Below are 288,358 nucleotides of genomic sequence, written 5' to 3'. Positions count from 1 at the left end.
AAGTAAACATATTGAACAACAATAATTAGCTAAGTTTATGCTACATATATAATATAAGGTTTTTTTTATAAACACAAAATTCTAATGGTTCAAATATAATGCAAATGTACCAACATTTCTCTTTTAAATGACATTTACAAATTACATTGGCAAATTTACTATAAAAGGAATAGATCATTGGCACTCGTTAGATTTGAACACACTGAAGTAACATGTGCTTTTTCACTACTTCTTCATCGAGTTTCTCCTCCATACATGTTGTTTATTTATAGAATCATTATGTTATTTTTAATTTAATGTATTAAAACCTCTTTTTCTAAAAATATAATAACCGGTTAGCCGGTTTTATAACGCTTATTATACATTATGTTTAATTCTATTTTTTATATATTTCGCTTTCCGTTTGACGCGATGCTTTGATAAAATAATACCTTCGTCACGCGTAATAATAACTGCACAGCAGAACTTGTTTAAAAATAAACTTATTTTTAATAAATTGAATAATTATATTTAGATCTACATATGTAAGAGAAAAATTTAACAACTAGTTTGGGAGCCCTGGCTGCATTGTTTCATGACACGTGAAAAGCAAAAATTATCGCATGCCCAACTAGTCGCAGTGAACACCGCAGTGTCAAATGTCCGACCACCGCCATTGTAGCGGACCGATACAGTTTTAATTGGACCCATCGTTTAGCAACTATCGACCTGATGGACAGTTAAGGATGCCGGGGCTATTTGAGCTTATGCCCTTATGCACTTACTATACCGAAATTCATCGGGCCGAATCAATTCGCTAATGTATTCCGGGCTGCAAATTCGAAATCACGGTTGAAGCAAAATAAATAATGTTTACTAAATTCCACTAAATCGGTAATAATTGTATGATATCTTTTAGTGTTCTATAAAGATAATATGTTTGCAGTTCGCATACAAGAACGGAGAGCTTGAAAATTTAAATTTAGTATTGCTGAGTAATTAGTATTTATGGGTAGATACTAGTTTGGTTATAAGGAGGATATTTATTTTTATGGGATGGTTATCTCTTTTAAATTGATGTGAGTTTTATTAAAATTTCATCAAAATAGTCAATGGTTGGTATGCTGTGAGACAAAAATAAATTATTTCGTGTGAATAATATATCCGTCTAATACTTACCTTAAAAATCGATTACAGATTTTTAGTTACAGATATTTTTTCATAGTAAAACGAATGATAGATTTCTATAATTTTTAATGATAAACTAATGTTTATTAGACAAGGTTTTTTATGCATAGCACAAAGGAAAACAAATTATTATAAGCACTAATTATTCGTCTGAAATATCTGGAAAAGTGTAATAAGCAATAATTATTGTTGAATAAAATGCTAGTACATATTTGTCCGGTTTGGAATAAGCCGATATAGCTTAGTGGTTGAGAAAAGCTGACCGGCAATCAGAAGGTTGCGGGTTCAATTCCCGTCGCGGCATTTATTTTTACAAGTGAGATATTTTCAATTTGTATGAGTATTTCAGGGGAATAATTATTTCTTATAATTATTTTTTATGATGTCTATCATGTAGCTTAAAAATCATCAAATGTATGTGAAAAGAACAACCTGCAACCTGGAAAAGTGTCTTCGATTTGACAATGATCACTGGAATGATCAAGCCAAAAATTCAAAAATATGTGAAAAAGATAACCTGAACGATCTTGTCAGATGTGTCTAAAAATTATATTTTAAGTAACATTTTATTTTTCATTATTTTTTTATAGCAAAAATAAAAATGTTAAGAATGTAGGAAGATGTATCGGTTGTCGGGAAAACAGAAAGTGCGTTTTAGCCTCGTTGTTGTCACATCCCATCTGCCAACCTTTAGAGGCAAAGATGGATGTAGGAGACAAGAGGGTAGATGCGATGTTTGCCACGTATATCCATCATAAAAGTTTCGGGCAAATTGTATAGTCTCCGACCGACACCTTTGTGTGACAGTTTGCTAATCATTTACCCAAGAAAAATAACCTTAATATATTCTTTCACCGTCTAAAATATGTATAATCCCCCTGTCAACAAAATAATATATTACATTCCATCCTATTCACTTAAATAACATATTATTTTATTATTTCTGGGTCCTTCGCCGTGTCTGAGAGTGTTTGATAAATAATACCAACAGACGGCATTGTTGACTTTTAATGTAATATGTAGTTATAAATCCTGTCTGACTTAAATAAAAACATAATTTACATTATGTCACGACAGTTTGTTACATTATTTATGAATACACGTTGGAAGAAAAGTATATGATGCTTTACATCTATTATGAAATTATCATCAAATACTAAAAATAACACAATTTTAAATTTTATTGTTCGTTATTAGAAAAAAACCTACGGGGTGAATGGGTATGCAATTTTATTTCATAAGTCTTCTGGCGTCCACTTTTATGCAAATGTGATCTCTAAATGTCTCTAGTAAGTATCAGAACTCATCAGAATTAAATTTTATATAATTTGCATTAAGTAGATCAGATATGTGAATATTCAGTGGTAATTTGAAATGAGCTCTGCGCTAGTAATCGATCTTTGTCAATAAAACTCGTTGTGTTGTTTCAAATAATTTGAATAATTTATCGAATTTCAAAGTCGATTTTCAAGTTCTGTGGAGGTTTTATTCAAGTTTCATTACTTTACCATTGTTGGCCAGTTGTTTACAAAAAAAAATAAGAACTTGATTAGAACCATCACAGAACTTGAAAATCAACTTTTAAATTCGATAATTTTTTCAAATTCTGTCGAACAACTCGTCATTGGTCTAAATTCACTTATACATATATTGCTTCTATTCGCGTCTCCTGTTGCTGACATTGATAAAGTGCATAAACGGACATAATTGCGAGTCAAGTGTTTATTAGTAATTTATCTTTCATAGATTTTCCGGTTCTCAACAAATTTCGCAGTGTTATTTTTAGATTCTTCTGAATTTAAAACTGATTTTAAATTATTTTTTTACGGATTTTGATTTCGTCTAATTTCGACTAATTTCCGAAGTTGCATTTTCCAAAACGATCGACATCTGGCGGGGTACACATTTCAACCTGTCATGTGCTATTTACCTCTGTTTCGTCGATTTACATTAAGGTAGTAACGCTCTAGTCGGTTACATATTTTTTTAATTAAAAATTTGATTAGCATATATACTTTAAATATATTTCATGTACTATTAGCATTTGCAAATTTACAAATTTAATAATTTACTATTTTTAAGTACCATAATAAATATTTACGTACCTGAATGAAATATACAACTTGCTCTAAATATATAAAAAAAAAAACAAGCACATTTTATAAAAATCTGTGAAATAACAAAAAAAATCATTTCTGAATTTCCCAAGACAGCTTTAAAACCCCCGACGTCTGTTTCTCCTCCCCAATCAAGGACAAGATTACATGGTGCTTGAGTTCCACCTGTCACTTCTTAAAACTGTCGAACTCTGTTTCTCCTCCCCAATCAAGCACATAATTACATGATGCTTGAATTCCACCTGTCACCTGTTAATCGTATTCCCTGACAAGATTGACAAGCAAGTCATTTCTAGTCCCATTTGAGTTTAAAGATTGTGGCAACGTCAGTTCCCTCTGTCTTGCTTCTCATCCACTACAGAGCGCACAGCCCCAAATAGGAAATTGTTTGTGACAAATGTGAGTAGGGGGAACTACTCGAATCCAGTGCAGTGTGATATTAGTCCCGAACAAAGTTCTCCAAGCATGTTCCTAATGTAGAGCAGCACAATATCTATTTAGGTAATGGAAACCAGATAATGCTGTACAATACAGTAGTAGTATGTGTAAGGGTTCCATCCCAAGGCGAACATCTAATGCAAATCTGAGGACAAAGTAGTAAATACAATGCCATTCCTTATTTAATGACATTAGAAATACGCTAACAAAGTGCCTTCAAAAATATGCTCATTGATCACCTTCAATATATCTATTTACTTCTACACGTGTATTATTGGTTTGGTATTTAAATTTTGTTGTAATGTTTCATCAACAGATTAAATCGAACCTTTAATTAAGAGATGAAAGAATAAGTACACTCACCGGTAACACAAGCGCCTCTGAGGTGATTTTGCATTGTTAGTTTAAATATGCATTTAATTTATACTATAACTTATATTATGTACTTAATTTATACTTAACTAAGACTTCTATTATGAACTTAATTTATACTTAACTATAATTTCTATTATGGACTTAATTTGTACTTAACTATGACTTCTATTATGGACTTAATTTATACTTAACTATAATTTCTATTATGGACTTAATTTATACTTAACTATGACTTCTATTATGGACTTAATTTATACTTAACTATAACTTCCATTATGAACTTAATTTAAACTATATGCAAAAATTATTATTATTATTATTATTATTATTAATAATAATAATAATTTTTGCATTATTATTATTATTATACTTAACTATAACTTCTATTATGGACTTAATTTATACTTAACTATAACTTCTACTATGGACTTAACTATGACTTCTATTATGCACTTAATTTATACTTAACTATGGTTTCTATTACGGACTTAATCAAACACACTAATTTCGCTTGTCTGTGATGTGCGTTATTCCTACAATTTGGGATTTATAGTTAAGTTTTTACGCTGCCATCAATTTGCGCGCCAGTGTAAAATGAACTAGTATTTCTGATTGTCTTAACAGAGACACACTCTGCAGGGGAAATCAATTACACTATTCCAGGCTACACATACCATGCGACAATAAACAAAATAAACAAAAACTCAGGTATCGGATTATTTATTTCTAACCAGTATAATGTTCTCAATATTAAAGAAATAATTAATGTTAGTAATGTTAACATATTAAATATAGAATTTAAAGACGTAAATAAATATTATAACATTATTGCTATTTATCGTACACAAACATCGATAGTACCTCAATTTATAGATGAATTAAAAAATATTCCGTTAAATTTTAGAAATAAAAATACTATTATTGTTGGAGATATGAATTTAAATATTGCAAACGACTATTCTAGTAAATATAAAGACACATATCTAAATATGTTAGCAGAACTCAATTATTTATCGTGCATAAATTCTTATACTAGAAATGTTAAAGGTCAACGCCCCCCTCATGCTTAGATCACATTTTTACAAATATTCCTGATATCCAAAATATAAAATCAGCTGTCATTCATACAACTATCACTGATCATTATTCATGTATTTTTAACTATAAATTAAGCAATCCAACCAGATTTCGTAAGCAGATTTTTGCGGAAAAATGGTGATATTACAATGCGAAAAACATGTCAGATTCATTTATTAAAAAATACAGAAAAAAGAAACGATCAGGCCCCCTCCGCGCTCCCTTTTTATTTTCCTTTCCCAGATCGGCTAGTCTATAAATTTGGATCTGTATGGTACCTATAATATAATATTTTTTAATTTTAATTATATTATCCCGTGTTTTTTCACGAATATGATATCCCCAATTGGGGCATGTTGCGAGGCTGAAGGTGGTAGGAAGGTGGAGAAATACCGGGCAATTCAGATCTGGTCACCAAACACAGTCAAAGCCATTTCAAGCAACGTTTGAATTCTGCATAGTGGTCTTACACAAGGGCGATACTAAGAGTATCTTCCACTCTGGGACGTGCCACAAATATACTATACATTATTTTAAAGGAGTAAATTGTGAAATATTTGAACCCGTGACCTCCAGCTTGCTAGTAGAGAACCTTACCTCTCGACCACGGAGGTCGTCGAAATTGTACTAATTTATTTAACAATCTTATTTTAAATGCTTCTATTTTCCATGTCAACGATTTAATGCAATACATTCAATAGCCAATATGAAAAATGTTCGGAAAAACCTGAAATAAGGTATTGATTAAGATAGTATGTAGCACACGGTAGAGAATAAGTCGTGAAAATGGTGTTGTTTTTCGTTCAGAAAACATTTCCATAAATTTCCGAATGATTAAACCCGCGTGTTATCTAATACACTATCCCAAAAGCACAAAACAATTATTTTTCATAGTTTTCCAAACGAAAAGATAAATAACATCACGAATAATATCAGGATTATAATCTTACATGACATAATTAGATACCTATCTTGTATGGGGAGGCGAAACTTATAGAGATAGTTTGTGCGATGGCCGCCGGGGGGTGTGAAGGCACTGATGGCGCTATTTGGCGGGAAAATGATACGGCGGGACTTCCGGCCAAAGTTTTAACGAGTTCCGCCTTCACTGACCAGTCTTCGTCTCATTGAAATATCCCGAGCGGACAGAGATGCCATAAATGATAATACCCATCCAACTAACTTCACTGAATATCATAATCATATCAATTAAATGTTGATGGAATAGTGCGATTACGTTTTTCATCACTGAGATAAAATAACATTTTATTCAATTAAATATGCTATACTTTTCTTTACCATCACAATCACAATACTTACCGATTTGTGAGCTCCTTTGTTTTGAATCTAGAGGTCTTGGCCTCAGCCCAAAGGGATTTCTTTAACTACATAATTCACAAACATTTAAATTATAGTTATATTATTATTATTACCGCTTCTTTTTAACTTGTTTATAAACGACATTATTAGTATTTTTTCTCATACACGCTTTTGGCTTTTTGCGGACGACAATAAGATTCTAAAGATAATAAAAAATCACGATGACTGCCTTCTTCTCAAATCGAATATCGACTCTTTCAATGATTGGTGTAAAATTAATTGTTTGAAACTAAATGTCAATAAATGCAAAATTATGTCCTTCTATAGATCAAAAAAACCGATTGTCTTCGAATACAAACTTAATAATATTTGCTTAACAGCTGTTACATCTATTAAAGACCTTGGTGTCTATCTTGATAGCAAGCTTTCTTTTCGGGATCACGGAACTGCAATCGTTAATAAATCCCTCAAACTACTTGGTTTCATCACTAGAATCACTTCGGACTTCAAAAACGTAAATACCCTTAGAACTCTTTACTGCTCCTTGGTTCGCCCCCATCTTGAATATGCTTGTGTTATTTGGTCTCCTTTTTATTCTGTCCACATTCGACGCATTGAATCTGTTCAACATCGGTTCTTAAGAGGGATTGCTAGGAGGCTAGGTTTAGAAAAAGGCAAATACTCATATGATGAAATTGAACTAACTCTAAACCTCTCTCCTTTGGAAGTCCGTCGGGAAAGAAATGACCTCATTTGCTTCTTTAAAATTATAAATGATATTATTGATTCACCTACTCTACTGCAACTCATTCCCCTCGCAAAAACTCAGAAATAATGAACTGCTCTTCCTCAACCATCATTCGACAAATTATGGATATTATTCACCATTGTCCAGAATGTGTAGACTGGTCAACTCAAGTCAAAACCTTAATTTTTTTGGGATAAGTCTAAATGATTTTTGCCAGTCGCTAAACAAGTGACGGAATATTATAAGTGTCCTGTGGTCCTGACCCACGGCGTATTCTTGACTTGATTCGACTTGTCACTTTATTTTCTTATGTCTTTTCTTTCATGTACCTTTGTCTACTCCTATATTTTTCATTTTACTTTATTCGTGTTATTATTTTGTAATTTGGACGATGTCCGTTAATAAATAAATAAATTACGCACGCAATTGAAAACGATTTCAGTCTCTCTGGTGAAAGGCCGTCATTCAGAATAAAAATATCTTTAACTATGTTTGGCGATCAAATTTGAATAGCCGAGATTTTTCGAACATTCCTCATTTTTTCCTGACCCTTCCTCCATCACTGGCTTCACAACATAACACTCCCTAAAATAGGGTTGCGAGTGATCCACTCAGGACTGGACTTATGCGGGCGTAATTTGATCAGTCCGCTCCGGTGGCCGAATTATAATAAAACTTAAGAGTCCTAACATATCCCTCTGAAATAATTTTTTAAATAAAAACAGCGCTACACAAACATAAAAATCATCCGAAAATGATTAATTACAGTGATCACCTACCTAGGCGTCTACTGGCTTTGACAAAGAGCCCTATAACTTTACTCGCGCCAGGCACCGTCTGGCTCAAGGTCGGCCCTGGATCCACTGCATTCGCAGTTGGAACCATTTGAAAAACGGTGTGAAATATGTTTAATATTACGTTTCATATTGAGTTTTGATTTATTTTATAGATTTAGTCAGGAATTAAACTTTATACTATTGGCGAAGGTATAAGCTCTTACCACGGCTGTCGTTAACTAATTCCAATTAAAAATATGTCGTAACCAATCAATTTATAATAAAATGACTGAAGAATGCAACATAACCTCAAAAACGCTGAAAAACCAGTTTCATAAAACAATAAACTTGACAAAAACGACTCCCTAAACAATATGTATTTTGTAATTGAATATCAATAATCATAAAAAATAATAATAAGCAATAATTATTCGTCTGAAATATTAATACAAATTGAAAATATCTCCCGAGTAAAAATAAATGCCGCCAACGGGAATTGAACCCGTGCCTTCTGATGTCCAGTCAGGAGCTCTGAAACCGCTGAGATATGTCGGCTTATTTCCAACCCGCCAAATAATTCAATATATACTAGTACCTCAATCAACAATTACTGCTTATAATATTTTTTCCACTTGTAAACGACCAACTTTATTTTTGTAGGAAAGGCTTTGTTAATGCTAAATTTCTCACTAGATGGCGTCGGAACATATAATATCTTCATTTGTTGGGGAAATATTTTTGACTTTAAAATATTATTATTTTTTCAATGATTAACTAATGTTTATAATATAAGGTTTTATGCATTGCATAAAGCATAACATATAATTATAAGCAATAATTAGTCGCTTGAAAAATCAATACAAATTGAAAATATCTCCCGAGTAAACATAAATGCCGCCAACAATTATATTTTTCCACCTGTAAAAAATATAATAAGCAGTAATTGTTGGTTGAGGTACTAGTACATATTGAATTATTTGGCGGGTTGGAAATAAACCGACATAGCTCAGTTGTTTCAGAGCACCTGACCGGACATCAAAAGGCACAGGTTCAATTCCCGTTGGCGGCATTTATTTTTACTCGGGAGATATTTTCAATTTATATTGATATTTCAGGCGACTAATTATATTGCTTATAATTATTTGTTATCCTTTATGCTATGCGTAAAACCATGTCTAATAAACATTAGTTTATCATTAAAAAAATAAGCAATAATTATGGTCATTAAATTAAATGCATATCTTAGTTCCTCTAAAAGTTACTCGTAGAAAGACAGAAAGACAGAAAACCGAATAGTTCCACAAATGTCTGTCATGGCATTAACTTGTAAACTATTAACTGGCATTAACATCTAACGCAGTTGCATACTTGGAATAAACTTTGACAGATTTGCCTTATTCGCCCGAACTTCTGACGGCAAACTGAATATTTTAAGATTCTTCTTTTCAAACGTCTACAGAATGCAGTTCCTCCGAAAAACTTCTTTAAACGCTCTAATTCTTTTTAAACAATAAATGTATGGTTCTTGATATCCAAAGTGGATTTCGAAACAGGGAGAACACAAAACTGTTATCAAATAAGAAAAAATCTCCATTTCAATGTAGGTGTAATGTTTAGGATTCATTACCGGTTGTATTATTATCTTTTATTTAATTTCATATCAGTTTTATTTTGATTTATCTCAATTTAATACAGGGTTTTCCAATAAGAGGTGTTATTTTGATATTCGATCGTAAAAGATCAATGGTTTCGTTTCTTGTGTGGCACGTAGCGCCGTCTTGTTGAAAGTCAACGTTGTCCAGATCAATACCATCTAAATTCGGCCATAAAAAATCATTAATCATCTCTCGATAGCGCAATCCATTCACCGTAACTGTTGCTCCAGCCTCATTTTCGAAAAAGTAAGGTCCAATGACTCCCCCGGAACATAAACCGCACCAAACAGTCACACGTTGATGATAGAGAGGATTTTCAACAATAACTCTTGGGTTTTCCGAGCCCCAAGTGCGACAATTTTGCTTGTTGACGAGGCCACCAAGGTGGAAATGGGCCTCATCACTCAAGATGATTTGCATTTGATTCACTGAAGTGAATTTTAATAATTTCAATGCGTTGTTGAAGCGTTCCATTTTTATCAATGGCGTAGTTTTTACTTGTCAAATGTCAAAAAATGACAGCTTCAAAAGTAACATCTACCGAAATAGCGGGCTATTCAAAATAACACCTCTTATTGGAAAACTCTGTATTATCTTTTAATTGAATATTATCAAATTGCAAAATGGGGTAAAGCACCCAGTGAGACGCACATTATCAAATTATTTTTTAAATTAATATTTATGTAAAGTTATTTTATATAATATTTTTTTTGTATTAGCTTTTAATATTAAGGGGTGTAATAAATTAATGATAAGACACGACTTTGATATTATAACAAATGTTATGACTCGGTATCCTCACTGAATATGTTCAAAATTCACTATGGCGATAGAGCGCTAAGAATATTTTAGACAAACTATGTTAGACAATCTCGCCAATAATCTTAAATAGAACTCCTAACGGTAAGTTGAAATTTGCACAATCGTTTCCGCGTGCAATTTTTTAGGTACAAGGGACAGTTGTAAAACATAAACACGTATTTGTATATTTCTAAAATTACGTTGAAAACTTTTATTTTCGAGCTTTTAAGTACAAGAGCAAGCCATAAATAACAGCGCACCTGTGTCAAACTAATTAATGAACAAATTCTACTGACAACCTTCCATTGATTTTCGTTACCTGTAGATATAACAAAAACAAATTAAGCCTAAGTTTTAAATTTTGCAAAACTCAAGTTCTAAATATTTTAGGGGATTTATCAATTTGTTATGATTTCTAAATGCTACAGACCAGTATTGGCTAGTAAAACTTAATTAGATAATCCGGATAAAAAATATAAATAAAAGTATAAAGTGATAGTTCAAACATGTCTACCAAAAAAACACATAAATACTTCTGGGAAACGTTAAACATACACATTTAAATTACGCGATACTAAAATAGTTATTCTCAGCAGAGTGCAGAGATACAGGCAAACTAAACTCAAGGCAACTTGTCTGTTGGTTGTTTGATTTTACCGGGCCGGGACTTTCAGACAGAACATATGTACTCCTTATAGACACGTACTATGGCATGGGAGGCTCGATAAAGGCCTGTTCACAATTTTACGGAAGGACTATTTGAGCTTAAGCGATTCACGTTAGAATATTCAATTTAAAATCATTGGAAGGAACAATTGATACTTTCACGGTTAGATGTAAGCTATTGTTTGCTAGGAAAAAATGAAAAAAGAAAATTAATCCTTCAGGCCTCTGGCGTACTGACTGATATATTTCTTACTGAAGCTGTCAGAAAGTGGGATGTTTTTGACATTTTCAAATTATACATAAAAAACGACTCACCTTACGTTTTTTCGTCTACACACTGATTTAAATTACTGATAAGAAAAAAACAAATATCTTATTTGACAAATGTTATCAACTTCACTGCCACCTCTTTTTTTCGTTTCCTATTTTTATAATCAGTAAAAATCTCACAAAACTACATTTTTTCTCGAATTGCGGTCGGAACCTTTAATTTCATAAAAATGTACATTTTACTTATTATTTGGTCAACTTTTAAACTTGTATATGAAGTTTGGTGTATTTTCTGTCTAACGCCGTTTAGTTAATATTTCTAACTATGATAGTAAGGTAGACACAACGACTTCTATGAGACCTTAAAAGCTGTTCCGAAAAGCGAACAAATTTACTCTACGGGTGATAGCTGTTTGTTACCAAATCCGAACAAATAAGCTTCAGGAGTTTAAAAAATATTAGTAATATTAGTCTATGTCAGATTTCAAAATTTAGTTCACTCGCTACTTTTCTTGAAGTGAATAAGTCTTTTTATTCAAATGTAATAGACGCACAGAGAATGTGAATCTCTCAAGCCCAAAAAAAATATTTAATTCAGTCTTCTTTTCTTCCAACAGAATCAGTGTTCTGAACTAAAAATTTTTGTTAATATTGATTTTACTTTAGACCATTATTCTAAGAAAGATTCCAAAAATTCTGTCCATTCGGCGCCATTGTGCCTATGAAAACGATTTTTCAAGTTCGAACCCAAGTCTTGCATTTTTTTCCGTAAAAATTATGATTTTTACGAAAATATTTTTTATTCAGATTTTTTCATTGAATTTACTTTAATTTTTTTCAATAAAATCTTGGCTTCTAATAAATTATTGTACTTACGCTGATGCTGATAAAAATGATTGAGACTAATTCAAAGAAGACCATGTAATTTAAAAATTAATGACACGAAAAACTAAATACACATTTTTTTTTAATTAGTAAAAAAATAAATATTCGGGATGCAAATATGATTTACATAAGTATAAAATATTGTTGAAGAATAACAGATTAGTAAGATACTACATTTTATTTTTTTATTAGTCCTGCTCACTAAGGAGTCTTGTGCTGGGGTGGACTATAGATGTTTAATTTTATTTAGTTAGGTGAGTCTTCCACGCCGTTTTTAGTACTGTTGACCTCTTTCAGATAGACTATAATTCTTGACTTGTACTAATTTACCTTATACTTTCGTTTTATAGCTGAGGAAGGACGTTGAGTAGTCCTTTGCCAAAATATATATAGTTTCTTTGTCCGAACGTGGTTTTACAACACGGGATGTTTTTATGGTATTTCGATTCGATCTAGTCTGTTGGATAAGCTAATAGATGGTTCTTAATTTTTACATCACATTTATTATTTCGATATGTCGCAGTAGTTTATAAATAATTACTCTAAAACTGATCAAAAGGTGATGAAAACATTATTGTTCATTAGTATGTCAATAATTGGTTTTAATTTTTTTAGTGACTTGAAGAATAATGAAAATACGTTGATGAGCCCTGAAAATAAGAATGTAAAATTTCAACTCCATTAGCCTAAGGACAAATAATTCGTAATAAACATGTTCGACATCACGTTACATTCTCCATTTCCATTGGCCGGTACCCATTGTGACACCGGCCTTAAGAGGGAATCCCCCCCCCCCCCTCCCAACGGGCGAACCGTTCATTTCGAGACATTCTTATTTAACTTGTAACGAAATTGCAAAACTAAAAGCACACCTGACTTCAACGAGGTGTAGTAGACGCTCTGGAAGTTCCAGCGGCGCTCAGGAGCAAGCTGTAGATCTACCAATAGACGAGGGCGAATTCTCAACGCTGCTTACACGTTACACAACTCGCGATGGGCGGCTAATGAAGATTGCTGGGCTTTTACAGTGAAGTACCTATCTTAAGTTTTCAATATACATTAGAAACCATTCAAAATATGTTTCAAATAGTTTTATGGACAAAATAATTTAAATAATATTTTTTAACTTTATACAGTCGGCGATGGGCGGCTAATGAAGATTGCTGAGCTCTCACTCAAAAAGCGCCCTGATCTTTCAATTTAATTTACAATAAGGTAGCTTTTTAAAAATGCGCAAATTACCTTTGGAAGCCATATTCTGTATTTATGTTAATACTACATAAGAATCCCGAGTTGGGACTCCCAAACGTCTGGAGCCAGAGAGACTATGATACCCAATTGAGATATGTGGAAAGTAGACAGGGGTAGGAGATGGGGAAGTATCTGACTATTCAGATCGAGACACAAAACACGGCTAAAGCCAATTCGAGCAACATTTCAATTTTGAATGATGGTCTTACACCAGGGCGATGGCGTGGTGGGTCAGATTGACTGTTTGAGGACGTCCTTTTTAACTCTCCAGCAAGACTTTCACAACCTATCACTTTGCACCGAAGTGGGATGGATAGATTCATACATCAGTCACTCCTGGACATACTGACCTTTGTATTCCAACCAACCCTCATACCTTTTTCCTTTACAAAACTTCCTCTGAGTCTTTTCCCTAATAAGACCCTCCACACAGAATCCCCAAGGATGACATAGGCCCTGAAATAAATTTGATTGCTCAAGGTCTCCTGTGTTGACATTATGTTAAATAATGATAATAATACAAAGCGGTTTTAGTGGTGGTAAATGTACGAAGTAACTTTCGATATTAAGATTGTGAAAATGAGTTCCTTTGACGCGCTGCGTAGGTACTAATTAGTATGAAAATTCCGTCTGTCTAAAATATTTCATTATAACATAGGTATTCAAAACCAAAACCTTATTCGTGGAGTCTTTTAAGAAAAGGTAATTTAAATCATTACATTTTGAAACCCTTTGAAACCTACACTGGGTATGTAAGTAGGTGTATTTTAATTACATTGGTACAAAAATCGTCAATTTAATCGAAATCTATTTTATGCGTAATTATATTTTTGTTTAATTGTTCATCCTTTGGATGTTAGAAATTAATTGGTAATTTTATGGGGCGAGCATCTTAAAATTTCGGCCATTGAAGTTTTCTTTAAACCTCTATGTATAAGAATTATTTTTTTTATTATTTCTTAATTACCATGTTTTTCTCTACGCCAATCGCACTATTATTTTATATAATTTCACCCCTACATTATAAATGTACAAATTAAAAATGTGAAGGTATTTTTTCTGGCGTTAAGTTACTTTCCGATCTCCCTATGTCTCAGACTTATCTGGTCTTACTGGTAATATAATATAAAATCGAGAAAACAATATAATTCTAAATAAATATTATAAATATTATTGCTGTTCATATTTAAAAAAATAAAAATTTCCGATTTGTAAAATAAAAATTTTGTAATATTTTATTTATTAAAAAAAGTGTTAAAATATTTGTAATAAAATCTATTATTCAAAGCGAACTCATAATATTTACATTCTGCCGCCTTCGGTGCAGGTAGGTTCCACAGAGTATAAAATATCGAAAAAAATATTCTCCGGCAAAGCACCATCACTAGTTTTGTAGCTTATGTCAGATCTAGTGAAATATAATATCCCATGTCCGACAGTGTAAGAGAGACAGTGCGCGTATGAAATTTTCATTGGCTCTCTCGGTGCTAGGATCAAAAGGTACCAAATCAAGAGCTACATTGAGTTCGTTTGAAAATTACATAGAAGACACCTATTTTATTCTTCTTTATTGCATGTCTTATCGTCCCTTAGCTAACAACACCGCATAAGTCATTTTTACCAACTTTACAGGAGACGAAAAAAACTGTTTATTTTAAAAAATCGGTGGATTTTTTCTGTTATTACTTAATAAATACCCTAGTTAGAGGTTAAGAAATAATTATTTATACTTACTTTGACAATTTACTTTATTTTAACTTTTATTTTATGACTTGAGCTGTGTTGACTGATATTTTATTAGATTTAGGCGGTGTTGCTTGCGGAAATGATAGGGAATAAGGTATTAAAGATGATTTACAAAGAAAAGTTTTTATCAAGAAATATTTCAAAAATAATTAACAATCGTTATAAATAGGTATTTATAACCTGAATCTTAAGAATAACATTGTTGAGATCAATTGCTTAAAGTTATTTGGTGACACACGAACCTTTAGAGCGTACCTAAGTGCAATTATTATTATTATTTTTTTTATTTTACCATGAAAATATTTAAAACATAGTCTTTAATAAACTCCAACTAAACAAGATATAATAGTAATAAAATTATAAAAATAAAAAAATATACTCGAAATCTCCAGTCTAATAGTTAGTTGCAGTCTTTAGCGATTGCTGTGCGGAAGGTCATCATAAAAAGAGTGGCAACTAGATGGTAATACACTTTTTAGGTCTTACAAATCTTTATACTTCCGATTTATAATTGGTATTCTAGCTGCATACAATTTCTGCAGGTGATTTATTTGTTTAGTGCTGTTAATTGGCGTGGGACGATGTGGTAACGGCTGAAGCTCGTCATCCAAACCAATTTTATACCAAATTGTGCTATTTGGTCTGTATTCTAGCATACGTACATCTGTGACCGCTGGGTCACCTGCTTTTTTACAAGGCCGTATAGATTTATAAATTAATTCTTTCGAAAAGTCGGTAAAAAAGGTATAGTCCAAATAACGAGCTTCGTAAGTGATAGGATCACTCCTAGCGGTTTTAGTAATAGCCATGTATTGTTGTGGAAGGTAAATTTCTTTACCTTTTAATTTACACTCTATTGCACTGTGTACGGAATCACATTCCAAGTGGGTATGGCCTTTTACCGGGTACTTTTGAGTAATTACAATATATTTTTTTCAATCGCTACACGTAATAAAGCATTGCTTAAGGTAACATAGCGATTTTGAGCACAACAGCCATCGGAATATAAAATCACAGGCAATAATTTCTGGCTCAAAACTTTCTCTAGATAGTCTACTAAGCATGAAGCAAAAACAAAGGCTTCAAGTGTGCTATTTGACTCATCGAACCAATAACACATTACTTCTTTAGTTGCTAAATTGTATAATGTAAAATTATGGATGCATAATTTAGTTTTATAATAAATTGCATTAGCTTGAAGGTACGGAGCCAATTTTACCGATTCAACATCCTGTGTGAATACATGACAAACTCCGGACTGTGCAATATCTTTGTCAGTATCTTTCTCTCTCCTGGCTCGATCTTTCTTCAAAACATGTTGTGCGTATTCTTCATCCGTAATGTTTCCAGTTTTATGACTGCAACAATCGTTACATTGATCTTTCTTCGGGTAGAATAGGCTCAGATTGAGTTTCAAAAATAATTTGTCGAATAATTTACGACCAAGGCATTCTCTACCCTCTAACTCACAATTCTCTTGATATGTGTGGTAGAGCTGTGTCATGTTCGAGAAAATTGGTTCTAAGTATTCTCGTGATGTTTTAGCACGACAGTAATGCGACGGCATATTTGGAAGACCTGCTAAAAACTTTTCAACATATTTGTGGTCTTCAATTTTCTCTGGATTTCTGCGGTTACTGGTTGAAATAGACAAATCTGGAGGCATGACACAGTCTTTTTTTGTCAGCCAATATCTTATAAACGAATCTTTAATGCCAAGAGTGGCCAAGAACATTTTTTTACAGACTTGACGTACATTATCAATCGTGAAAACGTAAGTTCGACTATCAGTTCTTTTGGATGATTTCTGGATTTTTTGTAATTTTCTTTGGTAATTTATTAACATGATTAGTTATAAATGATCTTTGCTGCTCCCAGTTCATGTTCTTCCAGAAATTTTCAAATAAATATTGCCGCTTTTGTTCGTTATGTTGTCACATGATCTGAGTTTAGATTTCTTGCAAAACACCATCATCACCTGAACTCCATGAATCAATTTCTTCTCCATCTATAGTGTATTTCAATTATTGCGCTTCCTCAAAGAAATAAAATACATTTTGAAACACCGCCCAAGTTAAAAAAGCTGGTTAGTAAACACCGCTTAAGTAAATGAAGATATTCAATAATGATTTCTTTCTATATGAATATTATGTGATAATCAATAAAAATTACTGTATTTTATAGCTTACCTCTTAATCTTCTATTAAAACATCTTGCAAAGACCTTTCAGCGATAAAACTCACATAAAAATATAATAATCACGGAGCGCGAAGTACTCTTACGAGAAATGTATGACAGACTAACGACTTGTGCGGTGTTGAGAGGCTAACCGACTTGCGCGCTGTTACTACTTTTTGAATGAAGGCTTCTAATTGACTGAAATCTATATCATGTGACCAATGGTTAGACGCGCAATGAGCAGCTCTATCTATCGGCATTAAAATGTGAAAACCGCCAATTTTCGACTTGAGCGGTGTTGTAAGCTAAGGGACGTTATGCAGCATCAATAATTATCAATGAAAACTTATGTTTAAAACTAAAAATATTCTCATTTAATCAAGCAACCCAACCTGACGTAACCCTTAGGACTGGTTGTTTCACGGAATTTGAACGATTCATCAAATTTCAAAGTTGAGTTTCGTGTTCTGTGAAGGTTCTATTATTGTGTCATTATTGGCCAAGGACTTCACAAAACTGGAATAATAACAGAACTTGAATAGAACTTTCACATAACTTGAAAATCATCTATGAAAATTAATGAATTTTTCAAATTCTGTGAAACTATCCGTCCTTCATATTTTTACTTAACTGTGGGTATTCCAGGAATCCACAGTGTTTGAATTCTTTTATAAACAACAATACGCGGTAAAGGGTTATATTTGAATATAGTTTACATTTATAGCTAGAAGGATATCAGTTTTTTTATCAAAAACATTCAGCCTTCTTAAAGGTTGGAAAAAAACATTGCTTAAAATATTCTTGGAAAAGCTACACGCTAGAGTAAAAAAATATGTTTTTTGGTAAGCTTATCCGATGTTATTCTGAACGTAAAAATCATTATTTACATTATTTTACCCTTGAATAGATAATTTGTTCTTATATTAGACAGAAAAGGCGAGTCGTATTTTTTTTAAAGACTAGTCAATTTTTTCTTTCGATATTTTTGTTAAGTGTAACCTATATTGTGCTTTTTTAAAGCTAGAAAAGGCTTCATGTTACCATAATTATACCTATTTTCTACTTATCTACGGAGAAAATACATGCTATAAATTATAAAATAAAAGTTAAGTTGTGTATAGGTAGTGCTGCGAAATTCTGCAAAAAGTGCCGATTTGTTGCACAGTACAAAATTTGTAAAAACAAGTGCAAAACAGCCTACCTATCGTTAAGTTGTTTTTTTTATGAAAATAAATTTTAAAAGACGTTGAAATAAATAGGTGAAATAAATAGGTAAGGTTTAAATTTACGTGATTTCTTCGTTTCTTTAGTGAAAGACTATTTAAAAACTTTGCAAACCGTCAAGTGAGAAAAAGATTTTTTTATAAAATAAATTTTTTAAACAAAATAAAATTAACTAACCATTACACCCTATCACCGCATGGGTAGGATGTTTACTTGAATTGCCAAGCAAGTTTGTCTTACCATATACCTTTTCATTATTATTATTATTTTACGCCTCGGGGATCTGATGTGTACTTAACTGCAGTCAGTCGACTTTCATAATTTCTTTACCAGCTCCATCCCTCGCAACCATACCAACATCAGTTTTGGTATCAGAATTCCATTGTCGATAGCTAGCCTCGCTTCCTTTGACAACTTTTCATTAGCGACTACTGCATAATTTCCATTAACTGAACTTCCTACTGCCAATGATCTTATCATCGTTCCCGTCTCTATACTCATACTTATAACTCAGTAAGTACCCAAACTCATCCATTTTCTCTAGAAATCCTTCAGTTACAACATAATATTACATAATGTTTTTGTTTTCTCTCTATCATATACTTTGCTGACATTATTCGTTCATCCCCAACACCAGAGATAGCGCTGACATTCTCCAAACAGGTTAATAAGACATTCATTTTAATATAACTAATTATTTGCAAAATTATCTCGATAGGTACGCTCTAATCTCCAAAGAAATACAATGTTATTTCATCTCGTCGCCCCGGGAACAAAAAGCGATTTATTATTACATCCGTAATCTCTACAATATTTTTGGGAATTCTTCCATCGCATATCAAATGAGGGAATCTTCAGAAAAAAAGAGAAAAATACAATTGGCGTTTGTACTGCTCCAAGATACATTATTCAAAATCTTATCTTGTTGTATTATAGAAAAATATAACATTTTTTCTAAACCACCGATTTCCGAGTGGAGTTTTCACGACATTAAAACAAAACGTTAAAACGACGTCAGCAATACAAAATTACAATAATGGCTTCGATGAATTCAAGTAAGTACCTTTCCAAATAGGTTGAATAGTTCAGCATCGGAATGAACTATGCTCTTTCAAAGAAGTTGAGAAAATTACTCTGGAGGTCGCAACTATTATATCTAAAAGCGCAGGCTTCATGTTTTACTAAGGGAGGTTTTCTTTAACAAATTAACTCTAACGCACTTCAATATAACTGAACATATGTGGGAGCGGTGTTGGTATATCCAATGAGGCGATGCGGGTAGTTCTTGTTCAGGTGTTTGGGAAGATGAATAGATGACAATGTAGAAGAGGACGATACACGCATTCACACTATATTTATCAGTACAAGCATTCCGTTTCACTTGCACACATGCTCTTTCATTCACACATTACAAAAACCATAACATAAATATTTTTCGAACGAATAACTTTTTAAATTTCTTAATTTTTTATTGTTATTTCTTTTAACTTATACTTATAGTACATGTATATGTTGTTGGCAATACGTAGTTATATAATAGAGCTTTTAAAAGTTGGCATTTAAATCTCTTCTTTTAACGGTCTTGGGTAAATTACTAAATAGATGACGGTGTGTTATCTATGGACTTTTCAAAACTAAACATGTTATATCATACTTGCCCACATAAATTATAATGCTAAGCAACTGTTATATTACACAAGAACCTTGAAAAATGTATCTCTTCCATCGAGTGAACTTTACACAATATGTCGAAACATATCTAAAGGCGCATATACACTAGCACTAACTAGAACCAGGAATCTTGGGAAAAGAACGAACCAACCGCAAGGTATTACAGATACCTAATAGAGTACTAATAGTAATTTTCTGTAATTTTGCGGTATCCACATCTTATATTTCCTCCGTGCAATACTTAGGCGAAGTCTGAATGTATATTGATGTTCATAATGTTGAGTGCATGAGAGTTTCAAACCCTTAAACGATAGTTTTCTTTAATTTGTGTTTTGACATCCGGACTTTTAAGCAATAGTTTTCTAAAAATTTGTATTCTTACACGCGGACCTGTAAACGATAGTTTTCTGAAATTTTGTATTCTTACACCCGGACCTTCAAACGATAGTTTTCTGTAATTTTGAAGTATCCGCATCTCTTATTTCTTTCGTACAATACTTAGGCGAAGTCTGAATGAATATTAATGTTCATAATTTTGAGTGCACGAGAGTTTTAAACCTATAAACGATAGTTTTCTGTAATTTTGTATTCTGACACCCGGACCTTTAAACGATAGTTTTATGTAAGTTTGCGGTATCCGCGTCTCTCAATTCCTCCGTACAATACAAGGCGAAGTCTGAATGCATAATAATGTTCAGAATTTTGAGTGCATGAGAGTTTACGTCAAGATGTAGTGGGAACTCTACTAACTACTACTACGGAGTAAAGGTACAAGTGGCACAAACATCATATGTAATGTAATGCACGAGGAGCATATCTATGTAAATAGTATTAAACCATTGGTGGTTGCTTTTAAAGATGACATCGCTGTAGAGATAACAGACAAACATGTAATTATTCACTATCTGATTGCACTATCCCCCTAATCCTGTTGGATTAAAAAACTTAAATAAATAACATCGTTAGTTACTCAAATTGTTTTCTAATAAAACGGTATTTAGGCATTTTTGTCAACATAGTAAGCCGAGTTATCGAAAATTTAAAGAGACTATGGACTTTGAGCCTAGATAGCGGTAAAAGCTCAAATTAAAAGTGTAGGTATTTTCTTAATGTAATATATGTGTATAATTATATACCTATATGTGTTTTAAACATGTAGTTATTTTTGAGAGAGGATTTAAGAACAAACCACTTTTACCCTACGCTACTGGCTGCTAAGTCAGCTGTCACCGGGATTTGGGACTGCCCTGCAGACGTCAGCCTGTGTGACGTCACAAACGCCTTCCGCACTAACGTAAACGAACATAAAGACTATGATTTTGGTGGCAAAACAAAAATGACAAATCTTAAATCAATATATTCGTCAACATAAAAAATAAAATAAAAATGCTATTATATCAATGTTTTTTTAAATACCTTTTTTTACCAAGGCGGTTATCATTGGCAATAAAGAAACGCTGTTTCATCCCTAACACAAAGAGGGCATTGTTCATGCTACATAACCATACTGCAATTCCTTATGTAGGCAGGTTATTAAAACAACACTTTTCGTAAAATTCATAGTTAATTTTTTTTCTTTTGAATAACACTCACCATTAGGAGGTAGGTAAGTGTATTACAACAATTACAATGATTTTTTGTATCAACAACACATTATCCGTTGGTTTTTGTTGGTTTGTTTCTTCGTACTATATAAGAGCTTATTACGGCATGGAATCACCAGTTGATATTATCAACACGTACGAATGATAATGAATATTCAGTCCTGAACATACCTAACCAGCTAATTTGCTAAATATACAGCCATTGCTAGAGAATATCTTAGATGACCCATCCGTTTATTTATCCTTTATATTTTTCGTATTCTTATGGTTTTGCTTTACCGGGAACTGTGTAAAATAACCTAAAGATAAGTCTGCATTTTCATCGACCTAAAAAGTTACGTCTGGATGTTAAAAATGTGTTATTTCGCATTCAAAGGGTCGCAAGAAGCATTTCTCATTTTGTTGCTCTGCAAGGACCGAATTTGTCTCTCCAGATATTATGCTTTCGAAGCGAGGTGATGGAATCAGGTGGGGAGTTTGGATATAAAATTACTCGTGGGACGAATTCGTAAGACACGCCATATCTAGAGTTGATAGTTCGAAGTCTTCAAAAGTTTAAAGTTTTCTTTTTGAATAAAATTGTTATTACTGTTTATAGAATCTATTAATCTTATTAACTGTGGGACTACGCTAACATAACTAAATACATTATTCGAATAATATCAACAAATTACTATGTGCACGTATTTTGTCCATGCTTACACTAATTTTGTATTTTGCCCATGCTTACAATAATTTTGTGTTATTCCCATGTTTACACTAATTTCGTATTTTGCCCATGCTTACAACAATTTTGTATTATGCCCATTTTTAAATTAATTTTGTATTATGCCCATTTTTAAACTAATTTTGTATTTTGCCCATGCTTACAACAATTTTGTATTATGCTCATTTTTACACTAATTTTGTATTTTGCCCATGCTTACAACAATTTTGTATTATGCCCATTTTTACACTAATTTTGTATTTTGCCCATGCTTACAATAATTTTGTGTTATTCCCACGTTTACACTAATTTTGTATTTTGCCCATGCTTACAACAATTTTGTGTTATGCCCATTTTTACACTAATTTTGTATTTTGCCCATGTTTTCACTAATTTATTATCTATCCCATGCTTACACAATTTTTTTTATTTTGCCCATGCTCACTCTTACTATGTATTTTGCCTATGCTGGCAGTAATTTTATATTTCAATGAAACTATTATTTATGTTTAATATTTTGACCATTGTTTTTGTTGTATTTTGGAAAGCTGTTTTATGTAGTAGGTAGGTGCTTACCCACACACATCTAAGCAAAAAAAAAACTTTATGATTTTACTATAAATTTAAGCCGTTTTCACGGAATCCAGATAATTCTATTCGGTTATGGTAATGCAAACATCCACTACTTTTACATATTACACTTTTAAATACACTCCATTACCCTGGTACAAAGTTATGTAGGTACTGAAACTCTTCCCAAAGCGATATATCGTTAAAAAATATCCAATATAATTACTGGCCATTTATACGCAAATTTTAATTTCTACACAACAAAATAAGTTAAATCGATTGTGCTCTAATTATTTTATAATATCACTAGTGGGCCGGGCATACGTTGTTCTGTCACATACCGCCTTCTATGTAGGGAAGTTAAATAATGTCACTAGTGGGCCGGGCAGACGTTGTCCTGCAACAGACCGCCTTCTATGTAGGAAAGTTAAAATAATGTCACTAGTAGGCCGGGCAGACGTTGTCCTGCAATAGACCGCCTTCTATTTAGGAAAGTTAAAATAATGTCACTTGTGAACACGATGATATTTTTACACAAAATAGTAAACAACCAGCTACCCAAATATTTTTCAAATAAAATTGTATACAACAAGGACATATACAAACATAAAACTAGGACTTGCAATGAAATCAGGCTACCAAAGAAGGACAAAGCGAATACCCAGAATAGTATATTATATAAAGGGATGAAATACCATAACGCGCTGCCGGAAAACCTTAAGTCTGCCCCAATTGAAAATCTTAAGATGTTGTGTAGGAGCCACATCAAGCAAGAAAAAACATAGTATATTTATGTGTAACAAATTAATTAGTCATTTTTAAACTTAAATGTACAAATTACTAAAATAAAATCAATAAATAAAATAGTGGGCCGGGCAGACGTTGTCCTGCAACAGACCGCCTTCTATGTAGGTAAGTTAAAATAATGTCACTAGTAGACCGGGCAGACGTTGTCCTGCAAAAAACTGCCTTCTATTTAGGAAAGTTAAAATAATTTTACTTGTAGGCCGGGCAAACGTTGTCCTGCAACAGGCCGCCTTCTATTTAGGAAAGTTAAAATAATGTCACTAGTATGCTGGGCAGACGTTGGCCTGTAACAGACCACCTTCTATGTACAAAAGTTAAAATAATCTCACTACTGGGCCGTGCAGACGTTTTACTGCCACAGACCGACTTCTATATAAGTTAAAATAATGTCACTAGTGGGCCGGGTAGACGTTCTGCCACAGACCGTCTACTATGTAGAAAACTTAATATAATGTTACTAGTAGGCCGGGCAGACGTTGTCCTGCAACAGACCGTCGTCTATGTAGGAATGTTAAAATAATGTCACTAGTAGGCCGGGCAGACGTTGTCCTGCAATAGACCGCCTTCTATTTAGGAAAGTAAAAATAATTTTACTAGTGGGCCGGGCAGACGTTGACCTGCAACAGTCCGCCTTCTATACAGGAAAGTTAAAATAATGTCACTAGTAGGCCGGGCAGATGTTGTCCTGCAATAGACAGCCTTCTATTTAGGAAAGTTAAAATAATTTTACTAGTGGGCCGGGCAGACGTTGTCCTGCAATAGACCTCCTTCTATTTAGGAAATTTAAAGTAATGTCACCCGTGGGCCGGGCAGACGTTGTCCTGCAACAGACCGCCTTCTATGTAGGAAAGTTAAAATAATGTCACTAGTAGGCCGGGCAGACGTTGTCCTGCAACAATCCGCTTTCTATATAGTAAAGTTAAAATAATGTCACTAGTGGGCCGGGCAGACGTTTTCCTGCAACAGATCGCCTTCTATGTAGAAAACTTGCAGGGCAGACGTTGTCCTGCAACAATCCGCTTTCTATATAGGAAAGTTAAAATAATGTCACTAGTGGGCCGGGTAGACGTTCTGCCACAGACCGCCTACTATGTAGGGAAGTTAATATAATGTCACTAGTAGGCCGGGCAGACGTTGTCCTGTAATAGACCGCCTTCTATTTAGGAAAGTTAAAATAATGTCACTAGTGGGCCGGGCAGACGTTGTCCTGCAACAGACCGCCTTCTATGTAGGAAAGTTAAAATAATGTCACCAGTAGGCCGGGAAGACGTTGTCCTGCAATAGACCGCCTTCTATTTAGGAAAGTTAACATAATGTCACTAGTGGGCCGGGCAGACGTTTTCCTGCAACAGACCGCCTTCTATGTAGAAAACTTAAAATAATGTCACTAGTGGGCCGGGCAGACGTTGTCCTGCAACAGACCGCCTTCTATGTAGGAAAGATAAAATAATGTCACTAGTATGCCGGGTAGACGTTGTCCTGCAATAGACCGCCGTCTATTTAGGAAAGTTAAAATAATTTTACTAGTGGGCCGGGCAGACGTTGTCCTGCAATAGACCTCCTTCTATTTAGGAAAGTTAAAATAATGTCACTAGTGGTCCGGGCAGACGTTGTTCTGCAACAGACCGCTTTCTATGTAGAAAACTTAAAATAATGTTACTAGTAGGGCAGACGTTGTCCTGTAATAGACCGCCTTCTATCTAGGAAAGTTAAAATAATGTCACTAGTATGCCGGGCAGACGTTGTCCTGCAACAGACCGCCTTCTATGTAGGAAAGTTAAAATAATCTCACTACTGGGCCGTGCAGACGTTTTCCTGCCACAGACCGCCTTCTATATAAGTTAAAATAATGTCACTAGTGGGCCGGGTAGACGTTCTGCCACAGACCGCCTACTATGTAGGGAAGTTAATATAATGTCACAAGTGGGCCGGGCAGACGTTGTCCTGCCACAGACCGCCTTCCATGTAGGGAAGTTAAAAATTATGGTTGAATGTATTTTTGGATGAGAAATCTAAAAAACCTTTTTAGATCTCGACAACAGCGGCACCTATCGAATCCAAAACTATCCTTTATTTCAAGCTGGAACCAACCATACACATTCACAAAATTTTATTGAAATCAGTTGGACGGTTTCGGATATTAGCGTGTACGAACACAGTGACACGTGATTTTTATATATGAAGATTAGTTCAGACCCCTGAAAAAACCTCGAGATAGTAGTCTGAATATTCTCGAAACATAAGCTCCAATTTTGATAATGACAGCTAAAATAATTTTCCGTAAAAATATTTTATTCTAGGTAGGTACTTCATCGCCTGTCATAAATCTACACAATCAGTGGAAATTATTTTTAATTTCAAAGAATATTCGATTTAACTGTACCAGAGTTACACAGGACAAACACAACCTAAATTAGTATTTATGATGATGACACTTCTCCCACTTATTTTGGAAGCAACCGGTTAAAATCTTTTTTTTTTAATTTCTTTTGTTCATAAAATTTACATTTTATGTCTAGTATTTAACTATGTTTTAAGTCTCCTGTAACAATATATTACCTTCGTACTAAAATTTTATCAGGCAACCTATTTCTTGTAGGTAACTAGGTAGCTCGAGGTGGGGTCATTTTTACGACGCAAAGGCCACCCTTGCCTATTCTATGTCGCACCAAAGCGAGAGTTTTTTACTACCTCGTGTGAAAATACTCGTAGAGATTTCAATTGCGTTTATTATATTCCTTGCGCTTCGTTTGAGAGTCGCGTGCGAGAAAATTGTTATGAAAAAAGCTTTTTACGAGTAATGAGCACAACAAAACATTTCAACCATAGTTTTTTAACGAAATCCAAAGGAAGAATATGAATTTCACGGAATTTACTACGAAGCGAATATTGTGTTGTCCTAGTTAAATTCAGTTGTTGGAATGAATACATGAACAGCATTTGTTAAACATAGGCATGTCGATATCGGAGGAACACTTATGGTGTGAATATAAAGATGACGTTTATTTATTTAAAAATAATAATATAAGCAATTAACTGCTAGAGTTAGAGTAAGTAATATTGAAAATTGAGTTTTAGATAAATAGCTTTTTTATGGAGTCCCAACTGCTCCGAACGGTCTGGAGCCAGTGGGACTATGGCATCCCCAATTGGGGTATGTTGGGAGGCTGAGGTGGTAGAAGGGGCAGCAGATGGGGAACCATTTAGATGAATGTGTCAATGATTGAAAGTGTTAAATGAGTAATTGAACCCACAACATCTTGGTGGGAAGTTCGTGGGAACCCGAAGCATCTGCACACTGAGCTACTAACCGGTAAAAAAAAATCAATTTAACGGTTAAATTTACCTGTAAATAATGCAATAATTATCATATTACATTTTAGTGGTTGGGTTGGCATCGCGTTTGGATCCCACCCAGGCGTAGTGTATTAATTCCTTATCTGGCTAAGTCCTCCATCTCAACACAAGCAACATTTTAAGCTTACTGTGGTGGTAGTAAGAAATTTTAAAACATTGTCAGGTTATTCGTAACACGTGAATGTTTGTATTTTTTTTTTATTAAATAAATAATATTTAAAAATAATTATAACGTTTCTTAATATGCTTCACAATATGACTATCATTCACAATAACCTTTAATTTATAAAGTATCCCAAAGCACGATATTATAAATATGATCAGCATGGTGATATATCGTAGGTATTCATAAATCATGGGTACCTAAAATTGTTGAATGGTCTCTGAAACAAATTCGTCTAAAAACCAATTACTCGCATTTCTCGGAGAACAAGTTTCCTGAAACGTTGTTTCCATTATTTAAATCACCGTTTCGTCTAAAATACGATACGCAGATGTAAAACGAGCATTATATATAATATTCCAAGGCATTTTTCATTCCAACTAAGTGGCGTTATATTATTTCCCCTGAGAACCATCTTAATCAAATTGATAATATTATTATTAGTATTATAATTCTCTTTAATTTATTCATGTGAAAGTTTCGGGCGATAAGAGAAGGCGGGAAGTTTATTCGAGTCGATATCAAAGGGAACTAACTTCTCGAGAGCTGCTCTTTTTATTCACATCAAAGACGGCACAATTAATGAGAAGGGGTTAAATATTAAAGTTATTAAAACTATTACACCTCTTCATTATTGCCAAAAGCCAATCAGCTTCAGATACAAAGGTACCTATCTAATTCATGACAGACGATAAGAGGAAGCTACAAGCCAAAAATGTGTATATTCTTGGTATACCTCATATCTTAGGTAATAGGCGTTAAAATCGCTTGACAAACGGAGTCTAGAAACGTTCGGTTTCAAGCAAAAATCTGTTTTGTATTTATTTTGAAAATAATTCTATAAGAAAGCTAAACAGTTAATCAAGTGAAACTGTCACAGATAATCTTGGCTATAATACTGTATTTTTTAAAAGTTGTTTCCTTTATGCGTTCATACATTTCTATTGAAAAAATATTTTTTTGGTACTTTTCATTTTTATTTTTTATTGAGTAATTTATATATTCATTTGTATTCTACTCAAGCGAAGCGATAGGAATATCTTCAATTTATCTAAAGCATATTTTTTGTATTCATAATATACACCAATTCGTTATAAAGATTAATCAAAATAGTGCTTTGGCATTAAGCTTCGCCTTAAGTCTGTAATAAATAAATTATTAATTCTTTCGCCATTCTTTCAGAAAGATGACGAATTGCTACACAACTCTATTAACACACCGTTATGAAAATAATTACTTTTGTTTTATAAATCTCTAACAGTCTAATGTTTTTAACTCTACAGCTCTAATGTTTCATATTACCCCGGGTAAATTGCAGTCAGTTCATTATAATTGACTGGCGTTTAAGTTTAAGATTTGAACTACAGAGGGTTATTGGTCGTTCGGGTCACCTTTTTGGGAACACGCCGACAGGCCACGGCACGTTACCGACTGGTCACCAAAATGTGGATTATTTATTAATAAAGTGTAACGGATCGGTGTGCTATTTAACAGTATCATGTGATCGTTAAGTTTACAGCCGGTCGAGGAGCGACCGCGCTGATTTAATTGTCTTATCGGGAAATTAAAGTTCGGAATTCCGTTTATAATGGCGGGCGGTGATACCGTCCATGTAACATTCATATCCCCTGGATATTTAAGTCATCCGACTACGTTCGAGCTGCACAGCTGCTGAATAAACGACACATCGCACTACCGTATCTTCGTGTCCCCTTATTTGTGGAATTTGGGGATTCCACCGACCTCATGTCGAGGGTCCACGCGCACACCAGCCAGAGGGAGGAAAGAGCTACCAGACCAGACGCTGATTCCATGAGTAGGGAGATGGAGGGCTCCTCAGGCCCGTGGAGTCTCCATCCCGTTTCCAGGAACCCGAATCGTCGCAGCGAGTGATCTTAGGTTCTAGATAGATAGCTCAGGTGTAGAATTGGTCCACAGGTATGTGTTTAAACCCAGGATATTAATTAATAAATCTTTAATATCAATCCACATCTATTTTATTGAGTATGATTCCAAAGCTCTAATTAATGTAAAAAACAGTGCCCATCCCTGATGACGATTCTCAGACTCTACCACACAGTTCAGCATACTTCGTCTTCACTGGCATAGTTTGGCGTCCAAGTTTCCGTCACAGGAAATGAAGCTGTTCACTGTGCAAATTGATTCCATCTATGTACCATATCTTATATTACCTACAACAGGTATATTACCTACCCCACAATAGTAAAGATTGCGTAGCAACCATTCCACCGTAGCAACACCCCTTGTTCTTTTTCATCTGTTTCATATGTTATTTCTTCAAACTCTTCCGTTACTCTTAACTCTTGAATTCACTCGATGGTTCTCCTGACAAGCATATAGTGATATTCAACCAAGAATCTAATAAAATGGTTTATACAAAAAAAACAACCCATGATTATCGATATAATACAATATAATGGTTGATACTCACGGCTCAATACATGCTAAAGATAAGCACAAAATCTAACTCGAAACCAAAATACATATATTGTTGACCACATCAAATTAAAAATAATATTTAAAATAAATCCGTATTTAAATTAAATTAAAATAAACAACTTTATTTTCACCGCTATTTTCAATTTAAAAAATTATCATCATGTTTCAAAATCAAAAGTAACTACATCAGTATACAAAGTGTACTTAAAATGATGGCATAAGAATGGAGAAATTAAGCATAAATAAATAAAACCTGCAGAAAAACATAAAACAGTAAACGATATGAGAAGGTAATTAATAAGTAATTTTTGTTAAAATTAATCACTTGAAAAAAGAAATATATAAAATAATTTAAAATATAATGCAAACATAAAGAACCAAGATACCTGCACAGGGTTTTCCAATAAGAGATGTTATTTTGAATAGCCTGCTATTTCGGTAGATGTTACTTTTGAAGCTGTCATTTTTTGACATTTGATAAGTAGAGCCTACGTTATTAATAAAAATGGAACGATACACGCTTCAACAACGCATTTAAATTATTAAAATTCACTTGAGTGAATCAAATGCAAATCATCTTGAGTGATGAGGCCCATTTCCACCTCGGTAGCTTCGTCAACAAGCAAAATTGTCGCATCTGGGGCTCGGAAAACCCAAGAATTATTATTGAAAAGAATCTTTATCCTCAACGTGTGACTTTTTGATGCGGTTTATGGTCCGGCGGAGTCATTGCACCTTACTTTTTGGAAAATGAGGATGTAGCAACAGTTACGGTGAATGGATTGCGCTATCGAGAGATGATTAATGATTTTTTATGGCCGAAATTAAATGGTATTGATCTGGACAACGTTTACTTTTAACAAAACGGCGCTACGTACCACACAAGCAACGAAACCAATGATCTTTTACGATTGCATATTAAAATAACACCTCTTATTGGAAAAACAAAAAATATTGAAAATACGTGTTGATGTGGAAATAAATATTATGAATATACGTGTTAATGTATAAATATATTACTTTTATTTTAGGGTATTTAAAAAATATGTTTTTGAAGTGAAACTTCTTTAGGCGCGTAATTCGGGGACGGAGTAAAACCGAGTCAGGATCGACACGAAAATGCGGGTACCCCCACCACCGCTCACCGTTCACTGTCCCTCTCTCACCATATGCGCTTGTTGAGGTGGGGGAGCCGCTCACGAACGTTCTCTCTCTTCTCTTCTTTCCTCTCTCTCAGACACCAGCGAACTGCGCCACGCCAAGCATCAGCTGCTTGGTTAGTATACTGCGTCGTGAGTGTAATACGAGTGAAATACGTAATTGATTGTGGTTCATACGGTTTGGTACAGAATTTCAGTGTTAAAAATGAGTAGTGACGAGATAGAGGTGATGAACACATCAGTGGCACAAGAGGAAATATCCCCTGAGAATCACCAAAGAAGAGGAGAGTCTGATTCACACAGTGATGACATTAACATAAGGTAAATATAACCTATAAGAGTTGATAAATATTTCACAATATAGTAGTATTGTTGGAATAGGATTGTTTAATATATTGGCGAGATTATATTAACAGTGAAATATGATGTAGGAATGTCGTTACAATCAAAGCAATGGCCAACAGGCGGTACAGACAGCGGAAAAAAGAATTAAAGCCTCCCAAACCTCAAGCTAAAACGGCAGCAGAACGTTGTAAAGCATACAGAGACCGTCAAAAACTTCGGCAATCTGCGGTAGCTGAAGCTATAACACCTGCTCCAGTTCCATCAAAAAAACGGAAAATCGTTCCAAATTCTACGTGTACTGCGAATTTATTGAGTCCCAATGATGGTCCAGAATACCCAATTATCACGACATTAGGAAATGATATTCATGAAATTGACAATGAAAATGGCACATGATTGGTAAATTGTCATTGTAATTTCTTTGTAATTTTTAATTGTAATATTGTTATTTATGTAATATTGTATACTTGTGAATAAATTGAAAATTTTTGGAACTATACATTAATCGAACGTCATTCATCTATAAGAAAATATTAGAAAAAGCAAATCCATGCTTCGTCGTTGAATTATTTAACCTCTAATTTTCAAACTAACCTAAGAGAGAAAATAGAGATGATGAAATGAAAATAGAGAGAGAGGAATACTAGAAGTTTCACTTCTGTCTTGCGTAGGCTTGACACACCCACTTTTTTTTTTTTACAAATTTATGTTTCATCAATATGCTCTTTCTATTTCTTTCCCTCGTGAAATTTTAGAGTAAAAGCCGTTGGTAAACCATGAACTTCGAGTTATTTAAAAAATTACCTGTGACCAGGATTAATTGACATTTTTTCTGAACGCTGGAAGGTACGTTTATTAATTATTATTTTCTTTTTAAATTGATTTATATTTATCAATATGTACAAAATGCTTTGGATTTATCTGAAGGTAATTTCTCTTCGTTGAATTTATTGCGCTCAAATTACTATTTTTATTTTATTTATTTATTTATTACAAAATAATACAAGATTACAAATTATAACAGTACTGAAAATATATCTTTTTTTTCCTAATTATTCTACCACTCCACGAGGTGAACTTCAAAAGCTCGTGTTTTGGGAGGAGTAAGTATATACAAAAAGAAAATAATGTTTAAAAGGTGATATGTGAACAGTATTCAAAGTCGTATTCAAAGACATTAACATAAGGTAAATATAACCTATAAGAGTTGATAAATATTTCACAATATAGTAGTATTGTTGGAATAGGATTGTTTAATATATTGGCGAGATTATATTAACAGTGAAATATGATGTAGGAATGTCGTTACAATCAAAGCAATGGCCAACAGGCGGTACAGACAGCGGAAAAAAGAATTAAAGCCTCCCAAACCTCAAGCTAAAACGGCAGCAGAACGTTGTAAAGCATACAGAGACCGTCAAAAACTTCGGCAATCTGCGGTAGCTGAAGCTATAACACCTGCTCCAGTTCCATCAAAAAAACGGAAAATCGTTCCAAATTCTACGTGTACTGCGAATTTATTGAGTCCCAATGATGGTCCAGAATACCCAATTATCACGACATTAGGAAATGATATTCATGAAATTGACAATGAAAATGGCACATGATTGGTAAATTGTCATTGTAATTTCTTTGTAATTTTTAATTGTAATATTGTTATTTATGTAATATTGTATACTTGTGAATAAATTGAAAATTTTTGGAACTATACATTAATCGAACGTCATTCATCTATAAGAAAATATTAGAAAAAGCAAATCCATGCTTCGTCGTTGAATTATTTAACCTCTAATTTTCAAACTAACCTAAGAGAGAAAATAGAGATGATGAAATGAAAATAGAGAGAGAGGAATACTAGAAGTTTCACTTCTGTCTTGCGTAGGCTTGACACACCCACTTTTTTTTTTTTACAAATTTATGTTTCATCAATATGCTCTTTCTATTTCTTTCCCTCGTGAAATTTTAGAGTAAAAGCCGTTGGTAAACCATGAACTTCGAGTTATTTAAAAAATTACCTGTGACCAGGATTAATTGACATTTTTTCTGAACGCTGGAAGGTACGTTTATTAATTATTATTTTCTTTTTAAATTGATTTATATTTATCAATATGTACAAAATGCTTTGGATTTATCTGAAGGTAATTTCTCTTCGTTGAATTTATTGCGCTCAAATTACTATTTTTATTTTATTTATTTATTTATTACAAAATAATACAAGATTACAAATTATAACAGTACTGAAAATATATCTTTTTTTTCCTAATTATTCTACCACTCCACGAGGTGAACTTCAAAAGCTCGTGTTTTGGGAGGAGTAAGTATATACAAAAAGAAAATAATGTTTAAAAGGTGATATGTGAACAGTATTCAAAGTCGTATTCAAATACTGCAAACGTAATTCTACATACAAATGAACATAATGCAATCTTCAAATTAACTACAAACATAATTCAGTATACATAATTAACTACAAACATAATTCAATATACATAACTAACTACAAACATAATTCAATATACAATAAAGACAAATAATTATTTTATTTAAAAAAAAGCGGAAAGGGGAATCGATTTCCATTTCAGATGGAAGTTTTATTTTTTTTTCCTGTTCGTTAACACATGTAAAGTATTGCCCTATATAAATATAATTTATCTCTATCCATTATCCAAAATGGTATAGTTGGCAAGGTAAAAGGTACTATTCTTCCTTGGGGCGAAACAAGGTGATATGTGGCTGGCGTTAAGAGTTTAGTTTCAGCTTAATTTTTCGTTAAAAAAATAAGGTTCTTTATAGAAAACATTTCGATGGGTTTATAGAATTTTATCCCAGAGAACCCTGCATTTAAGAACATTAATGATTTTTTTATCCCACAATTAACATCATAGGGGTGACATCATAAAATAATTAATGATAAAAAATGTTTTGTATTACCTACGCATTTGTTTTATTTGCTAAATTTTGATTGATTTTATGATCAGGAACAACAACAAAACTTAAACATCTTTTTTGAGGTTATACCCATCAACATAATATATCATTGAAAAATAAGATAATACTAATAAATCTAAACGAAACATGAAACAGAACAAGACACAGAAAATAGAAAGATAACGGTCACCACTAAGAATCGAACCCAGGATCTCTTTTCTTACCGGGACAGCGTCTAAACCATTTGAATATTCATTTAGACTCTTAGAAGTCAATAAGTATCCCATATAAATAAAAATCGTATAAGTTTATCCCAGACACCTATAGTCTAGGTTACAAACCAATTAATTTGAAGTTGTGATAATAATTTAAAAAGATAGCTGACAAAAATATGCAAAAAGTTTGTTGCAAAATGATATTTTTAATTCTGAATTTGAAATGTGAGATCGAAAAATGTGACGTTTAATAACTAGATCCCGATGGTCGAGAAGTTAAGACGATGTCCTTGTAAGTCAAGAGATCCTGGGTTCGATTCTTAGTTATGACAGTTATCTTTTTTTTCTGTATGTATTAGTATTAAATCTCTTCTTCAATGAAAACTTTAAGATTAGCTGCAGAGCTTAATTATTGTGCTGAATTATAACCCGTTAAGAGATTCACTGGATAACAATGCAATAAAAGAACAATGAAACTGTTTGACGTCAGCGCTAGAAGCCTCCCCAGTCTCAATATTATATATTTAGTATTGCAACATGCACTGCCATCTAGCGAATTCATTCCCAAACTTAAAAAGATATATTTTTTGTTTCGTTTGAAATAAAATACAAAACCATCGGTAGATATCATTTATGTAAATCAACTTTTCTGCATCTCGTTTTTATCACATATTTTCCGATTTAATGATTATAATAATTAACATACATATATAATGATGAAATTCTAAATTGCATAGTGATGTTATTCTTTTAAGAGGAGCGGTCTTCCCTAGAGCATGAAAATTCTCCAGATGCGTTGAAAAACCGGACCGTGTTCTCCTTGTAGAAAATCGTTAACATTTATTGCATCATTATCTTTCTTACAGTAACATGGAAGCGGGAAATTACTTTGGCGTTTCGCTCAAAACGGACTATCTTCACAGGGTATCAGGCCGGCGTTGGGAATAGGACGGGGATTTGGGAATAGCCCCAAATGGTTTATTTATACAGATTTAATAAGAAAATCGCGAATAGTGCCTAATACCGTGCAGACAACATTAATTACTTTATAAGGTCACGGAAAACCGGATTCGAACTGATACATCTTATTCATACCTTAATGAAAACTTTGATAAATATTTTTGGAATACCTATGTAATACTATTTAAAAATAAAACGACATTTAATCTACCTGGCGATATTATTCGTGGATAGTTACCATATGGGCCCGGTATATCAGTCAGTCCATATCCTTGCTATGTGCGACATTTCACGATCAAATTGAAGCGGCTAAATCAGCCGTATAATGTTGGTAAGCCGCATAATAGTTCCCTTTTCAGACACCGAGGCGCTAGTAGTATCAAATGTCAAATATGATGTTTACGTGAGTAATTATGTACTTCTATCTCACTTAAATATACGTAAATTGTATAATTTTATCAATATGAATTGTTGTTTTCATCGAGCGATGAGGGGTGTTGACGTTATTAATTGTATCCTCGCATATTGCATCTTGCTGATTGAAGTAGAGAACTTGATCAAAAAATCAACTATTAAATTAGTCCGCCTCAAACATGTGACATTTCCAAAGCTCTCGACATGCTATCGATCTCCTGAAGACAGAAAAGAGCACAGATGTACCGCTCACGTAGATAGTAATTTGATTTTACCTGAAAAAATTAAGGACATTCCTCCATTAAAATCAAAGACAACACTTTTAATATTGCTAATATCTATCTTCAGACCTGTATTCAGATTACAAGCCGATCACAGATTGAACTCGACATTCCAACCAAGCGTTTCTTTAAATCAACCGATATACCGGCCATAGTTACTTCCCTATTACAGTGTTTCGATTACATAATTATTAATTAAAGGATTTTGGTTAATTTGCAACATTTTTTAATCATTCAAAATGGCCACAAAAGAAGAAAAAGACAAGATCATTCTCCAAAAAAAGAAATCGGGATATTTTTCTGCCAAAGACATTAACCACTCGAACTCAGAAAAACCCATAGACATAAACGATAAGCTGACGCCACAAAATAAACAACTGCTCTGGCTAGCGAGAGCAACAAAGGCCATGGGTTACCAATACGCGTGGACGAAGAACGGGAACGTCCTTCTCCGCAAAAATAAGGATACTCCAATTATATACATCAGAGACGCGAGCGACATACCCCTTCAATAACCTGGACTCCCTCCTGTACCTTCAAAGATGACCTCCGGACTCAACTAAAAATGGCCCCTTCAGAAGAAAACAGCATCCCTGAAACTCTTGAATGTGACAATTTTGAAGATGTAAACACACTTTTCTACGACACATCTTTCAACATACTAAACATGAACATCAGAAGCATTAGAAAATTTTTTGATGATTTCTGTATCCTTTTAAATTCGTTAACCTTCCAAATTGATTTTATTGCACTCACTGAAACACAAATGCGCGAATGTACCCCTTTCAACTTACCAAACTACACTTCTTTTTCAGTTCCGTCTAGACACACCTCTCACGATGGCATAACCATATTTTACAATATACACACCATATCCAACCTTAGCATAGACAACACTCATTTCAAATATGCAAATGCCGTCCATGCAACCTTCTCCTCCAAAGGAAAAAAATACTCCATTTTAACAGCATACCGCTCCCCTTCTTTATCCCCAATTTTGTTTACACAAAAAATCAAAACTTTTATCAACAATAACAGCTCTAATCAATTCGATTTTGCATTTTTTATGGGTGATATTAACATAAATATACAAAACGCTGTATTAAATCCAACCGCAAACGAATATCTAAATGTTCTATACTCCACAGGATACTTATCATACATAAACAATACTACCAGACCTAATCATCCAAACGATACATGTCTTGACCATATATTTCTAAAAACACATAAAAATTTCCGACATAAATCCACTACATTAAAAATCGACATAACTGACCACTATCCCACCTTTCACGGCCATCATACACCAAATTTATCCATTTTTGCTGAACCGAAAAACAAAGCAATGATAAAAATCAACTATTCAACTTTAAATAACTTACTGAACGAAGAATCGTGGATCGCTGTCCTATCTAATGACAACCCAAATTTAGCTTTAAATACCTTCTATGAAATACTTCAAAATTATATTTTAAAAAGTCAAGAAACAATAGCACCACCAAAAAGTAAGCATAAACACATAAAACCGTGGATTACGTGCTGACTAATAATCTCAATACAACACAGAAACAATGTTTTTAAGATCTATAAAAATCACGAAAAATATTGCACATCCAAAATCGAAGCACAGAACCACACCAAACGGAACGAATACATTTTATTTAGAAACTACCTAAACTCAATCATAAAAAACAAAAACAACAATACTACTCTACACAACTACATAATGCTCACAACGACTCCAAAAAAACATGGCACGTCATAAACGAAATCTCAAACAGGAACCAAAAAGTTCATAAAATTCCTCAAAAAATTATTACTGACAATAACACAACCATCGAAGACGCTGAGAGCATTGCAAACAATTTCAATCACGTTTTTACAAACATCGCCTCAACCTTCATAGATGATAATCCCAGTCTTAGCATTCACTCGAATCAAATTCCTCCCGGCCTTTCAGATTCCAATGTCACTACATATGAACTATCTACATTCAAAGAAATAACAGAACTTGAAATCTCAAAACAAATTGACAACCTTAAAGAGAAGTCTGCAAATGGCCCAGATAACATTAGCAATACCACAATTAAATCAATTAAAAAGCATATAATCATTCCAATACATCATATTTTCAACAACTGCATCAGGCATAGCATTTACCCCAATGATTTCAAACTCTCTCACATCATTCCAATACATAAATCCGGATCTCAATTCAAAACAGACAACTACAGACCAATAACCTTAACTTCTCAATTATCCAAAATCTTCGAAAAGTGTTTAAAACGACAAATTATGAACTTTCTAGAATCTAATGCAATCCTCTCAGCTAATCAATACGGCTTTAGAACCAAACTGTGCACCGATGACGCTATCTTTAGCTTAACCAAAAGCATATACTCTAACCTTGACTCTAACACTAACCATTTTCTTGGATTTAAAGAAAGCGTTTGACACAGTCAACCACAGAATTTTATTAAAAAAAATCTCTGAAGTCCATATTAAAAACCAAAGTTTCATGTTATTAAAAAGCTTTATATTGAATCGCCAACAACGCACAAAGATAGGAACAAGCTTAAGCACCTATGACTTGACAAAACATGGTATTCCTCAAGGAACTGTCTTAAGGCCACTACTCTTTCTAATCTACATCAATGACCTATGCAATATTGCAATACCAGGTAAAATTCTCTCTTTTGCCGATGATACTGCAATAACAGTACAAGGTAAAACGTAGGAAGAAACAACCAGTAAAGCCAACAAATGTATTGCAACAGTCAATGATTGGCTTGATAGAAATCTCCCCAGTCTAAATTATAATAAAACTATCTTTATTCCCTTTTATAATTCCCAAAAGTCATCCCCTAAAAATAATCTTAATCTAAAGTTCCACAACCCTAATTGTAACTTTGCGACATGCTTAAATTGCGAAGACGTGAAATTCGGACAATATATCAAGTATTTAGGAGTAACTATAGACTGCCAACTCAAATGGACTTACCATATAGAAAAGACGGTCAATAAACTGAGATACCTAAGTTACATTTTCAAACGAATGAGCAACATTGTCAATATAAGAACCATGAAACTTGTTTATGACGCAATAGTGCTTTCATCTATTTCCTATGGAATAATTGCCTGGGGAGGAACTTACAATAATCACGTAAAACCCTTAGAAATCGCTCAGAAATCCATCATTAAAATAATGTACCAAAGGACCAAGACATATCCCACCAACCAGTTATTTCAAGAAACAGAAATCATGGAACTAAGGCGGATCTATTGTATTCAATGTCTCAAATTTATATTTACACGTCCTATCAATTTCACCAAAAACACAAATCGCTCGAGCCAGAGACATACCACATGCGTGTTCACAGTCCCTCACTGCAAAACTAGGCTGGGCCAAAGGCACATCAACTATATTGCCCCAAAATTGTTCAATTCTTTACCCAATTCCATCAACATGTGTCAAAACCTAAGCTTATATAAGAAAAATGTTAAAAGTTGGATAAGAAATAATTTCGAAGCGAGTAACTTTTTTCTATAATTTAAGCCATCTGTTTCTAAATAACTAAAATACCACATGTCTTTCTGTAAATTAAAGATTAATTTCTGTAAATTAAAGAAATATACATGCATCTATGTTTTATGTGTGTGTGTGTGTGGGTGTGTGTGTGTGTGTGTGAGGGTGTGTGTGTGTGTGTGTGTGTGAGCGTGTGTGTGTGTGTGTGTAAATTTAAAAAAAAAATAGAAACTTCTCTAAAAAAAACCAATCACATTGATCTCTATAGATACTTTTAACTAGTTTAAAAAAATATATATTTTAAACACCACTGTTTTATCTTTACACTATAATACCCACGCTCAGGCTTCGCCTTTGTGGGATTTTTTTGTTACTCTCTCATTCTATATTACTATGTATGTACCTGAATTGTATATGTATAAAAAAATTTGTTATAAAAAATAAAAAAGTTGAAGAAATATAAAAATTTCGCATTCTAACTATCTACATACATAGAAGTTATATAATATTAATGCTGATAACAGTTATAATTTTACAAATCATTACAATAATACATAATATCATATCTTAACAATTCTAAACTTATTTTTATTTAAAATATTTATTTTTTATTATTCGACTCTCTGTTTTGAGGCTAAGGAAGGAGATTTTACATTTATAGCCTCGTAGCATATGCTTCTTTTAACACTTTCAGTCTTCATAATTTATTTATTTATTTATTTATTTTATTTTAAATGCACATTTACAGTTATACATAACCAATAATAAACATACATTTTATTTTAATTTATTAAGTAATAATAGCGTTTTTGAACTGTTGAATATTAAGTTGGAAAATATCTATATCAGGGGACAGGTAATTTAGTAACATAATCATTTTTCCGAGCGGCATTACTAATGGTAAGTTGGTTCTGCATTTTGGAACGACAAAGGTTCTGTGCCTGCGCGCTCTTGTATAATTGTCGGGGACATAAAACTCAAATTTTTCTATAATATCGGGAATACAGACGTTACCATTTAGAAGTTTATATGCTGTTATCAGCGAAGCAGTTTTCCTTCTATCGGTGAGGCTATTAATACCCAGCATGCCGGACAAAAAGGCTGATGGATATAACCAGGGATAATATCCGAAGTCTCTAAGATATAAATATCTCAGAAACTTCTTTTGTACTTTCTCTATCATTTGAGAGTAAGTTAAATCCATTGGTCCCCATATTACAGAACCACTTTCCAAAATGCTACGTACTAAACTATAGTATAGCACACGAATCGCGGCTGAGCTGCAAAAATGTCTGGAGTTGCTTAGCACAAATCCTAGCATTCTTAAAGCTTTGTTGCATATCGTTTCTATGTGGACGTGAAATGTTAAGTGCGTATCAAATGCGATTCCCAAATCTCTTGAAATAACAATGTGCTGAAGAGATGAATAAGACATTTTGTAGTTATAGTAAATCGTTTTGTTTGCCTTGGTGTAGCACATAATGGAGCATTTCTTAATATTAAACCCTAATTTATTGGTATGACTCCATTTGACGATAGAATTTATATCACTTTGTAGCTGCAAGCAATTTTCCAAAGATTTTATTAAAAGGAATAGTTTCATGTCATCCGCGAATAAGAGAAACTTGGAAAATTTTATGCAATGGTAAATGTCATTGATAAATAGCGAGAAAAGTAAGGGTCCAAGATTCGACCCCTGTGGAACTCCAGAGTTTGTGATGAAGTTGGAAGAGTGGAAAATACCATAAGTTACGTATTGTTGTCTATTTGAGAAATAACTTACAAATAGACATAGAAGTTTCGCTGAAAATCCAAATTGGTCGAGTTTATTTAGGAGAATAAGCGGATCTACTGAGTCAAAGGCCTTTGCGAAGTCATTGTATGATACATCTACTTGATTGTTACTATCAAGAGCTTGAGATATGTACTCCGTAAAAACCATTAGATTAGACACAGTAGATCTGCCAGACCTAAAACCGTGTTGCTGGTCAATTATAAAGGGTTCAACTTGGGTATAAATGCATTTATGAATTATTAGTTGTAATGATCTGCCCTTTCTACTTCAAACTTTTCCTTAAGGCTTTGGTTATATATATATCCGGGGTAGGAAGGTCCTCCCTGCCGTCTTTTCTTTATTACACACCCCTTCAAGTGTGTACATCCTAGTTTGTCTACGTGACGTACGACCTTGAACGTACTCATTTCACGTGACGGTTCAGTATAAAAAGGCTTCACCGAACGTTGTGTTGGGTTTTTGTTTCTCGGTTTAGAAACCTAGTTATTTATGTTTTGTGTGGTATCCCTTGGTTCTTTTGAGATAGAGTGAGTTGAATCCATTACCGCTGTTTTTCAAAACCATTTCATAAACCTTATCTTCTAAGTCGCCTGCTCACCCCCCCCTAGCTACTCGATTCTACCTATCGTAGGGTAATGTGAATTAATAAAGTGTTAGATTTTATATATGTGATATACATACGATAAATTTATGGTGTTAGTTGTCGGCGCCATCCATGTATATATTTTGGGAGGGGAAGGAGAGGAAAGGAAATGAATTTTTTTCAAGTTAAGATTGGCTCCTCCGCTTACCAAACAAAACTGATGGATGATAATTTGAGCAAGGCGATCGATATCTGCGTGTCTGGATATCACAACCGGCCGGGTCTCCCCTTGTTCCAAATCGGCAACCTTCACGCCAGAATAAAGAAAACCAGGTCTCTTCACCAATTTCAGAATTGCCCCAATCTCAAACACCTCCAGGATAAACTACTTTACTGAGTGTAGAAGGGGAAAACCATAACATCCCTTTATCACGAATCTAGTCGCGAAAGTGTGACACGTAAGGTCCTAAGTTACGAGCCACCTCTAGAAAACATTGTAACTCCCACGTCGTCGGGGATTTACATCCCTTTCTAGGTCAATACATATATAACACACGACGATCTTGTCGACATTTTGCCCGCTTATTAACGATAGGTTGTGTGCCTACCCATTCAGCCAATTATCATGTGAGATATATGTAAGGTCTACTCGATATGCCAAATTTGGGATGAGGACTGTCTGTATTTTAATATTTGGTTCCAGTATTTATTTTATGAGGTTACTAGCATCCTCGTGTATTAGGTATGGGTAACTCCTACTGAATACCTATCCTCTCAGGTAAGGTATAAACGGATAATTGGTTTGATGTTTTGCATTTAATTTAAAGAGGCTGCCTACCTCTCGAAAGATACCTGTTGAGAAAAGTTGTTCGGTTGGTAGTTTTATTTCGGAGATTACCATCTCCCCCACTTTCGACTTTAGATTTGTTTTCGTGCATCCCAATTCGTAACTTAGAAAGTCAAACAATAGATGAAAAGTATTAAATTAGAAAAGTCAAATAACAGAAGAAAATTTTTCATTTTGTTCCGTCTGGTTGCATCCGAACGCTTTCAATTTGGGACGGCATACGCTAGCAAAACTTCCCCTTTGACTGACTGTACTCCGCGCCTCTCGGCCTATATATGAAAAGTCATTGGCCTGTCTCTCACTCACAGCTGATTGACAATCCGTCTAGGGTATTCCTTTTAATGATAACATTATTTGGGCGGCAGGTGTCGTAAACTTAGTTGTATCCGTCTTTTAAAGGGGGTCCTCTGGAATTTAATAAATAATATAAAAAACTCACCCAGTTAGGCACCTCTCATTCTCAGCGTGAAGCTTACCTGGTTACACTATATAGCTAAATCACTTTAATTTTCGACCTCCTCCCTACGCTTATAAAAGGGTAATTAAATATTCCTGTAAATAAAATGGTACCTCCCTAATCTGTTAGGATTCGAACCCACAGTTAATAATCTATTTGATTCTCTGGTTTTCGGTCTCCGTGGATAGAATGCCATCTCGCCAAATCAATAACTTAGCCCGATTAAACACTTCCTGCCTTTAAGTACATTCACTCTATTTTAAAACGCAATCAATATTTTTATTATTTTCATGTTTTTAAGACAAGCAATCTAGTTCGAACTGTATACGAAATCACGTTTAAATCAACACAACTTTATAACACAATCGCGATTGCACAACACCTGGCGCCCCTGAGGTGGGTTTTTACAAAACGGCGCTCTACAAATTATCCAATTATTATTATTGTCATTATTATTAATTGTTTTCCCACTGAGTCGAATCACTTTCACTTCACACAAACACCGGATCAATAATCTTTCACTTTAATTCAATATTCCGCAATATTCTCTAATACCATTTGAATTCAATAATTAACTGCAATTTCAAACAACACTTCTCATTTGTATAGATTTCATGGAGCTGTCAACGCACTCAAGTTCCAAACCCGACTGCCCTCCGGTCTCTCCTTTCCCGTGGGAATCTGTTTACTCAAGGCCTGTCTGTCAATAAATCTTCCGTCGTTGTTTAAACAAAAAATTTTTAGAGCACGTTATTTTATTATTTATCGTTTATTTTTGTGGATGTCCAAAACATCACATAGTTCAAACAACTTGGCTGGAGAGGATAGGATCGCCACTGGTCTATAATTAGAGACTGAAGCCTTATCACCAGTTTTATGTAACGGTGTAACTTTAGAGATTTTCCACAGGTCTGGGAATATTCCGGAGTTAAGTGAGAGATTATAAATATACGCGAGAGGTGTTAATAAGGGCTCAAAGCATCCCTTTAACACGAATGACGGAATAAGATCCGGTCCAAAAGAAGTTTTGGATTTTAATTTTTTAACAGCAGCGGTGATGTCAGTGTTTGTAATATTTTGAATATCAACATTCTGTGCTTTTGTTGGCGTATTTTTTCCAGGTATAAAAGATTTCAAGTCCGCAGCTTCCTTACTATAAGTTGATTTAAAATAGTCTGCAAATGCTTCTGGAATATCTGCTCCTGAGAAAGACTGATTATTCCAAGTAACATGGTCAACAAACCCGCCATCACTTCTTCTGGACGAGATATACTTCCAGAAAGATTTGGGATCGCATTTGATATTTTTTTCAATAGAATTAATATATTGCACATGTGCTAATCGAATACTGCGTTTTATTTTTGTTCTAAGTAGACAAAACATTTCCCGGTCACTCACCATTCCAGTTTTCTTCCATTTTTTGTAATGTTTGAATTTGAGTTTTATGTCGCTAACAATCTCACTAGAAAACCATTTAGGATATTTTCTACCATTCCTCGGAGTGCGCTTAATTTTGAAACACATATCAAAATATTTATAAATTATGGAATAGAAAAAGTGTGTCGCTAAATTAACATCATTTATGTCCTTCAAAGGTTGCCAGTCATGAGATTGTAAATGGCAATAAAGAGCTTTAAAATCGCCATGTTCGAAGTTCCATCCTCGCCTAACACTATTATCAATATTATTCCACAAGTTTCGTGTTTGACAATTGGTTGTGTTTTTGTTCGGCGAAATCTCTATACACAACGATGGATGATAAGCGTCTTCTTTAACTAGTGAGTATAAGGATTTATATACTTTTAAATCAATGTTGCTGATAACAATGTCCAGCGTGCTTCCCTTCACATTTGTAATAGAGTTGCTTTGTTCCATTTGGAAAAGATTCATAAAATATATGAGATCCATTTCGGTGCCTTTGTTACTAGATTTTAGATTGAAGTCGCCTATTATAATAATCTTTTTATTGATTAAAAAATTAAAATTCTCAGTAACCTTATCAAAAAAATCGGTATATGTTTTATTTGGCGATGCCGGTGGAATGTACACAACACATATGTAAATAACACCAAAATCATTTAGGCATGTCTTTATCCACATATTCTCGTCTTTACTTTCCAGATAGGTAAGTCTCTGGGTTTGAGTTGCACGGTCACGTCTCGCGGCTAGCAGTACTCCTCCTCCCCTTGAATGTCCCGAGGTTCTGTCCTTTCTGAACACGTCATACCGTTGATCGAAGAGTTGACTATTGTAAATGCTGTCGTTAAGCCATGTCTCTGATAGTAATATAAGATCGTTGTTCTGTATTATTACACTTTGTAGGAAATCATCGGTTTTGGATCTTAATCCCCGTACATTTTGGTAAAAAATTGTGCAAGGGAGAGAATTCACTTTTAGGGGGTTCTCTAGTCATTTCGCAGCGGCATTTTCATTCACTTTGGTCTGGTTTTGATTATCATCAATAGGATTTTGTTTTGGTTTTAAGTACCGATAATGTCTTACCGGTACTCCTCGAGGCCATAAATCTTCCCGTAAAAGTTTTTCGTATAGATCCTCCGTTACACCTATACGGAAAGCTGCGTATTCTTGAGAATGTGCGATGAATTTTTCTATTTCACTTTTTGTTATTTCGTTTTTCTCCAGATGTGCCCGGATCTCTTCTACTGTTGTGTTCTTATGTAATCTAGACACGATAATATTCTTTATTCTTGGATATGATTTTATACTCGAAGACTTATCGGAGTTACCGATAGTTAAATTCTTCACTGTGCGTTGTCTGCGTTTAATTTTTATCCAATCTTCCGTATTAGGAGCGGTTTTTGATTCCGGCTCGGAAATTGGAACGTGTGGTTCCGTGGCGTGCGTTTTGGGGATCGCGCCGCTAAAAGATGCGGTTTCAAATTGACCGGCATCATTTTTTGCTTTGGTGGCCGCTCTAGTTCTCATCCTTTCCTTGGTTTGCGTTACTGCTGACAGGGTAGCGGGCGCGGTGTGCGGTGCAGCGGGGGCCGCTACGTCAGCCCAGCGCTGAGTCGCGGGATTTGTAGGTAGTGCATTTTTGTTGTCACTTTTGCTTGTTACCTGCCGATTTAATGTCGCTTCCACGGCCTTTACACGGTCCAACAACTCGTTAATCGTCCTACTTTGTTCGAGAATGATGCTCTTCAGCTCTAGGAGCACGACGTCACTCATTATTCGATCCAGCAGTGAACAAAATTCGCGAAAATTTTTTTTTTTAATGACAGCGCGACAGTAAGACGTGCGTACCGTATCAGTAATAAAACTATATCTATATTATATATATTATGTTGTCTTGTATAATTTCAGTGTACCTGTTGTCTTTTATAATGTTTTGTTCGTGTGTATTTTGTACATTAAAAGTTATAATTAAGAAATGAAGGAGAAAATTATGGCTTAGATCTCTTTTTATGTTTAAAAGTCACAACTGCTCCCTGCTAACCGGAGCCAGCGAGACTACGGCATCTCCAATTGGGGCATGTTGTGACGCTGAATGTATTGAGGAGGGGAAGGAGATAGATAGAGAGAGGAAGGTGGGGAAGTACCTGACTACACAGATCTGGTCACCAAATACGGCTAAAGCCATTTCAAGCCACGTTGCAATTCTGCATGAGGACCTTACAGCAGGGCGATACTTAAAGTATCTATTATATTGTCAATGGACAAAATATCATTTGTCTCCTAGGCCCATTAAAAATTGATATTTGGAAAAGTTTCAACAATTTCGGCAGAAGTAAGGAAATATTGTACTTGCTTCATGCATATGCACACACCCACAACACACTTCTATTCCTTTATCTTTTTTTAAATATATAATTATAATTTACTGCTATGAAAAATAAGACAACAAACAAACGATATTAAGTGTAACACTCTGTTTTGTCTCCTGTAACTAGCTCAGAAAAAATAATGAATATTTGAATAAATGCAGTTTTATTCTTAACTCTTCAGTCGTGTACCTTCTCCACCACACACCAATTTAGGTCGCATGGGTTGGAAAAGGAGAATTAATTGAAATGTGAAATATCTATTGAGTGGATTTTAATTACGTTTAGCCAAGTTTTAATTTTTTTTAACGTAATAAAAAAAATACTTAGATCTAAAGCTTAATCATTGTCACGCACAATATTGTTCACTGTATCTACCTTGTTGTCACTGTGTGTCATGTCTGCGTGGGTCTTAGTAAGGCCGAAGCCCTCGGTGGCATCCTCTCCAGTTCAGCAGCTCAGGACTTCTCCAGCAATGTCTCCTACCAGCGCCTTTGTACTTCGCAATTTGGCCACTGGCCGCGTCTGGTCACCGCACTTTCTTCGTCTCAAACTTATCTTGCGAATCACTTTCTCGGACTCAACTGTAACTCCTTCATCCACCGCCCAGCATGACGCCGCTGTGGGAAAGACGGTGACAGATGCTTGGTGTTCCACCGCCACTCACGACTCGGTCTTGATAGTCCGTGCTCCATATATCTGTACACTGGTAGGACCCATGGCTCTACCCAACACTTCTTCCTTCTTCCCTTCTTGTTCTTGCGACCTATATCTATCGACACTCTATTTGTATTTCAATGCACAATGCGAGAGATGCTCTTTCAATATACAAATCTACGTTTTGTAATCCCGTTAACCATGCATTTACTATGAAATTCAAGCAAATCAGACCATGCCATGGGGCAAAAATGAGAATCAATAGTTTTTTATTTGTGTCAGACCTTCTTACTTTTAGTGTGTTAGAGGACAGTTGGTGGAGATCAAAGAATACAGCAGGCTGATCCCGTCGACGGCATCGGGAGTTACTTGTCTTGCCATGACTCGTCAGTCTTCAGGGGAGTGTCGTGATAGATGCAGAGTTTCGCAGTCCAAAGGGATTTCTTGGATGTGAGAAAGTCTACCTGAAGGTTTGGAAGGTCATCTAGAAATGGAACGTTGCTTTTCAAGTCATTCTTGTATTCACTTCTGAAAGGACACTGAGCCATTCTAGTAGGGTGGAGGGAAGCATTCCATTCACTGTGCACGTAGCAGTTTTTTCAAATACAAATAGCCTTTGTTTACAACAAAATAGTCAATACTGCCCTTGACGTGTTTTTCACAAAAACGACGTTTTACAAATCCAATTATTATTATTAACACGGTATGCCAAAAAAATTGTAAATACTTTCAAGAAATTCAATATTCGTAAAAAAGGAAAATTTCACGTATGAAATATATGGGTAAGGTGTCCTATTAGGACAATTGATATTCTTATTGTAGGCTGTTTTCGTAAATATATAGCCACCTCCACCCCTCTGCCAGGATCATTTTCTTCAACCCCTGAGTCGGTAAGGGATGCCATAAATTCGAGCTTACCGTTTTACATAAAGGCACCGACATTATTCCTGGCCCTTTATATTTCGTGATTCGCTGAGTGTAATAGATTACTCTAGGTATTTATACGGTGTACTTCAGGTTCGCATCCATTTTGCTCAGCCCATTTTTAAAAATTCTTTTGATCTTAGACCTTGTCCTGAAGAAGCGATATCAGTCGTGTGATTACAAACGTGCTATTGTCTAATACATCGCTCCATGATCGCGTACCCATTGCTTTCACGAGAGATTCAATGTGGTACGTGCACGTTTCTTGTATGACATATTCGTATATAGCACACTCTCGTTGGTGTAAGAGGTCTGCATAAACATAAAAATGACCTCTAGGACCCTATTACTATGTAACTATTAGGTTTGGCGGTTCCTTTCAAAATTTAACGTTATTCGTTTAACTACTGACGGTATTTGAGTAATTTGAAAGTATGTTGCCTCTTGTATGCTGATGATGCGGTGCTGATTGCTAATAGTATGGATGATCTGCAGTCTCTCGTGTCTAGGATGAACGAAGTATGCATGAAGAATGAGTTAATGATGAATGTAAGTAAGTCTAAAGTAATGGTGTTTGAAAGAGAGAGTACGAAAACAGTGTGCAATATAGCTGTGAATGAGGAATACTTGGAGCAGGTGGATGAGTTTGTGTATTTAGGAAGCATGTTAACGAGAGATGGGATGGCTGATAGAGATATTGAAAGAAGAGTAAATGCAGGTAACTCCATTAATGGAGTAGTGAACGCAGTTGGCGCTAACAAAAAATTGTCCAAAGAAGTGAAGTTAGCAGTCCACAATGGAGTGCTGGTACCTACCCTGATGTATGGAAGTGAGGCATGGAACTGGCAAAGAAAGGATGAAAGTAGATTGAATGCTGTTGAAATGAGATCCCTGAGGCGTATGTGTGTTAAAACCATGTATGATCGTGTGAGGAATGTGGAGATCCGCAAAGAGTGCAAGGCTGATGTAAGCGTAATGAGTAAGATCAAGGAAGGGACGCTTAGATGGTTTGGGCATGTAGAGCGAATGAGCGAAGAAAGGAGTGTAAGGAGAATATACGATGCAAATGTGAATGGTAGCAGAAGTCGGGGACGCCCGAGGAAGACATGGCACGACCAAGTGAATCAGATACTTGAGTCGGGCCATGTCAAGAGTCAGAACAATAGAAGAGTATGTATGAGACGATGTATGAATGTGAATGAGGCAAAGAGTGTGTGCCAAGACCGAGTTGTTTGGCGGTCCGTTCTCTCTGCCTACCCCTGCTTGGAAACGGCGTGATGTTTAGTTAGTTAGTTAGTTACTGACGGTAACCCTTTTAATATTTCCATGAATATGCAACGAATGTCGGACATTGATTTATGCAATCCTCACAAATATGAATGAAGCATTTTACCTAAATTGAGGATTCATAATATTTGACAGGCTTCCGACATGCGCCTCGCTCATTTATTTTCCACAATTTGTATAGCTTTTGAGTTGGGCGGATTGTTGAATCTATTGTTCATCTGCGCAAAATATAACCCGTAGATAAAATGCTTCGTTGATCTCTATAGTAACATATGATAGTAATAAATTATTAGAATAGTAAGATATTACAGTAAGTGAACAGTTCACAATTGCAAATGTCGCGCGTTAATCCTCGCATCATCTGGACGGAGCCTTATGATAATACTAATGATAATAATAATACGCAATTAATAAAAATGATGCTTCTTTGCCAAAAGTTAACGTTTTATTGTTAAAATCAAGAGGGAATATTGATTTTTTTTATTATGTATTTATTTATTGATCAACCAATATTAAAAGTGGTGTTACTTTAGCATGTCTACAATCAAGACGGAGTGAATTTTTAAGTTTTTAGAATTTCAAACTCCTTCAAAATAAAAAAATTTTATTGTACGTTATTAAAAAAACAAGATGGTGTGTAGGTGACACGATAATACAAACCTACTGTTAATAACACGTTATTTTCGAAAAGTTATTTCACATAATAATTTTTTATTATTTGACGATTTATGTGAATCTTACGAGTAAAACGTCGAATGCTGTTTTTCCAATAAGTTATATTAAATAAAAATGTATTAATTAATCCTCCAAAAAAGACCCTCTATAAGATCCTAATTATTTTCTTCGAGGCCTCCTGTGGGGAGTTAATGAAACTGGATAATAAATTAATTATATTATTAATAAAATAATGAAACGGCGTTAGCGAAACTGCTCAACTCAATTTCCTTGAAAAAATATCATTTTTTCGCAATCAGCCTCTATCTACATTTTTAAAGTATTGTAATGTGTTTGCATATTTAATTTATATATATATTTTTTTTTAACTTTAAAAGAAAGACAAACATTCCCGGGTTACGAATAACCTGACAATATTTGAAAATCTCCTACTACCACCACAGTAAGCTGAAAATGTATATATTGATTAAACTATGATCAAAGGTTTTTGATCTAAAAAATTATTGTTAAAAACGTAACGTTAAATTTATTAGATTTGTCAAATTTAACTAACGCCGTTAAATTCGACATAGATTTTTACAATTAAAATATGAATCCTCCATTTCCATACAATGAATTGTGAGGAGACCAATGATCGAATATGAATTGATTTAATTGAAAAGATAAAGCCTTCCAGGAGCTGACAATAGGGGAAATGATAATTGAATTGTCTTGGACGTCAAAAATAAATCAATTGGATTTAAGCGGGAATCAGATAATTGCACTAAACGAAGGAGAATTTGAATTATCGGTAGCTACCTAATTCTAATTAGGACTTTTGCCGGGTTGAAAGCTCCGGGACGCAAATCGCTGATGTCGATAAGTTCTTAATCGCTCTGTTCTCGCTTCTCTATTCCTGCTTCCCTGGTCCCTGTTCAAACTACTTTGGCTCAGGCTTTATGCTGCAGGGAACATGGGACTTTTGCGAGAGGCTTTTAGAGAGAAATTACAGAAGTTAACCAAAATCAAAAGATAAGCACACGTGATTTTAAAAATATGTTTTTGGCAATGTGAACCCAGAAATTGTTGAAATGTGACGAATTATGCGTTGGAAATTAGTATAATTTTTATTCATGAGTAACTTATTACCAACATGAAAATGATTTATTTTTGGTGTTACGGGCCGCGTTGCGCTTTTTCCTCCTTTAGCCAAAGAATTAAACAATTTTGCAGTTTCTATCATCAGGGTAAATAGGCTTAATGAGGAGGAAGCACAAAACAATCAAAAAAATCAATCATAGTAATACTTTTGCCCGTGACAACCTTTAATCGTGTATGAAAATATTCACTTTAATCTTAGAGTATAAATTACTTTTAAGTCTGACTAGTCAGGTACTTCTTATCGTAACCTCATTCTTACCTTTGTCCATCGCATCTTTCGAACATAATATTAACAGTTTATACTAGCATACATTTTAAAACGATGTTTTCCTACCAGGTCACAGTCAGAATAAAATTTATTTCTGTTTGTTTCTAACTACTTCATTAAGTTGATTACAAGTAGCACCATTTTCTTTTCACTACCTAAACATCACATAATGTTATGGTGTTTAACTTACCTGCTACTAACTAACCTTATACACAATATTGCCGCCATGGTGTTCTTCTTGAGAGTCTCAGGGAGAATGCTGTGTTATTTCTTATGATGACAGAAATATGAAATTATTAAAAATATGTGAACACCTCAAGAACAGGTTCTCCTAGTGAGGTATTCGTATTAGTATTACACTACTTCCAGCCTATAGTAAGTAATGAGAAATAAATTATTTATTTGTACAGATCTCTTTTGATTTTGAAAAAATCTTAATTGCGAGTCAGGATGGTGCGGCGGCAGGAAGGGGATATTAATTGCAAGCGCCGCACAGTGGGCTGAAAATCGATATTCATAGACATAGAGACATGAATTTTCAAGGGTATTTTTTGGCAAGAAATGGATTTTGCTGATCATTACTATGCTATAAAATTTCGTATGAAGCAATTGCGTGTACAAATGTAGGAGTTATCATTTTTTTATGAAAAATTTGTATGGCACTGACATTAAAAATGAGGTTATCTCTGGAATCATAAAGTTGGCCATTATATCCTTACACACAGATATACTACTATTTATTTGTATTTTTTGACATACTTCGTATTGTGGCGCAACTTGCGATTTTTTTTTTCAAATCCTCAAAGTTGAAAAAAACACTTTTAATGTTGATGATTCATTTTAATGCTTAAATGCTTTATTTTTTAGTAGGCTTGCAGTGTAAATAAAATGTTGTAAACTAGACAAAGCATATTTATATCTGTGTGTAAGGATATACTACTATTTATTTGTTTTTTTTTACATACTTCGTATTGTGGCGCAACTTGAAACAAAAACTTTTTGTATGTTGATGATTCATTTTAATGCTTAAATGCTTTACATATGATTATGTTTTGTCTAGTTTACAATAATTTATTTACACTCTACCTTATGATTCCAGAGATAGCCTCATTTTTAATGTCAGTGCCATACACTTTTCTTTAAAAAAAATGACGACTCCTTCATTTGTACACGCAATTGTTTCATACGAAAATTTATAGCATAGTAATAATCAGCAGAATCCATTTCTAGCCAAAAAAAATACCCTTGAAAATTCAAGTCTCTATGTCTATGAAAGGCAATTTACAGCCCACTGTGCGCCGTTCCTTAAAGTTCAGAGATTTCTTGGTCCACGTATGCAGAGATGACTTGGTACTTAGTGCCTACTAGAAAAAGAAGTCACACAGAACGAATTCTTATTAAAAAGATTCTCCTTTATTTGTAATTTTTTATTCTGTCATTCTCTCTACTTAAGTCATTTAAGTACTCAGAAATTAACACAGACAAACGAATTCTTGAGATAATCACGAGTCATGACAGTCTCAACTTGTTATTCAGCCTCTGTATAGACCCTCTGGCGATTACATGACTGACCTTTAAACACAGAGTTATTATTTGATAGCTAGAATGTGATTAGAGTAAATGATGAAGCAATTACGGAAACTAATTTGCATTTGAAAAATTCTAATTTATTTTCAATATCTTTCAATAAATTATTCCTATCAAAAATTTGCATCAATAACTACTAGCGATTTCCAAAAAGAATATTAGTCTACCACCAAAGTTGATAAGTCGGTATATGTATTTTTATTTATCTACACCGTTCTGAGGACTGGCGTAGTAAGATTTCTGTTACAACTTACTTTTACCCATCATTATTTGGGTGTAATAATGTAAAACAATGTATGACTTCACAGGGGACTTAATGGTTATACAGAGATTACTTTATAAAAAAATGTTCCAAACCGACGCACGTTTGTACGAAATCGGGGGAAAGCGTCCAAGAAGGCGGTAGATATTTTGCAAACCGACAGCAGAGCCATAAATGTTTGTACGAAATCGGGGGAAAGCGTCCAAGAAGGCGGTAGATATTTTCCAAACCGACAGCAGAGCCATAAATGTTTGTACGAAATCGGGGGAAAGCGTCCAAGAAAGCGGTAGATATTTTGCAAACCGACAGCAGAGCCATAAATGTTTGTACGAAATCGGGGGAAAGCGTCCAAGAAGGCGGTAGATATTTTGCAAACCGACAGCATAGCCATAAATGTTTGTATGAAATCGGGGGAAAGCGTCCAAGAAGGCGGTAGATATTTTGCAAACCGACAGCAGAGCCATAAATGTTTGTACGAAATCGGGAGAAAGCGTCAAGAAGGCGGTAGATATTTTGACGCCCTTCTAGAACCATATCCAATAATATTGACCATTGCCTAAAATGGATAACACATATAACCATTCTCAAAGTAGAGTATGAAAATTAACCTTTATTTTTAGCTGCTTGAGACATATTCTAAATAAAGAACTACTGAGAATGACGTACTTCGCATTCTGTCAATCCAAAATGGTATAATAGGATGGGGGGGCGCCTATAAAACTCACACACCACCTCTTTACATTGCGCAAAAACTAACAATTAAAATAATGTTAAAGAAATCATTTTTATATTCATCTGAACTCATTTTCAAAGTATTTAAAGTCAGAAAATTAAATACTCTTTTCCTGTATCACTCAACCTTACAAGTTTACAAAGATGATATCCTAAAAAAACCGTACCATTCAAAAACACAGCAAATCTCAGGCAAAAATACATAAAACAATTATTTGTAAAAAAAACTTTGGGCAACAAAACTACAAATACTTACAAATAGAAATTTCTTCAATAAATTGCCAGATAATATAAGATCACTTATAGATAGATTCAAAGAATTTTTTTATTTTTTATTGTTGGTACATTATTTTACAATATTTATATTCTAATTCAGTAATGTTGGCCTCACTGGGTTGTTTACCCGTGCTGAGGCCCCAATTTTATAATATAAGAATTTATACATTTAAAAATAAAACAACATTAAAATAAAGATAAATTTAAACTAAAAATAAAGATTACAAATTAAAATATAATTATCACACTAAAAGAAAAATATTAAAAGAGAATGGAAATCGGCATTTATAATGATTTATGTGTTTGTGTGTGTTGCGTGTTTTATATATTTTTTTGTGTTGCGTGTTTATGTTTTATTCTTTTATGTTATAGAATTTTGGTAATATTGTTTTTTTTGTTCTTTAATCCATTTTTTTTATTTTGTGTTTGAATTTATTTTTATTTTCCTCAATTTTTGTTTCAAGTGGAAGACTGTTGAATGCTTTAATAGCGTGGTATTTATGGTGTCTTTGTCCAAAGGTAGTGTTTACCGTCGGAGTTTTTATGTTTTCTTTGTACGAAAACATAAAAACTATAAATAATATATAAACCTATTCAAAACACAATTAAAAAAATATACTGAAAACCTAAACTAAATTTAAAAAAAATTAAATAAATAAAAGAAAAAAAAAACAACATAAATTTAAAAAATAAAGTAAATCTAAGAAACTTAAGAAATAATACCTCATCCCATACACACAAGCAATTGCTTATTATGAGAGAACATTGAAAATAATAAAAAATAATATATCATAATATCTTTTATCTTATTACTAGTGAAATATATATGTATATCAAACATTTTTATGAACACATGTTCCGACATCGCAATAACACATTCATTCGTTCGGTAAAAGCCTTGTGACCGGATTACAAATTATTTGAAGAGATTCTGAATAAATAAGCAATTCAATCGAAGATCTAAGTTGTAAAATATATTTTAAAAAATCAGCTTTTTGACACTAGCATAAATAATTTTTCATAAAATTAATATATTTTTTATTCATATTTGTAGAGAACTTTCACAGGTAGCAATCACTTTGTGGTTACAAGTAAATAAAACTCAGGTGAAAAATGTTTGAACACCCACTGTATTAAGCATAATATTAACAGATATTAAAACTTCAAGCCGAATCGAAACCGGTTTGTTTTCAATGTGTTTTTTTTTATCTAGGCACTCAATAAATTGGGTGTTGAAACAAAGAATTTTTATCTTATTCTCTTTTTAATTATTTACTTTTTATTCCTCTATTTCTGACATTTGGTGTGATTTTCGTGGATGTGATGTTTCCATAGTAATATGTATTTAACTGTTAATCTGTTTGCTGAGTTTTTTGGTGGTGTATATGTTAGTAATAGTGTAGACAGTAAGTACTCTTGTTCTAATTTGGTTGAAAACCTTGATATATCTGACTGTACAGTAACTATAGAGGACGTTATGTCTAAGCTGAAGAGTCTCGATTCCCGCAAATCCTCAGGACCCGATAAAGTTCCACCTAGATTCCTAGTTAATTGTATGCATTCATTGTCACATCCCATACATAAGTTATTTATGAAGTCACTCTCATCAGGTGTGTTTCCTGACCTTTGGAAGTTTAGTCATTTGACGCCTATTTTCAAAAAAGGAAATAAGAGCGAAGTAACAAATTATAGGCCAATATGCATAATGTCTTCTTTACCCAAACTTTTCGAAAGCCTAGTACTAGACAAGTTGATATCTCAATTTAAACGAGTAATCTCACCAATTCAACATGGATTTATTAAAGGAAGATCAACGCTTTCCAATTTAATATTATACACTAATGATATCGTTAATGGCTTTATCACATCATATCAAACTGACTCCATATATACTGACTTCAGTAAAGCATTTGATAAAGTAAACCACAGAATCTTAATACGTAAATTAAAATTGTTGGGAGTGAGAGGGAGCATGTTTAAATGGTTTAAGAGTTATCTGTTGGGAAGGTACTTAGCGGTAAAGGTTGATTCATTCACTTCTTACAAATTTGCGGCATCAAGTGGAGTACCGCAGGGATCTCATCTGGGCCCAATATTATTTTGTTTGTTCATCAATGACATAGTAAATATTTTTAGCAAAGTCAAAGTTCTGTTATTTGCCGATGATTTGAAGATCTACAGAATAATTAAAGATGATAATGATCGCGCTATTTTGCAGTCGAATCTGAATAAACTATTTGCTTGGTGTTCAGAAAATGATTTGCAACTAAATATTAGTAAATGCCAGATTATTAGTTTTTACAAAGGTAAAAATCCTCTTCATTTTTCTTATTTCATTAATGGCGCTAATCTTCTTCGAGTTTCACAGATTCTAGATCTCGGTATCTTATTCCACGAAAGTCTACAGTTTAACTTACACATCGATGAAACTACTAGCGATGCAATGAGAATGCTCGGTTTTATTTTGAGAATGGGGGCAAAGTTTAAAAATGTGTTAACTTTAAAACATTTATATTGCTCATTAGTACGAAGTAAAATAGAATATAATTCAACAGTATGGTCACCGTTCTACAAAGTCCATTCTCAAGCCTTAGAAAAGGTACAAAATAAATTTCTTCGGTACATCAATTTTAAAATGAATATTCCCATCGAATTTATAAATTATAATAACTTACGTACCGAAACCAGACTTCTCAAACTATCGGATAGAAGAGTTCTAACTGATATATTATTTTTATTCAAAATTATCAAATCTCTCATTGACAGCCCTGAATTATTGGAATTAATTTATATGAATGTACCTGCCAGACAAACTCGAAGCATAGACACTTTTAAATGTAACAATAACCTCAATACTAACTACTCTTTGTACTCACCAATTCCAAGAATTCATCACCTTGCAAACAAATATTGTAAACTTATCGACATATTTGGTGTTAATAACTTTGAGAGTTTCAAAAGGCAACTAATTTTAGACCTTTTTGCTAGTTATTAACTTGTAATATTTATTAGCTTTAAAAAAAGATCTTGTTTTCATACTTTGATTTACTAAACCATATTATTTTCTAAATACCTTATGAGTAAATTATATTTAGCTATTTTATTTATGTACATGTTACACTTAAATACATATACTGTCAACTTACTATGTAAAAGCCCGATAGGGCGTTAATAAATAATAAATAGATATGATAAAAGTTGGCGTTCATATTCCAATTATTTTAAATGAACTGGCGTATTTTAAAAATAAAACAAAAGTATTTTTGTTATTTAAATAACACATCTGCCCTGATGATGGACACTGCAATGCTGTCCGAAACGTTGGCTAAAGAAGGAGTTAGCGCAACACGGCATAAAACCCCAAAAACAAATAACAAAAATGGCGTATTTTAGTTTGGTATGTGAAATATTTTCAGGCAAGGTATTCTGCACTATTCAATATATAATCATTATTAAAAAATAAGTTTATTGTATTTTTTAAATCCTTGCCATACTCATATAAAAAATATATACCTATCATATAAAGCAATTACCAATGAAACTCGTTTCCAATGTGATGCACAAATCTTGATTTTTCTTTGTTAATCCAAAAATATTCAAAGAAAGATAATTAGTTGAGTAAATAAAGTTAAGAATTTCCTGCAGGCTGCTCTCGAATTGCAAGTTGCAAAAAACTGTCTGACTTAATAGAAAACTGTGCCAAGTTTTGAGCAATACACTTAAATATAACGACTCAATACGAGGCGCGACAATCTGAACATTTACCTACGTACTTTACATTTTTTATTGCAAGTTTGTACTGAATCACTAGATATCAAACGTAATAAATTTTTCATATCAATTTTCTATGAAGCCATTATCAAAACATCAAAGTTTTAATCATTAATAAAATCAAAACTATTTCTTACATATTATGTTGAAATTATGAAAATAATATGATTTCATTAAAAAAAAATTAAGGTCGTTCTCTCACGGGTCGGTAGGAAATCAATGTTAGCCGTGTGCAGTAAGAATGCGAGATATCGGGAGCGTTCAGTTATGCTTCTTTCCGTACACTGGTCGGTACGGCGCGGAACCGATGTTGCGAACTTCCGTTGATTTCATACCGACCCGTGAGAGTGCGGTCTTTAAGTAATATGTGAATAACATTATCAAACCCTTATGACTCACAACACTTTCCACTCTGCTATAAAACTCATCACTTAAACTATTTCCATTCTGTTATAAAACTCGTCACTTTTACTTCAATTAATTAAAACGGTAGTTTTGTGAAAATTACTTATGACAGATACTAAGAAACCATATTTAAAACGTAAAAGTCAAAGGGCAATAAAGGAGTTATTCTGTTAAATATCTGCAGCGACTTGACATCGTCCCCGGTCCCGTGTTCCACTTCATCCTCAACTTTATCGCTCTATAAAAGTTTGTATCAAGTTGATTTCTTAATCTCATTTGAGCACTCTACATAATCTGGAGCACTCACTTTAATCAGAAGCTTCAACTGTGCGAATCATTTTAACTAAAACGTCACTTAAAAGTTTGCTTACAGACAGTGTATTTGCTCCAACTTGTCAGCATCAAACTAGTTCATTTAATACACCTACTGTGTGTGGGAAATTATGGTACCTATTTACACTATTTATATGCACAGAAATTTAAAAGTCGAATATTTATGATCGCCTCCTTGGTCGAGGGGTAAGGTTCTTGACTAGCAATCCGTAGGTGACGGGTTCATATCCCGGCGTACACAAGTAAATTTTATTAGATTGATTTGCGTTGTTTCATAATTTAATCATTTAAAATAATACACGATATATATTTGCGGCACGTTCCAAAGTGGAAAATACCCTCGTGGAGAATCGCCCTGGTGTAAGACCACCATTCAGAAATGAAAAGTTGCTGGAAATGGCTATTGCCGTGTTTGTTGATCCGATTTGAATAGGCAAGTACTTCTACACCTTTTTATTTATTTCCCCCATCTCCTTCCCCCCTTCCTACTACCTTCAACCTCATAACATACCCCAATTCGGGTAATAGCCTCACTGGCTGCAGGCGGTTGAGATAAGTTGGGACTCTTGCGTTAACAGACTACAAAAAAGACTGGGTGCTGAAATTATTTGTTCAAGGTTTAGAAATTAAATGCTAAAAACTACGATTTAGAAATAGCGCATATAAATTATTCGTTTTCCTGTTATAAACAGGACTAGAGGCCCATAACAAATTAATTTACAAACTCTTTTTCGTAATATTTTATTAGAAAATGGTCATGCAGTCACTCGTGTCATTCGCGTCGGCAATATTCATTGCGAATTGAACGGTTACAAGGGACCTAGTATGTAGCCGACCCACCCATACCATGGTAAGTCACCCGTGCACGTCTTGAAGACCTTCATTAACTTTGATAATAAGCAATTCACTAGTTGTGTCGCTCGTAAAAGTGTGCTTTAAAAATTCAAATGCGTGACTTTAAATCAAAACTTTAAAGAACTTTTAAAATATTTATAGTTACTTTAAATTAACACGAAAGTATAAATTTACTTAGTATAAATACCTAAAAAAAATCGAAAACTCCTACATTAAATTGACAGTTGTCGGATTAGTGTGACTAATTAATAATGGGCACAAAAAATGCTTTTCGAATTTCAGAAGGCTTTCAGTTACTATGAGGTCTCAATCAACAACTTTTGAAGTTCCAAAACTCGTAGTCAGTAGACGTGGCAAAAATTTCAATTGAATGAGACATTCATCCTTAATTGAGGCTTTGGTGTAATTTCTTCCTTATTTTTCATCAACTTGCCAGGTGGCACTAATGAGACAAAAAACGTTTATTTTATATTTTATTTTCGGGTATGCTCGGGGTCAACGATCATTCTACTACCATAAAGTTTTACTATTCACTTTCGCCCATGATTTTGTTTCTCATTTCAATAGATTTGAACTCTTCTTTCTTAATCTTTTATCACATTAAATAATTGGACGAAACAATACGGAGACTCATATTTCAAAATGTATGTCAGTTAAATGTACTCCGTTTCGAAGCTTCAAATACCCCGGTATAATAAATTGAAAACTAATACATATTATATCTACAAATCCCGAAGCTCACCGTTGGAGAGTTTTTCTGCTTCAACGAACTGACACTATTTATTTATTTATGCGGTACGTTTATATAATTTATTTATTTATTTTTTCATGCTCTCTATAAAACGGATATACACCAATATATCACGGAGAAGATTACAAATTAAAAATTTTACAGAGGCAGTTTTACTATTTTGTGACATGTGTTAAAAGATAGTTACTGAATTGTCTGTAGGTGACATTGAAAATGTCGATGGCTAATACAGAATCGTTAAGCAGTTGAGTCGCTCTGTTTATTGGCGCGTTCTGATAGGCAGAAGTCCTCGCTTTCGGAGCATATAAGAGTGCATGGGAACTCCCTCGAGTATAATTGTTAGAGACATAAAAGTTAACCTCTTTCAACATAGACGGATTGTGTATCATGTATATATTGTACTTATAAACAGAGCAGTATATAAGTGTGACACATCGCTCGTTCGCTGCAATAATGACACAATTCAAAATAAGCAAAATTTCCGGAAAAGAGTATTTAATATTTTTGTTATTGTAATAATATCGTGAAGCAATACTGACACTAAGTGCTTTCTTTTGGTAGTTCAGTTCAGGTATGTTGCCTACTAGCGAAAGAGAAAGTGGAAATTGTTAGTTACGACCAAATAAGTAATTAAAAAGATATATGTCTTTAAATTATTATAAGCAATAATTAGTCGCCTGTAATATCAATACAAATTGAAAATATCTCCCGATTTAAATGTCTGGTAAGTTTATTCCTTAATTTCTAGGTGACGTGTGTAGTATATAGGTAAATGTGTATGTATGCGTGAATGTGTGTGTGTATGTATGCGCATTAAAAAGTTAATATAATTGACATGATGCCATATTTGAATTTGGGCAGTTAATCCGAAAAAATGTCAATGTTTGAGTTTAGACAAATATCATATAGAGTATGAAGACTTCGGTTAATTGGCGAATTAGATGTTGCATTTGTTTTATAATTAAGCGTGTGGAATACCACTGTATGTCGTATACATCTAAAAGGTATGTTAAATTAACCTCTAAGGGAGTGAGTTTCTGAGAGCAAAAAGTGTTCAGTAGAGTGAGTTTTTTTTACCTTCAAAATTTGATTTTTTTATAAATTATATTCATAGCATGTGTTATAAAAATCAAACTTTGCTAAAGAAATACATATAGAAATATCAAAATAACCGAATTAATCCGATAACAAAAAATATGTGATTCATGTTTTGTCAACCATCGGTTCACGTAAAATGTACAACCTAGAACATAAATTTACTTACCAATTTTTATTTCAGTTTTATTTTGTACTTCCATATTTCCTCATCCGAATGTTGTTTTCACTATAGAACTTGTTTTATTTACACTAAAAAAAAAGTTTTATTTACACAATTTTTTTTTTCAATTTTTTTTAAATTTTTATGGGATAAACTTTTTACACCTTACTTTTTTACACAAAAGAAACTAAAAAATGTCATCTAAAACTATTTTTCACATTTCCATTTTACACTGAAGAACTACAATCTAATACTGTTTTTTTGTGTGATATATCTCAAAACAGGGAAATAAGCACAAAGCCACATTACATTGAATACACATGTATCTTGTTTCTGTTCTTTTCCTTGGCTGAACGGCTGTGTGACTACAAACATGGCACTTCCTTCGTGTTTTCCTTCCCTGAGTCTCTGTTTGTGGAAGCGGGTTGATAAAATGTCGTTCAGTTAGACGAGTAGGACAATCTGTTACTCGTCTTCCTCCAGATGCTGGTGGCCTTTCGGTGTGATATTTTTCTACCAACTGACCTACAAGATTCTCACGAAATTCACTAAAACTTAGTTTTTTTGTTTGTTCTCTGACGATGTAGAAAGAAGGCGTTTAGGGCATTTATGTCTAAAAGGCGAAAGAAAATTTTCTTATACCACTTGAAAGACTTGCGAGAACTGTCAACAAAACCAAGAATTCGATCAACCTTATCTACAGCCCCCATGTTTTTCGAATAATCTACCACAGCTTCTGGTTTTATTTTGTTTTCCCTGGTAGAATAGTCAATTTTATCGGTGATCGTCATTTTATTTTCATGTATGTTTGTCAACATAATAATTTCTCGTTTATCACGCCACTTTACTGCCAAGAGATCATTTGAATGAAATGCTTTTACATCTCCTCTTTGCATTTTAGCATTTCCGAACTTAGGCATTTCCTTTCGGTTTGCTCTTGCAGTTCCACAAGCGTTTGTTTTGTTTTCAAATAAAACATCAAACAATTTTGGGCTTGTATACCAATTGTCTACAAAGAGTCTGTGGCCTTTTCCAAGATAGTCCTTCATCATAGTTGTTACAACTGACCCAGACACTCCAATATTTGGATCCATGATGATGTCTGAATCTGATCCAGTGTAAACTATGATATCTAAGACGTAACCTGTTTCTACATCACAACAGACAAATAATTTTATTCCAAAACGGTGTCGTTTGGACGGTATATATATTTTGAAGGAAAGTCTTCCCTTCCACAATAAGAGGCTTTCATCTATACATATGTTCTGAAATGGGTAAAAGGTCTGTTTGTAGATTTTCTTCAAAGGATCCAAAAGATTCCTTATTTTATATAATCTATCATTTGTCCGAACATTGTTATCGGCAAAATGCAGAGCCCGCAGTAAAAGTAGAAATCTATCCTGTGAAAATAACACTCTGAAGAATGGCGTTTCTATTATTGGGTTATTTGACCAATATTTCTTCAATGAGTTTTTACCAACAAGACCCATAAGCAAAAGTGTCGCCAAGAATATCTTTATTTCGGACACAGTAGTGTCAACCCATTTATTCATTTTTGATTTTAGACTTACGTTGAGAGCCAGTGTTGAAGCGTATTTATTTGTTTCCGTTACAATTGACTGAACTATGGTATTAGTAAAGAACAATTCAAAGAAGTCGAGTTCGCTTGCGTTCTCATCCAAATTTATATCGCCTCTTATACCTGAATGCCTGCTGTCAAAATCATGCAAGGTTGGTACAAAATCAGATTGAACCCATTTTCGACTATCCAATTTTTGCTTTTTCGAAGATGGTGGTTCATCTTCTTCATCATCAGAAATATTTGAGTCATCGGAAGAGCTATCAGAATGAACTGGTAAATCTTGGATATCATTGAAAAAGTCTTCATCATCACTTTCGGCTAATACGGCCGTAATTTCGTCTTCATCCAAAGGTGTTGACATATTCAATGTGAAAAGTTTGAAAAGTATATAAACACACAAAATTATCCAACACTAAAAAAGTCTGTTATAGAATATCACACGAAAAAAAATGTGTCGTCAATGCACGAAAATAGGACCCACAAAACACACAACCTTTCAATGTGAAAAGTATAATATATAAAAACACTCAAAATTATCCAAAACTAAAACAGAATGTTAGAGAATATCTCACGGAAAAGAAACTTGTCGTCAATACACGAAAATAGGACCCACAATACACAAAACCAACTAAAAAATCCACAATTCACAGTAATGTCACAAACGCACAAAATTATTTGTTAATTTCGCGATATAATACGCATATTTAACACGTAATAACAACACAGAAACATTCAAGTGTTTGTGTCACGAAAACAATGCAAATACCTCTAACAAAATCGGTAAAAATGTCGTTTACGCTCGCGAACTGTCAATAAAATGTTTACAATCAACGCAACTGACGCGCCATTACCACGTGTATTTTCAAAACGCTGTAGATCCGTTAAAAATAGACGGAATCTACATATTTCTTCGGCATATTTATGGAATTCGTCAAGAGATGTCACTAGCATGTCCTTTTTATGAATAAATTCGATAGAATGATTTCTACAAGCACCGACACACCATGGGCGTCCATACTCCTTTGAGCAGATTTTATTTCGGACGCCAACGGTGAGGCCATACTCTCTTAGAGGTTAATAAGGGACAGAAGTTCAGTTCATTCGATGTTTTTGTTTAAAATTCTATGTATAAATGTTAAATCAGTTACTATTGGCCTTTGCTGCAATGTTTTAAATGTACATTGAATTTGTAGATAAAATATTTAATAAATTTGTTTGATACTTTCTATACTAACTTTGTAAAGGTTTTATTGTGGATTCCAAATAGGAGTTGCATATTCCAGTGTACTTCTGACTAATCCAAATATAACATTGCGGTTGTACGCGGATTACTGAATACTTTACATACACGTAGCACAAAACAAAGCATTTCTTTCAATTTATTAACGATTGAGTCAATTTGCTTATTAAATATAAGGTTACTTTCAAGGTAAACGCCGAGGTTAAAATATTTCGTTCTACAGAGGACAGGTTCATTGTTGAGTAAATATTAGTACTTAATTACGTGTTTATTTCTATGATAGTTTGACATTTTGAAAGTCGTTATCTAGACATTTAACTTTGCAATACTTGCAAAGCCTATTTTGTCACTTCGTAACGCTTCACAGTCAGAGAGAGAGAGAACGAATAATTTTGAATATTTTCATTTCATCGGCATAAAGTTCATATTTGGAATTTCAAAAACATGATTCAATGTCATTATATAAATATTGAACATTAGCGGACCTAGGTGGGACTCTGTGATACTAAATAATTTTAACAAAAACATCAATTCACTAATAATTCTTCGTTCAGATACTTAATAATACATCACTAAATTTAATTAATAAAGACGAAAACCAAATGAAAAAACGCTATACGCATCATGGCTTGGTCTATTTCATCATATCGCTCGCCATACACTACCAATTGGTATGTATGGCGTGCGATACGCTGAAATAGGCCAAGTCACAAAAATAAAGCGCTCTTACAGCGTGGTTTGTCAAAGACTTTACAGTCTAGATATTTCCAAGTACTTACATAGTTGACTTCAATAAATCTGCCACAGTCGTATTAACAAGTTTGCTTATATTTTAGTTTATTTTATGATTTTGGAAAAATATTGTAGGTAAATGTTTACTAAGATTTTAAATATAAAACAGATATCAGCCTAAAATAATGTTTTTTACCTTAACATTAGATTTTGAATGCTTTATGAACATGTGATTTTACCAAAGAAGAGTGTAATTTTACCTAGATTGGTAAAAAGCAACGGAAGACCTTTTTTGTGTATTAAAAAATCATTTTGACCCTACTTTTCTGGTCACTCAAATAAATCGTGATTTGGAGCTATTATCAACAAATCTAATCTTCGGATAACGTCTAACAATGAACATAAAGCTTTCGCATTGGCATTCTTTTTATGGGTGGGTTCAAAGAAAGGGTCATCTCAGGATCAACTGGTAATATCTGATAATCCTTTGTTGACAAAGCTCCTTCAGGCTCCATTGTGGTTGAGGATATGGGCCAGTGGCCGCAATGAAGGAAGGACTACCGAGGATTTGTTACATAATATAATTTAATATTCCGTATTCATTTGTGAAACATTTTAATTTCGCTCTTGAAAATTTTCAAATATTATATACCCAGGCGAGAAAAGTAATTTTAAATTAAACAAGAAAGGGCTTTTTAAGTAAAGGAACGATGGTTCGTTCTGGAAAGAAAAAATGTTTGATGTGTGGGTAGGAGTATGGGGATCAAGGGGGTCAAGAAGTGACGTATGAATCCATTCTTTCCACTGCGACGCAAAGCGATGTATCGAGAAAGTCCGGCTGGAGAAATAAAAAGGGTCACCCTCAACCGGACTCTCCTAATCCTGCCCGCCACAAAGATGGTGGGCAGACAATTCGCCGCCCCAGTAACACGGGCACCTCTGCTTTTGTACGTCTTTCGTTATAAACACTTGAGTGATTTTCGGCATACTATGCCGAGTTTGCAACACGTCTTGAGTGATTGCAAGCCATAATATGCCATTTTTACTTGCAGAAGTCGTGCATTTATGATTTTTATAATTTTTTTATAAATCCTAAAAATATAGGACAGACGAAAAAATATATATTAAATAATAAGCTATATAAAACTGTAATCAGTTTATATGTCTCTTTATTAAAATTCAGAGGTATATTTTTTTTCAAATTAGGTCGATAAATTTCCAACTAGAAAATATTCAACTCATATTCCAGTTATTGGCACGAGCACTCGAGTGGTTAATATTAAAATTACTCTCTTAAATCAATAATGTTTTTAATGTTTAAAGAACGACTACAATGTCTGTTTCGTACAACATTTAACTTTTTAAAAAAAAAAAACTGAATAAATTTTTTTTAAATATACCTTAATGTAATATAGTACACTAAAGACATTTTTTATAAGTACGTTTTAAAAACAGTGTTTCTCGTAGCTGTTAATGAAATCACGGTTCCATGATCAGACTGCATCCTGAAGCCTCTCCCAATTGACTGTCGGTCTACCATAAAGATTTCATTAAACTCTCGGTAGATGACAGATTATCAGGCAACGAAATAGCCGGAGAAGAATTGATTTTTTATGCTCAATATTGGACCAATGTATGGCTTGGTAATAATGTTATGCATATACCAGACCTTTAGTGCAGTTTATTAAGTTTTGTGCATCGTCGAAGGAAATATTGCGATTTCCTGATATATGAGGGGTATTTTTGCGCTGACATGTTACAATTTTTATCAAACTTACCTGTGAATGCAATATTTTTCTTAATATATTTCTTGACAATATTATTTTAGGATATTGCAAAAGCTAAAATACTGTTTCTTGCAAACTCGTCTTGCTCCATTAAATGTTTCTATAAAAACAGGCTTATTTCATTTCAGCCGATGGAAACAAATCATTTTGTCGGGCGACAAAATGACCACATAGTTAATTTATTTATTTTATTTTATTGATACATGATTTAGAGGGTACATGTGGTTTTTTGTGATATTTCACCCTCTATGCTAGGAATGACCCTGTGTTATGGTGGGTGAATTTTACAGTTTGCGGACATAGAATCTATACATTACTATAATATAAAATAGAAAAATTATGTATAGCTAGTTTGGGTTGCAAGAAGAGTGTGGAAAAGTTAGAGAATTATAAGAAGATGAAAAATTTGAGAAAATATTAGTAAATAGATCACACTATTTAATTATGTACATACTATACCGCTAAATTAGGGAATAAGGATATGTTTTGTTTTGTCTGAAAGGTGATTAAATTGATGTGTAGAATGAATGGGTATTGTAGTTGTAATGTATTCCGTGTGTAAGGATCTATTTCGTAATTGGTTTTTTAAAGGAATGGGGTTGGCTCGAGATTTTTAGGTTTTCAGGGATAAGGTTAAACATTTTAGGAGCTAGGAAGAAAAATTGTCTTTAAGCTGACGTGGTATGTAGTGAAGGTACTTTGTAGTGACCGTTGGTTATTGTTCTGGTGGTTTAGTTGTGTTGCAAGAGAGTTTTGTTTTTTTATTTGAACAGGAAATGTATTAGCGAAAATTTTAAGTGGGGTTGTCGTATGTTTAAGACCTTATACTCTATAAGGAGTCGAGTGGAGGGGTATCTTGTCGGTCGCTTGTTAATGACACGTATTACCATTTTTTGGGCTTTTATAAGAGGTTTAATGAAAGTAAATTTAATAAAATTTAGTAAATTAGTTTGAAAGTTGCTTCATTTTTGTTATATGACGCTTCAAAATCAGCTTATTCCAAAACAGTTAGCTGATTGCAAAACATTATCATTCGAAGACAGTTAGTTAATTGCAAAACATGATTATTCCAAGATTGTTTAGCAAAATGGATTTATTCCAACCATAAATTAAAACTATCTTATTACTTTTCCATGTTTATTTATGTTTTATGATTTTAATTATATATAATCAAAGTAATCTATTTCGAAAAATAACAGGTACAAAATCACATATTTTTATCAGTTTTTGTAATTTTCCAACAAAACGTTCAGGTGGAGTAAGTCAGTTTTGAAAAATATATGGGACGAAAATTATTTTATTAAAATTAATTTAGTTTATATTTATTTTAACCCTTAATTAATTTAGTTTATATACTTTTTTAATTGAACTAGTAGAAATTTGGAAGGAACGATATGGAGTCTTGGTGTATTTTTTTTAAAAGAGATACATGCTTGTATTTCAAAGCACAGTAGCTCAGTATGAAAATAAAAAAGCTTTTCAAGTTTTAAATAATATCATCAGCACAAACTTCACGATGTCAGACCTCACTTTGATTTTTTTTTATGGGCTATTCTGTAACGCACTTCTTTATCTTTGATTTCGTGCAATGATATTCCCCGAAGGCATCAAATGTATGATAAAACACATTTTTTTGTTCTTTAATTAATTTTAATTTTCATAAGTAACTAACTCACCATCACGCCATTCACAAAGTTTCGCAGGGGTAGGCGGAGAGAGCCGACAAACAACTCGGTTTTGCCACACACTCCTCGCCTCATTCACATTCATACATCGTCTCATACATACTTTTCTGTTATTCCTACTCTTGACATGCCCCGATTCAAGTGTCTGGCTCTCTTGATCGTGCCATATCTTTCTCGGGCGTCCATTCACTGCATGCCCAAACCATCTAAGCGTTCCTCTCTTAATCTTACTCGATACGCTTACTTCAGTCTTGCATTATTTAGGAATCTCCACATTTCTCACACTATCATAGATGGTTTTATCACATATGCGCCTCAGGATCTCATTTCTACAGCTTTCATTATACATTCGTCCTTCCTCTGCCAGTTCCATTCCTCGCTGCCATACATCAGTGTAGGTACCTGTACTCCATTGTGGACTGTTTGCTTCGCTTATTTGACATATTTTGCTAGCCCCAACAGTATTCAGTCTTCCATTAATGGAGTGTCCTGCATTTACCCTTCTTTGTTTTCTTTTCTATTCGAACACATTTAAGTTCATATAAATTTACTATGTTTCCCATGCTTTTTAATAAATTTTATTAGGCAATAGTTATTTATGTTGGCAACCATATCGGCAATAAGCTTCAATATTCGCGGTATCCAACAGGTAAACTGTTTGACTAATAAGGCAGCATCCCAAGCACAAGCAGTAACGAGTAGTTGTAGTTTGAAACGGTTTGCTCTCGGGTTTACCTTGAGCATTCTTTGATCATCCCAACTGAAACTGTAGGCAAACATTAAACATTTTAAAGCCGGGGTGGATGGGGCAAAGACAGCGGTCAGAGAGGGGGTGATTACCCCCGACCATCTCGGACCATCCAGTTAGTAGTTTCCAACAAAAAGTGTTCCAACAACAAGTTCTGACCACCCGACCCTTATTGGAAAACTTTACTGGAAACTTGCCCCGACCTCCCCTACATCATTACAAATTTGCGTTTAATCGAAATTGCATTTTAAAGTTTTCTCGATTCGAGCTCCGGTTGCAGGGACATTTTACTGCAGTCCTAAGAGAGGGCGCAGTATATTCATTTGAAGCTTATGTCAATCTCAAAAACGAGAAAATCATTGTACTTACAAATGTTATTTTATCTCGAACACTATATTTTCATACCAAGTAATAAATAGCTTACAAGTAAGTACAAACAGAAAATGTGTGTCTTTATATACACACCTACTTAACTCCTATGTATGAAAAACCCATAGACATTCAAATTAATAGACTTGCCTTAATATGAAATCTAGGTATCATTTCGACGAACTGGAAGCAAACCACGTTATCATATTTTTGCACAAGGAAGGTTCGAGAAAACTTTGAATAAACTATGACATCAGTCGTACCCTGACCACCGAAGATTGAAACAACCGCATGCGCATAAAAGTATTTCCGTTGAATATCAATGTATATGTACACAATAAAATGTAAACATTATATTTATTTATTTGCATAACGCCGCTTTTGTGAGATTAGATTTAAATCACCTCATGGGCGCTATATTGTAATAATCTACCTTTATATATAGATTTTTACTCTCCTGATGAAGGTGTATATATAATCTAATTTTAAACTTTATTAGATACAGTAACAGTTGTAGGTCAAGAATTACCACCAGTTGGAGTAAAATTAACACCTTTTAATTAAACCGACTGCTAATCTCATCGCACAATTACCCTCCTTTATTTATTTTTTTTATTTTTTTTTATTTTAAATACATAAACGGCTATACTGCCTTTTATAAATAAACATATAATAGAGTACAAAGTAAGAAAAATAATATCATTACATAATAGTAGTTTTAAACTTAAGAATAACATACAATTATTTTGTGTATCACAACCAAAAATAACAAAAAAAAGAACAATGAGAAAAAATATCATCATTTCATTTCAACATGTCCATATAGCGTATATAAAGTTACATTATGGAAAAATAATTTTTGAGTGCATGTTTATATTGCGCTAATTTTAAGAAATAAATGTCGCCGATGTTGGCATGTTCATTTCCCAAAATGTGCAATCGACTGATTGGTGAGTAATAATGTGATAATGTATGTGTGTTATTATAGTAGAACGGTAGAGTCAGTCTATTGTTAGCGCGACCAGGGCAATGAAATCGTATAAGTTCTATTAAATCAGGGGTATCCAGGACCGAGTTAATTATTTTATATAATATTAATAGATCACAGATTTTTCTGCGATCTGATAAATTTACGAGATTAGTCCAGTTCAATAACAAATTATAGTCCACGGATTCTCTTGGAATACCTAATTTAAAATTAATATACCTAAGGAATCTATGCTGGACTTATTCAATCGCTTTAATATGGATATTGTAATGTGGAGCCCAAATCGTAGAGTTATATTCCAAAATGCTTCTAACTAGCGTTATGTATAAAATGCGAATAGTATCAATGTTACAAAATTGTTTGGTTATTCTAATAATAAATCCTAAAATCTTCATTGATATATTAATAATATTAGTTATATGGCTAATAAATGTAAGTTTTGAGTTAAAAATAATACCTAGATCATCCCTTTAATCATAAACACGGGTACAATTAATCAATATGTAAAAATATATTATTTCAGTCAACTTCGCTATAACTATCTTTAATTGTTGTAACAAACTATACGATATTGATTCAACTTATAGACATTGACAGTTGTAACACATATTTAAGCACTGCAAGTCTCCTATGAGCAAATTATATTAGGTACGAAAACAGTTAATATCAGTTGTAGACATGTAGTCAATAATAGTGTGTCATTTGAAATAATCCATCACAAATACGTAAAATTTCATTTATTCAAACAACTGTCATTCTTATTTTGCCTAAATTGAGCATGTTAATATTCATTAACTTCTTCCTGTTCCGTGTTTTAACAATATATACTTACCCTCTCTCTGTGAATGACCTAATATTTATCTATTAAATTTAACTGTTGTTAGTATCACTTAAACTAGGCAAAGCTCAACGAAGTGCCGCCCGCAGGGCCAATCAGCAAAAAACCCGTGGAGCGAGTTTTTTACTGCCAGTCTTTATTAATACGTTTTACAGTGAGCTATAATCTTTATAATCAAGTAACCATCAAAATACCTGCGATTACACTAAAATAACTTGGGCTCCCGCAGCATTCAATTATACCAAGTCAGTGGACATCTTCAATTTATCTTTAAACATATATAAAATGTTTTTAGTGAAGCAAATCAGTTATGTACAATAAATAATGTATATTTCTTAATATGCATATGTAAAAGCCCCAAAAAGAGCGTTAATTAATAAATAAATTACAGCAATATGAAAATTTAAAATAGACACCTAAAAACCCCTTCAATCCAATATTTCACATTATCCGTTTTTCTAAGGATGCTTATAATTATCACAGTTTTCTAGGGTATAATCATTGACTAATAACAATGGGTACAAAACATCCGTTATGGAAAATCAAAAATCACATTCCGTTTTAAAATTTTGCGCGACGGATGATAATGTGCAGAACTTTATTAGTACCTATCTACATTTTATAAATATGAAAATGCAAATGTTCACACTTCACATGCCACCATCTCTCGGTCTGGTAGTGTTGCCAGGACGTCAATAAACCTCCGATTCAACTACCCCTCTTAGAACTAGCAAGTTGTCACATGCACTCGGTACATTCCAACTCCCAAATTCTTTTAAAGCGCACTTATCGTTCCACTAAATGTACTTTCACTTGTTCAGTATGTTAACTGTTCAGCTCCTTTGGTGTTCATCATATAAGTAAATGAGCATTATCATTTAACTTGAAACAATAATTTACCTTTCAGGATTTATTTTGAATATTTATCATGTTACTTGAATACTTTTATTTTTGAATTCATCTATTTCAATTTCAATTTTGTTTTCGGTAATGGATGAAGACAGATTTGGAAGCGGAAACTAACCCACTTTCCGACATCCGATCGATTTGAAATTCGGTAGATAGACTCCTTGTGGATGACAATGCATTCTATCAAGTTTTGGTATTAATCACGTACACACACGCGGACATATTTGCATTTTTCTAAAATCGGATGACATTACAGTAGTTAATATACGAAATAAATGTAAGTCCTACCGATCGTCATTTGGCGAGGTTGATGGAGTTGTCGACTCCAGTTTCTGAGTAGGAAAATTCAATCTTCAGTCAAACCAAAAAATATATTTTTTTAATTTTAAAATAGACAAATAATTTTTCTCTACTAAATATATTGAATTATAAAATATATTTTAAGAGATTTGGCGGGAGTACTTTTGTATATCGTTTATTTTATAATAAACATCATGTGGCAACTATTTTACTAGAAGCCAATCTGAAGTGAAGTCATTGACAGGTATGAATATAATTTAATGTATCTGTGTTCTGTACAGTTATTAGACATTTCAATAAATGAAATACAATTAACTATATATTTTTTTCAACCGGCAAATAGAGTACTTTTAGAATAAGATAGAATAATCCCAGGCTCGTTGATTTTTATGGCTTATACAATTTATTATTATCCTTGTGTCAAAGCTCTGTGATATTATGTTAATAATCTTCGTATGTAAGTATAATGTACAGTGTTGCATTAAAATATGAGATCAGAATGCAAAATAGTATGAAATTATATTTTTATACTAGATTCCATGACAAAGCTGCCGAAATTGCACGGTTTTGACCCCACCTTGTGATCGTAAGCTCTAATTTTTGTTTATGGTTTGGCAAGCAAATAGGAAATTCTTCTCAACCCCAAAGGTGTTACGTGCTGAAATGAAAAAAAGATGCAACGCGGAACAACCACGCATTGATATAAAATATATGAGGTTGACCCCGAAGTTTTTTTTTGTACACACTTAAAAATTTACCCGTTCAGCATCTTAAGAGGAAGTTACAAGCCAAATATGTGTATATTCTTGGTATACCTTATATTGTAGGTAATAAGCATTAAAATCGCTTGACAAACGTTCGATTTCGATTTCAAACAAAACTGGTTGTTATTTATTTTGTGAATATTTTTTTAATCAAGTGAAACTGTCACAGATAATCTTAGCTATAATACTGTATTTTTTTTAAAGTTTTTTCCTTCACGCGTTCTTAATACGAAAAAAATTTTTTTTAGTAGCTTTCATTTATATTTTTTATTGAGTAATTTATTATTTTATTTGTATTCTACTCAAGCGAAACGATAGGAAACCTTCAATTTATCTAAAGCATATTTTTGGTAATCATAATGTACACCAATTCGTTATAAAGATGAATCAAAATAGTGATTTAGCATAAAGCTTCGCCTAAAAATGTTATAATGAATGCAAAATAAAGGAGTCTCATGTCTTTTACAATATTTTTTTTTCATTCGGTACATCGCTCGAAATTAATTTGTCTAAATTATATAAGCATAACATGTCACTGTTGAAAATATTATATTTTGTCAATAATTTTTCTCTCTTGCGAGAAATCATACGTTTCATGATCTAATGAACAACGTTAAAAGTTCTGTACTGCTCTAAAAATATACGAAAACTTTAAAAAAAACCAATCTGATCACCTTTCTTCAAACAGTGCACACGTACATTAAATAATTGGCATTATGAAATCGAAACCAAAATTTTAATCGATTTAATTCATGCTCATATATTCTCCTTAAACTCCCTTTTCGGTTCATTCGCTCCACATGCCCAAACCATCTAAGAGTCCCTTTCTTAATTTTCCTCATTACGCTTACATACTTTGCGTATCTCAACATTTCTCACACGATCATACATGACATACGCCAAAGGGATCTCGCTTCTACAGCGTTAAATGTACTTTCGTCCTTCTCTGCCAGTTCCATACCTTACTGCCATACATTAGGGTAGGTACCAGCACTCCATTGTGGACTGCTAGCTTCGCTTCTTTGGACATTTTTTTTATTAACGCCCACCACGTTCGTTCTTCCATTAATGGAGTTACCTACTATTACCCTTCTTTCAATATCTCTGTTAGCCTTCCCATATCTCGTAAATGGTTCCATGATGACTCAAGACGGTGACAATTCAACACACTTTTAAAAAGTTTTAAAAGTCGTTAGAAACGATGAAAAAAAAATTTAACCTACCTAACCTAACCTAACCTACATAACCCAGTTAATAAAGTTTTTGTTTCATCACTTTCCATGACTTTATATAACTTTTTAAAGATGTGATGAATTATCATTGTGATGATTTATCCGGTTACCCTCGTAAATATACTTCTCAAATAAACAAACTCATCCATTTACTTCAAGTACATCATCTACAACTATATTTTAAATAACCCTTTCAAACACCTTGAATTTAGATTTGCTTTGTTTTTATTTATTTTTATTTGAGACACAAACAGGACATTTAAAATACATTCTTGTTGTTAGTTGAAAATAAATTTACATACAAATATAAATGTCCCTAGACTAATGTGTCTGCAGCATTCACATTTGCACATTCACTGAAGGAACACAACAAAATCAGTATTTTTTTAGACTAAGCTTAAAATTAAAAAATTACAAGACATAATTATTTTTTTAAATATGTTTAAATTAGGTATATACTTACATTCATGGTCAACTCATTTTCTCAACGTTAGTTGTGGAAAAAATTTCTAAAAGTAACTACTATCAACTCGTGATTTCTCTGAAAAAAAGCAAGTTTACAGCGTGCACAAATAATCGAAAAGCGTGCATTCTATATCCACTGAATTACATGCCCTGACCTTCATAATATTGTACCGTTTACTGCTAATATAATACGATATTATTTGCACGTTACATAATTTATTAAGTGACTCATAAGTACTCACTTGTTGAAATATCAAAATACAAATTCCTGCGTAAAACATTCCGCAAATAAACTAACCTTCAGCAACTCGTGTCTATTTATTTGAAATTAATATTTGAATTCATTATTCCGTAACATGAGTCTGTATTTGATGTGAACAAATGACTTCCATCCTTCCGGTGTGCCCTCCGCTCATTTTCATGGACAAACAAAATTACTTCATTTCTGGATTATACCTAGTGTTGTTTTAAAACTATGGGTCTGATGGAAAACACTAGAAAGTATGTAATATTTTTTTTTTTTTCAAAAAATCACTCAAAAAATTGAAATACAGGTACCCATTGAGTTAGGCATGTTTGTATATAAAACATATCGATAATAAATATTTTACTTGAAGGCAATGAACAATTTCTGAGGAAGCGATAATAGCACAATTGATTGTTTTTACTTTTCTCGAATTTGTATGGTAAAAATTATCTAGAGAGCAAATCTCGCAAAGAGAGCGAATCTCGCAGAGAGCGAATCTCGCAAAGAGAGCAAGTCTTGCAAAGAAAACGAATCTCGCAAAGAGAGCGAATCTCGCAAAGAAAGCGAATCACACAAAGAGGGCGAAGAATATGTTTTGTATATGCTTAGTTAGTTTCGTTTTCTTAAGCTAATATCGCATATTTCATAAATCCGACACTTCAATCATTTTTTGTGGATTGACTATAATAATGACGTGGGGTTAAAAGTGGGGTGTTTACATGTTTGCATGTTTAGATGTAGAATAAAAATCGTGTTGCAATAAAAAAAATATATTTTCAATATTTTTTATTTACACATTTATCAATCAATACATTTAATAATTAATAAAATTTTAATAAACTGTTATTCTTTATTTTTTTGTATAATTAAATAATCTAAGCTAATGGTAAACACAAAAATCTTTTCCTAAAATAGTTTCTCACATTCAAACAACTTCATTTACTTCTTTCACCTACCTTTAATATGCCAAGTGTCGAAAATCCAAAACAATGTAATAAACTATTATGTATACAGAACAAAAAATTGTATCAATCAAATGGCCTTTTCAGTCATTCACTTTGATTTCAGTCTTCAATGTTTATATATTTCGACTCTGTTATTTAGATATAATTTACCACGTTCAATATAAAACTATTTCAACACATAATTGTTTTCCAAACAAACACAAACAAATAATTGAGACAAACACAAATTTATTACAACAAATATGACACATTTTCTATGAGGCTTCTTAAATTTAATTGACTGGTTCCTACTTTTTACTTGTAGGTCTATGAATGTTTACGGATAAAACTTCTTGGTAATTTATTAAGAATCTCTTTAAATCATTCGTATTCCTAAGGGATTGCGGGCCATCGGTGAATTAATTGATTGGTATCCTAATAAACTTTATGTAAAATACTCGTACAATGTTATGTCACGAATCCAAACACGTGTTCGTAAAAATCCTAACTTTTTTCTACATTTCGTCGTGATATAAGTCTTTGAATATTGTTAACACATCGCCTTTTAAGGCGAAGCTTAGTGCCAAATCACCAGTTTGATTAATCTTTATAACGAATTGGTGTACAATATGAATTCCAAAAAATATTTTTTAGATAAATTGAAGGTTTTCCTATCGTTTCGCTTGAGTAGAATATAAATAAATAAAAAATTACACAATAAAAAATATAAATGTAAACTACTAAAAAAAAAATTAAAATTATTTACAAAATAAATAAAAAAAGTTTTGTGCTTGAAATCGAACGTTTCTAGACTCGTTTGTCAAGCGATTTTAATGCCTATTACCTACAAAATAAGGTATATCAAGAATATACACATTTTTGGCTTGTAGCTTCCACTTTAAGCATTATTTTCTGTTTTGTATATACTTACTCCTCCCATAAACACGAGCTCCTGGAGCTCACTTTATGGAGTAGTAGAATAATTAGGAAAAAATAACACTTATTTTGCATACGGTTATAATTTGAAATCTTATATTATTTTGTGATAAATAAATATTTATTATTTAGAAAGGTATATGAAGACGTGTTCCGATATTATTATGAATTTACTAAAACTTTATCAGGAAGCGGCTTGTAGTCCCATTTTTAATAGGATTACCAATCATTTTAAGAGATTTTTAATAATTCTACATTGCTCATTTTTCTCCGTGTAATCTCTTTGTCGTTGACGTGAATATAATGTATTACACATAATAACTTTTAATTCATACACATTAATTTTAGTACAGTGGATATGTTTTTTCTGAGCTTAATCTAAGTGCAAATAATGTAAAAAATGATAATAAGTGCTCAAGCTTGGTGAGGTTATTAAATAGTTCGCTCGCTAGAGTTTAGTAGGTATTTATCAATCGATCTTTAACTAACTGACCTTTTTCATACATAAACGAGGTACATTTATTTGCATAATATTTATGCTTTTGCATATTGTTCTTTCTATGACCAATTTTTAGATATCCTGATCCGCCATGTTTGTAAGTAAGAACATTATACTGTCGTATTATTAAATATATTTAATTATAATAGTGCTTTTCTCCAGACACCATCAAACTTGTATTCTAATATTATGAGGTAATTTCAGTTTGAGTTCATGGCTTGCTGTACTGGCATAAAATGAATTAAATAAGGATGGAAAATCCATCCATTTATCTCGATCCAACTTATTTGGTCACAGCAGCGCACGTTTTCATATCTGATACTAACAATACCCATCATTCTGTGTGAAACAGAATAATTTTAATTATTTTGCACGTAACTAAATAGTGTAGATGCAATATTCTGCACGAAACTTAATTGTGTTTATGATTCCGTCTGGAATTCAACAATGTACAATATTTATTTTATGAAACTCGATATGTTCATCGTTCTGTTAGGAACTGAGAAATGCATAATATTCTGTTTTTTTATGTTGCGCCTCACAATAGCGCCCTTGTCTGTACAGTGTATAAAGACATGATAAAACGTAAGATCACAATCTCTTACTGGAACTCAAAAATTCACTTGAATAATGTTATCATTACTGTGATACGATTTGAGATTTTCACGGCCAAAAGTATTATAGTGTCCGAACTTTGGCTAAGGAAAGTAGCGCAAAACGGCATAAAACCTCAAAAATAAATCACTGTAATTATCATTACTATGTCTGAAACGCAATGTACAATATTATGTACGAAACATTCTGTGAACATAATCTAAATTAATCAGTTGTTCACTCGATTTGCATCCCGATATTTAAATTTATATGTTCATTTCGGAGTTTTTAATTCAAGTCGTACAGAATTATTACTCTTCTCACATCTGGAAGAATCTGTCGAAGGTTCCGAGTGGTCCGTTGCTATATTGTGTTCCTCGTTCCTCTTGAAGCCGAGCGCCTTGATAACGTTGCATTTGATGTGAGCGAACTTCCTCTTGACGGAGTGCCAGACTCTGGGCTTCCAGCAGAAGATAATGAAGATGAAGACCGCCCGGAGGAGGTTGATACAGTCGGTGATATACCAGATGTAGCTTGGGCCACCCACCGCCCAGGATAATATCTCCGTCAGCCAGGTCACGCCCATCAGCGAAAACATCTTGGCGTAGAGAATATATCTGGAAATGGGTACAAATGTGAGTTAAGGTACGTGTCGATGACAAAAATTATAAAAGACGTTACCTAAACTGGTGTAATAAATGCAATTAATATCTTAATGAGACGACCTTCTGAAGCTAAAAGTTCAAAAGATTTATTGGATAACCAGCGCCACTACTATATATCACCCCCAGTGGTTCGTTAAGTTTGGGGACTTAGCAGGGGTGCCCGGGTTCATTGGTTAAGGTTTGTATAGGTCTTGGAGGCGGATGCATGTGCACACCTACTGCGTGGCTGGCCAGATCGGGAGACGCTGGTTAAGGTAGCTCTTGCCTTCTCCTTGTTAAGGGACCTTCGACTTCTTCTGCAGGACTTTATCGACCAATCGCCTCGCAACGCAAGTGGAGAAATTAATTCACACGTCCGTCACTCTTATACACACCGACCCCATACCCCATTCCCCATTCCTACCAATCCGCCAACCTGTTTCCTTACCAGAACTTCATCTAAAATCATCCCCAAAGATAACATAGTTCACGAGGGAAATTATTTTCCTCCGGAGCTCCTGATGTTAAAAAATCCTCCAAAAAGTTTCAAAGTAATAATTTAATTTAATCCTTTATTTTTTTCTCATTATTTTAATCACGCAAATCCATATGCTCAAAAGAGAAACAGTAATTTTCCTGAAAGAGAGTTATTCAAGAGAAAAATTTTCACTAGGCTGTTATTATTATTCGACAAATTTGCGAAAAATAACTTCGTATAAAATATCCCTTTCGCATATAGATCTCTTCGTATGATAACGGCTATATAATTATTTATAATATTATACTTATAAACAATCATCATTCATACAATAAATAAACGAGAAATATAATAAGTCAAGGTAACGCACCTAGGCCACGATACCTAGTTAACTCACTGTTTCCGTTCATTATACTCGTACATCTACCGCAAAACATCAATCCTGTGGTATTTTGCCTTTTCAAATATTAATCTTTTTTTGGTTACTGATACGAAATATACTGATAATTACACGCCTAAAAGTTGTTAAAGCAAAACCACACTTATTCCTGTCTAGAGTGAGTGGTTCGTCGTAAGATCCGAGGTGATTTGAGATTTTCACAGCCAAAATTATTATACGTTATTTTTGGGTATTATGCCATGTTGCCTGCGTCACATCTACCACTGTTACGCTGTCACACCTACCTGAAACGCTGTCCGAAACGTTGACTAAAGAAAGAGGTAACGCAACGCGGCATAACATCCCGAAAATAAATCATGGGGAAGTGATTATTTTTTATGGAAACCTTTTTTGGATATATTAATCAGAAACCTAAAACCCCGAGCTTATTTCAATTTTTGTTTAAATGCTCGATTTGTACATAATTTTATACTTTTACCACAAATTACATGTTTTTACTTAATATCAGGTACCCGATATGTATTTGAAATATAGATTTTAACCTTTCCAATTGAATGACATTTAACAAAGTTCTTACGGAAAATTTGTAATAACCTTTGTAAGTGAGAACAGAATGTAGGTAATTAGCAGGGAGTTATGGCATACGCGTGTACTCTGAAATGCCTTAGATAATTATTACGGTAAAATTTAATTCTCATTCTTTATAAATCATATTTCGTAGATTAAATAGTAAATCTATGTTAAGATTGGTTCCATGATAACTCCTCAAAATGACAATTCAACACACCTGTAATAAAAAGTGCTATAAAGTTACATATGTAACCTACTTAACCTAATTTTAGTTACATCACTTTTCTTAACTTTGTAACACTTTTTATAGGTGTTTTGAATTGTCAACTTGATGAGTTATCCGGTCGGTTTATTTATTATTAAATTATCGATATAAAGGTTTTGAACTTGACTAAACCTGCGTATATTTTTTAGTCTAAAAACCAATAGAGGTCACTGGACAAATTCTTTTCTTATTATTATTTGAAAAATATCTAATCGTTTTTCATAAAACAAGGTTCGCACTTATAAACTTACTTCTTCCATTGCAATCACAAAGCGTGTAGGTTCTTACAGACTTCCAAAGAGGCATCGGGCCTTATGTGATAGTTCCGTGTAAAATAAAACTCAATGAGTGTTTTTTATTGAAGAGATCTTCAAAACTTGTAAAATGAAATGCTGTCGTGTTGGATTTTATCTTCCATAAAAATTGTGCGGTTCTCGTAAACCGGAACGCATTCTTCTAATTCCACATTGATATTGTTTTATAATATACAAAATATAAATACATTAAAACAATGAGCCTACACATTCGGTTGCCCTCCATTGCGCAGACCTTGCGTGTTATAATATATAATCGACTACAAATTAAAACAGACTTGCAAAGAAAATTAATGCATTTTACGCGCAATGCCATTATTAGTGAATTATTTATTTTAATTGAATCATTTTGTAAGCTGAAACGATAAAAAAACTTAAATAATCACTTATAAAATAAGATTTTAATCAATTCATTAATACAAAACGGAAAATTAATATTTTTCCTGCTTTTCTAGTGTGGTGAAGAACAATAACATTATTTTCAAAAGAACAGCCTTTTTGGCGTCAGTGGTACAAAAAAGGGGAGAGTGGGCCATGGTGTGGGACAGGTGGGGGTAAGAGGGGAGTTATTTTGTAATTCATGAGCAAAATTTTTCTCACAATTATTACGGACTGCACTTCGCCTACAGGAACGGCCATTAGAAGATCAAACAATTTTATTATATGCTATTTTTTTCCAAAGTGATATATTAAGAGTTTTAGTTAAAAAAACCAAAAATTTGACTATAAAAAATGTTAGTGGCAATATGGTAGTTGGGGTTGGGACTCTTGTGCGGCATAATTTTTACCAATTACACCCACCCCACCCCACCGAGACCAAATCCTTGGTGCTCTTATTCTGCTTATATACAATCGTTCCTTTCCCATGATTCGTGGTTCTACTTGCGTAGGTTATAGGTAGCAAGAAAATGCAAAGAAAACGAACACAATTTCTATTATTTTTTTCCCTCACCATGTACATCTTTTCTGTTTATTTATGTCTTATCTCAAGATAAATCCATCATGATGCACCACGGTATATAACAGGTAAGTGGGTATTCTGTAGTCGTTTTTATGTTCTTTCACCTCAATAAATGTTTTACATTTTTTCATTGTTTTAGAACTGCTAAGTTTATATGGCATGTCGCCTTGGATACCACGCCTTTGTCTATACCCTGACGAAGCCATGCAATAATTAAATTAACTTGAAAATACTACCGCTACACCTCTGTGAAATTCGCGTGCCTGGTGAGCTTTATGACCTGCAAGTCACTGTCCCCTTAGAATAGTCATTTTTGTACATCAATGTTTTATCCGAACGTCATAATAATATTATCATATGGGAACTTGTTGATTTACCAACCTTTGTTTCTCCTTGGAAGAATTCGAGCCCCCATGCCTTGCGCTGTCTCCCTGCCGCAGGGCATCAGATCCTCGGCTGAGGACGATGATCCTCCAGGTCGTGTAGATGAAGAGGAATAGGTTGGCAATCAGCAGGATCCCCATTGGACCGTAGAAATAGAGGAGCAAGGAGCCGGTACCTGAAATCAATCGATAGTTGGTATTAATGCCAGCATAATTCCTCTTGATTTTTTCTCACGTGAATACCTCAGATAGGACTCCCAAAGGCTCCAGTAAATCTATGGCATCCTCAATTGGGGTATGTTGTGAGACAGAGGAACGGAAAAGAAATGGGAAGAGAAAGATGAGGAAATACCTGGTTCTTTTTAGATCTGGTCACCCACTACTAAAGCCATTTTAAGCAACGACAGTATCTTACACGCTGAAAAAATGTTTCAAATAAAATTCTCAATCAAAATGCATCATTATTTAGCCTCGTTCAAAATGGAAAACCATTGGTAAGCTTGTGTTTTACTTACAGCAGCTTATTTGTAAGCTATTTTCGTATCATAACAATCGATTTAGTCCGCATTTTTCATCTGACTAGAATAAAAATAACGCTCCGCGTGTTTCTTGAGGTAATCAAATTGATGTTACAAAATTAACACGTTGAAAGAGTGGTATATCTCAAGAAAATAAACTCCGAAGCTAAATAACACCTATCAAGAAGGGTTCACACCATAGACAAAAGAAGAAAACTAGAAGTGTCTCCTATACAAATTACAATAGAAACAAATGTGCCACTGACTTGGTACTTTTTGTCTGTCTCTCTTATACCTGCCAGAAGTTGTATATCACCATCCCATTAGAATTTCGTAACCGTGGTGAAACACAGTTTTATATGGAAATACAAGTCCCAAATGTGGGTTATACTTGGTTTACGAAACACGCCCACCACACACCGTGTTTTTCTTTATTCTGTGGTTCATACAATATTCACCTAGTAGGTGTAAGAATTGTACAAAAATTGGCTCACCTTTCGTAAGTTCACAAATTAATTTTGTACGACTAATTTGTAAGCGTAAATGTGGTTGGACACAATAAATAAATAATTTTTAGCACTCTAGAACGACGGGGATTTCTTAGTAGTAACATCCCAACTAATCTTAATCATAATAGGAAAATGAATATAATAAAGAAATATTCCGCAATAATTTGATATTTATATGTAATGCATTTTATCTGATGCTGTGTTAACCTAAAATCATTTAAAACCATTTCCTTTTTCTTAAAACTAATAAAAGAACTAAGGCGTTGCACTACTTAGTAATGCAAAATCGTGTGATTTTGGTTTGAAAATTTGATATCTTAGAAATTTTTTAGATGTATTTTATTAAATACTCATCACATCTTGGCATTTGAAATAAATAAGTCTTTTTATAGGCGCAGAAAAAAATAATGCATTAGGACTAAAAAAATTGCTTCAAAGTTCAAAATCTCCTACCTATAAACCTATTTTCGGTTGTGATTTTATTGTGTGATGTGGCAAATTAAGTTCTTTATAAAATTATGCTAAAATTTTAAAATATTTGTGCCTGAACGTCCGCAAAATAAAATTAAATTTTTAGCAATGCATTTTTTTTTGCATAAATCAAAACATACACGTAACATAATTTACATAAGGGGTGTTATTGTTAGCAACTCGATTCAAAATATTACATGACGTAATGCATCTCCTTCGGCGATAATTGTGCGTAGTATGTTTTAGATGTAAGTGTACTACAGTACCTACTCTATAAAATGAATGATAATCTAATTAATTACGTTGAGAAAAAAAAACAAAATAAAGTTAATCCTTTGTCTGCCAAAATTATGTAATTTGCTTTATTTAAAAATAATATTTTATAAACATCTACCAAGTCTGTAGGCACACGTTTAAATTATTTATTTTTTGTAACTCGTACTACATTTTTTTTTATGTGTAAATATTTTACACCAATACCAAGCAACCGTTTTCTATCATATTCAATTTTCAAAAATAACCTACAGAATTGCAAACTTATTTACAATGCCAAAATAAAATACAAATTAAGGAATCAATGAATTATTTGTAACAATGTAATTTTTTTGCCACAGTATCAACTGAAGCGACCTCCTAATGTAGAGACGCAATGTAAGCATGCTGAGTCTGTTCTACAGGTATTTTAATGAATCCTGCTCTAAGGAGTTAGCAGCGTTGATTCCTAGTGTACCGGTGTACGTGCGTAAAACTCGATGGATACAAACGGAACACTCGTTTACAGTTGATGTTGGCTCGTGAGAACAGGTTGTTTCTTCGACTCGTTTTTGTGTAAATCGGCCCGTACAGGGATCGAGCTACCGACAGGTAGGTGTTTTTCCTCCTTCATATAATCCGGGCCTCTTCAAGACCCGCATTAATAAATCCCTTCCTACAACTCCTACCCTAACCCGCCTCACAACGCTGCCCAACTGGGTAGTGACATAGTTCCCCTCTCTTTACACTATACAGACAGGGCTCTTGAGAGGTGTTACAGAAAAGAAAAAAGGTACCTACCAATAAATTATACTAACTTGATTTTTTTCTGCTTTATTTTACCGGTATTCTCGTATATAGCTGATGCAGGTTTGTATAAATGATTCTATTTGATCCAAAATTTGATTCCGTGGGATATTTTCTATAGTTCTCTATAGGAAACCCTTCTCTAGAAATCGTTAATTATGAAAGCTCCTAATTCTGGGCAATACATTGTAGACAAATTGCTTTTCTTTGTTGATAATTTGGTCACGTTCAAGACCCCATAATGATACAATAATGAGCCCTATTCCAGATTACTATTGATAAAGCGATACCTAATTAGTTGTCTTGGGACATTTAGTTCGATTTACCACAAATTATCAACACGAACGATTCGTAATAAGACAGGCGTAAAATAAACTACTAACTTTTTTATTCTAAATTCGACTTTTTTTTGTTATTTGTTTTTGGGGTGTTATGCCGTGTTGCGCTAACTCCTTCTTTAGCCAACGTTTCGGACAGCATTGCAGTGTCAATCATCAGGGCAGATGTGTTATTTGAGGTTGTGGTGAAATGTGAGCTTATGTATGAGGATGTGATACCGTGTTGCGATCTAAATGTTGTAAACCAGTCAAATCGCTGTAATTTTTAATTAATGTTCGTGTTCATTTTCTTGTTTTTTTTTTTTTGTTTCTTGCATGTATTTTTAATGTCATTTATTTGTATTATTTCTTTCTTATGTTTTAAAATTATCTGTCATCTTAATTGTACCACCTGCATGTAAAAGCACTCTGGGCGTTAAATAATTAAATAATAATTCCAGTATGTTTGACTAATAAATGAACAAGTTTTAATAAAACAAACAAAAATCTTCAGATTGTTTGTATTATGAAAACCGTATTTTTTTCTTTCCAAACATTGAACACCCACTTTTCAGTCAAAGACCATTTAAATTTTTTACCTTAAGTATTATTCCTAGTTATAATTCCGTCACGCCCCTGTGGGGGTGTCGGTCAGCAGAAAACGATATAATTTTTTTTAAATAATATGAAATTCAATGATTTGTCATCTTTTTCCTAGAATTAACATATTTCTAATTATTATGGAATCTTTCCAAGAATCTGAGAAATATGTTTCCTATAGTAATATTATTCAATCTAACCACTAACTTTAATTACCTACTCTTTAATGTAATTATTACCTTAAGTTTGCAAAGTTAAATACCTCCTACATAAACTTTTTTTTTTTTTTTTTTTTTTATATTTACTCCACACAGGAGGCCCTGAAGAAAATAATTTCCCTCAGGGCCTATGTCATCTTTGGGGATGCTGTGTGGAGGGTCTTTTTGTGGAGAGGAAGGAGTGAACATGGGTCTTGAAGAGTCCCATGTTGTAGGAGGGAGGAAACACAGAGGCCGGCAGTTCGTTCCACAGCCGAGCTGTTGAACTTAAGAACGAATCATAGAAGCGACCCGTTCTCATGTGACAAGTGTCAACTGTGTACAAATGTTGGGCGCGCGTTTGGCGTGTATCCCGACTACGCACCGGTGCCGAAGGGATCAATGACGCTAGTTCCTCAGAGCATCTTCCATTGTAATACCGATAGAACAAGGACAGCATACCTACCTGACGCCTGTGCTCTAAAGATTGCAGTCCGTTTGTTAAGATTGGGGAATCTATCAAACGGACCGCCCGTTTCTGCACAGAGTCAAGGGTTTTTTTCAGGTATTTTGGGGCTCCAGACCAGAGATGGCTGCCAAATTCGACAGTAGGGCGCACTTGCGATTTGTACAGGGTGAGCAGTTGTGTACTATTAAAGTATCTGCGGGCCCTGTACAGTACGCCCAGCTTCTGAGAGGCCAACTTTACTCTAGCTTCGATGGAGCCCCCGTACCTGAGCTGGTCACTTATAGTTACACCAAGCATATCAATGGAAGGCCTGTTCGGAAGATTGCTTCCGTTGAAGGAGACTAGATTATCATTTGGATCCCTTTTAGACGTAATCAGACAGGATTGGGTCTTTGAAACATTAAATTCGACGAGATTATTTTTACCCCAGGAGGAAATACTCTCGAGATAACCGTCCATTCTCTGCTTCAAAGCCCTCCGAGCCGTTGGAGTTTGTGTGCCCTTTGGGGGCTTGTCAAACAAAAAGCTATCATGAACTGTACTGTCATCCGCGTAACAATGAATCGGTGCACATGTCAAAAGGTCATTGATGTGCAACAAAAACAAAGTCGGAGACAGAACCGATCCCTGTGGGACGCCAGCATTTATAGAGTGTGAGGATGAGGTGAAACCGTCAGCAACCGCCTGAATCGACCTATCCCTTAAAAAGTCAGCAATCCACGTACACAGGGATGCGGGAAGTCCGTAAGAATGCAATTTGTTGACAAGTCCTCGGTGCCAGACCCGGTCAAAGGCCTTGGATATGTCTAGTGCGACCGTTTGGGTCTCACCGTGACGTTCCAGGCACCGCCCCCAAACATGCGTCACATACGCGAGAAGATCACCGCACGAGCGGTTCCGCCGGAATCCGTATTGACGGTCGTTGATAATTTTGTTCTTCTCGAGGTATGTGAGCAGTTTGTCGTTGATCACACGTTCCATCACTTTGGACAGAACTGATGTGATCGCTATGGGGCGGTAGTTGGCCGGGTTGGAGCGGTCACCTTTCTTGGGAATAGGGTGAATTACCGCTTTTTTCCAACCAGAGGGCACAGTGCCACACTTCAGGGACATTTTGAAGAGCTTTGTCAAAACTGGAACTATTTCCGCAGCACACCTCTGCAATACCAGGGCAGGTATTCCATCAGGTCCACTAGCTTTGTTAACATCGAGCCCCCGTATGACGTGGAGTACATCCCGATGCCGGATCCTCAGCTTTTTCATAAAGAAGCCGCAGTGAGGAACCGACGGCGGAACAGCACCCCCGTCGTCGAGGGTCGAGTTTTCCGCAAACATTTTCCCTAAAAGGTTTGCCTTTTCGGTGGCGGTGTTTGCTAGTGAGCCGTCAGGTCTGGTAAGAGGTGGCAAACTGGGTTTGCAAAAATTTCGACCTATTGAGCCCGCAAGCGACCAGAATGCTCTGCTGCCATGCGGGCAGGCAGCCAGCTTTTTGCTGATCTGCAGGTCGTGTTCGAATTTTGATCTATTGATGATTCTCTTGCATTCCTTTGCCGATTTGTTGTATGCTGATCTGCTTTCGGGCGTTCGAGATGTGTTGTAGGCTCGGTAAGCCGCGTTTTTTCGTCGAACTGCTTCGGAGCATTGTCGACTGAACCACGGCTTTGAGCCCACGCCAGTTTCTTTAGTAGTCGATTGTATGAAGCCATCCATCGCCGATTTGATGACTTCACCAATCTCCTGGGCACATCTTGAAGGGTCCGAAGTCCGAAAACAAACAGCTGACCACGGAAAAGCATTGAAATGGGCCCGCATACCGAACCAATCTGCTGACCTATAGTGCCACACTTTTCTCCTCAGCCTCTCATTGGTTGGTCTGAGGCTAACGGGGATTGATGTCGTCACTAGGCAGTGGTCAGATGATCCCAGAGGCGCTGTGACGTCAATCTTATAACCGTGTGGCACAGTAGTTAAGAATAGGTCTAACAGATTGGAGCGGTGAGTCTGGACATCAGGAACCCTTGTAGGCTCCTGAACCAATTGCTCTAATCCGTAGCAAATGGCAAAGGATTCCGCCTGTCGGCCAGCCGAGTCCGTTGGGCCTGAGAACTTCAACCATGGTTCGTTATGAACGTTGAAGTCCCCCAGAACAACAAACTCGGCCGAAGGGTAGCGGGGCAAGAGATCATCAATAGTATCGCTCAAATGTTTGAAGAGCTCGGAAGTGTCTGATTCGCTATGGTTCGGTGAGCGGTATAGACATGCGTAGAATCTTGCCGTACTGGCAAGATTGACGCGCACCCACATTACGTCGAATCTGGAGTTTTCCAGACTCAATAGTCGCACACAGTTGACGTCAGCTCGACTATAGAGGCAGACTCCTCCTTTCAGTCGGAATTTGCTTGCCAGGGTAAAGCCCGGGCAGTCCAGATAGGAGGAGTCTGGCGGCTCGGCTATCTGAGTTTCGGATAGGAAAAGAAGGTTGGGACGTTGGGACAAAAGATGGTGATGGACGGAATTTAAATTTGTGTGCAGGCCGCGAATGTTGGCAAAATTTACCAACAGTTTTGGCCCGCACCGGGGACGCCTGCTACTCGCCGCTGTAAAGATGTTATGTTTGTTTTTATGTATATTCATGATTTTAATTTTTTTTTTTTTTTGTTTTTAAGGGTATGAAGTGAAAGGAAGGTCTGGAATGGAAAGGTGTGAGGGGTGGGTAGGAATATGGGGTTCAGGCTGTCCAGGAGTGATGAGCGTTTGGTTCCAGCCCACCCACTGCGGTGCTAGGCGATAGGCTGGGAGAGTCCGGCTGGAGAGGGCATCCAATGCGCCCCAAACGCTGCTGCTGGGTCCCCTCCGGTCACGAACCGGCACAACAGCAGTGGCGGGGTTTTTACACTCGCTGATGGGGCAGCCCACCCTGAGTCGTGAGCCTGAGGGTCGGGCCCCTGTACTATCGAGCGGCCCGGACAGCGGTAACCGGTTGTAAAGGGTCTCCCTCAACCAGCATCTCCCAACCGGCCCGCCACGCAGAAGGTGGGCCGACGCACCCGCCACCAAGACCTGGGCAAACCTTAACCCATGAACCCGGGCACCCCTGCTAAGTCACCAAACGTAGCGAACCACTTGGGGTGACCTGTGGCAGAGGTGTTGGTCATCCAATAAATGGTTCCCAGGGCGGCGGTACCCATTCCCGCCTACCAAATTGAAAACTATTATTCAATACACTATAAGTTGAAATAAATACAATTCGTAAATATTCGTAGGTATTATTTTGTGAATCCAAAATTCAGTTCCACATATCGCTCAAAGAAATATGAAAACCATGCGTAAACGAAGTATTTTTTGTGAACATTGTATTAACTCTGGCCATATTTTGTCAGAAGTTCGATTATTTCCGCTTTGCAATAAAATACAAATAGATGGAATACTTCTGAACGTATCTGAAAAATAAAAACTGAGATAAGATACGCTTTAAAATTTTATTATTAGAAGTAAACTTATATTTTTTGAAATATAAAATTTTTTAAAGCAAACATATAAAGCACATTAAAATGTGTCAATTAACGTTTTTTTGTAACTAAAATTAATGATAAGGAAAAAACACACGTATTTTATTAGACAAATGAATTACAAACGTTTCGGTTGCCTCATTTTTTGTCGTATCATGTAAAAATAATTAATAAAAAATTACAAAGTCATTAGTTTTTTTTTAATTGAAATCGGAACCTTTGGTTTCAAAATGGGACACATTTTAATTCTTCTCTCTTTAATTCTAGATTTAGATATAAAGCGTGGTATTTTCTCTTTCTAACACCGTTTAGATCATATTTCTCACCACAAAATAAGGAAGACACAACTTTTTTCCGTGAGACCATATGAGTTACAAAAGCTACCAAAATTGGCCTGAAGGGCTAAGATGGATAAACGTGTTGTTAAATGTGTAATAATATATATTATAGCTATGCAACATGTTTATCCATCTTGCATAGCTATAATATATTATAGCTATTCAACATGTTTATCCGTCTTGCATAGCTATAATATATAAAAATCGGAATTGGAAGAAATTGCATTTTTACTACGGGAAAAAAGCTATTTACACTATAGTATACCAAAATGCATAAAAATGTTAAAAAATACATAAATAAAAATTGTTTGTTAGGTCAAAAAAAGTACTAAAAATAATCGAACACCATCGAAAATCACGTTATTCGCTTTTCAATAGGAACATTAAACTTGCTCCCGTACAAAAACTAAAACGAAAAAGTCAGGCATTCGCTTTCATTCGAAACATTTCATTTGCTCCACTACAAAAGAGTACTTTGGACTCCGAATTTGCTCCGGTGTTGAACTAGATCTTGACCTCGTCTCCGGTAGCATCGAGAAGCGAGGACAGTCGATGACTCTTGAAGCAAATTACAATTTTACTGAAATACTTTGTTCATCAATGACGACTCAAACTGTTAAATGTTCTCATGAATCAATCCGAAATATAAAAGATAACTCATTTTAATTTGGTGCTTACGTGCTGATTTTTGTGTAATAAATACATAATCAGTCATATCGTGTGCTCACAGCATTAATTTTCATTACCTTCAAGAGCTCTTTGTTTGTTGAAACTAGAACGAAATCTGGTAATAAAGCCATTTATGTTTGCCACTTATAATACAAAATTAAAGCCATGTCATATTTTATTCGACAAAAAGGAGTTAGGTCCTAAACCTTCAAGACCGTTGGACCTTGTTCGGAATACATAAAAGATTATTCATAACATATTTAACTCTGCCGGACATCGTCCCGGAAATGAGATGTTCACGTCACGAAAACTTATATTCGTACAATTCGTGACTTTTCTGAAAAGCTTATGATTTATTATTATTTCAGTTGTATCGCAATCTAATATCAATACAGGCTGTATGACTTTCCGGATTTGTACCGCAAATTGTTCGTGAGTCATGTGTGGTATAGATAGGGAATCAGATGTGGTGTAGGATGGTGACTAAATCATCGGTCATTTTTAATCAGTTCCTGATGAACGTTTATATTATTTTGACAAATTTATAAGGTACTTAAACTTAGTAGGTAATTAACGCGAATGCTTGTGGTTAAGTTTTAATTGACCGCCTAGTAAATTCAAAACAACTTTAATTCAATATTTTGATGAATGATAATTAATGATTATAAAGCCATGAAAAAAAAATCTAAGTCCTACTACTTTTTGCCATTTGCATAAGGGCCTGTTATCACTTTGACCATGGCCTTTGAACCTCTTTAGTACAGGGTTTTCCAATAAGAGGTGTTATTTTGATATTCAATCGTAAAAGATCAATGGTTTCGTTGCTTGTGTGGCACGTAGCGCCGTTTTAAAGTATAACGTTGTCCAGATCAATTCCACCGATTTCCGGCCGTAAAAAATCATTAATCATCTCTCGATAGCGCAATCCATTCACCGTAACTGTTGCTCCAGCCTCATTTTCAAAAAAGTGAGGTCTGATGACTCCGCCGGACCATAAAACGCACCAAACAGTCAAACGTTGAGGATAGAGAGGCTTTTCAACAATAACTCTTGGGTTTTCCGAGCCCCAGATGCGAAAATTTTGCTTGTTGACGAAGCCACCGAGGTGGAAATGGGCCTCATCACTCAAGATGATTTGCATTTGATTAACTCAAGTGAATTTTAATAATTTCAATACGTCGTTGAAGCTTGTATCATTCCATTTTTATTAATGGCGTAGTTTCTACTTGTCAAATGTCAAAAAATGACCGCTTCAATAGTAACATCTACCGAAATAGCGGGCTATTTAAAATATCACTTTTTATTGGAAAACCCTGTACTAAGAAAGTTTCATATGAGTAAATATAGAAAAAGAGTAGTTTAAGATAAGGTTTTAAACGGTAACCTGTGGGTCACTTCCACTGGTGCACACGATTGGTCATAATTTTCGATTTCCTGTCATCTGGCATTCTTTCTTTTTTTTTTTTTTTTTTTTTTTTTCTTTATTCATGAAATATTAATGTGTACAGTTTTTACATGCTTTTCGACTACCACACTAGACACACGCCCGTATTATGGTAGTCGAAATATTATGGTATTATGGTAGTACGTGACCACTGTAGTCTTTGGGACCTGAATCTCTTGTAATTGTCTCATGCTCAATTAAATTTTCAAGTGCATACATCATTTTACCGATTTATACCGAAAAATATACTGACAATCTAGAGTTGCATTTTGAAGCGAAGTTCGATAGAACATATTATTTGGGAAGCGGGTTTTGGGTACCACCGCCCCGGGAACCATTTATTGGATAACTAACACCTCTGCCATAGGTCACCCCAAATGGTTCTCTGCGTTTGGTGACATAGCAGGGGTATTCGGGTTCTTGGCTGAAGGTTGTCTAGGTCTGGTTGAAAGAAACCTTTTGACCTTTCCAGGCGAACTCACTTGACCCCTAGCGTCTCCTGGATACACTGACCCCAGATTCCTAACGACCACTCCTACCTTTTTTTCTTTCCCAGAACTCCCTTTCCTTTCTTTTTTTTAAAGACCCTCTACACAGCATCCACAAAGATGACATGGATGATAAATTTGGAGTTAATGTACACGGAAAAAAATTATATTTCTAATTTATTAAAAAGTATTGGTAATCCGATTGAAAACGGGATTGCAGGCGGTTTTCTGATAAACTTTTAGAAAATTCCCAATATATCTGAACACGTGTTCATGCATAATTATATTTGCATTGATAATATACAGTGACAAAATGTGGAAATATTGGGATTTTTATAAACATGTGTTCCGACATCGTGATAATACATTATTATTTTACTAAATGGATACTATCAGGAAACCTATCAATTCATTCGCTAAGGGCTTGCATTCCATTTTTAACTGCATTGCGAATAATTTGAAGAGATTAAATAGATTGCTATTTTTCTCCGTGTAAAATATATCAAATATGTGGAAACATTTAAAAGATATGTATATATTAAGAACAACAAAAATACTCACTGTTAAACCAGCACCTGACCCTCCCGAGGTTGGGCTTGAACGGCGAAGAGACTGGTACGCTCGGGCTGAATTCCACCGCGAGGGCGGCCACAGTGAAGGCTGCCGTGCACCCCCACGCGTACACCGAGTACCAGCGGAAGCGGCGCCGGTCCCGCTCGCGCTTACTGCCGCCCTTGCTGGGCCGCAGCGCGCTGAACGTGTAAGACATCGTCACGCACATTATGTTCAGCCAGAAGAACGACGCAAGGAAGAAGAACTGCATCAGATAGCCTGCAAATTCAAAAAAATGTATTTAATGTAGACGATCATGTTTATTGCAAGGCATTCAATTTGATAACCAACACCCCTGCCATTTTTCACGCAAAGTGGTTCGCCACGTTTGGTGACTTCTGAGAAGTGCCCAGGTTCATGGAGTGACGTTTGGCTAGGTCTGCGTGGCGGGTCATATCAGGAGAGACTGGTTGAGGGAAACCTTTTGACTTTTCCAGCCGGACTCTCTCTCTCTCTCGACCCGTCTCCTTGAATCGCAGTGGAAGGGATGGATTCATACGTCCGTCACTCCTAGACACATTTATCCCCAGATTCCTACATTTTTATTTCACAGAACTTCCTCTCCTTCTGTTCTCTAAAAAGACCCTCCACACAGCATCCCCAAAATGACATAGTGCCTGAGGGAAATGTTTATCCTCAGGGCCTTGTTTTAAAAAAATGATAACTCAGATATTAGATTATGTCGGCAAATCCTTACAAACAGCATACAAGTTAATTTACGACTATTACCTCAATACATTAGTAAATGCTCCGATTAACCTAAGTTAATCTAATTTTACCAAACCTTACCTTATTGACTAAGTGTAGCGAGTCCTGTTTTAATTCGACCATTTGGCATTTCATCTGTTTAAAAATTTATTTTTTAAGTTCCGGTTAAAGATGGTGGCCGTTTTATTGATTCAGTAAAGATTGATTTTTTTTTCAAAAGTTGAATCATCGTGTTAATTAATTAATTATGTAGATACGTGCCTACTTCCAATTTTTTTAGTTAGAAAATATTGGTTTTGATTTAAAATAAGAAAAACATAATTTTTGCACGCGACGTTTACTGTTCACAGATTAATATATATAAAATTCACCTAATACAATCATAAATAACTTTACCTAACATTACGCTTTGGATAATTTCGAAATATAAGATAAAATTTAACATGACCTAATATAATGCTTCAATTTTTAACTAGAGCATAATTATCTGAATTTTACAGTTCTAAAATGGGCAAAAGAAAACAAACGAATCATAAAAATAAACTAATTAAAAAAAACTTGATAAAAAATTTATTAAAATAAAACATCGAATTTAATAATGGTACTAATAAAATTGTTTCTCAGTTAAGTAAATTGCACACGTATGTATGTATATAAAAAAAAAACTATATTTTAAACTGTTGATTTCCTCAAATAAAATAAATAAATTAGAATTTAACAGCAATTTTACACCCTAAATTTAAAAACGCAAACGGTGGTTTCCCCTACGTTCTTCCTTCAATTCGAAAAGTTTTGGCTAGGGGCAACATTTTTACCACTTTGCAACTTGTTGAATATAGTATGTAGCAACGTTAAATTCAAGTCCATGTTATACACGTTAGTACTAACAAGCATCGCTTCATTTGAACTGAATTACATATTGTGTACGTGTTCCGCTATTGTCTTACACGATATAATTAAAATTAGATAGCGGCACATATTACATATATGACATAACGATCATATACGACATAACGTTGCCATACAATAAGAGGAAAGGCAAAGTGGCCTTTTTCGTACAAAATTTAAATTTGTTTTTGAGGCCAAAAAACTTGACTCGACTGAAAATTATTTATTTAATCAAAAAGGTACAAATATATACAACTTTTTTTATTTATGTTTTAAATTATAAAATACAAACCAATAGAATTCAATTTTTCATGATTTGAAATGCAAATTATCATTTTTTTGTAAGCCAGTGGTATTATTAAAAAAATAATACTACCCAACCAACTAGTACATACACAAAAAGAGAGTTTTTTGGGTCGAATTTTTAAATTTATGCACGATAAATTTGTGTAATTTAAATAAAGTCCATCTAAATGCTTTTTAAAGAACTTATAAGCTCGTATGCTGATGATGCGGTATTGATTGCTAACAGTATGGAAGATTTACAGTCTTTCGTGTCTAGGATGAAAAAAGTATGTATGAAGAATGAGTAAGTGATGAAGTCTAAAGTCACGGTGTTTGGAAGAGAGAGTACGAAAACGGTGTGCAATATAGTTGTGAATGAGGAATAATTGGAGCAGGTGGATGATTTTTTATATTAAGGAAGTATGTTAACGGGAGATGGGAAGGCTGACAGAGATATTGAAAGAAGGATAAAAGTGGGTAACTCCATTAATGGAGGAGTGAACGCGGTGCGAGCTAACAAAAAACCTACCCTGCTCTACCTGCGTACCCTTATGTATGGAATTGAGGCATGGAACTGGCAGAGGAAGGATGAAAGTAGACTGAATGCTGCAATGAGAACCCTGAGGGGAATGTGTGGTAAAACCATGTATGATCGTTTGAGGACGGCCTCCGTGGTCAAGGGATAAGGTTCTCTACTGGCAAGCGGGAGGTCGAGGGTTCAAATCCTGGCGTGCGCTAGTAATTTTTTTTTTTTTTTTTTAAAGAAAGACAAACATTTCCGGGTTACGAATAACCCAACAATGTTTGAAAATCTCCTACTACCACCACAGAAAGCCGAAAATGTTGCTTGTGTTGTGATGGAAGACTTAGCCAGCCGAGGAATCGAACACGCGACGCTCGGGTGAGACCCAAGCGCTATGCCCACTCAACCACTGACCGGTCGAATTGATTAATTTGTGTTACTTCGAAAATTACTCATTTAAAATAATATATAGTGTATTTTCGGCACTTTCCAGTGTGGAAGTGGAAGTGGAAGATACTCTCAGCATCGCTCTGGTGTAAGACCACTATTCAGAATTGAAACGTTGCTTGAAATGGGTTTGGCCGTGTTTGGTGATTAGCCAGGTACTTTCTCACTTTCCTCTTCCCAATCTCCTTCCCCTCCCCACTACATTTAACCTCAAAACATACCCCAATTGGGGGTACCATAGTCTCACTGGCTCCAGACGGTTGGGAGCAATTGGGCCTCTTGTGCAGTTTCACATTTTAGAAAAAAATAAAAAACGGTAATGAGTAACATTAAGAAAGATACGCTTAGATTTTTTGGACATGTAGAGTGAATGAACGAAGAAATGAGTACTGATAATATATGCGCAAATGTTAATAGTAGCAGAAGTCGGGGACGCCCGAGGAAGACATGGCACTATTAAGTTAATCAGATACTTGAGTCGGTCCATGTATGAGACAAGGAGTGTGTGCCAAGACCGAGTTGCTTGGCGGTCCGTCATCTCTGCCCACCCCTCCGGAAAACGGAGTGATGGTTAGTTTATTATATATCTTTTATTTTATTTTTAATTATATTTGTGTAATTATAACTCACAAACATAGACATATGAATATTAGTAGACCTGCCCTAAGTGATTAAAAGCGTATTATCCCCACTCCCCATACCGGTTCCATTGGAGCCGGCTGTGCTCGCGTATGGCCTCAAGTGAAATTTGAAAACGTGACGTCATCATTCTTGTGCGAACTATGGTCGAGGCATCATCGGTTCATTTTACGAAATAACACGGCAAAATGTTGACTTGTACTATGAAAACTTGTAAAAATAGATGTGAAAAAGAGAATAAACCCAATTGTCGTATTACATTCCATATATAAGCATTATTTTACTTTATTTTAAGCATATTCACATCGTATAATATGAATCAGTTGTTACTATCACATCGAGAAACGTCTGGACGCGAAACACAAAGCTGGTTGGTTGCTGGGAAGTAAATTATGAACATTTATAAAAGTGTCTTAACTAAATACTTAAACGAAATATTCGACTCTGAAAAAAGAACCGAATTTTTTTGCCGAATTTGGACTTCGCAAATTTGTTCATAACGTGGCGAGTAATTTGCGCTCCCATGTAAAAATGTCTATTCATTCAAAAGCAGATTTTACTTTTAAGAAGTAAATGGTGATATTATAATGCGAGATGCCTATTTACTGTCAGATTGATTTATTGACGAATCACAGTCAGCTTCACTCCCTTCGTTCTTCAACAGTTGATTTTACCCCTCGCCATTATCTTCTCGTCTATTAATTCCTATGTCTGTGCTCACAAACAATTACCAAAATGGCCTTTTAACAAAATGGCCTTTTGAAAAATCAATGTCTTTAATGGCCTATATTTTATAATTCGAAACACAATTAAATAAAGTAGTATATAGTACACACATATAACACTATATATACGCTATGCCTTTTGTATTAAATAAAGAATTTGAGTTTTACTGGGTATTTTGTCCTCAAATCCAAATTGCCAAAAAGACCACGCAGTTGTTCACCGTAACGTGATTTGTTTTCAAAATATACAACGCTTTTGAAAAGCTAACATAAAAAGAAGTGTTTCCAATAACCCTATGTCAAAAATCAAACACGTCCAGAAATTAAAATTATTTGGCGGTTTCTGGAACGGGATTGATAATAAAATTCATGATCAAATCACGGTAGGTCGTATATTTAACCTGTGATAAAGATAAAATGTTTAATACAAAGCATTTGTTTAAAAAAAACCGATTCATTTAAAAATTTGTGAAATACAAATAAATTATATACCCATTCGTTAATTTAATCAGATTTCAAACAAACAGTTTTTTGCCGTAATGTATGTGCAGTATTTCCGTGCAAAAGATTAAATTTGCGAAAAAACATCTGCAAAATTTTTAATTAAATAACTTTACCTAATTAAATCTATTTATCTAATTTACCCAATTTTTAGCTAAAACTGTGCCTAATATTTACTTACTTTTATCTATTGCATGATGAGTCTTCACCTACGAGTAGGCCACATATGTGTGCAATATTTACCTCTTAAATCAGAGATGTGTAATTTTCTTTCTTTCTCGTATGACAAATCGCTCTTTTGTCAATAACATACTAAACTTGTTTCATTTGGTACCTACTTAAATATACGTGTTTTATTTGGTATCTCGCTTCTGATAATTAATCCCCTTTGAGAAGAGTTATTTATTCACATCTGGTTTTGGTCACACTAAAAATAAATTAAAAGAACATTGGTTTTAATAACAACGAAAGTTTTTGTGGTCTGCTCTTTCCACGTGAATGCAAATTATGTAGTTATTTTAATGCAGAACTTTGATGTTTAATTTGAAAATTAGGTACGCTTGGTTGAGCGTGTATAATTGACATTTAAAAATTTATTTATTATGCAATATAGCATCATCTCATCACTAACAGAAGTTCTTTTTTTATGAGAATATCGCACAAGAATCCCAACTGCTCCCAAAGGTCTAGAGCCAGTCAGGCTTTGGCATCCCAATTGGGGTATTTTGTGAGGCTGAATGTAGAGAGGAGGGGGAGGAGACGTAGAAGAGGATAGTGGGGGAGTACCTGGATATTCAGATCTGGTCATGAAACATGACTAAAGCCATTTCAAGCAACGTTTCAATTCTGAATGGTCGTCGTACATTACTAATTTTCACTGTTATAATAAAAAAATCTAAATTTAATAATAATATTATTGAGGAAATAAAATAAATACCCAAAATCAAAATATTATCATTCACATTCACATTATTCATAAAATATATTATCCCCGGGCCGCGCTGCATTTTCGAGTATTGTTCATTGGAAATATTTGTAGGACGGCTGCCCGTTTAGTGAAAAAAAATAATTGCCAGTTTTATTGTCATAGCGAATAAACTCCTCCGTCAATTTAATATTAACTAACAACATACTTAAATGTCGTGCGCCAAAAGATGTGTAAAGAATCAAATAAATTGAAGAAAAGTTTGACATGAATGCTTTCCTAACCTTCCACTTATCATTGAAATGATACTCCTGCCGTTTTTTGGCTGAACACTTGGCTGGCACTTTGATTGTTTATTTATTAAACTTTATATGGTTTTTAAGTTAATATTTTATAATTAGCCGACCCACAGCCCTTGGGGAGGAAGGTTCAATCCTCAGTCAAACTAATTTCATTTCTCAGAGGGACAACTACTTTTAAGATTGCACAAAATATGATATACATCCATTTAAAACGAAAATATTACTTGAAATGTCAGATATTTGCAGTGACCAGAGCTGAATTATCTTCCTGTTACCTTTTTTCCTTGCAGCTAAATATCTCCAATGCAAGACAATCACAAATTTTGCGCCATAACAGAAATCGAACCTTAAATCTACCAAAGCAAGATCAAAAGTCACTGAATTCGTCCTGAAGGTATTTATCCGAAATTCCTTGATAAACCTTAAATTTTCAGTTGTCCACATAATTGCCTTAAACAATGCCATTCTTTTGCGCTTAATTTTATAACGTGACCCCCGCATAATCATTTTATTGTAAATTCATCAGAGAGCGCACGCAACCTTTAAAACAAGGTTCCTTTATACTGTACCATTGTGTATTCATCGAGAAGGTCCCACCCATGCAAAATGTAATCCTCCGAGTGCTCTTCTAGATAATGAGCATTTACTTATCTGCGTGAATTAATTTATTATCTACTCGTTGAAAAATATTTAAATTTTCAGTTCCCTTGAGAGAGTGAGTTCCGCCTAAATCATTAATTATTAAGGGGAATAAAGGTGAATAAATGCGGTTCTACTACGATTACAGGTAATTATCAGCAACTCTTAAGGTGTAATTAGTCATTAGTAACTTCATTAGTAGTTTTATCATTATTCATGCCTATACCTGATACCATATACTACATACTTCTTTGATATTGGGTGTATAGATACTTCTATTCGGTTTTCAGATGTTTAGCTAGGTTTGGTAACACTTAGTATGGTTATGATAATATGATCACGAGTATATTTATTAATTTTAAGCTCCTTAATAGGTTTTCTTATGTGATTTTATATGTTATATTATGTACTGCATGATACAGAGAAAACATGCGTTTTGTTATGTTTAACATAATAATGATAGACATATAGTTGCATTTAAATGGGTATAATATATGAGACAGGAGAAAGAAATCAGAAACAAACATGCAGAAAATATTAAGATCATTCGTAAACATAATTTATAAGTGAACAAAAGAAGAGGATAAAAATATATACAATTGCTCCTTTGCGATGCTTCTAAATAATAATATTATGCTACATGTAAATATCATTCAGGTATCGCTTATATGAAACCTAAAACTTATATGAAATATATCGACATTTGAGGGGACCTATTTCAAATAGTATGAAGGCAAAAAATAGGTGCATGCATGTGGTAGTTAGTCCCAAAATTATTGTTGCAGAATAATATATTTTGCCAGGTTGCTCGATTTGTTAAGTCGGTGATGTTCGGAAGTTCACAACAGTCTAGTCAGGGGTGAATAATTTTACACAAAAAATCATTTATTTTCTTCTATTTTCTAAGGAATGTATTTTAATCGTATTTAGTAAGAATGTATAATGTATGTGTGTAGTTTGAAATTAATATACGATTTTGTGATAGTTCTGTTTATAAATCCCCGTGTCTTCACGCCTTTGTTAATTATTTGTTGGATGTGATTTACAAAATTTTATTGTGTGTCAAACATAACTCCAAGATCCCTAATTTCGTTGACTTTTTGCAAGATTTGCCAATTCAACAAAATTTTAGTGTCTTACATTTATCGACGTTGAGGAATAATTTGTTAGCGATACACTAAATTGTGTGATTGGTCGATGTTTGACCTTAAGATTAGGCAGTCGGTATTATTGGATATTTCTTTGTATAATTTGATGTCATCGGCAAAAGGCAGTTTCTGTGTCTTCGAAACAACTTATTAAATATACAACAATTTTTAAATGATCAAACTTATCGTCCATTATCTTTCTTACAATACTGATATGTCAATAAAGAAAGTGATTGAAGTAATGATACATGTTCTAGAGATAAAAAATATGTCAACTCTTTTAATTTTATTTTTTTAACTGATCATTCGTATAGGAACTCCATTGTGGTAATACGTTTTTGAAACCTTTTCGCACTTATTTATTTGAGGCAAAACCGGTTTCACTCTTCTCCAAGCATCTCAAAACCAGTTTGCTCTAAAGTGGAACAGACTTTAAAAAGTGAATAAAAATGTCACAGACCGATATAGACACCTTCTTGTGTCATTCTTGAGAATTTGGTTTTCTTCCGTTAACCAAACTACTAGAGCTATCGACAAGTTAGACCCTTCATTGCAATCAGTGCCTAAACTGTTTTTAAATAAACTGGGATGTGCTCGGAGTTTGTTTGCACTTTAAACACGAGTTATGGATATAGGAACCAAAAAAAATCATCAGTTTCTTTGCATAATATATTTCTTGAAAACTTAATTTAATTGTAAATAAAAATATCTCTTTCAGGAACCCCGATTAAAGCAAACTCAATTCTTTATATTCAAAATAATAAATTACTTCACTTTGATTTCATGGATCAAATTTGTACTTTAGAAGTCAAAGATTGGTTGTCTTATTATTAGTTAAATGTTTTGTGAGGAAATCAAAAAAATAACGAATTACATTAAATACTTTTCATCAAATGCTTAATTTATTTTTTTACGTATTTTTTCGAGTAACAAAACAACGTTGGTTATTTTTCAACTCGAGGTCACGTACGATCTGAACAAAACGTATTTGACATCCGCTAACATCATTAACTCCTAACATAAACATGAAACAAGCAAGAAAACTCTTAATACCTAAAGCAAATACTAACATCTTCTTAAGTGACCTCATTGCTTGGTAATTAAAGAATACAATAACCTACCAGGAAATATCATACGAATAAAAGATTCCAATAAAATTAAAAACACCTTTCATACTCGTAGATAAGATGGGGTGATTCGAACTCATTTTTTGACGATCAAATCAACGTCCTAAACAAGTACTACACCAAACTTAATGTGTCATTTTCTTTTTATTTTACAGTGTCAACTGATTTATTATGTTTCTATGAGCCTTTCAAACATTTCAATATTTTTGCCCAGTTTCAAAAATATTTTTCAATAGATGAATATTTATTTTCCCATAAAAACAATTCAACTCTTTAACCTAAAAACTACATTAAAACATTGGAATTTCGAAAAGGGTTGGTTTTCTTTTTTACTTCTCAAATGAGGAACAATCATCCCCCGAAGTTAGCGCACTTTACCCCCTGCAAAGTGCGCTAACTTTTATAAATAGGCCTCATAATTCATTATCCAAAACTTTTTGGATAATGAATTTAAATTGGACAACCGAAATTGGACACCTGACCTGTGGTCTAAAGTAAACTAATTTAAATTTATATTTAATTTAGTTGTATACATCACTGGTATCACTACACTCAACTTACTGATCCGTTTCTTTTTTAATGTTTACATTTCATTTACAGGCAGAAAAATAAATATTGCTAATTTATTAAGAATCTCTTCAAATTATCGGTATTCCGGTTAAAACGAGATTGGCAGCGAATGAATTAACAGGTTTCTTGCTATTATTGGTAAATTTCGATTATGTTACGCTAAGCATAAAGAGTACAATCATAAATAACAACTTTTCAGGAGAACAATTTTAAATTTATAAACTGTGATTAGTTTATTTATTTAATTATTACAAAATTGTGGGCTTTTACATAATAATTTACAAGCTATTTGTGTCAATTTAAATACTTAAAAATTAAAACAACAAATAAAATAAAAAATAAAACTAAATTGCAATTAAAATATAAAACAATATACATAGGTAATAATTTTAACCGAAAATAAGAATCCTCCCATGGATAATTGAATTTAAAAGGATCAAAACAAAAATAGAAAAGATTAGAACATATGTACCTACTTAGGTCTATTTGTGTCTAGAAAAATAAATGTAACGAAATAATGATTTAATTAAGTGATTGAGTAATAAATGGCTATTTTTAATTGCAATATATTTTTGATTTTTTTTTATACCACTTAAAGATATTGTCTCAGAGATTTAAAAAAATAAATAATCTCAAATTAAATTTTTTTACATACATTCTTTATACCTAGCGCGATAGACATATTCGTGGTTTACTAACATTTTAACAAGAAAAATGTTTATTCAATCGTTGCCTGTGACTCCGTTTTTAACCGGAATACCGATAATTTGAAGAAATTCTTAATAAATTAGCAGTACTCACTTTTATGAGTGTAGGAAGCATTAGAGACAAAGGAGATATCAGCTTCATAGACTTTAATTATTATATTTAGGTTCGTAAAATGCATTCCATATTATCGGTACTGTTAAAGGACGAATCCGGTTATAGTAAAAACATTTTGATTGCTGCGATCTGCGATTGTCATTACCACAATAGAATGGAGATAGTGTTTATAAAATTTAATTTAATTAAATATATCAATTAAACGATAATAACGTGGGAAAGGAAGTAATATCACTAATTACTACTAATTAGGATTATATTTGATTTTTTCATGCATTCTTGAAAGGTGGGTGATATCAAATTTATCTGCTTATTACCGTTTCTGTACTTTTGGAGTGTACAGAAATATAATCTGAATGTTATAGCAGTATCATAACTATACGAAACTGAACCAAAATTTTGTACAAAATTCGTAATTTATGGATGCCACGACAAAACAGAGCTTCAAGAAAAGTAAAGATAACGAACGAACAAACAAACAAACAACAAACCTAACCTAACCTAGCGACTTATTTTATCTTGTTGTTTCATCAGATAACTAATTTTATACTTCGTATTTTTCAAACACACACGAATTTTCACAGAACATTAATTGTTTAATTCCTTTAAAAGGGGACAATATCCATTTAACATCGATGAAATTGGATAACGATATCCAATATTTTTTTCAATTTATCGACAGTTATGTATTTATTAGGTAACTCGATGAATCCCACTTTACTTTGACAAATTAATGAACTAGTTTTTTTTCAATAAATTTAACTAACATATCAAGTAATGTTAAAAAAATACTTTCAATAATACGCGTCTATGATTTATTAGGCCATTATGCATTATATACTAGATTGTTTATAAAGACCACTTGACTTTAAAATATCTAGCAAGTTTAATGCGTAATTAGCAAGCGTAATGAGTAAGATTAAGAAAGGGACGCTCAGATGGTTTGGGAATGTAGAGCGAACGAGCGAAGAAAGGAGTGTAAGGAGAATATATTATGCAAATGTGAATGGTAGCCCTAGGAAGACATGGCACTATTATGTGAATCAGATACGTCTCATACATAGAAGAGTATTATGAGACGATGTATGAATGTGAATGAGGCAAGAAGTGTGCCAAGACCGAGTTGTTTGGCGGTCCGTCCTCTCTGCGTTCCCCTGCGGGGAAACGGCGTAATGGTTAGTTAGTTAGTTCTGGATATTTTCATTGCGCAAAACTGTGTTCTAAACTTAGAGGAATAATAAAACTAATTTTAAAAAATCTTCTTATATATACTTAGTAAGTGACCGTTGTCTTTGATAAATTTAGTTTTTGAAAATTGGGTACCTACCGACGAGGAACCTAGAATAGGTTAAACTTTAGTTATTTAATGTATGTACTTACTGTATAACAGTGTTCATATATTGAATTCTTGTGCAAAAAGTCTTTCTCAGTCTAATTTGGTAACCAAAGAATTTATTGGGTCTGTAATGAAAATTGGATTATTAGGTTTAAATGTAGATGTGCTATTATTGCCCAGAAAATTCCACAGGACCGCTACGAATTTATTTTTTTCAAATTAATAGACAGTTTATCAAAATAAATCGTGCAGCTGTTGGACGAAAAATAGATTTGTTTACAATAAAGTTCGTGTGGTATGTCGTAAAAATAATGTGTAATAAAAGAATACTTATTTCTTGTTTCAGACTTTAAAGCTTCTGACTCTAAAAATATGCAATGGTGGAAAGCTTCTGACTCTACAAACATGCAATGATGGAAAGCTTCTGACTCTGCAAATATGCATTGATGGTAAACTTCTGATTCTACAAACATGCAATGATGGAAAGCTTCTGACACTACAAACATGCAATGTGATGGAAAGCAAAAAGTGAAGAAAAAATATGCAAGGATGGAAATAGCTTAAAAATAATTATCTACGTCAATGTTTAAAAAAAATAATTATGTTTGATCAAATAATGGACTCCTAAAACTTGTTTACGTTTATAGATTATTGACTTTTATCTCTTGAGAAAAAAATATGATGAAAGTTTGCGTTGTGGATAATACCCGTTCAAGTTTACGTCATTGCTTTCATATTTACAAAACCAAACCAGTATTTTGACCCCGCTGATAAATTATAAAATGCTAAATTTATGTGCATACTTACTTATTTTCTTTTAAAAATAAGCTAAATGGCTTAATATCATGTCAGGTTGCTTTAAAGTAATTGTACATTTGAATTATATAGTTACCTATGATTTGGCAGGAGTATTCATGTTTAATCGACGTGTACATCTGTCCAAGGGTGTTGCAGATAAATCCTAACAGAAGGCAAGCAGTGTGAGCCACTAAGCAGCGAGCATTCAACCCTGCTAGCTCCGGCAACCAAATGTGTAACACAATGGTCAATAGCAGGAAGAGATTTGCGATAGTTGACAGAACTGCAAAGATCACCAACCGAGTTACTGTTCGTGCATCCTCAATGCCGACCACACACGCCAGAACTATTTCAACCCTCTCAGTTCCATTTCCACTCCAAGTAAAATCTCCACAATAATCTTCAGGTTGTATTAATCCATCAATTTCAGAATCGATGGAGCCATCTTCTCGAAGAGTGTATTTTCCTGACAACTCTAGTAGTGGTCTGTCTTTACAATCCAGACTCCCGTAAATCATTTCGTTGTATTCTGTGATGTTTGCTCCATTTAAGACACTGTGATGCCAATCTCCAGCTCCTGTCCCAACTGCACCGCATGATCTATTCCTTTCAGGATGCAAGTAAATTTGTCTGTCCTCTTCGCAACACTTTCTAATGCACAAGTGCTCCATGCAGGGGCACAAGAACGCGATGACATCGACCTCTTCATGTCCCATGTTCCATCTCTCTATGCAATAAGACTTTGGGGTGTACATCGCTACTACATCTCCAGGATCATCTTCAAGATGCAGGTTTCCACTTTCGTCCAATTTAAACCAATCTATTGATCTTATTATATTATTGGGCCGGCTACAAGGAATCACCCCGGAAGTAGTATTCGAAAAATTAAATTTATCGTATTCAATATCGATGGCTAACCTATTCGATATTCCGGGAGTTGACACCTTTTCATCTACACTGGCACATTTCAAATATTCGTTAAATTCTTCACCTACAGGACAGCACTTGTTTATGTTTTGGACACCGGCACACGAACCAACAAAGATGAAAAACAGAAAAAGCAGGAGCCTTGTCATTCTTTCCGCTCTAACGGTCATTTTGTAACGTTGGATACAACATGGGAAGAGGCGAGGAGAATATGACCGCGTTCTTATCTGTCACACCGACTACTAATGAATAAAATGAAGTTAATAGGTGGATATTCCGATCAGTGTTGGCCGGTCGCACATGGCCTGACTAGAAGAGCGCACCCACTACCACTAGCCACCTCGCTATAATCACTCTCACCCGTCCCCACTTCTGCTGCTCTGGGAAATACCGTTCGCCACCAGACGACTCACACGATTGTGAATATGAATTTGAACGTTGTATTTCTCACTGTTTACACACGTCAGTGACGTAACAAAGCCTTTACACCACTGTCTGAATATTAATTTCGAGGCATTTACCAAACAACCGAACGGCCAGTTTTGTCATTGAAGTGCCCGGGGCATAACAATGTTTATGTGACCTGTTTTGAACATCTTTGGGCAAATCCCCGCTAGACCTATTAAATAATATTTACATGTCGATCTTTGGGCATTTCAAAATGAAATTTTTTGCTTTGTAAATAAAAATCAGGCCTCCAAACTAGCTCAATATTTAAGGTTATTTAAATTTTGATGAAATTTTATATTTAAACTAGCTCATATTTTAACTAGCTTATATTTGAACTAGGTTATATTTTAACTAGCTTATATTTAAACTAGCTTATATTTTAACTGGCTTATATTTTTTCTAACTTATATTTTAAGTAGCTTATATTTCAACTAGTTTATATTTTAGCAGGCGTTGCCCGGGCTTTATTCGAAATCAAATGTAGACAGTAATATTCATCTTATTTAGAACGTCAAGTATGCAAAATATCAAAATTCTGCTTTAAGGAGTGGGAACGGGGATGGGGGTGGTTTTTTAAATCTCAAATAGACAGTGACCTTCCTGTTATTTTGAAGGTTAAGGATGGAAAATTTCATCAATCTCCGAATAAAACTGTAAACGTGTATAAAAATAAAAGCATGCCTCACGTCACAGACATTCTTCTTTATATAACCAGATAATATACCAATTTGAAATTAACGTAAAATTTTATTTTAATCAAAATACTTCCAGAATAGAGTCCCGTTTTGAATGTGTAAAACTATCAAACTGTGGCAAATAAATCATAAAACCAATTGACTTACACCAATCATCTAATTTCACATACAAAAAACACATAAACAGGGTTATAAAGCTTAAAAGATTCCGCGCCAGGCGAAACAGGAATACCATACCCAGCAGGAGACATTAACATGATTCATTAGTCTAATGTACACAATATATGATACGTAAATAAGATGTTTTATCTACAAATCTAATCAATTATTTTAAAGAGGTGTTCCACTAGTTTAAACAATGGAACTAACGCAAATACCATTGCCCATAAAAATATTTTATTGAAGACGTCTTCCATAGACTTTTAAATTGCGGTGTTAAAATTATTTTAAAAGATTACCATACTAGATCTGATGGACTGCCTGATCAGTGAAATTACAATGGGGACGGAATGTTATCTCTAATTTATGCAAATCCAATAATAATTTCAATCATTGTATTGTCGAATTGGGCATGATCAACAACCAAATAAAACACACATCAATTGGATAAATGGTATCACGCCTGCATTAACAAGAAAAGCCTCGACAGAACTGGATTTAAATGGATATACAATAGAGATTTAGAGTCCTAATTTATAAATCAAACGACGTGGACAATGAACATCTCAGAAATCATTAAACGATCCTATAAAAAGATTTTGGCGATACTAAAAAATTGGGTACCGCCCAGATCTTTTTTGGTAATCTTATAACATTAGAACGGGTCGCTTCTACGATTCGTTCTTAAGTTCAACAGCTCGGCTGTGGAACGAACTGCCGGCCTCTGTGTTTCCTCCCTCCTACAACATGGGGCTCTTCAAGACCCATGTTCACTCCTTCCTCTCCATAAAAAGACCCTCCACACAGCATCCCCAAAGATGACATAGGACTTGAGGGAAATTATTTTCTTCAGGGCCTCCTGTGTGGAGTTAATATAAAAAAATAAAACATAATTTTAATATCGCAATTTGAAAGTTTATAGAAGATGTCTATAGACTTTCAAATTGCGGTACTAAAATTATGTCAAACGATTATATAAAAAAAGATCTTTGCGATACCCGAAAATTGGGGAAAAAATATTGTTTATAAATGCAGCACAAGATGGAAAAACGGCAAAAAGACGAAGGCATGTCTATAAAAATCAATACGTAATAAAAAAGTTTACATCTGTTTTCAATTTTCGGGCCATCTCTTGGGCCGGCTAGTAGACAATTTAGAGAAATGCGTGTCTGCGCGTGTGTGAAACCCACCAAAAGTTGATAGAATACATTGTCATCGACAACGAGTCTATCTCCTGAGTTTTAGCTCGATCGAATGTTGGGAAGTGGATTAATTTACGTGAGTGTCACCAAAAGTTGATAGAATGCATTGTCATCGACAACGAGTCTATCTGCCGAGTTTTAGCTCGATCAAATGAAGGGAAGTGGATTAATTTACAATTCCAAGTTTTGATTCTTTCAATACTGAATACAAAAATGAAATTCAAATAATTTTTTTTTGAAAAGACTAAGCCAAAATTGACACAGGAAAAAGGACCACATTATTATAAGAGGTATAGAATAGTTTTATAAATTGGTGACAGATTCATGTATGCATACGCCACAGAACAAGTCCACGGGACATAGTTGAAGAATATGGTATATTATGTTTATTTATATTTTTATAAAACATTATTTGGTAATGTTAACCTCACTGGGTGCTTAGTTGCTTACCCGGGCAGAGGTTCCCATTTTGCTATTTCATAAGATACAAAATATGTCTGTAAATAATATAGAGTGTATTTGGCTCAGCTGACTCGGTTGAGATTTTCTGTATATTATTGTTATTAATTATTAACAATATATAATAATCTCAACCGAGTCACCTGAGTCAGCCTATTTTAGGGTAAAGCGATGGCAAAAGACGGTTGAGATTTAACACCGGGATTTTATGTGGCCTGAGGCAAGGCAATCTGATACCCCGCGTGTTATCCAATAAAATGTTGTAAAGACGGTACAACAACCGTGTTATACGAATTGATGATCTGGCTTTCGTCTGAGACCCAGACTGATTTAAAAGACAGTAATGTACTCTATTAGAAATGTGTATTCTAAAATTAACTTAATTGCCGATAACACCAGAGTGTTTCTTGAACAAAATATTGCACAATGTTAAATCGAATAACATTCGGGTAGGAGAAGGTAACGTAGACCACAATATGTTTTGCCTTGGCGTGAACTTAAGAGATTTCAGCAAAATTGAAGGAAGCGTTGTATTGAATTACGTAAGTCTAAATTTTAATTTTAATTCTAGGCGCACAGTTTATACCCGCGCTAATTTCGATATTTTGGCTCTTTTTGAATACGACACTACTTATGTACCTACGTATATAATGTGGTGTCAAGCTATCAGACATTAGGCATATAGCATTGGCGGTCCGTGATTTTTCTAAGATCGAAAAATATGAGACTGTTTTTTTAAGTTAAAAGCTGAAAAGCAACAACATACAAAAAAATATATATTTTGAAAAATTTAAATGTCATTTTTTTCAGCCACAACAACATAATTAATGTCGTTTTGTCAATCTTACCACTCTAGCCCACCAAAAAATCACGGACCGCCACTGGTACATAGTTCAACACGACGTGTCTTCTAAATGTTAAAATGTCTTTTAAAAGTGTTAAATAGCTAGAGCATTCGGCTGCAATATTGTGTTACTGATTTGTAGGCAGTTAATGCTATCTCTATCCATATTTGATGAGCAAATTAATGTATTATCTACAAGTTATAAAGCATAACTCTCGACATTCTTTTGATATCAAACCCGCATTGTTCCACCATTTTCCCATTCGATTTAATTTGTAAACCCTGTGTCTGGGCAATCCCACTAACGAGCATCAATCGGTTACATAATTATATAGCCAACAAATTGTGTATATTCAAACTATTAAGAAAGTTTTTCCGTTCAACCTACTAACCGGTGATAATAATTAATTTCCTGACAATGGCTATTTAAAACAAATAAAAATGTAATTTAAGTGAATATTTTTTTTATTTATTGACATTTTCAATTGAGTATTTTTTCAACCAATTTACGATTATTGAAGAAGTGAGTATTTTTTTCGTTAGCACTGTTCCTACGTTAAATATGTTCTTCTCTCTCTCTATATTATTCACTGGAAATAATATTGGCATTCTAAAAATCACTAGTTTATTAAATAAAAAAATAAATTTAAAACAGTACAAAAACCATGCCTTTTCTTAATACATGTTATTAGATTCTGAGAATTTCGAACAGATTTCTATTCTTTGAGGTGTGTCCTGAATCTTAAGGCACAATACAAATTTTTAATTATTATTTTTTTGATAAATTAATGTTTTAAAGACAAGATTTTATTTATGCATAGCACAAAGGATAACAATTATTTTTATAAGCAATAATTGTTCGCCTGAAACACTCATCCACATTGAAAAAATTTTTATTATAATTTTAACATGTTGCGACATTATGTTGCAAAATTATTACATTACGATGTTTTGTGTAGCTGAGGAATGAAAGTGGTTTTGGAAGAGTTAATAAAATTATTGTAAATTCACAAAATTAGTTTCATTATTTACTACTTTATCTACCTGTACATTATTTCGATTCTTCAATTTCACCGTTAAAAACGTTACTGCTGTATTCAAAGTTTCCCAAAAATTAGGGTTTCAAAGTATTTCACACCAGGGGTACGTAACACCGAAATCAATAACGTGTTATTATTTAACTCGCATATTTAATGTCGCGTGCTTCGAAAATTAGCTGAGGTTTTTTAAGTTTATAAATTTTACGCAGAATTCGAAAATATGCAAATAGGCAGGTAGGTTCATTATTCAAATGTCATAAATAAAATTAAAATATGCCGTCGTTTTCCATTATGAATTTGTCATGTTGTCGTATTCAATTTTAAAAACAGTCTTTCGGAAAATTATGACGAATTATTCTGGTAAATTTGATTTTTATCTGTTACTTGGAAAAAGCTCGTAACACGTGTAGGTATGTATTTTTATCTTCTACAATTGAATGGAAAAGAAAACCCTTACCTCCAAGCACGCAGAATGGCTTATTCTCCCCCGCGCTCATCAAATACACGAGCGAAGCTGCAAAATGCGCAACAGCCAGACAGGCGACATGCGCAAGCTGCGGGCGTGCACCCATCCTCTCCTCGAGCTCCCCAGACGTAGCGATGGCCAGGGCGGCCAGCGTCAGGAAGACCCCGGCCAGCGCGAGGGACGCGCTGTAAGGACCGGCCCGCAGCTCGGCCGCAGCGAAGCTCTCCGCGGCGCGGGCGCTGTAGCACCGCAGCAGGAGCGGAGACAGCCGACCAGAGCGCCAGCCGAGCTCGCCGCAGTGCTCGCCGGCCGGGATCTCGATTACACTACCCGAAGACGAGCGGATCTAAAAGAAAAAAAACTATTTTAAAATATATAAATAAAAATGAACATTTTCGTTTGTTTAAAATCTTAAATTTCCGAAAGTTACTCAATTTCTTGGAAATGTTGGCGTGTGTTTTGTGCCATTGTTTCTCTATCTGCACAGACGGACTGAGCCACAGCAACGCAAATTGTTTGGCGTAACCTGCAACTAGTGGGTATGATCCATTCACTGAGAGCTCCGTTGGAACAATGTGTCGTTTATTAAAAAGACGGAGATATTACGACGTATCTATCAACAGTATTTCTATTCAGTTAATACTATTTTTATTTATTTTGTGTCTTTGGAAAAGAACCAGTGGTAACTTTATTTATAAAGGGAAATATTTCAATTTTATTTGTATTTTAACATAATTTATTACATCTCTAAAAAAAATTATTCACGTTGTTACATCATTTTAATTAGATGAAACCAATAAACTTTTTTATTTTACTCTGTGTCCTGGTGAAGATTTGGTTAAATAAATAGATATGTTTATATTAAAATAGTGGTGTATTCAAAATTAATAATTTCTTCAATATTTAATTAATAATTAATTATAAAATTAAATTCACTTTCTGTCGTCATTTTAATTTAATGAAAATAAATCGTTTTGTATACACCACTATTTAATCAAAATCGTCGTCATGTTTCGAAACTAATGATTCCTTCGTCAGGATAGACTTAAAGTGTAAATTAATATTTTCTTTTTTCTTTTGTTTATTAATTTTCATTGTTCGGTTACTGATGAAGAAACCATTGGTTTCGAAACATGTCGATTATTTTGATTAAATAGTGGTGTGTACAAGGTGATTTATTTTCATTCAAAGTTAATTATTTTCATTAAGGCGATGCACTACGTAGTAATTTAAATACACGTGTTTTTGGTTTGAAAATTTGGTCGCCTAGAAATGTTTCAGATGCTTTAATTAAATACTGAGAGTAGAATACATCTTGGCCTTTGAAATAATCGAGTATTTTTTAGATAAATCTTTTTATAAGCCCAGAAAAAAATAATGTATAAGGCCTAAAAATCTGTTACTTACGAACCCATTTTCGGTTATTGTTTTATTGTATAATGTGGCAAATTAAGTTATTAGAACATCCACAAAATAAAATAAAAGGCCCTTTTAGCCATGTTTTTTTCTTGCATAAATCAAAACAGGTGGATGGTGTGAAGCGGGAATTTAAGCCTTATCGGCATCTACGTAAGGTATTGATAGCGGCTCGATTCAAAATATTACACGACGTAGTGCATCGCCTTAAATTAAAAGAACACATAAAATCAAATAAGTGATCCGCAAATTTTCGCACTTTCAGTTATTATTCATTCCTAGAATAATGTAACTAACCTGCAACAGGATTTGTAATAAAAAATAACTCAATTACGTAGTCAGGATGAGTGTGTGCTAGTGATTTACCTGTCAATCTTATAATACCTTGGTATATATAATATGAATTCCATGTTATTATACTACCCTTGGGTTTTGTTTAAACCTGACATTCATAATAGGGTATTTGAACTATATTTTATTCTCTTTAAAAAAATTCCATAATGAAGGTTTTTTTATGTTTACGAATAAATTTTCTATAACGATTTAAAATGTGCCTTTTTCGATTGCCGCCAAAACGACACGTAGGTTTTTATTCGAGAATTCAGTGGCGTTAACGCATAGACCCAAAAAAGCCCTGAAACAAGGATTAGTGCGATTTTGTATGAATGGCATTTAAGCCAAATCAAAGGTTGGGGAAATTGCCTGGTTGCCGTCCTGTCCGGCATGATTTGTGATTATTCAACTATTATATGTTTGTCTTTTTAACGCAGGTATAACGGCTTATGGTTTTTGTAGGTATTTGATGAGATAATGAAAGGGATAAGTCATTAAAAAAAGCAGGTTTTGGCATTTTTTATCAGAGATGTGCTTTATTTCAAATAAATCCATTTCAAATGGAAATGCAAAATGCAAAATGGGCATTTTCCATTTTGCATTTTAAATGCTTTTCTAAAAACCATTTTGCATTTTGCTTTTTAAATGCTTTTCTCAATGCATTTTTCATTTTAAATGCTTTTTTGTAACATTCTTCCTACTATCTCCACTCATCTTTTTTTCATAAGCCCCAAATATCAGTCGGTCCTCAACCTCGCTATGAGAGATAATTTACATTTGTCAAGTTGCTCCCTGGTAGGAGCCCTGGCAATTGAGTGATACCATTACAAAAAATACTGATTCAAATACTGAACATGGGGCCATGACGCTGTAATATTAAATGTTAGATAGCAATTTCTATGTTTTTACGTTGGCAACATTAGTCCCGCGCAAATTTGTTGTGATTTCATAATCTGTAGTCGTGGTGTTTTTGGATTTACCATCATGTAATTAATATGTTTGTTCTACTTTGATGTCCATTATTAAATGACAAAATTGTTTAAAAATTATATAATTATTTTAATTGCTTGACCTGAGAAACCATTTTGCATTTTCAATGCATTTTGAAAATAGGTATTTTGCATTTTGCATTTGAAATGCTTTTATAAAAACCATTTTGCATTTTGCATTTTGAAATAAAAAAGTTTTGACCCATTTCCATTTTGCATTTCAAATGGTTTTGGGTACCCATTTTGCACATATCTGTTTTTTATACATCTTCCCCCTAACCCCGCTGCTTCAAATTGTTCTAGAATATCTCCATCCAGGGCTTTTTAAGTTCATGCGTTGACGTCAAGCCGGGCAACGTTGGTGACAGCCATATTAGTGGCGGTTTCTATGGCATAATGAATATATTAAAATTTTACATTTTTAAAACATTTATCAGAATCAGAAAAATAAACTTTAAATATTCCACCCATTTTTAACGGTATTCGTAGTAGGTAAAATTGTGAAAATACCCCATTTGTTTTTTAACATATTTCGAATGAGGTTTTTGGCTACGTACGTAAGAATCATAGCTTGTTTGCCTGCTGCGCCTAGCCCTAGAACTTACAAGTTGGGTACCTATGCAGCTATTACATAATTTTAACATTATAATTATAATTAGATCACCGTAGGGATAAAATAATATGTCTATTTGCTTGAATTATCCATTGGAATCTTCAAGAATCTATTAAGAATAATTAGATGTTAATTATTTATAGATTGAAATATTCTCTGATTGAACTTATCGAGAAACCATTATTCTGTTTTACACTGTACATAGTGTATTACTACCACCTTGAACACCTTCACCTAAGTGATTACAATTAAATCTCCTAGTTGATTTATTATGTTCATGATTAATATAGGCAATTGAGTAGGTATACTGTATGTATTGCAAATAGATAATATTTCTATGATTTAATGACATCCCTGTTTGTTATTAATTTCTCGAATGTGATTTGTTTTAAGCCCCAGCATAGCCAAATTAATACGATTAAAACAAGTTTCTCGTTAACTCTTTAAATTTTTAAGTTAAAAAATAAAAAAAAATTTAAAAAAATATATTTATATGTGTTTTTTTTAAGATAATATCTATACATTTGTTATTTCGAAACGTTAATTATTTGAAATTCCCTCGAAAGAAAAAAATCGCAAAATAAGAAAATTATTAAAAACACGTTTTTTTGTTATTTAATGTTATAGGCATGAAAATATTCACTTTTCTACCGGTGTATTTTTAAATGCAACTAAATCATTTGACAATAGATTTTTGCTCTCTTTCAAACGAGTCGTGTTTTATTAAATATTCTCAACATTCTCGTTTAATTATTATCGTTTTTTTTAATATTAGTTCGCTCTAACATTCGTATTTACATATTTCCCTTTCAAACCATTTATGAACATTTACTACGGGGCCTTAGGACCCTGTTTTCCATCAAATTCTCTAAAGAAAAATGTTTAACTTATATCCGTATGATCGCCTGTAAGTTGATCTTATCTTAGTCATGGGAACAGTCACTCGAAACAATATGTCTCTAGTGACCCTTCGATGACGTTACGATGAAAAATCTAACCTATAGATAGATGTACTGTCAAGATGCTCCGATAATAATTCCAGTAATAGTTTAGTATAAATTACCGTGGATAGTAAGTTTTTAAAATGAATGTAAAATATGTATTGTATTGGTTAATACTATTTTATAATAACAACAAATTGTGATGTATATTTTTTAAATTATGTTACAAATACTTTATATTACTGCAATACACTTATCAAACTCCACTGTACAACTTGTGAATCACCTTTTATTGCTGTATTTATTTAGCTACGTACAATATAACACCCAATAACGGCTTGCTAAATACAAACATGCTTTACAACATTTTTTTAATGTCAACAAACTTGCTACGCATTGCTCTGTAATTGCTTTCATTGTACCATAAGTACATACTGTCGTATACAATTTTTGAACTCCTTTGTGCGGAAGAGCTCTCTGTGATAATTTGTATTGTGCCTGCTTATATTGTTCATACTCAGCTCGATGTGTTATGTGCTAAACACTTGTAATTGAGCAAATATAAATAAACAACACTACGAAGTTATGAATCAACGCAGTATATTTTAATTTGGTTTATATCATAGGAATTAGGTAAAACCAAACCCTATAATCAGTGGCGGCTCGTGACTTTTGGGTGTACTAGAGTCGTGATATCATCAACATCCATAATGTCATTTTTTGCAATATTACCGATCTAATACACCTAAAAGTCACGAGCCGCCACTGCCTGTAATGCATTATTGGGCAATCAATACACTTTATAACAATAAGGTAAACCTGAAACTCCATTATGGTTTATTATAAACTTTCGGTCTTTCTCCCGGGTCGTCTCAATTATCGGGAAATAATAGTAACTACCCAATGTAAATCTGGAAGGTTCTTTGATATTTTTAATATTTAACTTAAAATCATGGTAGTAAATTATGTATTAAAAACCTGCATTATCTTATTATTTTGTATGCTAAAATTATTTTTTTTTAATTATTTCTCATTATCTCATTATATAAATATGACTAGCTGACGTGTACCCAGAGTTGCTGGAGGTTATCCTTATGAGATAGACATATTTCATAACATGCTTTTCTTTGGGGCTTTTTAAGATATACAGTTCCGTAGTAAGATATTTTGATTTATCTCATAAGGTTTAGCCAGCATTAGCAATCTAATGCCTGAAAATATATTTTTACGTCGCGATCATAAAACATCGTCTTTTCTCTACTTTCTATAAATATAATATACATATATCATATATGTAAACCTTCTGGAAGAAGTTTTCTAAATGATAGTGAAAACTCAATTAAAATCCGTTGCGTAGGTTAGATGAACTGAGCGCACAAACAGAAAGTAGCGGATAGCGACTTTATTTTATACTGTTTAGAGATAATATATGCCAAAATGCACCTTTATACCTATCACGTATTATGTCCATTTTTGTTGTTGTCATATAAACATTTAAAACTTTTATATTGTTCTCTGTATGCAATAAATTATGTAAACTGTAAAAGTATATAAAATCCCATAGCGTTGAAGATTAATAAAACAAAATAAAAGTGTTTACATGGGTACATTGTGAACTGTCCATTTTTTGTTGTTATGTAAACATTTTTGCTTTTTTATATTGTTCTCTGTATGCACTAAATCATGTAAACTGTAAAGATATATAAATTCCTATAACGTTGAAGATTAAAAAATAAAATAAAATTTTCTACATGAGTACCTTGTGAACTGTCCATTTTTTGTTGTTATGTAAACATTTAATACTTTTGTATATTGTTCTCTGTCTGCACTAAATCATGTAAACTGTAAAGATATATAAATTCATATAACGTGGAAGATTAAAAAACAAAATAAAAGTATCTACATGGGTACCTTATGAACTTTCCATTTTTTATTTTTGTTATATAAACATTTAATACTTTTTGTATTGTTCTCTGTAGGCACTAAATCATGTTAACTGTAAATTTATATAAATTCCTATAACGTTGAAGATTAAAAAACAAAATAAAAGTATCTACATGGGTACCTTATGAACTGTCCATTTTTTTTATTTTTGTTATATAAACATTTAATACTTTTTATACTGTTCTCTGTAGGCACTAAATCATGTTAACTGTAAAATTATATAAATTCCTATAACGTTGAAGATTAAAACACAAAATAAAAGTATCTACATGGGTACCTTATGAACTGTCCATTTTTTATTGTTGTTATATAAACATTTAATACTTTTTATATTGTTCTCTGTAAGCACTAAATCAAGTAAACAGTAAAAAATATATAAAATCCCATAAAGTTGAAGATTAAAAACAAAATAAAAGTATCTACTTAGGTACCTTAGGAACTCTCTTAAACTAGAATTACTTAAAATTTCAGCAAGATAGCAACGCAAACTGGTTCTCATTAAAGACGTAATTAAAAACAAGTTATATCCTCAAACTGTCATATCATCCAAGCATATTTAAATTATTGTTTCATTAAATAGTCATGCAAATTGGTCCATGATTTTCAATTGTTCTCAAAGGTAAGTTTCACAAATTAAACTGAGAGATCGCCGAGTTATAATGTTGCTCAAAATTTTATTCAATCAACGCGACTCAGCGGTAGTAAATTGCTTAGGTTGGTTACTTAAAATTATTATATTATTGAACAAATCAAATCTTTGCAGGTCACATAAGTCATAGTCAACTCATGTACAAAATGTTTCATCAAGAAAAGTTAATTTAAAATTAAAAGCTTACTCACAAAAAAATTCGTGTTATTTCAGTAATTGGAAGATTAGAAAAATAAAATAATTATAGTAGATTATTATTACTAGTGATCAGAGATGTGCAAAATGGGTACCCAAAACCATTTGAAATGCAAAATGGAAATGGGTCAAAACTTTTCCATTTGAAAATGCAAAATGCAAAATGGTTTTTAGAAAAGCATTTCAAATGCAAAATGCAAAATACCTATTTTCAAAATGCATTGAAAATGCAAAATGGTTTCTCAGGTCAAACAATCAAAATAATTATAGAATTTTTAAACAGTTTTGTCATTTAATAATGGACATCAATGTAGAACAAACATATTACATGATGGTAAATCAAAAAATGCCACGACTACGGATTATGAACCACAAAAAATTTGCGCGGGACAAATGTTGCCAACGTAAAAACATAGAAACTGCTATCTAACATTTAATATTACAGCGTCATGGCCCCATGTTCAGTATTTGAATCAGTATTTTTTGTAATGGTATCACTCAATTGCCAGGGCTCCTACCAGGGAGCAACGTGATAAATGTAAATTATCTCTCATAGCGAGGTTGAGGACCGACTGATATTTGGGGCTTATGAAAAAAGGATGAGTGGAGATAGTAGGAAGAATGTTGCAAAAATGCATTTAAAATGGAAATGCATTGAGAAAAGCATTTAAAATGCAAAATGCAAAATGGTTTTTAGAAAAGCATTTAAAATGCAAAATGGAAAATACCCATTTTGCATTTTGCATTTCCATTTGAAATGGATTTATTTGAAATAAAGTACATCTCTTCTAGTGATGTGCTACAATAATGCGTACTGGCAACTTCTGCAACGTCCTGGGTTCTGCAGTGCCTCTGCGATGTTCACCGAATCGAGGGTGGACTCATCCATCGCCTTACTTCGCCACCGAGTAGCCAGATCCTGGATTCTGGCGCAGACACGTAAGTCAACAAACGTCATTGTCGTGACTGCATCCGAGTGGCTCAGCTCGCCCTTCAATGGGCGGTGGATGCAGATGATGATGGTGGATGTATTTAATTTATTTTTTTATTATTATGCTTCCATTTTTATTTTTATTTTGTGTAATTTTTATTTCTATATAAATATTATCATCGTAGGAGTTGGCATAAAATCTTAAAAAATAAAATAAAATGATAAAAATCAACAACTGTAAAAACAAACTTTTTTTATCGTATAATTTTTTATCTATTTTAAAATTTTAATTTTAATAAAAAATGGTTTCAACCGCGCTACCGACCTCGCCAGATGCCTCTCAAATGTAATTTTCAGATAAATGCTATATGTCCGCGTGTGTGTACATGATTGACACCAAAAGTTGATAGAATACATTGTCATCGACACCGAGTCTATCTGCTGAGTTTCAGCTGGATCGAATGTCGGGAATCGGGTTAATTTCCGTTTCCAAGATTTGCATTCATTCATTACCCAAAACAAAAGTGAAAATCAAATAGTTATCTATGTACATTGTACATATGTAAAAAAATTAGGAATCGAATAATATTTCCCAAAATTTTCCAAGGGTTAATATTTAGAATAAAAAATTGACTGTTTCCGCGTAAACCGTCAATATTTTTGAATAAACGTTGAATTTACCTTCGAAATGTGTGAAAATAAATATAATGTTTATAAATTGTGTGCCAAATGATATACATATTTTTAATGTTGTGAGATGTTTATGAACTATAATGGACGTATCAGTTCCTGCTGTCAATTTCCAATTGAAAGAATTCAATATTCGCATATTGCAATCAGCGATGCATAACCTTTTAAAAGTGATTTGGTTATTTTTATAGAACCAATTTTAAAAAATCTTAATACCACCTCAAGGGCTCATAATTTAATACTTTGGCATTGTAGCGTAGATACTCTCAGTGCCGCTTTTTTGAAAGACCACCAATCAGAAACGAAACTTTGCTTGAAATACCTTTAGCTGTATTTGGTGGCAAGGTATGAATAGCTACGTACTTTCCATCCTTCCTCTCCCCTTGTCATTTCCCTCCAAACTCACGACTATCCCAATCGGGAATCTATAGTTCCGCTGACTCGTGACAGTTGGAAGAGACAGAGGGAGCGGTATACACTTAAAAAAATATACTTCGCAGAACCTGGTATGATTTGAGATTTTCACGGCCAAAAGTATTACTGTGATTTGTTTTTGGGGTACTATGCCGTGCTGCGCTACCTGATTCTTTAACCAACGTTTCATCATCAGGGCAGATGTGTTATCATTGGTGACCGGATAAATTATCAAAAAGATAATTCATCACATTTATAAAAAGTTATATAAAGTCATGGAAAGTGAATAAACAAAAACGTTATTAACTGGGTTAAGTAGGTTAGGTTAGGTTTTTTTTTTTTTTCATCGTTTCTAATGACTTAATATCACTTTTTAAAGGTGTGTTGAATTGTCGATGAATTGATTTATCGTGGAACCGTAATCATTACATACCTGCCCATTTCACACATCTGCCCCGATGATGGACACTTCAATGCTCTACGAAACGTTGGCTAAAGAAGGAGGTAGCGCAACACGGCATAATATCCCAAAAACAAATCACTTTAATTGGCAGAACCTATTTGACAATTTACCAAAAATGTTCACCGGCAAAACTAGAATGTGACAAGCTAAAAATTACACCGCACCTAAAATGCAATAGATTGGTTTAAATTACAACATGTGAATAAATTCCGAGAAAAAAATATTCATCAAATTCGTGTGCAATATGTATTTTAAATCAATTATTAGTATTCAGCCCGCAGGCCACAGTTTGGGCATCACTGTTCTAAACACCGCTGAATTTATTTTTTGCAACCACGCTCAATTTAACGGCTACCCACAGAGAACATTACAGGACACTATGCGATGTTTATCGTCAATTCAATAAATTACAATCTCTTTTTAATGCATCGTCATTACAGCATAGTAATGAATTAATAACTTGGTAATTCGATTAAGCATATAAACATTGAATATATTTTCCAGTTGGTTCTTTTATAAAAAAAAAATAAACACGCTGCATACTTGAAATTGCCTGTTCCGATTGTTATATAATTCATTATTTGGGTAGGTACACTAGTCATATAGACGTACAGTGCGCAATCATTCAATTAAATTAATCTGATAGTATTATTGTCCCAGCGTCTGGACGATGTAGGCCCTCTGATTGGTCAAATTCATATTATGTGATTCGGATAAATTCTGCATTGGGGGCTGCAGGCAAAAAATACCAATCTGCCCCTCAAATTTAAGCAACCGTAAGGTTCATTTCGGTTTGCAGGTGACTGGATACAAAAAAAATAAGACATTAAAAATTAAGACACGATTTCATACTGAAAAAGAATCGCCACATGTAATACGATATTTCTTCAAAAATATCGTTTCTTCTCATATAATTTTTGGATAATATCGAAGAAAATATGTTTTAGAAAGTTTATAATCCATTGGATTAATTAAATTACAGTGAAAATTATCCACAATTACGTGATTACGTTTGACGTTTGACGAAAAAAGCACGCGTTCATTCAATATGGCCGGCAATAGCTGGCCGACACAGAGCGCACCTCTGGCGGTGTAAAAACTAACCAAATAACTGGCGCAAATATTTAAATATGCAAAATTACTTGACCATTAAGCGTTTCATAAGAAGATTTCTTCTGGAATTTTATTTAAACTTTGCAATGGCATTTTTCATTATTATTTATAATTTTTTTTTGCTTATTAATTATATCTGATTTTATATTGACATGTTTTATAATTTCTAAAATTTAAAAATTATTTATTTGCGATGCTTTAATCCTGATTGTTTATTTATATCTTAAGAAATAGGGTAAAAATACCGTTTGAAGAGAATATGTTTAATTTTTTTATTTAGTATTTCAACTTTCAATTTATTAGAATAACCGTTATTAAATGTTATTTGTCTTATGAATATATTGTTTTATGGTTTTATGCATTTTTTTTTCAGGTCTTAAAATACTTCACACAGGATATAAAGCATCACAAATAAATAATTTCGAAATTTTAGAAATAAGAGAACATGTTTATAAAAGTAGATATAATTAACAAGATTTTTTTTTTATAAACTCTCTTTTAAATATTTTCCCACTTAACTGGTCTTTCATATTGTAATTCCTAATTCTTTTAAACCAGCCTACTCTTACCCCTCCCCCCTCCTTCCACTTCTTTTTTCCAATTGAAATCTATATTTAATTTTTGACTTCGGTGTATACTTCGTTCATGAAACATGTATTGGTTGTATATAATAAAGTGATGTTAAAACAGTTATTTGTTTTTTAATAAAATAAAGTTTAATAGGATAACATTATTTTATCTATTTCCATTGTATATCAATGCATACGTACATAATAAAATGTAAACATTATATTTATTTATTAATTGGACAATTTGCATAGCGCCGCTTTTGTGAGATATCACCTCAGGGGCGCTATATTGTAATAATCTACCTTTATATATAGATTTTTACTCTCCTGATGAAGGTGTATATATATTCTAACTTTAAACTTTATTAGATACAGTAACAGTTTTAGGTAAAGAATTACCACCAGTTGGAGTAAAATTTACACCTTTTAATTAAACCGACTGTTAATCTCATCGCACAATTACCCTCCTTTTATCCATAAACACGGGTACAATTAATCAATATGTAATAATCTATTATTTCAGTCAACTTTGTTATAACTATCTTTAATTGTTGTGACAAACTATAACGATATTGATTCAACTTATAGACATTGACGGTTGTAACACATATTTAAGCACTGCAAGTCTCCTATGAGCAAATTATATTAGGTACCATAACAGTTAATATCAGTGCCGTGCAAGAAGTGCCGCCCGCAGGGCCTAGCAGCAAAATCCCGCGGAGCGGGTTTTTAACTGCTAGTTTCATATAATACACTAGGTAAGCCTTCCGGTAATACACCGTTCAAATATATATGAACACATCTCATAATCTAAATTCTGAACCAGAAAATATGATTCCATAAAGGCTCTTGTCTAAAGAGTAGTTGCACAGCTTTTCTGTCCAGAATTTCTAGTTAAAACTTTCCACCACTCACAACATCATGTTACTCATTATCATCATGAACTTATTAATATCTGTAAAAATGTAAGAACGTACGTCATATTGTGTGCTTCACAATTTACAATCCGCAGTTGTAATTTTTTTATTTATTTTTTTTTATTATTATTTTAATATACATCATATGGGTTACATTAATACATACATATTTTGCAAATATAATATTAAGGTTCATAATTGGTCATGTATACCTTATCAGAAAAGAGGAGCTCTTGTGCCTGATAAGGGAGCCACGATTCTTACTTAGATTCATAATTCGTAATGAGATATAATAATAATAATACTTGTAATTGCCTGTTCCGATTGTTATATAATTCATTATTAAATAAAATGTTTAAGTCCAGGTTTCGTACAAAATCAATCAAGATAATCTTAACACTAGCTCAAAAGGTATTTTCTGAACGTCGAATTCATAAAAAAGAATTGCCTGTTATTGACTAAAATTTTGTCTGTCATTTTATTTTCAAATTTTTTACTGTACTACATATAAAATCCATTTACAGTACGAGATTTCTTATTTTAAAATTCTCTACATTTCGGATGAGAGTTATATTTATGTTGGTGAAGATTATTTATTATTTCTTTCTAATATTGAATCATAATGATCGGGAATCTCTGAACCCGGACATAGAAAACTTTACAATTAAGCCCACGAAAATTAATCAACACACGTCAGTTTTTTTTCTATATAACAGAGGTGAGGTATAACTGCAGAGATGTAACAACTACGAGTAATATAACATCAAAAGAAGTTAAGATTGAAATATACTTGCTTATTACTACTTAAAATACTAGACTATTCGACTGCGAACCATTTTTGAAACATTTTTGTAATGCATAATCTTTAGTTTTTTATTCATTTTTCAAAGTTATACACATGTTCTGGGCTAGTATTGTATACATGGTCACATCATTCATCATTTTATTTTTTGACTCATAAAATTGTTTATTCGTGTGCAAGAAGAATTCGGTTTTTATGGTATTCATGAACATTCATTAACGTAGCTGTATTGTTTTTTTTACGTAATGATTATCAAACTAAACAACATCACAACACTCAGACCAGCAGCAATATACCAAACAAAAAATCCGCCACAGAAAACTACGTGCTGTAGCCCGCAACCTTAAGGCCATCTTAAGGCCAGATAACTAGCGGGCAGAATTCGCTAAAAGACGGTATTAGTATTATATAGTGCACTTTTAGAGCGAGATGGATACAGCGTATCATTCCGCTATAAACCGCGAGCCCTGAAGAATGGTTCAGAAGAAATCAATTATGATGAATTTATTAATTATGAAAACCAAATGCGCGAACAATAGCGTTAAGGCGTTCGTCTTATTATATCACATGCATTAGGTACACATGTTGACCTATTATTTTCTTTTAAATTGTTAGTATTCATTAAGTCTTAAATTCCTCCATAATGCTAAACCCCATATTCATTTGATGAAATGCAGAAATTACTTGAATAAAATGTACGTGTTTAGTATTCCTATGATAATGTATTATCCAGTACAGTGGTGTATTTAACGCGTTTGAATTCTAATGCGCTAAACCTCGCGGTAAAAATGAATATGTAATTCAAATTATGCAAATATCCCTTCGGGGCATTTTGAATGCAAAAGCAGATATATTATTATCTTTGATGTTCCATTATAAAATTGAAAGATTGCTTGGCTTAATAAACTACTGAGAATGATAATCAGAAACTACAAGTACTCCGTGCTTTGTGAAATTCTATATTTTGTAACCGTTTTTGGTTTTTGGTTTATGTCTAGTTTAGGTTGTTCGATTAGGATAAACTTGGTGGTACTTACATCACTTGGTGGTACTTACAAACATTATCTCATCTTTTCGTACCTAGCTACTATTATTTATCTGTTTCTTTAGAAGCCAATAGGCTCTGCCACGCGTACACTTTGGAGCAGCGATACCGCGCGCCGCGTCAAGCCGCCGCGCAGAAAAATCTCACAATGGTTGCGGTGTAAACTGTTACCTTGCTTACGGACTTTTCTGCGCAGCGGCCTAGAGTGGCGCGTGGTACCGTCGCTCCGAAATGTACGTGTCGCAGAGCCTAGTATATTTTTTCAAATGAATTATCTGTTATTTATTATTATTATTTCAACGATACTATTGACATTTCAAAAGATTGTAAACAATTACCTAACACGCAAAGAGTTGATATTTCAACTGAACTAAATATACATATATACAAATATAAATATAAATATACAGGTAAATATACATATGGTAAACAAATTAAAATAGCTTGTCCGGTTTTGTCCGCACCTTGTTTGTCTTGTCTGTGATTCATGATTATACATATTAAAATCTGTCAATAAAATTCTTACCTACTTCCACTTTAATTGATTTCGATTCAAAAGTCATAAATATCCATTTTCTTCTGATATAGTAAGAGCATTTCATTGAAAAAATAAAATTAGAATCATATTTCGATACAAAAGAGAATAGTTGCCGAAAAGTCCAAAATATATTTTTGATTTTTCATATGAAGTTGAGACAAATTATAGACAGGGATTATCTCATCGTGAGTAAGTATCAAACAAGTGGTTTGTCCATTAGTCCAATGTTTTTTCCCAATCTTCAAAAGAAGCTGTTTTCTTTGAAAACCGCTTTAATTTTTGAATAGCCTAATACAACTCTAGTATATTTCAAGTATCTACGTGTCAAACTTCGTCCTAGTGTTTGGTGCATCACACAAATTAAAACAGGAAAAACTTAAAAAAAGGAAAATAACGTTTTCAGAAATTCCCTCTTTCTACTTATGTACCTTATTCTGTCTAATGTTTGTCAATGATTCATGTATCTTCGTTTTACTTAACAGTTGTTGAACTAGTAAATTTACTTACTTGAACGTTTCCATTTGTAGTGAAATAGAAGGAACTGGAGTTGTCTGTTTTCTCTACGTGGGTTCCTCTGACAGTGGTACAAGGCGGAACTTTTCCTGACATCAAGAAATACTCCACTTCCACAACGTCGTCGAAAAAATCAAACTCCGTCCTCTGCAAGACAAAAAAACATAAACATCAGATATTTATGAACGTATGTTTTTTTTAAATATATGTTTTTATATATCTGATAATGTGAATCCCCATAGTTCTAAGTTCTAAGGCTGAAGAAAGTAAGGAATAAAGTAAGGTTCAAATCCCGGCGTGAGCAAGTAAATTTTATTTAAACGATTTGTGCAAATTCACAATTTATTCATTGAAATAATCCATGTAAAATATGTATGCGGCACGATCCAGAATGGTTGACACCATCAGTATCGCCCTAGTAAAAAAAATACCTTTCAGAATTTAAACATTGCTGGAGATGGCTTAGGTCAAATCTGAATAGCCAGATACATCCAACCTTTCCTCTACCCGTCTCCTTCCCCTCCCCCCCCCCCTACCTTCAGCCACACAACCAATTGGGGATGTCATAAGTCTCCTTGCGGTACTCATTATTACATTATTCGATTATATAATTAAATAACATGGCAAATACAGATATCAATGAACTAAAATTATGGTTTGATGAACACCTGTTGACTTTAAATTCTAAAAAAACTTATTATTTACCATATTTCATTAAAATACAAGAAACACCTAAAGAATTAAACATAATTATCCACTCTGTGAAAAATACAGAAAACCACAAATGCAATATGTTATGTACAAACATAGAAAGCAAGACCGATATTAAGTACCTACCTAGGCATAACAATAGACCAGCGTTTAAAATGGTCCCCACATATAAATATTCTGAACAACAGAATAAGGAAACTATCATATATATTTAGATGTTTAAGAGATATTTTAAACGAAAAATTACTTAGAACCACATACTTTGCTTTCTGTCAATCAATTATACAATACGGCATTATAGGCTGGGGCGGTACATATAAAAATCAAACTCAAACAATTTACATATCACAAAAACTAATAATAAAAACCATATTAAAAAAACCCTATTCATATTCGTCCGAACTTTTATTCAAACAATTTAAGGTCAGAAAATTAAGTGCATTATACTTCTACCATGCAACATTACAAATTTATAAAAACTATATTCAAAATAAAATTGCACCCTTTAAAAATAACAGAAATCTTAGACAAACGTCAATACTTCCTACTCCTAAATGTAAAAAAAAATAGGACAGTTCAACCATGAATATCTCGGAGTTAAATTTTTTAACTCATTACCAGAAAAAATTAGAAACATGAATGCAAATATAAACGAATTCAATAGCCACCTTAAAAAAGTATTCCGAACAGTTGAACTGAATCATATCAAATATAAACCAATATAACAACAAAGTAATACACACAAGCCCTGCTTATTTATGGGGGTACATCAAATACTAATATTATGTAATTAATAACTCTACTATATTGTGTAATTATATTATGTAATTGTTATTTTATGTAATTCGTGTATCTTTTTTTATTAATAAAAAAATAAAAATAAAAAATCTTTTTTTTAATACAAGCATAACTCCGCTGAGATACGAGTTTTTCAATAGTCTTTTTATTTATATAAACTATAATTATTACCTACACTCAAATGGTATTAAAATGCACCGGCCAGTACCAGTTATTGGTATTGTTCTCAATGCACGCTCATAGTAAAGTAATATATGTATTGTAAATTGTAAATTATTCCCTGATTAGTGTTCCTAGGGTTCAATATTTGAGAAACAGGCTTTTTCATCGGACTCGATACATTTCTGAGTGATAAGTGATAAGTCAAATGTAAGTAATAATTATGTGCAAGACGATTATGTTTATTTTAAATATAAATAATTATAAATAGGATTTCGGTTCTGTTCTAAGTTCACCTTTAATTAATTAAAACTTCACACAATATTTTTAAACCATTTCAAAGCATCCACTAGAACACACTCATGAAAAACGAGATATTATAATTTATTGTAATATATGTGAATCTGAAAGTATTTATAAAATATTGCCTCAAGACATCACCTATCAACAAAAAATAGACAAACTATCAGAAATTTACTTTTGGAATAAACACCGTTATAAAATTAAAAAAATTGTTGGTCATTCAGATTTTGATCTGTCAAAAATCTAAACAGAAGAAATACACATTTCAAATTATTAATAAAATAAAATCAATTTTGTACATACTTTGTCGCTTGGTTCCCACGTTAACAATATAGTTCATTAAACGTGAATAATTTAAAGCATTACATTAAGCAGGAATATTTTACATAAAGTACATCACCACAGACAACCAAAATTAATATGTTTGAATTGTATGTAGTGGTAAGTTGGGTAGTTAAATAGCAGTAAATATTTTTTTTGTTGAAGCTATATTTTCGTATTCTAATGTTTCAATTGATTTGATTCAATATTTCTGAGGACGGTTTGTTTCAAAATTAATTTTTGAAATTAAGTTCTGTGAACGTTCTATTCAAGTTCTGTTTTTATTTCAGTTCTATGAACCATAATATGATAACAGAACTTTAATATGACTTTCACAGAACGTGCAAATATTATCTTATTATTTGAGTAGGGCAACTAGGGGACAATAAACTTCGCTATTAATATTCAGGAGACAATATTAGAAGGACACAATTGATGCTGACTCCATAACATTATGTACTTCATTCCATTAATAGATTTTTGTAGAGACAAACCCGTTTTATTTCCAAAGAAAGAACACAAGACCTACTCGTAAGTCGTATACACAAATTACACATTGCACATACCTAAATCATGACAATTAGAAGATAATTTGTCGTAATTAACGTTCATTCTTATTGTTATTCATGTTGTTTTATAATCTTATTATAAGCAATGTTTTTAGGTATGTACAAAAAACAGTTATTACACCATAATATAGGTACGTGTTTTTTAATACTGATGAGTAGGTATTGACATTCCTACACACTAGTGCAGTGGCGTGCCGTCCATTATAAACGATTCTTTCCATGTTACTAAAAGAAAAAGATGCTACGTTTAAAATAAGACAAATGAATACAACAACTCTTTTCTTTTTCAGATTTAAAATAGCTTCATAGTTTTATCCCCGCTGTGTATTTTTAACAACACTTATTTTTACCCCGTGCTGCAAGTTATCCTCCTTTTCCGCCGTCATGAATGTCAGTAAAGCTTCCTCCTGAGTTCTGAGACCCTCAGATTCCTTCACCTCCGGTAATTACTTTTACTGAAGCGAACCGGTTTCGTCTTCTGATCAATCATATAATCACGGTTGTTGTGACGTGTGGTTTCCTAGGCCAGACATCACCTTCAAACAGGCACTGTAAAATGGTTGCTTTAGCCGAGGGTTTTAAATTGCCTAGTTGAACAGTACATAAGTAGATATATATGTAAACATACGGTTTTTTATAATCTGCAATGCATTACTTAAGATAATACATCCCAGACCAGGGAGTGCCGAGATATGGAGCTGACACCATCCATAGTCGGGTTACCCCGTTTAGATACATTCTAATATAAATATTAACATTTACAATACACATAATAGACATACGTTTGGTATTGGTTGATAGTTTTACTATAGAGAGCTATAGTCTCATGGTTGATTGATACTGGGAACCTAAATATGCACTTGTTAGGTATACACTTCATTGTTTTTTGAAATTTGGTTTGAAAAAATTGTGTTGAAAAATCTGCCCTAATTGGACCCGACGTTTTTTGTTTACTATCGAGTTCATAACAGTTGGAATGCTGTATGTTTATTTAAAAGAACCTTGATCTAGTAAGGTTTTATGAATTCCTTGTAGGTAATTTATCTGTTATCAGCGGGACGTAATATCTACTATCAGTTGATAGTTTAGAAATAGCTACAAAATATAGCTCACAAAAATTATTTGTTCATAAAAATGCAACGTTATTAAAAAAAATTGCCTCTCATTATTTTAGTGTAATTTTTGTGTGTTTTTTTCTGGGTTTCAGCATCATCATCAAGAATACAATCCTTGAAGAGTCCTAGCCGCCTTAGAAAAAAAAAGTTAACCCCCACTCTTTCCAGTATTCTGCTGTCTTCTTCCTGCCAAAATGCAGTATTGTCTTCCATGCGTCCAACCACCTCCCGAAAAAACCTTTACCACAAAGAACATTATGTAATTCATGGAACTTCCATATGAAATTGTCACGGCACGCCTCTGGTACCCACTTATTACTTTCAAGGCTATGGATTTACCTTCGAATAATATTATTGTTTGTATAGGTATGCGTGTAGGTCATACATACATCATTCATGTATTAGCTAATGAGACACCAAGTACTCATCTTCCCATAAATATTTTAAAACCACTCCACCCATTGCACGTATAGGTAATAACATGATGGTACCTACTCACGTTTTTGGGGGGGACTTGTTCGGAAAACTGTGGGTAACGAGTGACGAGTTCGAACACCTATCTAAGCAAATATTCAAAATGTTATTATGAAAATCCATTACTTTTATCAGCCAATATTTCTAAACGTCTGCCACCATTTTTTCAATAACACCCCCTCTTAACTCCATTATATTTTTTTTTCAATTAGTAGGTACCTTCATACTTGTTAATTGGGAAAATATTTATTTTCATCGAGATTTTGTGCAATGGTATGATTTAACAAATAATGATAAAGGTTCGTTCAAACACCTAACAGAATTTTTTATACGGGGATTTCCATATTACGTTAAATAAATCGATGACGTGCCAAATCTATTGTCAATAATTGAACATTGCATCGGAGTTGTTTAAAAATAGATGCAGAATAAAACACGTTAAATTACAAAGGTGGGGGGTACCAATAAAAACTATGATGCATTCCGTGCTACGAACTGCTTTTTATAGGGCCTAGAAAAATTAAATGTATTTGTTCAGTTGTCCATAGTTATTTATTTTTTTCATCTATTCAATATTTTTAATCAATATTATTTAAGATTATTTCAATGATGAGAATAATAGTTCATATTTCTTTATATTATCTCATGTTTATCTCCTTTCATTTGGAACCCACATCATTGTTTCTCATTGTGTAATAACAAACTATTTACAATCTTCCAAAGCTATTTAGGAAAGCGTTGGCGTAGTTACCTACGTTAGCAAAAAATGTTTTGATTACATAATAATGTAATGTTTTTTAACACATATTTAAAATCAGTGAAAAATATTAAGACTTGATGTAATACATAATCATACCATAAATACCACGCTATTAAAGCATTCAACAGTCTTCCACTTGAAACGAAAATTGAGGAAAATAAAAATAAATTCAAACAAAAAATAAAAAAATGGATTAAAGAACAAAAAGACAATATTACCAAAATTCTATAACATAAAAGAATAAAACATATAAACGCAACACAAAAAAAAATATATAAAACACGCAACACGCACAAACACATAAATCATTATAAATGCCGATTTACATTCTCTTTTAATATTTTTCTTTTAGTGTTTATATTTTATAATAATTATATTTTAATTTTTAATCTTTATTTTTAGTTTAAATTTTATCTTTATTTTAATGTTGTTTTTCTTTTTCTTTAAATGTATAAATTCTTATATTATAAAATGGGGGCCTCAGCACGGGTAAACAACCCAGTGAGGCCAACATTACTGAATTAGAATATGAAATATTGTAAAATAATGTATCAACAATAAAAAGAATATGTTCATAAAAAGGCCAACAAATAATGTCGATTATGAATATAAATACAAGTTTATTTTTATGACAATTCGTAATTTAAAATCATTTAAAAATTATTTTAAAGGAAATAATAGATTTAAACTTTCCAGTGGAGCTCTGACGTCATCCAAATCCGATCAAGACGTCTAGTCTGCGAGAAGAGATTAATAACCGTGTGACGTCATCTGATGCTAAATCGCTTAGCAAACCCGTTTTTATCTTTTTAAATATTATTCTATAAAACCATTCTAAATAAATAAAAATGTGAATAAATTTTCAATACCTTTTTTATTGAATTTAACACCGCTGTATTTGAATACATAAAACCGACCAGTTTCGGTTCGTCCTGAATCTTCGTCGGGGTTGTATATATACATTCCTACTATATACAAACATCCTTACTAATAAAGAAAACACTTCCCTACCGTTAAACAGTGTTTAGTTGCACATTGAATAAAGACTGTACAATTTCTGTTTCTAACTCTTACTAATAAAAAAATGTCTTTAACTGGCTGCGAAAGAGCTGGCAACGTTGCATTTTGGCAACACGAGGTTCACGTCTTGAAAAGGTTAGGTTATTTCTGCCATATTATTTTTTAATTGACTATAAAAAGAAATATATAGCACATATAATATACTTTGGCTATATTTAAAAATCTTATGAGTTTATACAATGACTGAAATACCCTCTTTCGTTGTATAAACAATGTATATAACTTACATTGCTGTTAAAAATCAGTTTAGACAATTGTAGTTCAGTAATTTTTTTTAGCCCGGCTGATGCAATATAAGAATATACCATATAATTTAATTATAATTTTTAGCACCTTGGAGAAATGCACATGTTTCCTTCAGGTTTAATACCTACAGGTGTTATCAAAATCAGTTTAATCTTGTATACCCACATCTAGTAACACGCTAAACTAAAAACTTTATTAAAATATCAAAACGAATTGAAAAAATAGTCCTTTGCTTCTAGTCGTTCTGATTAATTATATTAAAACATAATTAACACCCAATATTTTTATTTTATTGCAATTATTATTTAATTTTATCGATTTCAAGGTGGTTATAATATTTTTACTTTTTCCTGTTTATGTATATATTTTTAATGACATTTACGTAAATTTATTTATATTTGAGGTATGTGAACTATGAAACCTCTATTTAATGATTTGTTTTCAAAGGCCTATAAGCTTGTACCATGATGTTATGTTTGTAATTAATAGTATTTATATCTTTTGAATAATCACGATTGAGCAATAATAATGTTGAAAGCTGGCGCTGGGAAACACCGGGAAAGTTGAATCTATTATTATTTCTTATCTACGCCAGATACAACTCATTATTATGTTAATAGTTACGTGCATTGACTTGATAATTATTACATATGATATGGTTAATCCCACCACAGTAGGGTCATGTTACATATATAGATATATATGTGTATATATATAAAATATAAATAAAATATACTATATTAATTTTATATACATATATATTTTCTATTTTCATTTTATTTTATATTAAAGAAACAAACAGTACATGATTTACAGAGATGAAACAATATACAGGAATAAGATACTTCATATTGGGTACCTATGATATGTTTTCTTGTAATGTCTGCTAAGTGGTATATTTATTCCTTAATTACCAGGTGACGTGTGTAGTTTATAGTTGTGTGTGTGTGTGACGTGTGTAATGTATGTCTGGGTATTTATATGTGTGTGTGTCTGTATGTATGCGCATTGAATAGTTTAAATTATTGACATGATGCCAGGTTTGAATTTGGGCAGTGAATCCGAAAAAATGTCAATGTTAGAGTTAAAACAAATATTATTTTCAGTATGAAGAGCTCGGTTAGTTGGCGAATTAGATGTTGCAACAATATAAAATTAACATTACTACGCAAACATAATATATCTTTAAGTATTTAAAATTTAAACATATTAAATCACAAACAAAACATCAATATTTGAGGTGGACATACTTTCTTAATTCTATTTTAAAATTAATCGTATTTTTAATCTCAATGATATCATTCGGGATTTTGTTGTAAAGTTGGATGGCCTGATACAATAGAGATTTCCGGGTACTTGATTTCTTCCTTGTGGGCAATCTATATGTGCATTCCTTTGTCCATTTTACGGGTAAATTAGCATGCATTTATTTCACAACTTTACCATGAAGCAGAAAATTTGTTGTGTTATCAGAGTGGCAAAATCTCTAGGTTTGTGAACTTTGACTAATGTCACTGGTGTCATGAAATTTGAATTACTGCTGACTGTGCGAGCTAAGAAAGAAATAATATAGATTGTACCCTCTAATAATGGAAATAACTTAAATAATATCAACAATGGATAAATGGAATGATTCATTTGAAATATATTTAAAGTTACATGAATTATATGGTTTTTTATTGGTAAGCAGGTATTTAAGTATCAATTTATAAATCTTATTATTTCAGAGGAAATTATGGTTCTGATTTATTAAATACCAGCTGAAGTGTTCCCGGTGTTGCTCGGGAACTAATAAATTGTTTGGGGAAAAGTTTTGAGGTATTTTTTTATTGTATTTTATTTTAAAGTATTTGTTTCATTTGATCGTGCCATTTATCTTTGGGCGTCTTCAACCTCTTCAACCATTCACTTCCAAGTCATACGTTATCCTTACACTTCTTTCTTCTTTTATCACTTACGTCTCATATTACTACAAATAATTATTTGATTCATGTCTTCCTCGGGCATCTCCGACTTTTTCCACCATTCATTTCATGTAGTAAGTATCATGAAATCCATATTGTTACTCTTAAGGCGAAGCTTAATGCTAAATCACTATTGAAATTAATCTTTATAAAGCATTGGTGTACATTATTAATACCAAAAAATATGCTTTAGATAAATTGAAGGGTTTCCTATCGTTTCGCTTGAGTAACATATAAATAAATAAATAAATTACTCAATTAAAAATATAAATGTAAACGACTAATAAATACTACTAATAAAATATTTTTTCAATATAAATGTATGAACGCGTGAAGGAAACAACTTTTAAAAAATACCGTATTATAGCTAAAATTATCTGTGACAGTTACACTTAATTAACTTTTTTGCTTTCTTATAAAATTATTTACAAAATAAATAAAAACCAGTTTTGTGCTTGAAATCGAATGACTCTAGACTCCGTTTGTCAAGTGATTTTAATGCCTATTACCTACAATATAAGGTATGCCAAGAATATACACATTTTTGGCTTGTAGCTTCTTCTTAAAAAACTATATCATGTCGACTTTAATTCGACTCTGTATCTCATTCCAGTGCAGAGATAATTCGTTAAGTCTTACTCGAGCGTCACCGACTTAATCTACCATTCAAACTACTCTCTAAATACTCCTAGCACTAATAAGAACAAACCTTGAAATTTTAAGTAAAATCGGATTAATGGTATAGAAACGCGATCGGCACAAACAAAAAAAAAATATTTTTTTATATATACATGGTGTCCGGAAACTCGTAGTACAAGCGGGAAACTGGAGAATCTACACCACATGGGGAACCCAAAAAAACATAAAGTTTTTTGATTTGAGCATTTTCAAAAAAAAAAAATATATATTTTTCGGCTATTTTAGGGTTAAAGTTTTTTCTGGTGTTTAGGGTTGAATAACAGATGTTTTAACCCTGCAGAGCAGAAATATTTTATGATTACACCGGGTTAAATGAAGGGTGATTTCAAAATAATGCTTCAAATCCGAGTTTCTTCATTTGTTTTACTTTCAAATAGTTTTAATTAGTTGGGTACTTTGATCTTCAGTAATAATTTATAAGAATTTGATTAAAAAAAACAAAAAAAACAAAAAAAAAATCAACTAAACTCGATTTACTCGATAACGAAAGCTCAAATAAAAAAAATATACTACAAAATCGACTCCAAATGTGATGTAGATTCACCAGTTTCCCGCTTGTACTACGAGTTTCCGGACACCCTGTATAGAAGAGTACTTTTTTGGACGCGAGGTCTACGATTGTTGACACAATCAATACAACTCGATCATTTTTTTCAGCGTTTTTCAGAGAATTATATAGAAATAGGTTGGGATCTTCGGAATGGAAAATCTTAGTATCATAATGAATCCAAATCAGGGGTAACGCCGGGTATTAAAACTAATTTTATGTAAACCATTGAATAGGTAACCTGTCACTGTAACTTCTTTTTACACCTCATCAGTATTTTCATGACAATATTATATTATCTGTTTATTTTTTTTTTGTATCCACTTCAACAATGGAGTATTTCTATACAATCTTAGCAAGTACGAAACAAATTGTTATCTAACTCTGGTAACCTTCAAAACTTCGTTCTTTTACTGCACACTCAATCAAGTCCAAACCAGTTTAAGACAGTGCTGCATAACCCTTTTAGCAGTAGCGCAATCAAAGATATTAGAAGAACTAATATCTTTGAGTGCAATGAATCATTTTGTGTTGTACAAGTAGGTTCGGAACCATTTCAGTAGCAAACAACCGGAGAGAAAATATACTGAAAATTAATTATATTTAAAAAGAAACAACTTTCAACGTTTTTAACCCTTATTTCACTCTTGAATGATTCACCAATTTGTTATTTTTTTTATTTTTTTTTATTTTTTTTATTTACTAATAAATTTACAATTACATGTTATTACATTACATTAAGTTTATTTTCTTTTTATTACAGTACATCGTGATACACCTTTTTTTAGAGCAAATGCTCGTGTTAAAAAGGCGGAGAATTGCGTGTAAATAGTAATTTAACATATTTTTTCAGAGAGTGTAAAGATAATGAAAAGAATTTTTATTTTTTAATATAAGAAAATAAAAATTTTATATGTAACAAAATTTTTTCAAATAGAAAAGAGAAAAGGATGTAGAAGAAGGAAAGAGATAAGAATAAGAAATAAGAGAAAAGGATTTCAATATAATAATAATTGAGAGATTAAATTGTATTTTTAAGTATAAACGATTTTAATATGCTATTGATATAGTGTTTTTATTGAGCTTTTGATTTTTTTATAATTCGTTTCCAATCTTAAGTTAAGAGGTAATTGGTTAAACCATTTGACACCAAAATATTTATAAGTTTATAGTCATTGATCATTTTTCGACCACCGTGCTAGGCACGTGCCCCTGTTGTGATCTGCACAAATGTTTTTACGGTCCTAGACACTTACTTATTTATTTATTAATCTATCAATATAAAGTTTTTTACTGGGATTTATCGACATCTGTCTCACTAGGGTACACCTGTGTCGAGACAGACGAATTCAGATACTTAAAGAATATTTACATGCATGACTAAATCAAAATCAAAATACAAATTACAAAGTTGTATACATTTTAAACTATGGAGTCAATAGATAGATAATAGAAATATATAGTCAATAGATAGATAAAGAGTAGGTACAGGTACGACAATATTGTAAATATATATGTAATATAAATGCATTTAGTTGGAGGACGTAGTTACAAAGGGGTTTTTATAAAATTATTGATTCTAATATTTTATTTTGTATTTGAATTGTTGTTATTGTTTACGTGTAATTTAGTTTACAGATGTTTGCCCAATACTTGTTATCCATTTGTTTATTTCATGTTTGAATTTGGTTAATGACTCTGTTTGTCTAGCAATTTTCACTAGCAATCGAATTATTTTTAATTAAACTAATATTACAAAATCTAGGATTAAAACCAAGACCTAAGACTTAAAACGTGAAAACTACTCTGCCTCCCTTATATACGTGCATTTTTTTTTTTATTTAAGTTAAAATTTTTTAAATCCTTAATAAAAGTAACATGGTATTTCCCGGCTACCTAATCTACCTACCTTTACACATTTACCCCATACAGGAGGCCTGAGGAAAATAATTACCCTCAGGTCCTATGTCATCTTTTGGGATGCTGTGTGGAGGATCTTTTTTAAGGAAAGAAAGGAGAGGAAGTTCTGATAAAGCAAAAGGTATGAAGGTTGGATAGAAATCTAGGGATCAGAGTCCAGGAGTGACTGACATATGAATATATCCTTTCCACGCTATCCCTCTTAAGGTTTTGGTCGAGAGACCAGTTGGAGAGGTCAAGGGGCCTTCCCAAACCAGCCTCTCACGATCTGGCCCGCCACGCAGCTGGTGGGCAGGCGCATTCTGAACACATCTCGACCGATGAACCCGAAAACCCCTGCTAAATCACCAAAAGTCGCGAACCCAAGCCCACCTCCCGAACCCGCCTCCGAAATCCCGGCAGGATGTGAGATTCAATTGAATTAAGATATTCAATAAAACATACTTAGCTATTATAAATTACATATATATTAAAATGTATAAATCTAGATAAAAATATTTAAAACAAATTTCTATAAGCAATAATTGTTAGCCTGAATCACAAATAGGAATTTTAAAAATCTTCCGAGAAAAATAGACCCCGCACCCATCTGATTGCCGGTCAGCTACACTAAACCAAAAAAAATCAATCAGCAATAATTGTTAAATAAAATACTATTATTTTTTTTAATTATTTGGCCGTTACAATTTTTTTTTATTAGGTTTAATATTTTTTACAATTCAGGTTTTCCAGTAATGTAGGCCTCACTGGGTGGCTTGCCCGTGCTGAAGCCTTCATTTTATAATATGAAATATAAAATACATAATACATTTAATGAGAAAAATTATACAATTAAAATTAAAAATACATAATAATATATTTAAAATTTAAAAAAATAGTACATTGAAAATAATCTTGTGTGTTTGTGAGTAATGTGTGTTTATATTGGTTTTGTGTGTTACGTGAAGGTTTTATTTGTATTTTATGCTATGACATTTTGGTAATATTGTCTTTTTTGTTCTTTAATCCATTTTGTAATTTAGTGTGTGAATTTATTTTTATTTTAAATGAGCTGACATCGCACAGTGACTTAGTGCACCTGACTGGCAATCAGAAGGGTGCGGGTTCAACTCTCGTCGGAGGCATTTATTTTTTTTCGGGAGATTTTTCAATTTTTATTTGAGTTTCAGACTAATAATTATTGCTTATAACAATTTGTTATCCTTTGTGCTTTAATAAAAGTAATATATTTATGTTTGGGTAGTAGAGTTGCATTTCTAATTTTTTTGATTGATAACTTCGATTTTTTCGACGACAATTTTGTACTGTTTATACGCACCCTTTGATCTCGTCACACTTTTAGAAGAATTTTGTCTGTAACGTAGACCGCGGGTTGGGCGTCACTGTGTTGGAGAACTGGTTTTATGACATATGAAATCGGCGTGGTTTCGGGTCCTACCTTCTGTTAGTAAATACCTTTTCAATAATTTATTCTACAATATCTAAATAAAAATGAAATATTATTAAATGTCACTAAACATACATTTATTTAGCATGACGCACGGAAATAATTAAACTTTTAGTGAAAATTCTTTGCAAGTCAGCGATTGCAATTAATTCAAACAAGATAATTTTAAAAAATACGGGACTTATGTAGATATTAATTTATTTCTTAGCCGATCCATTCATATTTTTCATTAAAGATGTTTTACCTCATTTAGAATTCTTAATATTACATTATTTAAAGATTTATGTTTGAGGAAACGAAATCAAAACAGGTTTTCACCATTACCTACAAATGTTATCAACTTATCATTATAAATTAATTAAAGTCCAAACTCTGTCCTTGAAATCAAGAAAGAGTAGAAAACTCAGTAGTAATCACTCTTAGCTTCTAAATGATCAGTTATTATTTTACGATATAATAAATAATATATATCCAAGCCTTTGACAGCCTCCATGGTCAAGGGGTAAAGCTCTCGACTAGCAAAATTAAAATCCCGGCGTGCGCAAGTAAATTTTATTTTACTAATTTGTATTATTTCACAATAGAATATAGTATACTTAGCGGCACGTTTTATAGTGGAAGATACTTTCAGTATCTCCCTGGTGTAAGACCACCATTAAAAATTGAAACGTTGCTTGAAATTGTTTAAGCCATGTTTGGTGACTAGATCTGAATAGCTAAGTACTTACTCACTCACCTTCCTCTTCCACCCCCCCCCCGCATATTCTTCAGCCTCACAACAAACCCCAATTGGTGATGCCATGGTCTCACTGTCTTCAAACGGTTGGGAGCAGTTGGGACTTGGGACTATTCATATTTAAAAAAGCCTAAATATATAATTTAATGGAAAATCACTATTAGTGTTATCTTTATAAAATAATAATATAATTCAGTGATAATTTGAAAAAAAACTGGTGTCGCTAATTTACACAATAACTTTTGACTACTAAACGCTACTAGGCGCTAGTAAAAACCTCAAGATCGCTTGTCAGCGCATTGGCTCCTTAGCTCCTTGGCGCTTTGGCAGGTCAGCGCCCGGAATGGACTGCTTCAATTTCGCTTGCACAGGGCCGGCCACTAGACCTCAGACTGGACAGTTAAATCATTTGCTGTTCAAAAGAAAATATAGATATTTTCAATAGACGTAAGGAAAAATCACTGCGGGCGTACGGACACGCTCACAACACTCTTATATCGGATTATCTCTTCAATACGTAGGTTGTTCATAATTGTGATGTTTATAATACCTACCTATCCATTACTATAAATTTAAATCATTTCGTAAATTACAAACAATTATAGGCCCACGCGAAGTTCTTTACATCGGCTATGATAGACTTTGTAATATAAGTATTCCAGTTCTCGAGTTAATTACCAACCTACGAGCATATAATTTAAAGCGTCATTGCATCAGTAGCAACATTTAAGGTACCTCTACAGGTCATGGTATTACCGAACATCATTTTTCATTAGAAATCTACTTTACTTTCCATAAAAATATCTTAACGGTAAGCGCCTAATAAAATTGATTTTTTAAGTAAATCGGTATTTACCGAAAACGTTAAATTGTAAATATACAAATAAAAATAGGGTGGGTGTAAATAAAATTCTATAAATAAGTCATCTTAATGTGGCATAATCACAATTTGTTTTTAGCCTTGAACGCCGAAACAACGGTCACAATAATGAAAACTAATACTTGGAGAACTTAATAATAACATACTTAAATTTAATTAACATTAAATAAAAATATATGTGTGTAGTTCTACGAATTATACTAATGAAACAATAACCATAAATAAGTACTTACATATGGCTAATTCTCAAGCATGGCAACTTTTTGTTTGAAGTAGGAACATGCTGAACTAAATTGATTATTTATTTATGTTTAAAAAAAACCGTTGCATTCATATCACTTCGTAAGGCTTGGAGTATTGACTCTGTTTTTTTCTATTTACTTACAATTTAATAGTATACTTTACCTCAAAGTTGGGCCTCCAATCCCTATAGCTATCATATTCGCTGTCAGTCAGATTAAGCGAATCTATATGGACGCACTGTTTCTCTTCTTCATCAAACACCATGTTTTGGTAGCAACACTTTCTAATGCAAGTAATCTCTTTGCACGGACACAGCATCGCAAAGTACGAATCCCCCGGACCTCTGTCAACGCAATACGAGTCCGGTGAAAACGCAGTACTGAAGGAGAGTGTTACATTAGTATGGTAAACCGAATCTCGCTTCAGATTAAGTCTCACTTTCTTATCACTATCGTAAATCAAATAAAACTGATCTTCTATTTCTGGGTCTTTCCAGGCGATAGCGGAGTCTCTCCACATCGGGTCACATTTGGGAAATCCTATGTCAACTTTCCCTTTGTATAGTTTTTTTAACGTCGCCAAAAGAGTGTCCTTCGTGATCTTTATCGTCGATTTTGCAGAGTTAATGATGAAGGGATCCGAGGGTATCCAATCAGATGTTTGCTTATCCGTTTCATTAGAGCAAACAAGCAACCTATTTAAATCTTTATTGTGATCACAGCATTTTCTTATTACCACATTGGATGATTTTGAAAGAACTATAAACATTGACAACAAAAAACATTGGGTCTTCATGGTCTGGCATGCACTTTACGTGAACACAGCGCACTTAAAATCCGGTATCATTATTGGTTGTATCTATTGATCTACACAAGCACGCTTAACTTTAAAATCTTCCCCATGGAGTAGATTGATTGCAGCTCCGGGGGCTTATCACGGTTGACTATTGCGGAAGTCGGCTCCAGCGGCTCACCGAACCTCGTCGGCGTCGATGTAAAAACACCTCCGCGTTTTCCCCGAACCCAAACACCGCTCAGCCTCTATTCATTGTTGCCGCTGGCCCCACGAGGTGATGACGAATGTCTACATTCTCAACATGTCTTTCTTTATGAATATTTTACTATTGGATAAAATAGATACGGGCTTATTGCGTAATGCCTTATTTACCGGTTTTGCAGCATCAAAACAACATTCGCTATTTATTTTGAGATGATTGCTGGGGTACATTTTATATAACATTGCGCAGGTACTGGTTGTAAAGATCAAAAGTTATAACATTATGGTAAGGTTTTGCGCAATAATTGTTAGGTAATTTCCTTATAAATATTATTCAAAGTAATAAATTATAAGATATACATATATACAGAAATGCGCATTTTCCAGCACAATCTTGGCATGCTATACATAAATGCTTGTGGATATTGTACAGTTTAAATATACAAACATAAAACAACTATATTTTTTTAAATCTGGTTTTCCCTTCTGCATTCCACAATTAAACAAAAAAACATAATAATATTAATGTAGCCGTTGGTGTAATCATATATGTATGTACTTATAATTCCTACCTCGGTGTGGTTACTGGGCGGGTCTCAGATATGCGCTTATTACAGACTCAGGTACCGGGTCATTTATCCCCATCGAGAATCATCAACTCGGCAACTGTATGGTAGAAATAACTGGAATTCTGCTTGATGTAATATTATATACCTTTCATACAACCTATTTTTTTTAACTCAACATTTTGATTTTAGTTGATCTCTCAGAATAATGACAACAAGTAAAATGCTTTATAAATGCACGCCTAGATATTTCAGAGATATCCCAATCAAAGATATAAGTCCATAGATTCTTTCAAACATTTCATGCCACTAGATAACATGAAAGATATTAAATAAATAACCTTTGTAATATATTCAAAGATTTTTGCTTTCGTGACATTCACTCTTTTGCTAGCTCTATGAACTTTACAACCACGTTATATACATTTTATTTGCTAATAATATGTTTATGCGTAGGTACCTACGTATATTTTTATTTCTGTATATTGTTTAACAAAAATGTTAAATTTAATTAATTTGATAAAACCAAAGTCTTGAGCGATTTTTTTGAGATCAAATGAAAAGCGATTACTAAGGTTGGAATTAATAGTGCCACGCGTACTGTCGGTCGACCGAAAACGCTACGTAGCGCTGACGAACGGGACCCATCGTCCCCAAACACAGCGCAGCACAGATCTCCATTCGGATGTTTATGATTCACCTACATATTACCGCAAGCGACCGACTTGCGCTTGGAACTTTTTTCATCCTTAGAACTTACGAATCATCCGCTGATTTTAATTTTTTTTTTTCAATCTCTGTTATCAAAGTTTAGTTGAAAAAAAAGTTTATTTTATCTCACAGTCAGTTATCTTCTTTGATGGTCAGATGACGTGACTCCATCAGTAAAAACAGTGTTTGATTTATGTATTTATCTCAATCATTACAACATTTTTTGCTGCAGAACAAATTATCATTAGTTTTTACAATAATTAACTGTTTTGGTAAAATACCATTTTTAAGGCAAGTCATCATTTTATTTCTTGTATTATAATACCGGAGCTCTTGTCTAAACCTATGGTGTGTGTTGTTTTTCGTGATCAACTTTTTTTAAACATATTTTGAAGTTATAAAATTATTTCAATAAAAACACAAACCTATTTTCAAATTAAAATTACAGGTAAGCAGTAAGACAACAATAACATTTACTGTAAACTAAATATGTATTAAAAAGTACCTAGGGTGGCTTATCAGCCACAATCATAGGGTGACCATACTGACAATGACAGTATGAATAATTTTGAACAAAAAATAATAATAAGTAAATGAAAATAAATGTGGGTAAATACTAACAGGTAAGAAATAATGAATAAATAATAGAAAGTAAATAAATATAAATAAATTTCGTACATCATAAGAAAATAATTATAAGTAAATATTTATATATAAATTAAAATATTAATAAGTAAATGATGCGTTAAAATTATTTAATAAGTTAATTAAGTAGATAAATAATAAATGAGAATTAAAAGTAAATTAAATATAATATAACAATAATTTAAAGTAATAATAAATACTAGTAAGTAAATATTGTATATAGGGTATCCACACTGATTTATAACAAAACCGAACTTTCAGCTTTGGAGGTTTTGACAATTTTCTTTAATAAATTTATCATACCTATTTTATCTCGGCATATGATTGGCAGACCGGCAAAAGTACGTAAGTAAAAGAAAGTGATGTACAGTTCGGAATGAAGATTTTTCACTTTGGGGATACCGCCGTACATATATATGAATGGTTGCCGGGACGGCGGTATCCCCAAAGTGAAAAATCTTCATATATATATATATATATATATATATATATATATATATATATATATATATATATATATATATATAATATAACCAACACCTCGGCCATAGATCACCCCAAATGGTTCTCTACATTTGGTGACCGGGTTCATGGGGTGAGGATTGTTTAGGTCTCACCAACTGTATGGCGGGCTGGATTGGTTGAGGAAGATCTTTTTACCACTCCAGCAGGACTCTCCCGACCCATCAACTTTGCACCGCAGTATGAGGGATGAATTCAAACGTCCATCACTCCTGGACACACTGATCACCAAATTCCTACCAACCCCTCACACCTTTTCTCTTCCCAGATCTTCATCTTCTTCCTTTCCTTAAAGATATCATTGGATATGAGAGAAATTATTTTCCTCAGGGCCTCCTTCGTGGAGCTAATGTAAAAAAAGCGGTATTTTTTGGGGGATTTGGAATTTGTAATAACGTTAATTACTGTTGCTAGCAACTTGCGTGTCATTATAAAACGTACTAGTATTCGTAAACAATTTTTTTTTTGTAGTCTTAAAAGTGATACTACAGTGCGAGTTGCTTGTAAGCTGTCGGATTCATTTATTAGCCAATCATTGAAAGGGTGACGCCTACGTCATCTCTCCGCTCCCCACGACTTGGTTTGTTCCCCTCACCCTTATCGGAATATCTATGGTTTCTCATGTCTATGTGGTACATACACCTAACATATTTTACTCTGATAAAAATTTATCACAGGATTTTCCAATAAGAGGTGTTATTTTGAATAGCCCGCTATTTCGGTAGATGTTACTTTTGAAGTTGTCATTTTTTGACATTTGACAATTAAAAACAACGCCATTAATAAAAATGGAACGATACACGCTTCAACAACGCATTGAAATTATTAAAATTCACTTGAGTGAATCAAATGCAAATCATCTTGAGTGATGAGGCCCATTTCCACCTCGGTGGCTTCGTCAACAAGCAAAATTGTCGCATCTGGGGCTCGAAAACCCCAAGAGTTATTGTTTATCCTCAACGTGTGACTGTTTGGTGCGGTTTATGGTCCGGCGGAGTTATTGGACCTTACTTTTTCGAAAATGAGGCTGTAGCAACAGTTACGGTGAATGGATTGCGATATCGAGAGATGATTAATGATTTTTTTATGGCCGGAATTGGATGGCGCTACGTTCCACACAAGCAACGAAACCATTGATCTTTTACGATCGAATATCAAAATAACACCTCTTATAGGAAAACTCTGTACTATTTATTTCAGTGAAAATAAAAAATATTATTTTGGTTAATGAACCATCGTAGGAAGCTGCTACCGTATTATTATAAATTATTATATTAAATGCTTCATACTAGTAGGTAGTGCAGACACAAAATTAAAAAAAAAAAACTTTAAAAGTTTCATGTATACGCACGCATACAAGAATTAAAACATATTTTTTATCTCCACCGGTACATACATAATATCTATTTCTGGAAGATGAAAAAGACGTCACACAAAATTTATTTTGCATAAGATTCTTCTTATAGGGAAAAATAAATTTAAAAAATACATTTTGTTTGGAAAATCCAATAAAAACATATGTAAAGTTGGTAATTAATTGAACTCCCAATGTCTAGAGTTTTATGAAGATTAAGCTGTTAATATAAGTATAAAATTATATTCCATTACTATAAAATTATAATATTACAGGCGTTGACCTGTGAAATATCACGTAATATTATTTATAAAAAATATATATTTGCTTCAGGATCATTGCATTTCAAAAGACGATCAGAAATTTACCTTTCGAATGTCAGTATCTAATCTTGAAAAATTACGACAGCTGTTAAAAATTTTAACAAAAGAAATATACAAAGTATAGTATTATTGATTGATAAAATAATGTTGGTACTTACCAACCTACTTCATCGCTTATCCGAATCGTTCCCACAGTCAGTTCCAACTTTAATAATCAAAGCAAATCTCAATTTTACAGGTCATTGAACCGGAGTTACACAAAGAGAAATTATTATTTTTTGTAATGTGGTTTTATATCCACCTTATTGCCAAAACAAATTTAAAGCTTGTAATCATTTTAACAACTTAAGATGTCTAATAGTACGTATACATTTGCGAATTTAAACGCGAACCGATCCACGATTTACGGGAAAGGAACGAAGAAATTGCAAGCGGCGTTTCGCGCATTTGCGGTTACTTCGTTCCTTTCCCATAAGTTGAGGTTCAGTTCGGCAGGTTCAACAGTTTGAAAATGGTCTTGAAAGCCGAAACAATGATAGATTTATTAAATTTGATTTAAATATATATATATTTTTTTTTTTATTAAATGGAGTTCTACGAATTATTGACATTCCTCTCTTCTATTAAATTCAAAATTCTTATTAATTCTTAATTCCTAAATTCTCAGCGTAATTTGTTATTGTTTTTGCCGGGAAAGCCGCGCGCATAACTGTGTCCTGTTTTTGGATTTTTTCTTAAATTTTAGATAACTGTACATCAAATTGTTCTTCAAAAATACGCAAATGATTTCGATAGCCTTCGGTATCTTCTAACGCCATCTCTCTTATGATAGTGTTTTAAATAAAAAACTGGAAACCCGAAACTTGAAATACTGATTTGAATTACACCATTCGTGTTTTCTGACAATCGACTTTTTTTCATTTTTAAACAAAGCTTATGATCTATAGTGATTTATTTTGGGGGTATTATGCCGTATTGCGCTACATAGGCTCTTTAGCCAACGTTTCGGACAGTATTACAGTGTCCATCATCAAGGCAGATGTGTAATCACGTTGCACAATCGTTACATAATCACATTACACATCTGCCCTGCCACTGTAATGCTGTCCTTAACGTTGGCTGAAGATGGAGGTAGAGCAACACGACAAAAATAAATCACTATAATACATTTGGCCGTGAAAATCTCAAATCATATCAAATCTCCACGGAGTTGACCAGTAATTTTTATCTCCGAACTTTGAACTTCAATCTACAAATAATAAATTATGAAATTTTTTTATTGTGTGGTCATCGCTGAGGATAGGAATACTTTAGGGACGAAGAAGAAATGTGTTCACAATCATCAAACGATCCATTAACAGTGGAAAACTTAGTACAAAAAAAAGTACAGAAAATGAAAATCTCATAATTTTATTCACGTTTATTTTCATTTCATACGCTTTTGATTTTCTTTCCGTAAGCACCCATTTTTTGTGTATGGCAGCACTATTGTCTAAGATCACGCCCGTGAAGTGATGTGAGGGAGAAAATTATTTTTAGGGAAAAGCGTAAAAATCTAGGGAAATTTTGAAAAGTTGTCGAAATGAAGACAAATTCTGGGGAAATCACTTATATTCAAGGTGTTTTTTTTTTAATCTTGAAAATTTTCACAATATTCGATTTTTTGGGGTAATTTTGGCCCAATCTCTTAGTTATAAAATCCAAGATGCAGTCTGTGTACTCAGATTGGAGGAAACCATTTTCATGTGCTGGATTAAGTTTTATTCAAAGCTCGGACTCACAAAATGATTCAATATTAATTTAAAAACAGTTTTTTTATTCTAATCTTTGGAGGGGGACAGCTTAATTTTTGTATACAGCTTATAGGAAAGAAAAAAGGAAGTAGTCGGAATAAACTAGAAAGATTTACGTACAAGTGTGCCTGACATTTATCGGGGTTACGAACAGAGCCGTTGTAAGCCGCGAAAGAGTCCATAATATACATTTGCATTTGGAATGGTCAAAAAAATTTTAATGTATGTTTTTTTTTATTTATTTAGATTATCTAAATACCTCTATATAAAATTACTGCGAAAAGAATTGTGACCGCACATTAGTCCCAACTCCAAACTATGTGGAGCTGTCACATCCCCAACTGAAGTAAGTGACGAGAGTGGAATTTTTTCCATGGTATCCCCTTGGGATAGGTAGTATTTACAATTTACTGGTAGGCATGTGATGTAGGTGAAAGGAATGGAATGTGCGTAAATACACGGAAAAAGCGCAAACCAATAAAATTTTTCCAATTTTTATTTTTCTCAGAGTCAGTATCCCGATAATATTAAAACGAAAATTCTTTAGTGTTTCCTTCATCGGAAATATTTTAGTAATGTTTAGAACGGAAACATCTAAAACATATCAGCTTAACCGGCTGGTACCCGAGTGGACAAATGTGTTGAATTCTCATCCAGGCGTCGCCACTTCAAATCACTGCAGTCCTCCATCATTGCAACATCCCCCTCCCTCCCCAACGGTACCCCCCCCCCACCCTGCCGACGGCCATGAATGATTTCCTTCTCAAATGTTTCTACAACAGAATCCACAAACGTAATCGTCCCCAGTTTAATTCAGCATTATGGTCATATTTTTTGTCACACATTATTTCTTATTAGAAAAATAATATAAATTTAAATTAAATTAAAAGGGATCGCGTATTTATTCTATCTGCATACATAAATACCGGTCAGCTATGTTATAACCTTCTCTGGGTTTTGTAATAATCTCTTAAAAATATATCCCCCCCCCCCCACTGATTTTAAATATTGTGGGGAATCCAGTACTGATCAATCGGGAATACCTAATACAAACCCATTCTGAAATTTAGGGTAATTTTGGTCTGAAATCTAGGGAAATAAATTTTTTTATCACACCATCACTGCGTCCGTCAGTTGTCACTTATTCTTATTGTGATCATAGATAAAATATTGACAGCAACAGAATACTTTTAATAATAAGCTTTCCTTCCTATCATTGTCGTTCAAAACATTATTTATTATCATGGACGACCAACTAATAGCAAGTTTATGCGGAGGAGATATTAAATCTGCTGCCGCGGTATTACAACGCCTTATTCATTTGGTAAGTAAGATATTTAAGTCAACTTGTACGGCTTCGATTCTTCAGATTTGTTTAATGTTATGTTTATTCTCTTTCAGAATACTGAGAGATTTAGTTTTCCGGAATTAAATTCTAATGACTTAAGAATTCAACTATGGTCAGCTCTCTTTGAGTACTTACAAAATTCAACAGCTTCTTCTATTCACCCCTTGTGTCTGGCAAACATCAGAATTTTAAGGTAAACAAAGACCTCATCGTTCTAAAAATATACGTCATGTAAGAGTTGGATTGCATTTACAAAATGGTTCCCTTGTTTTAATGAGGATGCAATTATAATTTCAATTTTCTTTTTCTCAGCCGTGATAAAGCAAGCCTCGATGATGTGGTTTGTGAGAAATGGATAAATGTTCTGCTCGAGTTGACCGGTCTCTACCAGCTAACTGTTGTCGATGAGGAACAACTTCCGATTGAATCGCCTCCCGATTCTATAAAGGTGGAGGCTCTGAAATGCTTGTGTAACCTGGTCTTCAATAGCCCAGCTACAACAAGCTTATGCGCCAACAATTGTATGGTGGAAGGGATCATAAGTCGCATGCGAACTTACAAGGATTTGAATATTCCACATAGCATCAAGTTCTTCGATATGAAGCTACTTTTCATCATCACGGCCCTGAGGAAAGATAAGAGAGATATGGTGAAAGACGAGCTGCATGGACTGGCCTACCTTATTGAGTGTTTGGATGATATAATCAAAGAAATAACTCCTTCTGGTGCTGTGTGTCTATTACCCAGTGCCTTGGTTGAAGGGGACCATCACTATACTATGAATGTAAATATATTTTATATTTATCTTGATAACTGCTGAGCTAACTTTATCCATATCGACTGGATATTATTATTGCATTTTCACCAATATTTCAACCATCTTATTCAACTCGTAATTTATATCCTTTATTAGCTGCAAACACCATTATTTTTATCCACCTAGATGTTGCAAAATACTTCTTCACTTTTATAAATATATTATTTTTAATTCATATTATTAAACTATGCTCTCAAGATACTCAGTTTTGTGGACAAGAGTTTTGACATATCAACAAGAGTAAATCTTTTACTTTTAATAAATATGAGCTATGGATTATTGTTCAGAGCAATCTATTTTTCTGCTTTACGCCAAATTTAATATATAATTAAACCTATGTATTTTTTTTATTGATACATTTGCAGTATTTTTTACTTGATAATGTGAGTAAAATAAATAAAATAAAGCGGTAAAAATAAAATAATAAAAACAGTAACTAAAAATTTAGCAATATGTATGTAATTGTTAGATAATTTTTTTTTGTGATATCGCATTTTTTTTAAATTCATATTTTAATTTTGTTTCTCTCATTTTGAGTGTAAGATTGTTAAATGTTTTTATTGCCTATATACAATATTGAATTACCCAAGGGCGTATATATAGAAAAAAGGGTTCGATCCCCCCATCAGCCTCAGTATTGCATAGGAAAAAAGAGAGTAGTACTCGTAGATTACATTCCTGGAAAATACAGCAATCATATTTACACTGATACCGTATCTCTTTTATCAATGTGATGTAAATAATAAGTGGTGTAAGTAGAGGTCCAAAAAACCAGTGTCGAACCCCCGCCATGTGAATACGCTACGTCACTACCAAACACTTTTGTGTAATATGTATTTTTTTGTTTACTTTCTTTTATCCACTTGAGTGCTTGCGTCAATAACTGGAAAATGAGTTGAGTGATTGGCATTCGAGTTGGAAATTTTCATATAAAAAAAATCATATCACCGAATTTTAATACAGAGACATATAAACTAATTATACTGCTATATAATCAATAAATTCACCAATATTTTACCGTTTATCCTATATTTTTAAGAATTATGAAAATAATAACAAAATTGGCATATTATGGTGTGCAATCACTCAAGATGTTCTGCAAACTAGTCATAATATGCCAAAAATCACTCGTTTGGATAAACAATAATGTTAAAATTTTAATTTCAAGGATACACAATTGGATTTGGTCAGTGAAATTCTGAAAATTCTTTTCAACCTCCTACTGCAGTGCAAGGTGGATACTGAGTTAGGAGAGCAGGAGGAAGGTTATATACTACGGCTGGTATCCATCTGCAATACATTGCTGCTGTGCAAATCCGAATCCGGAGTGAAGGAGGAGGAACTGCACAATAATGTTGTCAACTTCTTGACAAGGTAATGCCAGACGTACATTAATACATCGACTACAGTTCTATAATGAAGGGCCTCCGTGGTTGAATGGTTACAATCCTTGACTATGAATCCTGAGGTTGCGGGTTCGAATGCCGGCGCGCGCAAGTAAATTTTATTTGCTAAACTTGTGTTATTTCACAATTAATTTATTTAAAACAATATTATGTTGCATATTTGCGGCACATTCCAAAACGGTGGATACTTTCAGTATCGCCCTGGTGAATGACCACCTTTCAGAATCAAAACATTGCTTGAAATGGCTTTACTTGCAATATAATTTAATGCCAGGTCCTCTTCCACATCTTCCCCTCCCCACTAGCTTCAGGCTCAAGACATATCCCAATTGGGGACGCCATAGTCTCACTGGCTCCAGACGGCTCCAGACACACTTGAGAGCAGTTGGGACTCTTGTGGGGTACTCACATAGTCTGTAAACAGACTGTCACCAAACAAGGCGTGCCAATGATTCATAGACATGATTTTCATTAGTATTGGTGTAGCAAAAGGGATGGGAGATAGTCGATTTCATAATGTTTATTTTATATGAAGCATTCAAACACTTTAGAGCCAAATTTTACAGAATACGTTGCTTAACTTCATGATCTCTTTAAAAATGTTGCAATAAGGAATTCCAGGCAAAATTAAAAAAAAAATATTATTTATCTTCACCTTCTAACTTAAATACCAGTTTTTTTTTTTTTTTTACAAATGTCGATTTCATAATTAAAATAATTTTCAAAGTTTGCATCTTTCATCTTTGCATCATCAAGGAGTATGTGCCAAGACCGAGTTGTTTGTCCTCTCTTCCCCCTATCCCTGCTGAGAAACAGCGTGATGGTTAGTTAGTTAGTTACCATCTTTGGAAGCCCGCCAAAATTATTGAAATCTGGCGGAGTTCGCGTGATGTCATACATATCTCGGTTTTGTCGGTTAACAGTAAAGTCAATCCCACTCTGGTCGGTATAAAATCGGCTCAATTTAAATATTTAGCAAGATTTCCAAAAAACATGAATTCTTTTGAAATGATTTGTATACCCCAGTAGTTAACCGTGTGCGAGTTTACACAGTGCAATTTGGCACAAACTTGTCCTCATTCTTCGTCCTGACCAACCTGCGAGGTAGTGGTGTATGTTCTTCCAGAACCCACCCACCAATCACCGTGCGTGTCTCTTATTGTCTTAATCCTTTTTAAATAATGATTTATTAATTCTACGTATAATAATTTATTATAAAACTTATATATTCAGACTCAGCGTTTGTTGATCTATATAAATATATGTTTTTTAAGCCATAATACTTTTCACTCGAGTTCCTTATTCTGTTACACCTAACATCTAAAACCACAGAATGTGATTTCAAATTTTACTCATTGGAGTATTTATTCAGACATAACAGAGGACGGACAGATATTGGATAAGGTGCCAGGTTACCGCCCGGGCATCGCGGGTTAAATCCTCTGCTAACTAAGTCCTTCCTTATTGCAATAGCAACTTTTTCCACTTATAATGATGGAAGTAGGAGAAATTCAAATTTTATCATTTGTAACCTGAGAATATTTGTATCTCTTATAAAATTTTCCTGTTGTTTCAGTGTTCCTGTGTCTTGTTACTCCCAATTGGCGCCCATCATGACAGAAGAGATGTCCACCCACCAACACACGTTCGAAGGCAGGAACATGGAGGCCGTCCATGACCTGATCAAGTTTCTTCAACTGAAAATGACCAAGACACAAGTAATATCTATTATTCATCACGGTTAAATCACGAACTAAATTTATTTGGTAGTAAATAATATTCAAAGTTTTGCAATGGATCGTTACATCAGATCTGTAGTTTCTAAGTTCACAAATGGAAATCTTGGTGGTGACACTGTGTGAATACATATTATATCTTATTCGTTTTTTTTAATGCGGATGATTTTTAGTAAGATCCGCGTCTTCCAAGGGAGAGAGAACCCTAGGGTCCAAAATAATGTGCTTGTTTTTAACGTCTGAAAGCTGCCTCTGAGTTCGCCACGACTCTTCAGGGGCGTGTCGTGTTACAAGCAGACAGTTGCCTCTGTGGAATAGGGTAAAACACGGGCACAAGGCCTGAGTACTCGCGAGAGTACTATAGAGTATCTTCTATATCAATATACACAATAATAATTTTGTTGGTTTCAGAATGTGACCAGTCAATACGAGAACCTATCTCCCATTCTGACGGTGATGCACAAAGCAGCCAGCAGCAATGTTTACCTGCGTAAATACTTGCGTGCTATGATCCTCCCTCCGCTGAAGGATGTCCACAGTCGCCCTGAGGAAGGCAACACCGTGAGGAACCAGCTCTGCCGACTCCTGACCACTCCCATCACTCATGTCAGAGATCTGGCTGCACAGTTTTTGTTCATCTTGTGCAAGGAAAATGGTAAATATTACTGTTTCGTAACCTATAATTAAAAAAAAAAAAAATTTAAATAGATAAAAATTCCCAGGATTTGTTTATTTTATGTGAAACCGCACAAGAGTCCCAACTAGTCCCAACTGTATGGAGCTATTGAGATTATGGCATCCTCAATTGGGGTATGTTGTTAGGCTGAAGGTAGTAGGGAGAAGGAGGGGAAGCATTAGGGTATTCAGATCTGGTCACCAAACACAGCCAAAGCCATTTCAAGCAACGTTTCAATTCTGAATGGTGGTCTTACACCAGGGTGAGACTGAGAGTATCTTCCACTCTGGAATGTGCCGCAAATATAAAATATATTATTACTAGCTGTACCCCGCCACACTTTGCTGTGGCTTAGTCTGTCTGTGCAGATAGAAATAAAATTTTACGCGATGTTTTATTTTTCAAAAGCATCTTTGTCCAACAGATTACGCTGTTTTAAAAAAAAAAAAAAAACAGTATTATATCTCTCACCGGTGCCATCTAGATAATAGAGGAATATAAAAACACACGCTTATTCTAATGCAATGTTGTGTCAGTATTTCAAAGCAATCGGTGAAGAGCATTTGGAGATTTAAGATTTTGAACAAACGAACATTTACATTTTTATTTATATAGATTATTAGTAAATTGTGAAATAACACACATGGGGTTTGAACCCACAAGCTCCGTCTTCTTAGTCGAGAGCCTTACCCCTTGACCACGGAGGCTTAGAAAGGGGTACTCATAAACTCAGGGCTGGCCCGACGCGGGCGCAATTTGAGCAGTCCTCTCCGGGTGTCGAATTTCCGCGGTGCCAAGGCGCTGATAATCCCTAACCTAACACATCATTCTTAAGATTGTTTTTCATAAAAACCACGCTACACAAAAATACAAATCATCCAAATATAATAAACCTTGGTGGGAACCTGATGCTTTGGAGCACTCAGCTACAAACCAGTCTTATTTTCAATTGTTGTTTTATCAAAAATGATGATAATAAACATATCGTCCCCGTAGCTTACAACACCGCTCAAGTCCAAAATTGGCGGTTTTCACATTTTAATGCCGATAGATAGAGCTGCTCATTGCGCGTCTAACCATTGGTCACATGATATAGACTTCAGTCAATTAGAAGCCTTAATTCAAAAAGTAGTAACAGCGCGCAAGTGGGTTAGCCTCTCAACACCGCACAAGTCGTTAGTCTGTCATACATTTCTCGTAAGAGTACTTCGCGCTCCGTGATTATTATATTTTTATGTGAGTTTTATCGCTGAAAGGTCTTTGCAAGATGTTTTAATAGAAGATTAAGAGGTAAGCTATATAATACAGCAATGTCTATTGATTATCACATAATATTCATATAGAAAGAAATCATTATTGAATATCTTCATTTACTTAAGCGGTGTTTACTAACCAGCTTTTTTAACTTGGGCGGTGTTTCAAAATGTATTTTATTTCTTTGAGGAAGCTCAATAATTGAAATACACTATGGATGGAGAAGAAATTGATTCATGGAGTTCAGGTGATGATGGTGTTTTGCAAGAAATCTAAACTTAGATCATGTGACAACATAACGAACAAAAGCGGCAATATTTATTTGAAAATTTCTGGAAGAACTGGGAGCAGCAAAGATCATTTATAACTTCTCATGTTAATAAAGTACCAAAGAAAATTACAAAAAATCCAGAAATCATCCAAAATAGTCGAACTTACGTTTTCACGATTGATAATGTACGTCACCAAGTCTGTAAAAAAATGTTCTTGGCCACTCTTGATTGGCGCATTAAAGATTCGTTTATAAGATATTGGCTGACAAAAACAGACTGTGCCATGCCTCCAGATTTGTCTACTTCAACCAGTAACCGCAGAAATCCAGAGAAAATTGAAGACCACAAATATGTTGAAAAGTTTTTAGCAGGTCTTCCAAATATGCCGTCGCATTACTGTCGTGCTAAAACATCACGAGAATACTTAGAACCAATTTTCTCGAAAATGACACAGCTCTACCACACATATCAAGAGAATTGTGAGTTAGAGGGTAGAGAATGCCTTGGTCGTAAATTATTTGACAAATTATTTTTGAAACTCAATCTGAGCCTATTCTACCCGAAGAAAGATCAATGTAACGATTGTTGCAGTCATAAAACTGGAAACATTACGGATGAAGAATACGCACAACATGTTTTGAAGAAAGATCGAGCCAGGAGAGAGAAAGATACTGACAAAGATATTGCACAGTCCGGAGCTTGTCATGTATTCACACAGGATGTTGAATCGGTAAAATTGGCTCCGTATCTTCAAGCTAATGCAATTTATTATAAAACTAAACTATGCATCCATAATTTTACATTATACAATTTAGCAACTAAAGAAGTAATGTGTTATTGGTTCGATGAGTCAAATAGCACACTTGAAGCATTTGTTTTTGCTTCATGCTTAGTAGACTATCTAGAGAAAGTTTTGAGCCAGAAATTATTGCCTGTGATTTTATATTCCGATGGCTGTTGTGCTCAAAATCGCTATGTTACCTTAAACAATGCTTTATTACGTTTAGCGATTGAAAAAAATATTGTAATTACTCAAAAGTACCTGGTAAAAGGCCATACCCACATGGAATGTGATTCCGTACACAGTGCAATAGAGTGTAAATTAAAAAGTAAAGAAATTTACCTTCCACAACAATACATGGCTATTACTAAAACCGCTAGGAGTGGTCCTATTCCTTACGAAGCTCGTTATTTGGACTATACCTTTTTTACCGACTTTTCGAAAGAATTAATTTATAAATCTATACGGCCTGGTAAAAAAGCAGGTGACCCAGCCGTCGCAGATGTACGTATGCTAGAATACAGACCAAATAGCACAATTTGGTATAAAATTGGTTTTGATGACGAGCTTCAGCCGTTACCACATCGTCCCACGCCAATTAACAGCATTAAACAAATAAATCACCTGCAGAAATTGTATGCAGCTAGAATACCAATTACAAATCGGAAGTATAAAGTTTTGCAAGACCTAAAAAGTGTATTACCATCTAGTTGCCACTCTTTTTATGATGACCTTCCGCACAGCAATCGCTAAAGACTGCAACTAACTATTAGACTGGAGATTTCGAGTATATTTTTTTATTTATATAATTTTATTACTATTATATCTTGTTTAGTTGGAGTTTATTAAAGACTATGTTTTAAATATTTTCATGGTAAAATAAAAAATAAAAAATAATAATTGCACTTAGGTACGCTCTAAAGGTTCGTGTGTCACCAAATAACTTTAAGCAATTGATCTCAACAATGTTATTCTTAAGATTTAGGTTATAAATACCTATGTATAACGATTGTTAGTTATTTTTGAAATATTTCTTGATAAAAACTTTTCTTTGTAAATCATCTTTAATACCTTATTCCCTAACATTTCCGCAAGCAACACCGCCTAAATCTAATAAAATATCAGTCAACACAGCTCAAGTCATAAAATAAAAGTTAAAATAAAGTAAATTGTCGAAGTAAGTTTAAATAATTATTTCTTAACCTCTAACTAGGGTATTTATTAAGTAATAACAGAAAAAATCCACCGATTTTTTAAAATAAACAGTTTTTTTCGTCTCCTGTAAAGTTGGTAAAAATGACTTATGCGGTGTTGTTAGCTAAGGGACGATATACAGTCTGCTTGGCAAACAAGTCTGTAAAACAACAGTTTAGTTTAATTTTACATTATGAAAGAAATTAGCCAAAATTTCATTCAAACTACTGAACCAAATATACAACCCAAACATATTTGAACCCTTTAGCAGTTAACTCCAATGAACAGCTTGACGTTAATAACTTAACCATTCCCTGGCATCATTCAAAATCAGTTCATTTTTCCCATAGTTCAGTTGTGAAGTTATCTCTTTAAAACTAATTTCTCTAGGTAATTATTTTTAAAATTTTGGTTTCCAGTTTCCCGAATGGTGAAGTACACCGGCTACGGTAACGCGGCCGGACTATTTGCCACCCGGGGGCTGCTGGGGCCCAACAAGCAGGCCATCGGGGAGTGCCTGTACTCGTCCGACAGTGATGACAGTGACACAGAGGAGTACCGCGCCATGAGACACACGGTCAACCCAGTCACGGGGTGTTATGAGCCACCCCACGCCGATCCTATGGCGGGATGCACTGAAGAACAGGTTTGCTAAACTTCAAAAACATATTTATTAACTCTATACTTTTTATTGTTTTTAAACAGGGGATACGCTCCGAAGACCATGTAAAAAAATACAGTATATATATATATATATATACATATATGAAAATAGGAGATAGGTTCCATTCTGTAATATATACGTCGTCAGACAATAAAGGCATCCGTCTTCGCATGTTTGGTACGAAATCACTTTTTTTTTTTTCTTTGTGTATTACAGACTGTGTGTCCATTTACAATACACATTAGGGTGTCCCAGGACATAAGGAAGAATTTTTTTTCATGAATTTAAATATGCATACCCTCTTATTTTATTCCATTTGATTCCAATAACTAATATAATAAATATTATTTTGATTAAACACCGGCAACCCGTGCCGAATTGATGCCTAACATATGGTACAGAGTTAATATGGAAGGATTTTCAATTTTCATTTTTGTCGGATAAATAAAATTTAAAAATGCACAAATGTTCAATTATGTAGTATTTTATATTTAAAAATGGTTTATTGATTAAATTTTGTCTTCTTAGTTTGTTTTTTACAGTCAGGATAAATCTTCCGGTGTTCCTGAACGCATCGTACTAAAAATTATTTTTGTTCCTCTTCAACCGTGAGATTAAGCCATGAAAATCTTGCATTAACTTAACAGTTCTTTCAGCTGTATCATTCACTACCCTCAGCGGCGACACCTTCTTTCTGACTTTTTGATACGAAGCATTATTTGACCACATCGTAGGGAATTCGTTTAGAAAACTGGAATCTGTTTTCAGACGATCTAACAAATACTTGTTCTTGACTGAAATGAAGTCGTAAATATTTTTCTCTGAAACAAAAGTCACTAAATTATGATATGAACCAAAACTTCAATACAAAACATAATTTAAACTACTTGATAAACTTACCATACAATTTACCATCAAGATCTTCCTTCGATGGGATGTAACGTTTGTCATGGGTTGATAAATTATTTTTTTTTGATATTTCGAGCATTTTTATTTTAGTTGTTTGATCCACAGCGTCGTCAAACAGCGATAAAATAGATCCTTCATCGGTCAAATACCATAACTGAACAGAAATAAAGCTGCCATTGAGACGTTTTCATCAATTTTTTCTTAAGCCTTCATCGATTTCAAAAAGCAAAAGTCCTGGTAAGGTGCTTTAACTGCTATAATACACTGTAACCATGGCTTGACATAGGATGTTACTATGAACAGGCAAACGTCTAAAAGTGCCGCCTTATCCTTACCGGTAATTTTAAATTGCGCACAAATTAATGATATTTTCAAGGAATAAAGCGCATTTGCCATCCATCGAGCACCTGGAGGCCGAATCTTAAATTTTCTCTCTGTATCTCCTCCTAAAACTATCACACAGAGCTCTAAAAACTCTCAATAGTCATCTCCAAGTATTTTTGTTGTCAGTGCAGTATGGTAAAAGTCAAGCAAATCATCGATTTCGGAAGCGGTTAGGTGCAATGTGAGATTTTCTCTGTAGCACTGAATTTTATCGGGATCAACATTTTTACAGTTATCTCGAAATTTTTTGAAGAGTGGTATGTCAGGGCTTGTAGTCACTTGACTGATTTTTACTTCAAACACAGCTTTTAATACCAACTATGGCTATATTTGGTATATATTGACAGTTAAATTCACTTTCCGGATATTGTAGAACAAAATTTCAAGAACTTGTCCATTAGATTGCAGTTTAGAACCCGATATTTGGTGTTTTACGACTCCTATTAAAAATATACTCTTTTTAGAAGTGCGTAAATCTAACAACATCTTGCCTGAACGAGTGATGTTCGTTTACTAACAAAATAGCAAGTTACTACAAGCTCATCAACACGTTTGTTCGCTGGCGTCTTAATATACAAGTACTGACATCTTTCGATGCAAGTCGGCACGGGTTGCAGTTGTCCAAAGTAAACGAAAAAAAATTTATAAGTGTTTTGTCATTATTAAAACAAAATTAGAGGGTATGCGTTTAAAAATAACAACTTTAATTTTTTTGGGACACCCTAATACACATGTAACATTAACTACATATAGATGATACGAAACAATAAAAGAAAAAAGAATAGAAATAACAAGTTATAAATAGTGATTTTTGGCATTGACATGCCTCTTGAATTCTTCAAGGCTACTATTAAAAATATCGATAGTCTTGGAGGCGTTGTTTAACAGCGCCATACCTCGTGTCATGCTATGCCGAGCCAGTACGTCCGTTCTGGGATACATAGCAGATCATGGTGCCGTCCCTGGCTGTAGTTGTTCGGTACGAACAACTTATAGCATTCCAGAAGGTATGGGCTATCTATTAAATTATTAAGAATTTTGTACGCCGTTACTACTAGGGCCCCACTCCTCCTCGAGTGGAGACTTTGGTAGCGCGTTTCGGCAAGCAAATCTTCGTGATGCATGAATCGCGGGTACTCTCCGTGCATTCTCAAATACATGTACATCTCAAAAACTAATGATGAAACTAAACTTGAAATTCAATCTCGATTCGATCCTATTCTAACTTATCCTATTGTATTTGACCTACTGTTACTCAATTCTTACACATTGATCCTATTGTAACTCAATTCTTACACGGATATTATATGTTAACCATTACACTTTGTGAACCATGTTATTTCAAAACTGTTTAAAAACAGAATTGACTGTGTACACATATTGTCCACTTCCACATGATAATAAAAAGCTAATAAGTGGCAGTCTCTTCCAATCAACTGTCAAAGTTTGTCCTAAAATAATATGCTAACACAAAAAAAAAATTTGCCGCCATTCCGGTCATTGTCACCCTGGCCACCGCAACCTCTCCTGGGCGCACGGAAGTATCTACTCGTTCGTGGTCGGCATAGCCACGGAAAATGTTTGTTGGTAAACACCATTGCTGCATTGTTAGCACAGGTTTAAATCGGGACTTTACATGTTTTGTCAGAACATTTTAGGTTTTGTCGGGACAGAGGGCGTGATAACAGTGACAGTTCTGATATATCGGGACAGATGGCAACCCTTAAACTAAAAGAAAGAAATGTACCCAGTTCAATAATTAACATTCTGGCGATCTGGCATCATCACCAAGAGAACCAAGTTATCTGGAAAAAAAAAGTCAGTACCAGTGCATACGGAATGCGGCGTCAGACAAGGGGGAAGCTTATCACCAATTTTATTTAACGTCTATATGAATGATTTAAGTAATAAACTCACCTTGGCGAATGTAGGTCGTTACCTGGGAAAAATTTGCGTAAATAACATTGCGTACGCAGATGACATGGTTATTTTGTCTCCAAGCATTAAAGCATTCAGAAAGCTGTTAACGATATGCGAAGAATATGCCGCTGAACATAACATGGTCTACAACCTAACTAAATCTGTGTTACTAGTATTGAAGTCGGGCGCAGGCCCTACAAAAGTACTACCCGTCAGCCTAAACGGCACAAAAATAACTGAAAAACCGGAGGTCAAATACTCATCGTAACAGCGGAGCTCAATGATGATATGGATATTGAGCGACAGAAAAGATCACTGTGCATCAGAGCAAATATGATTTCTCAACGATTTAATAAGTGTAGCCCAAAAGCAAAAAGACAACTTTTTAACAAATACTGCACGAGCCTATATACCTCGGAGCTGTGGACCAACTTCAACAAAGCATCTCTAAAAAGAATGGAAGTACAGTACAACAATTCCTACCAAATACTTGTTGGGCTGTCCTGGTACTGTAGTGCCACTGAGATGTTTGTAGAAGGGCATGCTCCCAGATTATTCTGAGCACTAATGAAAAAACGGATCACCAGCTTTCGAATGCGACTAACCACGAGCGAAAATGGTCTTGTGATGGCGGCACTGCACTTCTGGCAGGGACCTATTTACAAGTGATAGAGCCAAATCCTGATTTCATAGATAAAAAAAAATATTCATACATATTCAGGGTTTTCCAATAAGAGGTGTTATTTTGATATTCAAAGAAAAATGCAAATTTTTAATACATATAAATGATCGAATGTTTATTTCATTATAAAAAGGAAGGTATGCCGTTAATAGTGAAAAATAACATCAGTCAAATGACCACCACGACCACGCCTACAGGACTATATCCTTTTCATGAAATTTTCCATAAACAAATCGCAAAGTGGCTGCCTTATGTCCTCGATAGCCTCACGAATTCCATCTTTGAGGTCTTGAATCGACCCTGGGCTATTGGCGTAGACCTTCTCTTTCACGTGGCCCCAAAGGAAGAAGTCGCGAGGTGTTAAATCACAAGATCTCGGTGGCCAATTGTGATCACCTCTTCGAGAGATAACACGGTCCGGAAACTTTTCCCATAAAAGTTCAATGGTTTCGTTGCTTGTGTGGCACGTAACGCCGTCTTGTTGAAAGTAAACGTTGTCCAGATCAATACCATTCAATTCCGGCCATAAAAAATCATTAATCATCTCTCGATAGCTCTTTGAACATCAAAATAACACCTCTTATTGGAAAACCCTGTATATATATATTTTTTTTTTATGTATATATTTTTGTTTTAAATATTTTTTCTTTTTAAAAATTTTAGTCTAATTATTTTTTTGTATTATTATTATTATTGTATTTTCTTTTAGTTTACTGTGTATGTATTATCTTACAATATTTTTTATATTTACTTTATATATTCTATGCATAATATGAGCTCGTGGGATTGCACCACCCTCCCCGAGATCTGGAATAAACAACAAAAAAAAAAATTATCAAAAAGCCTCCACTCTGTCATGTTAGCTACCATGGTTTTAGTTTAAAAACAACCAAACTTTGCCTCTATATTGTGATATTTTATTTGAGCCTCTCATGTCTTGTAGAAAGAGTATGAGGCCATGAAGCTGGTGAACTTGATGGACCAACTGAATAGAGCCGGCATCGTACAGCCATGCAAAATCGGGCCCGATGGAAAGCCAGTGCCCGTTGAACACATTCTGCAGCTGCAGGACGATCTGCCCAACCAACAGCTACACAATGCATAAATTAGGGTAAGCAAGGTTAGGTGTAAGTCAAGAGTAATAATCAACTTGTATACTTAGTTCCACAGGCAGCCAACAACTGAACAAATGATTAAATGAAGGAAGATAAATGATTATTGATCGTTGCAAATAAACATAGATAAAATAAAAATTAGAAACTGCCATAGACATATGAATATTAGTAGACCTGCCCTAAGTGATTAAAAGCGTATTATCCCCACTCCCCATACCGGTTCCATTGGAGCCGGCTGTGCTCGCGTATGGCCTCAAGTGAAATTTGAAAACGTGACGTCATCATTCTTGTGCGAACTATGGTCGAGGCATCATCGGTTCATTTTACGAAATAACACGGCAAAATGTTGACTTGTACTATGAAAACTTGTAAAAATAGATGTGAAAAAGAGAATAAACCCAATTGTCGTATTACATTCCATATATAAGCATTATTTTACTTTATTTTAAGCATATTCACATCGTATAATATGAATCAGTTGTTACTATCACATCGAGAAACGTCTGGACGCGAAACACAAAGCTGGTTGGTTGCTGGGAAGTAAATTATGAACATTTATAAAAGTGTCTTAACTAAATACTTAAACGAAATATTCGACTCTGAAAATAGAACCGAATGTTTTTGCCGAATTTGGACTTCGCAAATTTGTTCATAACGTGGCGAGTAATTTGCGCTCCCATGTAAAAATGTCTATTCATTCAAAAGCAGATTTTACTTTTAAGAAGTAAATGGTGATATTATAATGCGAGATGCCTATTTACTGTCAGATTGATTTATTGACGAATCACAGTCAGCTTCACTCCCTTCGTTCTTCAACAGTTGATTTTACCCCTCGCCATTATCTTCTCGTCTATTAATTCCTATGTCTGTGGAAACTGCACTATTATTTTTGTGGATTTTTTTTTATTGACTTATTTGAGTTTGACATGGACCTAAAAAGCCATGGAGTTTTATATGGGTAGGATAATCATATTATGATAACTAGTGAGAAGAGGTTTTTTTTTAAATATGAATTGTCCCATAACATTGAGGAGTTCTCCTATTCAAATAATATGCTCTATCCAATTATTATTTTATCTGTGCAATTAATTAATGAGCCAGTGTTGCTAACTTGACGGTTTTTCCATAATTTTTGGCGCATTTGAGTGCATTGAAACGCCAAAATGTTTGTCTTACGACAACAGTGTTACTCGCCGAATAATTTTTTATCTTTCTATATTGCCTGGTTAAATTGAATTTATGAGGAAAAAATTTAAAATGTGTGTTTATGAAGAAAAGCTGAATGGAATGCCAAGGAAGTATTGACAGATTTTTACGAAAAAACAAGATGGCAACACTGGAATTAAAAATTATTTTATAAGTTTGATATTCCTTGACTTACATTAAACTGTCACAAATAAAGTTATAAGTCTGTTTGTATTATTTAATTACGATGCCAATTTATATGAAATAAATAGCACTACATATTATATTATTATTGTACTAAAGTGTCAAACAAATTAAAGCATTTATATAACAAATAGATAACATAGCGGTAAACATTCTGTGGTAGACGAAAGTTATAAATTATGATGATGAGTTTTTCTAAATAATTCTAAATTAGCTCTTATTCTTAGTTCTACTGTACAACTTGGTTACTAATCAATAATAACAAGTTGTCCATCTTCTGTGAAATATGTAATTATTGTAAAAATTAATAACAAATCTTAACCGAAGATAGTTTTAGACCAATACAAATCTAAGGATGGTGTTTCTACTATCGTGCTACGAAAACACCCAATGGTAGGCAAGAAATCACATTTTCTTCGCAAGGGTACTATCAGCCGTAGCTGAAGTGTACTGTGATCTCCAAAACCAATGAGCTCAAACTAAGAGTCTAACTTCCCTTAGTCGGTAGGTTCTTCTATACCTATTAGTTCTCATGGACTACTCTCAGATTAAGGGTCGAAGTTTCCATAATCAATATGTATTCCACTACTACCTACCACTTCTGCCTACTCTAGATACTGGAGGTATCTGATCTTTTAAACTAAAAAATTTTTCGGAGATTTTAAAAATTGGCTAATAATAACCAAGGACTTCGGAAAGTAGGTCAATGCAAACGAACCGACACTTAAACATACATTTTACAATGAGACATAATTTTTAATCCTAGAATTCGTGACATCGTTGAAGGACATTGTGTTTATAAAATACCAGGCTGTAAGATAAATTATTTTTAAGAATTAAACCTGTTTGCAGATGTGAGGGAAAAATATTACATTATGATAAAATAAAAATTAAATGTTTAAATTATTTGAAATAGGTATTGTCGCACTCTGGAATTAACAGTTTTTAAATTTTAAAGTTCTGTTATTATTTCAGTTTTGTGAAACAACTGGTTAATATTGAAATAATAACAGAACTTGAATAGAACCTTCACAGAACTTTTCAGATTGTTCAAATTCTCTGAAACAACCCTTCCTAGGTACCCTATGTACAGTACTTACTTAAAAATGTTCATTTACAAGAGCAAACAACTCACTGTAAGGGATCGACATAAACCAAGTGCTGTAAAGTAAAGTTTGCTACGGTTTGTAGCGCAGCCATTGTGGGACTTTTTTGTGCAAGGTCAAGGTTTATGCCTATTCCTTACCATTTCCTTACCCTCACCAACTCATGGGATGACGAATATCGTTAATTATCGTAACAGCTGAGCAATTCCAGCCCGTGCCCAAGTTCTTCTTTACTTTAGTAAAGTATCAGTACATATTTTCACCATTTATAACTGAAAATTAGACTCCCTTTGTGAAAAAACTGGTTCCAATGTTAAATATCTGCCACTGTCTTAAGATTTTGTATTCCTTTCTAGTCATAATAATAATACTAACATTTTTAACTATTATACCTTTTTGTGCATAAATAATTTGTGTAAGGTTGTACTGTAACTTGTGTACTGAGAATAAATTAAATAACAAACTCCTCGATGTTTTCTAGCACTACAAATTAAATTAGGTAAACTCTATTTTTTACCCATCTCTTTTGTAACACACTTAATATTATAATTATGTATTGTAAACTATTTTTGCGCAATTCCATAAAATGTAATAATTGTAATTACAAGATATAATTGTTTAATTGCAGAATATTTTATTACACTCTCCGTGCATATTTTATTTTACTTTTTAAGTGAACAACTGATAGCATTTATTCCATTTAAGTCAACTATTTATGTTTAAAATGTATTTATGTTACATCTAACAAAACATGCCTATTATATTATGATAAAATATATTATATTTACTAGTAGTATTAATAAAATGCACTTAAACCAAAGGTTTTGCTTTTAATTATGTACCTACTAATATCCACCTGTTCCAGCAGAACTCTCGTAACTCGTTGCATTCGATAACAAGTCATCCTATTAACCTTTTAACCGCGTTAATTTGCTCCGTTTTATCTATACCCGTGGTGATACGTGGTACATATTTTCAAATACCTATGCACGCAATTAAATGTTAAATTAAAGCATTCTGGCATGATTTATTGGACTATATAGACAGAACAGATTATTCTCCACAATATGATAACAAATCCTCGTGTGTCAACACTCTTAGATGTTTATAAAAACAAAAACATAAAATTTCATACAAAGACGTACCGTATCTTTTGAATGTGGTCCCGCCATTCACTCGGCGTGTGTGTACTTAGGCCACTGCGTTGATAGACACAAGTGGGACACCATGAGCACTTATCATTTTTAGTTATGAAAACTTTTTCTAAAACTGAACACTTAAATTTTATGTCACATAATATATGTAATAACAAAATTGGACTAACACCATCCGTTGACAAAATTGTAAACTATAGCACTCGAAGGCGCAAAGAGGCTCACTTGATTATCGATGTTTTTTAATGAAATACAATTTTATTTTCGAGAAATTCTTGTAGATGTCAGCATCGTGATAGTTCTACGAATGTTCAAGCGAGCGGGAAATAAATTTATGTCGAAAGACCGCTGGAATATCGGCCGTCACAGTTTCCGTATCAACTGTTGATACAGCCGCGTATGAGTATGGACTTTTTGCCGTAACAACAGTTGATACGGCCGCGTGCAAAGAGTTAAACAGTGTTACAGTGAAACCCACATACAAGGTTATCAGAAATTATTATCCAGCTGTTCCAGCAGAACCGTCATAACTTGTTGCGTTTGATAACAAGTCATCCAGTTGAACTGTGTTATAGCGAAACCCATATATAAGGTTATCAGAAAATAATATCCAGCTGTTCCAGCGGAACCCTCGTAACTCGTTGCATTCGATAACAAGTCATCCAGTTGAACTGTGTTATAGCGAAACCCATATATAAGTTTATCAGATAATAATATCCAGCTGTTCCAGCAGAACCCTCGTAACTCGTTGCATCGGATAACAAGTCATTCTATTAGATTCTAGTGTGTTCTTATGAAGTCAGCATAAAAACCTTATTATAAAGATTCAGTTTATTACAACTCATCGTCTTATGACGGCTCAAGTTTGTAATGAAACTCTTTAAATATGTTCCGCAGGGCAGCTTCTTTAACACAGTTCCAATTTGTTCTTACAAAGGCAAAATAAAACGCTGTTTGACTTATTGATTCAATAACAGTAAATAAAAGCAGGTAAAAACTGTTACCGCTACTGTGAGTTTTTTGCTGCTATGGGCCTGCAAGCGGGTTTTTTTGGGTTCGCCGAATTTAGTAAAGGCGTTAAGAGAATGTATAACAGCAATGAGAATTTTTGCAAAAATTTACTTATCGTTAGAGATGGCAAAATTTCGTTTTAACTAAAAACGCGAAAAAATATTTATGTTTCGAAAATAGGGCATTTATAAGTTTTCTTTGCGTTTCAAGGCATTTGAAAGTGTTTCCAGTGATTTCTATTTCGCGAATTAACGTGAAAAACGTGATTTTGGCCGTATTTAGCGAAATAGGCGCGAATTTCCCGAAAATACCGGGTATTAAAATAATATGTGAGAATTTCAAAAAATAGATATTTTATTACGATTTTTTTATAATTTTGTTACTATTTTATGTGTAAATATTTAATATTTTTGTACTGTAGGCTAAAATTGCTTTTTGACATTACACAAATTGTGCGAAATAAATTACGCCTATTGATGTTAATCGCAATCTGCATTTGTTGTGTTTGTGTTCGACCCGTACAGAGTTTCCATCCTTATTAATTTAATATTGAAATTAATTATTTATAATCTTTCACATGGAAATACTTGCAAATGAAGGTTAAACATATATTTTACCAAAAATACTTAAAATATGCGCTAAAAACATTCAGGAAATACATTATTTTCTATTTTGCTACAAAACGCTAAATTATGCCTCAAAATGCTATAAAACGCTAAATTTCCAATTTTTAATGCTAAAAAATCTGAAAATTAATGCTAAATTTTGCCATCTCTACTTATCGTATGCAAAATATTGTCAAATTTCTCCACTTGTACAATTCCGGTAAGCAAAATTTCATCAAATACACTGTCGAAGAAAATTAACCAATGGGACAACTGCAATGTGCTGAGTATTGTCAAATTTGTGAATTCGGATAATTGGATATTAGGGATGCCAGACTCATTGGCTCCAGATGGTTGGGACTCTTGTGCGGTATTCGCATTTAAAAAAATAATTAACCCTTTCGTTGCCAAAAGGTGTTTCCAAAATCTCTAATGTTACTATCTTCCATGTATAATTTAAATAAAGACCTTATAATTTTGGTATTTTTTGTATTCCTACAAAACCTATAAACACATAATCTACCATTAAAAAAAAAAAAAAACAAACTAAAGTACTAGATTAAAACAAAAATTATTTTGTAAATATGTAGATATCCTTGCCGCAAATAATATTCCTTGATCGATCTTAGCAGAGCCTCACATGGTGACTATGGGAAGCATGTACGGCAAACATTAGGGTAATAATACTATATCAGATGAATTAAAAAAATTGAGTATTGTACATTTTATTTATTTACATTTCGTACACTCTTTCTTGGATATTCTGAATAATAATAACAAATAAATACCCTACTAAAAGCATCTCGACCCCAGACATCTGACAATTTTAAGATATTTTGAAGTTCCATAAGTCAATTGTTTAATCTTTCAAAGATTTTAAAAAGTAACTATATATTTTTTGTGTTTTGCTACTGTTTTTCTTATAATATTGGAACTATCGGCGGGGGTTCTGGTTTGGCGAACTCTCCCAACTCTTCGTTGTAGTAGGCGAAAGCTTTCAAGGTGATGAGTTCCCAGGGGGCCTGGTGCTCTATCTCCATAAGGGGTCCTACTCCTAGATCCTCCAGAGTGGGAACACCTTTGACCACTATATCAGTTGTGTTTTCCTGGATAGCATAAAAAGATAAATGAAATATTTTATGAAAACAGATAAATCACTCATTTTACACAGAACCTATTCATTGTCTAAGTGCATCGCAATCTTGCAATAATTCGTTTTAATATAATGCTTTACTCTATTGATATCCCATTCCTCTTGGAATCCTATGGCTTATATATACCACGACTTGTTCAAGAGACCACATGGCAGAACAGATGATCTAGCACGGCATGACAATAGGAATGGTGGTATTGGATGTAATTTCTAAAACAGTGGATATTTTTAACTAATCTTTAAATAACCTTAAAACTTGTTTATGCAACTATCCTTTCAAATATTTATATACAACCATATTTTTGTTTACCTCCATGGAAAAACCAGTTATTCGATTATCTGCCATTTTTCTAGAGACGGGCAAAATAAAAACATATCTTTATATCACTATAAAACATTTTAAAATAACCAACACCTAGTGTAATGGAAATGGTGCCACAAAATAAGTTTGCTGTGTTTGGAGAAGTAAAACATTTAGTTTAAGAGTTTACCTTCTCGATGGATTCCCAATGCAAATATCCCAGCGGGTATCCGGGAGAGAATTTCTGGTTGAAAGAGACCCTCATTTGGAAGAAGGGATCGTAGCGCATGTTGTAACGGACATAACCCCAAACCTTGTCCTTTCGCATCAGACGGAACAGCCAGTCCGTAAGCTCACCCATCTGGTAGCGCTTCGGGCTGCAAATACAATATATTCAACTACATATATCATATTTGATCACTGCTGTGAAGGAGATACATATTCTACACCTACGTTTCACACATACATTCAGATACACATTCTACACCTACAAACTACGTTTTATTGGGACAAAGTGGTGTATAATTTTACTATTGAACTATATGTGAATTTAAGTGGATCCGAAACTGACATACGATTCTGTGATGAATACTAAATCACGGATAAATATTTATACCACAGTATCATATATATCCAAATTGATAGACTTGCCCTAACATGAAATCCGGGTATCATTTTGACAAGCTGGAGGCAAATCGTGTGACTATATTTTTGACACCAGGAGGGTTGGAGAATGCTTTGAATAATCTACCACATCAGTCGTACGTTGAAGACCAAAGAGCGCACATTAAAATAACCAGACCCTGCTCAAAACAGTAAAGTTCGCTAAAGTAAGGTAACGGTTTGCAGTGCACTCCATTATGAGACTTTTCTACGCAGGACCAAAATATCCATAAATACAGTTAAAAAAAAAAAACCGCCTTCAAATCAGGTCAGCGATGCTAAAAATGAGTGAAGTGGGTAAATTATAACATTAAATAGTGCAGCAAAATATTCATTTTAGAAACAAGCCTGAACTTTTATTCTCCCGACTTGGGATTTGTAGTTTTCTACGCAGCCAAAAATTCGCGTGCCATTGTAAAAAGGACTAACAATTCGTAAAGAGATTTTATTTTCGCAGACTAAATGGTGATATTCCAATGCGAGTTGCCTGTATACTGTCAGATTAATTTATTGACACATTACAGAAAGGGAGATGGTCACGGGAGATGGCCATCTGTGCTCCACGCAACTTGATTTGTTCCCCTTTCTCTGATGAGCTAGTCTATAAATTTGGATATCTAAGCACAATGCACAGAGCATAATTTGCTTTGAAAACACCATGCTGTAAGTTTCTGCTTCTTCTGCTGCTCTTTCCTATTGAAAGTTAGGGCAATCGCCGCCATGTATGCTGCAGTCTGGAACATCTCCACAATTTACCGGGTGTAACAGCATCTACTCGAAGGGTCTTGTGTGGTTCCTGTGCATATTTGGATTAAAAAATGTAGATGTCATTTTGCTGTCTGGTAATATTTTTTTTTCATTAAAAACAAAAAATACTTATATTATTACACGTCGCCATTGATCACACTGATAAACTTTGCAGCAGATACATGCTCTATCACTTCTGTTACTATGCTGCTGGAATGAGACGGAGTACGTATCGTTTGACCTGCTAGGCTGTACCCATTATCCAGTGGCAACGCGTGATGGAATTTTTTGTATTTTTTTTTATTGAAATAAATTTCATACGGCTTTAACTCCAAATTTGCTAAGGAATCACTGGTTAAAAATCTTCAGGTATGTGGTAATACACCCTGTTAACCAATAAGATTACTCCGAATGGGAGATCAAGGTGTCCCCTCAGAAATCTCAATTATATACATTTTTTCATGATCGATTTTTCGGTTTCATACAGTAGAACCCCATTTATTCAAACCCCGATAATTCGAAAAAAAGTGTAATTCGAAATTTTCGCCTAAAAAATATCCCCAAAAAAAAAATTCATACAAAATATTTTTTTAAATCAATTATTTGAATGGAAATTACTTATTTTTATTACAATAATCATAATCAGAAAAGTAAGCTTTAAAACTTCCACACATTTTTAACAGTTTTCATAGTTTGTGAAAATATCCCATTGATGTTTAGTAATTAATACCTAATGTAGAAGGCAGTTGGGTTCATTTATTAAATAATCTGATATCTAGTACGTTCAACTGTGCAGTAATATTTTTCATGTACAAAATGTATTTCTCAAACCAGTTTCATGATTAATAAGTAAATAATAGTTAGGTACTGAGGTTAATTACCCCACGGCTTGGTACACCTGTCCTTTGGTGTCAGGGTCCCTGGCAGCATTGACAATGCCCTGGGCCACATCGGACACGTAGATGGGCTGCTTGAAGGTTTTCTCCCCACTGTCCCACAGGGGCATGTAGTAGTAAGACCTACGCCAATGGTGAGTTATAGCCCTGGAACCATCAAAACATCATAGTTAAATAAATTGGTACATTTATTTAGTACAGAAAACATATTGACAAATAAAATTTCCCATTTGACACAGCCTAATTTAAATGTTCATGCCAATATGGGTTTGATCATTGATGAAATGATACCATGTCATTAATAAGATTCGCCCACAGTAATTTTAAATTTCCGTGCCAATATTAGAAGTTGTTGCCAATATGGGTTTTATTGATGAAATGATACCATGCCATTAACAAGATTCGCCCACAACAAAATCTAAATGTTCGTGCCAATATTAGAAGTTGATGCCAATATGGGTTTCATTGATGAAACCTTGATCACAAAAATGTCGCCCACAGCAAAATCAGAAACTATGTACTGTATAAAAAGAGACCCAAACTGCTGTAAAATCTGCAAATTTATCTTTGTGTAGAGTCAATGCTCTTTTATAAGATCCTCACTAACACTTTTCTGGAGCCATTTGAGTGTTAAAATAGTGAGTGTTTGAAATAGACAAACGAAAATAAATAGGTATTTTTTTATTGAGCAAGGAAAATATGAATCACCCATACCCATCCCATACATACCCTCTCCTTATTTCTGATAAAAACTTTAAAACTAATTTTAATATATAATGTACTTGGGCAAATATTTCCTGTCATTTTTTCAGCGGTTTACATTAACAAATTTCACTAAATCCATCTCTGATTCTCTGAAAAAACTTTTCATTCTGGTTATTTTGTCATTCAAATAATAGCATTTAACCATCAATTACTTCCACGCACGTATATACCCACAAAAAAGGATTAAAAAATACCTTAAAATATGGTTTTACTGTTAATATAGGCATAGCTGTTCTGAGCATTATGTCAATGTCTCCTACTAAAAACCTTATAAGAGGGTTTCACTGTAAATATAAGCATAGCTGTTAGCATTATGTCGATGTATCCTACTAAAAACCTTATGAGAGGGTTTCACCGATTATTGGTTTGTTCAGTATCCACTTTTTGATGTTATTAATAAAACGTTTTTAAAAGGGTCAACATACATGAATTTAGCCGTATTAGTTGAGATCCTGCCAAAAAATGTTATTTAAAAACATAAACAATTTAAATTTAGTCAGTACCCCAAATATTTAAGCATTATTATTACTTGTTATCATTTATTTTCATATAATTATTACTATTAGCATGTTCTGCATCCGGATATTGAACCCAGCAAGACAAACTTTCAATTTTTGTTCAGTATCCATAATTCTATTTAACTGTTGTTTTGTTAAAAATCTCTTTCCACCAATGGTGCGCTCAAATCTCAGAAACTGGTGAACAATAAATTCCAGTTTTTGGAGTGAATTAAAATATGGTTCATTTTCTTTCTGTTTTTTTCTTTGTTCTGAGCATTAAGTAGATAACAAATGTCACTACACCTTAAATGAATTCCTTACATAAATTAACTACTTACCTCTGTTTTTTATTTTTTATTTACATACAACGTGTAATTGTTGGGTTATGTAATATAATGTGTATTTTTTGGGTTTTGTAATATAATGTGTACTTGTTGGGTTAGCTGGAAGAAATAGGATGTAACCTATAAGCTATACCCTTTGTACTCTTGTGCAATAAATATTTTTTTGAATTTGACTCCTACTAAAACAGCCATTGTGTGATAGAAAAACGATTAATTAAAAATAGACTTACTTCAAGAAGCGATCTTCCGCGCCATAGACGTCGGACGCCTTGATGATGGTCACATCCGGGAACTCCTCCTTAACCGCCTGCTCCCCCTGCCACTTGGTGGCCTTCCAGCGACTGCCACCGGTGATGATATCAGACTTGGGGTATTGAGCTGTGTTGAGGTATGACATGTGAATCAGCCGCTCCACTCCCATCTTGGTGCATGCCCTTTGTAAAAAATTCAAATAAGTTATCATCCTTTTCCATCAGAGGCTTTTATCAGCGGATCATTACCTTATGACATGTTCAAAATAATGCATTTCTCCTTGAATTATGAACCTTAACGACTAAAGCTTAGTATTCACATTCGTACTTACTCAATAAAAACGACGAGTAATAACGAAGACCCGGCGTGTCTACAACGCCGAAGAAACAGTGAATTGTTTAGCAAGTCTCGCATAGCTTGCTCATAAAACGAGTTCAGCAAGAATTTTTTTTTAATATTATTTGAATAGTAAATCCACACGTTAAGGAAAGCACGACCACAACTTAGCGGTTCATTTCTTTGCTGCTAATAACTTACTTACTGAAAAGTACACACTCTCCAGCCCACGGCCCCAAATCCATGTCTCAAAGCGAGTAAGTTTGAAAGAAATTAAGAATTCCTAATCGCTTTGAGTCACTGGAAGCAAACTATCGAGCCAATGAATTTATGAATTTGAATTCACTATTTGAAAGCCTTTACTGATTCAGATTACACGCAAACTTTCTGCTTTATAATTAGGATACAAAATGAGATTGAATTACATGCTATGTATTTCAAGTTGATTAACCTCTTGAGCGCCGACATATCCAATTGGCAGCCAGCGAACAGAGAAAATATTGCTTCAATAAAGAGAGAGGCAATACCTCAAAACATGTTATTAATTACTAACTTAGCAATGTTCCTCGCTCCCTTGACATGGACATCCTCGAATGAATAGTTTGAGGTCTCATAGTCTTTCCCGATGAGATTGATGACCACGTTGGAGTATTTGACGGCGTTCTCAATCTGCTCCTGGTCCTTGAGGTTGAAGTCAGGGATAAACAGCACCTGGCCCAAGTCACCAACCAACTTCATCCTCATCATATCATAGTGGTCGCAGCGATGGGGCAGGATCAACTGGTAAAAAAAATTATTTTTAAAATAAGAAATATCACTATGTACTATGGGCTCCATTCATGATGTAAAAAGTTGAATCTGAAGTGTTATTCGCAAAAACAATTCTGATTTTGTCTTATATACATTTTTGAAAGAATAAAGGGAAAAATTTCATAGCAAAAAGTTCTGATCGCAAGGATATTAGAATGTTCACCAGTGAGAGATCGGCCTTCGACCGGTTAAATGGGGATTAGTGAGTTGTTATATAAAATTTAAAATGATATGTCCTAATGCCAAACAGGTATCAGGTATATAGCTCCATTATTTGGGCCCCTTCTGAGCAAAACCATATTCTCGAAATAGAAAAAGTACAAAAGAGATTCATGCGTTACCTATATATGAGGGAATATATGTACTACCCTTTCCTGTATCCATCCTTATTCTTAGCAGGAATGCTCGATCTTAATACATTAGAAGCCCGCCGAAAAATATTTTTAGGAAAACATTTTTTTAAGATAATCTCTGGAACTATACATAATCCACCTATTTTGAAAGAGATTAACTTATATGTCCCAGACAAGTATACTCGTGGAAGGTCCCATACCCTTTTTTATGCTCCAAAAGCGAGGACTTCTGCCTATCAGAACGCCCCAGTCAACAGAGCGACTGAACTGCTCAACGAGTCTGCATTGACCATCGACATTTTTAACGTAACCTACAGGCAGTTTAACAATTACCTGTTGACGTATGTCACAAAGTAGTGAAACTGACCTTTTTATGTGTTTTGCTATACTTTTTGTCTAATTTGTAATCTTCTCCATAATGTATTGGTGAATAACCGTTTTACGGAGAACATGAAAAATAAATAAATAAATAAATAAATAAATAATAAATAAATAAATATATGGCTATAAATGATTCTGTTGGGTTTAGGTACAAAAAGTTACTACTTATTGCTTTCAGGAGAATTTTTTCAAAAAGTATTATTACTAACCCCTTGAGAAATTTCGGAAGATATTTCTCCCAGACGTCAAACAAGCATAGAGATATTTCTCCCAGCCTGATACGGACTTATAAAATTCTCATCCCATATTATGGTGAGACATACGATTTAAGTGTTAGGATAATAGAACACCGCACATTCAGTTTGCATAAAAAAACTTACCATAGATGCTCCCAAAAATTTTCAAATAATTCTATGTAACAACATTTAGGATTTGAAAAATATTTATGTCAAGGTTTGCAAATTGTAAATAGTTTTATATAATTATTAATACTTTTTGTTAAGATCAAGGACATTTTTATAGATTAATAAATTTATTGCTACCGTCAGTGTTGCCTAAGGTTTGCACCCGGAAACTTTATTATTTATCATCCTATTCATCCATGGCTTCACGAGCATTTTCTACAGTGTCGAAGATTTACTCTTCTGCTCCCTTATTATTAAAACATCTGGTAAATATTTCACTAACCGCCACACTTTTAATAGGTACAAATTATAGAAATTACACTTCGTTTTAACTTAATTTTTACAATAAACACCGATTTACATCGGGATACATGGCAAAAGAAACATGATAATTACATTTTAATTCAAAGTTTAAAATTACCCTTATAAAACGATCCCTTTGCAGCCATATTGGACTTTGTATGGAATAACACGCATTAGTTTCGTTTCGATCAAAATACACATAAAGAACCTATTTTGTGCATGTAAATTCTTGTTTCTTGTATTATTGTTCAAACAAAGTGTAATGTACATCATCTGCGCCTAAAAGTGCGGCGGTTGGGGAAATAATTACCAAACATCTTAGGACACATTTTAAAATCGAGAGGAGCGGGAGATACAATCAATCAAAAACTTATTTGCATCCGTACCTGGGTTCCAATCTTTCCAAGTTTATTGCAGACATAGCGACCAACAAATCCTGAAGCGCCAAAGACGGTTGCAACAACTCCATTGAAACTGCTTCGACCCCCAGTACCCCTCTTCCAGGCAGCTTGATTTAACTTCTTTTCAACTTCTGTGCTGTATTTGGGAGACTGGATGTACAAAAGACTGATGCTACCGGCGTGTTTCTCTGTAAAATAAATATACAAAAAATTTAAATAAATAACCTTTTACAGATCCAATAATTTCGTTCATTTCTTTGTGTAATTAAAAATAGTACACAAGAATTTTGTATTATTTGACAGCTGATATAATACTGTACGTCAAGAACACTATTATATAACATTGATTTTCTTTCAGAAATGGGCCTCAAACGGTCTCTAGCAAAAGGCAGATCCATTTATAAAGAATTAAATTTTCACTATTTCAATAACAATTTAACAACTAGCCAGTCATTTCAAAATTATAATTAACATACTGGCGAATCTAAAACCGCCGGTGATATTTAGAGCCGCCATGTTTCTAGGCAGCGAAAAATTGCCATGGAAAAACCAGCACCTATTATTTTTTCTGGGTTTTTTTATGGCAATCATAAATAAACCACTCACTGATGGCAATAAACGAACAAACCGACAAACCAGTTGGGGCCATATATTATGTATATATTTATGAAATTATTATTATTATTTCTTAAGCTATTATTATTAAAAAATTACGGCACCAGTGAAAAATCTCATTTTATTATTTAAATTAAAATTATAAAAATATTTAAGTACATAAAAATTTTAAATTTAAAAAATTTTAGTCATGGCCATGTATCGGCCCTTATTAATCGTTTGATAAGCAACTGTGCTGATCCAAGAGTGTGGATTATGTTATTATATTTAAATATAGTGTACAGGGTAAAACCAGGGCCGGCCCTGAGCCAAACAAAAAAATTTGGTGCCCGAAATGTAATGTGCCCAAAACCAGTAGACGATTGTAAATTACCTACCTAGAATCATTGTAATCAATAATATTCGGATGATTTGTATTTTTGTGTAGCGTCGTCTTGGCGCCTTGGCAATTTGGCTCCCGGAACGGACCGCTCCGATTGCGCCCGCCTAGGGCCAGCCCTGGGTGTAACCTATTCCTGAGCATTTTTGGAGTAATAAACTTTTTATTTTCCTATCCGATGATATGAGAACCCGATAAATATTTTTAGAATACAGTATATAATGAACTAAATTTACTTGTTACGAATGTTATGGAAGATTCAAAATAAAACCTCGAAAAATGAAAAAAAAATCAATAATAAAACTAGTGAACATATTTTTATAAGGCACAAAAATCGTCACGAAACAAAAAATTGTTTGCTGTATTTCTGTGTTCCTCTTGCGTTTTTTATTCGGCCAACTTTGTTCTCACTAAGATTTTTTGTATAAAGTTACGATAAAAAGGACATCACGCAAAGAGCCATGCTACAGATTGCGTGAGGGAAAAGGGGTAAGGAAGATTGTTTATCATCTTAAAGAGTGAAGCTTAAGACGCAAGAGTGGCATATGTAGATTATATATTGAGGTCTCACACCACGCTACAATCTTCCTAAGGAGATAGGGTCAGATCAATTGGGGAACTGCCGCGGGATATGTTTTATTTGTATGGGAACTGTTATCTCGACAGGTGATATTACGCCCGCGTGATCACCGCGCTCCATAAATTGATTTGACCTCCTTTACTCTCGTAAGCAAGAGAGGGGGTGGTATCATTTTCAAATATCACTTGGCGATCACGACACATATCACGGCGTATCATCGTCGCCACGCCCACACTTATAAAACATCATCTGTCAGGTGTGATAGGTCTGTATTGCCTAGCTTGGAGGCTTGCGACGCTCCTGCTTTGATGCGTATGTGTTTCTCCGCCCTTTGTATAAAAGCCTTTTCCTCACTTTATTTATAAATTAGATTTTTACGGAACATTGGGTTCGAAAATTACATAATATGTGTCAAGTTAAAAACGAATTATTTTCTATTATCTGTTTCACAACAGTAAGTAGACAACAACCTGAATACCACGTTAGAAATTGCAAGTGTGCTTCATGAGTTGAAGCCTTTGAAATCTGTAAAACTTTAAAAATACATATTTAAAATCCTAGATACTGGGTTCTGTATTGAACACTGACTATTTATATAATCAGCTTTTTTCATTTCGATTAGAGCTTTTTTTTACTTTTGAGCGAAACAAGCAATTAATTACCAAAGCGACCCAACCTGCCCCTATATTTAAACACTACTTTTCACTATCTTAATTATTTTTGTTATGGCAATAAGTTTGACATTACGAACCATAGAAAAAATAAATCCATCTTTTACTCTTTCCGGTTTTCCGAGTTAACCCAAAAACATCAAGTATGTCTGTTTTATAATTATCCGATTTATTTTGAGCCAATCTTTGTGTTAAATGTTATTATTATTTAAAAACTGATTACTCTTGGCTCTTATTTATATCTGCGTGAAGCTAGTTTTCTCTCAAGCTTATCAGTTTCCGAAATTTTTGACGTGCAAGATTCGTGGGCTATCCGTCAATGAAAGTGTCTTGTTTATCTTCGCGGGCTTCTTAATTAAAGTAACTCAGTTCTATTGTATTTACGGTATCTGTGTTTCCAGGATGTTGATGCCTAAGCAGAGCCGGGTCACCATTTACGAGTACCTTTTCAAGGAGGGTGTTATGGTGGCCAAAAAGGACTTCCATGCCCCTAAACACCCTGAACTGGAACAGATCCCCAACCTCCATGTTATCAAGGCCATGCAATCCTTGAAATCTCGTGGATACGTCAAGGAACAATTTGCGTGGAGACACTTCTACTGGTCAGTCTTTTTTATTTACTACTTGATGTTATTGTAGGTTATAAGTTACATTCATTATGTTGAGTGAACATTATAATATTATCCATAGTTTTACGTACTCGTATGAAGTTTCGCCAATGTTTAAACTATTTTAAAAGTGGCACGAAAAGTAAAAACTGTAGACTACGAAGAAATAAGGAAGTGTTATGGTTTAGGAACTTCAAATGATAATGTTAGAATTACTATTTAGAATTCTTCATATTATTATTTTAATAATAATTTAAACAACGTTTAAATTCTAATAAGTGCACTTCTCAAAACATTCTGTTAATGGGTTCTATCAATATCATTATGAAACCTTATTGTTTCATAGTAGTTGTGGAATTATCTTGGAAATGTGGACACTATTGTAGAAATGTAATATTTTTCTCCTCCGTAGCTTATTTCGTGTGACGTGTTCGTGATTTGTAATATTTAATTTACCTAATTGTTTATTCATTCATCAACCTAATGAATAGTTTGTTTTTCTTCAAGAACTTTTTTTATTTTGTAGTATTTGTAAATACATGTGTTAGGAATTCTAAAATGGTGTTATTGATGAAACTATTAGATTGATCGTCAAAATGATAATTTAACATAAATGGTAATATACTATGCCTATATTATAGACCATTTGCATTGAATCTGAGATAATTAGGTAGGACAACAAATTTTGTTAGCAAGTCCACTTCTTGAATTGCAGTACATAATTGCGTTGAATGTGTATATTATATTTACCCATGGATGAGTTAAACATTGGATATTCACAATATCAGCCTGGCAAGACTACCAATGATATAAATGTTGGTTGAAATGGCTTTAGCTACATTTAGTGACCAGATCCAAATAGTTAGATACTGGCTAACCCTCACAACATGTGCGATTGCCATTGTTCCATTTTAATTATATTTGTTGTGCTGTATAACCCATAGGAAACAAGTAATATGTGATGTGTGTTAGAAGGTGTTGTAAAACTGGGGATTATCTTCCAATCTGACTCACAACATACCTCAATTGGGGATGCCATAGTTACACTGACTCTGGCAATTGTAACTTTTGTGTGACATACTTAATAAAGTTAAAATGTATGGCAAGCACAGAGTTTGGATCTTAAGTGGCGTGGTGAAAATGATTGTTTAACAGAATTTGAATGATTCATCAAATTTCATAATTAAAATTCAAGATTGTTGAAAGTTCTATTCAAGTTCTGTTATTATTTCATTGTCGCTCGGTTGTTTCATACTACTTGGATAATACCAGAATTTGAATAGGACTTTCACGGAGCTAGAATTTTATGCAAACAATCTGTTCTAACTCTCATATAGTTGGAAAATTACTACTCTGAAGCAGAGGCGGTTCCTTGGTACGTGCATTTGTGCATTGCACTGCTTGTCTTCAATCTCCACATAACAAATTACAACGACATCTGTGCTCCAGTGATCGATGTAAGAAATTCGAAATTCCCGTCAGGTCATTATTTGAGCTATCTTCTAGTAAAAAAATCCCGTCCAAGAGCAAGCGGTCGTGCATACCCAGATATGCACAAAACCAACTTTTACCATACTACTAAAACAGCGTCGGGCAGTATCGAGACAGCCCGAAGTAGCCGAAACGGTGACATGAGCGAGACAGATTACACTCTTAACGTCAAATTACGTGTTAGAGCAGTGCAGATACATAACCCATCCGTGCATTATCGAAGTGTTTTGACGGCGAGTGAATTTTGCATCACTTTGATCATGCGTAATCCAATGCGTTTGGAATGGATTCGCTTAGAAATACTAATGTTCAATGTTAACGCAACAACATTAACACATTGGAACTCGTTCGCGGTGAAATCAAACGGTTTCGTATATTTTCAACGATGAATTGAGAGTCCTTTATTTTCGAGATAATTTTGTATTATTTAATCAGTTATTTTACAAATATAACTTAGAAGATAGAATGAATTGCAGTAGGTGTTCCCATTCATTAATTTGCTCCACCTAAATTACAGACTAGGTATATTTTAAAAGTGAAATGCACTGCTGGTAATTACAGTCACGGGCCGCTTCTGCTCTGAAGCGAGTTTGTCTGTGTTGTACACAAAAACCATTCCTTTATTTTCTCGTCCAATATGTCTCGAGCATATTTTATGTTTGTGGCATACATGGGTAAGGAAATAAAGTATAGATGGATTTACTTAGTCAGTAATTACCCTACGATATGACTCGTAAGTAGACTACTTATTTGAGTGAGCGTTCTATCCTCCGGCTGGATCTCATCTCAATTAGTTTCCTTAAGTAACATTCCATTCTTCAAATAAGTTTGAAATCATTTTATTTTTAATTACCTACATACTGTAATAAAACAATGTACACTCCATTTCCAGCCACAAGCTAATGCTTCTATGGAAGAGGGGTCTTGAAATATTTGATCATATATTGTAACAAATAAACAAAAATGTACTTATATAATAAAAAATAAAAATATAGGAAGATACTGAGCCACACGGGACCCAATGGTGAATATGATAAGAGAGGTGGAAAGTTATGATGTGGGTCCTAGATATAAAATTTTAAAAATATTTTCCTAATACTATCTACAACTTCAGGTACCTGACCAACGAGGGCATCGAGTACCTGCGCACATACCTGCACCTGCCCCCCGAGATCGTGCCTGCCACCCTGAAGCGCCAGGTGCGCTCAGAGCTGAGCCGCGCCCGCACCGTGGGTGGAGGCTCCCGGCCCGAGGGAGGTCCCAACCGCCCCCGCGAGGACCACCGTGCCGACTACAGGCGCGCACCCCCCAGCACGCCCTCAGACAAGAAGGCCGATGTTGGCGCCGGCACTGCAGATCTTGAATTCGTAAGTTACCTAATACCCCTACCCCTTTCAACACAGTCTATTTCACCAAGTGGCACATTTTGACACAATGTATGTTTTAGTTAATTTTTTTGGATCAAATGCAAAATCCGCATACCGGGATCGCCACCGATGGATAGCATATGCAACAGCTGCAGAGGTAGAACATCCCGTCCTGAACGATAACATCCCCCGAATTGGGGATGTCAGTCCCACAGAACTCTTGTGCGGTGATCACATTTCATAAATGGCAGGAAGAACAATTTGACACAAGCTCTTGGCTTCATTTTGTTTTAAGCACCTATGAGGTGATTTTTCACAAAAATGGCGCTATGCAAATTATCTACTAAACATGAGATACGCCCGTCGGTGTTGTGGGCGATGATTTGATCATGTGTTTGTGTCAACTGTCATGACCCTCACTCCTTCATCTACTTCTGTATATCTGATCTATCCCTGAAACTTCCTGTTTGTTACCTCTTGCAAATAATTTTTTATTTGCTCTCTCTTAAACATTGGATGCAGTTTGACCATGAGTCGTCCATAATATGTAGTAATCCTACAGTGTTTACATAATATTTAGGTGGTATTCCCTAAAATTGGCTTAGTAGTATTGTTACTAAAATGATGAATTTTGAACGGGCGGTCGGAAAGCATCGTACAAATGCATAATAAGATGTCGATTCGTTCTATTCTGATTATTATATGTATAAGAAAGCCTCCATTTTCTGGAAAGAATAATTTTATTTTGCTTTAAAAAATGTGTGTTAAAAAGAGAACACGCCAGCTGGAAAATGTGAATATTGTTGTCTTTCCGACAGAATACTTTTAACCCAACACTCGAGTGCCGCCATACAGGCGGCATGCATGGTTTGCCGTATTACTCGAGTACCGAATAAATAAAACAAAGTATTTTTATAAATTTTTGTATTTCAATACAAACAGTTGCTAATATCAGGTTTTAAAATCTGTATGTATTTGTCATTTTCTTAATTTAAATGCATAATTTACTATGAAATGTTTGTTTTGTTATACATTGACCAATTTAAATTAATTTATTTTATCTCTTCTCTTTTCAGCGAGGAGGTTTCGGCAGAGGAAGGCCTGCACCACAATAAGTTAAAATGTAATTTTTCAAAAATATAACGTGAAAAACCCAATATCTTTGTTTTAATTCTTTATTATTCAATAATAGTTATTTACCACTTAAAAAATAATACAAAGTGCTATCACAATAATTAATGTGCTTACAAAACTATTTTGTACTGTGAACAAAATGTGTAAATTATAAAAAGTTTTAAATTCATTATCAAAAATAATCAATTCATCTGATTCCCTTTTTCATCCCGACAGGGGCTTCACAGCGTGGAGGTGGTGACTAGTTCATGTTATAATAATATCGTAGAACTAAATTATACAAGTGGAATAGTACATAGTTATTCACCCTCCGTGCCCTCTGGGTTTAACGGTAGGGAGGAATCTGCAGTCGATTGTTTCGTTGCATGAGTGAGTCCTCGTATACTAAGATCATAAACAACTTCTTCAATTTTCTTCACATCATATTTCAATGCATCAAATCGTTTCCGGAGATTATCATTCTTCAAATTGAGAAGCCTGTAAGAAAATAAAACAGACTATTAATAACAAGATTGGCACACTGTTTCATAAGAGAAACCATTGTTTAATTTTCATTGAAGATTTTCCAGTGTAATGTGTTCTTTGTCCGGATGTTAAGTTTATCCCATTTTTAAATAAGTCTATTTGATTTTCACTTGTTTTCATGAATAAATTAATGCAAATCTTTAAAGTGGAAATTAACCAACTTCCTGACATTCGATTGAGCTGAAACTCAGTAGATAGACTCATTGTTTTGATGATCACTTTTGGTGGCAATCACGCACACACATGCGGACATATATGCCTTTCTCTGAAATTGGATGACATTACAGCAGTCAAGATGGGACAATACCATAGACATATGAATATTAGTAGACCTGCCCTAAGTGATTAAAAGCGTATTATTCCCCACTCCCCATACCGGTTCCATTGGAGCCGGCTGGGCTCGCGTATGGCCTCAAGTGAATTTAGAAAACGTGACGTCATCATTCTTGTGCGAACTATGGTCGAGGCATCATCGGTTCATTTTACGAAATAACACGGCAAAATGGTGGCTGAAAAAAGATGTGAAAAAGAGAATAAACCCAATTGTCGTATTACATTCCATATATAAGCATTATTTTACTTTATTTTAAGCATATTCACATCGTATAATATGAATCACTTGTAGAAACATATACTATCACATCGAGATACGTCTGGACGCGAAACACAAAGCTGGTTGGTTGCTGGGAAGTATTATGAACATTTATAAAAGTGTCTCAACTAAATACGTAAACGAAATATTCGACTCTGAAAATAGAAGAAATTTATTTTGCCGAATTTGGACTTCGCAAATTTGTTCATAACGTGGCGAGTAATTTGCGCTCTCATGTAAAAATGTCTATTCATTCAAAAGCAGATTTTACTTTTAAGAACTAAATGGTGATATTATAATGCGAGATGCCTATATACTGTCAGATTGATTTATTGACGAATCACAGTCAGCTTTACCCCCTTCGTTCTTCAACAGTTGATTTTACCCCTCATATTTAATTTCTAGTCTATATATTCATATGTCTGTGGACAATACCCTAAAATAAAGTCAGAATCTTAACGACGCAAGTGAAGAAGCTATGCACAAAAATATGCGAAGCGCACCTGGTGTGTTGGACACAGACCAGCGGTTGAATTTTCCCCAGCAAATTTCTAAATAAAGTGGGAATCTTAGTGATGAAGTCGTGCAAAAACAATATTTGGTGCACGACTCGGCATAATGGACGGACTTACGGTTAAATTTGCCCTAGAAAATTAATTTTTCCATGTAGGGTTAATTTTAATTATTTCTGATAAATGTATTACTAAAATCTCAGATGTTTCTAAAGGAATCCCTCGGGAATTTACTAATTCATCGTCTAGAAAAATAAAACACTGGTGCTTACCGCAAAATTTTATAGTTGAAAAACATTTTATAAAATTTTCAAACCGTTAAATAAAATATTTTAATGGTAAGGTACTGTTTTTATTAGTCTTAATTATTAATAAATTACATCTGTAGGGATCATTCATTAAAAAATATATATTATTGGAAAATTCAAATGTGAGCCTCGAGCAAACCCCTGTTATATAGTCTTGTGACGCCTTAATGTGTGCAATTAGCACCAAAAAGGGGGTCACAATCGTAATTATTCGGGGGGGGTCCCAATATTTTTATATATGTTATAAATGGACTGGTCCCATGATGTTAAAATCCAAGTTGTCGACCTTGACACACCTGTACTAATGCCGCCATTTAAAGAAAACCAGCCTAAATCTGGATTATCCCAAATATCTCATTTCCAATGCAAATTTAGGCTAAAGTATATTCACAAATATTAGTAGAACATATAATTTTCAACAACTTTTGTATAAACAATTTTCTTTTATCTCTAATAAATACTGAGATATAAAGTAGCCAAAAAATCTAGAAAATTGCGCTACTAGGTTCGGTTTTCATGAATATCTTGTTTCCTGTGGCATTACGAGATTTTTTTTTTTTTTTTTAAATAAATTTCCAAATAGATTTTTTAAGGGTTTTGTAGTTTTTTAGTAATATAAATTACAAAAAAATCAAGGTACGCACAGGATACCAAATTTTTTCTGGTTTATTATCACATTCTTGGAGTTGTTTTTACATTGTTGCATTTTCACATTCATAAATACAAATTTACTATAGGGCACTCCGGTATGGTAAGGTAAAGATAAGAATGTGGTACTCGATTGGAACAATCAGGCTTTTCAGACAGTTCGATCTAAACTGATTGATGCACTGAAAAATTTAAAAGAAAACAGACCTACTACACAGCTGTGGGTACAGTACTTATAGAAGACTATACTGATTGAGCTGTATATTGAAGTGGAACATATTGGAAATTGGGAGCTTCATCTTGCAACGGTCCAAAAAATGATACCTTACTTTCAATTATGCCAAAACTACACACCTGTATCTTCAAGACACATTGAAAGGTAAGATGGATCCAATAAAGTTCGTTGGACTGCTAGATTTATTTATCGGGGTATCGAGTCATTCTGTGGGGTTGAATCAGGAATGTCAGCAACATGAGGATGAGGCCTACACAAATTAAGAGATATGATCAAAACGTCTAAACTCTTCATCGATTGGTTAGCTGAACCATTTCCTAAAACAAATTGACATATAAGCAGTGGCACGATCGGGGATGGCTGAAAAGATGAGGAAATTTGATGTCAGTAATCAACCAGAACTTTGGAGGACTACCCTTAAAATGTAAGGATGCAGTAGTTTCTCTTGCAGCAGTGTCAAAAATCAGAGTGTGACTGTGACAATAGATCCAATAATGCTATTCAATCATAGGTTTATTATAAAGTTCGAAAGTGAACCGAGGAATTTTTCCAAAATTCACAAATTTCCTAATGACGAAATGCGAAAATATTATGATCTTTATGAACACGTGTTCCGACGCCGTGATAATATCTACATTCGTATGTAGGTAATAGGAATTAAAATCGCTTGACAAACGGTAAGAGTCCTGCAGACGAATTTTTTTTTGCATGATATACCTAAATATTTTGTATAAATTAAATTTTACGTGAAAACGACCTTACAGTCGTTCCTTCTTTAAATAAAATGATTAATATGAAATATATCTCCCATATCAGAATAAGTCAAGATTTCACTATTTTTCACAATTTTTAAAACTGCGTGCTAACATTTTTTTAGATTGTGCAGAAAGTTTATTCGATATTTGTAAAAAAATACCGGTATTTTAGTTATGAGATGAAAAATTCTCTCTCCTTTCCCATTGTCTCTTTTCTCAGAGGAAGGCATGCGCAAAGGAACAAAGTCCATATTTAACTCATCTTTCAACCCTCTACCAAATAACACAGAACTGGGAAGCAGTAAAATATGTTACACATGTAAAGCATGCACCCACAGGCGCCACAGGAAGTTTCTGGGAAATGAGAAGAACAAATCTCAGTGTATTTTCCTACTCAGAACCGCATTTGAATGATCACGTATAATGACAATACAAGCTGCAGGGGATGCTGACATTCTCATAGTAACCACAGCAGACTCGTTGTCTTCTCAACATGATGCAGTCATAATCATTGATCAGAATATCGACCTGCTACTCCTCATAGCTCTCTCACCTCCCAACGTATATTACCAAAAAGTTGGTAAAGGTAAATCATCTAACGCGTTCACTCCATCAAATATCAACACATTGAAATAGTTGAAAACATTGTATTCTTTCACGCCTAAGTGGCTGCGATACAACTGCTGCGGTCAAGGCAAATACAAATTTTGTAACATTCTTCTCAAGAACCACTCAATGATTGAACTTATTCATGTATTTTATATATATTTCATTATACATATATAATAACAATACATATATTAATACTCAGTTTCTTTGTTTTATTTGGTCGCTTAAAATAAGGCGAAAATCGACCACTTGACCCCTCAAGTCGCTCACACTCTAGGTTCGTTTTCGCGTGCTTGAAAAAAGTTGCCTTTCATTTGTTTCAGTGTTCAAGCAAAAGGCGACCGAGACGCCTCTCTGTGGGAAGAGAATTCAAGTTCAATTTTGCGTGCAAAAACGTGAAACAGCAGTCAGTGATTTTATTTGGCAACTCGACCGGATTCGAAGTAGACAAAAATTAGAGGAACTCTGTCGGCAGAAACTGGAAGCGTTCGAGGCGCGCTATACTAAAGTACCGAAGTTCACTCTCCCGCCGCCAGGACTGATGACACTCTGGCAAAAAATAGATTTGCGGCCGTATAATTGTCAGAGCTTCTAAATTTGGGAATCGTACCACGTGGTCATTACAAAACCACGTGGTACGATTTATTTATAAAATGTACACGGTCAAACTGATGATTGCATTCCGTCGAAAATATGGTGGCAACGGTTAAAGTTTTCGAAAAAATTCATCCTCCGAAGGTTTAGGAACGTTTATCGGCCGTCCCACAAATGGCGTTCGGTTCAAAATATCTCGCAGTAACCGGCTAAAGTTTTGACATTTGCCATTTGAACCGAAAATGAGAAAAGTCGGGCTTTTGGTCAATCAGAGACAATAGCCGATCATAGACTAGCAGCGAAATATTGTGAATTCAAGGAAACAATAAAAACTGTGTAGGTACTTACTTGGCAGTTTATTTTTAAAAATCGATAGTGCTTTTGAACGAAATAAAATAAAGTTTGGTAAAAATAATTTGACACGGATACCGTCGCCCCGTAGTGAAAAACTACATAAATAGCGTCAAGCAAATTTATTAGTTGTACCAGGAGCGCAGAACTTGGATGAGGTTAGCCTGGGAGCCATTCATATTAAAAGTTTTCATCTGTTTATTTTTTAACGAGTAGGTACCTGATTGCGTAATGTATATATTTTTTCGGTATTTTTTTTAAAGTAGGTGCAGGTACCTACACAGATGGTACCGGGTAGAGGTCCTAGGTAGGCAGGTACTGAGAGCGTGTTTTAGCCCGTTTTCTAGGTTAGGTCCGTTGTATTGTAATAAAAAGTATGGATTTAAAATTAAAAAAAAACGACAAATCTGTGCAGGTACTTACTTTTGCAGTTTATTTTTTTAAATCGATAATGCTTTTGAACGAAATAAAATAAATGGTAAGTTTTTAGATTCTCACGGCCAAAAGCATTTTTGTTATTTGTTTTTGGGGTGTTATGCCGTGTTGCGCTAACTCCTTCTTTAGCCGACGTTTCGGACAGCGTTGCAGTGTCCATCATCAGGGCAGATCCGGTAGATCCGAAACGTCGGCTAAAGAAGGAGTTAGCGCAACACGGCATAACACCCCAAAAAAAACAACAAAAAAAAGAAATAAAATAAAGTTTGGTAAAAATAATTTGACACGGATACCGTCGCCCCGTAGTGAAAAACTACATCGATAGCGTCACGCAAATTTATAAATTGTACCAAGTAGTAGTAGCAGTAGTAGTAGGAGTAGTAGTAGTAGTAGGAGTAGGAGTAGTAGTAGTAGTAGGAGTAGGATTAGGAGTAGGAGTAGTAGTAGGAGTAGGAGTAGTAGTAGTAGTAGGAGTAGGAGTAGTAGTAGGAGTAGGAGTAGAAGTAGGAGTAGGAGTAGTAGTGGTAGTAGGAGTAGTCGTAGGAGTGGTAGTGGTAGTGGTGGTGCAGGTACCTACACAGATGGTACCGGGTAGAGGTCATACGAAAAACCGTACATACGATATGGGTATCAAATTACGCGTCTCGACTTACAAAATCCGAATGGCTCAGTGAAAAAATGATCAGAAAGCTCCTTGGCACTTTTTTTTCTCAAAATATTCATTTCTTTCTATCCATACATATATTTTAATATATTTGTGGTCACACACTCATAGTTTCATTTATATGCCAAAATACATATTACATTTTTAAAAGTTTTTAAATTTTGCGTGTTAATTGAGCAATTCTTTTTTCAAAATAACAACTTTTGAAAAATGTCGGTGACAAAAACCGTACATACGATATGGGTATCAAATTACGCGTCTCGACTTACAAAATCCGAATGGCTCAGTGAAAAAATGATCAGAAAGCTCCTTGGCACTTTTTTTTCTCAAAATATCCATTTCTTTCTATCCATACATATATTTTAATATATTTGTGGTCACACACTCATAGTTTCATTAATATGCCAAAATACATATTTCATTTTTAAAAGTTTTTAAATTTTGCGTGTTAATTGAGCAATTCTTTTTTCAAAATAACAACTTTTGAAGAATGTCGGTGACAAAAACCGTACATACGATATGGGTATCAAATTACGCGTCTCGACTTACAAAATCCGAATGGCTCAGTGAAAAAATGATCAGAAAGCTCCTTGGCATTTTTTTTTCTCAAAATATCCATTTATTTTTTTAAATTTTTAGTAGACCCACACTCCTTGCTTAATTTTTACCCATTAGTTGCCTGCAACGGGCAAAAAGCTAGTAATTGTTAAAATCAAGGAATGCCAAGTTTAAAACACTACACCTCTGTTTCAATTTTGACCCCATTTTGTTGGATTAGAATCTGGATACCCAATGCTGCGTATACATATGCGAGCCGAACTGCCGAGGTGAACCTCAACTTATACGAAAGAAATGAAGCAACCACAAATGGCGTGAAGTGACACTTGCAGTTGTTTTATTCCTTTCCCGTAATTTGTGGCTCGGTTCGAGTTTCGGTTCGCAAATGTATACGTACCATAAGAAAGCAAAAACATAAACCTACATACTCGCAAAAAGGTAATTTTATGTTCTACTAAATTTGTTAAATTACTTTAGTAGATATTTTCATTGGAAACGAGGTATTTGGGAAAAACTAGTTTTTGGCGAGATTTCGGCTGGTTGGGAAAAACATTGGGACTACCGGAATAATTACGATCGCGAATTGCTAATCGCACTGGCCTAAATGGGTTTATTTAAGAAATAATACACACCTGAATCCAGAATTTAGCTCCATGACAAACTGAGATATCTGCAATGGTTTGCTGTAATCTCCCCTAGTTACGGAATTGACTGCAAGCCTCGCCTGAAATATTTTTGTAATATGTAGTAATTTTTATCAAAATAAAGTTCAATTGATGCTTATGTTATGAGATATATTATTATGCAGTTGTCCTATACAAACCAACGTATTAGGATAATTTGTCCACTTTTTAGAAAGAAAGATAAATACCCGAATGACCTGACAATATTTAAATTCCTCCTACTACATACCACCATCATTATAGGCAGAAAATGTTGCTTATGCAATTATGGAGCACTTAGCCAGGCAGAGGATTGAACCCGCGGGGAACCTGATGCCTTGGGCCATTCAACCGAATAATAGAAAGAAAAGTGCAACACTTGCAATACAAGTTTTCAAATTATTCAAAGGTGTGTTATCAATTCATTAAAAAATAATATTTTTGGCTGTGGGTCTCCGTCTGTGAGTGATCGTAATGTAACTATGGTTCAATGAATTCGGATTTGTTTTCAATTTAAGTTTAATTTTGAAAATTGTGTCAAGAATTCAGACAAGTGATAAGTACCTACCTACAATATAAATTTTTTTACCAGAAAATTATTTTAATTCTATATTTGAAATGTATTTCTTTTGATTGAATTTCTTACAATTAATCTTAACAAGTTTAGTCAGATTTCATGATTTTTCAAGAGTGTGCTTTTTAGATGATGTTAGGGTTCAATCCTCTGTACCTAACATGCAATAATTATAATTAGTACACGGAAAAGCTGTGGCAAAATGAAGAATTCCAGAACCACTTATTATTAAAGGCAAAACAATAAAATAATAATTTTTCACTTGTAGCAAACACTTTGTGGGTATACATAATTATAATAATTAAAATAAAATAACTTTGTTTAAATACCACTTTATTGTATATATTTATAACCAACCGGTTTCAGTTCAGCCCGAACCTTCATCAGGGTTAATAAAAACATATTAAATTAATTACAGAGGTGTATGGGTACTTATAGTTAAGCTGGAAGAGGGAGAGAGAACATCAACTTTGGTGGGGGTGGAAGACTTAGGTAGGAGAGAGGGGGTAAACATAACTGCAAGAAATGTTCAAACGCGGGTAGTTGAGCACTTGAGATGCTTAAACAACATAGGTTTTTCGGAATTTGCAACACATTTAATAGATAAAGATCACTCATTTGATAAGCCTTCAGGTGTAGAAGTATTACATAGAAACGGGATAGGTCTACGCCTCAACAATTTAGAAGCACTCGAGATAAAAAAATCCCTTAAAGTCAATAAAATCAATTTACTAAATAAACAATTAGATTTAACAAACAGCCCCATTTTAAATATATTTCCATTTCCTGCACCTATGTTTACCCCCTCTCTCCTACCTAAGTCTTCCACCCCCACCAAAGTTGATGTTCTCTCTCCCTCTTCCAGCTTAACTATAAGTACCCATACACCTCTGTAATTAATTTAATATGTTTTTATTAACCCTGATGAAGGTTCGGGCTGAACTGAAACCGGTTGGTTATAAATATATACAATAAAGTGGTATTTAAACAAAGTTATTTTATTTTAATTAAAATAATAATTATTTAACGAGTTAAATTCGTTTTAATCACAGTGTAGTTTCTGCAGCTGCAAAGTGTAGACCACGAGAGGTATGGTCTGACCAAATTATGAATTCAGTATTATTTTTAACAAAATTAGTTTTCACTGCAGAAAATTCCCAAATAAACCCTTTTGTGCATAAAAATATATCAGCTTTTGGTAAAGGTTACGAATTCCGCTTCACGGTAAATATGGAATGTTTACATTGAATTAATACTTGAATTTAGTTATATTATTACTAAAAGTTACTATAAATGTTGGGGAACTTTTAATAACGCCTGCTCGCGTCCCCTTTAGAGTTATATCCCAGTTTTCAAGTAGTTTGTGGGCTACGCTAGGTTTGTATAGACAGGTTTGTGATTTAATCCTAATACGATATTATGAATATAATCCAACTCTTGATATGAACATAGTCGCCATCGGCTGCGACTATAACAGCGCCGCATACAAATTGACATATCGCGTAAGTGACTTAATAAACGAAATTAAAATTAAAAGTGCGTATTTTCCCGTCTCCCCCGACATAATAAATCATGTTTTGAATTAATAAAGCTAAATCCATTTATTTGAAAGTGAGTGAAATATTGCATATTAAAAGTGAAGCGGAATAAGAGAAAAATAATCAGCTTTTCAGTCTGGAGGTTGTGTAACATCAATTGTATTTTTTTATGAAAAATAATATGAAGTATCAAAGAATTGTCCAAAATTAAAGAAGGCAGTGGGGAGGTGAAGGTGATAGGGAAGAGGGTGGTGGGGAAGTACGTGGCTATTCAGATCTGGTCACCACACACGGCTAAATCCATTTCAAATAACGTTTCAATTCTGAATGTTGGTCCTACACTAGGGCAATACTTAGAGTATCTCCCACTCTGAAACTTGTCGCCGCCTATACTATATATTATTTTAAATTAATAAATTTTGGAGGCGTATTTCAACATCTTTTAAAAACAGATAAGCTTTCGGATATGATCAGAAATATTGCATTTATTTGGATTTTATTGAGAAGCGGAAATACACACAAATTTTCCCACTTTCTGGCAGCATCTTTATGAAATGTTACGGTCAATATTCCATAGGTCTGAAGAGTTAAAAGGTATGCGTTTTTTTGTGTTTAAAAACTAAGATATTTTTCCTTAGAGTACGGCACTGGATTTGCCCCAGCTTTTCTGTCACCTAATTATAATATTCTATTATTTTTCATATGTTTACTAGTTAATAGTAAAAACAAACCAATTCTGAAGACAGTTCGAGAAGACCCATCAAAAAATCTTCTATGTCCAAATGAAATTCACCAGTGCCTGCCTTGGGGTTTACTAGAAGTTAAACAATCCAATTAAAATACATAAGCAAACAAAATAAAATTAATACAGTGAAAAATATCCAGTCAACAATTCAAATGTGTCAAAAAAAAAAGCCAAGAGAATTCTTGAAGAAATATAATATTTATAAAATGCATACTTCCTAATATTGCCGCTGATGTCTCTCGGGAAATCAGAATTCCAACTTCAAGCCACACGATCAGAGCCGCAGAGAAGCAAAGGCGTTGAGTTACAAACTTCCAATGGTCGCGGTATCTATAAAACAAATAAAGCAAAACCGGTCAGCACGCCTCTCTATAATAGATTATTTCTATATCGAGGCTGTATCCAAAATAAACATAAATGTATCAATACCTATAGTAGTCTTCTGATGGAAAAGCTTCTGCCAGTTTGAGATAACCAGCTCGAACATCTTTAAACAAATCCCTTGCTTTGCCGCAAGCTTCAGAGACTGAAAATGTCGAAAGATTGCAATTCAACAAATGATCTATCCTGCTGGATAAACAATATACATGACTCATACATAAAAAATAATCTTTTTTGTAAGAAGTGAGGCATCTTATGTTCCATATACATCCGCGAGCCGAACTGCCAAACTGAACCTCAACTTATGGGAAAGAAACGAAGCAACCGCTAATGGCGCGAAACGCCGCTTGCAGTTGATTCGTTCCTTTCCCGTAATTCGTGGTACGGTTCACAAATGTATACATACCCTCAGAAGAGCTAAAAATTGTACAATTAGTTGAAGGAACTTGCTTATGCGGCAGACAACAATTCATTGATATTATGATTAGTAATAAAAAAGCCGGCAATCAATTTGCACTCACTGCGAGCCTCATCAGTGTGGATCACTTGCAAGCAGGTAATGATCTCCCTGGAAGTCTGCTCGATATTTTTGACAATGTTTTTGATGGCCTGAAATAAATAAACTAAGGTAAATTGCATGCTTAGAGTCACAAATCAGAAAAAAAACAGTGGCAGCTACTATCACTGTAATGAAATTCATTAAAAAAAATCATATAATTTACCCATTAGACAACATTGTTTTTTACCGCAATTAATACCGACCTTTATCGAAAGAGGAGGACCGTCATTGTATGTCAATGATTCATCAATGAGATGATAAATAAAAAATAAAACAAGAGTAACTGTCGTGGATATAAATCATATAATGTGTAAATCATATTTGTGCGTTAGCAAAGTTATAAAATTGTTTTAATAGTTATTTGGTAAAATTGTCGTATTCCACGGCATCCAAATGCTCTTCAAAAAAACAACATGTGATTTCAACTTAAATATCTAATGGAGACAACTATTTAAGTCGGGGGTTTAACCCTAGAGGTGATTTTGCACAAAAACGGCCATATACAAATCACCCAAATATTATTTATTGATGCCATACAGCGAAAATTAAAATCGGTAGGTCGTCAAAATATTTATAGGTGCTAGATCAGTGATGCTATGCCCAAAATTTTCGAATCCATAGGAAGGGAGTGGGCTAGGGACTTTTCTTAGGGAGAGATTTCGAAAAAAAATCCATAATTCAAAAACTTGTACATTTTCTGAGGATATTTAGGACAGGCTGTTTCATAGAATTTGAACAATTCATCAAATTTCAACGTTAATTTGCGAGTTCTGTGAATGTCCTTTTCAATTTCTGTTTTTATATCATTATAGGCCAGTTACTTGAAAGAACTAAAATAATAACACACCTTGAAAAGAACTTTCACAGAACTTGAAAATTTACTTTGAAATTTTAACAATTGTTCGAATTCTCCGAAACATGCCGTCCTTACTAATATCGGTAGACTTTCATATTTTGAGGAAAATATAGTTTCACACATTTTTACAAATTTCGGTAGATTATCTACGAATATCGGTAGATTCTACCGAAATTTCGGTAGGTATGGCGTAGCTGGTAAACATGCACAAAATAGGTAAAATTTTACCGACAACTTAAAAATACAAATAGATTTTTAGCGTGTTAGAAGATACTGAAGGGTACCGAAATCATTTACCAAATTCGGATGAACATTTTGGTAAAGTTGCAGAATTCCGCTACACGCATAATACGCATTTTTATAAATAAAAATATTTGATTTGCTGAAGTGCTATTTTTTGCGTGCATGCACGTTCGAAGTTTATCAGTAATTTTACTATAACACGAGCATATTGTTATTTGGTTTAATTTTTGCAATGACAGTGCACTACCATACTTTGTATTATGAGCCGTTTTGATAACGATTCAACAGAAAATATTAGATACCTCTCGTATGTCTTGATCACTGTTAATGTGCTCTTGGAATTCCAAAAAGACATCAGTTAAATTCGGCATTTTGGCAAATTTGAAAATTTACGAAAATTGGCAAAACGTAAACTGACGTAAACAGTCACAAAACGCCAAACGTTAATTTCATAGATATGTTTATTAAAATAAAATGACAGAAGAAGGCAATTTAGGCAAATTAATGTCTATGTGCTTCTTTGTTTATGGCTTTTCATTAGTAATGAAACGAACCTAAAAAGCAGTGGACATAGCATTAGTGCGATTTTGTATGAATATCATTGAATTCAGATGTAGGGTGAGGGGAAATTTCCTGGCAGCCACTTGTATGACAAACGTTTAAAATGATTTGTAGCAAAGTGGTGCGTAATGAACTATAAATTTTTATGTTTGTATTGTCAATGCAGTTATAACGGCTTATGTTCTTTGGGGGTATTTGCTGATACAAATAATTGGATATGTCGTTAAAAAATCTAAAATAGTATTTTCTCAAATAGCTTCGTTAAAATCTTTCTCTGGGCTATTCTCGAGAAACTGCTTAAGGTATATTAATATTACACAATATTCGTACATCCGGAAAGATGGTACAATTTACAAGAACATCATATAACCAAAAACAAATATTTTTTTCAAAAATCACCCGGCGGAAGGCAAAAATTATGCGTCGGCACACCAACATTAAATAATAATTTTATTACCCTTTCGATCATTTTGAAAAAAATATTTAAAAAGTAGGTACATAATTCGATTACATCCTCACTACGTGAGTGGTTCATTTATGCTCACTACTTTCGTGGCGACTTTTTGGTTCAATTTTTATCTTCTATGGTTAATTACCGTGTTTTCTGTCAAACAAACGTTTGCGGAGCGGTTTGTTGTATTTTTTGTTGTTTTCTGGTTGTATCTTTTGATTCTCAGTTTTTCCACACTCCGTTATAACAGCGGTAAGCAGAAATTATCTTCACTTTATTTTAATTGATGCATGAAAATCATAATATTCTGCCATTAGAACCCTTTGTTAGTTAACCTAAAAATCGCTTTTTGGAAGTTTACAAAACCAAGTGTTGCTCGGGTTTAATATAACCATTATGTGTTACAGCTTCCAGAATGGATTTTCAAAACCGTCCTGGTGGCAAGACGGGCGGGGGAGGAGTAGCCAGCTGGTCCGAAAGTAATCGGGATCGAAGAGAAAGATTGAGACTTCTTGCTCTGGAGACTATCGACCTAAATAAGGATCCTTATTTTATGAAAAATCATTTAGGTAAACTGTTGTTAATTGATGAAGTTGTCGAATTGTTCGTGAGGCGGGATTAGGCGGAGGCAACTTAACCTGTTTATCTCGTAAAACTTGAATTTACTTTGGCCAATCCACAATATCTTATTTGACTGTACACAGGAGACTTGAAAATTCCCAAATGAGATGAGTTATTAGCAAACTGATCTGAAACTAGTACTCCAAATTATCGTGGTTTACCTCCTTCTTTAGCCAACGTTTCGGACCATGTTGTCCATCAGGGCCGATATGTAATCTCAAATCGTATCTAGAACTCCAAAAGTTAATTGTTTAAAGTTATGAATGGACAGAAGTTGAGAAATTCCTGGTAATTATTCGGAATCGTTGGCCACGTTTAATACTTCAATAAAACCTTTTGATTTACCTTAATTACTGGAAAAGGAAACTGCCTGCATTTGGGAAATTTTCAATTTTAGCATTTTAATTTTTATTATGTAAAATGAAAATTCACTTCCTTTCTATGGATGACAGCCAAAATAATTTCTGTTGATGAATTTTTCTTACATTGGTATTCCTGATACCATACGAGTGGCTAAAAGAGATGTTATTACCATTTACTTTATGCAAATTAGGTAAGTACTATTTTGGCCAAACTCTGAAAATAAAATAAAGGTATTTAGGCATGTTTTACAATTATATATGTAAAAAAATGTTATGGTTAGGATAGGATAGGTTAAGTTAGTTGGGTTAGGTTGGGTTGGGATGGGATAGGATAGGTTATTATAGGTTAGGTTTGGTTAGATCAGGTAAGGAGACGTTAAGTGCAGTTTCCTTTTATGGTAATTAAGGTAAATCCAAAGGTTTTTTTTTGTTTTTTATATTCATATTCAAGCGTGGCCAGCAATCCCGAATAGTTCCTAAAAAACCCCCGAAAACACTAGTCTAGTATAGTATAGTATAGGTCCATATAGGTAACAAAAATTTATAAAAATGACCCCATTTATATAAGATAAAGGCAAGGATTGTAAATTATTGCATATTTTACAAAAAAATCTATTGTATTGTTCGTTTTTAATATTCCATATTTTATTTTTAGGTACTTATGAGTGTAAATTGTGTCTCACACTCCATAACAATGAGGGAAGTTACTTGGCGCACACTCAGGGCAAGAAGCATCAGGCCAACTTGGCGCGTAGGGTGGCCATGGAGGCCAAAGAAGCACCCCAACAACTGGCCCCTGAAAAACCCAGAATAGAGCCGAAAAAGTTTGTTAAAATTGGAAGACCCGGTTACAGAGTGACGAAGCAAAGAGACCCCGAATCCGGCCAGCAAAGTCTCCTATTTCAAGTTGATTATCCTGGTTAGTTACGATCTATTACTTACACATATGTGACAATACAAATCAAACGTGGCCATCTCTAAAAGGTTTTTGATTGGTATTACTGCTTTTGTTTTTTTTTTTTATTTTATGCAGTTAAAATATAGTTATCTCCTGTTTAACTGGTAAAAAAAAAAAAATTTAAAAGTTTACGTTTTTAAAAACTCGGTCATCTCCAACGCAGCACATTCACCCGCCTCTTTCGAATTCTGCGCTTCTGACAACAACACGTTGCTCCGAGCCGTGTCTCGCGCGGCCTTCGGAAACCACCCTAAAATCATTACCTTTCGACAAGGAATATAGTACAAACTCCTGACCGGATTTCTGCGAACCTAACCATGCTCATTCATGCTCCAACGTACTCCGGGCACGTGGAAAATGGCGACCTCACATTGCTTCACCATAGAAGAAATCTATGTAAGCTTGATCTTTCTACCCCCCATTGTCATTGTAAACTCAGTGTCTATTACGTAACTTATATTCAGAGAGAGAGATCACAATTAGATAGAATTATGTTGTTTTTACGACTTGATTACAAAACAACATCTCAGACTTTTAATTAATTTGATAATATCCTTACATCCATTGGTTCCAATCATAGACATATGAATATTAGTAGACCTGCCCTAAGTGATTAAAAGCGTATTATTCCCCAATCCCCATACCGGTTCCATTGGAGCCGGCTGGGCTCGCGTATGGCCTCAAATGAATTTAGAAAACGTGACGTCATCATTCTTGTGCGAACTATGGTCGAGGCATCATCGGTTCATTTTACGAAATAACACGGCAAAATGGTGACTTGTGTTATGAAAACTTGTAAAAATAGATGTGAAAAAGAGAATAAACCCAATTGTCGTATTACATTCCATATATAAGCATTATTTTTACTTTATTTTAAGCATATTCACATCGTATAATATGGATCAGTTGTAGAAACATATATATTATCACATCGAGATACATCTGAACACAAAGCTGGTTGGTTGCTGGGAAGTAAATTATGAACATTTATAAAAGTGTCTTAACTAAATACGTAAACGAAATATTCGACTCTGAAAATAGAAGAAATTTATTTTGCCGAATTTGGACTTCGCAAATTTGTTCATAACGTGGCGAGTAATTTGCGCTCCCATGTAAAAATGTCTATTCATTCAATAGCAGATTTTACTTTTAAGAACTAAATGGTGATATTATAATGCGAGATGCCTATTTACTGTCAGATTGATTTATTGACGAATCACAGTCAGCTTTCCTCTCTGCGTCCCGCAACTCTTGTTTTAACCCCTCGTCCTTAACTTCTCGTCTATTATATTCATATGTCTGTGGTTCCAATTTTAAACATTACACTTGGACTCACAAAGGAAATTATGTTGTGTAAAAGAATTACGGGATAGTCTAAATTCTCAAAATTTTATTTTGTATTTTTATTTTTTTTATAGAAATATCAGAAGGAATCCAACCCCGCCATCGTTTCATGTCCGCTTACGAGCAGAAGGTAGAACCGCCAGATCGCAAATGGCAATACCTCCTATTTGCTGCCGAGCCCTACGAGACCATCGCCTTCAAGGTGCCCAGTCGAGAAGTGGAGAAACACGACACCAAGTTCTGGACGCACTGGAACAAGGATACCAAACAGTTCTTCTTGCAGTTTGCCTTTAAGATGGTGGAGATTCAGCGTTCTCAGCACCCGCCCAAGTTGATGCCTCCCCCTGGACTGCGCCCCCCCCTGCCCCCGCCGCCCCCAATGATGGGGGTTCCCCCCCCTCGCCCGCCCATGTTCAACCCTGTACCCCCTCCTCCACCACTCCTGTCGCAATCAATACCCCCACCACCCCCCATGATGTAATGAAAACTTTGATAGTTATGTATGACAATATATTCCTCAAATAAATATAATTTTTTCTCATCTCTAGTTTATGTTTTAATTAAATTATATTTCACTAGCGCAGACTGGTAAAAAATCATGGAATATTATAATTGCAGGATTAGCGAAGCTGAAAGTATTTATACAAAATCAATTGCCCCCGGTTTATTGCCTTTCAAGATAAGAAATTTACCTACCGAATGTTAGTAATTTTGAAAAATTACGACATCTAACCAAAGGCATTATAAAAATACAAGACACAATATGTTCGCACTAATCGAACAAAAAATGTAGCACCCCTTATGAAAAGGATAGCAGGACTATGTATATAAGTGGGCTGCTAAAGTGTGTCCATTAAACCTAGTTCAGTGAAACTATGCGCATTGGCTCCGAATTTCATTTATTCAATTAAGCATCTGATAAAAATAAAAATGCATTTCGGAAAAAGAATTAAATTTAATAATTTTCGTAACTACTTTGTCCCTTGTCTGATATTTATGTGATAAGGCTGGAAATAGTGTGATGTGTATGTCGGTTGCGTACGATAACATGTAGGTTAATGAATGAAGAGTTGTAGTGCAATGCCGACGGTCAGCGGCATGCGAGTCACTATGCGCATGTACGGGGAACATTGGTTCAGTTCGTCAGCGGGTCAACCGAAGCGCTTACTATCTATATAAGAGCATTCAGTGCAGCGTAGATCGCTTTAACTGATGGGTGTGCATGTGCTCAGTCTTATAAAATAAATACTAAACAGAGCAGGTTATTACAGAGGTGCATCTTCGTCCTCCTCTTTGGGACTTACCTAGTAATTTATACAATGATTGAGATGCCAAGTTAAAATGTTGGCTTGAAGTATATTCCAGTCTGATGAATACAACGAACATTAATAAAAACGACTTAATTAATTGAAGACAACTGTACTCGGTCGAAGTCGGTGCAGCACTTAACGGAATTTCGAAAATGAAAAGTTTATTGAACTTTGAATAGTGTTGCGAATTATGCAGGAATATTTCACCCATGCACCAGCAACTGAAATTATTATGTTTAACTAAGTTGTTTTTATTTTTAAATTTGAACACTGCACAAGAATACCCCAGACTAGAGATACAATCTCTAAATAGTATAAAATAAAGTTGCTTTCCACGTCTGTCTGTTAGTGCGCTTAGTTCTTTTAAACTATGCAAAGTACTTCAAAGTACTCTACTTTCTATAAATATAATATGCATGCATATAAACCTTCCGGAAGAAATTCTCTAGATGATAGTGAAAACCCTATCAAAATCCATTGTGTACTTCAGAAGAAATAAGCCCACCAAACACAAATCATTAAATTTATGAAGTAACCCCAACGCAACCTACAGACAACAAACATGAATACTTTTTGCTTAATTTATTTTATATTTTGTGAGAACCAACAAATTAGAAGATGAGGAAATCATGATCAACACAAATACAACAACCTACAGTCCGCCTCGGAACAGGAATACATAGTGAGGAGGACTGAGAACAAACTACATCACTTTATATTTTTATTTTACTTAATATTGTATCTTTTTTAAATTACTTTATATTGCCGTTAAATAAAATAAAAAGCCTACGCAAGACAGAAGTGAAACTTCTAGTTTCAGCTGATGCTTGGCGTGGCGCAGTTCGCTGGTGTCTGAGAGAGAGGAAAGAAGAGAAGAGAGAGAACGTTCGTGAGCGGCTCCCCCACCTCAACAAGGTTTCACTTCAAAAATGCCACAGCCGAGAATCGAACCTCGCTTAACTGATTGAAAGCCAACCACGCTGAGCACCAACTGTAAGCAAAGCCGCATAAATTGATTATATTATGTAGGTTCTGAAAATATGAGAGCTTGTTATGTTTTATAATGTTACCTACATCACACCCAAAATATAATATATTTTTAAAAATAATGTACAATGTACAGAAATAGAATCCCACACAAGATCGCGTAGTGCGCTCTAGCGAACGGATATTTTATCAGAGGGAGATAGTTTTAATTTTTTTTTCTGTAAATTATTACATATTATCAAAATAAATAAATTAATTAAATAAATGTAATACAATTATCATAATATACGGATTAGATAATAATTTTAATCCAACACAATAACGCAAAGCGCGCTCTAGCGGAGTAATGTTTTATCACAGTGAGATAAGTGTTTTTATTATTTTGCAATATTATTTTCTTTTAAAAAATGTTCTGACCTACTAAAAAATAAGATATTGAATGAAAAAGGCGTTAAAAACAAAAAAATAATGTGCGATGGCCGAGAATCGAACTCGGATCAACTGCTTGGAAGGCAACTATGCTGACCATTACACCACCAACGCCAGTTGTCGGGATGAGCTAAGAAGCATTTATATGTTACTTCAAAACTTTGACTAGATCAAATGAACTTTAATCGGTGGTGGGGGTACCCGCATTTTCGTTTCGGTCATGAGTCGGTTTTACTCCGGTCCTCGAAATTGCATGACGCGCGTAAAGAAGTTTCACTTCAAAAAACAGATGCAGATAGTGACTTTATTTTATACTATTTAGATAATAATTGATTTTGATAGAAATACCTATTTTTACTTATCGTCGACGAAGAAACAATACAGCATGATTAGTTGATGATACTACCACTGTACATATATCGCACACAGCACCAAATAAGCTATACCAGAAAACGGACATTGGTGATATTTTAAATGAAATGCTCCCGCTACGGAAAGTTCATACTGCTCGAAAGTTTTGTCTCTCCTGCACAATAAGATTTTTGTCATTTGGACAGCTGTCTATTTGTCAACGCTTATGATCTTCTGTTACTTTTGCAAAATTAATAAATGAGTTTATTAAAGTAATCCAACTGAATAAGGCAGTGCTAGTTAAATTTTTTTTGTAAGCCTGTTTTGCCACCAGCCCTACACATATAAAAGATATAAATAGTATCCCCAAGGCCCATATTGCCTCAATATTGTCTTGTAAGCAATATTGACTTGGCCCACTTACGGCTAGCAGGGAATAAACATCAGGTGCAGTAGGCGCGATACCGAGTGCTCCTTTCCACGGATGTATTTCTACTGGCACCCGTTCAGGTCGACACAGGGTTGCTCACTTCCATTGCCCACTTATTGCTGCACACAGGCAATGTTGATTTCTTACAGGCCCCCGAGGGAACACTCAAATCTATGTAAAATGCTGCATTTGCAACCCCATTGCAATTGTTTTCGTAGTTAGTCCGATAATAAGAAAGAATCTTTTACATAATATTATTATTTGATCAGTTCTATATGTAAAAGTTGTTTGAATGTAAAGGATAAATAACCAGCGGGCAGAAATTCATATTTCACCAAAAGACAGTCTCTCACATCAGGGCAATTTTAGAGCGAGATACACTGTATTCATTCCGCTATCTGGAGGTAACAGGCCATGCCTACAGCATGGTTCAGAAGAAATTAATTATGATGAATTCTCGGTTCCAGTATTTTACCGAATATGTTGTTGGACAATGAAGTGAGTTAATGCGGTGGTACGCCACTACTCCCAGTCGGACAGTATCGGGTACTACTTTAGTACATAGTACCAAGTGCTAAGGTTTTACAGCACCTAGACTGTCCTACCTACTGGACACTTGGGTGACAAAAAAATGTTTTTTTTTATTATTGTGAAACCAGAGTCCCACTGCTCAACCAACCGTCTGGAGCCCGCAAGACTACAGCATCAACCAATTAGAATATGTGAGGCTGAAGGTATTGGGAAGAGGAATTACCTGGCTATCCAGATCTGGTCACCGCTAAAGATATTTCAATTCTGAATGGTCTTACCCAGGGCAATACTGAGAGCATCTTCCACTCTGGAATGAGCCGCAACAGGTGTCAGGGGGTGTAGTGCGCCAACTTCAGGAGATGGTTATATATGAAGGTAGAAGTAAAAAGGTAAATTACCTTTTTCGAAATTCCAATATTTACCTTCCATTAGACATTCTTTTAAATAAAAATATTGGTATTTCGAAAAAAGTTATTCTTCTTATTTACTTGTACCATGTAAAATCACCCGGCCACCTGTATATTATTTTTAATATACAGGATGGATATATGGAGTAATTTGTGAAATAACACAAATAAAATTTAACTTTGCATGCCACCTTTGCTCTTTCATTTATCTGACACCAGGAAGAACTGTCTTCAAAGCATTAAAGGTTATCTTGACTTTGGAAGTGTGGGATTTTTTAAGGGTAGGAACAGTCGATCAAAAAAGAAAACCAGTAACCATAGTTTAAAGTTATTTTTATTATTAAAATCTTATGCAGTTAGAACGCAGCATCCTCCAGCCTTCTTGATCTTCCTCTCGGCGGTCTTTGAGAAGAACTTGGCCTTGACGATGACGGGCTGGTTGGGGAGGACTCCCTTTCCGAGGAGCTTGTAGTAACCCTAACAAAGATAAAGTCCCTATTAGAATCCACGTTGCACAGAAGAGAAATTAACTATTAATAAATTATAATAATCAGAAAAGAACGAATCGACATCTTATTATGCATTTGTACGATGCTTTCCGACCGCCCGTTCAAAATTCATCATTGAACCTAAAGGATAACTTGATATTTTATTAATTTAAATAATTTCAAATTCAGTTGGCAAATAACTGAATGAACCAAACTTTCATAATAAAAAATACAATTCCTTTATCTTCGCAACATCTATGTGGATATCAACCAGACTGAAATTTACCTAGGTTAATATTTACCTAACCGCCGCACTCTTTATTAGGCAGTTTACGGAAATTACACTTCGTTTCAACCTAATCACTACAAGAAACAACTATTTACATCGGGAGAGATGGTAAAAGAATTAAATTATTCATCAATTCTTTCATTAAAAGATTAAAATTACATTGTTAATTCTTTCATTAAAAGATTAAAATTACATTGTTAATTCTTTCATTAAAAGATTAAAATTACATTGTTAATTCTTTCATTAAAAGATTAAAATTACATTGTTAATGAAAGTTCAAAATTTTCCTTGGAAATCGATTTTCATGCAGCCATTTTGGATTTTTTTTTTTAGTATGGATTTGATATTTGCAAAAGTTTTATTTCAAGGCTGACACATTACACTATGCGCATCAACGCTTATTTGGGAGTGGTTATGGTATAATTTACCTCGAGAGGGGTCAGGTCAGTTAGGGAACTGCCGCAGAATATCATTTCTTTGTTTGGGATCTGTTACCTTGACAGCCGATTTATCACGGCACTCCGTAAACTAATCTGACTCCCTTGGGCAAGAGAGGGGGTCACATCGTTTTCAATATAATAGCCTGGGTAGCAGATTGCAGCCTATAATCATCGCCACGCCCACAGATCATCTGTCAGGCTTGAAGGCTCTACGGGATTGTATGGCTAGTGATGTGGTGTTAAATAAAAAATCTTTAATGCGTATAGCATAATGTGTCTCCCCCTTCAATCTTAATACGCATAAATTACTTAATTAACCGCACTAAGAACCTATTTAGTGCATGTAAATAGTTTCTTGTAGTAATTGTTGAAATGAAATGTAATTTCACACAATCTGTGCTTAAAAGTGTGGCAGGTTAGGTAAATAATTACCCCTACTAATTAATTCAATACAAAAATATTTGAAAGTTCAGTCCAGAAAGATTTAACACTAGAGAAAAATTAGGTGCACGGTTACTTACAGACTTAACAATGTTGATAACTGGTGCCTTGCCGGATGGGTTGTTTTTGTACTTGGTCCTGGTCTCTTCGCTAACTAAAGACCATAACCTGTCAAGGTTGAGGACCGGGCAGAACTCCTGGTTCTTCTTGACGTGGTAATTCCTCATACCAACCTGGAATAGAAAAATTAATTGTTAGAAAAGAGTTGTACATTGACTTTTCGAAAATGGGGCTAAATTTGAATCAGAGAAGAACAATCGACATTAATTGAAGCATTTGTACAGTGCCTTCCGACCGCCCGTTCGAGAAATCATCATTAAAACAAATTGGGTAAATAATTCAATAACATATTATAATCCTTGCTTCAACAAAAAAGTTATTATTACCTTTCCGAAGTATCCGGGATGATACTTGTCGAAGTTAATCCTGTGGTGGTGCATGCCTCCGGCGTTACCGCGACCTCCGGGATGCTTACGGTGTTTGCCTGAAAACAAACAAAAATATTGTTAGCGATAATTGAACATCATAACAAATCATACCAGATAGTAACAGCCACAACTTGACGGTTTTAGTTGACATTTTGTAGACAGGCGAAAAATGACAGCAAGGCTTCGGTGAAAGCAATCGAAACATAACCAAAAAAAATTGACAATTGGCGTTAAAGTAACAAATAATATTGAATTAAACTTACCAATACGGCCATGACCGTGACTGACGTGTCCCCTCAACTTCCTGGTCTTCTTTTTAGCGGTAGACTAAAAGAAACAAACATTATGTTAGTATTAGAAAAAACACTTCCATGCGCATGTTTGTCAAAAACTTCGGATATTCCGGAGGACAATCCAAAAGAAATTCACAGGTCGAGAAAACTTCACGTTCATTAGCAATTCAGAAAACTATTTCTCGATCGAAAATGTGGAAGGATTATTAAAATATAACTAGATTTTGGATAACACCGAAACTGTACGTCAACTCACCATTTTAACAGGAATACGAAGAACGAATTGGGTTGCCAAACAACAAAACCTAATATTCTTGTCTATAGCTATGTTTTTTTTAATTTTTATGGCTTGTTTTCGTAATAAAGAAAGTACTTGACCGACAATGAAACGATCCCTTTTCGCGTCGACATAAAATTAGTAAATTGAAAAATAAGCGTCCAATGCTAATAACCTTTAGTTTTGTAACTGAGAAAAATGAATTAATGTGCTTTTATCCAAAAAATGTCCACTCACATATTTACGTACTGTTTTTAATTTCCATAATAATATAAATTTATAGCAATTTTTTAGCTCCATCGAAATACACAAAGTATTTATTGTAAGTCAACAAAATATATTATGGTTAAAAAAATGAAGGCTGTCGAAGAAGAAAACGTAAAATGTTTTTTAATCTGTAGGTTTTTTTACACACAGATCTAATGATTTTATTAATTGACTGTATAATTAAAGCACAAGAATTTTGAAAACAAAACGTTGTTTCTATTAGAAATATCTAAGTATTAACATATGTATGGGTAGTAAGTAATTGAAAAAAATGAGGTAGTATGCCGGCAGACGCAACTAAAAAGTCTTTCGTGTGCACACCTTCATGGCTACTCCATAAACCGTAATGGATTTATATACCCGAAACTGTTACAATGCAACTGTCTCAGCAACTTAAGTCTCTCGCTTGCGGGCGCCCTGAGTCAATCGGCACATTTTGCAGTTGGTGAACTCGCTAGTGTAGATTTTGTGGATACAAATAAAATATATTTATGGAATTCAAAATAAAGGTTCGTTCATTTAACCAATGTTTCATTAGTTTAATTTTATACCCTGAAGATGCTTGTACTAAGTGAAAACAGTCAGTTATAGAGAATTCATTAAAAAAAATCGTGGTTGATTTTTTTTCACAAAATAATATTTTTCGGCTAGGGATGGAATACATAAAAAGTTTATGGCGAATTTAAAATTTTGGCTGGAGTGGAGTTTCGCTCTTGTGGAGTTGAAAAATTCAGAAAAGCCATAAATAGGAAAATAATTACTATTTATTTATATAAAATTTTCACAGCGATAGGTTTCTTAATATAGCAACACCAAAGTTTTTTTGAAACTTTGATTTGACCGGTATTTCTATGGATTTGACGTTTATTTATGGTATTTGACATTTATGGATTTGACGTTCGAGCATTTGACGTTTTGATTGGTTTATTTATGCGTTCGAGGTTGACATTTGACAAAACAAAAATAAAACCTTTACGACGTAAAACAATGCAAAGACAGCAAAGGTTATTGAAGTTTTAAACTAAAATGAAAGGTAAAACTTTAGCTAAATATTCAATATCCATATTCACTGGACACGATAGTTTTAATTTTACTCACGATACCTGCTGTGCTACCACACACATGACCAAATTACCAAAAACAATGAAACCCAAACAAATTACCTAACCAACTAATGAACACACAGATAGGCAGACATACACTCTTTTCTTGATTCACGTTCATACATTGTCTCATACATACCCTTCTGACTTTGGACTTGACCCGACTCAAGTATTTGGTTCACTTTATCGTTTAATGCAATGATACTCAACCTTTTTCTTCTGCGGGCCACATTCATATGTTTGTAAAGCTACGCGGGCCGCAACACTATACAGGTATGACAAAAAATATCATGAAACCCACCACCCCCGTTTTTTTGGAAAACCATTTGAGATTTATAAAAATATAACCAAAACAGAATAATAATAGTACATATCACTTATCAGCATACCCATCGTTAAAAATTACAATAGTGAAAAAAATAAAACTCAAAAGTAACATGTATCCAAGCGTTTATTTTGAAATTAGTGTGATTTTTGACATTGGGATAAATTTTCAACAATTTTAGACAAATCGGGTTTATAATTGCTGCATGCTACCCTCAATACGTCATCAAGGTGAGAATCAGTAAGTCGATTCCTGTATACGTTTTTTGCATATTTCATTTTGGAATATGATGACTCACAAAGATAAAATATGTTGATGCAAACAATGTGAGGAGCAGGCAGGCACAATTTTTGACAGTCTTTTATTTTTCAGGAACTAATTCCCAAAAATGCATGTACTCCTTCCCCTCTCTTTTTTCTTCAAAAATAGCTTTCAGATTAGTATCATTCTTAAATTCGATAAATTCATCGAAAAGCACTGCATAATCATATCCCAATGTGGCTAAGTGTGTTAAAGTTGCTGTTTCTAGGTGCCAGGGATTTTCTATAAGTAACAAACAATTCTTGATACTACGTATTTCCTGAAATCTGCTCTTAAATTCCTTAGCTAAGGCAGCTAAATAATTTAAAAATATCTTATAGTTTTCTTCAGAAACATGTATACCATCTTGTTTAGCTTTTATGACTATCCTCTTCAGGTTTCAATGTCTGTACGTCAAAGTCGCAATTAATCTCAAATTAACGTGATATAGAATGCCAGATTTTGTAAATCATGTTCCTGATATTAAATGTATTGAGGGCCGCACAAAATAGCTTGGCGGGCCGCAGGTTGAGTATGACTGGTTTAATGTCTTCCTCGGGCGTCCCCGACTTCTACTATTCCCATTCCCGCCATATATTCTCCTTGCACTCCTTTCTTCATTTATCGCTCTCCATGCCCGAACCATCTAAGCGTCTCTTTTTTAATCTTACTATTACATTTTCACACGGTCATACATGGATTTACCACACATATGCCTCAGGGATCTCATTTTTACCCTAACAGTTTGATCTGCGGTTTAGTGACTTTAAAAACAGTTGAACTGCTTAGACAATTTGTTTCAGCTCCTTTTATAAATTTTAATGTTAAAAAACTATCCAGCTGTATCTTTGAAAATTATCAAGATGATGGTCCTTTTAACAGAAATGAAATTGATACAATTTCAATGTGATTTATCGCTTAAGAGTGTTGCCTTAACTAACCCGCAGCCAAGTGGGGGAGTAGGTAGTACCCAAAATTACTATCCTCCTTATATTAGCTTAAACACTTGACATATCATTTTAGTATTTTACGTATTCCTGCGCAAATACATAAGTTACCATTAATAATTGGGATTTCTATAGTTTAAAAGCCCATAAGACAGAAAAATACATTGGGTCCCACTGTGGTGAAGACCCACTTGATTACAGGCATTTTTTATGGCATCTTGGTCTGTCAAGAGTTAACTGTACATTCTGTATGGACTTTCGTCTCATCAGAAAAATATCTAATTTTAGTTCGAACTGCACTCAAAATAAAGGCATTGTTTTGTTCTACCTACTTATGTGAATCAATGTTTTCCTCTACGAAGTTTGTTAAAAGTAAATATAGAAACCAACTCCTCAATGTCCATCTTGATAATTGCATTCGGATGGGGGTGACAGGTTACTCACCGAGAATTGTAAATCGTGGAGGGAAGTAAATGCCATTCTTTTCACTTATACAAAATCATTTTAAGATATTTTTCATTTATTATTGAAGCGAAACTTCTTTACGCACGTTATGCAATTTCGAGGACTGGAGTAAAACCAACTCATGACCGTCATGAAAAACCGTGATCATTTCGCTATAGGAGCCTAGCCAATATTATATACCTACTTTAGGTCACTCTCCAAACTCAGCTTCGCGGTCTAGAGGCAGAGCGCCCGATTGTCGTAGTGAAGAACCGAGGTTCGATCCCCGCTTTAACTAATTTTTTTTTTCTTTTTGTTTTTTTTTTAATAATAATTTTTTTAAAAGTGATAAAATGCTCTCGTGCTGCGACTTTTAGATATTTTGACTATATGATATTTTGGTCGAATACGTAATAACCGCGGTCTAGAGGCAGAGCGTTCGACACTCGTTATGCAGGACCCGGGTTCGAATCCCATATTTTTATAACTTTTCATTTTTTTTATCAACGATTTGTAATAATGTAGTAAAAAATTAGATAAATTTGTTAATTTAAATTTAATTTACTTTACGGTACCTATATGATATTTTGGTCGAAATATAGCTTACAAATCGAGCCGGTAGAGTCGCTCGGTATTTTGATTAATTATTTTTATTTTGAATCATTAAAATTATTAATCAAGGCCGATAACGCCGCGTTGCGCGAAATATCTCTCCTCGCGGTCTAGAGGCAGAGCGTTCGACACTCGTTACTCGACGTGGGTTCGAATCATATTTTTATAACTTTTAATTTTTTTTTATCATATGCTACTTATAAATATGTCAATAGACAGAAAAAAAGAGAGAATGAAATGAAAAGAGAGAGAGAAGAATAATAAAAGTTTCACTTCCGTCGTGCGTAGGCTTGCCACACACTGTATTTTTTTTTGTTTATAAAGAAATAATTTAAGTACGCATTTTATGTTTTATTGGAAGTCTGATGTTCTAATTTATTTGAAGTAATATAATAATATTATGTATGGTAGGATAAAGGATGATGAGAAAAACACTAGACACTTTCAATTTCAGAAAGTAGCTCACATTCCTTTTGAGTATGAAGACTGCTGCTGTAGATCTTTCACACTGTTAGAAATCAGCACTGCGTCATCAGCATACATCAGGTAACATACTTACTGATAATGCGCTGAATTCCCTCTCGATTGAATAACGACGGTGATATTGTGCGGCATTTTGTGATGTCAAACCACACTGAAAAACTAAAACTAACTAAACCAATTTAACAAAATATGTTCTTGTTCTCTTAGGTTGGGGTTTTAAAAAAGAAAAACCTATTTTATTATTAATTATACTATCAACATCACAGTTGGGTGCCATACTAAAGGTGTAAAACATTAATTTTCAATTGAAAAAAATAGCTATTAAATTGCACTGTTTATAACCCCTAACAACTGAAATAGTTGTTTCTTATTGTAATTGAGTTCAATCAATGTGTTGTTTAAAAAAAACTGCATACTAAGAATGGTATTCTTAGTTAAAATTTTACCATATGTAATTATTATTTTATTATATTATTTCTATGATTTTGAACCCAAAGATAGTTAATATTACTTTGTAATCTGCCATTGGCACTAGAGTAGTTAGATATCAAGTCAGTCATTATTCCTGTGCAATGTCAAAAAATTACTATAATAATAGTTAATTAAAATATCTCAATGTTGTGTTGTGCCTTTGTGTTCCTCGAGATCGTCTGGACATAGGTTTCCAAGTGATTAACAGCTAAGAAAAAGTGGATTGGGCCGTAAAAATACATAAATATAAACTTTAAAAAAATTCTATTATTTGCAGTAAACATTTTGTTTTCTTGGACTCTATGATGCCTCTGGAATCTGTTATAATCGTAAGCACAGTCTAATTTGAGCAAATACATTGATACAAATAAGCCCTATTTCAAAACTCGCGTTAACCTTACTCTACAACATTTTGGCTCTTTGAAAATCGACTGAAAATTGTTATTTTTGTCGTAAGCCACCAAAAAAACAGCAAAGCTTGTTTTCATCTTATCTCTTAAAAGTGTGTGTAGATACATGCGTTCATAGGAAAATCTAATACAAAAAAATTCTGCGATTGCATGAAAAACCATCAATATATAATATATAATCGTCATTTGTAAAACATTTGTTTCTACAAACAACGCTTGTTGTTCTTTATGAAAAAATTTTTGGTTGTATGTTTTTTTTTCTCTGGAATTGAGGTTATTAGACTTGCACTATTGCACTGATAAATTAATAATGGTTCCACCTCTCGGGGAGTGGAAATAAAATATGTCAACTTTGGTATATTATTCAAATATTTTATTAAACCTCGACATTCTTTATACGTTAAATCTTACCAGTCTTATAAATACAATAATAATAGAATAAAACATAATACATTTTATACACAAACATCACAGCACGAGTATTGACAAGGCGAGGCTTACTTAACATGTATTATTTGTACATTTTTGTATATTTCCTAAAGACAGTATAATAATACTGAATGTATCACTAGAGTTTAATAAATGTAAGCTTTGTAACAAGACAAATACAGCCATTGGAATTGTCATAATTTGGGCACTCTTCACATAAAATAGATCATCAATGGTGGTGATGATCACAGCATTCAACAGGTTTTTCTGCTTTTGGTTCTTTCTCAGTTTGTTCCTGAAACAAAAGATATATATATTTTTGATTAATCAATTGGTGTACCTACTTAAAGCCAATTTAAGATCCTACCGGCTGCGCCAATGTTATATTATTGATTAGAGTGTAGGAATTATAATGATTACTCTGTAGGTTCACATTTTAACTGATTTGTCAAATAAGCGATGCAATGAAAATGGATGTTAACGAGGGTAGGGTATATACTAATCCCACAGTTGTTGATATTTTTGTCTGTTGATAAAATATTTTGTTTTAAGGCCCCGTAGTAAGCGTTCAAAGATGATTTGAAAATGAGATATGTAAATACAAATGTCAGAGGGAGCGCGCTTATATTAAAAAACGATAATAATTAAGTGAAAATGGTGAAAATATTTAATAAAACGTGACTTGTTTTAAATAGAGCATAATTCTCTCGTCAAATGCTTTAGTTGTATTTAAAGATAAACTGTGAATTTTTTCATGCCTATAACATATTAAATAACAAAACAAAATGGGTTTTTAATAATTTTTGGAGCTTACTTAGCGATTTTTTTCTATCGAGTGACGGTAGAAATTGGATATGCGGGGGTTTAACAAGTGGCATACTATGTTGTGATGGCTGGCGAACACGCCTCTAAACGATGTTGTGAAAGGCGGAATAACTTATGAATTAGGCAATTCAAATTTAAAAATTCAGGCAAAGAAAGCAAATGGTAATGAAAATGAATGTTCATTTAATAATGGTTTGAAACTAGGAATAAAGTTATTATTGCTGATGCATAGAATTGGGTCAGCATTTTGATTGGTTTATTGAAAAGTCTGGAACATTCGGGTTACATTTCAAATAGCCTAACAAACAATATTATGTCAATGTTAGTTGGAGCAGTCGAATTTTTTTTCAAAGAAACTCACCTTTCCGTCAGATGTGATGATCTCTACTGGTCCATCGGTTGATATGGAATCAGGTTTCACACAACAATGTTTCTTAATGCATCCTTTGCCTTTGCACATCATAAAGCATACATTTTCCTCCGTGTTTAATAGAGTAGGATTCGCAGATGTAAATTCTGGTTGAATGGTAACATGTGTAATTCCTTGCTCCAAGAGAAACTCGGTAACATCATCGCATTGCTTAGCATAATCCTGGAACAAGATAAATTATTATAGACAATCCTGCTTCATAATAATAATATTAAATAATGATTTTTTTTATAAAATTTTTATATTTACTTATACAGGGTGTATGGGGGTAACGTGCACTAACTTCGGGGGTGATTCTATATGATTTTAAAAGTAAAAAAGATAAATAACTTAGTTTTTAGGTAATAAAGTAGAATTGTTTACCCAGGAAAATAAATATTCTTCTATGGAGAAATATTTTTGTATGGGAAAATAAACATTGGAATTTCTAAAAAGTAATTTATCTTTTTTACTTCTACCATTATGTAGAATCGCCTCGCGAAGTTAGCGCACTTTTCTCCCGAAGTTAGCGCACTTTACCCGAAGTTAGTGCACTTTACCCCCGGACACTCCGTATATGAAGAGTCAAGTTCATTCATAACGAGAATTATGGTGTTGATAAATTAGTCAGCAAGATGTAAAAAGTGAATTAAAATTTACAAAACGGTAATAATTAATCTTAACTTGACTGAGCAGAAAAACACTGTAAACAGAGCCATTATAAAACTGACTGAATGTGTTTTAGAAGTAGAAAATTGTTTTGTAAAATACAACAAATATTGGGGTTTCATCAAAGATATTGGCATTATGACCAATATTGATTGGATGGTAGCCGAGTGAACCAAAGCGTTAGGTTCCCGCCCAGTACTTACGGGTTCAACTCTGTTAGTTAAGTCATCCATTATTGCAAAAGCAATACTTTCCCTTTATAAAGATGGAAGTAGGAGAAATTCAAATATTGTTAGGTTATTTGTAATCCGGGAGTGTTGTATTTTAGTTACAAACTGTCATTTCTCAATTATGGCGCAGCACTGGCTTGATCACTTGACAAAAATCAAATAAAATCAGTCAGGCCCAGGCTAGTCTAGTCCAACCATAGTCTAACTAACGAATACGAAGACACCGCTATCGTTTATTTCGTTCAAACACATATTTTTTAAATTTCTATCTTTGTCATACATGAACAATGTTTGAATTAAGAATTTACTGGAAACAAAAGAGTGTTTTTTTACTTGTCACATGTTATCTTAATCTAGTGAGACAATAATAAGTCTAGATGCATTGTAACATCATTGGATACGATATTAATACTTAGAATTATGTAAAGTGCTTACCAGTGGATTCACAAAGACAATGTGAATTGTAGAAAACACCTTTGAGGTGGTTAGTTGCCACACGTGAAAATCATGGATATTAACAATATCAGGGAAGGCCTCCAAGAGTTCTTTATTCAAGGTTTCGATATTCATTGTATTAGGTATTGTCTGAAGCAGGATGAGTCCAGATTCTTTCACTAAAGAGAAGAAAAATGCATGTTATTAAAAAGCTATCAATCAATAAGTCTTTGGCATTACCAATGAGGTATATACATTACAAGCACGCAGGAGAATACATTTAAGTGGCAGTCTGACAGTAGGTACCTAATTAGAAATAATAATATTATGCACTGCAGTGAAGATATGTATTTATGTATATCTTAACATGTAATTAATGTGAGATGGCACGGAATACTTACTGTACGGGTATGTTAAGCACAGCAGCACTATTGCAGAAATAATGGCCAAGGCTGGATCTATGTATTTGGCATATTGAACGTCAATAGTATATACAATAATGGCGCAGAGCATTACAAAAAGACAACCTAGAACAAAAAAATAAACATTAATTAAAAACAATCACATTTCAAATGATGCATACAGATATTATAATAATTTTTTTATATATTGTGATAATATTTTTTTAATGACATCTCTGTCAGTGGCGGTGAAATAAGATTAAAAAAGTAATTATGTAGTTATTAAGACTACATTGATTATAATACAGGGTGTCTGTGGGTAAAGTGCACTAACTTCGGGAGGTGATTCTACATGATGGTAGAAGTAAAAAATAAAAATATTTTTTTTCAAAATTCCAACTTTTTTTTTCATACTAAAATATTTTTCCATAGAATTCAACTTTTTTACCTAAAAAATAAATTAAAAGTTATTTATCTTTTTTACTTCTAAAATCATGTAGAATCACCCCCGAAGTTAGTGCACTTTACCCCTGGACATCCTGTATTTATTGCTTAGAAGATTTTATAGTTATACAGCGTTTTCTTTTCATACTTTTCACTTTGCTGAAACTTACAAATTATTGTAGCATATGTAATGAAGTTTTAGTGATCTGTGTTATAATGTTGTTTTAGTTTCTATTTTATCTTTATATGAGTAGGTTTTTTGTCCAGCAATTTACAAATTCAAGTATTTATGGTTTATCCGACATTCAGTAATAATTATTATACGAAAATTAACTTTGAAATATTTCATTAAAATTTCCAATCAATCAAATTTTTTTCTGATACATTTATGTTTTTGTGCAATGTATATTAATGGTCACTAGGTTCTGAGGTTAGTATAGTGTTATACATTTTTATTTGATTTTTTTACTTTATCAGTTTTACATAACTGTATACTTTAAAATCTTTCATATAATTTCGAGGGCTCATTACATTCATCTATGTAAAAGCAAAGTTGGGCGAAAAATCAATAGAAATCTAAATTACTTGTAAAAAAATTTTTAAAATTTTTTTTATGATTGTTTTTTTTTTTCCTTTATTCGTAAAATAAATTTGTATACAGTTTTTTTACATGCCTTTCGACTACCACACTAGACAAATGTCCGTATTATGGTAGTCGAAAAATTTGAACGATTGAACAAGTAATTTACTGACTTATGATATCCCTCATGGCCTCCAGGAGCCCCTGTCTCTGTCGGGGCTGCGGGGGCGGCTGTGCTGACCTCCTGGTCCGGGAGAGTCTCCGCTGCCCTTGTCGGACTGACGCCGCAGTCACCACACTCTCGAGTACCACATCTCCGCTGGCCGTCACGTGGAGGAAACTTCCTTGGTGGTATGTGTAACCTGAAGACGAGAGGAAAGAAAACGTATATCAAATGAGATATTATTTAATTTTTCGAAGAAAATTTTTTCTGAAAGCTTTTCACTTTGTGATGTCATTATTTATTATATTAAAACACAAATAACTTTGTTTACATCACTTTAATATATATACTCCCTACATGTTTCATGAACAATGTTCACCTCATCAGGAGTAAGTATATACTAAAGTCAAAAATTAAATATAGATTATAATTGAACAGTGGAAGAAGTGGGGAGGGGTAAGATTCCCAATTCCCAATTCTGTAAAACTCCGCCCACTCTTACCCTCTCCACTTCTTCCACTGTTCAATTGTAATCTATATTTAATTTTTGACTTTAGTATATACTTACTCCTGATGAGGTGAACATTGTTCATGAAACATGTAGAGTAGAGGTTATATATATATATTAAAGTGATGTAAACAAAGATATTATTTACACACAAGTGTAAGATTTTCAAATCCAAACAAGTGATAAAGTACCTATCAATGATATGCATATTTTACCAGGCGATTATTTTTATTCTAGATTTGAAATGTGCTTTGAAGAAACAAAATTTATCAGTTTTCGTCTTTGCAAGTTAAGGTACATCATACAGGTAACAAACAACTGGTAATAATTTATTATAAAAGGTATAATAATAAAAAAATAGGGTAAATATTCGGAATCGCTGGACAAGGGTTATATGAAATATTTATATATAAAACCTTCTGATTTACCTTAATTTACTATAAAAGGAATCTGACACCTAACCTAACCTATATCCTAATAATAATCCAACCTAACCTATAATAATCGAACCTAACCTACAATATTCTAACCTAACCTATAATAATCCAACCTAACCTATATCCTAATAATAATCATACCTAACCTATAATAATCCAACCTTACCTATAATATCCAATCTATCCTAACCTAAATCCTAATAATAAACCAACCTAACCTAAAATTATCCAACCTAATCTATAATAACATCACCTTTTTTTAATTTTTCTATTTTATAAAACATACCTAAATATCTTTATTTTATTTTTCGAGTTTGGCTAAAATAGTACCTACCTAGTATTTGCACATGGTAAAAAATATAGCCACTCGTATCAGGAATACAAACAAAAGAAAATTTTATCAACAGAAACCATTCCAGCTGTCATCCCATACAACGAGAGTGAATTTTCGATTTACGTAATTAAAAATTAAAATGCTAAAATTAAAAATATCCCAAATGCAGTCAGATTCCTTTTATAGTAAATTAAGGTAAATCAGAAGGTTTTATATATAAATATTTCATATAACCCTTGTCCAGCGATTCCGAATAATTACCAAAAATAGAATATAACTTGTATTACTGAAATCCAAAAATTACAACACTTCAATTTAAACATACCGCCAATCAGAAGATAGCAGAACCCATTGAGTAGCAGGCCGATAGCCCCAATAATCAGCACCACCAAGGGGTTGTGCATGGCGTCCATGTGGCTGATGTGCACCATGGTCTGCAGCGCCTCCAGCACTACGGAGAAGCAGAGGGAGAAGAAGAACACGCAGACCACGAGCATCATCACCACCTCTATGCGGGTCCAACCGAAGGTGTTGTGCAATCTCTTCTCATCGTCACTGTTGTTCAGGGCGAGGTCATTTTTGTTGGGCTGCAAAAAATAAGGATTAATAATTTTTTTGATACAGGCATAATGTTGATGAATCCATTGAACTCATCCCTCTTTCTCATGAATTAAAAAGTGAATACCACGCAAGAGTCCCAACTGCTCCCTACTAACTGGAGCCAGATTGCAATGCCAATATGGGGTTATGTTGTGAGGTTGACGGGAGTGGTAAGAGGAAGGAAATGGGTAAGAGAAAGGTGGGAAAGAATCTGACTATTCAGATCTAAACACGAAACATGGCTAAAGCCATTTCGAGTAACATTTTGATTCTATACGGTGGTCTTTCACTAGGGTGAATACGGAGAGTAGGTATCTTCCACTGTGGAAAACGCCGCAAATATACTTCTTGTATTATTCTAAATAAAGAACTACTGAGAATGACGTACTTCGCATTCTATCGATCCATAATCCAATATGGTATAATAGGATGGGGGGGCGCCTATAAAACTCACACACAATCTCTTTACATTGCGCAAAAACTAATAATTAAAATAATATTAAAGAAATCATTTTTATATTCATCTGAACTCATTTTCAAAGAATTTAAAGTCAGGAAATTAAATACTCTTTTCCTGTATCACGCAACCTTACAAGTTTACAAAGATGATATCCCAAACAAAACCGTACCATTCAAAAACACAGCAAATCTCAGGCAAAAATACATGTTACCAATTCCAATTTGTAAAAAAACTTTGGGTCAGCAAAACTACAAATACTTAGGAACAAATTTTTTCAATAAATTGCCAGAAAATATAAGATCACTAAATGATAGTTTCAAAGAATTCAAAACACAATTAAAAAAAACATACTGAAAACCTAAACTAAATAAAAAAATCTTAAATAAATAAAGGAAAAAAAAAAAAATTAAAAAATAAAATCAATCTAAGAAACTAAACAAATAATAATACCTCATCCCATACACACAAGCAATTTCTTATTATGGGAGAACATTGGAAAATAATAAATATCAATCATATCATAATATCTTTTATCTTATTACTAGTGAAATATATATACATATATATATATGTATATCACACATTGTAACAATTTTTCTTGAATAAATATTTGTATTTACAAAAAAAAATATATATATATATTATTTTGGAACAAAAATTTCTCTCCCTAAACACGAGTTATTCTCAATTAGAGAGGTATTAATTGACAACATCAAACATATATTATATATTTACCCTCAAGCAGATCATTTAAAATAACATACTGTTGTACACCACTATTGGACAGTTGGTATATATACTTTGTTATAACTTAATGTTAACCCTTTGTCTGCTTTGCACTTACTGTTATCACTCTGTTAATAAAAATATAATAATAATTGTGAAATAACACAAACTAATTAAATTAAATGTTTTTTGCGCTACCCGAAAAACGGAGATTGTTCGTATAGTGCGTGCGTGTACCCCTTCAAGCAACATCACAAACCCCTGGGAGACGTCTACCACTAATTGGGAACCACTGCACTAGGTCACAACAGATCTAGGTGGTTTTGCTCAACTGTGGAGGCCGTCATAACGCGTGTAAGTAAAAATAAGTGACAAATGAGCTCTCAAGGGCGGCAACGTAGTATTACATGTATTTATTATAATAAATTATGTAGAACACATTTCAACCTGTTGGTAAGTCATTATTTATTATTTCCTTATTTTTCTTTAAAATATTGGTGGGCCCTTTTGCTGTGTATCATGTAATAGTCACACTGCCCGGATCTAGTGGGACTATGACTAATAGAACCTTAGAGAATGTTGTGTTTAAAGTAAATGCAAGAAGTTGGAAAGAATCTAACTATACAACATAAATATCTATATCTAGACCTAGACCTAAATATAGCTATACACACTATACACATTTTTAGCCATGTTTCAATCTGATTTATTTTCTCTCTCATTGGCAACACTAAGAGTAAACAAAAAATTAAAAACTTTATAGCCTGTTTAGAAACCTCCCCAATTTTAACTCGATACATTTCGGAATAGAGACCATTATTATTATTATTAATATTATTATACAATGAATGAGAACCCCTTAATACAAAGCAATAAAATATAAACTCAATTGACTCAGTCAAAATATAATTTACGACTGCTTTTACTGTCGATAATATTGTTTTACTTACATAAAATTGAAAAATATAAAGAAAATATACATTAAACAGGTATTAAATTTATTTATTATTATCTTAATATATAAAAATCACGTGTCGCTGTGTTCGTACACGCTAATCTCTGAAACCGCCCAAACGATTTCAATCAAATTTTGGATGAATGTGTATGGTTGGTTTCAGTTCAGTTCCAGGACAGTTTACACCCGCTGTTTTCATAAAAAAAAAAATTTTTTTTTTTCAACCTTATTTTTTTTTCTTCAGATTTCTCATAAAAAATAAATACAACCACAAATTTTAACTTCCTTACATAGAAAGCGGTCTGTGGTAGAACAACGTCGGCCCGTGCCCACTGATATATTATAAAATGAAATGCAAGGCTCTTCTCGACGACTCTTGGGGCTTTGTTTATTGTCATCTACGAAACGGATGGAACCAAGGTTCGTTGAAAATATAATATACTAGCTGCTCGACTTTTCTCTACTTTGAATAAATACAATATCCACGTATTATATATATAAACCTTCCGGGAGACATTCTCTAAATGATAGTGAAACCCCTAATAAACTCCGTTCTATAGTTTAGAAGATCTAAGCGCGCAAACAGACAGACGCGGATAGTGACATTGTTTTATACTATTTAGATATAAGGTTCGCTCATACAGGCACTTTTCAGACCTTAGTCCAGTTGTAGTCCGAAATGAACAATCTCTTTAACTTTTTTTTTTGCCAAATCTAAGTTAATTTCCTTGCACTTATGTTTGTACATACGATTCTAACTAGAGTCAATAAAATGTAGTTTTTTTCCAGTAACAATGTGGTATACTGTACCGAATGGTAGAAAAATTCTGGGACCCCCGCATTGTCTCTGTACTGTAGTTTTATACGGAGTTAAATTAAAGTCGGTTAGTCGATTAATAGTGCAGTTTTTTTAACAGTAACAATGTGGTATACTAAGGACGGGTTGTTTCAGAGAATTTGAACAATTTAATTTAAAAGTTATTCAAATTTAAAATTTCAAAGTTTATTTTCAGTTTCTGTGAAAGTTCTTTTCAAGTTCTGTTATTATTTCAGTTATGTCAAGTAACTGGCCTATAATGATTTAGTAAAAGTACTTGAATTGGACATTCAAAGAACCCGGAAATGAACGTTGAAATTTGATGAATTGTTCAAATTCTATGAAACAACCCATCCTTAGAAGCGAAAGAAAGAAAAAATCAGGGACGCCCGAGAAAAATACCTACGCCTCTTACGATGTTTGTAACTTACTATAAATTACGGTAAGTGCAACTATAAATTACAGTTTCGTTTACATTGTTGATTTTGCCATAAGTCGAGCTTGAGCGACTTACGGGAAAAAAACTTACTTATGTAAAGGCAGCCATATATTTACAGTATTTGTTGGTGGAATAAGGGTTACAACCTAGCATAAAAAATAAACGCGCTTGAGGAAAATCCTTCACAAGCGATACGCAAAATACGCGGCGATTTGTTTGAAAAAATCAAGAGATATAATTTTTTTTGTTCATGTTCCCCAGGAGTAACTCTGTTATTATTAGGGTTAAACTGACAACCTAAGAACCTATTTTAAGGTCATATTTTGGTTTAAATAAGAGAAAAATACCAAACTTAAAAAATTGAAAAAAACTTAAATTGTTCATCCGAATTACGTAAATGATTTCGATTCCCTTCAGTATCTTCTAATAATTTCAGTTGACCCCATCTTGATCATAAATAAACCACTCACATCTTGATTATCAATATCGGTTCCATTCATATATGTATAAACCGCTAACGTTACATTTAAACTGAAACGTCTGAACAAAATCTTGTTCAATTTTTGTCGTTCAATAAAAGTTGTTCATCTAAAATCGAACCGTCTGAACCGCCATTCCCGATCAACGCTCAACCCCATCTTGGGATCCATGAAGTTAATACACAGAAACAATAGAATATGCAACCTTTTTGCAGTGTTCAATGTTCCATAGCATAGGAATGTCAGGAATATTAATATTATTAATTCGAAAGTAGGTATAGGAACTTACTTCATTTTCAGTTTTTTCTTCAGTGCTTCTCTCAATTGCCTTGGTCTGGTATTTCGTCACTTGGGGCATTTGTGATTCATACTGAAAACAATAATAAAATTTTATAGTGATTTATGCTTTTTGGCCATGAAAATCTCAAAAAATAATAAAATTCTTATTACATGTAATACATAAGTTAAAAAAAATTACATCGATAGTACCTAACTGATTCATTCATACATCAATGCCTATATAAATTACTGTTCAGCCATAGACATATGAATATTAGTAGACCTGCCCTAAGTGATTAAAAGCGTATTATCCCCACTCCCCATACCGGTTCCATTGAGCCGGCTGGGCTCGCATATGGCCTCAAGTGAAATTTGAAAACGTGACGTCATCATTCTTGTGCGAACTATGGTCGAGGCATCATCGGTTCATTTTACGAAATAACACGGCAAAATGTTGACTTGTGATATGAAAACTTGTAAAAATAGATGTGAAAAAGAGAATAAACCCAATTGTCGTATTACATTCCATAAGTAAGCATTATTTTACTTTATTTTAAGCTTATTCACACCGTATTATATGGATCAGTTTTAGAAACATATACTATCACATCACAATGTAGCGATTCTCAAGTGTGCTCATCGTTGTTTACTGGGGTAAGTAAATTATGAGACATTTGTAAAAGTGTCTTAACTAAATACTCTGAAACTAACTACGACTCTGAAAATAGAAGCTGCCTTACTTTGCCGAATTTGGACTTCGCAAATTAGTTCATAACGCGGCGAGTAATTTGCGCTCCCATGTAGAAATGTCTATTCATTCAAAAGCAGATTTTACTTTTAAGAACTAAATGGTGATATTATAATGCGAGATGCCTATTTACTGTCAGATTGATTTATTGACGAATCACAGTCAGCCTTACTCCCTTCGTTCTTCAACAGTTGATTTTACCCCTCGCCATTATCTTCTCGTCTATTAATTCCTATGTCGAATATTTCGTTTAAGTATTTAGTTAAGACACTTTTATAAATGTTCATAATTTACTTCCCAGCAACCAACCAGCTTTGTGTTTCGCGTCCAGACGTTTCTCGATGTGATATTAACAACTGATTCATATTATACGATGTGAATATGCTTAAAATAAAGTAAAATAATGCTTATATATGGAATGTAATACGACAATTGGGTTTATTCTCTTTTTCACATCTATTTTTACAAGTTTTCATAGTACAAGTCAACATTTTGCCGTGTTATTTCGTAAAATGAACCGATGATGCCTCGACCATAGTTCGCACAAGAATGATGACGTCACGTTTTCAAATTTCACTTGAGGCCATACGCGAGCACAGCCGGCTCCAATGGAACCGGTATGGGGAGTGGGGATAATACGCTTTTAATCACTTAGGGCAGGTCTACTAATATTCATATGTCTATGAACTAGAGTAACAATGCGCGGGGACCAGATTAGGTAGTTTCCGGTCGTTCGGCGTTTAGAGCATCGGGATAAAATTGGATGAAAAAGTAGAACCAGTCTATTCTAAATATAATTTAAACATCAATATTATTCCTCCAAGGTTGAATGCTGGACAAATCACTTGAATCTTTTTTGTGATACAGTTCTGTTACTGAGGGCTCTGTTGTAACTCCCCTTTCTGTTACACTCGTATACCTAACTTTTTTATGCGAAGAATTTTCAACAGATCTATCAGCGGTAAGCCCGACACGTATTTTCTATCATGTTATACGGATGATACTTGATACTTTTAACTCTCGCATCTATTTCAATGGTTCATTAAGGAAAAAATGGTATAGAAACGCAACCTAACCTCATATTTAAACTATAAGTAATGTAAATTAAAATAACTATGTTTGCTGTCAAAATTTTAAAGAAAATTGTTTGGAAAGATTTTCAAGAATTGCAAAGACTTGGACATTACCAAAAACTTTATCAAAATGATTTATTATGTTCACAACAATATAAATTTGATGTTTTTTTTTAATTTTAGCCTCCCGACTCCCCACTCCCGTTATTTAATTATAGTAGCGTCGTTGGGGATAATATTTTTTTCGTCTTTATACATCAATAACAATATAGATCTGTCAAATATTTTAAAAATACAACCACACGTTTCGAATAAGTTTTATTTATTATAATAAAATAACGTTGGTACCTACTTTATCGCTTGTCTGATATGATAAGTAGCTCCGATAAGTACATAGTTCAATTTCAAAAAAAATCATAGAACTTGAGTTCACTTGACGTTACAATATATAACTTAAATAATGTTGTGTTAATACTCATCACGCGTTTCGCAGGAATATTTCTCATTACCCATGCACCAACAACCGAAATTAGTATAATAATAACTGTAAATATTTTACTAAATAATCTCATTACATAAATCGTCGATGTTGTAAAAATTAATTTTTTGATAATTCTTCTCTAAATTTAGATGAAATATTTTCTACGCAATTTTTTTAAACATTGTTACACATTTTCATCCCCCGGCGTATAGAAAAACATATTCTCTACTTAAAACATAATTTTGTGTTGTGATAAACAAAATAGAAATTATCTAAACTTTGCATCGAAAATGGCTGTTCCTCTTAATACGTTATCACATAACACGTTACGTATTTTTAACACATAATAGTGAAAGTTAACCCTTGGGGACATTTAATTTTCTACACGTTTTGTTAGTTTGGTCGTAATATTTTTCCCGCAACCTAAAAACCTTAAATTGTGGCAATTATTACTCGTTTACTTATGCATTTGGTATCTTATATTTTTGTTCACTACTAAGTGAGTGTGAGTTCCTAAGCTTTTGGGGTGACCACATAATAATTTTTTTAACCCTTCAGTACATTCATCATATTTTTTCAGTTTTTTGTACATTTCAAATGCGCTGTATACATTTTATTTTTTAATTTTCCGTTAAAACAAAAACTATTTAAGAAGCTAGATAAAATTATCTTCCCGGTTTTTGAATTTAAAATAAACATTACTATTTCTAAATAATAAAATTTTAATATCAAACCTTTTGAAGGTGTGTTGAATTGACATTTTGAGCAGTTATCGTGGAACCGATTGGAGTAAAAAATTAAGTAAAAATGTGGTTAGCGTTTTTGACAACATTTTTCTCGTTTGATATTAATATTTTATTATTTAGAAATAGTAATGTTTATTTTAAATGCATACACCCGAAAGATAATTCTATCTAGTTTTCTTTAACAGTATTTGTTTTTAGGGAAAATTAAAAAAATAAAGTTTCCCTGATAACTCCTCAAAATAACAATTCAACACACCTTTAAAGGCAGAGGCGGATTTGCCCTTAGGCCTATGTAGGCCCGGGCCTAGGGCGGCCAGATATTAGGGGCGGCCAATCGTGACAAAAAAGTCAGTAACTGTTCTGGAGAACGATCATTTTCTTGTTTACGACGTGTAAAAAAATATTTACGCACAACAATGGCGGAGCAAAGGCTGAACAATCTTGCTTTGCTTAACATAAAAGCAGATTTTCTAAGGAAATTGGATTGCGAATATCTAATTAATGATTTTGCTGCACTTAAGTGCAGACGAGAATTGTAACTGCCAGATTTTTGTTTTGAGTTCAGTTTTTTTTATGTTAGATAATGCTTTACGTAATTTTTTTTTACTAACGTTTTAATTTGTATTTTAAGTTTAGTTATTATTACTTTTAAGTTTAGTTATTATTATTAGTATACTTGTGCTCCTGATGAAGTGAACTTGGTTCATGAAACATGTTGAGATTTTGTATCGAAATAAAGTGATGTAAACAATGTTATTTGTGTTTTAATAAAAAAAAAATAAAAAAAAAATAAAAAAAATAAAAAATTAAAAAAATTAGTTATTATATTCGAATATGAACCTTAAGTTGATTTTTATTTAAAAGAGGTGCTGATTTCTTTTATTTGTTTGGAGACTTAATAATAACTTTTTATCCAGCCCGTATCTAGCAACCCCAATTGTAACTGTGAAACACTTATATATTATTGTATGAGAATAAACCTGAAACTAGTTAAATAAATTAAACCTAAAACTGTTTTAAATGTTTTATTAAAATCCTTGAAACCTTAGAAAGTATTACAAACTAGCAGCTATTATAGTTAACTAAATTTATAAATCGATTTAGATAAAAGTTGTCAATAAAGTAAATTCATTATGTAGTCTATATTCTATATCAGGGGTCTCCAAACAACGGCCCGCCAATGTCATCAATCCGGCCTGCGACAATCGACAATTATACAGTAATTGAACTAGCGAATTAAGCAAGCGTATTTTTTACATTAATTCCACACAGGAGGCTTTGAGGAAAATATTTTCCCTCACGACCTATGTCATCTTAGGTGATGCTGTGTGGAGGGTCTTTTTAAGGAAGGGAAGGATAGGAAGTTCTGAAAAGGAAAATGTATGAGGGGTGGGTAGGAATCTGGGGATTAGTGTGTCCAGGAGTGACATACGTATGAATACATCCCTCCAACTGCGGTGCAAGGCGATGGGTCAAGATAGTCCGGCTGGAAAGGTCAAAAGGCCTCCCTCACCCAGTCTCTCTCGATCCGGCCCGCCACGCAGCAGGTGGGCAGACGTATCCGCCGCCAAGACCTGGACAAATCTCACCCCATGAACCATGAATGATAATGGCAGGAAAATTAAAACGGTTTTGACCCTAGGAACTTACTGAAAAGTTTGGATACTCCTGGTCAATATGATGGGTACTGAGAAAGGGGCGGCTACATGGTCTGGGGCCTAGGGCGGCCAAGACTGCAAATCCGCCTCTGTTTAAAGGTGATATAAAGTCATTAAAAGTTAAATAAAAACTAGATTAAATAGTAATAAAAAATTAAATACATATGTAATCTAATTAACTTAGTTTTTGTTTCATCACTTTTCAAAACTTTATAACACTTTTTATAGGTGTGTTTAATTGTCATTTTGATGAGTTATCCGGTCACCGTCTACTTGTCCTAATTAGTAACCGCAACGGAAGATATATTGTAGATGCAAACAAAGTTTATTCTTTATTGACTCTTTGATCGACTGCGCAAAAAAGATTTTTAATCTGTGCAGATAAAATATACCCAACGTATTAGGTTCGTTGTTGCTTATTGCAAAAATAAGTGAGTTTGTTCCACTCAAAAGATAAATTTGATGAATAAATATAAATTAGATATTCATTGTAGATTGTTGATTGTTGCTATGTATTTCGGAGTAGTTTTCGACTGTTATTAGACCATTTTTAAGAGGACATTAATCCTTCATATCATATATTATATTTCAGGCCCCATTTCACACGGTAGGTAAAGGCCACTTCGTACATACTTACATGGCTTATCAAATATAATATGCACTCGAATCTTTATTACAAAATGATTACTTTTGGTTGTTTCAACAACCAATAGTTCAACTTTCAAGTTTAATACATTTCCTTATCAGAACTATATTAGGTACCTACTCAAATATACCAGAGGTAGCCAAGCGGGTAATAATGTAGTTATCAAAATTAGGCACAGGTAAGAATGGGTGACCATTTTAAATTTAATGAATTGGAACGTGACCACATCAAATAATAGCACCTGACCTACGTCACCTACGTGCAATAATAATATCATTGTGTGCTGTGTACAAAACATCATTTGTTTACACGTGTAGAAACTACGTTAATATTTTTTGATACCAAATTCTGCAACCTTCGTTTCAAAATCAAAGCGAACGTACTCCACATTATTTATTATTATTATTATTTGGCTACTTGAAATAAACTCCCACTCGAGCGATGGCCACCCAAATTTAGGTGGGTAGATGATTTTTATGATTTTTTTTTGATTTTTTAATTTTTTTAAAACCCTTAAATAAGGAATAAACGATGAAATCTAGATGGTTTCCATATTAGTATTTGGAGGTATGATATTAATTAAATCGAATGTGAGTGGTTAATATTTTAATTAAAAATTATCAACAATTAGTTTTAACCACTAGTATTGTTTAAAAGCAACCGACATGTTTTAAGCAATGCTCACTTCTTAGGGGTTTACTTCGAATTGAAACGGTTTTGGCCGTGTTTGGTGACCAGATCTGAATAGCCAGATACTTTCCCACATTCCTCTTCCCCATCTATTCTATTTATTACTAGCTGACGTGCAGAGATGTGCTTTATTTCAAATAAATCCATTTCAAATGGAAATGCAAAATGGGTATTTTCCATTTTAAATGGTTTTCTAAAAACCATTTTGCATTTCAAATGCTTTTCTCAATGCATTTTGCATAGCGAAAACCCTATCAAACTCCGTTGCATAGTTTAGAAGAACTAAGCGCAGTAACAGACGGATGCGGATAGTGACTTTGTTTTACACTATTTAGAGATTTTATTTTTTATCTCTAAGCTTGATCAGGAAACGGCCAGCAATCCCGTTTTTCGTTCATTATTATCTTGAATGTTCCAGGAGGTTCCCGAACGTTCCAGACTATTCCTGAACATTCATGTTCTGTAATGCTGTCGAATACTCTCGAATGTTCTGGACTGTTCCAGAAATTTCTAGAGGGCCCTTATATGTTCAAAAGCACGCCCTTCAGGTAAAAACGAAACCTTCTTCATGGTTAGGGGATAGAGGGCTACCACACCATATCCCTCCCTTGATCGTAACGATCGTAACACTTACTTATATGTTGATTAGGTACATAATAAACATTAGTAAGGTTTACACATATTTTCACTATGCCTGTCTAACTGGGGTATCGTGTGCTAGCTTACACTGTTTCGATAGGTTCATTTTTAGATAAGTTGGTATGTAGGTAAGTACCCATACAATTAATTGTAATGCACTCAGATGCCGCATCATTTCCGGATTTTTTTGCATTGTCCTCTTGTGTCAACAATATCCAATAAAATTTTCCTTTCCCGACACAATTTTATGCCTCCGAATAAAGTAAGTGTATCTATGACGAAAAACAATTGAGGAAGTGTTATTGTATTACTATCTCTATTTACGATTTGTGATTGCTTTTAAACTTAGATTAATATATGTATAACGAGCCCTGCCTCGGCAACCATCACATCACTCGGTCACCCCAAGTGGTTCGCTACGTTTGGTGACTTGGCTGTAGTGCCCTGGTTCACGGGGTGAGGTTTGTTCGGGTCTTAACGGCGGGTGCGTTGGATCGGGAGAGGCCGGTTGAGGTTTCTTTGACCGTCACTACTGGACACACTGGCCCCCAGATTAACCACCCTTCTCCAGCTGTATTTCTTACCAGAAATTCCTCCACACAGCATCCCCAAATATAACATAATTAGGCAAAAGATTAGAGTTTATGCATTTCTTTAAACCCGCGGTTTAAAATTCAAAGTATGTAGGTAGGTACTGGGGCGTCGCCAGCTTCCAAGCTAGGGGGAAGGCTATTTTTTATAGAGCTTACAGGGAAGGAACAAGGAAATAGTCAGAACATCCTCAAAGTTCTCCATCATTGCACAAGCAATATTTTCTTTAGGTTCTGTGTCCTCAATGTGTATCATTGGCACCTAGCCGTGGCCCCATCCGACTTTAGGGTCCCATGGAAAATTTGATGCATCATTGTCCGAATCCTATGTACCATTTTCAAAGCATCGCCATAAATAAATTTTGCCTTAGAAGGAACTTATTTCTTTCGTGCGTCGAGTTAATGTTAAAAAAATAAATAAAAATCGGTCCCCAACCCGAGGTTGGAAACCTAGGCCAGGGCCTCTTGGGCCTAGGCAGAAGTAGTTACGTTACTGGCAAATTAATTATAAAAAAATAACAGATATTGTGGTTTTGGCGCCAGCTGTTCACGCATTTTTTTCCCTTTGATTTTTTAAACACCAATTTGTCTATCTGCCTGCCGACGCGACGCCCATGCGTAGGTACCTACTAACAGTGCCAAGATACAAGCGTAAATGATACAAGCAAAGGGGAGGGGTGGTTAATGGCTAACGAATTATCATTAGGTTCTAATTTGAATAGCTCATGATATGATTTTGAAAAATAAAACAAAATAGTATTTAGAGAAACTTTTTTGGGTTTTACTGAGGATGAACGTTGCCGCAAATAACTGAGTTAAAATCCGATTCGGAAGGACCAACGTTTATTTTGTTTATTAACTGCTCTAATATCATCCAATTTCTGAGAAATTCGTATATGTTCATACAACCAAAGACAAATAGATGCTATCTTTAAACACTTATAAGAGCTCTGGCGTCCTGAAATTTTTAAAGTATGATTTTTTAAATTTAATAGGTATCTAAATAATAAAAAACACGACAATCCGTTTGTGTGAAAACAAAAACAACTCAAGGCAATAAAATTTTCTTTCGAATGGTGAGTTTTAGCATCGCTAAATTACAATAGTTTAATATTTCTTGGTCAACGTAACATTTTTCAGCCCAAAAAATCATTTCTAACGTGAGCAATGGGGCTTTCATCCATTCATCCATTAAATTGTGTCACAGATATCAATCGATTGATAATGATAAAAATGTTTTATCTTTGACGAAGCAGGGTAGTACCTAACTATTAGTATGATTAATAATTATTTTCTATGAATACTTTCAAGTTTTTTTATGCGGTTGGTGCAGTGCTAAAATAGATTTCACTTCAACAAAAAAATAATTTTTTAAAAAATAATGCTTCTAATTTTGGAAAAATCTGTTCTTAACAAAAAATGCCCACTACTATTGTGCACAGGTTTCTATTTTTATAATTCTGTAATTACCTATTATTACCAGCTCTGTATTGTTTCTGTTAAGATATGTTTATGTTACACCCATGTTATGTTTATGGTAGGTTTATGTTTATGATATGTTATGTTCATGTTATGTTATGATATGTTTATGTTATGTTCATGGTATGTTTGTGTTATGTTTATCTTTATGTTTTATAGTCACATTTGTTTACTCCCATATGCTGTGTTTGTTTATAAGATTGCCAATTTCATAATTCTGTTTAAAAAAACGCTCCTAATTTTAGAAAAATCTTTGGTTAAATAACGAAAAGCGCCCACTTATATTGTACACAGGTTCCTATTTTTAATAATTTTGTGATAATCTACTGTTACCAGCTCTGTACCGTTTATGTTAAGTATGTTATGTTATGTTTATGTTTATGTTTATGTTTATGTTTATGTTTATGTTTATGTTTATGTTATGTTATGTTATGTTATGTTATGTTATGTTATGTTATGTTATGTTATGTTATGTTATGTTATGTTATGTTATGTTATGTTATGTTATGTTATGTTATGTTATGTTATGTTATGTTATGTTATGTTATGTTATGTTATGTTATGTTATGTTATGTTATGTTATGTTATGTTATGTTATGTTATGTTATGTTATGTTATGTTATGTTATGTTATGTTATGTTATGTTATGTTATGTTATGTTATGTTATGTTATGCTATGTTATGTTATGTTATGTTATGTTTGGTTTATTTATGTTACGTTATGTTATGTCATCAATTTTATCCTGTAATTTGTTGTATTTATTAATAAGAATAATGTTGTAATGTATGGCCAAGATCACTCTTAATGGGTGAAAGCCAATATAAAGAATAAAAAATAAAAAAAATTGTAGATATTTTTTATAAACCAAAAAGAAATCTTTGAGTAGGTACCTTGAAACACACATCTATATAAATAAAAATGTTCGTTTGTTCAAAATCTCAAATCTCCGACAGTTCTTAACCGATTTATTTCAAAGTTTGTTCTCATTAGCGCCAGAGGTCTTTATAATGTGGTGAATGGTAGAAGTAGTCGGGGACGCTCGAGGAATACTTAACGCAATATCTTTGCACGTCGAATTATTGTCGGTGTAATGTATTTTTGAACAGCAACATTGGGCGTGTAGAGCGAATGAGCAAAGAAAAGGGTGTAAGGATGATATATGATGAAAATGCGAATGGTAGCAGAAGTCCGGGACGCCCGAGGAAGACATGGAACGATCAAGTGAATAAGATACTCGAGTCGGGCCATGTCAAGAGTCAGAATAATAGAAGAGTATGTATGAGAGGATGTATGAATGTGAATGAGGCAAGGAGTGTGTGCCAAGACCGAGTTGTTTGGCGGTCCGTCCTCTCTGCCTACCCCTGCTGGAAAACGGCGTGATGGTTAGTTAGTTAACATTGTGGTATGCAGAAGTGAATGGTGAAAGAAGTAGGCGACGCCAGATAAAGACATTAGCCACAGCGAAGCGTGGTAGGGTTTAGTTAGTTTAGAATAAAAATGTCATCGGATGCATTGATGTATCCGGATGTCAAAAATGGCAAATCAAATCTTTGCAGTCATATTGGAGAACTAATTTAGGGCTTAGGTTAGATAATATATTTCCTTATCGTTAATCCGGTTTCTCTAATCAAATGTTGTTTTAAATCGCGCATACGAAGCCATGCTCCTAGTTTTTATTATAATTACATTATAACAATGAAATGAATAAGATTAGGGCACATAATACATTATCTATAATTTATTATATGAATATATTGAAATATAAGTAATAAGTACCTACCTACTTATCTTTTGAAAGAGGTAAAAATGATGTTGATGAGATAGAAGAAAAATCATTATTTCTGTTCCCAGCAATATTTAATTATTATCTATACTGTAGTATGAACATTTTTCAGGTCTTTCCTTGGGAATTTTTTTATTTTATTTAAAGAATGACAAACATTCCCGGGTTACGAATAACCTAAAAATATTTTAAAATCTCCTGCTACCACCACAGTAAAAGGAAAATGTTGCTTGTGTCATGTTAGAGGACTTGATGACCAGTCGAGGAGTTGAACGCACGACGCCTGGGTGGGATCCAAATGCGATGCCAATTCAGCCACTGACCGGTATTTTAACCAGTGTTGCTAACTCAACTACTTCAAAATATGCTAGAGTGATGGGAAAAATATGCCAGAAATATGCTAAATTCCTTTAAAAAATGCCAAAAAAAAGCCAACATAAATTTAACTTAGTATTTGTTGAGAAATAGAGTGATGGGAATAATATGTCGGAAAAATGCTAAATTACTTTAAAAAATGTCAAAAAAAAGCTAACATAAATTTAATTTAGAAATAAAATCAGTGAAATAAAATATCAATATCTTCATCTTTGTCTTCTTATTCTTCATTAACAGCAGCTGATGTGGAAGGCTGAGAGACGGAGTCGTAACTTTCTTTGGTCCCAATGCAGCGTAGTACTTCGTCAGGAACAGTGTAAGAATAACAGCACTTTCCTGCTCTCCTTAGGCCAAATCTCACGTACAAAATGGCATTCAGGGTTCTCACCGCCAAACGATTTCGGAGTTTTGTTTTGACCAGACTCATTTGGCTAAATACACGTTCAATGTCCGCATTTGAATGCGGCAATGTTAAAATAGACATTGCAAACTGACATAAATCACCGAAGGGGTTATTATTAGCTGCATCTTTATATTGCATGACTTCATTCCAAAACTCTACAGTGGAAGTCAAGTATTCCCATTTAATGTGAACTATGTTTCTCCATTGAGACACCAGTTTTTCAATCGATATCATTTTTGTTAGTTAAAAAATTGGTTTTTATTATTTTCATGTTTCTGTAAAAATAAGCCAAATAAATATGCTATATGCTAAAAGCATAATAGTTATGCTAAACATGGAGTAATTATGCCAAATTTAGCATATAATATGCTAACTTGGCAACACTGATTTTAACTGCACTATACCTCTACATTTAACCATTTCAGACCTGAATAAAAACTGGCAGTGGTGGAACATATTTGATGCTTGATAACAAATGGTAGTAGTAGAATTTTTTTCTAATTTCTTTTCAAAGAAGATTAGGTCTTAGAGGTCGTATTTCGCATTTATTTGGTTTTATTAAATTTAAATATATATATAATTTTCAATTTTTTTTTTTTTTTTTTACAGTATTACCGCACAAGAGTCCCAACTGCTCCCGTCTGGAGCCAGTGAGACTATGGCATCCCCAATTGGGATATGTTGTGAGGCTGAGGGTGTTGGGGAGGGGAGGGAGATGGGGAAGAGGAAGGTGGGGAAGTACCTGGCTATTCAGATCTGGTCACCAAACACGGCTAAAGCCATTTCAAGCAACGTTTCAATTCTGAATGGTGGTCTTACACCAGGGCGATACTGAGAGTATCTTCCACTCTGGAACGTGCCGCAAATATACTATATATTATTTTAAATTAATTAATTGTGAAATAACACAAATTAATCAAATAAAATTTATTTGTGCACGCCGGGTTCGAACCCGCGACCTTCGGATCTGTAGTCAAAAGCGTATACCACTAGACCACGCCGGCCGTCGTGGGTTCATTCATATATATACATAATAATTAAACATTAAAAAAATCTTCAACTTTAACATTAAAAAAATCGGTCGAGATTGGATACAAAAAACACAATTCAAAATATAAAAATGACTACCGCCTAAACTATCAGCTATAAAATCCGATCAAAATAGTGCGCAAAGCCAGTTAAACCAGCTATTGAAACACGAAAACCACCTAATTGTATTCGCTGTACATAGGGAGGAAAAACTTCTTAAATTTATGTATTTTCAAATGTACACACGGTCCGAAAGGGTTAACTGCACTGTGAGTAATTTCTATTGATTTAAGTAAGAATGAATTTCCTAGCACTTTATGTATTTTCAACTTCTCTCAGAAATTGTATAATTCATCAAATTTCAAAGTTAAAATTCAAGTTCTGTGAAAGTTCTGTTATTATTCATTGGGCCGGCTATTTCACAATACTTGGATAGTAGTCCGAATTTGGTTTCTTTACCTCAAGCCTTATGGAGACATAACCTACAAATACTCTGCACGTAGATGCAGGAAGGACAAATAGTAGATACACTAAAGGTATTCCACTGATTCTACTCCATTGTAACCCATACAACATTCTCTTAAACGGCATGTAATTGAATTCGTCCTGGTAGTCTGTCAGTTATTGTTATTAGCATACGAATTTCGTTTCTTGACCTCAAGCTTTATGAAGACATTACATAACCTACAAAGGTCCTGCACGCTGGTTGAGGAAACCTAATGAAGGTATGGTATAAGGACGTATGGCGTACCTCCGATAGCTTCGTTATGACCTCTAATTCGTTTTCATAAAAATAAGCATTTACAGAGGTTATAACGGAGTCTTTAGTAGAGAACGTGTACTACGCTTGTCCTCCCAAATATCTACGTGCAGAGCCTTTCTAGGTCATGTTGCCAAATCGGTTAAGGTTATAGAAATTGAATCCGTATGCTAATAGGTTAACGAATATTGAAGGTTAACATTGTTTTCAATGCCTTGATTTTTCAAAACCAGTGGCTTGCCAATAAATAGGTTGTTAATCCTTGATCAGGGACGTAACAACCGGTTAGCAGCCGGGGAAATAGTTCACGGAGGACAAAAATTAATCTAGATTTTAAAAAATATCGTCAGCAAACCAAGTAAGCACATTAAACCGTTCAATCCCCGTAACTTAAACGCAAACGCAACGTTCGTTATAATATACGCGTAGATTATAACGAACTACGTTAATTAAATTATTTTATTAAAATAACCTTTTTGCAAGTTACGCTTTACACTATTAATACGAATTATTTGCTTGCGCCCGTACATACGCAATATTAATATGAATAAATAGTTTTATCAAATCTTTCAATAACGGCATAATAATACAATTTTGGATTAAATCATCGATACAATATTGTATTTGTATGTCTTTCTTGAGATATTTAAGTTTTTGTACAGAGCAAACTGTTTAATATTATTCATATTGAGTATGTACGGGCGCGAACAAATAATTGCTTTATAAAAGGCGTATTTTAATAAAATAATTAAATTACTGTCATCTATGAACGCATATTAAAGGCGTATTTTTCTTGGTACCTAGGTACATAATTGCTATACTTATCTAGAGACGAAAAATACAATCTAAAATAAATTGCCACTCTTTCGAACCTAACCAAATCAAACAGCAATTGTGTTTTTCCATTGTTCCATTATCTGTTTGGTTAGGTTATATTATTAGGATAGGTTTAACAATGCAATTGTGAGCAAGTATAACGTGTATAATTTTACATACCTTGATACGGCTGTAACAAGCTAAAATGTTACTTGACGGCATAACGGGGAAGTAAACTGTATGGGTTTGTATGAAGACGCTTTTCATTTTGCCGTTGACGTCAACGGCAACGATAAATTTAAAGCGTCTTCCTATAAATCATTATAAAATTTTTATTTCCCTTTTATGGCGTAGTGCCGTGCCATCGCCGTGCCGTCGCCGTGCCGTCGCCGTGCCGTCGCCGTCGTAGTTATAAAAGCATTCAATGGAACGCTACAAACGTTAATATTCTTGGAACAAGAGACAAAGTTGAAAAGTTGACTTGTTGACATTTTCAATTGTTCATGGTTGCATCGGATTACAAATTGACATACATAATATGCAGGCGGCTAAAAGAGGAGCTAACGAACTATTTTTTTAATCCATTTATTACGTTTTTTTTTATCTGCATTAGCGAAACCCGAATGTAAAGATTAATTTGTAGTATCTTTACTGCGCGGCCCGCCGACTTGGCCGAGATGAAATTTGTAATTATTATGATTTTTAATCGAAAATCACTGTTAGGCAATTAATTTAACCTAAATTATATAATCGGCAAGTCAATACTATGTATTTCATAATAATCCCAAAACGACGCGACGCCTCTTCGACACCCAAAATTTGATTCCACATTTACATAATTCATTGAACCACTTTCCCAAGGCATTTGGCACATTAAGGACGGGTTGTTACACAGAATTTGAACAATACATCAAATTTCATCAAGTTGATTTTCGAGTTCTGTGGAAGGTTCTATCCAAGTTCTGTTACTATGTCAGTTTAGTGAAGCAACTGGTCAATAATCTCTAAATAGTCGGTTGTGCGCTTAGTTCTTCTAAACTACGCAACGGATTTTCACTATCATTTAGAAAATTTCTTCCGGAAGGTTTACGTATATAATACATTCATATTATATTTATAGAAAATAGAGAAAAGTCGATGTTTTGTAATCACGTCGAAAATAAAATATTTTCGACGTCTGTTTGTGAGGTTAGTTCTTCTAAACTACGCAACGGATTTTTATACGGTTTTTACTTTAACCTTAGAGAATTTCTTCCGGAGGGTTAACATAATATGATACATGCATATTATATTTAAAGAAAGAAGAGAGATAATCAAGTCGTAAAAATATGTTTCGGGCTAACGCTGGCTAAACCTTATGAGATACATCAAAATAATGTACTACGCAATTATATATCTTAAAAGACCTACAAAAACATTAGCAATGTTACGTGTATATCTTCGAAGAATAACCCACAGCATCGCCGGGTACAAGTCAGCTAGTGATATAATAATATAACATGAATAGAACCTTCATAAAACTTGAAAATCAACTTTGAATTTGATGAATTGTTAAAATTCTGTGAAACAACCCGTCCTAAGGTGAAAATATTACGTGTGTGGGAATTGGAACGCAATGTTTGGCAGACTTACCTAATTAAGATTCTAGTCTCGATTAAGGAATAGAGTCGTGGTTCGTTTCAGTTCAAGGTGCAATTGCACATTACATCATAATTAACTGAATTAATATTCGATGTTGTTGGCTGTGGATACGATTCCTGAAGGGGATGTTTCAATATCTCCCAGAAAACTGTCGACTACCACTACTCGTCAAGTAACGTATTATATGTTTCACCAGCGCTGAGTAACACCCGTCAAGTAAATGTTTGTTTAAACCACTCAGCACTCATTCCTATGGACATAGGAGCAGAGATGTGCTTTATTTCAAATAAATCCATTTCAAATGAATTGGAATTTTGCATTTTGCATTTTAAATGCTTTTCTCAATACATTTTCCATTTTAAATTCCTTTTTTGCAACATTCTTCCTACTATCTCCACTCATCTTTTTTTCATAAACCCCAAATATCAGTCGGTCCTCAACCTCGCTATGAGAGATAATTTACATTTGTCAAGTTGCTCCCTGGTAGGAGCCCTGGCAATTGAGTGATACCATTACAAAAAATACTGATTCAAATACTGAACATGGGGCTATGACGCTGTAATATTAAATGTTAGATAGCAGTTTCTATGTTTTTACGTTGGCAACATTAGTCCCGCGCAAATTTTTTGTGGTTTCATAATCTGTAGTCGTGGTGTTTTTGGATTTACCATCATGTAATATGTTTTTCTACATTGATGTCCATTATTAAATGACAAAATTGTTTAAAAATTCTATAATTATTTTAATTGTTTGACCTGAGAAACCATTTTGCATTTTCAATGCATTTTGAAAATAGGTATTTTGCATTTTGCATTTGAAATGCTTTTCTAAAAACCATTTTGCATTTTCAAATGAAAAAGTTTTGACCCATTTCCATTTTGCATCTCAAATGGTTTTGGGTACCCATTTTGCACATCTCTGCATATGAATAATGAGTGTTTTTGATTTGTACGTACGTGGCAAAACTATTCAGCGCCCTTGAGGTTATTTTTCAACGGCCCTATACAACTTATCCAATTATTATTTACTGAATAGTATAAAATAAAGTCGCTATCCGCGTCTGTCTGTTTGTGCTCTTAGTTCTTCTAAATTACGCAGCGGATTTTAATAGGGTTTTCACTATCATTTAGAGAATTTCTTCCGAAAGGTTTATGTATATAATAAATGCATATTAAATTTATAGAAAGTAGAGAAAAGTCGATGTTTTGTAATCAAATCGTAAATAAAATATGTTCACCGCTTACATTGCTAACGCTGGCTAAACCTGAGGAGATACATCAACATAATGTACTAAGGAATTGTACATCTTTAAAAGGCCTACAGAAAAGTTCATAATGGTATATGTCTATCTTCTAAGAATAACCCCCATCAACGCCGGGTACCCGTCAGCTAGTTTATCTATATAAATAAAATGTAATGTGTATGTAATTGTTTGGTGAGTTTATTCCAATATTCAGAGTTTAGGGAGTGGATTGAATTGTAGAATAAGTCTGGGGTAGAAGAAGTAGGCGTTTTGAAATTTTAATTTTTTTTGCCCTGAATTTATATGTGGCAACCACAGACATAGGAATTAATAGACGAGAAGATAATGGCGAGGGGTAAAATCAACTCTTGAAGAACGAAGGGAGTGAAGCTGACTGTGATTCGTCAATAAATCAATCTGACAGTAAATAGGCATCTCGCATTATAATATCACCATTTACTTCTTAAAAGTAAAATCTGCTTTTGAATGAATAGACATTTTTACATGGGAGCGCAAATTACTCGCCACGTTATGAACAAATTTGCGAAGTCCAAATTCGGCAAAAAAATTCGGGTCTATTTTCAGAGTCGAATATTTCGTTTAAGTATTTAGTTAAGACACTTTTATAAATGTTCATAATTTACTTCCCAGCAACCAACCAGCTTTGTGTTTCGCGTCCAGACGTTTCTCGATGTGATAGTAACAACTGATTCATATTATACGATGTGAATATGCTTAAAATAAAGTAAAATAATGCTTATATATGGAAAGTAATACGACAATTATTGGGTTAATTCTCTTTTTCACATCTATTTTTACAAGTTTTCATAGTACAAGTCAACATTTTGCCGTGTTATTTCGTAAAATGAACCGATGATGCCTCGACCATAGTTCGCACAAGAATGATGACGTCACGTTTTCAAATTTCACTTGAGGCCATACGCGAGCACAGCCGGCTCCAATGGAACCGGTATGGGGAGTGGGGATAATACGCTTTTAATCACTTAGGGCAGGTCTACTAATATTCATATGTCTATGGTGGCAACTATGCCATCACCATTTCCGGAATGCTATATCCATCTAGGCCGCTATTGAACTATTAAAAAAATATTATTTGTTGTAAGTTGTTCAGTTGTTTCAATTAGAGAAAAAATATTAAATTCGGGCGAAGATGTGTGGTTATATAGTAGTTATAAATAACATAAAACATTTTATTGCAAATTGTCAAATCTATGCCCACGTTAAACTGGTGACCCAATTTTTTGCTTACATCACAAGGTTTAACTAGAAACTAAACAATAGAAGATACATAATATTATTTAGCAACGATTAAATAAATAACCACGTAATTACCTACCTAATCACGAAAGAAATACATTTTTGCGTTGACATAATAAATTATCTCAATGGATAAGTGATTTAAAAATAAAAAAAATATATTTTCAGTTTTAAGTGTTGCTACTTATTGGTAATTATTATTATTTGTGACAGCTGACGGCAGTTTTGCAGAAACTGTGATGAAGCCTCTAATAATCTAAAAAAAAATATGCTTATGCCCTTTTTTAAATTAACTTTGCATATTATTTCCTTTTTTTAAATTGTTCTAACAAGTTTATCAAAATAATACTATTAGTATTATAGTGGTTTTTGGGGTGTTATGCCGTGTTGCTTCTGTCCTTCTTTGGACAAAGTTACAGATTACACATCTGCCCTGATGATGGACACTGCAATGCTGTCCTTAAAGTTGGCCAAAGACTTACCCCAAAAACAAATCACTAAAAAAATAATACCTAACAGTTATTTTAAAAAAATGCTCTCTCGATTTTAGGCCGTTTTTTCAAATAAGCATTTAATTTAATAAATTAATCTTTCATGGTTTATTTTATTGATAACCTTGAAAATCAAGTAATACGGTAATATCGGACATATTTACTAGCGATTATGTACGATATTACCGTATTAATTGATTTTCAATATTATCACTAAAATAAACCACGAAAGATTAAGTTATGAAATTAAACGTTCTTTCAAATAAGCATTTAATTTCATAAATTAATCTTTCATGGTTTATTTTATTGATAACATTAAAAATCAAGTAATATCGGCTATATTTACTAGCGATTGTGAAGTGAGTACCTACCCAATAAATACCTAATTTGAAAATTAATGAAATTTTATTAATTTGTTAGTAATATTAGTTATTAGTTGATTTATTATCAAATCTGTTAATAGAGTGGATCATAATATTATTTCTCGTGGTTAAACTTATCTGTTTTCAGTAAATGTTTGCATTTCAATCGATAAATCGTGTGCAAAACTTGAGTTAACAACAATGTATCTATGCGTTTATTAATTGGCCCTTTACAAAATTATTGATAATATTTTATCACAATGAAGATTGCATAGACATTATCTTTTGAGTTCGGGTCATGCATAGATAAATTTTCTGTAAAACGTTATAAAAATCTTTACCAATTATTTTTGAATACATTAAATTATGTCTACTTTAAATACTTAATAATTTCTACAATAACTTAATAACTTTATTAGTAAAACCTCAAATTGTTACATTTAATTATTGAAGACAATATTATCAGTTCCTAAACAAATATTTGAAACAGAAAAACCAGAAAAAGATACGGTCACATCTAGGACTCGAACCCAGGGCCCTTGCCTTGCCGGGGCACCGCTTTATCAACTGAGCTAATGAGACCCTATCTCCTTCGGTCATATTTAACTGTATCATACTTTGAGTAAGAACTACCGACATTGCCTTCATTTTTCTTACCGCACATTTTTATTGACTGCTATTTTATGTATAATCGCAAGATTCAACTCGAACTAAGTGCAATTTAGATAGTGTCTTAGAGAAAAATTAACAATGGCAATTAATATTGTCTTCAATAATTAAAAAGTAAAATATATAAAAACTCAAGTATATAAAATCAAAAACTGAAATACACTATACAAAAGAATGAATTTTAGAGTACATTAGAATAATAATTGTGTTTCTGATAAAGGCGAATGACCTTAAGTGAATTATTTTACGACACTCATTCTTACATATCTGATGAATTCACGATTAGATAACAAATAAATCTAAAAACTAATAAGGTATCATTTATCTCATCTTATCTCTACCGACATACATATATGCAGGTAGGTAGTAGGTACCTATTATTAATATTTTTTATTAGGTAGGTACCATAGACTTATACCATACCATAGACAAATTATAGATCAGCCAAACCAAGTGCGAGGAGCGCGGGAGACGAGGAGGCGTAATCGTCTCCCTTTCTGTGATTTGTAAATAAATTCATCTGACAGAATACGGTCACCTCGCTTTGTAATACCTATCACTATTCAGTTCTCGAAAATAAAATCTGCTTACGAATTACTGGTCATATTTACAGCGCGCAAATTGCTGGCTGCGTTTACAAATTTAACTTCCCAAATCGGGGAAACAATAGTTAGGGCTTGTTTCCAAAATTGAATATTTTGTTGCACTATTTAGTTACATAAAACCATTATGGTTTATAGCCGCTATGTTCGCTCTAATTACCTGCTTCCGAGTTCCGGACTAATAACCACACTAACGTTACAAAAAACCATAAAGAAGTATCGGAAATTACTATCAGTGTTATCTATTGAATGGGTGTCCGGAAATTCGTAGTACAAGCGGCAATCTGCCGAAACAAAAAAAAAACACTTTTTCGATTTAGCAATGTTTAATATATTCCCGTTTCATGACAATCAAATTGATAGGTTTACCTACTATTAATAGATATTGTATAGACTTTCGTAATATCGATCGGCATTGGGTGATGTTTTTAGCGTTTCCCACTCATTTTTTCTAATATTTTTACACATATATGTCTATAAATAATATAGTATATATTTAAATGGGGTGGTCACCCTACTTGTATTAAGTTGCTTTACAATTCACTTATTCGAAGCCATCTTGACTATGCCTGCCCACTTTGTAGTATATTTATTGTTTTTGTCTAATTCGTAGAACTCCATTTATTTTTTTTTTTAATTTAATAAAAATCAAATTTAATAATTATATTATTAAATTAGATTTAAATTAAATTTTAGTGATGGGAAGTAGAAGGCGGGGAGCTATATACTAAATAGTAGGAATACAAACATTAATTTCTATATACGTATGCTTTTTTGGCAACTAAAGGGTTAAAAAAAATTTGGTCCCTTTTATTTTTCATTATAACCTAAAAAATTCTAACTTCGGACTAGATTTACTTGAAAACACAGCTTTAAGACCTAAACCATAAAATAAAGAATTATTCAAAGTATTAATAATAATATTAATAACAATAATAATAATAACAGAAAACCAGGAATTAGTAGATTCCTGTTCAAATAAAATTATTCACGCAAAACACTTCAATTATCTCAACCAAACGTATGTTGACAAATTTTCGTCAAACAAATGGTTGAGTATTGGAGAGTTGAGCGCAGAAATAGAAGGATTTATGCTTACCCTTCAGGATAGAGTCATTAACTCTCAAACCCTACCTGGGGTACTGGAGTACCCCACTGGTGTTTAAAATATCAACAATTTTAACAATATTGCACTGTTGCAAAAATTGCTCTAGCTAATCTACTCTCGATAATTGGCGCGTAAGTTTATCTGTAAGCCGTGACCGCCCGGCAAGTGCAGTCGCGTCCACAGGTGTTCCGGGGTACCCCAGTACCCCGTGGTAGGAATAGTGTTAGTGTGAAATCGAGGATTTCCGGGACCATTCTGAAGTCGCATCTCACGAAGACGGTGATCAAGATAGTGTGAAAGGAGATGAAGAGTATTTAGGTAGGCGCTTGTTTCGTGTGCTAGATTCTCTATTAGTTCTGTACTGAAAAAGTCATAATAATCGACGTAAGTGGACTGGTGTTAAGCCTTCTCGCTCAAGAATGCCTCGCCGCAATATTTTTTTGCACCCACCTGGTAACGTCTTAACAGAAACCTGACATGTGACAATTGGTTCACGTCTATACCCACAGCCATGAAGTTACTGGAAAAAGGTATAACATTAGTTGGAACTGTAAAGAAGAATAATCGACAAATTCCTTCTGTTTTCATGACAATAAAAATAGAGAGAGATGCACATCACACTTTTGTCGTTTTGTCCTCTGAAGTCAGCTACGAAGAAAGTTGTAACCATGCTGTCCACCATGCATGACAGCCCTGATAAGGATAATGAAGTGTACCTTCCAGAAATAATACATTTCTATAATAAAACCAAATGCGGGGTGGATGTGTTTGACCAACTTTGTAAGAAGTACTCTTCGTCCAGGAAGACCAAAAGGTGGCCCATGTGTCTCTTCTACGGGTTGCTAAATGCCGTTGATGTCAACTCTTGGGTCTTATTCAAGCTGTCAACTAACATTTATAAAGAGAAAATAACCAACCGGCGTGAATTTATTAAGAGTTTGTCAATGGCACTCATAAAGCCTCATATGAGAGCAAAATTACAATGACCAAGTTTACCCCGGGATATCAGAGAAACTATACGTGCAGTCTTGAATATTCATAGTGAAGATCATAGGCCGGTTCCTGATAATCCCAAACCTGGTCGCTGCTGCTTTTTTCCGCGCACAAAGGACAGAAAATCTCGATCTGTCTGTAACACTTGTCGCCGCCATATTTGTGGTGACCATCAATACAAAATCTGTCCTTAATGTAACGACAAAAATGTCTATTACTTTTTATTAATAAATTTTATTGTCTTTTCTTATTACTTTGTCATAATAAAATAATATTTTAAAAAATATCAAAGACTTTTATTTTATTCAATTTTTTTGCGCGGGGTACTTCAGTACCCCGTGGTAGGAATAATTACATTCCCAGAGTGGTAGGGTTTAAGAGTTAATTAAAAAAATTATAGGAAGCATATAATCAAAGATACAAATCAAATTGATGATTTATGTAGAAATGTTTGGCTTTTCCGGAAACTATAGAAAATATTATATCGGGATGTTCTATATTAGCGCTGCCCGAGTATACATTTAGGCATAATCAAGTTTTAAAAATAATTCACCAAAGTTTGGTAATTAAACATAACATGATTGTCTGCCGTAATATAGTACCATATTGTGAATACGAACCAAATTCATTTTTAGAAAATGAATTTTATAAATATATTATGATAAAACTATACTAACAGACCGAACTAGACTATGTTTTGTATTTATTATGCTTATATAATGCACTTGCATAATGTGGATTGACTAGATGATCATTTGTGGAAAAGTGTGCGGAAGGGTTTAGATTTTCCTGTGGGGAAGATTTAACCCGGACATAAAGTCGTAAAAAATATAAAGTTAATACATACACATTGAAATAAATTTAATATGAACTAAACCTATCAATTTGACTGTCCTGAAAAGGGAAAGCTTCCCAGTTGGACAGTCAAAGATTCATTTTTGTGTAATTGTATTTTTAGTATCTAATAAATAAATTGAATGTGCAATGTGGATATGTTACGTGATCCAAATATTTGCCTAATCGAGGCATAAATTTCCAATACAAAACTGCGTTAGCGAATATTAAATGTGATGGATATCTACGATGTCAGGCGAGTGTAAGTGAGATGGAGCGCTGTGCTATTGGGCTAAATGAAACATTTGTTTCCATTATAATGTGTATGTACGCCTAGAATCAAACAGAAAACCAGAGGCTTTTTTCCCATAAAATAATTAAATTTAAAAAAAAATTTAGATAAAAAAAGTTTAATTAAGTAAGCCATTAATTGATTGCGTTGCGTTCAATATTCAAAGTAAGCGAAGGTTCATACCTAGATAACAGGAATGCAAATTAATAATAGTAGTGTGTAATTTATTATTGTTTAATGAAATTACGATGCACTATAACCAGTTCGTCGCATTTCTACGTTATACACGTGTAAAATAGTAATATGTAAGTATGTATATAATTCATAACGCTGCTTTAATTAGAATTATTAAATTTGTCAAGTTTTGTTAAATTTGCATCTTTATTTGCGAAGTTCGGAGAATGGATTGCAGCATAAAAACATAGTTTCATTGCGCACATGTAATATTTTGAAACCAAAAAGTATTATGTACAACCAAAGATAATAGTACCTATAGGTACTTTGTACACAGCCAATTGGTACACAGAACTTAATTAGTCCGGTCAATATGTATAGCACAAAAAACTGTACCTCCTTGCAGAAGGTCGGATTATTTTGAATCTTTAAAATATGAGTTAGGTTTGTTATGTCTCTGCTTTACTTGCAGATTTCTGTTTTGGGAACTCTTTGATAAAGTAAAAGGTTATTTTAATATAATTGTGTTTATTTACGTAACAATTAATAAAGTCTGGATTAAGCTACACTGTTCATTACCCGAGGGTTGGTATTTTTCTGTTTCTGGACGCTTGTTGTCGTTGTTGTCAATAATATCCCACAGGCAATTGCTACACTCTAGCGACATCTGTCGGACTCTGGAGTAAGCTTTATGACTAGTGCCATATATCGCTTGAATACCCAACTCATTACCATATATCACAGGTTGAACAGCGATATTAAAACCATTTTTCGACCTCGGCGAATCCTCGAAGATCGAAAACTTGGTTTTAACATCACTGTGGCAAACTAGGTAAGTGCCTGGTACGCTCTTTTTAATATACATGTACCTACATAGGTACATTTACATTAAAAAAGCATTGGCACATATGTATATCAAAAGGGCATAAAATAGAAAGGAAATAAAAGAAAGTTACAAAACTTTACCCGATATTCTCAACTTTAAAAAAAATTATCTCGTTGGAGTTTAATTTACGCTGATATTTTTCACGCTTGCAGTTTCACTGGCTTTGCACTTGAATAATTAGAAATCATTTCTATAAATTTGCAACTTTGCTTTGGTCTCTGCTAAAACTTTACTCGCCTCGCCCAAATTGATGTCGCATTTTTGTAAAGTTTTGGATGCATAATTGATGTCGTTCAATACACTGTGCATGAATTCGCAAAGCAACACGAACTCGAAATTTAGTACTCTCTGTTTCACTACGCTCATCTTTATTAGGACTCTTTAGAACTATTTCTGATAATGCTTTGATAATATCAACATAACGAAGGTTTATAGCAGATATCGTATTGACCCTACTGGACCATCTAGTCGGATTTAGTTTTTTTAGAGTGGTGTCCGATTCGCCAGTGAATTTTGGCAGTAGATCACAACGTTTGATGCTGTTTCCTGAATTTAGCTGATTTTTTGGGGAATTCCCTAGGCATAGCTTTTGAATTTCTCTCAACTTCGTTATCATGATTAAAGTGGGGTTGCAAGTTGCAACCTGTCATATTTATTTTGAAAATGGGATAAATTTCCAAAAGTTCAGTTTGATCGAGATTTCTGGTAAGGATTCGAGGGCCCCCTGAGCTTGAGGGCCCCGGGGCACTGCCCCGCGTAGCCCCTAGGTAGCTACGCCGCTGCAAGCATCTTTAAAGCCTTATTAGTTATATAGTTGATGTGTTCAATGAATGACAAGTTTTCATCGAATATTACACCCAAGTCACGAATATGTGGGGTTTATATTTATGGGGTTTCCATGACAGAATATAACAGTGGAACGGTTAATAATTATCGGGTAATTTGTACAGCGTTGTTTATTTGAAAAATCATCCCAAGGGCTATGGAGGAGGCAGTATTGATTTTACATTTGCTATTTTCCCTCCATAACAAATAATATTATATTTATTAGAAGATTAGTGGCAAAAGTAGAGTGGCATTTTAATTGTTTTAAGATTTTTTATAAAATGACATTAATAATTAGAAATTCTATATTTACTACAAATCTGTATTTTTATAATTTTTTTAACATTTTTTTTACATACCTACAATAATTCAAGTTCTACAATTTGTTTAAACGTTAATCTAAAGATTTATATGGTATTGATACCCATTTTCAAGAAAAAAGGCAAAAAAAAGTTTAAAAACATTAATGTACTAGACACAGTAATATCTCAATTAGATACACGTTTTATTAGTATGAGTGCAGTCTGTCATATATTCGATTTTCTAACACCAACATTTTTATTACATGTTGATGAAGCAACTTTATTACAAAAGTGTGACAAATTCCAAAGAAAATATTCAGATATAATAGGCCCTAGTTTTTCACTTCAATTTATTAATATTTACCATCTAGTTTTACCTCAACTAACTCAAGCATGGACTGTTCACCAATTATGTAAGGAAATAATGAGCAAATATGGAGTGCTAGAATGCTACCCACAGACATAAGAATATATAGACTAGAAATTAAAGGTGAGGGGTAAAATCAACTGTTGAAGAACGAAGGGGGTAAAGCTGACTGTGATTCGTCAATAAATCAATCTGACAGTATATAGGCATCTCGCATTATAATATCACCATTTAGTTCTTAAAATTAAAATCTGCTTTTGAATGAATAGACATTTTTACATGGGAGCGCAAATTACTCGCCACGTTATGAACAAATTTGCGAAGTCCAAATTCGGCAAAAAAAAAAATTCTTCTATTTTCAGAGTCGAATATTTTGTTTACGTATTTAGTTAAGACACTTTTATAAGTGTTCATAATTTACTTCCCAGTAACAACGATGCGCACACTTGAGAATCGCTACATTCGACCAGATGTATCTCGATGTGATAGTATATGTTTCTACAACTGATTCATATTATACGATGTGAATAAGCTTAAAATGATGCTTACATATGGAATGTAATACGACAATTGGGTTTATTCTCTTTTTCACATCTATTTTTACAAGTTTTTATAGCAAAGGCACTATTTTGCCGTGTTATTTCATAAAATGCCTCGACCATAGCTCGACGCTAGTTCGAACAAGAATGATGACGTCACATTCTCAAGATTCACGGGAAACCATACGCGAGCCCAGCCGGCTCCAATGGAACCGGTATGGGGAGTGGGGAATAATACGCTTTTAATCACTTAGGGCAGGTCTACTAATATTCATATGTCTATGATGCTACCTAACGGAAGTATTTACAGCGATGTTATTATGTATTATTCTTTACAATTCCTGTTACTTCTGCAGCAGCTGAAAGGTCATTTAGCAAATTAAAAATAATAAAAAATTATTTAAGAAATAAGATGGGCCAAACTCGACTCCGACATTTATCGCTAATAGCAATTGAAAACAAAACCGCATCAAGCCTGGATTTAAACGAAGTCTAATAATAATAATAATAATAATTTAATACTTTTGCGAAAACTAAAGCTAGGAAAAAATTGTAAATATAATTGTTATTTTGTCAGTTAGTAGGCCCGACCTTTATATAATAAATCCTTGAATCTTCTCTATTTCGTTTTATTAGCCAAACCTACACCAAGTATTAATTGTAATTTATGTTGTTACTGTTTAATATTTTTATTACCTGCCCTGCAGTCTGCAGTGCACAAAAAAGAGCTTAAGTAGCTTAGCATTATTAAAGTGTCTGTATATTTCATATTTTTATATGATAAAACCTAATCAGTTTACATAGCAGTGGGGCCCCATTTTTTAATTTGCCCCAGGGCCCTTGGTTACCTAGCTACGCCACTGGATGCTTGGCTTCCTTTGCAGAACTTTAACTGATTTTAAGTCCATAGATTGTATGAGAACCCTCTATATTTCATTAGTCAGAAGACAATTGGAGTATAATTCACGTATTTGGTCCCCTTTATATAAAGTTCACTCCAATAATATAGAAAGAGTTCAGCACAAATTTCTTAACTACGTAAATTTTAACCTCGGAATTCCTATTGATTACATTAATTATGTCAGTTTGATGAATCAATTGCATCTAATAACACTGTCTGACAGGAGAATTATTTCAGACCTGGTTGTGTTACACAGAGTCATTAACAACTTAATTGATAGTCCTGCCATCCTTGCCACTATTAAACTACATGTGCCGACTAGGAATACAAGACAAAATATAACATTCTTCTGTAATACATACTCGACCAACTATCAGACACACTCACTGACCAATAGGATGCATGATCTGGGCAACAAGTGTGGGGGTGCTATTGATTTATTTATTGACTCCATATATAGAATTAAGCATAATCTACACCAACACTTTGTTGAATCCTACAAATTAGAGTAGCGTTGGTAAATTAGTTTTAATGATTTGTCTTATATGTAGTGTTGTTGTAATTTCTACTTTATGTTACTCTTACGTTTTACTAATATTGCTTCATATTTTCTCATTATACTTGTAATCACAATTTTACAAGTGTGTATTTTGTACCTTCTTTAAAATGGATTACATCTATTTACTGTCAATATCTCCTGTATAATACATATTCTCCTATGTACACTGCATCATGTATCACTTCTATGTAAAAGCCTTTTTAGGCGTATATATATAAATAAATATATTAAAAATCCCACCTTGACCGTCATGATGCAGCTGAGAAGTGCAATGATGTTGCAAAGCATGTGACACAAGTCCAGTAGCAAGGTCAGCGTGTGCGTCCAGTTGTAGATGGCCAGCTGCGCGCAGAAGTGCACCACGGACAGGCTCAGCACCAGGTGCATGGGCGCGGGCTGCAGGCGCTGTAGCCAATCTTTCATACTCATGATCACTTATTGATTGTCCTTACACTGGTATCCTCTCAAATATATATCTCTAAAACTTGTTGTAAAACTGGATTTGAGCTAGATTTGTGAGATTATACGTGTTTTAATGTTTTTTTATTACAGTTTAATTATAACTGTTAAAAGTTTATTTTATTTGTTACGAGTTTAATGTCTATAGTTATTACAAAGTTATATATATACTAAAGCACTTATCGAAAAAGAAATGCACTGTTTAGTGAATGATGGCGTCACCTGAAAAGAAAGAGGTTTCGATATTAGTATACATATTGACTGATTTTTGAGCAAATTTATTAAAAATATGTTATTTCACATTTAATTCCCCGGTGTTTCCCGGGCTTTACGCGGCGTTTTTCGAATTCAGACGTAGACCAAGTGACCTTGAAGGTCAGATGTGCAGAATTTCATTATTCTCGGAATAAAACTGTAGATTTGTATAAAAAGCAAATTTCCACCGCCCACCCGCCACAGACACTCTTATGTATATTTTTTGTGTGAATACCGCACAAGAGTCCCAACTGCTCTCAACCGCTTAAAGCCAGTGAGACTATGGCATCCCCAATCGGGGTATGTTGTGAGGATGAAGGTAGTGAAGAGGGGAATGAGATGGGGATGAGGAAGGTGGGAGAGCACCAAAGATGGCAAAAGCCATTTCACGCAACGTTTCAAATCAGAATGGTGGTCTTACACCAGGGCGATATTGAGAGTATCTTCCTCTCCACTTCCATATATAAAGAAATAGATTGCGGGCATTGCGGATTACGGCACGTTACAGAGTGGTAAAAATAGTCCAAACTCACACTGATAAAAGATCACCATTCAGAATCGAAACGTTGCTCGCTATTCATTTAGCTGTGTTTAATGACCAGATCTGAATAGTCAGGTACTTACCAATCTTTCTCTCCACATCTTCTTTCCTTCCTCATATCCTTCAACCCTATAATTGGGGACGACATAGTCCTTCAGACTGGCCCAAGACAAGAACTCTTTTGCGGTGTTCACATAAAAAATAAAAATTTAACTAAACCGTTAAAATTGAAGGTTTTAAATCAAAATTCCATCACCGCGTAAATCATATTTATTTTTACAATTACAAGAAAGACAATAATTTCTCTTCTCTAAATAGTATAAAATAAAGTCGCTATCCGCGTCTGTCTGTTTGTCTAAACTACAGAACGGATTTTGATAGGGTTTTCACTAGCATTTAAAGAAGTTCTTCCGGAAGGCTTGAATATATAATACATGCATATTATATTTATAGAAAGTAGAGAAAAGTCGTAAAAATATATTTTCGGGCACTACATTGTTAACGCTGGCTAAACCTTATAAGATACATAATGTACTACGGAATTGTATATATTAAAAAGGCCTACAGAAAAGTGCGCGGTGGTATATGTCTATATCCTAAGGATAACCCCCAGCAACGCCAGCAACGCTAATATAATCTAAAATAAAGTCGCTATCCGCATCCGTCTATTTGTGCGCTTAGTTCTTCTAAACTACGCAACGGATTTTGATAGAGTTTTTACTATTATTTAAAGAGTTTCTTCCGGAAGGCTTTCATTCACAGAAAGTACAAAGAAATCGAGCAAAGCCGGGTTCATGTCAGCTAGTTATATATAAGAACATAAAAGTATCCATTACATGAGAATTCTGAACTGTGTCAAAACCATTTACTAGGTACCTATAAGAAGATAGGCAAATTACTAAAAAGTCAAAGTAATAAGATAAAATCTGCAAGCAATTTGAATTAAATCATGTTCATAATGTCAGTATATACAGGGTGTATCGGCACTAACCCGACAAACTTTAACCAGCTATTCCTTAGCACATTTGGAGTAAAAAATGTTATGTGCACTTTGCTGTCCGGTAACGTTTTTTTTTAATAAAAAATTAATTAAACATATTTTCACCACATGTCACCACTGTTTTATCCTTTGTCAAAATTTGAAAGCAACATCGCAACTCTCGCGTGTTGCTGCGAACGAAGCCCGTATTACATAATCCAGTACCAGAAAAGAAATATTTTATTTAACAATAATGATTATTCACATTTTTCGTATGCGAATCACTGATTGTCTTCTTGTATTGTACACATCAGTTTTATTTTTGTATCTAAATTGTTTCACCTCTGGAATGCTTTGGTTTCACCTCTTACGCGTTTCACGTATTAAATAGTCTAATTTTGAAACTAAGAAACTAATTAGTAGATTTCCTGAATTTATAATCGAAGTCCAATAATTCTGAGCACTTTTAAAAACAATTTTCCTCACTTAGGTACTTATCAATAATAATAATTGGATTATTTGAACAGCGCCGTTGTTTTTTAAATCACCGTAAGTGCTCTGTCAAAATGTTACTTGCTAGGCTATCCTACAACGTATATTTTTTAATAAATTTAGTTATTTACAACTTCGCGGAATGTGATTTATGAATATTATTGCTTATGTTAAAAGCCTTCCAGAATTACCGGAATATAACGAGCAGCTTGACACACTTAAGTTTATTTCCACTAATTTGAAGGTACAAAGAATGTATAGTTTTAAAAACAATCCCGATGAATCAAAAAACGGTTCATATAAAACTGCTGCGCAACACACTGAGACAAAGGAAAGCACTCACACAAACGTCATGACTGCATTGGATTGACCACCTGCAAATGAATGCTGCCAGATTGCTAATTTATTTAAACAATAATTATTAAATTTTATTTAAAATATCGCAATTTTTTTAAAAAATCGACAATAAATTACAACTATAATTTAAAAAAAATATTCTTAACCCCACGCTTTTTCGTAATTGATTAATTAATTCAGAATTTAAACGTTGCTTGAAATGACTAGCCGTATTTGGTGACCAGATCTGAATATCCAGGTTCAGAATTTAAACGTTGCTTGAAATGACTAGCCGTATTTGGTGACCAGATCTGAATATCCAGGTTTAGAATTTAAACGTTGCTTGAAATGACTAGCCGTATTTGGTGACCAGATCTGAATATCCAGGTTCAGAATTTAAACGTTGCTTGAAATGACTAGCCGTATTTGGTGACCAGATCTGAATATCCAGGTTTAGAATTTAAACGTTGCTTGAAATGACTAGCCGTATTTGGTGACCAGATCTGAATATCCAGGTTCAGAATTTAAACGTTGCTTGAAATGACTAGCCGTATTTGGTGACCAGATCTGAATATCCAGGTTTAGAATTTAAACGTTACTTGAAATGACTAGCCGTATTTGGTGACCAGATCTGAATATCCAGGTTCAGAATTTAAACGTTGCTTGAAATGACTAGCCGTATTTGGTGACCAGATCTGAATATCCAGGTTTAGAATTTAAACGTTGCTTGAAATGACTAGCCGTATTTGGTGACCAGATCTGAATATCCAGGTACTTCCTCACCTTCCACTCCTTCCCTTAGCCATAAAACTTACCCCAATTCAACATAAAAATTGTTTAAATTATCGGATGTAATGAAATGCATAATAATTAGACCCCAAAATACTTAATTATTCAGGGAAATAAACCCCTGAGTCATCAGTTGGAAATACCAACGACATTAAGTGAAATTAACAATGCAATAATCCTATTATTGCATTGTTTAAAATTTCACTTAATTATTAGCATTAGCAAATAATATTGGGATTAGCAAATAATAATTTACGACAATTTACTCGGAAATCAATAAAGCCAGAATAATAAAAAAAGAAAGTTATCACTTACGTCGTCTGTAAGTGGCTTTACCAAAGTTTGATAATGCCGTCAGAAGGTGAAACAGCTGTCACGCGTAATAATAATTACAACTAGCAGAACTTGTTTATAAACACACTGTTTTTATAAATTTTTTAATAAGACTGTTAAAATAAAAAAAATCTCTAAATTGAAATGGAGTTCTACAAACTAAACTTAAAATCAAATAAATTTATTGCGAAGGTTCAAAGTACTGTACTGTAATATTATATTAAATAATTTTTACGTGTTTAATTATTGTTTAAAGTCAGATTAAAGCGATTAAAAAACCCACCTGGCAATTCTTATTCGAGTTTCGTTGTTTTTACGTATTGGCGCGCTTACAAGCATCAGTCGTCTCATTTTTAACCATTAATATTTAGTGTGTAGGAAAGAGAGAAGACGCTTTTCGACACACTTGTCGAAAAACTTGTTGAATGCCGACGGGCATACTCTTCTACAGATTTTATTAAATATTGATATGTAGGTAATATTGATGTGTAAATGAATGACATTGTGAGAATTTTACCAATAAATAATAAATGAAAATGCGGACATGTAGTTTATGTTAATTTTTTTATTGGAGCATTTGTTCGAAGTGACTACCATTATTTTCGATGCAAGCGTGTAGTCTTGTTATATTTTGATTATTTAAGTTTGCAGGATTTGCTTTAATTTCTGCAGCGGCTTCCATCACTCGTTCGAGCAGTTGCTCTCTTGAGGCTATTGGCTTAGCATACACTTTTTCCTTGAGAGCCCCCCACAGGTAGTAATCCAGGGGGGTCAGGTCGGGTGATCTTGGTGGCCAAGCAATGGCCGGACTTCCACGGCCTATCCAACGACCAGGAAACTCGACATCCAAGTAGTTCCGCACGGCAATCGAATAGTGTGGTGGGGCTCCATCGTGCTGGAACCACATTCTCCGTAGTAATTCGAGGTTCACATCTTCCAGAATCTCGCCCAGTTGCACTTGTAAGAACTCCAAATACATCGGTCCATTTAGTCTGGGAGGCAACTCGATTGGACCGAGTATTTGATTTCCCAGGATTCCTGCCCACATGTTGATGGAAAATCTGTCCTGGCTCGACGACTCCCGAACAAGCTTGGGGTTTTGTTCAGCCCAATGGTGCAAGTTGTGCACATTTAGCACTCCTGTTTTAGTGAACTGTGCTTCGTCGGTAAACAATATGTTTTTCATGAAGTCTGCATCTCTTATGACATTATGCAGCATTCTTCTGCAGTACACGACTCTGGAAAAGTGGTCATTCTCCATGAGGCCTTGGCAGCGCCTATAGTGAAAAGGTTTGAGCCCGTGCTTCTTCAGAACTCTCCATACCGCCATGTGTTCCCTGTGTCCTATCATCAGAGCGACCCGACGCACGGACAGCGTGGGGTCTTCGGTAATTAAGTTCAGGATTCTCTCCTCAACTGCCACAGGAACGATGTTGTGTCCTCCGCCGGCGCCTTCAATCCGTCCGATGCCACAGTCACGCAATTGTTGATACATCTGAAACAAAACAACAAATAACAACTGCTTTTATTATTCAGCTCAGTAATAATGTCAAATAAACAATCGCGGGCTTTTTCACTCATTTTATTTTTAAAGAACACTTATTTTAGGCACATATCAGAAAACTTACGTTTTCTCTTCATTTATTTCATTTTTTTATAGTAAAATGTATAACAAAGTGTTTTAAATTATAATTTTCTTAACTAGGTACGGTTGATATCTTGGATTCACAGGGGTGAAATTGAATTCAAGTAATTTAAATAATCCCATGGTGAGAAAGGGAGTGAATTCAATTGCAGTGAATGATGCATTTATTAGAGATTAAAATTAATTAACTTTTTAAAACGCCGTTTAGTGACCACTGAACACAAATCACCTAAAGTACAATTTACATTTTTAAAGTTGGTGGCCCCTTGTTATGTTTTTAATGTTCCCAGTTTAAATTTCAAAAGCGCTTTTTGGCATTATCAATGAATGTAAATAGTTTCAATAAACAATTGATAGGGTACAAACCTGGACAAAGGTAGCATGGTGTGGGACGCGTCTTCCAGGAAACCTCATGCGATACTCCCTTACGGCTGCTCGTGAATTTCCATTGCAAAATCCATAAACAAAAACAATATCTGCTTGCTCGGCAGGTGGATAATTGAGGGGCATATTTCAACAGTAAAAACTTAGATAACAAAACAAAAACGAAACTAGAAACTTGATGACATGCGAACTCCCAAAACAGCACTGACCACTGATACGAGACGGGGTGGCGGGAACCACACGGGACTTGAGACAGAATATGTGTGAAAGAGATGACAGTAGCGCGGCGTTGCCAATTATTTTACCCCTATACTGTGGGCAGTAGCGGAGTGTGGAAATTTTATTTATTTTTTGTTTTTAAAAGAAAAAAAATGTTACCGGACAGCAAAGTGTACATAACATTTTTTACTCCAAATGTGCTAAGGAATAGCTGGTTAAAGTTTGTCGGGTTAGTGCCGATACACCCTGTATAATTATTGATATAATAACCTCTTCAGACTAGTCTGTTGTCATCTGTTGTATAATAGCTGTTGCAAAACTCTTCAAATTTCACTTTTGCCGGATAGGTAATATAATCGCAAAAAAACGATGAAAATAAATAATTAATGAATGTGTGCAGTTTTCTACTGACGAAGGTATTAGAAAATGTTTCATTTTGTACGATTCATTTCGCGCGTTATGGTTATTAGGCAATAAAATATTGAATTAAGATATTTGATTTACACTTTTTAGTAGTTATAAGATTAGTGTGAGTTAGGTAAGTATGTAAGAAATTTAGAATGTTGAATGTGGACCTACACTATGTTATTATGCAAACAGTTGAAAAAGCTATATAATATCGTAAATACTAATTAAATAAATCTCCAAATAATATAATATAAAGTCGCTATCCGCTTCGCTGTTTGTGCGCTTAGTTCTTCTAAAACTAATCAACGGATTTTGATACGGTTTTCAATTCAATCATTTAGAGCAGAGGTTCCCAAACTTTTTTGCCCCGTAGACCACTTGCCAAATATTTTTTTTTCCGTAGACCCCCTGCCTGCCGAATATTGAATTTTCCTATAACTATTAACGTCCCATGTGATAATCATTTATTTTTTTAGTAAAAATATTCCCTTCCCTTGCCTGCCCAACAACCGGGTGGCGGTATAGTTGCTCTGTCTTTACATTGTGCAGACAGGGGCACCCTTGTGAGGTATTACACCAAATGAAAATGAAGCAGGATAAGCAACGGAAATTTCTTTCTGTAGCTAGCCCTACAGAACTGCCCCTTAAGTTCTTTGTCAGTGCTTATTCCGGTCAGTTATTCTTGTCATATGATATCCGATTCTTCAACGTTCCATTTCCATAGTCAAAATGTCCTCAAACTTAGTTTTGAAGTCTGTGTGAAGTGCATTTAAATGTTGAACGTCATTATTACCCTGGACGTTTTTCAAAAACAAGTTGGGGAACTAGGAAAATTCAAGGCTTCCAATGTGCAATTTTTTGCTTGAATATATTAATTCTGATGAGAAAAGGAACGTAGACTCTATTTATATACCTCAATTAACAACTTTCCGAAATATAAAAATACAAAAATCAAATAAGTAATTTCTTAGTCTATTATATTTGTGTTAGGTCTATTGTTTCATTTACGAAACTCCTAAATGTTGACTTACGAAACTCCTAAATGGGGGTCCGCTCGTATGTACCCCCATTTGAATCTCGTGGACCCCCAAATTTTTTTCTCGCTGACATAGACCCCCAGCATCCCGATATCGACCCGCGGGGGTCCATATAGACCACTTTGGAAACCTCTGATTTAGAGAATTTCTTCAGCAGGGTTTACATATATAATACATGCATATTATGCTTATAAAAAGTGGAGAAAAGTCGATGTTTTATAATCAAGTCGTAAAATATGTTATCGGGCACTACATTGTTAACGCTGGCTAAACCTTATGAGGTACATCAAAATAATGTACTACGGAATTGTAAGTCTTGTGATTATATCTTATACGTCTTTCTCCTAAGGATAATTCCCAGCAACGGTACCATTTCGGGTACACGTCAACCAGCAAGATATTAAAAGAAGGATGCCAAAAGATGTAGCAGTAAACGAAAACACGACAACAATTTTTAAAAACATGGCGTCTTATCTTATATTGACAGTTTCAAACACAATACGTCACAGACGCAAATATCAAAGTTCTTTAGCCCCTGACGGAAATGATATGGCTAGCTGACAATAAATAGTTGCGGACTTGCATTGACCTGTAAATTCCATACAGAAAAGGCAGTGCAATTTTCATGACGCCAGAGCTGTCGGTGTGTGCCGTCTGGTATCAGACCCGATACTGGAAATAATTCGTAGTCGTAATATTTCCAGTATCAGGACCACTACCATATGTACTCCTCATTGCCCAGTCAGTGGACATCTTTAATTTATCACTTAAAAAATACAAAAGATTGTTACAGAGACTGTTTAGTTATCTATAATGAATATGTACTGCATTAATACACATTTTTTTGTATTCATGTGTAAAAAACCCTAAAAAGGGCTATAACAAAGCAATAAATAAATAGATAAATCAATTTCCTACCAACAATTTTAACTTAATGAGCAAGGTTAAATCACTTGAGCTAACTCACTTGAACATATACTAACTAAACATTTTCGTTAAGGAATTTTGTAATTTCTCGCCGATTAGACAATTATTATTATGAGTGTGTACTACAAACAAACAAACAATAACTGGTTGATTTTGTATTATATGGTCACACTCGTCACACATCATTTAGAGAAAAAATAATATCTTTTATTCCATTATTTATAGCATTTCTACAAACTTTTCAGATAGTTTTTATAATATCTTTCGCACTAGGAATTTACCCGTGGTGTGGAGAACATAAAAATGAACACTTGAAAATAGGTCTGATCATAGATAAGTACAAATCTATGTCAACAGAACTCTTGAACCGTAACTTTAATAATATAATGAACAATTCATCTGTAATCTATGACGCAACACAGTGTTTTGATTTGTTTGCATATTTTAAGAAAAAACTAATACTTTCACTTGCTCATAGGCAGATAAAAAATAAAGAAAAACCTTTAATAGTCGGTTAGACAAACCTTTTGTTCATCTTATTTCGTCGACATGCATTCTGACTCTATTAACAAAGAATATTACTTTACTATTTATTACTTTTAAACAATTATTTACTTTATTTTAATGGCTAAGACCGCACTACTTTAAAATATTTGATTATAATACTTTAAAGTAGTGTACACTAATAGAATTTATTTTTTTGTTTTCTCAGTACGTAAGTGTTTATAAAGAGACAAAATATAAATATAAAATACAGCTGCTTTTTACGTGGCTACATCGACATTCACCCCTCCCTCCACAATTTTATTTTATTTTACTTATTACCCCCGCAGAATAGCTGTTTTACGCAGGGATAAAACACCACCAGGTTAGGAACTGCTGGTATATAATATCTAGGACTACGGCTCTATATTCAGCACGCAACGCAATTTCTATCATGAGCTCTGGATACTTGAAACACCCACTAAATATAGACAAATAAGGAAAGATTAATTCATACATATTTTAAAATTATTGAAAAAAAAGTTTATACTCGGGTGATACTGTACGTTATACTACGTATTACTATTATGTATTACGTATTATTAGATAGTCAAGAAATAGAAATTATACTATTTTGAAACCTAGTTCGTAGATACTACAAAAAAGGTTCGTTTGTACAGTAGTTTGTCATTTCCATCATATGCATCTATATGTAGCTTTGAAATATATATTTGAGTATGATACAAACAAGAATATCCACCTTTTTGTTTTTCTATATATAAAAAGAGGATTACCACATATTACCAATATGGACTAACTAACTAACCATAACGCCGTTTCACCGCAGGGGTAGGCAGAGAGTACTCGGTCTTGGCACACACTCCTTACCTCATTCACATTCATACATCGTCTCATACATACTCTTCTATTATTCTGACTCTTGACATGGCCCGACTCGAGTATCTGATTCACTTGGTCGTGCCATGTCTTCCTCGGACATCACCGGCTTCTGCTACCATTCATATTTGTATCATATATTCTTCTTGCAGTCCATTCTTCGCTCATTCGCTCTACATGCCCAAACCATCTAAGCGTCCCTTTCTTGATCTATATCCCGACTCAAGTATCTGATTCACTTGGTCGTACCACGTTTTCCTCTCATTCACTCTACATGCCCAAACCATCTAAGCCTCCCTTTATTGATCTTACTACCAATATGGAAAAATATTAATATAATCTTATGTTTATAGAGTACGACGCGACTATAAAAAAATGGCGAATCGTTTCAAAATCTGCAACAAAAAAATGACATTTTTTTTAGCTGTGAATGTCGCCATAGGTGGGTAAAATAAATTGATGTTAAATTTACTTCCGGATGTACCAATTTACTCAGAACAAAAGAAAAGGTGGGCGGCGAACCGAGCACGTGGAAATGAAACAGACACGAGCAGCCAAACCACAGAGCATGCAGCTTGAACAGTAGTAAGTAATAAGACGTGTAGATAAAATAAAATATAATCTCAGTCAAGTAGGTACTGCAATATTGCAAGGAGGGCATCCTTGCCGCTTGGGCGAACTTGTAAAGAAGGGGGACCTTTCTACAGACACTTGAATGAAAGAAAGTATTGAAATGGAACTACTGTCTGAAGATCATCTTACATTGTTTTGAAGTGGTATGAGCAAAATTAAACAGGTGTTTAAATTAATTTTTTGCAGTATTCATTCTGCACCAAATTCGGTGAGCGGTTTATGGAAGATTGTGCTTGTAACAGCCGTGATCGCGTTATAAGCGTGCATGTAATAACCGATATCGACTGTACGGTATAAAGTTGTAATAATAATGATTTTGAGAGAAACGAGAAAAGCGTACTTGAATATAGTACATGTATTATTACTCGTACATATGTAAAATGTTAAGGTATAGTAAAGATCTATGTAAAACGAATTTTAAAATAAAACTGCAAGTTTTTGCGTGACTGTATCGACAAACTAACGATCGCATTTTACAATGCGCTTGTTCCTTCCTGATCTAAAGCGGCCGCTACACTACTCGCTTCGACGCTTCGACGAAGTCCTCGACGAAGTTAGCCGAAGTTCGAAGTGCGTGCCCACACACAAGTGCAACTTCGCGGGTAACTCAGTCCAACCTGTCAGTGATTGGTTTATTTATGCCGTGACGCTTCGAGTCCTTTGACTCGGGCGCATTTACCGACAACAATCGGAAGTCGGGCGAAGCGAAGTTGCCCGAAGCGAAGTGAAGTTCGTGCCCACACTATCGTATTCGGTCAACTTCGATCAACTTCGCGAGTAGTGTAGCTGGGCTTTAATGGTGAGTATACATACGCGAGCCGAACTTCCGAACTGAACTTCAACTTATGGGAAAGGAACAAATAAGCCGCAAAGGGCGCGAAACGCCGCCGCCCGCTTGCAGTTTCGTTCCTTTCCAGTAATTCGTGGCTCAGTTCGCGTTAAGGTTCGCAAATGTATACGTACCATTACTCAACAGCAGTGGCGTGCAGACAGTTTTTATCAGAGTAGGCAGAAGGAAAAATAACGAATTTATCGATGTTAAAAAAAAAAATTACCAGAGAAGTGGCTAAGAATGTAAACTGTTGGCTTTAGCAGATGTTGGTTGGTGTTATGGATTATCTAAGTCATATCAAATATTCAAATCACCCCTGCAATTTTGCATTTTGCGAGCCAATACAGATATACATTTTTCATCCGGACAATTATTTCGTTTGTAAAGTTGTACCTACTAATTAATACAAGTGCCTACCAATAGATGGCAGTGATTGCTACATTTGTGATATGTAGCAAAAGGCATGGCCTTTTTCGACATTTAAACCAATTTCAACAGCATCGCACACACGTGTATCTACATTTTTGTGTCTAATGAACGAAATATTTTTTTTAAATATGACGTATGGTTTTTGCATATTTAGTTCTTGCTTGTAAAGTTAAAGTTTAGTTTTTTTTTTAAATATTTTAATATTGTTTATATGTTTATGTGGGTAAGGTAGGGTAGGCACATGTGCCTATATGGACTGCACGCCCCTGCTCAACAGTGTTCATCTTCTTTTTTAATTGCTCCGTCTGGACGATCCCCCGGGTTCAATCTTTTGTGTTAGGTTAGGATGAAAATGTCGATTCGTGTAGTTTCAGCGGTAAGAGCACAGATCAAGATCAAAATATGAATGTTAAAAATATGGAATATTATATCTTAATGCTTTATCGACGTTTATTTGTAACATTGAATGCAGTTTCCAACAATAATAATATTTATAGCCGCTATAAATGTAAATATATGATTAGAAATAGGTACACAAATATGTTATTGTAGGTTGTTATTACCGTGAACACATAGCGAAAAATCAGTAATTTGTGATTTTTACTCGTTACGGCAGAAATTTGTAATCAAGTATGCATGACTTAATGATTATTTTTTTCCAAGTCATTTTTATGTAAGAATTACATTCTTAATCAAGGTTTTTTCTATTTATATATGAGGATCGATCATTGTAAGAAAACTAACCTTTTGTGGTGAAATAATCCGTCCTAACCATAGACTAAAAATGGTCCTAACCCATAATATGAGTAGTAGGTTTACATGGCTCGAACAAGTAAATATTAAACGACTGTTTCTATACTATTACCTTCTTATCAACAGTTGATATCAAGCAAATATATTCGGTCAAATGTAAATAACTTTGAGACATGATTATCTAGAATCTAGACACTTCAACATTCCGTCGTGTCTGATGCAAAATCCACGATACGTCCACTGGGCACCTACAAAAAAATCTGTTTCCCCTTTTAAGTTAAAAAAAACTCACTTTTTTCTCATTGAAAATGATAATACCAATTAAACTTGAAAACCTAAACTTTCTAATTACATTTATAACAAAGATAGCAGCCATAAAACATGGCAATTCGTTGAAGATAGTATGAGCTGTCATACCCTTAAATTAAATATACCATTCCTGAAAGAAAGTCCAGTTATATCCAATTTTACAATTATGTCCTAAATTCTGTATCTAAATTTCGCTAATAAACAATTAGTTGATGTTAATTAAGTGTCAATCTTGAGTGACCTAACAGATAAATATTGTACTGTATATTATCTCCATATATAGTTAGTAATAACGTACATCATTGTAGAAATGTATTATATATTTGTACAGCGCTCTCGAGGTGATTTTGCACAAAAACGGCGCTATACAAATCATCCAAATATTATTAATATTCAAAGATTGAAATATGAGCTCGATAAAAAAGGGTGATGAAATAATCAGGTCTCAATGGCAGAGTGCTTAAAAGGGTGATGAAATAATCAGGTCTCAATGGCAGAGTGCTTAAAAGCGTTTTCCCGGTAAGAGAAATCCTGAGTTCGATTCCCAGTTGCGACTGTCACCTTTTCTGTGTCTTGTTCTGTTTCATACTTCGTTTACATTTATTAGTATTATCTTCTTTTTCAATGATTAAATATGACATTGATGGGTATAACCACCAAAAGTTATTCCAAGAAATAAAAAAATATATTAGTATTATGAATGATTGGAATATGTGGTTTTAAAAAAAAAAATGTTTTTTAAAACATTCTTAGGTTACGAATAACCTGAAAATATTTGGAAATCTCCTACTACCGTCCCAGTAAGCTGAAAATATTGCTTGTGTCGTGATGAACGATTTAGCCAGCCCAGGAATTGAACACACTACACCTGGGTAGTGCCAACTCAGCCATTGACCGTATGTGATACCTACGTATTGTAACAGTAACTGTAACAGGCAGCAGACTATTAGGTATGTGTGTTGTTAGCCACTTGTTGCAAACACGATCCGAACGATGGGACGATTAGTATTGTTTGCGAATGGCAGTTAAAGTCATTGAATGATTGTCCGGCGGTGCACAGCAGGGCTCTCCAAATTCCGGCCCGCGAGTATTAAAAAAAGTGAAATATGAAGGTTGAGACTGTCTGGTGCCTGGCTGTTCAGATCTGGTACTAAACTAGAATAAATATGGATAAAACCATTTCAAGCAACGTTCCGATTTCGAATGGTAATCTTTCTTAGGGCCGATACACAAAGGCATCAAATTGCCATTCAGCGCCATTTTGTTTTTTTTTTGTATATTTCAAAAGTCCCGTTAAACACCGATTATAGGCGAGTTTCAGATTTCTATCAAATTATAATTGACAAGCTTAACAACACATAGATGTCCTCTTCTGTTGATCACAATTTGTTCAAAAACTGAAACGGACTTCGGCATTTAACCGGGACATTTCAACTGTAAAAAACAAACTAAATTTCCATTTGACGACAATGTTACATTTGAATTTCTGTCAAACAACTGGGCCTGACTGAGACTCGAGAGAAGAGGAGGGAACTGTTAATATTCTGAAGAGAAGTGAAAAAATATATCGATCATAATTATTACTTTGTAAAAGTGAACACAAATAATGTTTTTCTTCATACATATATAACCCGGACCTCGATGTGATTTTCTCACGAAAACGGCGCTATACAAATAATCCAATCATCATTTCCTCCATCTCCTACAATGCCCAATGGCGATATGGTTCCCCTGTGAATTTACAGACGGGAGCGCTCTTGTGAGCTGTCAAATAACTATTTTTTTATCTCATTCCGGTTTTGAACCCGCGATCTTTTGGACCGAAGCCAAGGAAGTTAAAGTTCTGCCACGGATGTCGTTAAATCGGCAATTTACAGAAAGAGAGCAGAAAAGAAGAGAGATAAATAAAACGATCACGGAATTCTTTATTCTTTGAGAGTAATGAATGAACTTCTCAAACCTAGTAAAATGGTCACAATTGCCAATGTAATAAGTAATGTATTTTCACAAACCAAGAAAGGAATAAAAATAAATTATTAATGTTATTATTTGTACCCATGAGTCTATAAATTAACAAGATATATGCGACTTGACTTTGAAAAGGGTTGAGGAACCCTGATCTCCAGAACCGGGTGGGACAATCGCTCTTGGGTAGGTACCTACCTTGTACCTACATACGCGTTAGGGACGGATTTCTTTTATTTTGATTTGGCACAATACAAGAGTCCCCACTGGCCAAGAGCAAGAACCGGGTTTTAGTGCATTTCAAAAGCGGAGGTAGTATACATTGTGGAAAGAAATAAAAAAATAAGAAGAAACAGAGCAAGGCTTTTCTTCTTCTTCTCTGAGAAAAAAAAAGAATTAAGAAAACGAAAACTTTTTCAAAAAAACCAAGTTTCGAATAACCTGAAAGTATTTAATGTACTACTTCCATAATTGTACTTGTGCATTGATGAAGGACTAATCTACCAAATGTTTCAATCCGCGACGCCTGATTGCGAACTGGGAACTTGACGCTTTGGGCCACTCAGCCACTAATCGGCCGTTAATATCCCTTGTTATTCGAATCAGAAAAAAAGATTAATTTTATCTACGATGGCAACCATTCGTAATCAAAGAGGAACGTTGCTCCGGTTCATTAGATCGGTAGGTAGATTACGGTTATATGATAAATCGATAGAATGACACTTTAAAACACCTTTAAGGGTACAAATATTACTTACGTTATACGTTCACAGATGGCGTAAATTAAATTATTTTATGAAATTAAACTTTTGACATTATTTGTTTGCTCTCGTATGTACGTACATACGCAATATTAATTCTTTTAAGAAGATATACAAATATAATATTGTATCGGTGATTCAATAAAATATTGTATTTTTATGCCTTTCTTGATAGAATTTAGTTTTTATACGGACAAAACTATTTATTCATATTCATATTGCATATGTACAGGCGCAAACAAATAATTCATCTATAAATTTTAAAGCATAACTTGCAAAAAGTGTATACATATAAAATAATTAAATTAAAACCATCTACTAACGCGTAGATTATAATGTAGGTAACGTTTACCCCCCTTGGGACCTTCTAAGACCCAAACAGTCCCAAACGCCGTGCGCGCATTATACTCTCCTAAGACCATATTTGTCCCAGAACGACTGCACATTATTAAAATGCATATATCACTCTTCCTCTCATCTAAAAATTAATTATTTCTTTTATGTCAGAAAGAGAACGAAATAGTGCTTGTTATTGTCTTTGAAAAAATGGAAGCTTGTAGAAGGTTCGATCCGTGCAAATCAACAACGTCTCAAGGGTTAAGGCGTTGCTATACGTAGTAATGCAAAATCATGTGTTTTTGGTTTGAAAATTTTGTCGCCTAGAAATGTTTCAGATGCTTTAATTAAATACTGCGAGTAGAATACATCTTGACCTTTGAAATAATCGAGTATTTTTTAAAGTCTTTTTATAAGCCCAGAAAAAAATAATTTATAGGCCTATGAAAACTGCTTTAAAGTTCAAAATCTCCTACTTACGAACCCATTTTCGGTTATGATTTTATTGTATAATGTGGCAAATTAAGCTATTTATAAAATGATCGAAAAAAATTTGTGCCTGAACATCCACAAAATAAAATAAAAGGCACCTTTTGGCCATGTTTTTTTCTTGCATAAATCAAAACAGTCGGATGGTGTTAAGCGGGAATTTAAACCTTATCGCCATCTACGTAAGGATTGTTATTGATAGCGGCTCAATTTAAAATATTACACGACGTAGTGCATCGCCTTAAATAGTTTTTTTTATGATTTGACTAACCTTAAAAGTGTTCATGAAAAAAAATGTAATTCACTAAAGATTAGTTAATGATTTCTTCAAATTTATTTTAGGTTTAACCCTATAGTATTATAAATCTTATAAAAAATATATAATATTTTCGTCTAAACGAAGTGTATAATGTACTAGTTAATTCAGTCGCTATAAAATCGCATTCGTTAAGGTTAAACGCAACGCTCGTTGTATTCTACGTGTTCACAGATGGCGTTAATTAATTAATTTTGTTTAAATACGCTTTTGCAAGGTATTGCTTTACAGTATTAAGACAAATTATTTGTTTGCGCCCTCATATACGCAATATGAATATGAATAAATAGTATTTTCGAAGGAAGCAAATACTTTGGGGTGTGACATATTGAATGAAAAAAACATACACTTAGTAAGACACCACTTTATTTTTGAATTAATAACAATAGCCAACCGGGTTTCGCTTGTCCCAAGCTTCATCAGGACTAAATATCAATTGATATTTAGTCCTGATGAAGCTTGGGACAAGCGAAACCCGGTTGGCTATTGTTATTAATTCAAAAATAAAGTGGTGTCTTACTAAGTGTATGTTTTTTTCATGAATAAATAGTTTTGTCCATATAAAAACTCAATTCTATCGAGAAAGGCATACAAATACAATATTGGATTGAATCATCGGTAAAATATTGTATTTGCGCAAACAAATGATTAAATCATTTGTTTGCGCCCGTATATACGCAATATGAATATGAATCAATAGTTTTGTTCGTTTAAAGACTTAATTCTTTCGAGAAAGGCAAATTTGTCTTAATATTGTAAAGCAATACCTTGCAAAAGCGTATTTAAACAAAATTAATTAATTAACGCCATCTGTGAACACGCAGAATACAACGAGCGTTGCGTTTAACCTTAATGGTTTTTTTTTCTAGCAATTCCATAGATGATTTTATTTCCATGTGAATTTTTCTAAGCCTGTAGAAAATATACACAAGACGCTCAGTGTTAGGCTGCAGTGCGTAGACGAACAAATTATCGAGTTATATTCGATGATTAGTTCCAGTACCTACCTATTGAAGCGAATCATTTCTTTAAGATTTATATTATATCAGATAATATCAGTTGTCATCTACTGATTGGCCAATATCAAATACTTAATTAACACATATCATCGGAATAATCTCAGTTATATTTACAGACGCAGTAATTCAAAGATAACACTTTAGTTGAGATTCCAGATAGTTAGTTAAATGGGCCAAACGTATTAAAAATTCAAATAATACTGATAATAGAAAATATATACATATTCTAAAATCAAGCTTTACCAGCTGTAAAACTACAGCCATAATAGAGATGAAAATTTATTACTACTGTATTATATTGAGTCTGATCATCTTGTCATTTCGGAGGTAGGTAGAGAGGATGGAACGGCATTGGCATACATGAAGAAAACTTACTGAAAAAAAATATTGCTAATTTATTAAGAATCTCTTCAAATTATCCGTAATCCAGTTACAAACAGGATTGTTGGCCATTAACGAATAATTTGATAGGTTTCCTGATAAACTTTTAGTAAAATACCAGTTTTTGTTGAAACACGTGTTCATAACAATCCCATTTTCGCATTTCCTCAATATAAATATATATATTTTTTTCAAAATAATTTACAGATATATGTATATAAATCATTTCACATAATTTTATACGTAAGACGAACCACCATAATAAAGCTAGACTTGTGTGTATGGGTGATGTATCATTTAATTCGTTATTTTTTAAATTTATATGCTTAAGTATTCAGTTTATTTTTTCAGTATGTTTTTAACGTGAATTTTAAAATCTTAAATGTTATTTATATTTAGGATACCATCATAATATTTTCCAATTTATTGACAAACGCCGGTGTATGAACACGCATTCCGTGTTATTACGAATTTACTAAAAGTTTATCAGGAAGCGGCTTGCAGATCTGTTTTTAACCGGATTACCAAAAATTTGAATAAAACACAAAACTCATTTTTCTTTGTGCACACTTGCTGAATCAACTACATACTCGTAGCAAAATTATCTGTTGTTTCGTCTTTTGATATTCAAGCATTTGATTCACTCGAGCGTGTCATGTTTTCACTTGCGGGTCATAATATATGTCCCTGACATCTTTTTCTAACCTTCCGAACTTCATATTCAAATCGAAGCGTCACCTTCTTAAAATTATAAATTACTTAACAAGCCAAAAAATATAATTCGAACATGCGAATGGTAGCAGAAGTTGGGGACGCCCGAGGAAGTCATGGCACGATCAAGTGAATCAGATACTTGAGTCGGGCCATGTCAAGAGTCAGAATAATAGAAGAGTATGTTAGAGACAATGTATGAATGTGAATGAGGCAAAAAGTGTGTGCCAAGACCGAGTTGTTTGGCGGTCCGTCCTCTCTGCCTATCACTGCTGGGAAACGGCGCGATGGTTTGTTAGTTAGTTAAGCTGCTGCCACACGCAAAGCTCACATCAAAAGTTAATGTACAGCGCATCATCTTTTCTACCGACACACGACGCTATCAAATATTTCTTCCTATGGTAGGAGAGGGGGTCAGTTGAATTCGAGAGCGGCCGAGGAACATAATTTCATCTGTCAAAGTGACAACTTTACTTACTGACAGCTTGAGCACGTTTTCGAAATGGATAATACTTGTCGCCTATTGCTGGATCTGTTGGACAGCTCATCCTCAGCTGATGATGCCGCCAACTATATAATTATAAATGCTATTTATAAACTTTTTAGATTTTAAACAATCTGCGCGTAAATAGCGCATTTTCACATAACCTGACATAACCTCTCCGTCGAATCAGGAAATTCGCAGTTCGCACGCCGATCGACGAAAGCGACATATAATAAATTATTGTAAAATAAGCTCACGTCGATTTCCAAAAATGTCGAAGGCAAAGGCGGCAAGGACCAACACCAGGGCAGGGAACGAGAAGAGAGCACGAGAGCTGACGAGAGCAAACCAGATTACCCAGGAAAACAATTGAAAACAATCAACAAACGAACAAACTAGAAGCTTCTCTATGTAGGTATCAGGCCGTCCAACTTTATCAAAAAACCGAATGATATTACCATATAAACATACTGAGTTAAAAATATGATTAATTTTGAAAGGGCGAAAATTTGTTTACTTCAAATTCAAATATTGATTATATTCATATTTTAAATATATGTTAAGTTTGTTTGCCAAATAAAGTTTTTTTTATGTTTCTAAATTTACTAGCACACATGACGATATGCGCTAACATAATAAATAAGAAATGCATTATTAGGCTGCTTATGTCATGGCTGTCAAAGGGAACACGGAACTTAGTCGGTAGCTCCGTAATTAAAATGACCCCCTCTCCTTTTTACGGCGGAGAGGGGGACGCATAACTTTTCAAATATCGCGTCGGGAGCGGTTACGTAAAATAAATTCGGTTAGCGAAGTTCAGAACCACACTTATAGCGCGTTATCTTTTTACGTGTGTCGGGTCTGTATGGGATTGTATGGCGAGCGCTATTGTGCTTTATATTATCTGTTGATGTGAGCTTTGCGTGTGTCAGCAGCTTTAGCTCGAAATCGATCGGCAAACGGCAAATTCTAGATTAAGGCGATGCCATACGTAGTAATGCAAATTCATGTGTTTTTGATTTGAAAATTTGGTCGCCTATAAATGTTTCAGATGCTTTAATTAAATACTGCGAGTAGAATACATCTTGGCCTTTGAAATAATCGAGTAGTTTTTACATAAGTCTTTTTATAAGCCCAGAAAAAATAATGTATAAGGCCTATGAAAACTGTTTTAAAGTTCAAAATTTCCTACTTACGAACCCATTTTCGGTTATGATTTTATTGTATAATGTGGCAAATTAAGTTATTTATAAAATGATCGAAAAAAAAAAAATTTATGCCTGAACATCCACAAAATAAAATAAAAGGCAATTTTTGGCCATGTTTTTTTCTTGCATAAATCTAAACAGGCGGATGGTGTTAAACGGGATTTAAACCTTATCGCTATCTACGTAAGGGCTGTTATTGATAGCGGCTCAATTTAAAATATTACACGACGTAGTGCATCGCCTTAAAAAAATGGTAGATTTTTCCTTTTATGACCGTGTGTATATTTCAAAATACATGAATTTCAGATTTTTTTTCCTCACTATCTAAAGCGAATAAAAAGTGGCGGTTTTCGTTTTCCAATTGTTGGTAACACTGGCTTTGCAAAGTATTTTTGTATTGAATTTTAGCTACTAGTTCGAGTGCTATCCATTTTTATGTTTTGAAATATCATTTTTGTGTTTTATCTCGACCGAATTTTTTCTCCCGATTTTTTCGTGTTATAATTTTTAAAAATATCTTTTTAAATTGTATAAATTGGAACAATTTTGGTACCTATACACAGTAAGATTTTCATGTTAAGTGAAACACGCAAACAACAACTTCTAAACTAGGTATTGAAAAAAAAAAAATTAAAATAACTTTACTGTCATGAAATATACCACTGCCAGTTTTAATTCAGGCCTGAAAGGGTTAAACGCTAAAGTGCTTTTTTTTAATTTATTTTGTGAATAATTTTATAAGAAATAAAAAAGTTGATCAAAGGAAACTGTCACAAATAATAAAAGTAAAACATAAAACATTAATTTTAATCGAATATTTTCCAATTAATAATAAATTATTTAGTAGTTTACGCCCTAATATTCATATGTCTATGTTTACGCCTATGTTTTTTTGTAAAGAAATTAAACAATTCTATTTTAATTCTACACAAGTGGAATAGAAAAAGTTAAAAAATTTTCAAAGTATATTTTTTTGGTAGGGTTTTAATTTTTTTTATGAATAGCCGCACAAGAGTACCAACTGATCCCAACCGTCTGGAGCCATATGAGACTATAGTATCACAAATTAGGTTTAAGTTAAGATTACAAATTAAATTTTGAGGCAGAAGGTAGTTGGGAGGGGAAGTAGATGGGGAGGAAGAAGGTGGGAGAAAGTACCTGGCTATTCGTATCTTGTCACCAAACACGGCCAAAGCCATTTTTAGCAACATTTTAATGCTGAATGGTGGTCTTACACCAGGGCGATACTAATTGTATTTTCCACTCTGGAACGTGCGCAAATATACTATATATAGTATATATTAACCCGCGACTTGCAGCTTGCTAGTCGAGAGCCTTACTCCTCTACCGTGCTCACCATGTAAACCGATTCGTAGTAAAAGTGAATCAAAAATCTATGTAAAATAGTAATTTTACGGATAGCTTCGTCCATTGAACTTTTTTGATATTTTTCAAAGCATGTGTTATTTAGTTATACCTTCCTCGCAAAATTCACTCCATTTTTAATCATTTCTCGTCATTGATTTATTTATTATTAATAAATCGAAAATCAATCGAGTAAAAATTCAATCATGCGTCTTCAGTTTTGTACAATTGATTTCTCAAGAGTGTGTAGTAACTAATATCTCATGTACTAACTTCAAATATTTTTTGTACTAACCTCTAATATTTCTAACCTAAATATTATTATCTGAAAACTAAACAATCTACGCGCTCTAAAACATACCGTTCTTTTTTTGTTACTAGGGAGAGTTACACAAGAGATTATCGGAATAGAACTGATAATTTTTTGCCTGCCTGCCTTGCGCGCACTCCTGGTAAGGGAATGAGAGAAGAATGTTGCTTATTCTGTATTTTCTAACAGAGAGCTCCGGCGTACTGAAATTTGTAAATCTTTTCTTTTATGAATTTCTAGGTCAATTGAACTATTTTCATCTCGCAACGTCATTTCCATCATGAGCTACAAAAGGTTTTTAAACTGCCGTTTTTTTGGTTAATTTTTTTTTGCAATGCAAATATCAGATGAAACTGGAGAGTAAGGCAAGTTGATTATAAATCTACAATTGATTAGCAGTCACTTATCCAAGTGCAGACTTTTACAAACGTTGCGTGTTATTGCAATATCATTCTACACGCCTTCGAAGTCACTACACCAAAACCACCTTAAACCAGGCCTGGATACTGAAAACAAATAGGCCTCTTATTATCTCGAAATAGTATAAAATAAAGTTGCTATCCGCGCCTGTCTGTGTGGGCGCTTAGTTCGTCTAAACTACGCAAATGATTTTGATAGGGTTCTCACTTTCATTTAGAAAATACCTTTCGGAAGGTTTATGTATGTAATACATTAATATTATATTTATAGAAAGGAGAGAAAAGTCGATGTTTGGTAATCAAGTCGTAGATAAAATATTTTCGGACACTTACATTGCTAACGCTGGCTAAACCTTATGAGATACATGAAAATAATGTACTACGGAATTTTATATCTTAAAAAGGCCTACAAAACGTTCGCGATTATATGTCTATCTCCTGAGAATAACCCCTAGCAACGCCGGGTACATGTCAGATAGTCAGATATATTTTAAATTTCCTTTGATATACTTTGAAACTGTCTTACAATATATGTGCTTTACAACTTCTGAAATATTTTTTTCAATGAAATAATAGGCTGATTTCATTCAGTGTCCTGGCCTGGGTTGAGGAGGTTTTGGCCCCACCCGGCGAATTAATAACCTCGGGTTCTTGGATGGGACCGTATTTTATTTTTCTTATCCCGAAGCCCTGGTAGGTTCATTTTGCTTGTGTTTGATCATATCGCTAAGATATAACCATGATATATTTAGAATGTGATATGTGGAGTTTTCGGGCCACGGGTGATATGTTTGGTTAGCGTACGATAGACGGATCGAATGTCGCAAAGTGACAGACGGGATTATAAAACCACTCGGGAACCTTTTAATATAAAAAATTGCCTCTAAATAGGTTGCTTGCATGATGTTTCTAAAGAAAATAATCGGTTTAGATTTTCATAGAATTTTTTGCAGCAATTTAAAAAAATGTCATTTACATACCTAGGATATCGAAGCATTTTATGAACTATCATTTAATAATTTTATTTTATTTTAGAAATCGAATTCGAGTTACATTTGAAAAATATTCAATTAGTAACTACTCGAACCATAGTCGCAAAAATTAATTAAATTTTTATGTTCGCAGTTTCGACCTAACGTACGTTATAATCTACGCGTTCATAGATGGCGTTAATTTAATTATTTTATTAAAATCCACTTTTGGCAAGCGCCCGAAATAGTTTTGTCAGTATAAAAACACAATTCTTTCAAGAATAGCATACAAATACAATATTGTATTAGTGTTTCAATCCAATATTGTATTTGTTTGCCATTTCTTGGAAGATTTGAGTTTATATACGACTTTTTTTTACCGTCTTTATGACCGGGTTAAATCTTCCCCACAGCATAATAAATACAAAACAATACAAAAACAGCACGTCAACTCACCAGAGAGCAAATGGGAAAATAATTCACCGACTCCAGATATTTTCATATCAGAGGGTTTGGCTCGGTAGAACTTCTAACTGGACCTATAAATCCTGCTGATCCCTCAATATAAATATTTTAAAAATCTTTCATAATCCTACATGTATTTAAAATGACTGATTTTTGTATTTTTATATATAAATTCTTTTACAGTGTATTTAAATTTATATTGCTTATTTATTCATATTAATATTTTATAGCATAACTTGCAAAAAGGATTTTTTCGTAAAATAATTATATTAGTGTCATCTATGAAAAGTATACCCCTAACAACGTGTGCTAGCTTTAACCTGTTTTAAAATGCCAACCGTTACAACACGTATTTTGTCATGTGCAACAAAAGGGATACTATTCACATTAATTATTTACGAATATCATTTTTTTTAATAATTATATTCAAGAAAGTCGAGAGTTTTTGTATTTTCAATAGAAAAATCCTTCAAGTGAAAATTTTCAAAGGCATTTTAAAATACATGCAAGAAGCTCTCTGTGTTACCACGGCAAAAATTGCCTAATTATATTGACCGGTCGGTGGCTGAGTTGACATCGCGTTTGAGTCCCACCCAGGCGTAGTATGTTCAATTCCTCGGCTGGCTAAGTCCTCCATCACAACACAAGCAACATTTTCAGCTTACTGTATGGTAGTAGGAGATATTCAAATATTGTCAGGTAATTCGTAACCCGGGAATGTTCGTTTTTCTTTAAAAAAAAATAAAAATATAATTTTATAAATGGTTGTCATTTGGTAGACAGAGACGCCGGGGGTTTTCATTACTCCAAAAATACATAAACGTTGCGCGTTGGCTAAAGAAGGAGGATGTGCAACACGGCGTAATAACCCAAAAATAATTGTCGATTATTTATTATAATAAGTGTTTAAAGATGTAACATGGCATGATCTTGTATCAGCGCTGTGACCGAACCCACGACCCCGCGTCTATATTTGGACAGTCGTTCGCTCTAACCACCTGATCACTGGGCTAACTTGAGCACAATAATAAAACGTGCGCGAGAGAAATCACTAATTTTAACAACGCCGGGAATATTTATTCATAAATTATAAACATCGTTCTATGATTTTTTCTGGTTGTCGTTTGTTGTTTGATACTCTATTTATTGCTAAGCTTTCAACTTTAAGATGAAACAACCTGGTCTTACTGTAATATTTTTTATTTATTTATATGAATACCTCACAAGAGTCCCAAATGCCCCAACCGTTCCAGTGAGAAGATGGCGGAGAACCTGGCAATTCAGATGAATACTGATTTTTTTCCGTCATCAAACACGGCTAAAGTCATTTCAAGCACCGTTTCTATATTGAATGATGGTCTATCGTCTATCAAGGCGATACTGAGTATATATTCCACTCTAGAACGTGCCGAAGATATATCTTATATTATTTTTATAACACTTATTAATCACTTTAAATTTATTTGCACTCGCAGGGATTTGAACCCGCGTTAATTTTTTTTATTTAAAAATACGTACATATATATCCCGTTATTTTTCACGGGTCTACGCTATTATAATAAATAATCGTATTATTTCAAAATTTACTTACCTCAAATTGGCGATTATTACACAGATGCTTCAAACTAACCGTATAACTTATTTGTTTACCGACACAATCGCTTATTTAATTTGTTCAAACCGTGAACTTACACCAGGAAAACATAAGACAATTGAATTATTGTATTGCTTTTCACTGAAAGCGCGGCAATAATAATACGTTGGAACCGAAGAAAGTAAACAAATTCTTATGTGTACAACGAAGAACTGACAGATCCGCAACACACCCGCCTCGGGCCGCTTCTACCGACAAACTGTATCGCGTACCTGAACACGAACACTGTACAGTTGTTCAATGAACAAAAAGTACCAATGTATGTCTGATTACGAATTACTGCGGTATATCATCTGGTCACTCCACTATCAACACTAACTGATGAGGCTGGGATACTCTGCTAGTGACTGACTATGAATAGAGGGGAGACCGTCTAGCCAAGACCCAGTCTTTATCTGCGCTGCGCCAATAATACAGAACTGAAACAGCGATTAACACTATTGGGAGGATGGATATGTTCTGCTAGAGAGACGTTACACCACAGAAAAAAAGTAGAACACGTGTGGGCGTATTTGGTGATCCAAAAGTCAGACTATTATTTGCTTAAATTTCAAATAAAGAACTGAGTGTCATCGGTCATCGTTCATCATCATTATGAAATTGGATGGCGATTTACAAAGTCAGGCAAGTGTGAGAGAGACAGAGCTGAATGGGCTAAAGTCTTTTACATTCTACTTTTTTTTCTTTCCTTTATTCGTAAAATATATTTTTATACAGTTTTTTACACGGTTTTCGACTACCACACTAGACACATGTCCGTATTATGGTAGTCGATTGGTTTCCATTCAAATCTACCTCGTTGAAAATAATACATATTTGTGGCATTCCAGAGTAGCCACCATTCAGAATTGAAACGTTGCTTAAATGGCTTTAGCCGTGTTTGGTTGACAAGATCATATCCATGTACTCTACCCCACTTCCTCTCCCCATCTCCTCCCACTACCTTTAGTCTTACAATAACACATGGAAGGCATTTCTAGAGTTCTTCTTTGTTCTATACATTACAGGTTCTGTCAACTAGAACCGCTAGCTGAACAAAACCCTTAATGTAAACAATAATTTACAGTACCATTACCAGTACCAGTAATGTACTGTACATTTCTTTTATACGATTAAGTTTATGCGATTCCTCAATTCATTGACGATACGAAAGGCCAGTGGATTTTTTTTATTTTTTATTTATTGATTTTATTTTAGTAATTTGTACATTTAAGTTTACAAATGACTAATTAATTGTTACATATAAATATACTATGTTTTTTTTTCTTGCTTGATGTGGCTCCTACACAACATCTTGAATTTTTCAATTGGGGCAGACTTAAGGTTTTCCGGCAGCGCGTTATAGTTTTTCATCCCTTTATATAATATACTATTCTAGGTATTCGCTTTGTCCTTCTTTGGTAGCCTGATTTCATTGCACGTCCTGGTTTTATGTTTGTGTATGTCCTTGTTGTATACAATTTTATTCGAAAAATATTTGGGTAGCAGGTTGTTTACTATTTTGTGTAAAAATATCATCGTGTTCAAGGTCAACATCTGTTTCACCGTTAGCCAATTTAGTTCGTTTAACATTTTATTTACTTTTGAATATCTATTTCGTCTGAGTATTGTTCTCATTGCCCTATTTTGGAGAATTTGAAATTTATTTTGCTCTCGGTCGTTACACAGGAAAAGGATAGTTGAGCAGTAATTAAAATGTGGAGCAATAATGGAGTTATAAATGGTGATTGCAGTTTTTTCGGACAGTTTTTGGCGAATTCTTCCCAAAAAAGATATCTTTTTTCCAATTTTCTTTTGGGTATATTCAGCATGTTTGTTAAAGTTGAGTTTGGAATCTATTATAACTCCTAAGTATTTTATATCGGTAACATTTTCAATAATTTGAAATGGAGTGCTTGAATTTGGAGTGCCGCGGCTCATATTTCCTGATACTCCAAAAAAAGTTTAAAAAATATTATTATTATTCCTAAGCATTTTTCTTTCTAACCAGATCTTCTGAATAATTTTCTTAAAATGCTTCCTTCAATAATTCTTGTATAATATTTTATATAAGTAGATATTCTCATGATTAGTTTCTCTTTATTTTATTTTATTTGAACACCTCACAAGAATGCCATCTTCCCGAAGCCAGTAGGACTATAGCATCCCAAATTAGAAGAATATTGTGAGGCGGAAAGGTGACTGAGAAAATGAAGGTTGGAAAATTCCCTGCTTCAAATCTGGTCACCAAATACATATATAGTCGTTTAATCGTTTCATTTGATTCTGAATAGCGGACTTTCACCGGGGCGATATTGAAAGAATCTATTTCTGGGACATGTAAATATTATGCCTAGGTACTTATTGTATGAATCTGTGGCTTGCTTTTGATTTCAAGAAATGATTTTTCTATTTTCGAAACCAATGTTACACCAGAAAATATCTTTTCTTAAAAAGAAAACCTGCTGAAAAGATGCAATTCTACATAGTAGGCATTGTGAAATTTGATAAATTGACATTGGCCCTTTTAGAAACAAGCCACGGAAACTTGAATATCAAAATGAAAAGTATCTATCAATATTTTCAACATCTAATACTTTTTTTTGCGCCATTTGATGTTGTTTCGTTCCTTTCCCATAATTCGAGGCGGTGTTCGCGGCATTATGCAATTAATATTTTAGAAAAATATTTAAGTAGGTAATTAGGTACTTCTCTCTTTTAATCTTGCGTAACTTTGTTATATTTGCATAAATGTTTAATTATCTCACACATTATGCACAATTTTATACATTTTATATTTCTATAAGTCAATAATATTATGTTACCTAATAGTTTATAGGATGATAATAATAAAATATCATACCACTTATTCATAAATAATTATATACGCAATGTAGGCAGGTAGAAAGTAGCATAATATATAGGTATTAATAGTAGGTATGGTTAAATTATGTTAAACTGCTACTAACCGTCTGGATCCAGTTATGGTATCCCCAATTATTGGGGTATTTTGTGGGGTCAAAGGATGAAGTTACGGGAAGGTAGGGAACTGAACGATGATAAGAGATGGGGAAGCTGTATATTTGGCTAGTCTCTTGAACAATGAACTAAGACGAATGATAATTCGCTATATTACTCACGTCATAAATGTTTGAATTAAATGTAAGTACTATATAATTGATTTGTGTTAAGTTTTATTTATATCTAAGAACGGGTCTTCAAATTTCAACGTTCATTTGCGAGTTCTGTAAATGTCCTATTCAAGTTCTGTTATTATTTCAATATTGTCTAGTAACTGGCCTATAATGATATAATAACAGAACTTGAATAGGACGTACACAGAACTCACAAATTAACTTCTATGAAAAAACATTTGTAGTTAATTTAAGTATATGATTGATTAGTTATAAATTAAATGAAAATATTACATTGTATTAAGATAGTACTAATTAATTTAAGCGTTTTTTTTTCATAAAAACGGCGCTACACAAAAATACAAATCACCCGAATATTATTGATTACAGTGATAACCTACCCAAGGGGCGCCAACATTTTCATCGCGCCAGTCGCCGATTTGCGGGCCGTCCCTGTGTACACTTTATAACTTATTTAGACTATCTATCTATCGTTATGATTTATCATAAATCAACAGTATTGGGAAGATAAGCAATAATTGTCACGAACGATAAATAAATAGATTGTTGTGATAATGTATTGTTAGTTGTTAATTATTAGATAAAATTGCTGTTGTCTTGTCGATACGCTGATAAAGCATTTATATTTATAATGTACACATAGACCACTCACATTGTACATCTGCTGACTGCTAGCGATGTTTGTAAGTATTTATTTTATCAATACTATTGATACCCTTATCAGTTATCACTTATCACCAATATAACAAACCTTTTCAGTAGGTACCTACTTATCTACCTCCCTACTTACGAAATAGGTTTCAAAATAGATAAACTTCCTTTTATTTATTGATTGATTAGTTTCCAGTTGCTACTGTTACGGGAGTTTCTCGTTAATCATCGATTTTAAAATATAAAGCAAGTAGTATAGTGTCTTCTTTACTTAGTTGAACTGAAAATATTCGCGTTAAATTAACGAATGTATACAAAAATGATTTAGCCGTGGATAAACATTATAGAGAAAAGCCATTTTGATGGACCGAAGCACTTAGATTCGAAGTAGTGGTGAATACCGCACAACAGTCCCAACTGCTCCCGGATAACAGTACGGTGTCGGGGAGACTGCGTTATCTCTAAATAGTATAATCGCTATCCGCGTCTGTCTGTTTGTGCGCTTAGTTCTTCTAAACTACGCATCTAAATATAAATATGGTTTTCATTATCATTTAGAGAATTTCTTCCGGAAGATTTATACATATAATACTCGCCTATTATATTTTTGGAAAGTAGAGAAAAATCGATGTTTTGTAATCAAATCGTAAAAAACATATTTTCGGGCTCTTGCATTGCTATCGGCTAAACCTTACGAGATACATCAAAATGATGTACCTACCACAGAAATGTATGTCATAATTTGTTACATCATTTTTTTTCAAACTTTTTGATATTATATGTATTTATCAAGGTGGAGTCGCGGATTGTGTACCGCTATTATAGAGTATCTACCACTCTTGAAATGCTAATATCGTAAACTAAACTTAATATAAAGTTTCACTTCGACCAGCGTTTGTAGTTTATTTTTAGTCTTGCTTACATTAATTCCAAATTCAGACTCCTTACATAAATAAGAAACAGATTTTATCGATACAAAATATACATGACTTTCAATATGTATCTAGGTAAGTATCCGGCGGTGGTGATACTTCAGTGTCAAAGCCGGGGAGGTATAAGGGTCACTTTGCATTTTTGCATTCAAAGAAAATCATTGGAATTCCAATGAAAAGTACCTACCTACTCAAAATTAATTACTGATTGATTTATTTACTGAATTCAATTCATAATGATTCGAACCTGGAACTCTTGCATTAGGTACACCCTCAGCATCTCGGCGACATAGACAAACGCGATAAGGAGCTATGATTTCACAGGATTCAACAAGAATCACAAATATTTATTTCTGACATTGGTGATGTATTTTGGAGCATTGTTATTTAAAAAAAACAGAAATAAGTGAATTTTCACTCTCAGCTAGTGATGGGAATGATCGAAATATTTATATAATCGATTTTTTTTAACCGAAACATCAAAAGAATCGAATGATCCATTCGAATGAATCGCTCGGAGCGCGGGAGCAATAGCTACGGAAAGGGGCAAATAAATTTCCGTCGGGGGAGGGGGGGGGGGTAGGATTCGAAAATAGAAACTCGAATATCAAGACTATTCCTATCGTAAAAAAATTGTTTGCATATTCCGGTTGTAATTTATTTTCATTAGTATGGCAATATTTTTGGTAAGCAGGTACTAGCGAAATTTCAATGACTAATTTTCATTCCTGGCAATGATTCCCTTGTTGTCTGCTAGCAACATCAGTATTATTCCTGTTAGCCACGAATTTCAAATATGTATGCATATGCTATCAACATTTTTATAAATAATTAATAAGATTCAAATATCTACATACGTACAATTAAAATAAATTATTATACAAGTTTTTTAAGTACAAAGAAAAATATTTTCTGAATTTCTTTACGTTATTTAGGTGGATAGGACAGGTACTGTAAATAATTATAAATATTTTTGGTTTTTGGGGAATTTCCCTTTTTTCGAAATGCACCTATCTCTCTATAAAATTATTCCAAGCTTACTCTCTTGTCACTTTTGCGTCAATATTAATAAAATCACATTATTTTATGTTATTTCACTTGAAGCTGCTATTACAACGCTGATTTATAATGAGATCTGGAAAAAAAAGGTCCGTGGTGTGGGAATTCTTCACCAAATCCTCTGATAAAGTCGTATACTGTAAATTGTGTAAAACAGACTTGAAATATTTTGGGAATACTACAAATTTAATGGAGCATTTGAAAAGAAAACATCATTTAGATCTAAACGCGGCAGACCAAGATGATAACAACAGACCACGTTCATCATCCTCACGTTTGCCTCCTCCTGTTCCCCACACAAGTGCTGGTGCCTCTACGTCTACAAGTGCCATTCATTCATTTGTAATTTGTATGCAATTCACAAATTATTATTAAGTAAATAAAGTTATTTTACTACAGAAAGCGTTTCATTTTAATTACTAACTAAGAGACACCGATGTTAATTTCATTCATGTTAATTTCAAATAAATTAAATATATTTGTTCGTAGCATAGGTAGCAGATATATTATGTTTATATGAACGAACACATGTCACTTGATGAGTTTAATATATACTGAATATTGTATACTGCCCGAAGAAGCTACGGTTGTAGTGAAACCCGATCAGCATTAAATATAAAAATGGTGTTTGCTAAGTTATTGGTTTATTTTATTTTAAATATACACTACCCGAATGTCCCGAATAGATGATACATAATCTAAAAATAACATAGGTAGGTATTAAACCTTCAATTGTGAAAAACTATCACCATGAAAATCTTTTACACATAAACTATACCTACTGGAAACGTAAATCGTCACCTAAAAGTATTAATTCATAATTTACAATTCACACACGAGGTAGATTATAACATCAACATGCTTCAGTAGGCAGCCAACAATGTACTTATAAAATATTTCGTTTGTCAAGCAATCTGAGATATTTTAACATCTCGAAATATAACCTCTCGAATGTGAGAATCGATTTGCGTTTTCGAACGAATTCTGACAGTTTGAAAACGATTGTCTCGGACTGAACATTCGAATGATTTCTGACATTTCAGAGCGATTGTCTCGATTCCACTTTCGATGACATTTGAAAACGATTATTTCGGACCATGCATTCGAATTAATTCTGACCAATTACAACGCTTGGCTGGTATCGATTATTTCTGACCAATCACAGCGACGACTTTCGATGACGTTTCAAAACGATTGTCTCGGAGTTGCATTCGAATTAATTCTGACAATGAATCGAGATATTTCGAATGATAAAAAAGATCGAGTAAACCATCGATGATTCATCGATTCCGCCCATCGCTACTCTCAGCAGTGTGAACTTACATTGTCAAGTCAAATACCATAGGTACCTACCTCCTAAAACATTCTCATATTGATTTATTGATCACCGTGTAAGGTAATAAATATTGTGGTGAACCCGCCGCGGCCATCATATTCAATATATGTAATATTATATTGAAACTTTCGAGTATTAAAAATCATTGGAAAATAAATCTTAAGTGTTAAGTGTCAGCTACACTACTCGCTTCGACGCTTCGACGAAGTCCTCGACGAAGTTAGCCGAAGTTTGAAGTGCGTGCCCACACACTCGTGCAACTTCGCGAGTAACGCTTCGAGTCCTTTGACTCGGGCGCATTTACCGACAACAATCGGAAGTCGGGCGAAGCGAAGCGAAGTTGCCCGAAGCGAAGTGAAGTTCGTGCCCACATTATCGAATTCGGTCAACTTCGATCAACTTCGCGAGTAGTGTAGCTGGGCTTTTAGCATGTCGTTCCATAAGGACGAGGTAAGGAATCGACATAGGTTCTTATGTCAGAAAATGCGCAGAAAAGTCTCCCAATGGCAGCGCTACAAACACAAATTGTAGCGAACTTTGCTTTTCTGTGCAGGGCCTCCAAAGCACTCGGTTTATGCATGGACATAAAAAAGCCCTGGACATAGCAATTCGTGAACAATTTGAAGCCGCGGGATGTGGGGAAGATGTATGAAAACTGCCAAAACCTCCTTAATTTTTTAATGATGTATCCCATTTCTTGTCTCATCAAATACCCCCATAATATCATAAGCCGTTATAACTGCATTAAAAAAATAAAAATAAAATAATAATAGTTCATTATGCACCACTTTGCATATAAATCTGTTATAAAGTAGTCATACAAGATGGCTGCCAGGAAATTTCCTCTCATCCTAGATTTAGCTTCAATGCCATTCATCTCCTGTGATCCTGAAAGTTTTGGTTTATGCCGATTACTTACCAGACGTGGGACGTACATAAACAGCGACCTTAGTCGAAATACTCGTTTGGATGCGTAGTATTTTTATGAAGCTGCACAGCAATGTTCCGTGATTTATCAATCCCGCTACAGATTTGGCAACCTTTCATATATAATAATCACTCATGTGTCATGACTGAATTTCGAATATAAATCGTTTATTAAAAACAAATTTCAAAATTAACCATGTAAAATAATTTATTATGCTTATCCCTAAATGTGTGTAATTTCTATGTAGGTACTTATAAACTTCTTAGACCTTGCTTAAAAAGGGGAAGGTATCGTAAACAATTTAAATTTAAAAAAAAAAACAACCTATCACCTAAAATGAATAAGGTGACCTACGAAAAACCGGATGTGAAACTATAACGATGACTCATACTTGAACAACAAAAGTAAACGGGCTTTCAACTTTAGTTGATCAACATTGTTGGAAGAAGTTTAACACTTGCCAGTAAGCTTTCAAGTATTATTCAGTTGAAAATTGAAACTTCTGAACGAAGC

General features: G+C 33.8%; 8 protein-coding genes across 9 annotated transcripts; 3 read left to right on the top strand and 5 right to left on the bottom strand.

The window, feature by feature from the left end:
• Window positions 1-77,227: 77,227 nt before the first annotated feature.
• On the bottom strand, window positions 77,228-144,300 carry LOC149423714 (G protein-coupled receptor Mth2-like). Of its 2 annotated transcripts, XM_089631770.1 has the most exons (6): window positions 143,421-144,300; window positions 128,281-128,433; window positions 113,203-113,557; window positions 94,536-94,805; window positions 83,385-83,562; window positions 77,228-79,988 (listed from the first exon to the last, which is right to left on the bottom strand). In XM_089631770.1, the coding sequence occupies exons 1-6, from the start codon at window positions 144,051-144,053 to the stop codon at window positions 79,646-79,648; spliced, it is 1,932 nt and encodes a 643-aa protein (XP_089487896.1). In that variant the 5' UTR covers window positions 144,054-144,300; the 3' UTR covers window positions 77,228-79,645. The 2 variants fall into 2 exon arrangements, with proteins under 2 accessions (XP_089487896.1, XP_089487897.1); XM_089631771.1 differs by lacking the exons at window positions 113,203-113,557; window positions 128,281-128,433; window positions 143,421-144,300 and adding an exon at window positions 107,064-108,374 and having other exon boundaries at window positions 77,229-79,988.
• Window positions 144,301-151,343: 7,043 nt separating this feature from the next.
• Window positions 151,344-166,328, top strand: ric8a (ric8 guanine nucleotide exchange factor A). Its single transcript, XM_089632086.1, has 8 exons — window positions 151,344-151,492; window positions 151,570-151,709; window positions 151,829-152,300; window positions 153,502-153,707; window positions 155,316-155,457; window positions 155,887-156,130; window positions 160,072-160,298; window positions 165,155-166,328. Exons 1-8 carry the CDS (start codon window positions 151,412-151,414, stop codon window positions 165,314-165,316), a joined length of 1,674 nt encoding a protein of 557 aa, XP_089488212.1. The 5' UTR covers window positions 151,344-151,411; the 3' UTR covers window positions 165,317-166,328.
• Window positions 166,329-171,305: 4,977 nt separating this feature from the next.
• Window positions 171,306-179,789, bottom strand: ND-39 (NADH:ubiquinone oxidoreductase subunit 39). The gene is made up of 7 exons (XM_089632085.1): window positions 179,677-179,789; window positions 179,186-179,388; window positions 177,102-177,328; window positions 176,191-176,394; window positions 174,337-174,498; window positions 172,236-172,422; window positions 171,306-171,697 (listed from the first exon to the last, which is right to left on the bottom strand). The coding sequence occupies exons 1-7, from the start codon at window positions 179,714-179,716 to the stop codon at window positions 171,512-171,514; spliced, it is 1,209 nt and encodes a 402-aa protein (XP_089488211.1). The 5' UTR covers window positions 179,717-179,789; the 3' UTR covers window positions 171,306-171,511.
• Window positions 179,790-181,501: 1,712 nt separating this feature from the next.
• LOC149423711 (small ribosomal subunit protein eS10-like) lies at window positions 181,502-186,068 on the top strand. The gene is made up of 4 exons (XM_089631769.1): window positions 181,502-181,588; window positions 181,847-182,047; window positions 184,659-184,911; window positions 185,988-186,068. Exons 2-4 carry the CDS (start codon window positions 181,848-181,850, stop codon window positions 186,024-186,026), a joined length of 492 nt encoding a protein of 163 aa, XP_089487895.1. The 5' UTR covers window positions 181,502-181,588; window position 181,847; the 3' UTR covers window positions 186,027-186,068.
• Window positions 186,069-186,215: 147 nt separating this feature from the next.
• Window positions 186,216-198,849, bottom strand: trsn (translin). Its single transcript, XM_089631768.1, has 7 exons — window positions 198,692-198,849; window positions 197,253-197,340; window positions 196,780-196,876; window positions 196,565-196,680; window positions 196,337-196,419; window positions 193,464-193,555; window positions 186,216-186,522 (listed from the first exon to the last, which is right to left on the bottom strand). The coding sequence occupies exons 1-7, from the start codon at window positions 198,758-198,760 to the stop codon at window positions 186,345-186,347; spliced, it is 723 nt and encodes a 240-aa protein (XP_089487894.1). The 5' UTR covers window positions 198,761-198,849; the 3' UTR covers window positions 186,216-186,344.
• A 686-nt stretch (window positions 198,850-199,535) lies between these two features.
• Window positions 199,536-203,227, top strand: Sf3a2 (splicing factor 3a subunit 2). Its single transcript, XM_089632083.1, has 4 exons — window positions 199,536-199,653; window positions 199,809-199,970; window positions 201,040-201,303; window positions 202,761-203,227. Exons 2-4 carry the CDS (start codon window positions 199,817-199,819, stop codon window positions 203,165-203,167), a joined length of 825 nt encoding a protein of 274 aa, XP_089488209.1. The 5' UTR covers window positions 199,536-199,653; window positions 199,809-199,816; the 3' UTR covers window positions 203,168-203,227.
• A 4,220-nt stretch (window positions 203,228-207,447) lies between these two features.
• On the bottom strand, window positions 207,448-209,693 carry RpL27A (ribosomal protein L27A). Its single transcript, XM_089632082.1, has 4 exons — window positions 209,541-209,693; window positions 209,236-209,333; window positions 208,870-209,022; window positions 207,448-207,608 (listed from the first exon to the last, which is right to left on the bottom strand). The coding sequence occupies exons 2-4, from the start codon at window positions 209,287-209,289 to the stop codon at window positions 207,480-207,482; spliced, it is 336 nt and encodes a 111-aa protein (XP_089488208.1). The 5' UTR covers window positions 209,290-209,333; window positions 209,541-209,693; the 3' UTR covers window positions 207,448-207,479.
• Window positions 209,694-215,574: 5,881 nt separating this feature from the next.
• ZnT77C (Zinc transporter 77C) lies at window positions 215,575-254,328 on the bottom strand. Its single transcript, XM_089632081.1, has 8 exons — window positions 254,052-254,328; window positions 225,839-225,919; window positions 221,399-221,660; window positions 219,805-219,993; window positions 218,608-218,733; window positions 218,207-218,385; window positions 216,825-217,055; window positions 215,575-215,933 (listed from the first exon to the last, which is right to left on the bottom strand). The coding sequence occupies exons 1-8, from the start codon at window positions 254,238-254,240 to the stop codon at window positions 215,868-215,870; spliced, it is 1,323 nt and encodes a 440-aa protein (XP_089488207.1). The 5' UTR covers window positions 254,241-254,328; the 3' UTR covers window positions 215,575-215,867.
• Window positions 254,329-288,358: the final 34,030 nt, after the last annotated feature.

This window comes from Hesperophylax consimilis, chromosome 5 (assembly GCF_061612785.1).
Source record: "Hesperophylax consimilis isolate HC1 chromosome 5, BYU_Hcon_1.0, whole genome shotgun sequence".
NCBI lineage: Eukaryota > Metazoa > Arthropoda > Insecta > Trichoptera > Limnephilidae > Hesperophylax > Hesperophylax consimilis.
This window is presented reverse-complemented; position numbering and strand designations above follow the sequence as displayed.

Excerpts from the sequence above, each read along its gene's own strand:
- LOC149423714 (XM_089631770.1), bottom strand. The coding sequence starts at position 144,053 with ATGAAGACCCAATGTTTTTTGTTGTCAATGTTTATAGTTCTTTCAAAA. Across the intron at positions 113,558-128,280 it reads CTACAAATGGAAACGTTCAA|ATCCGCTCGTCTTCGGGTAG; the intron begins GTAAGTAAATTT and ends TTTTTCTTTTAG. Across the intron at positions 83,563-94,535 it reads GGTCAGGTGCTGGTTTAACA|GTACCGGCTCCTTGCTCCTC; the intron begins GTGAGTATTTTT and ends GATTGATTTCAG.
- ric8a (XM_089632086.1), top strand. The coding sequence starts at position 151,412 with ATGGACGACCAACTAATAGCAAGTTTATGCGGAGGAGATATTAAATCT. Across the intron at positions 155,458-155,886 it reads TGAAAATGACCAAGACACAA|AATGTGACCAGTCAATACGA; the intron begins GTAATATCTATT and ends TGTTGGTTTCAG. Across the intron at positions 160,299-165,154 it reads CGGGATGCACTGAAGAACAG|AAAGAGTATGAGGCCATGAA; the intron begins GTTTGCTAAACT and ends CATGTCTTGTAG.
- ND-39 (XM_089632085.1), bottom strand. The coding sequence starts at position 179,716 with ATGGCGGCTCTAAATATCACCGGCGGTTTTAGATTCGCCA. Across the intron at positions 176,395-177,101 it reads GGAGCGAGGAACATTGCTAA|GGCATGCACCAAGATGGGAG; the intron begins GTTAGTAATTAA and ends TTTTTTACAAAG. Across the intron at positions 171,698-172,235 it reads ATTGGGAATCCATCGAGAAG|GAAAACACAACTGATATAGT; the intron begins GTAAACTCTTAA and ends TATGCTATCCAG.
- LOC149423711 (XM_089631769.1), top strand. The coding sequence starts at position 181,848 with ATGTTGATGCCTAAGCAGAGCCGGGTCACCATTTACGAGTACCTTTTC. Across the intron at positions 182,048-184,658 it reads GCGTGGAGACACTTCTACTG|GTACCTGACCAACGAGGGCA; the intron begins GTCAGTCTTTTT and ends CTACAACTTCAG. Across the intron at positions 184,912-185,987 it reads GCACTGCAGATCTTGAATTC|CGAGGAGGTTTCGGCAGAGG; the intron begins GTAAGTTACCTA and ends TTCTCTTTTCAG.
- trsn (XM_089631768.1), bottom strand. The coding sequence starts at position 198,760 with ATGCCGAATTTAACTGATGTCTTTTTGGAATTCCAAGAGCACATTAAC. Across the intron at positions 196,681-196,779 it reads CCATCAGAAGACTACTATAG|ATACCGCGACCATTGGAAGT; the intron begins GTATTGATACAT and ends TTTGTTTTATAG. Across the intron at positions 196,420-196,564 it reads ATCAGCGGCAATATTAGGAA|TAAACCCCAAGGCAGGCACT; the intron begins GTATGCATTTTA and ends TTTAACTTCTAG.
- Sf3a2 (XM_089632083.1), top strand. The coding sequence starts at position 199,817 with ATGGATTTTCAAAACCGTCCTGGTGGCAAGACGGGCGGGGGAGGAGTA. Across the intron at positions 199,971-201,039 it reads TTTTATGAAAAATCATTTAG|GTACTTATGAGTGTAAATTG; the intron begins GTAAACTGTTGT and ends TTTTATTTTTAG. Across the intron at positions 201,304-202,760 it reads ATTTCAAGTTGATTATCCTG|AAATATCAGAAGGAATCCAA; the intron begins GTTAGTTACGAT and ends TTTTTTTTATAG.
- RpL27A (XM_089632082.1), bottom strand. The coding sequence starts at position 209,289 with ATGCACCACCACAGGATTAACTTCGACAAGTATCATCCCGGATACTTC. Across the intron at positions 209,023-209,235 it reads ATCCCGGATACTTCGGAAAG|GTTGGTATGAGGAATTACCA; the intron begins GTAATAATAACT and ends TTTCTATTCCAG. Across the intron at positions 207,609-208,869 it reads TTATCAACATTGTTAAGTCT|GGTTACTACAAGCTCCTCGG; the intron begins GTAAGTAACCGT and ends TATCTTTGTTAG.
- ZnT77C (XM_089632081.1), bottom strand. The coding sequence starts at position 254,240 with ATGAGTATGAAAGATTGGCTACAGCGCCTGCAGCCCGCGCCCATGCAC. Across the intron at positions 221,661-225,838 it reads AAGAAAAAACTGAAAATGAA|CCCAACAAAAATGACCTCGC; the intron begins GTAAGTTCCTAT and ends TATTTTTTGCAG. Across the intron at positions 218,734-219,804 it reads GGCCATGAGGGATATCATAA|GTTGTCTTTTTGTAATGCTC; the intron begins GTCAGTAAATTA and ends TTTTTGTTCTAG.